This window comes from Anopheles moucheti, chromosome 2, assembly GCF_943734755.1.
Source record: "Anopheles moucheti chromosome 2, idAnoMoucSN_F20_07, whole genome shotgun sequence".
NCBI lineage: Eukaryota > Metazoa > Arthropoda > Insecta > Diptera > Culicidae > Anopheles > Anopheles moucheti.
This window is the reverse complement of record NC_069140.1, coordinates 2,214,769-2,452,776: the sequence shown is the minus strand read 5'-3', so window position 1 is coordinate 2,452,776 and position 238,008 is coordinate 2,214,769. Positions and strand designations below refer to the sequence as shown.

At 45.2% G+C, this 238,008-nt stretch overlaps 28 protein-coding genes across 42 annotated transcripts; 16 read left to right on the top strand and 12 right to left on the bottom strand.

Annotated features, from left to right (window-relative positions):
• Positions 1-292: 292 nt before the first annotated feature.
• On the bottom strand, positions 293-7,321 carry LOC128309895 (zinc finger matrin-type protein CG9776-like). Of its 2 annotated transcripts, XM_053046392.1 has the most exons (7): positions 7,173-7,321; positions 6,542-7,099; positions 6,281-6,471; positions 4,625-4,968; positions 4,161-4,557; positions 3,397-4,066; positions 293-3,324 (listed from the first exon to the last, which is right to left on the bottom strand). In XM_053046392.1, exons 1-7 carry the CDS (start codon positions 7,219-7,221, stop codon positions 674-676), a joined length of 4,860 nt encoding a protein of 1,619 aa, XP_052902352.1. In that variant the 5' UTR covers positions 7,222-7,321; the 3' UTR covers positions 293-673. The 2 variants fall into 2 exon arrangements, with proteins under 2 accessions (XP_052902352.1, XP_052902353.1); XM_053046393.1 differs by lacking the exons at positions 6,281-6,471; positions 6,542-7,099; positions 7,173-7,321 and adding an exon at positions 5,101-6,129.
• A 322-nt stretch (positions 7,322-7,643) lies between these two features.
• Positions 7,644-10,148, bottom strand: LOC128310444 (N6-adenosine-methyltransferase MT-A70-like protein). The gene is made up of 3 exons (XM_053047087.1): positions 9,783-10,148; positions 7,931-9,557; positions 7,644-7,853 (listed from the first exon to the last, which is right to left on the bottom strand). The coding sequence occupies exons 1-3, from the start codon at positions 10,006-10,008 to the stop codon at positions 7,739-7,741; spliced, it is 1,968 nt and encodes a 655-aa protein (XP_052903047.1). The 5' UTR covers positions 10,009-10,148; the 3' UTR covers positions 7,644-7,738.
• An 11,143-nt stretch (positions 10,149-21,291) lies between these two features.
• On the top strand, positions 21,292-33,652 carry LOC128310173 (actin-binding Rho-activating protein). The gene is made up of 4 exons (XM_053046748.1): positions 21,292-21,935; positions 30,981-31,123; positions 32,117-32,276; positions 32,387-33,652. The coding sequence occupies exons 1-4, from the start codon at positions 21,891-21,893 to the stop codon at positions 32,609-32,611; spliced, it is 573 nt and encodes a 190-aa protein (XP_052902708.1). The 5' UTR covers positions 21,292-21,890; the 3' UTR covers positions 32,612-33,652.
• A 940-nt stretch (positions 33,653-34,592) lies between these two features.
• On the top strand, positions 34,593-37,018 carry LOC128296801 (pre-mRNA 3'-end-processing factor FIP1). Its single transcript, XM_053032288.1, has 2 exons — positions 34,593-36,568; positions 36,647-37,018. The coding sequence occupies exons 1-2, from the start codon at positions 34,614-34,616 to the stop codon at positions 36,774-36,776; spliced, it is 2,085 nt and encodes a 694-aa protein (XP_052888248.1). The 5' UTR covers positions 34,593-34,613; the 3' UTR covers positions 36,777-37,018.
• A 282-nt stretch (positions 37,019-37,300) lies between these two features.
• LOC128304724 (kelch-like protein 5) lies at positions 37,301-43,869 on the top strand. 2 transcript variants are annotated; one of them, XM_053041950.1, is made up of 7 exons: positions 37,301-37,326; positions 37,999-38,190; positions 39,521-39,581; positions 40,622-41,183; positions 41,274-42,092; positions 42,162-42,497; positions 43,069-43,869. In XM_053041950.1, the coding sequence occupies exons 2-7, from the start codon at positions 38,019-38,021 to the stop codon at positions 43,141-43,143; spliced, it is 2,025 nt and encodes a 674-aa protein (XP_052897910.1). In that variant the 5' UTR covers positions 37,301-37,326; positions 37,999-38,018; the 3' UTR covers positions 43,144-43,869. The 2 variants fall into 2 exon arrangements, with proteins under 2 accessions (XP_052897910.1, XP_052897902.1); XM_053041942.1 differs by lacking the exon at positions 37,301-37,326 and having other exon boundaries at positions 37,365-38,190.
• Positions 43,870-44,039: 170 nt separating this feature from the next.
• LOC128299936 (glutamate--cysteine ligase) lies at positions 44,040-50,460 on the bottom strand. 5 transcript variants are annotated; one of them, XM_053036097.1, is made up of 5 exons: positions 50,378-50,460; positions 47,429-47,806; positions 46,278-47,022; positions 45,392-46,177; positions 44,040-45,318 (listed from the first exon to the last, which is right to left on the bottom strand). In XM_053036097.1, exons 2-5 carry the CDS (start codon positions 47,688-47,690, stop codon positions 45,150-45,152), a joined length of 1,962 nt encoding a protein of 653 aa, XP_052892057.1. In that variant the 5' UTR covers positions 47,691-47,806; positions 50,378-50,460; the 3' UTR covers positions 44,040-45,149. The 5 variants fall into 5 exon arrangements, with proteins under 5 accessions (XP_052892057.1, XP_052892056.1, XP_052892061.1 ...); XM_053036096.1 differs by lacking the exon at positions 50,378-50,460 and adding an exon at positions 49,157-49,274; XM_053036101.1 differs by lacking the exon at positions 50,378-50,460 and adding an exon at positions 49,212-49,264.
• A 2,076-nt stretch (positions 50,461-52,536) lies between these two features.
• LOC128297565 (hornerin-like) lies at positions 52,537-53,773 on the top strand. Its single transcript, XM_053033235.1, has one exon. The coding sequence runs from the start codon at positions 52,629-52,631 to the stop codon at positions 53,607-53,609; it is 981 nt and encodes a 326-aa protein (XP_052889195.1). The 5' UTR covers positions 52,537-52,628; the 3' UTR covers positions 53,610-53,773.
• Positions 53,774-54,481: 708 nt separating this feature from the next.
• On the top strand, positions 54,482-55,413 carry LOC128298774 (keratin, type I cytoskeletal 9-like; the record flags this gene model as incomplete). The annotated part of the gene is made up of 1 exon (XM_053034556.1): positions 54,482-55,413. A coding segment is annotated over one exon (822 nt), but the record flags the coding sequence as incomplete, so codon positions are not given.
• Positions 55,414-56,248: 835 nt separating this feature from the next.
• On the top strand, positions 56,249-57,432 carry LOC128297949 (uncharacterized). The gene is made up of 2 exons (XM_053033668.1): positions 56,249-56,391; positions 56,462-57,432. Exons 1-2 carry the CDS (start codon positions 56,337-56,339, stop codon positions 57,253-57,255), a joined length of 849 nt encoding a protein of 282 aa, XP_052889628.1. The 5' UTR covers positions 56,249-56,336; the 3' UTR covers positions 57,256-57,432.
• A 3,179-nt stretch (positions 57,433-60,611) lies between these two features.
• LOC128297319 (glycine, alanine and asparagine-rich protein-like) lies at positions 60,612-61,580 on the top strand. The gene is made up of 2 exons (XM_053032944.1): positions 60,612-60,746; positions 60,848-61,580. The coding sequence occupies exons 1-2, from the start codon at positions 60,677-60,679 to the stop codon at positions 61,162-61,164; spliced, it is 387 nt and encodes a 128-aa protein (XP_052888904.1). The 5' UTR covers positions 60,612-60,676; the 3' UTR covers positions 61,165-61,580.
• A 2,562-nt stretch (positions 61,581-64,142) lies between these two features.
• LOC128297317 (PE-PGRS family protein PE_PGRS47-like) lies at positions 64,143-64,887 on the top strand. Its single transcript, XM_053032942.1, has 2 exons — positions 64,143-64,240; positions 64,307-64,887. Exons 1-2 carry the CDS (start codon positions 64,177-64,179, stop codon positions 64,885-64,887), a joined length of 645 nt encoding a protein of 214 aa, XP_052888902.1. The 5' UTR covers positions 64,143-64,176.
• A 1,451-nt stretch (positions 64,888-66,338) lies between these two features.
• LOC128297318 (keratin, type I cytoskeletal 9-like) lies at positions 66,339-67,045 on the top strand. The gene is made up of 2 exons (XM_053032943.1): positions 66,339-66,465; positions 66,530-67,045. The coding sequence occupies exons 1-2, from the start codon at positions 66,396-66,398 to the stop codon at positions 66,847-66,849; spliced, it is 390 nt and encodes a 129-aa protein (XP_052888903.1). The 5' UTR covers positions 66,339-66,395; the 3' UTR covers positions 66,850-67,045.
• A 1,290-nt stretch (positions 67,046-68,335) lies between these two features.
• LOC128310168 (procollagen-lysine,2-oxoglutarate 5-dioxygenase) lies at positions 68,336-72,482 on the top strand. The gene is made up of 3 exons (XM_053046741.1): positions 68,336-69,009; positions 69,962-71,778; positions 71,857-72,482. The coding sequence occupies exons 1-3, from the start codon at positions 68,928-68,930 to the stop codon at positions 72,139-72,141; spliced, it is 2,184 nt and encodes a 727-aa protein (XP_052902701.1). The 5' UTR covers positions 68,336-68,927; the 3' UTR covers positions 72,142-72,482.
• A 362-nt stretch (positions 72,483-72,844) lies between these two features.
• Positions 72,845-75,162, top strand: LOC128299071 (guanine nucleotide-binding protein subunit beta-2). Its single transcript, XM_053034924.1, has 6 exons — positions 72,845-73,430; positions 73,694-74,139; positions 74,207-74,408; positions 74,476-74,605; positions 74,667-74,753; positions 74,818-75,162. The coding sequence occupies exons 1-6, from the start codon at positions 73,359-73,361 to the stop codon at positions 74,922-74,924; spliced, it is 1,044 nt and encodes a 347-aa protein (XP_052890884.1). The 5' UTR covers positions 72,845-73,358; the 3' UTR covers positions 74,925-75,162.
• LOC128299073 (immunoglobulin domain-containing protein oig-4-like) lies at positions 75,139-78,016 on the bottom strand. The gene is made up of 5 exons (XM_053034926.1): positions 77,905-78,016; positions 75,857-76,013; positions 75,722-75,793; positions 75,501-75,650; positions 75,139-75,436 (listed from the first exon to the last, which is right to left on the bottom strand). Exons 2-5 carry the CDS (start codon positions 75,983-75,985, stop codon positions 75,278-75,280), a joined length of 510 nt encoding a protein of 169 aa, XP_052890886.1. The 5' UTR covers positions 75,986-76,013; positions 77,905-78,016; the 3' UTR covers positions 75,139-75,277.
• LOC128299072 (transmembrane emp24 domain-containing protein 1) lies at positions 76,038-77,481 on the bottom strand. The gene is made up of 2 exons (XM_053034925.1): positions 77,222-77,481; positions 76,038-77,155 (listed from the first exon to the last, which is right to left on the bottom strand). Exons 1-2 carry the CDS (start codon positions 77,222-77,224, stop codon positions 76,430-76,432), a joined length of 729 nt encoding a protein of 242 aa, XP_052890885.1. The 5' UTR covers positions 77,225-77,481; the 3' UTR covers positions 76,038-76,429.
• Positions 78,017-78,402: 386 nt separating the features above from the next.
• LOC128299070 (separin) lies at positions 78,403-80,538 on the bottom strand. Of its 2 annotated transcripts, none has more exons than XM_053034922.1 (6): positions 80,473-80,538; positions 80,261-80,395; positions 79,256-80,194; positions 79,052-79,187; positions 78,655-78,980; positions 78,403-78,587 (listed from the first exon to the last, which is right to left on the bottom strand). In XM_053034922.1, the coding sequence occupies exons 1-6, from the start codon at positions 80,519-80,521 to the stop codon at positions 78,427-78,429; spliced, it is 1,746 nt and encodes a 581-aa protein (XP_052890882.1). In that variant the 5' UTR covers positions 80,522-80,538; the 3' UTR covers positions 78,403-78,426. The 2 variants fall into 2 exon arrangements, with proteins under 2 accessions (XP_052890882.1, XP_052890883.1); XM_053034923.1 differs by having other exon boundaries at positions 78,403-78,565.
• Positions 80,539-80,907: 369 nt separating this feature from the next.
• LOC128299074 (10 kDa heat shock protein, mitochondrial) lies at positions 80,908-81,761 on the top strand. Its single transcript, XM_053034927.1, has 2 exons — positions 80,908-81,059; positions 81,455-81,761. Exons 1-2 carry the CDS (start codon positions 81,057-81,059, stop codon positions 81,755-81,757), a joined length of 306 nt encoding a protein of 101 aa, XP_052890887.1. The 5' UTR covers positions 80,908-81,056; the 3' UTR covers positions 81,758-81,761.
• Positions 81,733-84,450, bottom strand: LOC128298770 (regucalcin-like). The gene is made up of 5 exons (XM_053034552.1): positions 84,438-84,450; positions 83,667-83,908; positions 83,275-83,461; positions 82,648-83,212; positions 81,733-82,583 (listed from the first exon to the last, which is right to left on the bottom strand). Exons 1-5 carry the CDS (start codon positions 84,448-84,450, stop codon positions 82,391-82,393), a joined length of 1,200 nt encoding a protein of 399 aa, XP_052890512.1. The 3' UTR covers positions 81,733-82,390.
• Positions 84,451-84,629: 179 nt separating this feature from the next.
• Positions 84,630-88,280, top strand: LOC128309547 (uncharacterized). Its single transcript, XM_053045965.1, has 6 exons — positions 84,630-84,994; positions 85,069-85,297; positions 85,367-85,522; positions 85,603-87,147; positions 87,221-87,370; positions 87,439-88,280. The coding sequence occupies exons 1-6, from the start codon at positions 84,883-84,885 to the stop codon at positions 87,557-87,559; spliced, it is 2,313 nt and encodes a 770-aa protein (XP_052901925.1). The 5' UTR covers positions 84,630-84,882; the 3' UTR covers positions 87,560-88,280.
• A 61-nt stretch (positions 88,281-88,341) lies between these two features.
• Positions 88,342-99,065, bottom strand: LOC128309548 (G-protein coupled receptor moody). Of its 2 annotated transcripts, XM_053045966.1 has the most exons (10): positions 97,898-99,065; positions 94,690-94,864; positions 91,648-91,788; positions 91,162-91,332; positions 90,965-91,092; positions 90,739-90,892; positions 90,348-90,664; positions 90,118-90,273; positions 89,469-89,571; positions 88,342-89,035 (listed from the first exon to the last, which is right to left on the bottom strand). In XM_053045966.1, exons 2-10 carry the CDS (start codon positions 94,830-94,832, stop codon positions 88,996-88,998), a joined length of 1,353 nt encoding a protein of 450 aa, XP_052901926.1. In that variant the 5' UTR covers positions 94,833-94,864; positions 97,898-99,065; the 3' UTR covers positions 88,342-88,995. The 2 variants fall into 2 exon arrangements, with proteins under 2 accessions (XP_052901926.1, XP_052901927.1); XM_053045967.1 differs by lacking the exon at positions 89,469-89,571.
• A 2,795-nt stretch (positions 99,066-101,860) lies between these two features.
• LOC128296679 (G-protein coupled receptor moody) lies at positions 101,861-104,764 on the top strand. The gene is made up of 6 exons (XM_053032136.1): positions 101,861-102,342; positions 102,464-102,603; positions 102,868-103,106; positions 103,184-103,332; positions 103,397-103,785; positions 103,930-104,764. Exons 1-6 carry the CDS (start codon positions 102,255-102,257, stop codon positions 104,404-104,406), a joined length of 1,482 nt encoding a protein of 493 aa, XP_052888096.1. The 5' UTR covers positions 101,861-102,254; the 3' UTR covers positions 104,407-104,764.
• Positions 104,765-105,159: 395 nt separating this feature from the next.
• LOC128303045 (alpha-actinin, sarcomeric) lies at positions 105,160-125,915 on the top strand. 5 transcript variants are annotated; one of them, XM_053039930.1, is made up of 11 exons: positions 105,160-105,225; positions 112,480-112,848; positions 117,005-117,166; positions 120,889-121,143; positions 121,220-121,373; positions 121,529-121,614; positions 123,044-123,136; positions 123,215-123,744; positions 123,810-124,614; positions 124,693-125,022; positions 125,098-125,915. In XM_053039930.1, exons 2-11 carry the CDS (start codon positions 112,732-112,734, stop codon positions 125,254-125,256), a joined length of 2,691 nt encoding a protein of 896 aa, XP_052895890.1. In that variant the 5' UTR covers positions 105,160-105,225; positions 112,480-112,731; the 3' UTR covers positions 125,257-125,915. The 5 variants fall into 5 exon arrangements, with proteins under 5 accessions (XP_052895890.1, XP_052895882.1, XP_052895875.1 ...); XM_053039922.1 differs by having other exon boundaries at positions 105,209-105,256; XM_053039915.1 differs by lacking the exon at positions 105,160-105,225 and adding an exon at positions 105,496-105,640.
• A 2,830-nt stretch (positions 125,916-128,745) lies between these two features.
• LOC128309988 (uncharacterized) lies at positions 128,746-129,281 on the bottom strand. The gene is made up of 2 exons (XM_053046514.1): positions 128,979-129,281; positions 128,746-128,886 (listed from the first exon to the last, which is right to left on the bottom strand). The coding sequence occupies exons 1-2, from the start codon at positions 129,279-129,281 to the stop codon at positions 128,746-128,748; spliced, it is 444 nt and encodes a 147-aa protein (XP_052902474.1).
• A 1,817-nt stretch (positions 129,282-131,098) lies between these two features.
• On the bottom strand, positions 131,099-136,687 carry LOC128309986 (uncharacterized). 3 transcript variants are annotated; one of them, XM_053046509.1, is made up of 6 exons: positions 136,296-136,687; positions 134,614-135,281; positions 134,466-134,545; positions 133,269-134,389; positions 132,778-133,210; positions 131,099-132,502 (listed from the first exon to the last, which is right to left on the bottom strand). In XM_053046509.1, the coding sequence occupies exons 2-6, from the start codon at positions 135,254-135,256 to the stop codon at positions 131,300-131,302; spliced, it is 3,480 nt and encodes a 1,159-aa protein (XP_052902469.1). In that variant the 5' UTR covers positions 135,257-135,281; positions 136,296-136,687; the 3' UTR covers positions 131,099-131,299. The 3 variants fall into 3 exon arrangements, with proteins under 3 accessions (XP_052902469.1, XP_052902470.1, XP_052902472.1); XM_053046510.1 differs by having other exon boundaries at positions 136,655-136,678; XM_053046512.1 differs by lacking the exon at positions 136,296-136,687 and adding an exon at positions 135,388-135,822.
• Positions 136,688-142,936: 6,249 nt separating this feature from the next.
• Positions 142,937-200,570, bottom strand: LOC128309987 (homeobox protein unc-4-like). The gene is made up of 5 exons (XM_053046513.1): positions 200,333-200,570; positions 200,180-200,278; positions 162,164-162,342; positions 145,362-145,501; positions 142,937-143,282 (listed from the first exon to the last, which is right to left on the bottom strand). Exons 1-5 carry the CDS (start codon positions 200,568-200,570, stop codon positions 142,937-142,939), a joined length of 1,002 nt encoding a protein of 333 aa, XP_052902473.1.
• Positions 200,571-209,988: 9,418 nt separating this feature from the next.
• Positions 209,989-212,517, bottom strand: LOC128297693 (lipid scramblase CLPTM1L). Its single transcript, XM_053033380.1, has 7 exons — positions 212,264-212,517; positions 212,003-212,195; positions 211,497-211,853; positions 211,363-211,431; positions 210,881-211,290; positions 210,560-210,811; positions 209,989-210,496 (listed from the first exon to the last, which is right to left on the bottom strand). The coding sequence occupies exons 1-7, from the start codon at positions 212,515-212,517 to the stop codon at positions 210,358-210,360; spliced, it is 1,674 nt and encodes a 557-aa protein (XP_052889340.1). The 3' UTR covers positions 209,989-210,357.
• Positions 212,518-212,965: 448 nt separating this feature from the next.
• On the top strand, positions 212,966-214,363 carry LOC128297334 (leucine-rich repeat-containing protein 57). Its single transcript, XM_053032960.1, has one exon. The coding sequence runs from the start codon at positions 213,057-213,059 to the stop codon at positions 213,771-213,773; it is 717 nt and encodes a 238-aa protein (XP_052888920.1). The 5' UTR covers positions 212,966-213,056; the 3' UTR covers positions 213,774-214,363.
• The last annotated feature ends 23,645 nt before the right edge of the window (positions 214,364-238,008 follow it).

The following is a 238,008-nucleotide window of genomic DNA, read 5'->3' as shown; positions in this document are numbered from 1 at the left end:
CAACCGCATTGCTAAAATACGCTACCTGTAAAACGTACATGTATTTCATTTCATTTCTATTTTAATCCAACAACTGTGTGCATTGATATAGCTCAAGTTGGTAACTTGTGCGTTGTTTTGGCTGTTATGCCATATGAATATATTACAGAAAAAGTCATTTCGTCAAGAATATGACCAATAGGGGCAAATGGAACAATATTATAAAAGAATGTTTGCAATCCTGCAGACCCGGTGGAAGAGATACCGACCTCCGTGTCTATCTATGCTTCTATTACAAGTCATGTGCTGTTGGTCACGATGTTAACCATAATTTTATTTTCATTCAATATTTACTTCCACCGTACACCGTTCACAATAACAGAAAAAAATAAAAATGAATGCAAAATATCGAAATTAAAATTATCTGACCAGATATATTTAAAACGTAGATCATTATTTGATGTAATAAGTTTGTTAACACGTGGCCCACATTTCGCGGGTTGTGTGTTCTGTTCTGGATAAACTACCGCTTGGTAAGACCTGACTATTTGGCCTATCTGGCAAACCAATATATGGCAGAGTCTATCTCGCTGGTCGTGACACCATAAAGCATATGCTAGTTCTATTTATTATGGTCCATCTGGGTTTCTTCTTATGACGCAACCAAATACATTGCCTTTTCTAGAATGCATTATTAAGAATCTTGCGAATGTTCCTCGGCAACTTCTTCCTCAATGTAGTTGCACATAGCAGCGGCCATCATGCTATCCAGTATAGATTGGGTTGACTGCATTTGTTCGGATTGTTCGTAATATTCCCCTGAGGGCAGCACCTGCTCGACATCGTCTTCTTCTGATGTAGCTTCCTGCCCGTAGGCTTCGTTTGACGACACTACCTCTTCTTCGCAATTTTCAACCGATCCAGGCTGATCTTGGTTTTCATTCGATTGCATCGAGTCTTCAACGTAGTGTGCTCCCATAGATGCCTCATCTTCGTCATTATCCGACACTGGTACGTCTTCTGCAATATGCTGCTCGTGTTCCGTGTAGGAGTAGACTTCCTCCACTATTTGCTCAGCTTCTGCCTCTTCGGATGCTTCGTCGACACCACCATGCAGCTCGTGTTCCGTGTAGGAGTAGCTTTCTTCTACAGCTTGCTCTGATTCTGCATCTTGTGATGCTTCGTTTACAATAGGTTGCTCGTGTTCTGAATAAGAGAAGGTTTCATCTACTGCTTGCTCCGGTTCTGCCTCTTCTGACGTCTCGGGCACAACATTCTGCTCGTGTTCCGGGTAGGAAGAGACTTCTTTTACAGCCTTTTGCCCCTCTATTGACTCTTCATTTGCAATTTTCTGCTCGTGTTCCGGATTGGAAACGTGTTCGTCTACTACTTGCTCCGCTTCAACGGTTTCTTCAGCCTCACTGCTATGCATATCTGAAGCTTCGATGCCACTATTGTCTTCTGTCGCGGTATCTTGCCTTTCCAATGATTTTGCCATTTTTTCCTCGGAATTGTCTGCAACAAAGCTTTCTGCTCTTTGCCTGTTTGCTCCCGCCTCTGTATCTACCGTTGTACTTTCAGATGGATATGCTTCATTTGCTGAAGCCGGCTGTCTCTCCATCATTATATTACCATCTGTAACTCCCACAGCTGCCTGATGGTGCATGGCCATCATTTCTGGCGTATATCCACCACCGGAAACCATTGCCATGGCATAGGCTGCAGCATTCGGATCAAGCGCACCTGCAGCCACCATTTGCTGGTGGTGGTGCATTATTGCCGCCGCGTCCGTGGCGGAATGCATTGTACCGTACATCATATTGTCTAACGGTTGATTCTGCGACTCATCTTCCACATAATGCATCTCCGCCGGTACAACCCCATGACCCATGGTCATCATGGCACCAGTTGCTGCCATGTACGCTGCCGAATGCATACCATATTCGAGTGCGTACTGCTGGTTATACATATCGATCGCTTCCGGGACAATCATGTGCGGTTGATCATGGTCCATCATCATGGGTACGCCCATACCCGGCATCATAGATCCTTGCTCGTGCGGATTAGGCACTATTTCTGGTGGTTTGGCGGCGGCTGCTGCTGCTGCAGCTGCTGCGGCTGCTTCCTTCGCAATCACATCCGCGCGCTTCGGCTTATCGCCACCATCGTAAATGATGTCGAGTGCTTCCTGAAAATCTTTCGGTAGTGGAACTTGCCCATCTGCTGTGACGTATGCGTCGGGATCTTGTTCGGTGTTTTCAAGAGGTGGCTCGGAAATGATCTCCTCCTGACTCACCACATTATCTTCTCCCATCTGCTCTTCCACACTGGCTACATCCATGTCTTGGGGTGTTACTGTTTCTCCCATTTGAAGTTCCGCGTACTGGTAAGCATCCGTTCCTTGTGCTATTTGGGAGTCGTATACACCTTCTTGAACCGGCATCATCATCATAGCTGTCGCGGTTGTTTCATTCCCATCGCCTGCAGCGACCATAGGGGCACTAGTTGAATCGTTAACGTTTGAAGTAGCCAATTCACCTTGTTGCTCCACAACAGCATCACTGCTCTCTTCGGCGTTTGGTGCTGCTGCAGCTGCTGCCGCTGCCGCTTCTTCCTTTTTAGCATTTTCCGCTTGCTGCTTTTTAAATACAGGCATGCGACCAATAAAGGGAAGCTTCTTCTGTAACGTTCCTTTCTCACCAATGTTTTCTTTAATAGAACCGCTAGACGAAGATTTGATCTTCTTGCTAGACGAACCCCCGTCATCGGAACGGCCAACTGTCTTGCCTTGGGCTTTCGAACTCTTTTTGTCCATTTTAACCGGTTTCGGTTGCGGAGGAAAATTTACAACAGGTTTTTCGATCACTCGATGGCTTCCACGGCTTGATCGGGACCAGCTACGCGATCGAGAACGCGGTGTACGCGAGCGAGAGTACGATCGTCGACGGAATCGACGTCCCGCGCCGCTTCCGCTGCGGCTTCTACGCCCCCTCGAACGGCTACGTCGTCGATCGCGGCGATCACGATAATCGCGGTAATCGTATCTTCTACCCCGGTCGCGATCACGTCCACCGTAACGGTCTGGACTCGTATCTCGTCGATCCCAGCGATCGCGACGGTCAACGCTTCGCTTATCTCTGTCACGATCCCGATCCCGGTCGCGGTCTCTTTCTCGTTCCTCGTCGCGTCCACTGCGCTTTTTATCTTCCACCTCCAAGCTAGAGGAGTTGGGAGCTACTTGTGGAAAATTCGATGCAGGTGGCGGAGGTGCCGATGAGGCAGAGGATAATCCTTTGGATGAGGCCAGTTTTCTTTCCTGTGCCGGATGCACAACGGTCCACTTGCCTGCACAATGAGAAAACAGAAAGCGCCATAAGTATCACCATTCTACAGTGGAAACCATCGCCATTAACGTACCTAAATTTTGGTCTCCTTTTGCTCCACTACCAAGCCCCGCCGTACCGTCATCGTTAGCATTAGGTTTAGACGCTGCGGCAGCAACTGCAGCAACGGCGGCCGCTACCTCTCTAGCATTCATCTCTTTCGAGTTCAAAATATTGCGCATGGCTGCATGGATTGGATTTTCTTCCTTTGTACTTCCCTTGCTGCCTTTATCGGAACCTGACTCGGAGTCCGAATCGGACGAATCCGAACTGCTGCTCGACGACGAAGAGGAACTGGACGAAGCAGCTGCACGTTTCCTTTTCTTTGTTCGTTTCTTTTTCTTCTTTTCCTTACGGTCTTCCTTACGAGACTTCTTCTTCTTAGCCTTTTTAGAAGTGCTTGACGTCGAACCTTGCTGCTCAACCTTGGCCACGGATGGCCGGTTGCTGTCGACCGCCAGGGAGGGTGCATTATGATCTTGGTTGGAGCTTTTTGGTAGAATGTGGAAAGATGAGGAACCATCGAGCAGTTTGTTCGTTTGTGTACCAGAAGCAGCAAGCCGAAGCTCTTCCGCTGTGGGTGGTGGCGGTGGAGCAGGAATATCTCCATCACCTCCTTGATTTGCTTCTCCGTGCTCTTCAAATGCTGTTTGTCGATCCGCCATCCAGTTCATCTCGTAGTTTTTATGACCGTTGATATATTTCTGCAGAGTATAGAATGGTACGATATAATGAATGTATTTTCCTAGCGTCACAGTAAATCCATTAACATTTTGGACTATTCAAAAACTAACTTACACCATACGCATCAGCATGGTTTTGCGATTTTAAATGCCAAGATGCACAGTGAAGATCTCCCATCCAATAGTTGCACAGCTTGCAGAACCATGCCGTAGCTGGAATGAAAAATTCTAAACCACGTATCGGTACCCTTTTGGTCGGCGCATCTGCATTAAGCATATTATCGTTCGTGTCCAGCTGTGCGCGCCATGGTGCTATCTTCAGCTTTTGCTCTTCGGTCGAGCCTTCGTCAATGATCGTCCGGCTTTGGTGCTGTTCCGAGTGCAAATGCGCCAGATATTCTCGCGCTGTTTTCGGGAACACGTTGCAACCAGAGCACCAGTGCAGTTCAGAATCATAATGCACGTAGTTGTAGGGGGATTTTTTTGTTTTGACTTCGGCGTGATCAGCTGGCCTATAAAACCAAATAGATGAAAACCATCAAATTTCTGAGCGAAACAAATGTTACCAAACTGGCATACTTCTGATCTGAAGGTTTGCGTTTTCCGCGCATACTCTCCAGAACTTCATTCTTAAGTCGTTCCGGAGATAGTGACTCCGACCTCGCACCATCAAGCGTTTTACCAGCACCATCCGCACGTGGTGAACGTGATGGGTTGCGGTATGTGCGACGGTTTGCATCGCCACCATCACTTTCGCGGATGCCAGCAGTGGGTGATGTTGCGTCCGGAATGGTAAGTAACGGTGGAATTGTGCCGGGTAACAGCATGCCAGGCGGTGGTGACGGTGTCCTGTCTTTTGTTATGATACAGTCCAGCATGTCGATAACGTTTTCGATCGTTTTGAGCTTGTCCTGTATTTGAGACTGCACGTTTTTTATCCGACGTGTGAATGGAGAAGAACAAAAAGGGGAGAGAGGCAAAGAAAAAATCCAGATCAATACGGACCGAGGTTCAAATGGCTAGCAGTTGGAGAAGTTTTATGTAGCGTTTGAAACCTTTCTTTAATCCGACTCTTAATGCAAAGCAGAACACGATGTATTGTAGTATTGGAGATCGGTCGGACGTAACGGATGACCAATTTAGGCCTCACTTCTGAACAGACGCCCTGTGTCCTGTGTTGGAGAGGTGCGGACGGACGCTTGTGCGATCTTTGAGCCACTAGGAACACCGGAATCGTAAACCGGGCGACCGAAGACCCATAAAGGAAAGAAGTGTGTTGGTAAAGATGTAAAGGGGGAGGTTTTCCTTATCGGGTTGTGAGCCGAACAGCTAAAACTAGTCACCCAAAAGTGAGTCATACAAACGGTACAGTCGGACAGTGGTTGGCGATAGAAGCGTTGGGAAGGATGATAATGATGAATGATGATAACACACGTTACGCTATGGTCCTCTAGAGGGTCTCAAAGTCCGCACACGATCCAGGTAATCCAGCCAGCAGGGAGAAATAGCTCCATAGCTTACAAACTACTTTACAAACTGTGCGGACCCGATGCAATCGGGCAGGAGCAAGCATATTCTGAAGCGGTAAATTCTAAGGACAACGGAAGAAACAAACGTTCACCCGGTAGCTCTTCTCTTACGCTAGCGATTCGCTTGGCCCACTGCTTTACCGCTTCAAAATACATCCTACTCTTACAGAGAGCCGATCATTACAAATGTACAGGTTTTGACAATCTTGTTATCCTACGACAGCATCGCCGTGCGTTCGCTAGTCTCGACCTTTTGCTGTCCACCAGCATAAAAGGGAGCGATAAGGCAGGCGGCCGAGGGTTCGTCCCTCTCCGTTCACGCGTGTGTGATTCGTTCCTGTGTGCAGTATGTTCGTCCCTGTTGCTATTTGCAATCACATTCATCTCTCACAATCATCAATTAAAGGCTGTGGGAAAAGTGGAGAAATAGAGAAAACTATCGTCCAAATGCAACGGCACGCGGCCGTCAATGGGATTCTATTGTTTAAACGGAGGTTCTGGTGAGATGTCTGAATGGGTGGGTGTTCATGTGTGTGAGTGTGGTTTTAAAGTGAGCATCGTGAAATGTATCTTGTTGCTTATACTATCTTTTTTGTTTTCAGAAACTTCTTACATTACTACAACGGTCAGCAATCGAAGATGAGAAACCGTCGTGTATGCTCGCATAGTTCGTTCTTGCGTATCTTTCACTTGATGGTAAACTCACCTGCAGTTTGTCATTTTCATTAATAAAAACGTTCGTTGTCGGTGAGGGTGGTTCACGCCCGGAGCAGAGATCTGACCGTTGTTCTTTGAGCGTTTTCAGCTCACGCTTCAGTGCACCAGCACGCTGTTTGTAATCGTCGCGTTGTTTTTTCATTGCCGCACGCTGATTCAGCAGCTCTAACGTGACGGCCGCTATACAGTTGTTGAAAGGGAATAATGTTGTAGCAACGCTGTGTCGTGTATTTGGATTCAGAAATCATACCCTCGCGTTTGCGTTTTTCCTCCTCCGTTTCCTGGACAACCGGTTGCATCGGAGCATGAGCCCACTCGGTTGGCACGCCTGTCCCCATCATCATTGTTTGCGATGGATCCATCATCGATCCGGTGCCATACCCGCCGGAAACCATGCCGTAATCATACGCACTGTATCCACCCATGTAGCTTCCGTCATTGCCGTACGCACCATAGAAGGAAGGGTCATACATCGTTCCCGGCATCATGTAAGAACCAACCCCTTGATTGCCAACCATCATGCCCATCTGCATTCCGCCACTATCCACGACGTTTCTGGTACCCATACCGGGCGAACGGCTACGGCGTCGTCCATGCCCATGTCGGCGCATCGGTGGACCACGGTCGTGTGATCTGCGTCTCGGGCGATACATGGGCGGACTGCGTGAACGCTTTCTGTTAGAAGAACTACCGCCGTGTCGCCGGCGATAATTTGGACTTCTCGAATGGCTACGCCGCTTGTCCGTACGGCTAGCGCTACGGCTCCGTGTACGAGAACGAGACTTGCGGTCACTTTTCTTTTTGGAACCTGCCGGAAAGCAATTATAGGCATGTGAGCCACCTTTGCCGAAAGGGAGTGATAAACAAATGGGAGCACTTACTTTTCTCCGCCGGTGATCTGCGGCTTTTATCGTCGTCTATTTTCTCCATCCTGACGCACTAGAACCGGTGTACAGAAAGAAGGGAATAACACAAAAGTACTTTTTGTCGTAAATGCGTTATTCGTTCACAAAATTGGTGAAAAGTCTACACACTGAGGGGTTTCTTGCTCTTCTTGCGCGTTGCTGATGCAATCAAGGTCTATACATATCAGGTAAATTGACAGCTCTGCAAGAAAGTGGCGGGGTGGCTTATGACGTTTGGTTGAGTTTATTATTTGAATTTCGGATAAAAAGTGCCTAAATTATTGTTTATTAAAATTCTATAACACCATGTTATTATCAGTGCAACGAAGCAAGCCACTGTATTCTGCATTCTTCAATGCCATGGTGCATTCTTTTCGGATGCAAACATGTTGGTGAAAGAATCGAGTAGTAATAACGCGTTTCAAAGATGACTATCGGATTGCTCTATGTTGCTGTTATTTTAAGCAAATAAGTCTCTTCATTATTATTAGCGTAATGCATGAGATTTAAAAAAAGCTTTCAGTCATCAATATTCGACTCAATTAGGGAATTTTACCCGGAGTCATACAGTTTCCGTCTGGATAACGCTTCTGGAAGGAATTGATCAATTCTGGATCCACCAAACGAATTCCGTCAAGCTGGTTGCCAAGAGTGATCCTGAAGCGAAACAGATGAAATCCATTTAAAATTCCCTTTTCCCCTCCGAACTGAAGGCATTTTGCTGTTAAACTTACCAATTCGGTTGCACATTGTGCGGTCGACCAAATAGTTCAATCTTACGCGTTCCAGGGCTCAGGCGTTCGATGATCCCATAAATTTCGTCTGGTTTGTGGCTGGTTGCCCTTACTTCGGCTACGATTACGTCGCAGTCAAGTCCACGGTTCAAATTCGGAGGATTTCCTTTCATACCGACCAAACAATGCTCCTTGCCGTGGTTCAACCAATGTCCCGTGCGTCCCGTTCGTATGATGCGTTGCAGTTGATTCGTTTTCACCCAGATCAGTTCATCGACTCTCTCGTAGCCCCATAGTTTTAGACATTCACGACCCAGCTCCATGGCGCGACCAGTGACCCAGAGAAAGATAAGCCCGTCGTCCTGCAGTGCGGGTACACCGAGTTGACGCATCTCATCATCCGACATCGTTCCGTACGGTAGCTCCATGTGAATATCCCAGGGAGGATCGGCCATTACTACCGCAAACTTTCCCAGCACGGTCATATCGAGAAACCGCAGGTCACACTGGATCCATTGCGGAGGATAAAGCGTCGCACAGGCATCCACCGCATGGCGTTTTTGTCCAGCGACGCGTTCATCGGTCGGTTCCAATTTTGCCGGTACGATATTCGGTGTCTGACCCACGTACGTATCCACCTCGTAGTGCACATATTTACACGTGTCCATATGAAAGCAAGTGTTCAGAAAACTACAATCGCCTAACGTTTCATCGGTGTGGTTTTGAATGATTTTTTTGAAATGCAACTTATTGCATTGGTATTTCGATTTTGTGATTGGAATTTCCACCGATGCTTCGCTTGCTACCGTTTCAGATGAGACCGATTCGTCTTTAATGTCCACGTCCACTACAATCGATTCTTTCTGACTGGTCTCTTCATCCGTGGTGATAATAACATCATCCTCTTCGTTTTTACACTCGCCACTATTCTCATCGTCCGTACTGTTGGTCGTTTTTTTATCCATACCTTCCTTCATGTCTGCTTCCAACGATCGCATACATTCGATACGTGTGCCATGGGGGCAGAACTCCATCACCTGAGCGCCACCCTGCGATTTGAACTTTTCCGCCAAAGAACGCTCTTTGGCTGTTGGCTTGGAAAGCAGCTCCAAGATTTCTTCACCCACCTTTTTGCTCTGTTTCTCCCTGGTCGATGGCAACGAAAGCAGGGACATAATATCCGATGCTTTACAGGCCAGCGAAGCATCAACTGCATTGCCTTTCCTTCCTTCGTCCTTTGTACCGGTTACATTGGTTCGGGCCACTTTGCCACCTCCACCGGACAGTTTCTCTTCCTTCGTACTTTCCGCTTTCCGTTTCGTTGCGTCTCGTTCAACCGAGACCGCCGGCCCATGGTTCATAGCCATGTCATTGTGCAGCGCTTGTAGATTTATATGCTCAGCGGATATCACTTCATAGCCGACTGTTCCACCAATACTGACTTCCTTTATGTTGATCAACTTCTGTCCGGCTAGCTTATGAAGGTAGTATGCGATAGAGTCCCGCAGAACGGCTTTCTGCACGTGCTTCTCGACGCGCTCCGCAATCTGGGCGGAATTGGTCGGCAATATTAAACTTTCGTCGGCCAACACCTGCACCAAATACTTCTCCACTTCCGCATCGATGTCTATTCAGAACGGAAAATGAGCCACATTTAGAAACTGAACAAGAATGTATGAATATCAACAGGATGCCCTCCCATTTGTGTAAAACCTATTCAAAATAACCATCGCTAATCAATCCCAGCATTTCGTGTACTTGAAACTTGTGCGCAAATGAGTGTGTATTAATGTAAAACCGCACAATTACACTACAATACTTCGGTCTGTATAACAACAGAGATCCGCTTTACCCGCACTTCCAGTTTGATCCAGTTTGATTGTAGTCAGAAGAAGTTTACCCTTATCCTCGGTCAGGTTGTTGCTCGATTCGATTTTTATCAGTCCAACCACGGCACCTGGCCCACCAGGACTGCTGGTGCCCAGCAAATCTTGTCTTTCCTTTTTACGCTTCTCTAACTTTTCGCGTAAGCTGTTACGCTTCACCTTTACAGCCTGTATTTCCTCCCAGGAGGACATGTTCGAGTGGTGTAAATCTGTAACACTTTTTCACTAAATGTGTCTAAAATTACGATTTCGCTTGCAGGAGTAAAGAAAGCAATTGAGAACGCTTGTTATGCTGTCTAGAGAAACAACACCACGAAAACAAACATTGCTGCGAAGAGATGCCACATCACAGTAGGGCCTGCATCGGTCACGAGAAATGACAGTTGATCCATTATTTGCCAAGATCAACATATCTTTTAACTCACAGCATGAATTACACAGATCCGCATCAGGGAAAGTAATCCTGAAACATAATAAATTCATCCCACTGCGGTGTTTTATGTATGAGTTCTGCACAGTGGAGTGGCGGGAAAAAACCACTTCGTATATCATTACTCCCGAAGTTTGCTCATATTAATTAAAGGAAGCAGAAGTTCATCTTCTCAACGGTGGTTTAATTATTATTCCAATCATTTCCAAACAAGGAGCGAACGGTGGATCGTATTTGGTTACAGAAGCGAAACCAACACACTGCTCCTACAAAATATGACGCACCCCTGGCGGGAAACTCCCTTCGAAAACAACATCTAATAACCAAAAATAATATCGGTGATGAATTTTCACGTGCGTTAGTGATGTGGGAAGCCGTGATTTTGTTTACCGATTTCTGTTACAATTTTTTGCAACCCACATCGGTTTTGTAGGATTACATCCAAATCACCACGTCACACATTCGGTTCGGGCGGGTATCATACGGTTCAAATATGTTTTTCCTGCTTTCGGTTCATTCAGAAATAATCATCTCCCTGCCGTTTTTCATGTTGGCGAATGAGAAGAGATTTATAGATTTCACTGTAAATATTTACGTGTCTTCGCCGTGATCCAGTTTTGGCAAAGATTCCACACTCGGCTTTTAATGTGGACTGCATTCCTTACATTCCAGAGATTTTGAGTCAGGTTTTTTCGTCGTGAAATGTTTAACAATGTTCCAAATGTAGAATTTTTATCTTCAGTTTCAAAAACCAAACCACAGCTGAACTTTTTATTGTGCATTAGCTACGGTGAGGTTTGCTGATGTGGTACCAAGAAAAATCAATTTCGTGTCACATTTGTGCAGCGACATAATATTTACTTTCGGATGAAATTTTATTACCGAGTTCAAAGCCATATAACTAAAAGTATCGCCATCAAATTTGAACTATTTTGAGAGGTTGTTACCACCATCGATGCAAGAGCAACGGACACACAAGTGAAACGTTAAGTTAATGGCTTTTGGAGAGGGGGTAATGAAGGTCAGGAATGTGGTGGAAATGTTTGCAAAATTTGATCTGAGGACACACGAGGATTAAATTTCAGACATTGATAAGTTGATTGTTTCGGGAAATACCAACAATCACCATTCCAAAAACACGCATATTGCAACATATAGCAAACACAAATGTAAAAAAAGCCAACGTGAAAGATGAAGTACATAAAAATTTGGACCATTTCATAACGTACAAGTGAGCCGGAAAGTAGATAAAAATAACATTGGAACTTGACCCGACCCTCTGCTGCATGGTGATGTTAAACCGCAGGCAAAGTGATGGCAAAAGAAGCTTAACAAGCAAAACAGATTTCTTCCATCGACCACAGCACCTGTTACACCATCAACCCGGGCCAGGAACGTAGCAGGAATAACCGGGATAATGTACACTGACCTGCTGCTTATACGCAGCGAACTTCAAAACGATCTTCCGCAGGATGGGAAACCATGAAACCCGAAAGGTAAGAATGCAGCAAAACTTTTAACATGCACAAATAACACGGAAAGTAGCTTTTGAAAATGTAGACGCGATTAATCAACAAAACGGGCACGGGCACGGGAATGCAATTTACTGAAACAGACAAATAAAAACGGAACGATCCGTAACCAAACGCAAAAATACATGCCGTACGTGCGTTCCCCGTTTGGTGTTGCGACGTGATTAAGTCGAACAACTGTTTCCGGCCGCAGGCCAAATAAATTCAATGTCTGTTTTGAGGTGCGCCAACTTTTGGGATCATCACTCAGCGTATGGTTCGAGGATCGAGAATTTGGTCATGTAAATTATTTCTAAGTAATGTTTCATTCGGCTGCAACATGCGATACTAACGAGGATATTAGTAACGGATCAACTACCTGTTAATGAAATAGAATGAGCTGATATAAAGTGTATGTGTGTGAGAGAGAAGAAAAAGAGTGTTGCATCAGTAATGCGTTTCTAGTGATGGTGATACATGCAAGCACACTGTTGAGGTTAGATTTATTCCTGACGCCATTTTAAACGTTCAAAACGTGTAGCACGTTTTATTGCGTCTAAACGTCTGTCTATGGCCCATGTTGCATGGTCGTTTAAACGCCTAACCGATGGTTTATGCACCATTTACTTATGTGCTGTTTTTTCGCCAATCGGTTGACCTAGTTTCAAGCTGTTCTCGGGCTCCATAAATCACCCAAAATACAGACGCGGACAGAAGGGTTCAGATGTCTGTTCGATAATGAACGGGTTGCGGTGAATGTTTAAGTAAATGAGTTAAGTCACAAACAGTTGCTGTTGTGTCGGAAGCAATTAAAATTAATCGAACCCCGTTAAAAGTCTTCTACTTCGATCGGAGCATGATTGAAGATTGTTGAGACACACAGTGAGCTGAGCCGATCTTCAAAGAATCTTCCTTTCCTTGTTCTCCATCTCCATTGGCGCCGCGTTGGCCACATAATCTTACAGGCACGTTACATGCAATGTCGCCGGAAGTGGTTAATTATGGACGCAGCGCGCCTGTTGACAAATCTGTGAAACAGCTCAACACTCGCTTCATGGACACATTCCTGTTTGGCGACAAGTCGTCGATGCGGAGACGTCTCCGCATAAGCCCATCTGCTGCAGGTGTTCCAAACAGGGGGTACGAGCGGGCGGGGTTGGAAAATGGGAAATTCGCGGAAGAAAAGTAAACAAACATACGAAACTGATCCACTCGAACGATGAACGGTGGCCACTTGAAATGTTTCCCCACGCTACACATAGATATATGGAACCCCACCCGAGAGCTAGATTGTGCCTGTGCGGGGGTCATGACACTGCATCTAACATCACAGTTTCGCCGAATACAATTCTAGAATTTCCCGAACGTATGCCGAGTGTGTAGCACCAGCTACAGTCAATCATCCGACACGGGAGCCATATAATCATACGCAAATCTACGAATGCCATTCGCTCTCGCGCCGATCGCCGACTGGCGCCAGCTGAAGTGGCCGTGGTAGATTAATGGTAAGCGTTGGGGCGAAAATGATCCCTCGCCACCCGCACATTCTCGGGCGGGTCGCGGAAAGTCCCCGAAAAATCGTCAGCCACTGGAACGAATGATACACCCCATCCCACATTCCAACGGTGCGGATTAATATGTCCACATGGCCTCAATAGTGAAACACGGTACACTTTGTTCCTGCAACCGGCCGGGGCTGGATTTTCGACGGTGATGTTGATCGGGGTATATATTTTTTTTGGTTTTATTTGGATGTTATTTTTATTTCGCTTAACGACGGTATAGCGCCAGACGCCAGCGTTGTTGAGCGACGCTATATTCGGCTTTCGATGAGATACTGAAGCCAAAACCTGTTGCTGTTAAGCGATACCAGCTGAATTTTTAAAATGTGTAATGTGTTTTATGCCATTTTTTGCTATGCCTAAGGTGACTCTTCCTTTCTTCTTGGCGTAGCACGACTTAGCATGTCATATGCTTGCCATTTTTAGCTTACTAGACTAATTTTACCACGTAGCAGATCCTTGCATCAGGATATTGATCCGGATGGGATTCTGGACCGGTCCTGTCGTGTGAAGACGTGTGTGTGTGATTGTGATGAAGTGACGGTGTTGATGCATCCGCCAGAAGGGATTATGGATTGGCTCACGACGGCGTTCGACCATAAGCAGTTTAGAGGACCATTGCAGTAGGCCAAGATCGCTAATCGCGAATCAGAGCGAATTCCGAAATGGAAAATCGAGCATTGATCAGTAAATTTATAGGCAAAGCAGGCCCAATCATATCTGGCAATGTGGCTACTTTGTGGACGACGGTTATGATGCAAGTTTTTCCCGCAACTCGATCATCCCAGATCGTATCCTTTTATGGTCAAATCAATCGCCTTTCGTCATTCGTCATTCGGGTAAATATCGTCGACGGAAGCAGTCGACGATCCAAATGACGTACGACGCGAATGTGCCGATTGGGTAAATAAATCGCTATTCCGATTTTCCTAAACACACACGCACACAACCTCCGGGCTGCTGTCGTTGAAAGATGTACGGTTTTCCGGCACCGAAAATCGTGCTAGTTCGATGCGGCGATCATCACCAGAAGGGCCGCAGCTGATTGACGCAGGATGACGCACAACCGCTCGTTCCGTTTTGATGACCGCTCGCACAGGAAAACTGCAACCCAAGTCGAACGGACGTGGAAAAAGGACGTAGGAAACAGTAATTACCTTACAATAATAAACAACTGTCCCGCCCGCGTGGCCCGGTGTTTGGGGCTTTTTGGACCACATTCCGCATCGATTGCGTATCGGCACGGAAGGAGGAAACCGCGCGGAAGAATGAAGAAACAGCTCAAAAATAGACAACTTCGTTGACATGGGGCGCTCGGGTAATGGATGGCCGGTTCGGACGTCAGTGGATTGTGCACAAAGAAATACGAGCGTGCGAGTACCGCTGGAAGGGTTAGCTGACGCCAAAAACCAATGACAAATGTACATACAACCAGGCACAACAGAAAAGGCACATCGGATCACAGTGTTCGCAAGTGCACATTAATGGCTACAGTGATTCTGCTCGAAGCAAAACCCACCTGACCTTCACCCATGGCCCCACTTAACGGATCTGTTTGAAGATGACGCATAACCATTAAGTCATGCGAATAGTGAGAAAGATTCCGCCCCAGACTTCAGAGCGACGCGCCATCCTACCCCGTTTTTCCGAGGTTATGTAAAGTAAACATCATCGTGTCGTAAGTGTGTGTGGCGAGCTGATTCATCCTAAGGGCATCCCAGCGGTACAACCCATTTTACCTTCCATACCTCCATCAATAACCCAGCAGAAACCCCGGCCCTTACCTGACACAATAATAAATCGCCTACCGGCCACGTGCATTTCGTACCGTTGGCAATGCCGGCTGAACATCCGGTTCAGGCCCTGTGCTGGGATGAGGGTTTTTGAGGTTAAAAATCCGCGCTCCGGCGTCTAGCCTACATTGGTGCCGAAACCTTGGCTGACGATCCTGTCTTGTCACGATCCGTGCTGATCGTTTTGGCACCTTCCCCAGTGTCCCAGTGTGAGAGCTGATGCTGACTGATGAATAACAACTTTGTAGTGTTCTGCAACTTCTTCTCAATATTTATTTTCTTTATACAGCAAAAACACATTTTCTAAAGAAGAAATGCATAACGTTAATTTCACTACAAAACATTCCAACATTAAGGTTTCGATTTGAATATTTACGCATTAAATTCGTGAATAGCTCTTCTGCACAGACGACGACCTTGTGGCCAGGAATTAATGTGCATTAAGTTTAATTATATGCTCGAGATTTACTGTCGGTGGAATTTGGATTTCCTCCCACCAAGCAGATCACATTGTTTCAATTAGCATGACGCAGAGAAATGATTTGTGAAAATTCTCCCGCGTAGTGGCAGCTTGTTTGCAGCCAGAGAATGAAATGCTAATGCAAAGTGACATTTCCGGCAATGCACAACTTTTGCATCAAGAAAATCTCCGCCATTCAACGCCATCGCCCTGGTCTCCAAATTGCTTGTACGTGTGGCTATGTTCTCTTGAAGGCACGTACGATCATCCACTGCATGTAAACAAATCATCCCACAGGAAGCGAAACGATCGTGCAAGGGATTTGGGGTGAATAAAATCGGAAAATTCTTCGCCCTTTCGCTTGACCCTTCACACTGGGCCGTTCGTTTGCCAACTTCGGTACGGGAAGAAGCCTGAATGGCATCGACAAACACGGATACCTAACCTATTCCTATCATCAGGGACAGAGTAGATTCATTCATGAGCGTGCTGAGTGGCGTGCGAATGGAAGAGTTCCTAGAATTCATTTTCTGATACTATGTACAACTCAACTCGCATGGTACCTTTACACTAAACACTTTTCCTAGAGCTGATACAGTTTAATCAAATATTTGTCCAATATTTTTTCCTGTTCTGCAACATACACGATAAAAGACGTACATTTCAATTAACTTTTCCGCATGCATATGGTGAGAAAAACGTAACCAATGGCGATCGTTACATCCCAACCTCCCGACAACGGGGTAGTGATGATGATGTTGTTTACGTTTGCGGTGCACGAAAAATCACGAGCCGAGTTCATGGCTGCATGTTGCCGAGAGATGGCACGTAGCATGTCGTGTCGGTGTGTTTGTGTGTGGTTAAACCGCACAAATCAAGGGTAAAACAGGGCAAGATCCGGGCGTGGAAACGACGGTAAACATTCCTCTCTGCTTGGTGGAAAAAAAGGCGATTCGAGTTTGGTTTTACGGATGTCTGCCAAAAATCGCACATCACCCAAACGGTTGCAGCAGGCTGGATGATTTATTTAACTCACCATAAAATTGGAATATATTTCCGACTGAGCGCTGCTTCATGCTTTTTTATTCATGCGGTTTGAGTTCAAATGCTGCTCTCTTTCCATATCCGGCATCGACTCGTTGACTCTTGGCCGGTGACAAAAGAATCAAACCTGTTTGCATCTCGTTTTCTATTCCCATTCTGTAAATCCGAACGGTTTTCCGGCGAACGTAAATTATTTTTCTTCTGAGTGTGCGACAACGGGGTTTTGGCTTGGGTACCGCACACAGCTGCAACGGTCAAAACCTTGGCAATGAATTCAACCGTAATTGAAACGACGTACACAAACTTTCGGCAACATTTTACAAACCAAAGCGGACCGCGGTCTAGTTGGTGGTTTTTCTAATTTTTTGCTTCACTGGCACGATCATCACACATTCGCTTAATTTTTTGCCCATCCATCCATCCATCCATCCAAGATGGTGCTAAAGATCGTAAAGCGGTTTTGCTTCGGTGCTGCACCAGAGAACGGAGGCAAGTCCCTCGTGTGTGGTGGGACCCAAACAGATGTTAGATGTTGCTCACCGATGACGGATGATGATGGGTTGGGTTTCACCGTTTTGCAAAACACATTCGCAACGCGGCCAGAACAACGGCATTCGTACGTTCAAGGACACGCGAAGCAAATGGGGGAAAAATGGCAGCTTAGAGTCGTACCCATTCGCAGGTGAAAACTGCCAAAGACCGCGAAACGGTTGTGTGGGAGACTGTCCAACCGGGTGAGTTAGTGACCATTATCGCGATGTTTGATTTATTTACACACTGTCTTTTAATGAGCGTTACGTCCGCGACCAACATCCGGAGTGGGGGGTTTTCTTTTGGAAAACATGGAAAACAGTGGGCTTTGTACCAACAAAATGGCAAACAAAGCAAACATCCTGTGGTCGAATACGTTTTGTTTACGAGCGCAATGCGTAATAACCTTGTGTATGTGTTTTTTGGTGGTTTCGATTGAAGTTTTGATGAGGATAGTATTACGTTTCGAATCAAACTTTCGACCTTCCTTGCTGTGTATGTTTGATCCCTAAAGCGCCACGTGTTTTTACCAAATACCAGGCGCCTCCATGAAGATTTGAGAATTCTCCAAAAATAAGTGATGATCGTCATGTTTCGTTCTCCTCTTTCTTATCTTATTACGAAATTCGATAAAATGACCCTATTTTAGACACTCGCTTTCCAAAAACGAAAAATCCACGGTCAACGAACGGAACGGAGAAATATGTTAATCGCTTTCGGTCCAATCCTTCGAGCGTGATCGCATTCCAACGGGTCAGTTACGGGCGATTTATATGCGAAATCGTGCGATAAAATATGAACTGTGCTGTGTATGGTGTTTTGGCCACGCGTGAAAATATATTTTTAAACAATTCTTCATCCAATGGTTTTGGGAACATTAATAACATACAAAACTGGTAGCACGCGGTCTAATGCTACCTCATGTAATTCATGTTCATTGCGATGTGCATTTGGCTTCCTACAAGACTGTCACAGGCACATGTATATAACAATAATGAGTAACATCAAAGCTGGTTGCGTCCCATTTGGTGTTATTACAAAATATTCTAGGCAGGGAGCTAGTGAAACTAAACGAACCGTTCCGATACTTTGTGCTTTGATCGGTGTGTCTCGTTACAGCGCTATAATTATCCGGACCTAGGTAGGGAAGAAACTAGACTTCGGTTTTTCGCAACTAAATGGGATCCACTACATTTGAGCGGGAGCTATAAAGGTCTGGCAGAAAAAAAGAGCCTCGTGAATGGTTTTGATCACTAAGTGATCACTCGTTCAATTCTAAGACTATGAGCATGAGGAATGTAGCGATTGGTAGCTGGTGAGGGTGTAAATATCAACAGTTTACATAACTATGGGGACTCGGTATTTTGTGAACTATTGTGAGCATTACTACACACATCCATAAAACTACTTTTGATGGACAGGAAATGAGCACGAAAGTAGTGATCGCGCTTGTCATAATGGACCGAAAAATGTGCTTTGGATGCTTTTCTTTTGAACAATGTACTTCTAAAATGTATCATCCCATTGTAGAAACAAACAAAAAAAAAGTCATCTCCGACCCACCGAGCTTCCCCATTGAGCAATAAAATGATGAAACCAAAATGAAGCTAAGCGATCGTAAAACAGATTTATGGGAGTTATTTTGTTCACTCCCTTCTATTTCAAGCACCCCACCACCCCCACCCCTAACTCCACCCGGATTTCCCGGAAAGATTCCTCAATCTGACGCCTGGGGGAAAAATGCGGAAAAATGTGACCTTCCTTTGCCAATCGCGAGCTAATGGTTTCTTAGCATGCGCTCCTAGTTCAACGTTCAATGTCACACAAATCAAGCATCCGGGGTGGTGGACAACACCCCAGTGGGGTGGGAGGAAACTATTCGCTAGTGTTTTCCACTAGTTGGGATGCTCTACGAGCGGCTGTTTTTTTTTTTGTTAGTGGTGTGAATGAATGCCGCCTTCTGCTTCACATTCCTCATCGGCACATCGATCGTCGGTCGTCGTCGGACGTCGCCGCGGCCGGATTTTGCCGTCTCACCAAAAGCCGTTGGCTTTATGTAACCACCACCACCCCGTCGTCGACATTCCACCAGAACTGTTTTGTGGCTTAACGTTTCGGGACAGAGATTGTGGCATTAGACACCGCCACTGATGCGCACCCCTTTTACACCCCCTTTTATACTTCGAAATGATTCTCATCGCTGCATCGGTAACGTTCGAACGAGTGTGTCTGTGTTTTTGTTCTCCACTTAAACATCGAAACAAGCAGAAAAGGAATGTTGGGAAAAGATAGTCCAATCGTTTGCGGGAATGCACGTTTTCGTTGACGCCATTTGTGGCGTTTGTATGTTGTTTCTTTTCTGTGGCGTTGACTTGATGCGATCGACATCAGCAACGCACAGCGCAATCCGTGACCGACGCAAGCGTTGTGCGTGCGTGACTGCAAGAGGTCTGCACGATGTTTGCGCAGTTTCAGCATCGGCCCAGGACGGTATGTGGAAGAAAATTGTTTACAAACGAAACCAAGAAATTAAGAAGATATCAAGAGAGAGAAAGAGAGAGAGAGAGGAGCTATGGAAGAATTTTTGAAGCGAAAGTAGAAGATTTACATTTTTCACCGCGTGACGGAACCTGATGAAATCTCGTCTAATCGTGGCGACATTGGGCTAGGGTGGGAGCAGTTGTGGGAACATTAATTGCATAATAAAAGCATATCGAATATAGAACACAAAACTGAAGCGAAATTGGCATGCCGGCAATATTTTTAGAACGCCACTTGTAACGTTATCTTCGACATAAATTAACCATCCATCTTGCATAAATGTCACAATGTCAGTAGTGAGATCTATTTAAATATAGTTTATTATTAGGTTTGGAATTTTTTCTTTGGTACGAAAGCAGTTTTTAACTGTCTTTTATCTCTACGTTTTTTTTTTGAGATACATCCATGACCCATGCCATGTTTCATTGGCTATATTGATAAATCGGCCATTGCAGGACTGACCATCACAATGGGAGAGTCTTTCACCAGCACCAAGAATGGCCCAATCGGAGAGGCAACAACAAAACCGCGCCAAACACACTGGCGTTACTCATCAACGCAAGCTCCAACGGCGTGTGCATTTTGTTGGCGTTGTTGGCCGTGGGTGAAGAAAAGTCGTGAGAAGTCGCGCGCCCAAGGGGAAAAGATCGCCGTGTACGCGCGCGGTGTCGAAAAAAACACACACACACACACACGAACGAATAAAAACAGCAAAGCAAAACTTGAGTAAGCATTTCAATGTGCCCGATAGAAAGAAAGCCCCCTTCCCAAGGTGGGAAATGCGGTGCGGAACGTGAAATAAAAACAAATGCTTAGGTGAATGAAAACATAATGTTAGAAGAGGTTTCAGCAGGGCGCGGGCTTGGGAGGAGATGCCTCGGCGAGGTGTGGTGGTAGGTGAGCAACATATACACTTTTGTGCAAGAGCTTGGCCTTACCGCGATCGCGAGGGAGACAAACGCAGCCGCACACAATTGAGATGTTCCGCCGGGCGCAAGAGAAAGCAACAGCAGCACGGCGCAGCGCGTGCGTTGTTGCGGAAAGAAATGGTCAGGTTGAGGAATTTGGCGCTCGCGCACGCGCACACCGCGCCGGCCAGACGCTCCATCGGCAACGGCAACAAGCTAGCGCTGGCCAACATTGTCCGTCCGGCACAGAGGTTCAGAAGCATCGAACGTACAGTGCAGACAGGGCAGCATTCAGCAGCATCCCGTGGGTACCGACGCGCTGAGTACGGTTAGTTGGCTAGCGATCACCGTTGCAGAGTGATTGGAGCGACAGCAGTAGCAGAAGAGCAGACCCACCCCCCGTTAGCTGTTTTGTGCTGCATATTGTTCGCCACCAGCAAGGCACAAAGCTCTCCGCGGTTGTCGGCAAAGGTTTGGGAGTTCCAGAGAAAAACCACCACCCCAAAAGGGAGCGATCGGCGAGCCCAGCGACGAGCGAGCGCTTTAGGTGAAAAGTGCGTCCCGTACAGTCGCCATTCAGTCACCGTTCGGAGTCGCGTGGAGTCGCACGATCAGCTGCCGTTTCGTTACGGTTGACCGCTACAGTGTGGAACCCCGTGCAAGGTGTTACACGAAGTTACTCGGCCGGAAGACCGACAAGTCAGACATTCATTACTTCCTCGTCGTCACCTCCGTGTGGGGAAGCAAGTGGGCACAATTTTCGGAGCCTATCGAGTGTGCGCACGTGTCAATTCGGAAATCATCGTACACGGTGTGCTACAACCCGTCACGCTAAGCCACCGTTAAGTGGCCAGCGATAAGAGCGACACCCGGGGCATTAGCAGCCGGGTAACAGTGTGCAAAAGGACATAAACACTCGCGTGTAAACACAAAGCGCCGCGTGTTATCGGTGCGGTTACGACGATTGGAATCACTTCCTCGTCGAGGTGTAGTGTGTACGGTGTGGTGACAACGCGCCTTGATTAGTCAGCAGCAGCAGCATCGCGCATTCGTTTCCATCACGGTAGACATCAAGGTGGTCGACTTGGCATCCGTCAGTGAGTCGCGCCGTAGTAGTTGTAGTGAGGGCACCAGCCAAAGCAGTGCTCGACCAGTGGACGTTACCGACTCCAGCTGCGACGGAAGCACAGTCGACGGTGCCAGTGTTGTGCGTGCGGTGTGCGAAAATCTTGGAACACAACCCGAACAGGACGCGTGCCCGGAGGAAGTGCAGGAGCTCGACCGAATACACAAGATGACGGACGTAGCACACGAACTTGGCGCACTTCGATTGATAGTGGTAAGTAGTGAGCGCGGGGGGAGAATTCTGCCACAGCCAAACGGTGGCCGCCACGCTGGCTACGACCGCTGCATAACTCAGTTTCCAAGAAAATCCCGGTACTCCGGTGCGCAAATCGGGGTTAACAATTTGCGGCCAATTAATGAGTGGTGTCTGTGGTGCGCTGCTGTTTGCTCAGCTTCGAGTTGTTTGGTAAACATTCGGTGAAATCGGACCGCGAGGATCCCGATGGACGACGCGCTGTGGCCGGACGGGGTACTCGGCCTTGTTTTAGCTTGAGAAGCGCATCTGCGGGATGGTTGAATTCTTTCTCCAGCTCATTAGCTCACCAGCGCACCACCTTCCAGTTGCCGGTGCCATTTTCGCGTGATATTGCGGGCAAGGTTAGGTGGAGTCCGGTGCCGGGGATGCTAAGTAAACCACATGGAAAACGCGCTTACTCACCTGGTACCGTCCGAAAACAAAAACTCGGTGCGGCACAGCATTCGATTGGTGGTTTTGGATTCGATGCAATCGGTGAACATAGTGCAGATGATGGCGAACGGAGCGAAACACTCGGCGGCGAGTAGGTCATGCGAAGTTCGGCGGCGATTCGGTGCTACTAATTACGGGAAGTGGAAGCCAACTCCGGCATAGAAAACATCGCCACACTCCTGCGGAAGAAGCGTGTACAAGCGTGTGAGAATGGAAGATGCGAATAATGGTGCACCTTCATAAAAGGAAATTCACCCTCCCTCGGTGTATAGATTTATTGACCGTTAATGAGCAAATTGTAGTTGGGTGTGTTTATTAGCAGCGATCCTCAATAAGTTCATAACCCACTTCATCCAAACAGGCCCCCAATATTATTGATCATTATGTCATAGACCGCGGAACGTATCGTTGGGAACTTTTGGGGCTTTTGGGCACTCACAAAAGCCTCTGTCCGACTGCAAACAGGGCTATTAATTTCGTTCAATAACTGGCAACACACTGTAAAAGGGCTTGCAGGTGTTGGGGGGTCTTAAAGTGCTTCAGTGGTCATTCTTGCAACACCCCATACTCCGCATTACTGCGTCTTCTTTCTCGGTTTGAATCACCATGGTTGACTCATCTTCAAAGAGGCCTACCGTCGGTGATGACACCTTCATCATCCATTAACAGCTTCGGAGTGGAAGAAAGAGTTACACTACATATAAAAAAGCAGCCACATCATAAACCATAAAATAGGCCGTTCCGTAATGGGTTGCATTACACCGCACCATTGCAAAAACACCTGCGGGTGATGTTCATCCACGGTTAAAGTATTTCTATTTTGTACCCTGCCCATTTTTTGGCCAAATCTTGAGAGTTTGAATGATGGGTTCGTAGGGGTTAAACCCATCCGCCGGTCGATTGCTAGCTTCGGAGATACACGCCCAGCCCACCACGTGTGTGGCTCGAGGCGTGACGGTGATGACCCGAATTAGTTTGTTTTAATATTCACCCCGCGTGGGGAAGATTTTGGGATAACAACACACCCGCAGGAGTTGAGTATCAGTTACATAAGATTAGCACCGATTCGACACGGCAAACCAGATAAATGAGTTCACGCAAGCTGCTGCTCCAACCTGACGTGGCCACAAGATTGACGTACCTCCACCAGCCATGAGGAATGTTTGTCCGTCCGGTACGATGTCTCGTACCTTCGTATGACAGCGAAACCGAACGAAGATTGGCAGGATGTGAGTTCTATTTTCATTCAGGCCTTCCCATCCCGAACCGTGACCCGTTGCTTTGCCTTTCCGTTGTGCAAATTATTTACAATGTCACCGCGCTCTGGGCAAATAAATATAGACACATAAGGCAATACGCGCCGAGGTACGCTGGATGACCTTCGGGGCTGGCCGTACAACGGTGTGTTGGGTTGGGCGCATATGGTGTGACAGTCGATAGAATCCAGCCGTGCTCTGCTGACAGCGGAGAACCGTACAAACCTTGACGGGATCCGTACCAGGATGTCAGCGTGCATAATGGTAACCTTCCTACTGCCGCCTACCGTTACGATCGTGATGCGCGATCATTGATCTCACTCATTTCGCAGCATGATCGGATACCGATTGCACTGCTTGCAGACACGATCAGGTCCGATCGAACGAGATGGATTGATCTAACTGCGGCACGGTATGCAAAACGATGCCATCTCAGTTATAACTATCGCGGTACCTCAACCAGACACCAGAGTCAATTAACAGTTCTAGTGCCAGCCAACCCATCCTTACAGCGATTCGAATGTCAGCCCTTGCGGAAGGAATGTCTACCACCGGAAGACGCAGCTCCGTCACGATACGTCTGTCCGAAACCCCAGTAAGTGCTTCTCAGTGGAGTGCAGATGAGTCCTGCATAAAACGCCCAATTAACGTGCGTGTGCGCGAGAAAAACGGGAAATCTTCTTAGACAGCAAAGAAAGCCAAACGCTACCGCCACAATCAACCCCCTTCTGAAGCTATCAGCTGTATCGCTATACTGGTTTTAACGAGCCGAAACACGGGATTAAAACATTCACTTCGCCGAATCGTTTAGCAGTGCTTGGGCCGGGAAGGACGGGATGCGGCCTAGCAGAGGGATGCGGGACACATTGGAATGTGCCAGAAATAAAACTCTAAACGCCTCCTGTTGCCTCCAACCGCTCGTGATTGAAAGTGTGGCATGAGTTTTCACGTTTTTCAAGTGTCGGTTGCTAAGGCGACGGCGGTTCGAAGCTCGTGCGAGTCGTGCCGAATTTCCGCATCATTTCACCTATCGGTCGGCGACATTTGATATCGTACGGGCCTGGGTACGTGTTCGCGAGATAGGGGGGACCGTATACCGTACGTAGATGGACGACGTCGACAGGTGGCTGTTTGGCGTCATCGCAACTTTTCCGATAACTCGCTTGCGTCTTTCGGCGGCGGTGCACGTGCCCCACACGATGTGTGTGTGTTCGATTGATCGATTACCACCACGTCAGCAAACAGGAACGGTTTCGGATGGAGTTTACTCGAAAGGCCGATACGCACGCCTAAGGACAGGAGTAGATTAATGTATGCGCATCATTTCGTGTGCCGTTTGCGGAAAAGTGTACAATCCGCCGCCAAGCGCGAAAGCGCCGGGTAATGTATCGGTCGCTGGTTTGCCGATACCGAGTTTGGCATACGGCATCTCGGCATTCCATTGAGGTTATGAGTAAGTTCGAAACGATTGCTATTTATACACCACTAACCGCGGCAGGACAGGGCTAAATACACACAAAAAACCCCACATCAACACTCATTGCAAGCACAAGCAAGAGGGCAGGCGCGCGTGTGCAGTTCTGTCCGTCTTGATGCGGCGCGACGGAGTGCGCGGACCACAAGAGCAAGGGCTTCGAACTTGTACTTGAACTTTTCCCGAATTGCGATCGGTCGGAGCGTGCGATTCCTTCGTTCGGGCCCTTGTTGTGCCCGTCCACCCTCTGTGTGGACAGATTTATCTCGTACATTAATTAGAGAGCAGGCCGCGTGTTTGCTGGTTTTTTGAAATGCTAAGTTCACGGGGACTGGCCGCCCGGTACGTGTGTCCTCGGGGCGGGGACAGCAAGAATGCCATCTTTGCACGCTGGATGAGAAAATGATTGATTTTTCCTGTTTTGTTCAAATGTTTCACGGGCACGAACCGGATTGCGGATTGCATAAGAACAACGTAATGTGTCTAGAACTCAGAATCGACGACCGGATTGGCAATGAAAACTAGCCCGAAAACGGACCGATGCTTCGTACCGTGTTATTTATAACCAGTGGGGGGTTGTTTTTTGATGTTGTTGTTGTTGTTGTTCGAGGCGACATTTTTTCCACATGGGAAATGTTGTGTTTTTGGTTTCTAAAGCGATGCGAAAGCATAATTAATTTTGTTGTACAGGAAAATCATCATACCGGGTCGGAATGCGTCAAGGACAACTTGGAGTCAACACCGTACAACTGTGTGTTTTGGTTGGTTTTGCACCGCTTTTCCACCACTGTTTTCCCTTCATTAGTAGATTGGATTGCGCCTAATCAAACCCAATCAAACTCAACTAATCACAATGCGCCACACAGCAGCCACGGTATTGCATAATCGGCACGAAGGCATCTCGCGCGCGTGTATTAAAAGGAGCTTTCGTTCATCGATCTTCGCCCCGAGCTCGCGCGAGCATCAGGTTTGATTGACGGAAGCAATGATTGATAACATAATGCACATCCCATTTCCGCATTATGTGGGCACACCGAACGCGTACAGTGCGTGATGGCCGATTGGTGCTTTGGTTGATCTTTTTTGCCCCCTCTCGTACCACTCAAGCACAACAGGACAGCAGATCGCGCGCGCATTGAAGATCACGCATTGAAGCGTACCGCGTGTTGGCACTCTCTCTCTAGCAAAAAACACAAAAGAGCAAGATAAAATATGTATAATCAACCTCCCGTACGTAACGTAATTGTAAGGGGTTGTGTTATTTTGTGGGTTTGTTTTTTGCTTGTTTCGACCCAAGCCCTCGGGCCAGTACTCTTGTTTTCGTAACTTAAGGTTCGCTGCTGCAACAACGGAGGCTGCTTTCTTCTGCATCGGTGTATTATCAATATTAATGTTTCATTTATCATTAACCAAACAAACCAACCCAACCAACCCCTTCACCAAAAAATAAGCATCAAAAGCATGGTCGAAAACATTGCGTGAAAGCGAACGGAACCATTTTCTATTTTTTGGATATTTTATTCTTTTTTTCCTGTGCATTGTTGGATTGTCGGTTGACGGATAATGAAACAGACACACACTGTTAAGGCACCAATTAGGTTTGTACGTTTTAGCGACCCAAAAAAAAACGCTAGCAACACTTCCGGTTGTGATGGGGGTTTTTTTATTTAACAATTAAAACTAGCAAAACCTTAGCGTACGTGTGCGAAACTTTGGGGCGAGCGCTTGCTTTGAACTGTCAGTTTGTTTTTATGTCTCAAAATTGGAGAAAGTTTTGCATGCAATTAGGACTTTATGCAGTGATCGTTTCCATCAGCTAGTGGAACGATACTGCAAAATAAATTTTCTATTTCACTTTTGCACCTAGCAGACTTGAAGTGTCTTTCAAGAATGCAAGAACATTAACTTAACCTCAAAGTTGCTAACAATCGCTTAAATGGAATGAAAAACAGATTTATTAGTTTCCTTTGTGTAGCTCAACGGTTGGAGTTCAGCGTGAAGCCCCCTCCCCACTTTAAGTAATAAAATCCAGCGCTAGAATTCCACCTGAACGTGCAGTAGTCACGCGATCGACTCCGTACCTTATCTTTGTTGCCGGAACGCTAGCAAAAACCACTTCAGCCTGTGTCCAATTATGGACGGCACTGAGTGCGCCGAGCTTTCCGGGGCTCGTTTGTGTGGAGAGGTTTGAGTTTCGCGTTGGCTTCTCGGTGGCGTTGAACAGACAGACAGATAGCATCATTGTGTACTACTTCCAAAGCACTATCTAGCGTCTAATGCGATAATTTATCACTCTCGACCAAGATGATGGTTCCAAAATTTCTCCGAACCAAACCAAAAAGCGGAGAAAAATGACTGGCGCCAAAAGAAAAAACAAAAAACGAAAAGCGAAAGGCAAAATTTGCAAACAGTCAGTTGATTAGATTAATTAAAGAGACAGCGGGAAACGAAGCCAAACTGCCAAAAGGCATCAGCACCAGCTCAGTTCAGAGATTAGTATTGGGACGGTGAGCGGATATCACGAGTGGCTTACGGGTCTTTCCACAATGCGGCCACTTCTGTTCACACGAGCCTCCCCCGGGAGCGATCACGTGTTGTGAAAGTGGGCAAATTGTACACCCATGTGTGTGTGTATGTGGGATATCGATCCGTCAGAAGAGTAGTACTTTTCATTTACTTCCCTGCTTCATGTGCTAATCGAATCATTAAGCTTCAATGAGCCACTTCATGTACTACGGTGGAAGGTACTACCCGAGGAACTCTCTTTTTTTGGTACGTTCGTTACCTTCGCACGAAACTCCAAATGACCCACAATCGAAAGTGATGAGAAGCTACAAGTCCCGTTGGATTCCATGTGAAGATCTCCGCGGACATGTACTGGATTAATGTAAGGTTCAATACGATGACTGAGGTTTGCCTTGGAGAACGAGCACGAAATAACACTTCAACACTGCCACAACACAATTATCCATTGGTCAGTCTTCGATGTGTGAATTGGTCTGTCCCATGTGGGAAATAGGTAGCCATACCTGCACATTACCATTAATGAGATATAATTTTATTCTCGCCGTACTTTAAACAGTTCTATCAGCAAACTGTTCGCCTTTCATCTGCTTCGCCTTCTGTCGACGAACTTCAACGAACGTGGAAGAACCAATGTTTTCCCACCGGTTGCGCTTTTCACCGTTATCCGGTGTGCCGTTTTTTTGTTCGTAGCTCGAGTGAGAAGGGCCGTCGACGAAAATGAAATCGAAAGTTCAACCCCTTAAAGCGCTAACAATCTTAAGACGCTCCGTGGTGAGAAGGTGTAAGCAATGCGATCGACGCTAAGTGATGATTTCATATTTTCTTTTCCATTCCTCCTGTTCAATCTGGGGGAGGTGTCCGGTGAGGCGAAACCCTAGCGGCGAACGGAGAATAACGCAGCGTGAGACGAACCTTGGGAGGTCCCCTCCAGCGTTAGGGAACGTCATTTCCCTCATTAACACGCCAGCGTCTGGGAAAATGCGCCTATTAAAGCGCTATGCCACTATCGGTCCGCCACACATGTTTACCGGGTGGGTGATCTTTGGCTGAGAGTGAAACGCAGCCTCTGCACACGTCAGCTAGTAGATCACTTTCGATGATGTGATGCTTTGTCTCGCAACGGTTCGCTGAGGGGGAGTGGATGATATCAGCTGTCACTGGGCGGGAAGGTGTCGTCATAGAAGTAGATCGAGTGCAACGTCTGTGAGAAAGTCTGATGAAAGATCGTTCGTTGTCTATGGGTTTTCTCATGGGAGCCATACAAAGTATTATTCATCCCGAAGTAGCGATCCACTTAATGGCATAATAAATGGGTTTTAGTGCACCGCTCCGTAGCTCCAGATCGCTTTCACTGGGAGCACTGGAAGTTTGCAGATGACATCTGACACAATCATGATTTGATTATGTAAACCATCCCATGCAATCACGAATTGCCAAATCGTGGAGTTGCAGCGAATCTTGCAGTCGCGGGTACCTTGGAGAAAATAAAAGGTTCGTCCTTTTTGGATTTTCGCTTCCAGCCAAACAACCTCCCCTCGCTTTGGTGATGTTGTGGCGCGTGATCTGAGCGCTCCTTGGCGCGGGGGTCAAGCGAAACGTGCCTGCACGCAGGCTTCGCGCTCAGCAATGCTTCATTTCCGGCCGTGGCAGTGGCACATCATAGCCCATCCGTTCGACTGACCCCGAAAGAGGCTACCAATCAATAAAAGCTTCAGCCGCGCTAGCACGATCAGTTTGTTACGTTCGATCGTTCGAGCGGTAAAGTTCTGGCAAAACGGTTCTCTTCTTCTTTGGCCGCGGGGCACAAAGCAGCAGTAAAACACGTCCACGCTCAATTCTACGTAGTGAGTGCGAACGTAGAGTTGCGCTAGTGGCTTCTACGCGGCAAGACACCGCAAAGTGTCTGTTTAGTGCGCTCCACGGAGTCCTGACTAGAAGAGCTAGGAATTGAGGGATCTTACATCGTGTGCATTCCAGCATGGGTGGAATTGTTTCGCGCGTGTTCCGCAGTGCTCCGGAGCACTCAAACTGTCAGACGTGTCAGCGTAGCTGCTGCATCTGTCTCGATGCCGGACTGGAGTTGACACAGCGCCGCCTGTTGAGGCTGGAAGAGCGGGAACTACGGCGCAGTCGGGCCGGAAGTCGTGCCAGCAGACGATTCGTGACTGACGCGGAAGAGGAGGAAGAGGAACCACTCGAGGAGGAAGAGCCACCGAGGACACGTCCTGCCTCGCGCCGCTCTCAACGCAGACCGGCCGCGCAACGGCCCAGACGCCCGGCACAGTCGGAACCCGAGGAAGAGCCGGAGGAGCCGGAAGAGGAGGAGGAAGAGCCAGAACCCCAGCCACGCCCCAGACCGCGTGCACGGGCAACGGTTCGTCGGCAGGCACCGGCACGACGCCCCAGACGGGCACGTCCACAACAACAGCAGGAGGAGGAAGAAGAGCCGGAAGAGGAACCCGAGCCGGAACCGGCTCGACGTCCTGCCCGGGCATCGCAGCGTGGACAGCAGCAACGTCAACGAGCGCAGGCGCGTCGTCCGCGACAACCAGAACCGGCAGAACCCGAGGAGGAAGACAACGCAGAAGAAGAGCAGGAAGAAGAACAGCCTCGTGCTGCGCGAAGACCGCGGGCAAATCGTGCTCAAGCACCGGCCCCAAGACGCCAAACTGCACGCCGTCGTAACAACCCACCAGAGGAGGAGGAAGAACCGCTAGAGGAGGAAGATCCCGCCGAGGAAGAGGAAGCTCCACGACGGCGTGCATCGCGTGGTCAGCGTACCCGCACTCAGCAGCGCCGTGCGCAACGTCGCCAGCAAGAGGATGCAAGTACCGCAACGGAGGACCTCGAGGAGGACGAAGAAACGGGCCGTGAGGCGCGACTGCGACGGCTGGAACGTCGTCTCCTGCTGGAGGAGGATCATCTCCGGGAGCGAATTCTACGCGAAGAGGGACTGCGCCGTCAGCGATCGTGTCGCCGACGGCAGCAGCAGCACCATCACCAAATGTCGCTCGATCGCCGTCAGCAGCGTGATCCCGAGCCGGAAGTAGTGCGTGGTCCGAACGTGCGACGTCTGGTCGCGTGCTACGAGCTGAAACGTAGCGATATAAGCGAAACGGACGCACAGTCCTTGCAGAACCTTTTCACCCAAGTTGATGACCATCCGATGCGCCATTGCGGTGCCCGTTCGCCTGACCGATGCTGTACTAACGATCGTTCCTTGCATACGCTTCCATGTTCTTTTTTTACGCACATCGGAATACCCAAGTCCCACTGACTAATTCGCATGTTTCTTCTTCTCTCTTTTTCGCACAGGACTCTCCACTCTCGTCGAAGGTGGCCCTGTTCAACCAGACTGCCCAGAGCCATCGGGAATCGCAACTCTCCAATCCGTTCTCCGATGCACAGGCGACGCGCGGCATGGCAAGGCTACAAATCAGCAAGGAGGAGTACGGCAAGTAAGTGCACCAACCCAACTGGCAAGGACGTGTAATGGAGAAGCTTCACCGCGGAGCTCGATCACCTCGACATTGTTAAGCCGCAGCACAGCAAAACATGCACGCACCCTGGTCTCTACTGGCTGGCTTTCTGTTCTGACCTGGTCAGCTGATCGATCGCGCATACGCTAATCAATAATGCTAACCTTACGCCCAATGTTTGGAGTTCCGTGCAGCCTAGCCTAGTCTAGCGAAAGTTGTGCACAATTCGCTTCATTGATTTGTGCACTCTAGTAGTTTTAGTACTTCCCATGCCCAAACGCCTTTTCGGTGCTTTGGATCTCCGCTTGTGACTGACTTCGCTTCGGCATACTGATGTGATGTAATCGTGATAGCACAAGGCGTCATAACCATAGCCAATTACACATTATTCTTCCTCTACTCTGTCACTCACCGTGTATGCAATTGACATGGCTTCATGCGTTCGGACACGATTTAAGTCCTCCTCGTCGTGGGCGTTTCTGGGCCATACGGCTACGCTGGGAGCGAGCTACTCGGAGCGGCAAAACATGCAGCAGTCTGTAATGCGCATTTATGCTTGGCTGATTCGGCACGACCCACCTAGCCGAGGAAGGAGAAGTTGCATCGTAATGAACACGGATGCATGATCTAATGATAAGCGCACCCACATACAGTCGCATTTCTTTGACTTACACGAGAACTGCTAAACTAGTCACTAGAAGCTGCCTGTTTGTTAGTTTCATGTTTCCTGAGGTTCGGGCGAGGCGCTCCAATTTCTTCCGTATAATTCCGTATACGTTTCTTCGCAAAATAAGAAATGCGCATACTTCAATCTGATCTAACACCACTAATAAAAACGTATTTAACATCCGTAGAATGTAAGTCTATACTAAAACTAGAGTGTGTTCCGTTTTTCAAATTTAATGAATTTCTTGGATACCTCGTAATTAAATCCGAATTTGGTTACCTTCCGCTTCATTTCACTTTCCGTAGACCTAAAGCGGGCAGTCTTACCGAATACCGAGGTAAGAAGGCCAACATCCAGGTGTACCAGGAAATGCTCGAACTCTGTCAGGTGATCGACACTGATGGCAAACCGGTATCCAAGAAGAATCCCGATATCAAAATGATCTACTTCGGTGAACTGTTTAATGTACGTATCGGCGATTAGCCGCGGTGACATAGCAAGCTGTAGTGTTCCTCTGTTACTTGAAACAATCGGCTTGAAACAATCTCTTAAACATCCTTCTTTCCTCTCCACAGATTTACACACACATCAACGATAAACTGGTGGGACTGTTGTTGCGCGCCCGTAAACACGACCTCATCCAGTTCGAGGGTGAGTGCCTGTTCCAGCGCCGCGATGACCACGTCCCAGTCTACCTAACGAAACCGGTCGCACAGATCCGGGACATTCTCGTCGGCAAGCAGACGGAAATTCGCCGTAGTTTAAGTCCCAACCCGCAGCCCACCAATATGTTACCTTAGGGGTTTAGAAGTAACGTGTAAGGACAATCGAAGCCTAAAGCTCTGATTCTAACCAAGGTGTCGCTAGCTGGGGATGAGCTTCGTCTCCGGAGCATGCTTTCCACGGCACTGAATGAATGGGGCAGGTGGTGTGTATGTAGACGTTCATGTGAAAAGTCCAAGTGTGAATGGGTGTCGAGTGCCGTAGAGATTATGTAGATGGCCGGGAAACTGCCGTGCAAGCGACTCGCAATGGGGATCTCCCCATGTGCTTTGCCACTCTTTGATCTGTATATTTTGGTAGCCGCGCGAAAGCGCAAGATTGATATAGCTGTATAGGGTATGGTAGTCGGTTCCGATTGACTGTTAGTTCCACTCGTCATTGTAGCTGTAAAGTGCCTTGTTCTCGTGACATTACGTAGGGGGTGCGTTGAATATTTTGCCCAAAGCCGTTTGAGATTCTTTTCTGTTTTGGACCGTTCTGTTACGTTATTTTTGTGCGCGATTTCGTGTCGGACGCATATGTTCGATTAATTCCAGGGATGTATACCAAATACTAAACGGTTATCTAGCAACTGATAGCGCAAAGGCTGAGGAGTTGCGTAACAATCGTAGGAACCAGGTTAGAAATAGTAGCCTTAAGAGGAATATTATCTATAGTACCAGCACCAAATTCGATTCGATCTTTTGTTTCATCGCATTAGCGTTCTTTACGTTACTCACAAGATTAGTTTTTCCACATCCCTTCGCTAGTAGGTGACAAAACCTCAATCCTCTCTTCCGTATCATGCCGTAAGATATAACTTGTGTAGTATTTTATCGGTGTCGTAAAGTTTTGTCCAATTTTATGTTTCGATTAGCTTTGGATCCGCTTGTCAGTAGTGACAGTATTAAGATAGTTTTTAAGGTTCTCTCAACCCCCGGAAACGCAATCAACTCCAACAATCCATAGGTGGAGTAGAAGCAGTGCAATAGATCTTGTAATAGTCCTCTCGTACTCTGATGGAATGGTATGTTGATAGCAACATTTGCAAGAAAATAATAAAGAAAACGGAAACTCGATCATTGTGCAGTGGAAGTGTTTTTGTTTCGTGGGAAATTGAAAGAAAACGGTGAAAAACAATTCAATCCTCTTGTGTAAGCTTCCGGAGAACTGTGCGCTTTTGAATTTGAACATTCCAGGTGCAGTGGTGGAAAGTGATGAAGATGCACGCACGATTCTCATGCTGTTAGCAGTGTAACAACTAGCCTAAGCTGATGCAAATGCAACGAAGGCATGCGATCAATTGTGTTCATTGTGAATGTAATCGGTGAAACAAATGCGCGCTCTTAGACAAATCATTAGTTAGGCATGCATTATGGAAGCATTAATGTGTTAAATTTAGTTCTCCCATGAAAATGAAGCCCACTTCTTGAAATTGAAAGCTTGATCGCATTTGTTAAATTCGTGTTCTTGTATGACCGTACACATCGTTATTTTGGTTGTTTTGAATGGGTTAAGCGAGATTTTCGTAATGATACTTACCATTTATAAGTAGCCGGGCCCTGTTCCAGTAATCCTTCCACTTGCTCGCGGTTCAGCACCATCCTTTTCCATGTTATTAACCTAGACTTAACGGCACATACATCACTTCAATCATTGCTATTTGCGTCTACTCTACGCCTAATTCTCTATCCATGTGGACACCAAACTAACCATTAGCACCGATTAATCTTTTAGCGGGGTAAGGCTTTTGTAGAATCTTTAAAGTATAGCGATTAAATCACAGTTTACTTAAAAAAGGCAAACTATTTCAGAGCCTTCTTTATGTTTACGATAATATTCGGGGAAATGGATGTTGCTTTTAGTACAACAATGTCCGCGGGAAAGCCCGCTATGATGCAAAGAGTGACATTTGTCAAAGCGTACATGTCAAACACAATTCACCAGGAAAAACATCATTTGCAACGCCGCGAAAAGTGTGTGTCGTGAATATTGGTTTAAATTGTTTGCTAAAGGAAAATCACCACCTCGCCGTGTGCCATGGCGGACGAAGGGAACGAAGACAGTTGGTTGTACGGCAATTCGGCTCAGGATGGACCGACGAGCGATGCGGCCGCGACCACCGATGCTGATGCTACGGCAGGCGGCAAGGACAACGCGTTATGGGATGAGCAGGAAGAGTCACAAACCACAACCAGGGATGCCGGTGATTCGGAGAATCAACGACGCGGTTCGAATGATCTCAGTAGTGCACCGGATGGCGAGAATGGTCTTTCCGCCCAGGAACAGCAGTGTGATGACAATGCGATGGATTCGAGCGATCTGCATCAGCGAGATGGTGATGTACATGCCCCGGAAGAGAGTATGGATGATTCGCACTTGATGGACGACGATAGGACGGAAAGCGAGCTACGGGAGGAAGAAAGAATGTCCGCCAAGCGTAAACCAACGGAATCGGCCGAAGCAGACAAGGGTGAAGAGGATGGTGATGTTGACGAAGTAGAAAAGTTGGACGAAACGAACAAAACGGATTCTGCCGATGGGAAGGATAATGTGGATGATGGTGGAAAGGATAAGGGAGGCTTAAGCGACATGGAGAGCGATATCGATAGCGATGAAGACGATGATATTAATGTCGTGATCGGAGACATCAAATCGGGCCCCAGCTACAACATCATCAAACAGCGCGGTCCCATCATGCCAAACCAGACGGCATCAAATGCGGCGGGTGTGACGGACAAAACGAAACAGCCGGCCGGAAAGTTTAGCATGGAAGAGTTTGAAAGTGTGGGCACAATCAATGGTGTGCCGGCGCACGAGTTTAGCATCGACTCGCTAGATGAGAAACCCTGGCGCAAACCGGGTGCGGATATTACCGACTATTTCAACTACGGATTTAACGAGGAAACGTGGCGATCGTACTGCGAACGACAGAAGCGCATGAGACAACACGAGAGCGGTGTCGGTATGGCGGGACTGACGATAAACAACCCACAGGCAGCGCCTCCGATGGGCATGATGCGTGACATGAGAAGGTCGGGTGGCCCAATGGGTGGAGGACCGATGGGAGGGCCAAGAAAGATGAACGGACCGATCGAGGTGATCGGCGGTGGTCCCGGCGGCCCGATGGGTGGAGGACCGATGGGAGGAAGAGGAGGAGATGGTGGTGGAGGACGTAGAGATGATGGTATGGCAATGTCGAGCCAACCGAAGGAGAACGTCATTCAGGTTATGACGGCGGACCGCAGAGAGTACAGCCGAACGGTAGTTGGGAACAAGTACGATCCTTCGATGGGCGGTGGTCCACCAGGGTTCGGAGGAGGACCACCCGACTTTTATCATCCCGAGCCAGACTATGCCGATTACTACGATCCGATGCAGGAATCCCAGTGGGGTAATGACAATGGTAATTGGCAACCGTCCGGTATCAAAACGCTTACACCGTGCCCTCCGATGATGCACCCGGGTATGGGTGGAATGGGCCAACAACACATGGACATGATGGGAGGTGGAGGAGGAGGTGAGCGGATGGTAATGCCTCCACCACAGCAGATGCAGCAAGGTATGGTGCCGGGACCGGGGATGGGTCAAGGCGGTGGGAGGTTACATCCGCCCGGAATGGTTGCAGGAGGAGGTCCGCGTGGTGACATGCGTAATCCCAATGATCGTAAACGAGGAGACCCACGCGAACGGGACCGTGATCGTGAACCACCACGGAGAGATCGTGAGCGTGATCGTGATCGTGGTCGCGATCGAGAACGCGAACACGACCGGGAACGGGAACGTGATCGCGATCGTAAAGAACGAGAAAGAGGCGACCATCGATCGGAACGAGATGCAAACCATATTGCGCCGAAGGAAGAACTGGCAGTTGATCCCGTTTTGGGTGCTGGAGTAGTTGTCGCGCCAGTAGCGATAGCAACTGGATCCACATCTTCCGCATCGCGCGACGACAAGGACAAACGTTCCACGAAGCCGGATCGTCACAAGGATCGGTAAGTTAAAAATGTTTTTTGTGAAAATTTTCCCCATATTTATCGATCAATGATTGCTTACTCTCATCAACATTTTAGCCACCGAGAACGATCCCGTAGTCGCGAAAGATCCAAATCGAGACGTTCCGATAGGAGTCGAGAGCGAGAGCAGCGACACAACCGAGATAAGAAAAAGTCCCACCGGAAGGACAAAGAAGACGGGGAATGAAAGGGAAGCGTAGCGTTAACGTTCGTGCAGAGGTTATGAAGGAGGAATAATTAGCGTTTAGATTATAACTGGAACTGCTTTGATAAAAGGAGGTCGATAAAATACGTTAGGGAAGTCGTGTTCTGCTCCAATTCGAGCGTAAACAAACTTGAGCATACATCCGTATGTTAGATGTAAGTAAGATGGATGTGTCGTACAATGTAGGTGAAATATAAAGTATCGGAAAATGAAACCCATTTTCATGCAGCACAAACCATCTGAAATTTTCGTTTTGCATTCAAAAAGCAAATCGCACTCGCGTATGGGTCGCTGTAAACGGAGTTGAAAGATCCACTTGACAGCTTGTTTACCTTTGCTACAGATTGCACGCACACAGTCGCAGCGACAGCCGAGTAGGCAAAGGAAAACAAAAACAAATCTCATTTCGATGTTTTTTCTTCAACAGCTTCAACCGCAGAGCTGAAGAAACACAAAGAAAAGTCAAGACGCGCGATGTCGCTATTATCGCATCAATTACACACATTTTCCGCTTGCGTCCTTTTCGTGATTTGTGCGTGATGCTTGTGTTGTCACTTGGTTAGACGGGGTAAAAGATGAAGAGATAGTGAGAGAGTGATGTAGTGCGGTGTGACTGATGGGGAAAATGCATCCGCGTAATCATTGTGCAAGTTGCATTTGTGTACCAGCTTATTAGAGCAAGGAACGGGGAACGAAGATACGATGCGGTACGGTGCGAGAAAATAGAATCCCTTCGGGCAAACCGCGGTCTGTCACGGTAGAGACGAACGCTAAGAAAGCACACACGAAGCGCACGGCACAGTGATCATTCTGGTTCCGTCTTCGGCAGTGGCAAGGCATACATTTATCCAGTAGCTATAGTGCAGCTGAGCGAAGTGAACCGGACGGAGGGACGTAATAGTACGACGTCTGGTTTAGTAGACATCTGTAACAATACGCCCGCGGACACAGTGGTGTGAACGAAAGGTGGCCAGTGTTTTGCAGTTGTAGTACTGGAGACGAAAACAAACGCAAGGAAGTGGTGATTGGAGATTTCTGCATACAAACGTCGATTTTCTTACAGCAGCACAAGAGTTCCTACTATAATCAAAATAGCGTTCGTGTCTTTTCCCTTATTGTGGGTTTAAGAACCAGTACAGTACAAAATCGGTTAGCCAAGTTGGAAGAAGTTAGCATCGAGAATCCTTGTTCTACCTCCCAGCAGATTCAACACAGAAACGCAAGATGAGCAACGAAATATCGTGCAAGGGAAGCCCAACTTCTAGCGCTAGTGTCCGCGCGAGCCTCGTGACGGACGAGAGCCACTTCAGTCTGGCGAGCCTAAACTCGTCCGTAAGCCAGGATGAGTTCTTCCGGTGTCGCGATCACTCCGATCTGGTGCTGAAACGAATGCAAGGTACGGTACCTAATTCCCGCTTTTGCGGAAAACCTGTGCCCACCTGTACCATTCCCCCTTTTGCCGCTTACCCTGCTCCCGCTTTCAGGTCAACGGACGACGATCGGACACACAGAGTCACCGTCTCGATCGGCGCACAGGTTCAAGGTCTCTTCACAGTCGCGCTCAGCGCGGTTGGTGGAATTGGTTTTCGATCGCTGCAAAAGAATCAAGTTTCTCACAGCCATAACCATATCGGGAGATGTGTGTTTCTTATGCTTGTTTCGAAACAAGGAAGTCTATATCGCGCTTGGTTGAGCGCAATTGCGTTGAATCACCGTCCGGGCATGTGTTGTATGCTGGATTAGTTAGGATGGCCATAGAAACGCATATTGTTTCCAACGGGGACACGTTTTTTTAGGGGACCATGTCTGATAAGGGATGTTATGTATCAGTTGGACGATGTTCATCGAACCGAATCGCGGGGTTTCGATTCAGGCGGCCATATAAAATGTATGACATAATTACACTTTTATATAAGTGCTTTTGGGAGTTTCTTTGTTGGGACGGTTATTTTTTCATGCAATTGCTTAAAGAAATAATATTTGTCTTACATACTTCATATCAAGCGTAATCATTTCATATATCAAAAGAGAGTCGTTTCAATCCAGGTTCTTGGTTTAGTCTCATTAACAAGGTCCTGGAAATAATTAACGTTAACAAGGAACGCATTAAGAACCATCATAAATCTGGTTGAAGTAGTTGCCCGAATCCAATTATCCAAAACCCACACACAAAGCGTTGGCTCTTTGTATCCATTATTTGAGTGGAACATGTCTAGAAAAGGGCCCCCGAACAGAGACAAAGAGAAATGGAACCGAAAACCTTCCGGAGGGTTTCTGAACCTTAGTAGGGAGTTGCAGTAGTACCAACTACCGGATGTCTCCGTTCAGGGAAGGGTGGCATAAACATGTTCCTCTCTCGGCAAAGAATGATGAACGGCGGATAGATTTTCTCGGAAACGTAAACCATTCTCGAAGGAGCGCTAACCTCATCGAAAACGCTTCTCAAAAGTCACAAAGTCGTAGGGCTAACCCGACCATATGTTGGTGGGGCACACGCACTTGTCTGCCTGAATGCTGCACTACCGGGAACGAACGGGAAATTCTAATTACTAATTATACCACGTTGTCCTCGGCTCTCGGCACGGTTCTCGTGTGCTGTGCATGTGATGTCGTCTAGGGCCGTGTCATTCCCATCCATTTCTGACTTTCGCTTGTCTTCGCTTGATGCGCAATGTTCTTTCTTCCGCCGATTTATTAATCCGCTTCTGGTGCTGATCTATTTACAGACTACCTCCAGAGTGAGAAGCTTTGTGATGTGGTGCTGATCGCTGGCGTCGACGGTCGACGGTAAGTGTGTTGGACCGCAGTCTTGCAGATGGTATTTACTTCCAAAACGGTTTCCCCCAGTTCCGGCATTGATCGAGCATCGAAAAAAACGAAATGAAACAACAAACAACAAATCTTAACCTTTCCCAACCGCGGACACCCGGTGAAGAAGGTTTCTGTTTATAAACATTCGTCGTCGGGCGTTTGATCCATCTGCGAAAAGGGGGCACAAAAGTTGCAACAGTTTTCCGTACACAAATGCACGCTCGTTCGCATCGCAGACGAGAGACGATGGATGGGCAACGCTTTGTCTCGTGAAATGCACGCGCAAAATGTAAACGTGTTCGCCATCGTTCGTCTCTTGCCAACGATCGGACGAGAAAACGAGCTAAATTAAATTAATTTACTACGATGGTCGTCGGAGCGACGGGCACGGGAATCTTCGCTCGAAGCGCAGAGCAAATCGTATCGGCCGCGCTCGTTCACGTCCTAAGGGACGATTCTCGTCTATTAGCGTGCACTTGACCTCTCCTGCCGGTGGTGGTGATGCATTTTTCTTTTGCTTAACGACCATGTTTGATGTAAAGAATACGAGTTCATTCATAGCAATTTGATTAGGTGCCATCGCGCGAACATTGTCGCATTGTTGTATTGCTTTTTAAATCGTCAGCCACTGCAACCGTTAGGTGAAGTATTGCACCAGGTGATGCTGTATGTAGATGATTTATTCGGTTTCTGCTAGTAATCGTATCACATTATCTTGTTCTGAGCTTTCCGATCTTCATGTTTTACCTCGGCATATGCACTTCGGTGTCGTTCGGTCTAAACAAAATTGTCAAGGATGGTAGTTGATAAATTATCCACTGTCTTTGTCTGTTGACTTCAACCATTATAATATCCAAGGCTTCTATTACATTACACTTATTGTTCAATATCAACCTTTTGGCGTCTGCTTGAGTAGATTCTGGAGGGTCGTCAGGATCTTCAACGAGCAGCAAAATCATCTCTGAACTAATGATTTTAACACGACTAAATTCTACTTTTAACTTTCCATCCCCCAGAATACCAGCCCATCGTCTGGTGCTCTCAGCTTCATCTGCGTACTTCAGCGCTATGTTCACCGGGCAGCTGCGCGAAAGCCAGCAGGAAGAAATCACCCTGCAGGAAGTGTCCGGAGACGCGCTGAACTCACTCATCCAGTACTGCTACACCGGTGCGATCGAAATCCGGGAGGATACGGTTGAAACGTTGCTGGCCACGGCGTGCCTTTTGCAGCTCAGTACGATCGTCGGTGCGTGCTGCAACTTTCTCGCTCGTCAATTACACCCGTCCAACTGTCTGGGGTTTTCGCTCTTTGCCGAACAGCAAGGCTGCACCGCTCTGCTCAAGTTGGCCACCGCGTACACCTGTCAGCACTTCCAGCAGGTATGGAAGAATCAGGAATTCTTCATGCTCGACGCTTCCCAGCTGGCAAATCTGCTGCGTAGTGACGATCTGAATGTTCCGAACGAGCAGGAGGTATTTCATGCCCTAATGGCATGGATACAGTACGACGCCGAGGGCCGCAAGCGTCACATTCCGGAATTGTTGGCACTGATAAAGCTGCCATTGCTGCAACCTTCGGTGAGATATTTCACCATCGATTAGTTAAATCACGGTTCCCTCACGTTTCTTTCTTCTATTTATCCCACATGACCCTTTCATTGCCCGCAGTTCATAGTGGATCACGTGGAAGCTCTCTGTGGTGGAGCGAACGAGTGTCAACAGCTCGTGATGGAAGCGTTCAAGTGGCATCTCATTCCCGGGCGGCGGTCACTAATCGCCACATCTCGCACCCGGCCGCGAAAGTCAACCATGGGTCGTCTGTTGGCGGTCGGCGGCATGGATGGTCACAAGGGCGCGATCAGTATCGAGAGTTACGATCCGCGGCTGGATAAGTGGACGCTGCTGAAGAATATGCCAACGCGCCGTCTACAGTTCGGGGTAGCCGTACTGGACGATAAACTGATCATTGTCGGTGGTCGGGATGGTTTGAAGACGTTGAACACGGTCGATAGTTTCGATTTGAACACGATGTGTTGGAGTACGTTGGTGCCGCCGATGGGTACTCCCCGGCACGGACTCGGGGTAGCCTTCCTGGAGGGTCCACTGTACGCGGTCGGTGGCCACGATGGATGGAGCTATCTGAACACGGTCGAACGCTGGGATCCGTCGGCACGCACCTGGAGCTACGTCGCGCCTATGTCTGCCATGCGATCGACAGCTGGTGTGGCTGTCCTCGGTGGACGCTTGTACGTGATTGGTGGTCGTGATGGTAGCGTGTGTCATCGGACGATCGAGTGTTACGATCCGCACACCAACAAGTGGACACTGCGTTCACCGATGAACCAACGGCGCGGTTGTGTAGGCGTTGGAGTTCTGAACGGGTTCTTGTACGCGCTTGGTGGTCACGACTGTCCGCCAAGCAATCCGGCCGTATGCCGAACGGACACTGTCGAACGTTACGATCCGACAACCGATACTTGGACATTGGTAAGTGGCTTTCGTCGATACGAAGACATTTATAAACAATCACTGAAATGAATCGATTTGCTTTCGTAGATTGCATCGCTTAGCGTGGGCAGAGATGCGATCGGTGTGAGTGTGCTAGGCGATTTTCTGGTCGCACTCGGCGGGTACGATGGCATCCAGTATCTGAAAATCGTCGAGCAGTACGATGCAGAAACGAACGAGTGGACATCGATCGCACCGGTCAACTACAGCCGGGCCGGTGCATGTGTCGTTGCGATTCCGAACAGCTTCTCAAATGCGGCATCCACAACCGGTGGCGTTGGGCTTCCGTCGACCAGTGCGAATCCTTCCTCACCGAACAACGCCATCGCTTCGTCTTCTTCGTCTTCTGCAGTGAATGTTCCGGTTGCCAACAGTAGCACCACGGTTTAGTACCATCCTTAATATTCCAGATATATCCCCATCCCAGTTTATCTCACCAGTGTGTTGCTTTATATCCAGAGTTCTAGCGCTTTTATGCCCGCATAGTTCCTTCGAGCGATGAGGCTAACATTCCGTTTAATCTCGCCCACTTCAATCGTTCATACTGCCGTGTGTACGTGTGTGTAATGCTGCCCTTTATTCCAAGTGTCCGATCCCAAACCCCCCGCTAATTGCATTCCGTTCGAAACGAAACATTCCGCTTAAGAGTATGTTTTGCATGAGCAAGTGTTATGTTTTTGTGTGTGGTTTTAGTATGCTGTTTTGCTATCCATTGCAAATTAATGTGTGATTTATGGACAAATTGATTCCACAGTATGTTTCCGATCATGTGCAAATGTGAACGATAATTTGAGTTTCTATGTTTTTTTTTCGTTTCGTTTTGTTTCATTCCATTTCGTTTCTGTTTTTTTTTTCTTATGAACCATTTCTTCCATTGACATAATTCGAATTTTATGCCGCAAAAAACATGTGGGATCATCGACACCGAAACACACGACTCACATCATTATATCAGGGATGGCGCGGAAGTACCAGTGCCAGCAATTATTATTATCGCAGACATTTCCGCATTTGTGATTACTACGTGTAGAAAAGATAGAGAGTGTAATGTGGTCAAAAAGGCAATCGAAAGTTTAGTAAGAAAGATTTCATATGTACTCGAAGGAGAAGGATTTGGAGATCAGTCAGGATATATGTTGAAGGAATATGAAAGAGATTTGTTGGTAAGAAATTTAAAGGGAAACAGAACATGAGATAGTTTACTTTTCATTCGCAACGTCGGATTAACTGTGATTTTAGTTTTGATGGAATGTGTTTTCTCGCCTAACGAGCCATCGTCTGGCCAACTGTAGAAAGGAAACACGAAAGTGTACAGATGATACTGCTCCTATACACCCACGCACACACACAACCTGAAGAAGCCTTTAGCACAGAACCTGTTTTGCCGTTGCGATCCAGGATGCGATTATGGATGCCAAAGAAAGATGACGTGATTCGATTAGCCGAACCTGCCCACAGTGAGAGATTTAGTGTTTGCATACTATTACTACGAATACTACTAAAGCTGCTGCTACTACACATTGCTTCCACCGTGCTACATCGCAAGCAACACCAGCCGCAGACAGCGGATGATTTCCGCGGATGGCTAGTCTGGTATTCTTCTCGATGTTGGAGGTTTTCCGTTTTTGATATGGTAGGATGGATATATCTTTTTGAAATTGTATTTTTCCTTTCTCTATAACAGAATCAAAAACATGAAGTTAGTGTGTAAACATAAGCAACAGATGGAATTATAAATAAACAGACACTTTCACAGTGTGTATAATTTTGTGACGAAAATAAATGAGTTTTCGCGTGTTTTGAGAAACTAAAATTTAGTTTCTCACAGCTTCATTATCCATAACAGCAAAAAAGGGGAAATATTAACGTCATTTACAGTGAAATTTGGGATACTCGAAACTACGAATTAAGATAGAGATCTAATCATATAAATCTATATATATATATTTCTGTATAACAATTTGTTCTTCATGCTTTTGCTGTGTTGTCCTGGAAAATTTCAGTCAACCACACCGCATCCTTTCCCTTCGTTACACGCAGGCACGGCCGGGAATACCGGATGTTTTTCGGATGAAGGGGATCGATGTACATTTTTGTGTGCGCGCTTGCTTAAACGTGAATTCTTCCTTGTCGTTACTAACCTTCTACTTCCATTCGCATCTTCAACATACACGTTCTTTTTCAGGTCGCTTTGTCTATAACTGAGTGTCTAGTTTGCTTATTGGTTTTACCCTTTTCGCACCCTTCGGTATCTGCTGTGAAATGATGAAGAATACATGAAAAATTGTGTCGAGTCTTTGGATTTTTAAAACAAAACAATAGGAAAACATTATCTCATTCACATTCGTAGGATCCGGAAACAAATAGTCGAAAGATTGGTACAGCTAGTTAATTATGCGAACTGTGTTATCTATCTCTGTCTCTATCTCGCTGTCTCTCTGTCAATAAAATTCAATAAAACAACATTGCAACGTAAACTTAACTAACAAACCATAACCTATCGCAAAACTTACGCGCTGCTGCTACTGCTTGTGTGTCACATACTATCTACTACAACAACTTCCTTTAAGGAATTCGTTTTGTTGCTCGAAAGCGAACGCGACGCGTGACGAATATAAGCACATTTGAAACAATCCATTAAAAGTCAATAAGATAATCGTACAACAATGAAGTAGACGCCCACTGCGTCGCTTCCCCAAAAGCATAACGAACCGCGATGGGTCGACGAAATGGGCGTTGCTTGCCTTTTGTAGGACTTTTCCACCGTTTCGGCAAGAAATGCATTTACATGGGATGTGAAGAATACCATTCTTTGCCTGCCCTCTATTGGCAGGCCTTTGCATCGCACTTTCTTAACATTGAACATTGCAGTACCCGCATTTCGTTTGATGCCAGACATCACCAATATCCATTCCTACGCAATCTAGCACGAAATCTCACCGCTCATCATCATGTTGATCTTTAGGTGATTTTTAAGTAAGGGGTATTGTAAGTAAAATAGCCGAACGAATCACGGCAGAAATTGGTACGCTACTACTAACATTGCTTGGTAAGATGCTTCTTGATGGCAGCCGGAATGTTGTCCGTCGTTTTGGAGTTGATGTTGTTGCCAAGCAGTTCCGGGCATGCCAGCACACCGTCTTGGATGTCCTTCGCCTTTCGCAGCAAATCGTAACAATTGCCCTCGCTAATGACGGAATCATTTCTGTGAAATAGAACGAAAAAAAAGGATTATAATGACACCAACGATTTGTTATGGAATTTTCTCGTGGGCTTACTTGTATTCGGGATGCGACACTACTTGCTGCCGGATCCAGCTTGCAGTCGTCATCAGTTCACCGGATGCCCGTTTCTGTATCAGCTTTAGATACTGCTGAATCGTACAGTGCGTATCGGCATCCACATCCATCGAACCGAGATAACTATTGATGAGCGGCACCAATCCCGGGAATGTTCCCTTTCCATTAATAATCTGATCAATCGTCATTAGTTCGTACTCATCCGTAGCCGAATCGGGTTTTGCCGGTTCATCGGTCGTACCATTTTGTTGCGGTGCCTGTCCCGCGGGGAGTGGCTCACCCGCCGCAACGCTACCTTGTCCCGCCCGCGGAATGGCGGTAATGTTTTTCTTGAACCAAAACCGCTCGGTCAGAACTGCGCCACGCTTTTGTGAGTTTTGCATATTTTCATCCACCTTACTGATGGGGATCAGGAAATCGAGCTGATACGAAAGGATGACGCGCGTCAGCAACACAACGAAGCACACGATCGCGGCATTCTCAAAATCGGTCAGCTGCGCCTCACAGGGCCGGAATTCGACACGCCAGCCGATCGATGAATTGGGTGGCGGTGGTTTGAATCGCATCGTTTGCCAGTTGGTCGACTGAATGTTTTCGAAGTGATCCGTGTCCTCGCGATCGTTCTGGTGCACTTTTTCGCTGAACAGCGACACCGAATCGCGTATGAATAGATGGGCGATGTGTTGCGCCAGCAGATGATCGATATCGCCCTCGCGAAGCCGTTTGTAGAGCGTTTCATCCAGCACCAAAGGCACGTCGTTGTATCTGCAACCAGGATAAGATTATAAAAAGAAAACAAGAGCATTACAATTAGAATAGAGTGTTACAAACAAGTAATTTTGATTCCATGTTAAAACAAACGTACTTTTCACCAGCCGGTGATAGGTAAGAATCGATTGAATCGTAGCGCGATTTATAAATGCGGAACCGATCGTTCTTTAGCGGCAGCTCGCCACGTTCCTCACGCGTGCGACAGTCGACCGAGGCCGAAATCACGTTCCATCGACAATCCACATCGGTCAAGAACCCTCGATAGGCCGGACTAGCCGCCGTAAGCGCTAGCATTATAGGACACATCGGTGTCAGCTGATCGTACAGCGTGCGGGCTTCGCTGATGTTACACGCCTGGAACGTAAGCTGCAGACAGCAACAACCCATACCGAAACCCATCGCGTCCATATGCACGAAGTTGGGATGGGACGGTATGCTTCCCTCGACCGGCACTTTCGTGTCGCGATCGGGATAGATCGGCAAATTGATGGACACCTTCTCGCCGCGTCGTTGGCGTATATTGCGAGTGAGCGTTTTAAAACGTGGATGGCCCGGAAAGATGGCTTCGTCCGGGAAAAAGTTCGATCGCGCGGCACAGGATTCATCGTCCGGAGTGGGCACAGCGAATGGGAACGTGAATGCCGGAGACCCCAACCGGGGAAAACTTGTTATCGACATTACGACTTCGTTTTCCGGCAGCAGGGAAGCTACCTCCATACGGCGGTAGCGCATGTTCGCTTCGACCACGTTAAAATGAGCCAGTAAACCTCCGTACGGTTTGCCGGGCGTACCCTCGATCATGTACGCCCCATACTCCGGACGCCACAACGATTTCACACCTAAAAATAAACGGAAATTTTAGTGTCTTTTTTCACATTTATATTATTATCAAAACCCTTCGAGAAGGACAATCACATTCCAGCGAAAACATTGTCTCACGATAGCGAAGTAACATAATACACACCGTATTACATTTCAAAACAACCGTCTACCGACTAGACCCGACCGTAGTGTAAAGTGGTACACAAGAGCTCTATCATTCGTATCGTCTCGGTGTAAACACAGGGGCAAGGCACGTTTTGAACGTGATAGCAACCAAATCACGTGTTCCGTATCTTTCCTAATACATCATTGTTATTTCGCTTCGTGTGCGTCTGTTTGCAACCTTGGTGATGGACTGATCGATTCAACGATTTATGAATCGATCATTATTTGCCGAATGTTGCTCACTCCCTTCCCGCTTACCTTGCGGATCGGCCGCTTCCTTTTCGTTCAGTTTAGCCAGAATTTCTTGCGCGCGCAACGACACCTGCACCGCACGCTGCTTATCATCGAAGCGGACGATTATGTACTCCACCTCGTCACCCCATTTCAGCACGTCTCCTTGGCGGTCTTTAAGACGCGCGAACAGATTGATAAACTGCTCGATACCGTGCTCGCGAACGTGTTGCGCCAGCGCCTTGGTTTCATCCCACGTTAAAGGACTTCCTTCGCTTAACAAACCCATCCTTGCAGTGCTCTGGGGACGCGGTGGGAGTTCGAGTTCGTTTAGTTCGATTCAAACCGATCACTGCAGTGTTGACAGTGGAAAAGCACAGTGAATATCGGGAACTCTTCTGTTATCTGAAATCGAAGAAACGAAAGAAATAAATACTAGAGTTTAGATACAATGTTTAACATCTTGACATAAAAGTTCACGTAACGATCTTATATCGAGACTGTAAGCTTTCACGCTACTATTTTGATATTTTCTCTTCGGTCAGGTTCGGTTCGTATGAACAACTAGTCTTTTGTTTGTTCTACAAATAATGATCTAGTGAAGGCCAGAACAATTCACGTCCCATTCACTAGAGTGTTCCCATTACGATTGATCGTACAGTTAAACGTAGACCTGCTTCAGCCTGTGGCGTCCAAGTTCAAATGGAGTTGTGTAGTGCAACCATACTGAAAACCGGTGGCTGAACGGTGCGCACCGGGTGGTTTGCGATGCAAAGCAGGCGGAGTGGTAAATCGTGACAAGACACATTTTTCAAACAGCTCTCCGTACCATTACCAGCTCCGAAGATAGAGATGGATTGCTTGGCATTCTGCCTAAACCGCGCGTCACCCACTGCTTCTCAGCTAAGTGAGCAGCATTTGCTGATGATGCGGTTAACGCTTAGCGCCACTTAAACGTTTCGTGAGAGGGTAAATCGGTGTACTCGGTGAAGCAACAACACACTATCACTCGTCGAGGATTAACATGATACAAATCAAATCCATACACGCTGCGAGTCCGAATCGACCAGACAGATAAGTCTGATACGATTTACAATGATGATGGAGCGTAAAAAGAGTGCTTTTCCCTGTCCTGAAGGCTCTGAACATTACGCAACACACAAACGTACAAGAAAAAACGAAACTCCAAAAGCAATTTATGAACCCGCAAAGTGAAATCGCGCGCCCATTTCTCGCCATTTACAACCTGTGGATTGTGGTACGAAACAACGATGCACCCCAAAAAGGCGAACGCGAACAACGCACAGAAGGTCACGATCAATAAACTAGTAATGCCGGTCGTCCGTAGTACAGTTCGCACCCTTTGCATTCTTCACCACCAACTACTTGGATTGGTGAGCACCACCGACCCCAAGAACATGCATTTGTTTTCGCTTTCCATATACCGGCTGTTACCATCGCAACCCTTTGGCGGTGTGTAACGATTAGAGGAATCGCAAAAAGTAGATGCTTTTACGGTCTCATCGTACTAATCGGGATCACTGCAGAAAAAAGAAGCTGTAACACACTAAATAGCCACTCGGTACCATGATGATTTCGGCCCGTCTTTCGATTTCACTACATTGCACAACTGATACGTGTGTTTCCTGGGTTTTATTTTTGTTTTCCTGAAACACTGCTCGCATCCCCACGATGGCGTAATTTACACAACTACGAAAGAAAGCCAACCCACAACAAAAAGAAGCACCAAAATACTTGACGCACTCGTGGCCTGGGAGCTGTTCCTGCGGGAACGTAGAACAAATCGGACCAGATAACCAAAATGACGCCAGAGACACCAGCTGCGTCTGTGTTCCGTTTGCAGCGGCTTTACACGTTTGCACGGCCGAATAATGCACGGACCACGCTTCCGACCGGGACGACGGTTTACTAAATACTAGCGCGGTTTCTCTTCGCGCTGCTAGAGCTGTTAACCTTTGCGGGGTTGCCGCTACTGCTATTTGCCGCGTTTCACTTGGCCAAAGGTTGATGATGATGCACGATGACGGTGATGACGATGGATGGAAGTAATCAGCTACGTAATGCGGTTTCAATGTGTGTCCGCGAGCAAGAACCGCCGGGGGTCGCGTTATACGAGTGAACCAATGCGAGCGAACGATGACGATTCAGATATGCTTGATATAACGCGTGCTTAGGGTGTTGGGGTTGATGCGTTTTCACACGGCCCTAGATTGCACAGCGAAGGTGGTAGTTTTTAATTCGCTCGAGCATACGACATCGATATTTGTCGGATTGTCGATTAATCAGAATCGGTGGACCGGTGTTATAAATTTGTGCTTACAGAGCTTGTTTCTGTTTTTTGTTGACTATAAACCAGAGTGTGCCTTGAACAGAGGAGGTATTTCGCAAGCCTTTTTTGGAGAGAACTTGTTCTTTTCATTATTTTAAACAATTTTTCTTTAAATGATAATGCTAGCTCGGATTGGATTTACGCAACCTTACGTCACCACCTGTGCCTGAGCGGAGATACACATTATGCACTTGAAGATAGAAAAAGAGGAAGCGTCCGATCGTTTCAGGATGTTCTGGAACATGCAGATCGTTATCTGGCGACCGGGCTCCCAATTCAATCTTGCAAGTCATTGGCGTCTTATTGTAGCAACGTTGGTAGTGAAATCATGCTCAACGTGATGTCATTGTTAGTTTCATTCCAAATACTGATGCAACGGTTCCGATAACGAGATGAAATCTATCGGAGAACTGGAAAGTAATGGCAAACCACAGTCAAATAAACGTTACAGTTTCTTCCCTCGAACATATACTACAAATTCCGATTCACAGCACTTGGGTTCTATCTCAAAGGAATTCTGACCAACCCGGCACTTCCAGAACGTGGCTGGAAAACGCATTTGAGCAACTCATGGTATTATTCTGCTAACGCACTAGAATACGACACTGAAAACTCTTGCACCATACCGTCTTAAATTTTCTCCACGGTTGATAAATTTCCAAGAAATACTCGTAATTTTTCAGCTGGAACACACGAGCGAACTATTTACATTTATGCTCCGTTTGTTTTTTTCTTTTTACTTGACATTCAATCGCTGTCACAGCTTGGGCGCGTTGATTTTGACAGCTTCGGCTCAGGACTCTGCCCACAGTGGTCGGTCATCTCGTTGTAAAGTGTGTTGAACTTATAAAAATTAGGAAAAGAACATTCTGTAAAGCAGTTTTAGTATTTTTGAAGCTTTTCACATTTTCGACGTGCTGGTTTTGCCACTCGATTGATGACAAACGATCCACATCAATTTTTTATTTTGTGAAAATTTCAGGAAACACTCTGGCAGCACTGTTCGAAAAGCGGGAAACGATCGATACCTCGTGTATCTCTGCACAACTCGTGGTTACAAGCATTTACAGCATTTTCAATACTGGAAGCAGAAATAATACCACAATGGAGATTATTGTTTTGAAATCATATCATGCTGGCTATTCCTACAAATTGTGAGGATGAGAATTCTGAACTTCAGCTCGTCGCGCAGATGAAATGCTAATTTCATTCTGTAACGTATCAGAGAATTTCACAATAACCTGTTTTTGGCTTTGATGTCTTCATTAGGAAGAACGCAAATAAACACAAAGCACAAAGAAAACTAGCAGATCAACAATTTTGTGGTAGCGGAACTCTTGCGAGCCTGCCGAACACGTACCATCATAACTAGGCTTCAGTGTCATAGCGGCCTTCGGATTGATACCGTAACGTGAATCTTCGCAGCCGAGATAAAAAAGGAATTATTTGCAAGATGCAATTTAAACCATCCCATTCGATGCTTCTGCGGTTGTTACTGGTCCTAGTCAATGTGCTTGCCCTGGTCAGTGCCGGAATTCCCCATCGAGTGCGTCGTGGTACGTAGGATTCATTTGCTAATGCGTATCACATTTGCGTATTCCGCAAATGTCTTTGACCAAGAGTTCAATTGCATGGAGTTTGCGGAATGCAGCAATATTTGTTTATTTATTTATTTTCCAATATGAAGGCTTTCGCCGTATTATCAACACCGATTGTGTTGAGTATTGAACAAATCGTACAAAGCATTTCCTGCTTTTCTATTCGGTTAAATGCGGCAATAATCATTACACATTTTTTCACTTCAATCCTTTTGTACTTTTAGCAAACGAAGTCCAAACAAATCAAGCACGTGAGCTACCTCCCACGTTCAGTGTCGTTCAGCCTGAAGTCTTTTTCGTATCTTATGGCAGTGGCGTATCAAATACCAATGGCGAGGTCAAAATAATACCGCAAACGTTCCGTCATCAACAAGTTGTGTAACCAGTCGGTTCCTGCATCCGCCAAGAATCCAGAATCCTTTTCGTTTACGTTTTGACGATAATGCAATAAAAGGAAAGGACGGAAATTCTAACTGATATCATGTTTATGGTGCTGCATTGAGCATAGATTGTAAAACTTCTCAGAATCGACACTGGTTGAAGCAATGTTTTCTAATGCTAAACAATCATCTTTATTGATATCAACTTAAGCGATTATTATCAATACCGGTTATTCTGACGTGGAGTTAAACGAAATCGCTCTCGATGTTACTGCATGCATGCATTGGTTTCAGCGTCCACAATCTGATGACTGTCAGACGAATTATCCTGCAGATTTGCAAATTCTTTTGACATTGATCAAACCAATTCGATCGCTTGATCGCGGGAGTGAATCCAACAAAATAGATACAGAAGCTTCAGGGCCAGGGCCATCGGCACTTCTTCCGTCTCCAGGTCGTCAACTAGCGAGGGAACCGGTTCCGCTAGCGATTCCTCTAGCGGGTAGACAAGTAGACAAGCTCGCCGGGTGAAAACAAGTTTCACCCGCCGATAGACGATCGGGAGCGATCGTACATCAAGCCAATCCGGTGCGTACACTTCGGAGGGTATTTCCAGCCAAGTTGCAACGCATCCAAATTGCGGCGGGTATTTCCATTTCCTCGACGCGATGAAGTGCGACGAAAGTACGACGGCGGCACGATAATGGGTGTTCCTATCAGCTGTTTTCATGCAGGTACGGTCAGAGATTGTCGACGGGTCTATATAAACATAGAACTTATTCCCGGGTAGTTAGTCAGTCAAGTTACTATCGTTCGATCAAGTAGTTCTGCGCTTTCTGGACACTCTCACCACAGTTCAGCGTGCGGTCAATATTTGTAAACATTCGAGCGCAGTGATCATGCATACACATTTTACGTTACTGCTCACCGTTTGTGCGCTAGTTGCACACGGTTACCCAACGGATCTGGGCCACCAACACGGTGGCAGTGGTAGCAGTAGTGGTAGCTCTGCCACCAGTAACTCACAGTCGGCAGGCTTCGGTGGCTTCCCGGCGTTGCCCGGATTCCAAGGAGGATTCGACCAGGGACAGGCCTCGCAGCCCCTTATGGCCGGAGCTGGTCACAATGCCGGTGGATGGAGTCCGGACGTATTTAACAAAGGATTCCCGTTCCCCCAGGCCGCGCACGGTAGCAGTTCGGGTAGCTCGTCGTTCTCCAGCTCCTTCTCATCGAGCCACGATGGAAAAGTGACCAGTTCGCAGTCCCAGGCACAGTCCGGTAGTCAGAGTTCCGGACACGGTGGTGCATCCAGCTCTGGCAGCTCGGCTGCATCGCAATCGTCCAGCAAGGGCGGTCACGGTCACCATGGAAGTGATAGTGGAAGCGCTGCTGGGGCACAATCAATTGCGCACGATCAGCATGGCCACCACGGATCTTCGTCCGGTGCTCATTCCCAGTCCATCAACCACAACGATCACGGTCACGATCACGGACACGGTGGAGTGGTTGGCAGTTCCTCTGGAGCTCAATCACAGTCGACTTCCGCCGATCAGGGACATCACGGTCAGCTAGCTTCGGGTAGTAATGCCGGCGCACAGTCCGTGTCGCAGTCGGTGCAGGATACACACCACGGTCACCATGGTTACGCACCGAGCGGATCCGCCAGCTCTGCCGGATCCCAATCACAGTCACAAGCGACTCACGCGAATCAGCACCATGGTGCGGGTGGCCAACACCATGGCTCCGGTGGACAGCATAAAGAGTATTATCAGGGACATAGCCACGACGGTGAGGGATTCGGAGTGCGCGTCAGCACGGACGAGACCCAGGATGGTTCGGTGAAGAAAACTGCCAGTGAAGCTTGGGTATGGAAGGACTAAATGAAACGCCATTGTTCGGATTGATAATTATATATTTATGGCCATTGTTACTGAAAATAAAACTAGATTAGTAAAAGAAACAATGTAAAAAACCTGTTATATTGTACACCGACCGATTGAGAGATAACTAAGCGAGGCAAAGAATACATTTGCGTTGTGTGATGAGTGGGATGCAATTGATGTTATTGGCGATCTTAAGCATCCTTTATGATCAAGCCTTCGACGGTCGATCGTAGCGAGTGCACATTAATTATTCTTTCCCAACAAAGATCTAATGAGCCTGATTGTATTGTTGCTGAATCTTTTGAGATGAGTCATTTATATGAATCCTTAGGGAGGTATCATTTAAATCAGAAATCGATTCTCAAAAGATTCATGACCCGAGGAAGGGAACCGTGGCGTAATGAATCTTACCGGATTCACGATTCTTTGAAATAGAGGTTCAGATTCATTCATTTAGTTCAAAGCTTCATTCAAACTCATGAATCTGAATCACATTCACCCAGCACTAGCTAGAACGCATCAACTTGTGATGAGTAGAAATGAGTGCATTCACCAGATGAAGTGATGTCTATATTTGTTTCCAGTTTTAAGCTGCCGTTAGGACTGTATTTTGAAGACTGCAAATGGCTTATCATCTTCACACACAACTGGGAATGTTTTCATCACGAAAACATCTTATCTGGTCGGTAATGTCGACGTAAAAACGAGTATGCCCACTGATAATTGGGACCGTTCGGTAAAGGAAAGCCAATCGTACCGCGTTGGTGTGCGCATGACTTGTGTAATCACATAGGGGTTGAGCTCTGAACCTTCTTGAGACCTGTTCTGAACCTGTGTCCAGCAGTTGATTGTTCTACGCTTGGGAATTGGTTCAGTTTGAGAGGATGTATTTCGTTCTTGCAATACTGGTGGGCATCTTGGGTGCGAATCCCACCACGAGTTATCCGGTAGCGCAAATGCAAGGAAGCTCGAGTGGTGCTGGATCACAGGGTTTCGGGTTCGGCGACCCGAGTGGTGCTGGTTTCGGTGGACAAGGCGTAGGTGCAGGATTTCCTGGAGCAGGATTCCCTGGTGCAGGATTCCCTTTCTTTTCACCTCAGGCTGGAACAGGCCCTGGAATGGGATTTCCACAGTTCGCCGGATTCCCCCAGATGGGCTCGTTTAACTTCGGTGTACCTCAGGGACCGGGTGGTAGTTTCTCTACATCTGGATCGCAGTCCTTCGCCAGCAGTAGCTCGTTTGGCGGTGGACAAACCGGAGCCGGATCTGGTAGCAGCGCTGGAGCTAGCTCGCAATCCACGGGTCATCAGCAACAACCACAGCATGGTGTAATTGGCAGTGGAAGTTCGGGATCGGCACACACTGAGCAACAACCCGATCACGGCTTCATTGGAACGGCCAGTGGAGCGGGTAGTTCCAGCCAGGATCAGTCTAACCACGGCCCACACGGTGGACAAAGTTCAAGTGGTGCTGGAGCACAATCGCACAGTGCTGGTGGACATGGACAGGGACAGGGTGGTTCTGCTAGTGGTGCCCAATCCACCGGGTCTTCGTTCGGACCAGGTGGACGTCATACGGAGCAAAACTTCGGTAACGTCTCCGGTGATAACTTTGGTGTGCGCATCAGTATTGATGAATCAGCCGATGGAACGTATAAAAAAACGGAAACCTCATCATGGGTATGGAACTAGTGAGACTGTCTGCCGGAATTCGATGAAGTAGAACCGTTTAAGCGAATATCTTGGAGTGTGTTACAGTAACATAAACTATAGTAACTAATGTTTATTACCACAATGATACTGCTGCGACTAATAATAAAAAGCTTAACCATTGTTCATTATCGTTACTCTTTTACGGGGGAAAGAATCAATCAAACATCATACCCGGAACAGGCCTTCTCTGAAGCTGACCTCATAAAACTACTTCAAAACCCATCACAAACAAATAATTCGACGATCATGATCGATTGGGAATATCCGCCAGCATCTTCCCCATCGATCGTCGCTGTTTTGGGAATTTGTTTTCGAACTTTTTCCTTCCTTTTTGTTACTCTGGCTGCGATCGAACTCCATCAAAAAATTCGGGCATAAATTGAACCATGACTTTGAATTCTCTTTCAATCAAACATGTCCAAACCGTGTCCGTACGCACTGCGCGATTTCAGCAGCTTCCCCTCCGTGTCTCCGTTGTGGATTAAGAAATACGCTCGTACGTTATATTCCACCTTCAATAATCTAGGTGTGATGTTTCTTCCTTAGCCGTCTACACACCACCTCCCCCGCGGGTCTGGAACCTGGGATTAAGCTCCAAAGCATGTACATGTACGCGTACGAATCCTGACGTAGAACCACGACTGGCTTTTGCACGGTTTTGCTCCATGCCGTCGGGTGTTCTGGCCCGAGATTGTGTATGTGTCAGATGTAATGTGAGTGGGTTTTTTTTTCGCTGTTGTGCTTAAATCCTCTGCCCATTCCGATGCCATCGAAGACTTGCCGATAAGGGTTTAGATCCGTGCGATGAAGGGAGTGTTGCAAGAAACCTGGACACGACACGAACCACCGACCGACGGTTCGTTTGCGAACGAATCCGCCATGACGGTCCGTTAAAAGCGGGACGCAGTGCGCGTAATTGAGTCACATCGAGTGAATTAAGCTGGTGCACGGAAGCTTACCGTCTTTGGTCCGTATTTTGGTCTAGCGCGATCATACAAGAGCTCATCGAACGATGCTGCTGTTACCGGTGCTGCTAGTGTCCGTTTGCATGATTGGGCGTCATGTCGGTAAATACTAGTGTACTCGGGCCGACGTGTTTACGACGGTGCACTTCATTTCTTACCTCACTGCTTACAGCGGCCAACGGGTTCAACGTCAACCAGTATCCTCAGGCACAGGTGAACGCTTGGACGCAGGCATGTCGCAGCTTCCAGGCCCAGGCATTGGCCTCGCAGGCCCAACAGAATCAGTTCTTCTCGAACATGTTCCCGCAGGTGCAGCTCCCACCGCTACCGTTTACCGATCTTTGCTCGCAGAGTGGGTTTGCTGGGGCCGGTGCCGGTGCCAGTGCCGGTACCTTTAGCCACGGTGGATCGGGCGTTGGTGTAACATCGTTTAACAATCGGTTTGGTGGTGACGACGGTGGTTATGGAGGTAACGGAGGCGTGCAGGGCGTTAGCGTCAGCAGCAGTTCGAACGGATTCGGACAGGGTGGAACTACGGTGACGCACTTCGGAAATGGCGGTGCGTCTACTAACTATATCCCCCACAACCAGCACGGTGGCGGCTTTTCGACGGCGAACCGTTTCGGTGGAAGCGCCGGACAGGGTGTAAGTGTGTCGTCCTTTGGTACGAACAATGGCGGCGGCTATGCAACGGCTAGTCGATTCGGTGGCGGGTCCGGCGGTACTACGCACTACGTTTCGAACAATGGTGGAACGGTTGGTGCTTATGGACCGAACGGGGGAAGCTTTGCATCGGCCACCCGTTTCGGAGGCTCCAATGCGGGCGGTAATTACGGTAGTGGTGGGTATGGAGGAGGAAGCTACGGGGGTGGAAAGGGTGTGGCCGTTGGAAGTAGTGTGTCATCCACCAACTTTGGCAATGGGCAAGGATCAGTGCAGACGAGCGTTTACAAGCAGCACTACTAAGACTCACCACCACCACTCACCAAACCGTGCGGTGACGAGATCTACTCGTATCTGTGATCTGATCACGTCCATTAGCATTAATAATCGATAGTACATCGTCGGCTCATCACCTTACATTGAAGCATTCTTATCTGTTAAAGTTCTGTACGAAACCTGCTACCAGTTAAATTAAAATAAAATTGCTCTTGATTGGCAGCTCTGTGCTTTTGTGTTGCTATTATTTGCTTTGATCGTAATCACAACCAATAAAGGAAATACCGGCCTCTGGTTGCAAAGTTTGCGGGGACAAATACACGTAAAAGGCGTAGACTACATTCGTTTTAACTGATTCGATGGGCGGTCGGGATGAAAATTCACCCAGCATCCTCACGACAGACAGTGTTTGGTAACCTCAAACAGAGACATTTCTTATTCGTTAAAAGACTTTTGCTGTTTCGTGACTGAAAACTGTTGCGTGTCGCTTGGTAGAAAACGACGATCACACGCATAATTTTGCACATTCGGCGTCGTTATGTTGATGCGTTGGGTACCATTTCGACCGGTGCGATAAACAACTCCAAAAATAGCAGTTACATAAGCCCTTGAAACCAGAACTCTAGCCATAATTTGATGCCCATCCCAAGATCGCCGAATTGGCAAGCGGTGGGTATGTTTCAACACATCGCATATGTGTGGTGATACAGAAATGGACAACGAGTAGGAAATATATCTGAAAAGCAAAAACTAAATAAAAACGGCACACGGCAGATACACAACACAAAGCAAAGCAGTATTTCGAGACGAAAACAACAAAACTTCCCAACTCGCTCGGAACCGGCACAATGTAAAGCGAGTTGTGTACCGGATTGTGCTCTAGGCCCAGAACCGGTTTCGACGAAGCTGTTGGGAAGGAAGACGCACCACCCCATCGGGAGGAAGGATGTGGGATGCAAAAGAAGACCATTATTGATATCTTTGGGCAAAAAAGCCGCACACACACACACATAACAACAGCCAGAAAGAAGACTACCAGCCTACTACCAACGAGACGAACATCAGGTCCGAAACGGCCGTGCCGAGAATGGAAGAACTTCGTAGTCTGATGTCCGCAGACTCCGGATTACCAACAATGTTCTTCTTAACAGGAGGAAATACGAAGCGATGATAAATTAAATAACTGCCCCAGCCATCAGACACTTTGCTCTGTATTTGCGTTCAATCTATCATCCTGCCACAGAGCGCACGGGTTCTGCTTTGGTTTGTTGACGATTGGAGATAGTGCATCAAGGTTTCGGGTAAATCCCAGGCTCAACAACCTACGTTTTGGTGGTGTGGCAGCTAGCACTTAGCATCTTGAAGGCTATGCTCTAAATTGGGCCACCGCTTCTGGGTTCCAGTATTGTTCCGGGAATACCCGACCTCGGGATTTAGTTATGTTTGGTTTAACCCAACCTAAATTAGGTTACGGAGAGGTTCCAACCGTTCACCTTCGCTTTGATTCGTTTTGTTCACTTCCGAATGCTTGGCTATCGAATTACTTCCGGTCCTAAGGTGGAACCGGTTAGACGAAGCGGAATGACCGTAGCCGATCGTCCCCACGTCCACGAAGCATCCAAAATATTGACCCTCCGAAACTACCCCGTCCGATGGGATGAGAAATTACCCTACAGTTCTTGTAATGATTATAACTTATAAATTCAAGAGTTCGTGAAGAAGCAAAAACCCTCACAAGACACGGTTGATCTCGCGTCACCGAACTCTGGCATTGGTGGGATTGAGACGCGCAAAACAAAAACCACACGCGGACCTCAACCTTGGACGGAGGTTATGTTTACACGCCAACGTAGGTTTTCGTAAACATCATTAGAAGCCGTTTGCCTGCTCGGGAGGAATGTCTAACGTCGGTTGCTTGTTCTTGCTTGTTAACAGCCAGTAGCAGCACACGTACTCGCCATTTTAATAAAACAACACCCTCGCACACATCCCAGCAGCTGTTATTCAACCGGAAAAAGTAATAAAGCTTTCCGATCCCTTTCTCTTAAGCGCACCCTTGCGGATGCTGTTGCTTTCTCTCCTATTTTCACAGAAAAACTTGTTTAAATCCCGCTTCACTCGCTTTATGTAAGTGAATACAGTAAGGGGTTTTAAATTGTTTCTTTCGTGTAGGGACAAAGATGAAAGCAGTAAGCAAATAAATCCAACATTAAAACGATATCAATAAAGATCGCAATCTTGTTTATGGAAGCTGACTTCATCTTCCATTTGTGTTTGTTTGATTTCGAACTGTTCGCTGGTAAGATGTGGGTTAGTATTTGATGTTATGGACAAGCTCGGCTGCACCATTTTAGGGGAGGAGAGGTGTTGTTTTGTTTGGATGAAACGAAAGTCCAAATCAGCCCGGTCAACATTGGCCCCAGCACACAGAAAGCTGGTTTTCCCCCGAAATAATCCTAAATAAACCAGGAAAGGTAAGAAGCCAACAAAACCGAGAAAAGCAAACCAAATTCAATCGAAACAAGCAAACTGCGACAATATGAGATGTGTGGCAGCCGGAAAAAGAGAAGAAGGGAAAAAAAATGTCGCATGCATTAGTGTTTATCAAACCGACCGGGATGCTTCACCAGGCTTTGGCACTTCACTAATGGCTATTGATCTGTCTCGATCTTCACCCGTCCGGGAGGGAGGGGAGATCACCCGCCATCCCGTCCCATGTTGCCCAGTAAGCGTCCGCTGGAGAGGGGGACGTTTAGCACTAGATCCGCACACCGGTGAAGCATACCCGTTGGGGGCCACTGGAAGGTGACAAAGTTTTGGAACTTCACAGCTTCATAGCAGGGGAAGGCAGGGGAACAGATGCGGGGATGATGCTGTGTACGAAAAAAGGAACGAATTTTACGACAAAATTTACATTCGAGTCGGTTGGGGTGGGAACGGTGCGCGTGTAACCGAAATGCAAAATGCTTCTCGCGTCCAGATCTTCTTCGCGACCACTGCCGACCGGGTGTGGGGAGACCCGCGGGACCTACGAGTGGTTGTCACCAGCGTATGGGTGTGCGTTCGGATGTGATAGTAGCATGCGTCTTCCATGCCCTTCCCTTTGGACACCCCCGTCAACCAAGAACTGAACCTGGTGGAAAACTGGTCTTGGACGATTGGATCGAATGATTCTCACCCAAAAAACCTGCAAGGCCCTACGAGCGCTACCACCACCGTGGAACCACTCGGATGGAAGGAAGGGGTCGACGAGAAGGGCGGAAGATGGAATGAAAGGAGAGGCCAGTGGTCGGTTGGTGTGCGTGAAAATGTGGGGACAGTTCCGATGGCAATATATAAAGCACGGCGTTACCGGGATGGACGATATCATTTGCTCAGCTTAAGCTCACAAAGCAGTTTCTACTCGTGTTCGTTGTGTACGTGCGGTGTTAACAGTCCGATTTTCAAGATGAAAGCAATGGTGTGTGCTCTTGCCCTGGCCGCCGTCCTGGCCGTTGCCAACTGTGCTCCGTACCAAAGTGAGTGTCCCCCATCCGTTGCCCAGTTGCAAGTGTGCCTGCACCAGTGCGTGCAACTGCCGTGAGCCTGAGTTTAATCCTTCCCTATTTTACCCCCACAGTTGCGTACCTGATCCCGGTCGATGCCCCGGTGGCCCGTGTCGCTCGTGCCGCACAGTTCAGCGGCAGCGCTGCTAACGCCGGTTCTCAGTCGTTCAGCGCGGGCGGTTTCCCCGGCTTCGGTGGATTCTCTGGCTCGGCCGCTAACGCTGCCTCGCAGTCGTTCACCTCCGGCGGTGGCTTCCCCGGCCATGGTGGATTCTCGGGCTCTGCTGCCTCGGCCGGCGCTCAGTCCTTCTCGGGCGGTTCCGGATTCCCAGGACTCGGTGGATTCAGCGGCTCGGCAGCCAACGCCGGTGCTCAGTCGTTCAGCGGTTAAGCTGTAAGCTAAGTACCGCAGCTTCCTCGCTCCAGGATTCACGAGCGGGAACGAAGCAGCAACGCCTGGTGCGATAAGATCCGCACGCATACTACGCCGAACAGGAAAAGAACCAAGAAACACACACACACATACTAACATACTTATATCAATGTTACTCTACTGACGGCCAGGATTACGTTCTAGAAATCGGTAGTCTGTACAATGTACACACGTAAACACAAGATGTACAAAATTTTGTTAAAAAAAGGAAGCACACACGCGAAACAACGAAATTACATTGACACACATGACACTTGCGTCCGTCGTCGACATGACTGCGGAAGCACAACAAAAAAAACATCGTACGAACAACGAACAGCAACAGCACAGCGCTAAAACAAACAAAAAAGCATACTCAAGGTGGTCGATTGTGATACGTTTGGATAAATTATAATCTTTTTTTTGTATAACAAACAAGTGTTTTATTTGCTTATTGTGCTGCTACATCGATGAAGACAATCGGCTGTAAACATGTCACCGGATGCAGTCGGTAAATCCCTGCTTGGCCTGCAATGTCCAAGCAGGACCCTTATAGCAAGGAAAGAAATCCAGTCAAAACATTACCTCATCGCGATTGTTAGCAAATGGATAAAACGTTAGGTTCGTCGCTTTTGGAAGGCTCGTTCAAGTCTTTTGTTTTTTGTTATCTGTCCATACGTGTTCCCCTTTTGGGGTGCATTAATTGTTTAAACCACATGAGCATTAATTTTATTCGTGAACTAAATTATCGCACAATATGTTCCGAATATTTAGATGTTCTTTTTAAATATTGTGTATTCGACGTTTTGGCTTAGACGATAACATTGGACCGTTGTACCACTACTATGGCCATGAGTGCGAGGTCACTTCGGATGTGGTCTTCGACTATTTAACTAGTTTGCTTCATACAAAACCCTAATTTATTGCGAACAAAAAATGAAATCACTGACGGAAAGAAGCATCTTCTACAGCTTATAATTGTAAAGCAAACACGAGCGATCTGCGATTGCGATCTAATGTGCTGCCGTTTTGGCTTTAACTTGTACGATTTTATCCATCGTTTAAAGTGTTCCCCTGGAAATCTTACATTCTTCGCCAGTGGTTGTTCTAAAATAAACCCTACTGGTCAGATGCGATTGGCCCGATACGTCCGCATAACATAGTTCATCCGGTTTTTTATCACTGTTTGGTTGGCAGATTGCTTTAACTTCTGCAGAGGTCGAAGAGGTTTGCCCGCGATCTTCATCTTTAAATAAAACTGCACTTTATGATATCTCCTGTCAAATGGCCTGAACAACTCTCTGGTCACGCAGCTGAAAATTTTCCAATTTGGTGTAACACATGATATTCGCACAAAGTTTCAAAAATAGTACTCCTAACATTGATTACTGCAATCAAAACAACCTGTAAGTATTTTTCCGAAAACAAATTGTGTTTTAATTGGTAATATTTTGAAACCGTATATATGTGTAGAATCGTTCCTGCACTTCCTTTTGAGGGTATATTGAGTAAGTTTTGTATTGCAGAAAATTATACCCCGGAAGCGGAAAGACTTTAATCAAACTTGGACATTTAAAAAATAAGGTTAAATAAAAAAGACAATTTAACAATTAATTCCAATAAGCTGGGGTGTAATCGGCAGCAATAAATTTGCATCGTCTATTCGCCATCCAATCAACGTATTAAAATTCAACATGCGTGCGTTTGTTTCCTGTAGGAAATGCCTGCAGAGTTGTAGAGAAAAAGAATGTACGGATCGTAGATTGAGTTCCCCTTTTTAATATTTTGCCTCACTCTAACTAAGACAAGTCTGCCCTAGGGCTACTGTTGCAGTGTTGAGCAGAATATCCACTACAATTATTTACAAATTAGACGAAAATGGCATCAAATCTGCTCACATCTTACGGGCCCACAGAGCATGAAAATGTCGTTACTACAATTTATGGGTAGATGGTGCCAAGAAGAAATGAAATGGAGAACAACAAAACCAAACCCTCTTTATCCCATTTTTCATCTCTTACGCAACGAAGAAAAATATATACTCTTACAAAATCGGAACAATCGCACGCCGTTGTTCGAGCAATGCTTTATGCTCTCCCGACGCTGACACTCAACCCATCAAAAGAACGCATCGAAATGATCCAATCCTCTTTACCTCCCTGTGTCTGGGATTACCTGTTATCTGTTACCCCTGCTGGCCCAATTTGGTAACATCAATCATAAAAAAAGTGCTGAATTGTAGCGTAACAGTGTAGTGTGTTCTTGCCGAGCGTGTTCTACACCAACCCGGGTCAGAGTTCCTCCCGGAACATACGCGGCTCTGCAAGTCCATTCGCGGTGCGTTTACCTACACCGCTAGGTCTAAACCTTCTGGTGGCTGCCTCCCGTATCCACCGTCGCTTTCAATGCCTCGCCTGAGCCGGTAAACAGGAACGATCGCTGATGATCGTAATTCGATGGGCTGATGGGCGACTGACAGTACGGTTTAAAAACTGGATTTTAGCGTCTCAAGAACGATGCAGAAGAAGGAGCGGCATGGGAAGGTTGGAGCTTACATCAAGCGAACGTGCAAGTGGGTCCACTCTTGGGTCCGATGCTTGACGCGGTTGAATTAGCTGCTGACTCACACGCTCGTCTCTCGTCTCTCGGGGGCTTTACAAACCTCGCGATCTGCGAATGATATCGAACGGCAACAAATGAACTTGATGTTCTGAGGCCACACGTCCACACACCGCCCTCCACTCTGGCTCAGTTTGTGTCTCTTCTGCTCCAGAAATTCCCACCACTGCCGGTTATCTTCATTTTGTTGGTCTCCATTGTTAGTACCCTAGGGCAGGTATTGCCAGGCACGGTGCCGTTGAGCACGCTTCCATATAAATACTGCTAGGATGTGCTCATTGAAGCATCATTGCGCAACCGCAAGCCCAACCGAATCGACGTCGTGTTTGAGTCTGTAGGTGAAGTAAGGGTGTGTTGTCTGTTTGGTGAAGAATGAAGTCGTTTGTGGTGTTTGCCGCGGCCATATTGGCCACCGTTTCCGCTGCTCCGTATCAGCGTAAGTTTCGGATTCCAAATCAAGTTGCGGCTCCGAAGGTCTGACGGTATCTGTCCCACGTTACAGTGATCCTGCTGGATGAGGCGGATCTTCCGATTGCCCCAATCCGTGTGGTCCGCTCGGCTTCGGACGGTGGACTGAGCGGCAGTGCGGCCAACGCCGGTGCTCAGTCGTTCAACACGGGTGGCTTCGGAGGGTTCCCTGGAGGGTTCGGAGGGCTTTCCGGTTCGGCAGCTAACGCGGGTGCCCAGTCCTTCACCATGGGAGGTGGCGGCGGACATGGAGGATTCCCCGGATTCGGTGGACTGTCAGGGTCGGCGGCCAATGCCGGTAGCCAATCGTTCACGCAGGGTGGCGGACATGGAGGATTCGGAGGTCTTTCCGGATCGGCTGCCAACGCTGGTACCCAATCGTTCACGCAGGGCGGTGGCCACGGTGGATTCGGTGGATCGGCTGCCAACGCCGGTGCCCAATCCTTCACAATGGGCGGTGGCGGTGGACACGGTGGATTCCCGGGCCTCGGTTTCTCGGGCTCTGCTGCTAATGCTGCCTCGCAAACCTTCACCCAAGGTGGCGGCCACGGAGGATTCGGTGGACTATCTGGATCGGCGGCTAACGCTGGCGCTCAATCGATCGTAGCTCACTAAGCTGAACGTTTCACATACCAAACACGTTAACGTTTTTCAAAAATCAACGCAAACAGAATCGGTACAAAAGCGAGTAGAGAGGTGCAACATAAAAAACAAGTAATTTAATGTCCATACGATCATCCAACCACCCCTAAGACACTCAACTGTGTATTTGTGATATTGAGTAGCATCGTCAATCGAGAATCATCCTTAAGTATGGTCAAAAACGCTACTTATTTCCTCAAATAAACCGAGTAAAAGTGTAAAGGAACGTGTCAATTTAATTCCATTTTCGTCATCAACATCGTTCATATCGTTTATTACAATTCAAATCTTGCAACCGTTTAATTCCATTCACCCGGCCTGACACGTGGTGCAATTCTATTGCTAACCCCAATAAACGTTCAAATCAACGCATGGGTGTTAAGATGCAAATGAATAAACGACTGCAAGTCAAACCATAACAAGATATCTTTAAGCTATTGGGGGAAACTTCGAGTTTGGCAATTAGGATTAGAGGATATTATTCATTATTGCGCTTTTGGTTCTTTTTTGAAACCACTGCTTGGTCATTAATATTCCAGTAAGGCAATAATCGTAGAATGAATCTGAAACCGAACTTCTCGAAAAAATTTGTCCAATGTTTTACTTAACTGAAAATGCAAGTAGGTTGAATTGAGACTAAAAGTAGTCCAATCCGTTGTCACAATCTTTTTCCCCCCACTAACAATGACCACAGCCATGACCGTGGAGTGTCCTTTGGGTATAACGATGTTGGAAGCATTTGACCCGTTTCGGCTAGAATTCGTGTTTTCGTTTCGCCAAAATGATTGGGTTTCATCAGAGTGAGTCGTTATCAACTCGTTGCTTCGGACCAGCTGAGTTCCAGTTCCGAAACACCAATGCAAAGACTAAAGGCTAACACAGCTGATAATAAAATTTGATATGGCTGAAAATAAGCCATTACGTTATGTGTACTGCAATCGAGGTAGAAAATGTTCGTTTAACTATATAATATTCAAATAAAGTATAATTTATGAAGATTTAACCAACAGTTAACAAAGTAATATTACCAACAGATGTATGGCTTTTAGAGGAACTTATTTCTAGTTTGAGAATGCTAGAGAATTTACAGCACCTAACCAGAATCAGATCGAGAGCAGTATACGGAAGAGTACTATTGAAGACCTTTCATTTCCTATTTGTATCAAAAGGCCCCTTGCCATTTGTTTAATTTCAACGGGTATTCCACTCCAGCGGGAAAATTGCATGTTTACTTTCCTTTATCGTTCGGTCATTCCTGGTACATATGTTGAGGTTTAGTACTCATTGCCGCATCTCGTTCGTACTGGTTTTATTTTGCTGATAGTGATTACGCACTGGGCGGCTGAAGAATACTTGGTGCCTGGAAGTTCCACATTAGAGGCAACGTATAAAATCGAAGCGTACCTTCGCTGAAGTAATCAGTACAATTACAGCGCTTGCTTTAGTAACGATTCGCAGAACCGTTTTGTAAAACAATCATCATGAAATCCATCTCGTGTCTGTTGGCCGTTGTTGCCCTCGTGGCGGTGGTGAGCAGTGCCCCCGTTGAGAGTAAGTTTGAACCACTCCCGAATTGATGCAGCCGATTACAATGTAATTATTTCCAATGGTCCAGACGGTGAACATCGAGTCGTGCGACAGGCAGGCGGATTTGGTGCCACGGGATCGGCTGCTAATGCTGGTGCGCAATCTTTCAACCAGGGCTTCGGGCATGGCTTCCCGGGACATGGTGGATTCGGTGGATTTTCGGGATCGGCTGCGTCGGCCGGTAGCCAATCGTTCACACAGGGCGGTGGCCATGGATTCGGTGGTTTGTCCGGATCGGCTGCTAATGCTGGTGCTCAGTCCTTCTCGCAGGGTGCTGGTGGATTCCCAGGATTCGGTGGTAGCAGCGGATCTGCCGCCGGTGCCGGTTCTCAATCCTTCGGAGGATAAGCTCTAAACCTCACGATACGCTACGATCTTCATTGGCCAAGTGTCACCCCACGTACGTGGCTCATCGATGTAAAACCCGTGCAATTTATTGACGCTTTTGACTATTGACTTCTTGCTCAGGAATTATACGTCTACCACCAAATCAGTCTTCGTTGTTTTCATGTGTGGAGTGAAAATAAAAACTACAACCATTATCATCAAACTCTTTGCGTGTCTTACTTACTCATTTCGTGTCTTAAGGCATCAGCAGTTACATTCAATCGAACCGATTTTTTTCTGAAATCATGTAGCTGAAGATGAAGATATTATGTAATCTCCTTCCACATATTACAAGTCGTAAAGTGAATCTCTTTCCCTCCAATTACATACTAAAGGTAATCATCGTGTCATTAAATTACAATAAAGGGCCGTACGCCAACCGCAAGTCTTCATCGAAAAATAGGTCATGATCTACGCAAGTTATGCAATTGTTCGCTAAAGAAGCTGATTCGTTCGTGTTGAATATGGTGTAGGAAGGTCGACGATCGTATGAGGAATCTTCAATTAGTTTGACAAAGTATTGCTGACAAAGAAAATATGGTATGTGATAAGCAGCCGGAACAAAATACTCAAAATGATTATTAATGTTCCTCCGTGGTTCAATACCAGGAAACTTCATATAATAACTAACATATCTACATTACAAGAGTTTATGGACAAATTAAACGGTAACTACCAAAACAGGTGTCAAGCAAGTAATCAGTATATATTGAACCAGTTAGTGGTATAATTAGGCTAGCTGATCTTAGGTTAATTTAGTTATAATGTAGTTATAGGGTTATCTTTAATAACGGTAGATATAGTGCTAGGTTACTTTTAATTGATAAGTGCTTTCTGCTTTCATGGGTTTTTTATGCAAATTTTTCCCATAACATTATTCTCATCTAAATCTATCATTGAAAGATACCAGCAATTGCTAATTAAGTAAACATAATCAATGAGGAAAGAAATAGGTGCGAACCCATTAGGCAATAATTTAAAGTGTGTAACAACAGCATTGTAATTGATAAGCTGCCGAGTAACCTGATTGGCTAATGTTAAATCTGGTCATGAAGCTCCACAACACATTCACGTAATTCTATGTATGAATTTTCATTTTTTTGCAAATAACAACTAAACTGTAGCACATATTTTATGCTGAGATCTTGCAGCTCGAACTTGCAGCGAGCATAGGTTCTGTGCAATGTTGTACACTAGCTTGCATGCTTTGTTCGTTTTATCAACGATTTTTAACTTTATCATTTTGAATATTTTTTCTTCCCTTTCATCGAAGCATATGTATGTAAATAGTGTTTTTTTTTCATTAATTTTGCAGAGATATCTAATTTTCCCATTCGAGTGCATTATTCCGAACACTGGAACTTTTCTGAGTTGCCATCTGATGTGACCGGGTAGCTCGACCACAGTTCCGCATCCGAATACAAACAATAAGCAGAAAGGGATCACAACAAACGTTCCACAAAAACAGAATTTTGCGATACAAATGTTTATACAAAATTAAATAGTACAGAAGTTGGTGAAATTTACTACCCTTGCGCAAGAATTATTCCAAAGAACCATAATTTTAAAAAAATACAATGGAAAAATAGACAAAATAGGAACAGACTCCAAATCAACACACAGCTGCACCAGAACATAAAAAAGTTATGCCGTATTCTGTATTCTGCGTTCCGGAAATAAACTTACCCGTCTACCAACGCCAACATCTGTCGCCACTTCGCTCCCGGCATGAGCAGAGGGCTGGAAAAATAAAACGATCTTCACAGAAATAGAGCACATAAGCAAACGCGCAACGTAAACGATCGTGTTGATGCGGTATTCTTCGCTGCTGGTGCTGGCACACTCGTTCCATTACCTCGCTAACTGTGATCGTGAGCGGTTTATGCGGTAGCAACGCTTGCAGTGTCGGTGTTTTCCACACATGTGTTTTATCCATCGTCAACTGTTCCTGGGTAGTCGTGGCATTGAGTGAAATAAGTGAAAAATAAGTGAAGCTGCTGAAAGTGTCGACAGGATATCAATCACGGGCTCGCTACAGAATGGCACATTTTTTCACCAAACATTGGTGGACAGTTTTAGTAATCCTTTCACTGGACTGGTTAACTTCTGCGGCCGATGATGGTAAGTTGCTTTGCTTCGTTTTTGTGATTTAGTACGTTAAGCGAATAGGGGGGACCGTTTGCGCCGGGTCAACTGATAAGCGGCAACAGTGTCGGAAAGGTTTGTTACAATCTCGGGCAAAGTAACGCATGCTGCAGATCGTTCGCTTCCGGGCCGGTCGGATGATGCAAGATAATTTATTGAAGCAACGAAACAACCACAGTAACAAATTACAGCATCCCCAACGAAAACGCATTCTTCATGTGTAAGATTTTCCTCTTCTTTGTCCTGCTGACGGCAGTCACGTAGGCTTTGCGCCGTACATGCGTTCTCGAGTGAGATCATTTCCAGAGCAACCACCTACTACGTGTAAAACAAAGCAGACGATCGTCCACAGTTTTCATTTAGCGCAGGGTGAGTTTTGGGGGTTGTGCAGCATGTGCCTTCTCCCTTCTTAACTCATCAGCAACGCGGCTAAATAAACGAAATTACAGATGTGGTGCACTCAGGATGGGGATGCAGTACAATGTTTATATTGTAAAAAAAACCCGGCACATGAACTCAACGACCGGCGGTCGTTGCTTTGCGCATAGCTGTATGAATAGGGGAATACAATTCGTGCTGGTGATGTTGCTTGCCGAATGAGCTCCAATCTGCTGTATTGTCTTACTGCGATGATGTCGTGGCAATGTTCGGTTTTATATTTCAAACGCATTCGTAAGCAATTTTAATGTCGCATTATCTGTACCGGGGTGTTAAGCTTAGGGAAGGTTTGAACTGAAAGTGTTAATAGAAAAGTATAACTTCTCTTGATGTTAATGATTACAGCATAACAATGGTACCGATAATTAAATTTTCAATGGTACACCTGTACAAATTGCTTTTTGATTATGTGCTAAGGTCATCTATATTAAGGAATTATCATTAGAACGATGATTAATACACATAGAGTAATGTGTCGTTATAATTCCAGAAACTTCGAAAGATCCTCTCATTTTCACCGTGGCCAGCAATGCAACGGAGAGTTATACGCGCTATCTGCGATCAGCGAAACATTACGATCTTGCAGTAACGACACTCGGCATGGGCAAACCATGGCTCGGAGGAAACATGAAGTCCGTCGGCGGTGGATATAAGATTAATTTACTGCGCGAAGCTCTTAAACCGTATCGAACGGAGAAGGATCGGCTCGTGTTGTTTACCGACAGTTATGATGTACTCTTCTTGGCCCCGTGGGCAAAGATCCAGGAAAAGTTTGCCTCATTCGAGGCTTCCATTGTGTTCGGAGCGGAGGGATTCTGTTGGCCGGATGAGTCGCTGAAAAGTGCCTATCCCCCGCTCGAAGGTCGTGGAATGCGTTTCTTGAATTCGGGCTTATTTATGGGGTATGCAGACAAGCTGTACAAACTGCTCAAATCTCCATTGAAGGATACGGAAGATGATCAACTGTACTACACGAAAGCTTATCTGGACGAGGAATTGCGTCAAGAGCTTAACATTAAACTGGATCACATGGCCACACTGTTCCAGAATTTGAACGGCGTAGAGGAGCAGGTTGTACTGTCGTTGGAACCGACCGAGAAGGAAGCCACGTTGACAAACTCCGAGTACAACACAAAACCTGCCATCGTGCACGGTAACGGTCCCAGTAAGTTGACCCTGAACAGTTACGCCAATTATTTGGCCGGTGCGTTTGTTGACGGTGAGTGCAAAACGGTACAGGAAGATCGTCTAACCCTCGAGAAAGATGCACCGCTGCCACTCGTTACGATGGCTCTGTACGTCGAGAAACCGACACCATTCCTGGAAGAATGGTTCGAAAGAATTGTCAAGCTAAACTATCCTACCGATCGGTTGGATGTGCTGATACACTCAAACGTAGCGTATCATGCAGCGACGGTCAAATCATTCCTCGAACGCCAGGAAGGACGCTATCGTTCACTCAAGCTAATAGACCACGATGCGGACTTTACCGAAATGGCAGCACGAAACTTTGCCACGAAGCATTGCGAACAACGCGGTTGCGATTATCTGTTCGTTGTTGATTCAGAAGGACATTTGGACGATGTGAACGTGCTACGATCGCTTATCGAAGCGAACCGGAATGTGATCTCACCGGTGCTGACACGTCCGGAGAAGGTTTGGAGCAATTTTTGGGGTGCCCTCAGTGGTCAAGGTTTCTATGCACGTTCGAACGATTACATGGACATCGTGGGCCGTAAGCTGCTCGGTCTGTGGAACGTTCCCTTCATCTCGATCGTGTACTTGGTGAAGCGGGCCATATTGACCGACGTAAGCTACGAACTGCAGGAAACCGATCCTGATATGGCTATGTGTTGGCACTTCCGTTACAAGGGCATCTTCATGCACGTGATCAATATGGAGCAGTACGGACATCTGATCGATACCGAGTACTTCGATATGACGCGCACCCATCCGGACTTTTACCAGCTGTTTAACAATCAACATGACTGGGAGCAGCGCTATCTTGCGCCGGGTTACAAGCAGCAGCTCGAAAAAGGCTTCGTACCGAAACAACCCTGTTCGGATGTGTATTGGTTCGCGCTCGGTTCGGATCGCTTTTGTGATGATCTACGCGAAATCGTAGAAGCATTCGGTGAATGGTCGGACGGTTCGCATTCAGACAAACGTTTGCAGGGCGGTTACGAGGCTGTCCCGACGCGCGACATTCATATGAACCAGGTGGGATTGGAGCAACTGTGGTTAAAGCTTCTGCAGCTTTATGTGCGTCCGCTGCAGGAGAAGGTGTTCATCGGCTATTTCCACGATGTAAGAAATGCGTGTCGAAAGCGAACATTTAGACGAGAGCTAACATAAATATCTTCTTTCCCTTCAATCGCTATATAGCCACCACGATCTCTGATGAACTTTGTCGTTCGTTATCGGCCAGACGAGCAACCATCGCTGCGACCCCATCACGATTCGTCCACGTACACAATTAACGTCGCACTGAACTCGGTCGGTGTTGATTATGAGGGCGGCGGTTGCCGATTCTTGCGCTACAACTGTTCCGTTACGGACACGCGTAAGGGCTGGATGCTGATGCATCCGGGACGCTTGACGCACTTCCACGAGGGTCTGCTAACCACCAAAGGAACGCGCTACATTATGATTTCTTTCGTAGATCCGTAAAAAGACTGCGCACACGACTGCCTCTTCCGACACGCCAACTTGCCACAACCAGTGCAAAGCCTTTAGACTCGTTTTCCATTATAATCGCTTATTTAACCCAATGGCGGAAAGAGAAGCAGAGTAGCTTTTGTATTTGCAGATAGTGTAAGATTGTGTTCATTCTAGTTTCTTTGCGGGGAGGGATTCAGCTGTGCCATTAGAGTTAACGGCGTGCGTATGCTATAGGGTCGCATACTTGGTCGATGTAGGTTTTAATAATAAACGAAAAAAAACACGAATCAAACTAACAACCTTACACATTCAGTTTCGCATTTACTGTCTGTCTTGATCGAAAAAAAATCAATCTTCAATATTGATTCTGCTCGGAGCATTACTATCTCCCCGATAGTAGGCAGCCGAGCCCCATTGGCCAAAGAGGTTACGCAATGCGCTCCCTAGGGACCCCCCTTCCCAAGCAACCGGCACGAGTGGACCAACCCAAAAAACGTGTCCCGCGCTGTAGTGAACTTGCTCAATTTAGAACACCCATTTGGGCAAAGAAAATGATTTCTTCAAAAGTATCCAACCATCGTGGGCATAAGCGCAATGTTGGAACCACGTTTATGTCGAGTAAATGTGCCAAACATGTGTTGTTGGTATTGAAAGCTGCGTCCACTAACAGAGCCCTCGCGGTTGTGTGTGTGGCCCTGTGGATGAAGCCCAGTAACTGCCCAGTTCTACACTTGATGAGCGTTCCAGATACTAATGGAAAAAGCGAAAGAACACTGACCATGGGACACCGTGAACAAACGTAAAAATAATCCTCCACAGCACACCGACACATGCACATTATAGTGGTATCGGTTCTGGACGAAGAACCGTTGGCATAGGCATTTGACGAGGGGGTGGCTCTGGACGCAGGAAATTTAATTAGTGTATAGTCGCTGAGATACACCGCTGCCAGGGGACAGTTCCAGGCGACCGTTCATTGGAAGTCTACACGGACCGGGACATTTAGTTCTTATCGGTACAGCACTGCAAGTAGCAGGAATTCTCGCGAATACGGTGCGACACACTTCATTGTGAACCTAGAACCATCATCCCGTCCATTGTCAATTGCAGCTGCACTCCATTGCTATTGATCAGTGATAATCGGTGTGCAAATTGGTGTCGTGCTAGCAGGCGTTGGGTATTGATTGGTTTTCAATTCTGTGCAATTTGGTACCGAGTCTTCCATCATGCCGCCAAAAGACGACCCGGAGGTAGCGGCCTTGAAGAAGGAGATCAATGATATGATTGCCAAATTTCAGGTAGGCAGATATGGATATATTAAGGTCACACAATTTGATGCCACGTATTGGTCGAGAGTTCCAACGGAAAAGATACTTCTTTTCCGATTGATTCGCATGGAAGATTATTAAATTAGCTCTACGAGGTTTAAAAAAAATCCATTGAAACATTACCTCAGACAATCCAATTAAGATGTAGCGCAATATTCGTTTCGGCAACCTGTTACAACCGCTTGTGGCATTTGATGGCATGATCCAGAACGTTTAATCTTCCAATTTCATAGGAGGAACAGAAAAAGGTGGCAGATTGTACACTGTTTGAGAAGTGCGGCGATCTGGGCGACGTCCCAAAGGTGCGCATCTCGACGAAAAAGTTTCTCAAGGGTCACATCAACAAGGTAAACTCGGTACATTATGCCGGCGATTCACGACACTGCGTTACTGGTTCGCTGGACGGTAAGCTGATCATCTGGGACACCTGGACGGGCAACAAGGTGCAGGTGATTCCGCTGCGTTCGGCATGGGTCATGAGTGTGGCGTATGCCGACTCGGGTAACTTCGTTGCATGTGGCGGCATGGACAACATGTGCACCGTGTACGATCTGAACAATCGCGACGCGCAAGGTAATGCGAAGATCGTGCGCGAATTGATGGGTTACGAAGGTTTCCTGAGCTCTTGCCGCTTTCTGGACGATACACACATTCTGACCGGATCGGGCGATATGAAAATGTGAGCACATGAGTGAGCCAACAAACGAAAACTTTCTCATTAACCTTCTGCATTGCGACATGTGTAGCTGCATCTGGGATCTTCAAGTGGGTAAGAAAACGTCCGAGTTCGACGCCCATGCCGGTGATGTCGTGTCGATCTCGATGAGCCCGGACAAGAACACGTACGTCACCGGTTCGGTCGATCGCACGTGCAAGCTGTGGGACGTGAGGGAAAACACACCGAAGCAGACCTTCTACGGCCACGACGCGGATGTGAACAGCGTATGCGTAAGTGTTACGGAAGTAGATGTTTTGATAGGGACATTGTTGACCTTCGATAGCTCTTTGGATTCAGTATCATCCGAGTGGATTTGGGTTCGCTACCGGGTCGGAGGATAAGACGGCACGCTTGTTCGACTTCCGCTCCGATCAGCAGATTGGCCATTACGAACCACCAAACAAGAACAGTGGATTCACATCCTGTGGTAAGCGCATCAATAGCACTTGTTTTGGCGCATGCATTAACCAGAACTCCCGTTTCCTTAGCTTTGTCCCTGAGCGGCCGTTACATTCTGTGCGGATCGGACGATAACAATATTCACATCTGGGACAGCATGAAGGGACAACACAACGGTAAAACGCTCGAGTGATTGACGTTTGCATAGATATCTACTAATACTACATTTACTGGCGCTAGGTACACTGAGTGGTCACGAAAATCGTATCACATCGATCAGCATGGCGCCGAACGGTATGGCATTGGCATCCTGCAGCTGGGATCAACATGTTCGTATCTGGGTCTAAATGGTAGGGGAGTATAGCTCTGAATGGCAAACAGAGTTTTGCGACTAAAATTACGTTATCCCGTAAGCCGAGGATGAGGTCCCATAGTATTTTTTGCAAAGATCCTACACGCAATATCAACGCTACGTTCGAACTTGGGCAGAGAGTTCCTTTACACTATTCAAACCGTTTCTGTAAGAAGCAACCAAATACATAGTTTGCTCCACAATATAAATATGTATATACGAATAATCTCTCTTTATTTACGCTACATCTTGTCGGAATGATTTAAACTATCTGTGCTCACGTGCAGTGCTAAATGTGCTAATTGACTGGACTGTCCCAGAAGCAATGTAGGAACGGTAAAACCACAGCTAATCAAAAGCGATCGAGAAATCGGTCTTAAAACTCCTCCGATCGATCGAGTACATGTTGTCGGCGGTACACTCGTACACACCAGCATCCATCTGCGTGGCAGGATCGATCTCAATCTTAGACTTCACCTTATCCTTTCCAATATACCATTCGTGCACCTGAACAAAAAAATGACCAAGGTTAGTAAGCGTGAGCGCGCGATGAATCGTTGAGTCTACCCACGTGCAGATACAGATGGCTGAAGATCTCAACACCGTCCTTAAACCAGGTGATTGTCGGTCGAGGCGTTCCACGTGCCACACACAGGAAAGCGATCTTGTGTCCCAGAACGTATTCATAATCGAAGTGTGACGCCAGTGTTATTTTTGCTCCCTGTAAAAACATCATAAAAATGTCTCTTAACAATTGCTCGCTGTCTCTCGAAATGGTTGAGGCTTTCTTACATTATTATTGTTGTAATATTGGTCCGATTCTGGATCGCGATATTTACCCGTAATTGGGAGTCCAATTTGCATCTGTAAAAAGAAAGAAATCATTACATTGCTGCCGTCCTTGAGCAGGAATTTATTTTCGCTTACCCTAGATTTCGTGCGACCCCTAGCGCGTCCACGTCTGGCCTCCGCGTCGTCGATCGCAACCGAGAGCAAAATAAGAATCACGATGCCGATGTAAATGGACATGTTTGTCGACAATCGATAGCGATGCATTCTTATACGTGCGGTGTCCTTACGATTGCTAAAATGATCATTAGTTAATGGTTGAACCTATCGTGTCTTCAGCGATATGTATATATAAAAATATAGTAAAACAATAGGAGCAATTTCTTTCGCGATAAGAATATGCTTCGTATTAAAATCTCCGGTTTTCTATTTCGACGTGACAAATGAAGGAAACGATCTCACTCATGAACCCCTTTTGCTTGTGGGACTTCGTACCCACACCATCTCTATGGCACTTGATTGTTTTCGATGACTTAATTTATGCGTTCCTCCTATCCTATCGAGTTCCTGCCGTCCGATTGTCCGATATGCCCAAATGTTCTGATCACGACGATCCATTATGACGAGATGAAGCTTTGGTTTGTTGGCAAAACTGGCGTTGTGCGGTTGTGATTCGAGTTAAACAAAAATCAAATCGTGGCAAGTATCGCGTTATAGCTTGGTGAGCAGCTTGTACGCTCGTGAATCTACGTCAAATAAAGATTTCACCATGAACACCTGCAGTGTACCGACTGCTACCATGACAAGAATCTGGAAGAACGACCACACGTTCACCTTGAAGTAGTTTTCCTCGGCCACGTTACGATCACGAGCCTCGTGCGAACGCAGCATGTCCTGCAGCTGGCGCGCCTTCGTTAGATTGTTGCGTACACGCTTGATCGCGTCCTCCATGTCCTGTACCTTCATCTCGTAGAACTCCTCCGGCGTTAGGCCCTCCAGGAGATCGATGTCCGACCAGCTGGAATCCTCCTGGTCACCTTCCCGCTCGATAATGAGCTCAAAAAACACCGTCTTACTGTTTGCCCGGCTGAAGCCATTATCAAAGCAAAACTTGTACTCCGCATCGTACGGCACCGGAAACCGGTGAATGTTGTCCGACTTTTTATAATCGGCAAATATTGTGCGTCCCGTCACTTCGGCCAGCTCGAAGCTGATATCCAAATCGCCGTGCCCACCGTCTATCACCTGATACTCGATGTCGATCGTTTGTCCGGCTTTTGCAGTCTCGTAGAAACAGTCCACCTTCCCGGGCGCAATACTGACGGTCATTTCTTTCTGTATCGCTAAGACGTTCGATGGAAACTGCACCAGAAGAAGTGATACGAGCGGGCATAACCACGCCACCGTCTTGTGCGTAGAATGACTCCGGACTAGTGCCTAAAAATGTACGCAAACAAATATAGAACAACAGCGACAACACTAATCATCACGTTTGTTACTCACCATAAGATGTGCAGTACAGTACCCACTTCCACAGAGTTTGCACACGGTGAATGTAAACAGTTGAACGTTATTCAGGCCTACCGGCAACGGCTGTAAAAATATGTATCCTTTTTGAGCGGTAGATTTTGTTCTTTCGCTTCCGAACTAACGCAATATTTACTCTATTTTGCGGCGGAAGATGCAATTCGCAGCTGTCAAAACGGTAGAACACGAGCGCGCACGCACACAGTCAAACACACGCTCGTTTACGCGTGCTTCCATTCTTTACTTTCGATGGCGCATAACCGTTTTACGGTCAACCCCGAGAGGCACCAGCTACACGGCACGCACTTGGGCAAACCGAAATTGTTCAAATTCAACGATATTAAATGATAGGATGTGATTACGATGAAGGACACACACAGGAAATTGAGCACCACGAATCACTTCGCTATCTAGATAATACGGTGAAAATATGTTCGCGGGGCGGTTTGTAGTACTTCAAAAGCACTGTAATTCTTTCAGTCCATGTTTGGTTTCTACCTTCAGAAATCTAATTTTCAGAACAATTACAATACGTTCCTATTTTATTTTACTGGTAGACTAGTTTATTTGCACTACTACACAAAACACTAACACTACCGATTGTTTTGGAGATATAAGATAGAAACATATTGAAACATTAGACTTTAAACTACCTGTACCTGCGTATTATAAAACTGGGCTGTATCCTTTGAATTAACACAAACCGGAATTGTTTATTGAATCCGTCCGATCTTAAATGTCTCCTACGATCGGAGAAGAAAAACCAACAGGTATAGCCAACGTGAAGAACGTAACTCTCTAAACTGCTCCACGGCCACGACAGAAAAGTGCCAGCTTGAGATCGGCTCAAACTTTCCACTCCCACTTGAACCGCTATGGTCGATGGCAAATTGAATCAGTGTGAGATTATTCTCATTCCATTATCCAATTGACGGTAATCGAATGCGCCATACGACACCAGGGACCGAGACGGAGTCAACCTCAAAACGAGTTGTGTTGTTGGTGAAACATTTCGTTACGTTGGATGATGGTTTTGCAGGATAGAGAGATCAGGACCAGACACCAGGCAAAGGTAGTTAGCTTCGGGTCGCTACAGAGATTTGACAGTACGGTGGGATGGTAAACGTTTCACTTAAAAATAGCTTCATTTCTACGCTGTCTCTACACATATGGGAGACTATTCAAATGCATGCTTCATTAATAACGGGCAAACCACGGCAGACGAGCGCACACCGAATCCGTTGCGGCAGGTGGTAAACCATTCTACAGTCACCCATCAGTCTCAACAAGTTGGGATGTTTCCCAACGTAACATTTCGTGCTGGAGGATGATTTTTTAAATTCTACAATTAGAAACAGGGATTGGAATAGTAGCTGAATAAAAGGAAACGATAGCTCTGCGATACTTACGCCACCTTCCTGCTGTCAACGCCATCGTGTCCAGGGAAGATATGTTTTGCTTGGCATAGATGGGATTAGTCGTCGGTATCCAGTTGCCGACGAGTAGCATCGAGTAGATATCGGTAAACATATCGGTAAGCACCCATAGAGCACCAATGACGGTGGGACAATGGGCTGCATTGTAGTACATATGCGTCCCGGTCATTTCCGTAAACAGACCATTCGAGTATAGCCGGACAGATTCGCAGCCGAACAGAAACGTCACACAATTGACATCACACTGTAGTAACGTTTCACCGTTCATAAACTGTAAACCGCTCCCATGACCGTTATAACTATCGATAAGATGTGGAAAGGAATATTCATGAAGGTTATTGCTAATCCAAATGTAATCGACTAAACTCACATAAGTACATCTGATTTGTGCAGCGCTTCGCTGAATTCACATTCCTTTGGTGCTTGGTCGATAAGTAGCTCGAAGCCGGGATACCATTTCTTGTAGAAGATCTGCAACCGTGCACTCATTTTGCTAAGGTTTTTATCTGGAAATATAATGGACGTTTAGTTGGACGTGCGTGTGCAATCTTTTTTTTTTACTCAACATACTTACCCGGATTGATGATCGTGTAACATTGTTTTGCTGAAAGCATGAAATATCCGTTCTTAATTCGTGTTGCGTGCGCTCGATACAGCTCGCTCAGTGTCCAGAAGTTGGAAAACCGACTAAATTCTCCAGTTGGATGTACCATTTCCCACGGCAGACCATCGAGCAGTTCATCGATTATAAGCAGCACGGGGTAGCAATTGAGTCGTTCTTCCTTCTTTTCAGGGAACTTTTGCTGTTTCATATCGGCTAGTAAAGTGTACAGCGCTTCCGCCTTGGTATCTTCTAAATCGAGCTGCTCACTGCAGCACAATTCGAATAGCTGAAAGTCATCTAGCAAATCTAACCGACGCGCAATAAGTGATATCAACCGCTGTCGTGTGCGATTTATGCGATTATGTACACAAAACTCTTCTATTTGGTTAAAAATGTTGCCCTCAAGCTTTTGATCGCTCGCCGAACGAAACTTCCCCACCAGAAGATTGGACCATGGACCCAACCATTCACACGTTCGTTGCACTGCTGAAGTTATCAGCTGCTCTACGACTTCGAGACTGTTGGCTTGGTTGCTGAACGATTCGTGGTTGGCGATAGCATTCCGAATTTCATGCGGAATTGATGCGACATGTTCGAAGTAGTTGGGATACTTTGCGGTTGGTTTGTCGATAGGTGTATCCAGTCTGATTAGAATTGGTTCGAAAGGTGTACCTTCGCACGGATCACTGCACCGGAACACGGTTAAACATATCGATGTTGGTTCGTGCAACAGTTCCTCGTGCGTCAGACTGGTCGCCATGGGTGTGTACTCTTTCGCAATCTGTATAACCGTCCATTCGGTAGGTAGTTCATCACAACGTGTGCAAAGATCTGCAAAATCATCCCGATTCGGTGATGCAGATGTTTGTTTGTTCGGTTCACTCCTGATTACCTTCCCAATCAATTCTTCTACAAACGAAAACAAAAAGCGTGAGCACAACAAATCGGGGTTTGGGTTGGGAGAACATTTCTTACCTAGACCACACTTTTGCCGGGATGCTGCAGAGTATTTCTGTCGCTTCGATGCTCCGAGCGACAGGGTTTGGTATAATATTGCACTGCGTTTATCTCCTTTGTTTAGTGCAACGGCTGCACGTAGCTTGTACTCCACTAAAACCATAACGCATGTTGAATAACGTGCAACAGATTATACAGTACTAATGGGATTAAGGAACCATATAACTTACAACTTATGAGACCGGTATTTTCTGCAGGTGTAGAAGCTAAATTGTCCATCGTAGGGATAATTTTCGGTTAAACTTACTCGCTACAGACAAACTTCAAAAAGAAAACATATTTTCAAACATGATGCTGGGGATGATGTGCTGGCAGGCTAGCACACAGCATAAATGACTGTTGGCCATATTAGAGACCATTGTGACAGTACAGAGAAAATTTATAATTAACATTTATTGTTATGGTGGTTTATTGAACGAATTCTAAGAAGTGTAAAAAACACAACATAGTTATCAAACTATTTATCAAAGAATTTTGTAGCATATTTCCGTAAATAAACAAGTCGTGGACGCAATCGAAATTGGAAGTGTCAAATATTCGATGCTACCAAATGTCACAATGTTCTCGGATGGTCGGACCAGGTCATATAAGCGCTGTCAAGTTGATCCTCGTGCGCGAAAGTCGTGAAAACTATCCGCTCTGCCGGTGTATTTCGTTTGCTGAACCGAATTCAACGATACTTTCGTGTACCAGCAGATTATTTGCGTATATCCGCAACAGGACAGCTAATTTCATCTACTGCCAAAACAGAAAAATGGTAGGTATAGCGTTGAAACTAGGATTTTGATCGATAGGGTGATGTTCGGTCTGACCCAGCTTCCAGAAGATAGGGCAAGCTCTGGAACATTCTTCGTTCCTGCTTATGGGTGATATTGTTATCAATGTGTTCCAATTTCTCTGTAACGTTGTCGCATGATAACTGTTTCAAATGCAATCCAAATATAAAAAAGGTTAAACGCATGATTGAATCGATCCAAATGGTCTGGAAGATTAAACCGGCGTTTGGTTCTGTGGTGGAGTTCTTGCTTACGTAATACCGACCCTCCGCCCTTGCGTCATGTTTCAAGCACATGGCACTTCGATTGTTGGACTCGGCTTAGGTATCCGATTCATATTTTAACGAAATCTCTAATGGTGGCTCCTCCGTTCTAGTCTGTCACGAAACGTCTACTGCCCCTTTTGGACCGAGTGCTGATCCTGCGCGCCGAAGCCCTCACCAAGACGAAAGGAGGAATCGTTATCCCTGAGAAAGCCCAATCAAAGGTGCTCGAAGGAACGATCGTAGCTGTCGGACCCGGTGCTCGAAATACTCAGACCGGCGAGCATGTACCACTGGCAGTGAAAGTCGGCGAAAAGGTGCTGTTGCCAGAGTACGGAGGCACTAAGGTGGAGCTGGGCGACAGCAAAGAGTATCACCTTTTCCGGGAAGCTGATATTCTGGCAAAGATCGAATAAGAATCGCACAGCAACACCATAACCGGTGTGTGCGGCAGAACAAACGCATGTCATGCGTTGCTCGCGCGCGTTGGAAAAGTAAGTTGGATGGTGGCATTTATTAACAACATTAAGAAGCTGAACCCCGTGACCCAACGTATTCCTCTGGTGTTGTCGGATCGCGAATGCTTCCCACGCCGGGAAGTGTTTTATGGTGGGCAGCATTGTGAGGGAAAACTCTACCGGTTGTACAACAAATATTGTACAAGTTTGTTCGTTCGTTATGGCTTCGCAACAGGTTGACGATGTTGTGGCCTGAAAGGTAAATACCTCACCCGAATCGTGTCACGGACCACCAAAGACGAGGTGTTCTTTGCTGCTCTTGCTACACGATACTGGTGGAAAATAGTCGAATACTTTCCGTCCGATTGAAGGCTTCCTTTGCTCATCAAGTTCAAATGCTAGGACGCTTGATGGACAAACGATGCCGGCGCTGATCGGACGAAGAAGGAAAACGATTAGTTATGAAAGAGCATTGTATGATTTCAACCATCCTTAATAAAAAGACAAATCGAATACTACTTAAACTGATATAAAGATTGCAGCAAACTATTATTAAAGTTACTTGATTGTAAACTGGTGGATGTATTGCTTTTACAGAATCATTTTGTGCATTGGTTTTCCCTTGACGCCCAAACCGGTTACTTTGAATAGTTCCCCAGCCGGTGCAGGCTTGTCTCCGTTTGAAGAAGTGGTGACGAACAGTTCATCCATTTGTGGACCACCGAAAGCAACCGATGTAACTTGCTCAGCTGGAATTTTGATTTCCTGGACAAGTTGTTGGGAACTGTAGAGAAAGAACGTTGTATTATCAGATAGGGAAATAGTTCCGAACGATGCAGAATACGTACCGTTTATCAACTTTCATTACTTTTGAACCTCCCCAAGTAGCAATGTACAGGCTGCCGTCAGCGTCACTTGTCATTCCATCGGGAACATACCCCGGATGGGCTCCGTTAACACGCAAATCGAAAAACACCGTCTCATTCTTGAGATCCCCATTGCCATCGATATCAAACGCTTTTACGTCCAATGCCGCGGAATCGATGTAGTACATGCGCAACGGATTGAAGGGTTCATCCCATGTTAGTCCGTTGGAAATGCTGATGTTCTTCTTCTGCACCACCATGGTTCCATTGGTGTAACGGAAAAGTTGCCCTTCCTTCTGCGCAAACAGATCACCCAAACTTTCCAGCTGCATCGTTCCAGCGTACAGTCGTCCGGATGGATCAACCTTTCCATCGTTGAAACGAACGTGACTTTGACTGTTGCCCAAATCGGCGAGCACCCGGACGTGATGTGCTGCTTCAGACCGACCATCCCAACGGATCAACGTTACACGGTTGTTCTCGCCCACCACAAAATGTTCCGGTTGCCCAGCGACAAGCACAATAAACGAAATGGATTTAGCTCCCTCTGGGGAAGAAATCAATTTATATTAAGTTTAATTCATTAATATTGGGCTACGCATATTTTACCAAGCTTTGCACTGTAGGTACGATTGCCCGCATAATCGTAACGATGGACGGCTGGTGTGTTGATATCTACGTAGTAAAGACTCTGGGTTTCGATATCCCAAACCGGACCCTCTCCTAGTTTTGTGCGTGGGCCTGGAAGTTGCACTACCTGATAGTTGTTATCACCGCTGGCCATCTTGTCTTGGGGCTGTGAAATGAAACAATGGCAAAATCAACAAATGATCAGCGAGCCGGGAGCAACCTTTCGATCTGATCAATAGCTTGACCTTCAACTGTTTCCTTTCTTTAAAGCCAACGCACTTCTCAAACAGATGATAGTGCGATAAAACCTAAATATATTGAATGAATGCAAGAAGATAAGATAAATAATAGCTTAACAACGATAACTGTACCTGTAGTTGTTGTGCTTGGGCTAGGCTATGGAGTGCACTAAAATACAGCAAGACACTGATTGCAATCAGTTGCATGATTCGCAATGAAGTCAATGATATTGATGATGGTGATGATGATCGTGTGATCTTGATCGTCAATGGTGACAGCATGGCGGATGAATTCACGTCGAAACTGTGCAGAAACACACAGAAATGTTGCTGAGGAATTTTTCGTTCAATAAAGTGGATTTCGGAGGAAAAACCTGTTAACCGAAGGGGTAAGGTTCAAAGACTAAATCAATTCGCAACGACACCATATATAAGTTCTGCGATCGTCAAGGTCAAACAACACGAGATCACAAGGCTAACTTTCACATTCTAACAACGAATAGGTCGTGGGAATTGACAAATTTTGTAATTGGTTTACAAACCAGTTAACCACACCTAACCCAAAAAAATAGAAGAAGGCGAACAACCATAGAGAATTTGGATGGATGGAGAGAATTTGGATGGAAGCATGGATAGAACGCGCTTCTGAATAGACGCGATTAATTTGAGTTTTAAGTATTTTCTGATGCTGATAAGTATTGATTCTGATTTTTACATAACGACGCAGATAAGGGAGTTAAAAATACTAAGAATATCAACAGAATCCTAAGCAGAGCATTAAAAACCACTTTGTTAAATGCGTGAATGTTTGAATAATTCAACGACTCGCATCATGTTTGAACACAAAATCTCGCATCTTCGAAACCAAATGTGACAGATTTCGAACTGTCATCGGTGACACACTGCAAATGTCCATCAATAACAAATAAATACGAGATCGATTTGCTTTGGTTCTGCGTTTCGCGTTCCTCTGCATTTGGTGATGTGTTGACCGTAAATTAAGCATTGTCGATCAGTTTGCTAAAGTGGAACAGGTCCGCCAGTAAAACGCTCATATGGCCGATCTAGCCTCGATTAGGCCGAAATGTCCCTGTGTCCTGTGCGGGCGCCCATTCGTACGCACTAAGAAACGCATAAGAGAACGTGACGATCGTACGTGAAAAGTACGATTTGCCGAGCAGAGAGTGTATCGTTTGTCAGGCGGAAAGTATTTTTGCGCTAGAACATTGCTACTCGTGTTGGAGAGTAAGCCGAAACTTGCTACACAAAGAGCAAAACATTTCTTATCGAACGCTCCTGTGTGGGGGCTCCCGCTGTGTCGTGACACGAATGTGTTTTTCCCGATAGGATGGAGCAATTTTCGCACGACTTGACACTGGCGTTGGAGGAAACTTCCCGCACCAATTCGAGTAAGGTGCGATGGGGAGTGCGTCGTCGGACGCGTTCGACGGGGAATTTGCGTAAGTTTCGAACGTTTCTATTTGTTTCTTATGGGGTAGAGATTGATTTACCAGTTATATTTGTATATTCACAGCTTGTGCCCCACAACCGACAGAGGATAGCTCAAGCAGTCCAACTGATCCCCCGGCTTGCAATATGGTGATGAACCAGGCCGATTCGCCCTATCTCAGTGGCAGTAACAACATCGTCCAGAGTGATTCGGACGATAGACATTCCGTGGCGTTTACGTTCAAGTTGCGCCAGACGCCACTTTCGGGGAATTTCGAGTCCGATTCGCTGAATGAAAACTTCAGCCCTGCTAGGTACTATTTGAAGCGTACAGAACATCACATGTGGACAGAATTTCTCATTCAGTTGCTTCTCATTCACAGACCGAACATGCGTCGAAAACGAAAGTACAAACGTATGGCCGTAGAGTATGAGACGACACCGTCCACACCGCATATCGGTGTGAATCCATTGTTTCCCGTAGCTGGTACGGTGAAGAAGCGCGTTTTCAAACACTCGGCGTGCCCGGATAGTTTTAGGTCAGTGTAAATCGCCTGCTACTTGAATGCAAGGTTAAATGTTGTGCCTAATCAAAAAGCCTTCCTTTCCTCACCCACAGGAGCACGATGCTTTTTTGTGGCAAAAGAAAGCGCAGTCAGCGCGATCGTGGAGGTTTGGATTATGACTTCTGCAAGCAGCATTCCAGCAGCGTACCGAGACAGCGAGAATTTTTTGGACCGAAAGGGTCGTCCTACAGCGAGTACAAGAGTCGCAATCGTGCCGCCTCGTTCTCGGCTAGTATGATGAAGTGTGAAAGAATACTACCGTTGAATAAGACTGTCGTCTCAAAGATCGAACGAATATCAGCGGACAGGGATCGTGAGCGATCGGCTTTGCTAGAAGCTTCACGATCTACCGCTGCAGCCTGCAGCACTCCGTCTGCTCCAGTTCCCGTACCGACTGGTGGAGAGTTTAATTTTTCGATCCCGTTGCAGCAGCAACAGTTACTTCCGGTGGGAAATCTTCCACAGCCGTCTGTGGTAATGCCACTGGAAGGAGGGGTGATTTTACCCTTGCTCGGAAGCCACGGTCATGATGATAGGAAAACACCCCATCACCCAATCGTTGCTGTCGGTACAAACAACGCTGTCGGTGTTCCGCTGAGTCAACCGAGTATGGGTGGAATACCGCCTTTGGCATTAAATACCGCCACGAACAGTTTAAATGCTCTTCAGCAGCTCGTTGTACCTCCAGTGGTATCCACAGTAACGGCACCCTTAATGGAACCTCTCGGAACGACGCAAACCGGACCGCTTCATCAAGTGGAATCGAAGCCATTGTTGGGGCACCCGTTCGGTGAACGCATTGTTGAGAACTGCATCAAATTTCAACCTTCGTTTTCTGAAATTGCCTCCTTACCACCGACCGTCGCAACTGTCATAGAACCGATGAAAGCAGCAGTAAATGCAAAGACAAAAACCAGCTACCCGAAAGAGAAGCATCGCCATCGTAAGTCTAAGTACATCCGTAAAAAGCAAATGCTCATGATGGCTGGCCCGGAAGGACAGGGTCAACTGATGGACTGTGGTGGACAGGTTAACGATTTCCTGAGCTCCAGCTCCCTCAGTTCGAGCGATTCAGAGGCGGTGTTGGCAAATGAGACGGATCACGAGGGGGACGACGAGTTGACAGATTGGCCCGGGAATGAGGCAATGATTACGTTTGCATCGAAGCACGACTTTCGTAAGGCATATCACGGTAATCGTCCACCAGGAGCCATTGGGACATCTTCAGCAATCGGGAGACCCATCTTGCCCCATGTTAACCAGCAGACCGAACATGATCTGCCGGATGATGATACACTGATGTCCGCTGATGAGTTACTAATATCGGCGAATGTTCCTAGCGGAATGGTGGGTGAAATCGCAATGCAACCAGTGAGCTCGTCAGTGGCTGGCATCGGTTTGAACACTTTAGATACAAATCTGGCGATTCCTATTGGGACGGATTTATCGACCATGAGCTCACCGTTTCTAGTCAACAACATAGCACCCGGGCTGCCGCTCGCTAATGAGATACGAGAGATACGAGCTGGATGTAGGAGAATCCGTGAGGAACGGCCTGGCTTTTCTATCATATCAAGTGTTAACGAGCTGTTATCAAGGTATGCTCATTGAGTGTCATAATTCTGTTCGAAAGGAAGAGAATCGTATTTAACGTAGTTTGTTTTGTTACAGGTTTCTTCAGGATGATCAGCAGCGTGAGCTGACATTGCACGACGTAGACAAAGCAGAGCATGATAAGCTGCAGGATCTGTGTAAGCTTTACTCCCTGAACGCACAACAATTAAGTGAAAATGGAAGTGTGGTAATGCTGAGCAAGACCAGGTAAGTCCCGTAGATTTGTTTCTTAACAACATTTATAACACCAAATCGACATAATCTCGTTTTACTAGCAACACGATGCAATCGGTCCGAATTGATCAATCAAATCTACCGAAACGACTTGGAGATTTCAAACGACGTTGCTACGGCAATGCGGAAGCTCTGCAATTTCACGACAGTGCTACCAGTTAAATGCTGGAACATTGTTGTCCATTAGAACAGATGGTTTTATATTCCTTTAAGATGAATTTTACGCTCGGATGGAAGATATATGATGCCATTTAAGGCACGTTAAGTGAAGGACAACTTTAGTAGAGTTAGCGAGTTGTTTTCAATTGTACAGGATAACGGTTGCCCTTTTTGTAAGTTTAAGGAATGTAAATTAAATAGCTCATCCACTTAAAGACCGTAATCAATTGCTTTTTTTACTACAGCAAAGAACATCATAGAGTCTCACTGTGTTTTAGGAAATGGCTTAACGCAGTTGAATCATGTTAACCAAAACAAACACAAGCAAAAAATTGAAACTGGATTAATGAGCGATAGTTTAAGTGTTCTTTGAAACATATAAACAGCCAGACGATGAGAGGCACATAACACATGCTGCACAGCTAGTATTTATAGGTAAAGTTAAGCATATATAAAATATAACCCCCACATTTCGCCCACGGCCATTTGCTTTACTTAGGCTTTGTTAATAGAAAGGTGGTAGTTTTTGCTTGAGCGCTAAACCGTTTTTCGCACTGTTGCTATCGAAAGCGCTATTTTTGTGCCGTTTGCAAGTTAAGCAAATTTTTAAACACACGATAGTGAGATCAGTTTTGCCACATTTAACGCCAAGTCGTCGTGTACTGAGAGAAGCACGACTGAGAAGAAGCGAATGTTAAGCCGAAAGGAGTTCAATAAACCGGCGGTCGCCCATATCATTGCAGAAGGAAGTTAAAAGCATTGCTGGGCCACGTGTTTTTGTTCTGAGCTGTCTTTATTTACTTTGTTTTCATTTGTACAGTAGAGAGAAAGTCGAAGTAGGATGTAGTCGTTGTTGGAATAGTAAAGCATCCGAACTAAAGGTGAATAATTTAACCTTACCTAACTAATTGGCTACCAATAACAAGAATCTGTTGTACGGGTTACGGTAAATGTAATTTTCGGCTGTAACTCCTGCAGTAATTCTACTTCTTGTTTGGTGTCGCATCTTTGAAGCTTGCATTGGATACTTATCGCGTCCTTCAAAGGTAGTGCGTTACAAGCAGCACAGTCCATTAAAGTAATATTCTAGGTTTGCTTAACTTACATGCTAATAACAAAGCTTGTCTTCGAAATTCGTTGGTTTACGCCACGGCTGCAGACATTTTAAATCTAATTTGGCATCGTGAATATTATGACTTGGGTTGGTTGGGAGTCGTTTTGGTGTCATAAATGATGGTGATACTAAACATGACGATGGCGTAGCTGCACAGGATTGACAACGTCTCCGCTAGGCCAGCAGCAACTAGCTTATCAGTGTTTAATTAAAGTCCGCTGTGGTTTTGGTGCTTCGCCGAGTACTGCTACTTATTATTCGTAGAAAGATAATGCTTTTCAGTCCACGTATGGGGTGTGCAGTGTCCAGGAATCTTATCTTCTAACTATCTTGAATGGCGACTAAATGTTGTGGGTGCGGCGAATCTGCAAGAAAATGAAACATATTTTTAGTAAATAGTAAACATTTTTTTAGTGGTAGTAGCTTTTTTTATCATACAACCATTGCAACTAGCTTTTCTTAGTATAAATGGTATAATGGTATAAAGTTGTGAGTTGAAAAAGGCAAACACGCACATGTCCAGACTGTGATGTAGACCAGAGTGCTTTCGGTCACATGGTTTAATCTTTGCGATGAACATTCAATGAGAATTTTGAGATAGAAAGAGCAGTTGGAAATAGTTACAAGAAGGATTACAATGCGATAAAGAGTAGAGAAAGCAATGCTAGAAAGTTTATAGACAGAAAAATGCGAGAAAGAGCAAAGCGGAGTGCAACCAAAAACAAAATAAGAGTTATGATACGGCGCAGCCATCTCTGTCCGGTACTGGCGAATGTAGCGTCATTTGGTCCGGGTTACCTTGGCGAAGCCGGCTGGATGGGGGCGACTCTGGTTCGGCTATTGAAACTTGGGACACCATGGTACGACTGTGGTTGTAACTGTACCCTATGTCTTTCCATTTCTCTAAATAAAAGGCACACAAGTAAAAACGGAAAACGGAATCTAAGTCAGGACGTTCGATTTTGGGGTAAGATTTTGGAAGCAGTAAACTGAAATAGCATAAGCTGTGACGGGCAGTGCGTTACTGTTGAAGACGATGTCCAGGTTTTTGGTCTTTCGTCGAATGTAATGCAGAAAAAAAGTCCATCCTAATATTCAAAGTCATGTCAACTGATGGATGAGGCTTTCCATCTTTTCGAAGGTTAAACTGATGCTCCACACATTGGCATCGGAACCACCTACCTAGACATAACACAGCAAAGTTCTATCGGCAGCAAAATAAATGTCCAATAAAACGTTTTCTGTATGGACCAAAGTACATCGATTGCAAAGAAGCGTGGCAATGATCTGACATATGAATGTTTTTTTCTTCTCATACTTAACAAACAAACAAATAACATGTACAAAAAAGTTTACACATTTACATAATGTGGCTTCGTCGTGCCAATTGCGTATCTCTCAACTGCATGTCCCTGTGGGGCATCTTTTGGGCATCGATTGAGCTTACCTCCAACGCTGCTACCGCCAAAACCGAGCAACCGCGAGGGTTTGCAGAAGATCACGGTTTTGTACGCTTGCCGATACTGCTTGTTCATGATCACGTAGATGATGGGATTCATGCACGCAGAAAGGTACAACATAATATAGCCAATGATATGCAGCACTGCAAAAAGGTCAACACAAAACGTTAGAATGAAAAGTCTGACACCAATGTGCACACCATATATCGCTACGTACCTGGATACGATACATTTTTATCCACAATTTTGGAAATGGTTATCGGCAGATAGCAACACACAAACGAAAGAAAAATGGCCAGAACCATCTTCGTGATACGCCACTCGTTACGTCTGGCCTTTGCATCCCGGGCATCGGCGGCACTTCGGGTACCAGCCACCTTCACCGCAGATGAACTCGCCGTGTAGCTAATGGAGTTATTATTGGCCGAACTGGAGCTACCGGCCGATAGTGGTGATGCCGGATCAACTGCCGATCGCAGATTGTTTGGAATGTTGCACTGTGATTTGGAATGGTTTTTCATTCGCTTGTCCGATCTGAGCAAAGAGCAAAGAGGCATTAGTTAGCAAGTGTGCAAGTGTTTGGCTGTATAAAGAGGGTGCAATTTTACTTGTGTACGACGCAAAAGATGCGACTGTAGCATATCACGATAATAATGCACGGAATGATGAAGGCAATGATGAACATGGCCGTTTTACTGCTACGTCCTTCGTCGTCTGGCAGGATAGAGCAGGTGCCCAACTGATGGTTGTATCCGAATTTTCCTATAATTAAAAATGGCCATACCTATAAATCGCTTGCCCGAACGGACAGTAAGTGTGAGAGTCGTTCCGTACCCCAAACTCCGAATAGTGTTGGCAGTTGGAAGCCGTAGGAAAACAACCAGCAGGCAATGATCATCACTATAATCCAAGACGTTTTGTACACCTTCGGATAAATGCTGTAGTGTGCGATCATGATGTAGCTGTAGAGGAAGGGATAAAAGAACCATTAGCAACACCGGAAGGAAGCGGGTCTACGTCTCGATACGTACCGGTTTATGCTGATCATCGTGATGCAAAGCAGCGACACACCGACGCTACCATATTGCATAAACGTTATCAGCGTGCAGAGGGTTTCGCCGTGGTTCCACGTGCCCTGGATGAAGCGCAACGCGTTGAATGGCAGGACGATTATGCAAAACAGACAGTCCGCGATACATAGGCTGGTGTTGATGTAGAGGGCGAAATAATGAGATCGTTATATTTAGAGATCAGTGTTCTTCTTCTGCATCTGCCACATTTTTTCTGGCTTTCTTTGGCATTATTTACCCGTAGCGGGATGGTTAGTCCTGCATACGGGGGGGATTGTTGTGAAGGTCTGTATAAAGACTTCTCAGATGATGAATTTTCGAAGAAGGATATTCGATATAATCTTTCGTTTGATGGGCTTCATAGTTGATCGACGAGGTAATACGACTCTCAGTATAATCAATATGTTTTTAACATTTCCCATACTTTAACGTCCAAGGGTAACCTACCTGATAATGAAGGCTGCTGCAACGTTTCGCACCTTGGGACATTTAAGCAGTGCGACTATGGTAAGCAGATTGCCAACAATTCCTGTTATCATAATCGTTATAGTGGTAACGGCAGCAAATGTGAGCAGTGGGCGGGAAAATCTGTGAAGCAAAGATGAAGACATCGATCAATGGTTGCAAGTGGTCCGAAGGAAACTTAAATCCGTCATCCATGAGCTAGATATTGGGTACCATTCCCTTGAAGTCCTCCACAATTGTAACTCGACACTAAATCAATAAACGATCCTTTTATTTACTTCCCATACGTCCAAGAGGCCGTCTAAGACCAATTCGTCCAACGATTATGGCCGAATTGTTTAAACACGGTCAGCTGACACTGTAACTCCCGTGGCAACTTCTTTTCCAAAACTTCATTTCATTCGCTTTCTTAAGCGGTTAGTGTAATCCTAACCGCAGTATGTATGTCTCGGGAAGGATGCACATGGGATGGTCTGCTTCGAGTGCGATACCCGGCAACGAAGACACGACAACATCCGGACAAAGAGCTGGAGCGTGGTTTATCCGTTTTATTTATAAACAGAAAACTCCGCGCGACGTCGATCAAGCGCGGGAGTCCGAGCAGGAAGTTAACGGTTGGGTTGAACAGGGCAAAGAAAGAGTATGCAGCAGTCGTGGAAGGAAATGCAATGTTTCTTATTGTGACAAGCGTTTATGCTACACATTCTCGGTAATGTTGGGAATCATGCGAAGGAGAACCGAAAGCGAATGGGGGTTGAGTCAGGGCGGTTTATTTGGTTAGTTATTTCGAGACAAACCATCCACGTTGGGACGTTTGGACGAACTAATCAAGATTTAAAAGAGTGTTTTGCGGATGAAGAGCATCGTATCGCAAACGATTATGTGTTTGTTTTATGATTTTTTCTTCTACCCGTTATCAGACGCAGAAAAATTTGAAGAAGAATTGAAGCTCCGATTCAAACCCTCAGATAGCCTTCAATAGACCCAAAACCCACCCCGCGTTGGTTAAATGTCAATGCTATCCAAAAGGGGTTTCTCATTGTGAAAGGAGACATTCTTCGCCGTTAACTCGCACCAGAGTTTGTTGGGCTTCTAAGGTCCATCAAAACACAGATCCATCCATACTGGATATCGGATTACTCTCCGCGGTCTGATATGTCTACCAGATCCATGAAGCGCCGGGTGGGTTTTTTGTTGTTTCCCTTTGCCTACCACCGTCGAAATAAATAAGAGTTGTTGTGTGCTGGAAAATCGGGCGGCATCGGGCTGCACAAGATGGGATAGAAGAGCGGACGATGGGTTACCGTTTACACGGCCACTTGCCTCAGATGACGCAGGCTCGCTGAACGGAACTAATCGTTCGCTCTTTTCCTAACCTTAATTGCTTGAAGGTGCTACAAAGTTTATCGTTACCGAGTGAAAGGAATGCTGCACTGATGGCTATGCAATTGTACTTACAATGTAAATTTTAATGTACGATTGATAAAGAGCTAGCAAAACATGTACAAGATTGATTAAGATTGAAATGAATGTAAAGTGATAAAAACAAAACTATCGTTACAGTCCCTTGGTGGAGGGGTTACATTACAAAAACGACAAAGATGTTCTATAAATAGACAGTTTTGCACTGTAACGGAGGTGCTGCTCCGACAACAGCTCCCCAATAGCTGTTGAGGCTAGTCACGAAAGCCTTCACAGCACTTCAGCTCTGTTGGAATTACTCAGGTTTCAGCCAACAACGAGTGAAGTTATGTGGCAAACGTGAGCAATATGAGTCAGCCTCCCAGTCTAAGACACACTCTCCACTGCCAGTGATCGCGCCCGGCAATTAATTCCAACAGAGCTCACCAGACACGCAGTCGCGCAAGGAAATTGTTTGTCATGAATAACATTCTTGGAACGGACGAATGACATCGGACGATGATTAACCCATGTTTGCTGGTGGATTTTGGGTGCTTACAAGTCCTATCTTAGTTCCTTTAAATACGTTGAAAACATTGCAATAAAACGGTCCCAGCCAACCAACTAATGCATGCCAAACGAATCTAATAAGGGAGATTGTGATAGAGATCATAGGTCAACTGGAAATTCTATCCATCCCTCCATACGATACGACCCGCAACTTTATTAGTCAATTGGCTCTGGTAATGATTGGCTCCCCTCTACGGTTGATCACAAATTTTGAGTGTGGTGAGCAGTTCTTCCTCACTCAGAATGGCATAATTTTGTTCTAGAAATTGTCCCAGAAGTTGGCAGCGGGTTGTTTTTGTGGTTCATGCAGTCTAACCCCAAAACAGGGGTTAGTACATGCAGTCGTTGTCCGCAAACACACACACACACATGCGCGCGCGCAGGAAGTACCATTACGTCCGCGTGCAATTCCGTAATCCCCTGTGCCGGGTTTGTGTAGTTCGCTTTGCACAAAATTTCATTGCTTATTTCCTTTTTTAATTTGGAACCTTATGGTGGATGGGGTTTATTTGACTTGCTGTTCGCATGGGGCATTTTGATGCGAGCAGGGCTTATTTGATCGTGATTTCCCTGTTGATAGACACATCGGTGGCTGTTACGGTCTAGGGTTGGTGCGAACCAACCAACATCAGCCGATCAGCTCGAATGTTGCTTTTTCGCTTCATTTGCTCCATGTTGCAAATGTATGGTGTTTGGAGCGCAGCGTTTCTGGTTTGCATCGCCAAACAGGCCCAGGAAAATTGTTACAGTTGTGTATGCTTATGTTCCGCATGTTCCCAAAACACTCCACGATAGTAGTGGTCACAGGCACTAGATATTGAATTGCCAGAAACAGTGCGCCTTCCAGAAACCATTCCCTTCATGATGGTTTTATGCGCATTGATTAGCATAAAAGTCCGGTCCGGGCTAATGGTGAAATTTGAATCGTACTGTTGTGGACAGAACGCGCCAAAAGGCAATAAACTCGTCAGCGTTGGCACGTTCGATACATTCCACGTCCCACTTCACACGTTTTCGGCAGAACAGACCCCCGTCGCCTATGTTCTGGCTTACCTGCTGGTTTCGTCCGGGAAGTCACTATCATCCCGCACCTCCGCGGACGTTCCGATCGTTGTCAAAACGGAAGTGGCATTGCTCCATCGTCCATCCTCGTCGAATGGCAGACGTTGAAGGGTTCCGTTCATGAGTTCGTCCATGGCATCCAGCGGAATGGGTGCAGAGCAGTTGGCTGTAAATAGAAAAAAGGACCAACAGAAATGAGAATGGGCAGAGTTGATCACTCGTGACCGGCTAGAGAGTTTCCTACGCGAGTGTGGATATAATTGTGGAAAAGCTAAAATATGTTAAGCAAATAAACAGTCCATCATCGGCGGAGAGATTTCGCTGCGCTGTTCTCATCTCCTCGCCAGAAGATCAGTTTTGTGCGCGATTATTTGTGGTGGTGTGCCGCATGAGTACCAGCAAACTGCAATACTGAATGGTGTGTGCTCAGTGTCATGATTAAAAAGAATCGAAATCACACAAAAAGGTTCCGAAAGGGAAATTACTGCGCGCGATCACCGATCAAGCAGTTACATCGCACCAAGCAAAGCCGGTTCGAAACGATGCATTCTGAGCGGGACAAACGGGTCGCTTATAGAACACAGGCCCGAGAAAGATAAGGCTTTGAGAGGCGTGTGTGACAAATAGTGGCAACTGCCATCTCTCGGTAAGCACAACGTCCTTATCGGGTGCATTTCACCAAGCCGTGATGATGCAATGTGACTGGCATTGGGTTGAGGTTGAGAGCTTATTTACTTTTATTTATTAGACAGCTCAATGGCGCGTTTACTAGACAGCAGACAGTGAGAAAGGGTTGTTCTTCTGGGTAGAATGGGACGCACCGAACACTACGTTATCTAGTAGAACGTTTGTGAATGGAAAACAAACACTAGTCGCCGAACGGTACAATGGTGGGGACTAATGTTTATGTTGGAGGTGCATCCGACTACATAAAAAATACTTATGTATGCACTAATCAATGAAATGACTGCAAGAAACGAGAACGAGAACACGACAACGTAAACAAAGCTACCACAACAATTAAGTTGGATTGGGTGGGGTAAGCTTGAGCTTAAGTTTTATTTCTACCTCCCATTCGGTGCTGCAAGAAATTAAAAATCATGCAACCAGTAACAGTATCGCGCTTCTTTGTTCCACGCTGCATACCACCCAAGCATAAAGCAAACAAAAGACTGAGATGCAAGTGCAGCTGGGTGTAATACGAACAGCGAATTCATTCACTGCCTTCAAGACGCACTGACTTTTACCCAATCGAAGTGACATTCTGAGAAATGAATCCATAAAAAAAGGACACAGTTGGTCTTTTTAGACTCCGGTTGGTACGAGGTCAGTGGTCATTGTAGTTAGATTTGGAGTGAAAGAAGTCGTTTCCCTTCTTAGGCTTTGCGTCGTTTCGCGTCGAGCTCGTTTACAGTTCGAACGGCCAGTGATGGCATAGGAAAGAGCAGGCACCCTCTAACGCCGTCGAACATTCGATCAACGAAATTAAATGCAATTAACACCAATTAAAAAGGGTCACCAAGCCGTGTGTGTGTCTGTGTGGAGCAAATACGCATCCAGTAGAAGGCGTTGGCGTGAACGTCATCTCAATCGTGAAAATGACCCCGGCGAGTAGAAGATGTAGTAGAAACGAATGAAATTCTTATACTGCATACTTTAATAGCATGTAAAGACATTTCTTCTAGAGCAGGAGGGTTTGGATTAAATGAAGGTGGATGGTATGAGGTCAAATATCATTGCCAGACAGTTCATTTAAGGATAAGGCATTTTCTAAAATTAAAGTTAAAGTTTTATGAAAATTCCACAACTTTTAAGTAACTTATTCTGGATCATCTATGCCTGGAAGAACACCCTACAAACTTTTTAACCTGAGTAATTTAATATCATTGGATTGGGCAAGGCCATTGCAGTGGTTATTTCCTATTAGTGGACCTTTAATATTATTCTGTTGATCTTGTCCTCAATTTCAGATTTTAATTCTGTTATGGTAATTTCGTTCAACTCAATCAATCATTTTGGATATTACCAAACAACAATTTAATCATTGCTTTACTATCTGAAGTTTAACTGATAGGCAACCGCAACTGCTCTGATGATTCATTAATCTTTTGGCAGTCAATTCCTTATTTAAAGGAACCCTCACGTAAGATGAATCTATCTTATATTTCTTGAGAATTTTCGTATGATTCAAATGACTTTTCTATGAATATTGACATAAATGGTTCTGCTCAAACGCCTTGAGTATGACACACAATACTAGTTTCTATATAAATGCTATCAACGAGTCATATTTTAGACTTTTTCTACCTTGTCTTTATTTTTGAAGACCGTTTGGGGAAAATTAAACGGGAGGTAAAAACGGCACAGCATTGTTTAAACAGTTGATAGTGTAGTGCATGTGCGTGCCTATGACTCACAGCCCGCAAGCGTTAAACACTTGCGGTTTCGCGCGACTGTTGCCATTTCAAGGTGCTATTGGCACGTCTTGTAAGACATGTACCGCCGGGACTTAATCGATGAGTCAAACAGTGGAATACCTTTGCCACCAACCTAGGTCCGGAGCAATCGAATCAACGTAGACAGCTTGCTTCCAGCTAATCGGTACAACGGAACAACCAGGAAAACGGAAACCCAACCACTTGTGTGTGTGCGTGTATGTGTTGTGCATTGTGACACATGGAACACGCAAAAAAACACACAACATGTTGATAGTTTTTATCATTATCGTTAGCGATTTTTTTCAAAGTTACTTCCCTCGAACAAAATGAACCTCAAAATGGGCCCCAAGAAACGTCGAAGTACCCCTGACGTACGCCGGTGGTTGGTTCCGATTTCTAATCATTCGGGGCACAACGGTCGCGCCATACCGCCTTGCGTGTGTGATCACATCGTGGGTTAAACCAATAAAAAAACTCAAACACACACACAGTGGACCGTGGATTAATGTTTTCCGATCGATGATCGCTGGTGTTTGCTGGGTGTTACTCATCGGGGTGGTTAAATAATTGTGTGTTTGATTTAACGTTTTACACTTCAGTTGGCAAATGGAGACAACCGGGAGGGGAAAGGGACACAAACCGCATCGATCGAACGTGCGTCAGGGAAAGGGCATTGTCTTATTGACAAGTGTTCCAAGCCGCGTACAATAACAATCAAAGGCTTCCTTGCTTAAAAGTAGAAGTCACGCAAAAGTACTTACTTATGAGTTTTATACACTAAACACGGGCCGCAACATTAAGCGGAGCTCAAGTCTTAAAGGTTGATGAGATTCTTGATCGTTTATTGCGTAAGGAACTTTTCACACCACACCGGTTCGTCTTCACGTAGTAAACTTTGTCACACTTTTGGTACACCTTTTCCACAACATTGCTTCGAACTGTTTCTCCCCCTTTTAGATCCGAGGCTGCCGTTCAGGTTCTCGACGCGTTACGAGGTTTAACCTTCTTCAACCCTAATGCCTGGTTCTCACTGACGTGCATTACTTGGGTTGCGATACCGCAATTTCACTCGCATTCATTTTGCAATCTCACGTTTGTGTGTGTGTGTGTTTCCGGTCACTTCGTCCTTGAGGGATAATATTTTTTTATTTAATTTTCTACGTCACCGCTGCCCAGTGTTTGAAACAGCATTTGGCCAACCTTGAGGCAGGTAAAGTACACCACGGTTAATGCAAGCAGGCGATAGGTGAAGACGCTCATTGTATGATCAATCCAAGGTGATATACGGTAACGATGGAAAGGAGTTAAGGAATAGTTGAGCTTGCTTGAGGTTCACAACTTGGGGAAATCAATCACACGACGGTCCAGAATTATGCCTGCAGAAGACGTTCTTCACAGTGCTTTGTGGACGTTTGTCAACTTTTTAAAACACACTGGCACAACGATGATGCGATAAAGGCGATAGTAGGACCCAGAGCAATGGACTCCGATAACAAATCGACGACATGGGTTCACGCACAGCCACAGCCGCTCACTAATCAGTTGCACTTCTTTTTAACACTCAAATATTTGTCTTTTCTCACTGATACGCAAACAGCACCGTGCTACATATTATTTGTACGCACGGGGACACACTGTGGAACCGTGACGATCGCTGTTCGAATCTCGTCCTATTTGCCTTGCCCGATTCTTCTTATCATCTAGGGCTGGTGGTGGAAATGTAAACAACGAAATGATGAACTGCTGCAGCTCATCGAAAAAAGTGCTGTTCGGAACCAACTCGAACAGGGGCCGCGTGTGTGTTATCGTTTTGTCGTTGCAGACGTCGTCAAAACGTGTGCGCTGCCGGCTTGGAATGTGTTGTCGATCGCTTCGTCTAACTTCTGCATCTAACGCCGCGCTCGGCACTGTGGCAACTGGTGCGCTGGTCGTTAATGTGCAAAGAATCACGCGGTACGATTTGAAACACGCCTCGTGCTGCGCTTGGGTTGAGCCGCTTAGGCAGCGCTCTTGCGAACCAACGATGCAACACAATGTGTTGCAATTTTCTACATACGAATTATGCAGAAAATATAATCAATATAATCAGAAAATATATAGTTTTATCATAGAAGTTTTCTGTTATGTTTAGAATATGTTTTAAGTTACAGAGTAAAAGAGTGACCGATAAACAAAATCGGAATATTTTGGTTTTTACTTGTTTAAAAAAAAGTCATTCATATGAAACTTCGGTGAATAGTTATTTGACTAATAGTTCGACTCGTAAAATTTCAATGAATTCCCAGAGATTGTGGGATCTAAGGTGTGTTTAATGTTTGTAGATTTTAAAAAAAGAATATTCCAACTATGTTAACATTTTCTTTAAAAAAATGTCGCCTGAAATGCTGAATAAATAAACAGCAGAGAAGAAAATAGACCCTGTAACTATGAAATATAAACAATATTACACCTGGACTCAAGATACGCGAATTTTTCGCGGATAGTAGCATTATAATATTGTATCTCGGGGACTGCCTGTGGAATTTATTTCTCATTTGTTTTTTTGTAACTACGTTGTTTGGTTAATAGATTTTTTTCGTCTTATGATCGTGACGTGCAACATACGACATGCAACACAGTGCTAGAGCACTGCCTAACCTTCGCTCTCGCTGGACTGTTTTCGGAGAGTAACGCACGCTCTCATCCTCTCTTTTGATCGAACAGTTGTGCAACAGTAGAAAACAAAACAATACAAAGCAGGAGATGAAATGCGTACATATGCACATTACATCGGAAAGAAGGCGAGCAGGATTCGATTCCCGAGCTTCGGAATATTAGACAAAAATAGTCATAAACTTTAAATGTTTAAATCATAAACTCTTTGCAGATAAGTATTCACTCTGCATTTTTTTAATTACACTAAAACTAATGCAAAAAAAAATTGTGAAAGTCTCTTCAGTCTGCATTGCCTCTCAAAATAAATATTTCTCGCTTGTAATGATCATTATTCCAGCTGCCGTTTTTTGTCGATAATGACCCGTGAAAATGTGGCCAGCATCCTGCAGCAATAGGATTAGGAAGGGACGCATAAAATAGTACAGAAAAAGGACGAAACAAAATAGCTGTGAAGAAGAGAGAAGCTTCACCTGGGTTTTGTTTCTCCTTTTCTTACATCAGGCGTAGCGGCATTCGTGTATTGTCACATAAAAAGGGAATGCAATCAGAAAAAAATTAAATATCTGTCATCAATCTCTTCTGTAAGGCAATGTACAGATGGAAATTAGTTTTAATTGTCTATTTTTTGTATCCAAAACATATAAAACTTAAAAAAAACGGAGTATCAAAATATCCTGATGTAATGCTATAGCTAAATAACAGACTAATTACTGCTAATTACGGTTGCATGTTTTGAAAACAACACGATGTTCCACACCTTCCCATTCAATGCCCACTTCGTAGAAACGTGTGTTGTTGCCATGGATACCAAATCGTTCGAAGCGTGAATTCAAATTATTAGGCACCTTGCACGCAAGCTCCACACAAACGGATCTGCCGCTTGCGTACAAGCAACATCAAACATTTCCTGCCGCGATATCGACATGAATTTCCCTTTCGTCTAGTGAAAACGAGAAAAGCCTACCTCGCTTCCTCGTACTTTACAGACCACACTACCACCTCCATCGCCAGCCATTTCGCTGCGGTCCTGTTTCGGAAGACCACCGTCCAGCGTGTCGGACGAAGTGTTTCTTCATCCTACGGTGTCGGCTAAATTAGTTTACATTACAAAATAAAGTAAACAATGAACTAGCACCAGTGTGTGACCGCATGCATGTGTGTGTGTGTTGGTGCGAGGATGTGTGTATGTTTGTACGTGTGCCCTATTTTAGCAGCACCAGTATTCGCCAGGTCAGTCTCATCGAACACCCGATAGGAACGTTGTTGCATTAACGGTTGCCCGTTGTAGTGCGTTACCGTCCATGGGCAAGAATTGTCGTCGGACGATTATCCAGCGTGTGCGTGGTTCGACGTATTCCGGTAGTAAAATCGTACATTGTGTGTCAAGCAGAGATCGCCACGAGTCAACCAACAGTGCCAACATCCGCGCAATGTCGTAACCCATTTTGGGAAGAGTTTCCTTCTCACGTTTGATTTTTATATCATCTCATCGGTGAAGGTTTTGCTGAATCTTTCCGTTTTTTTCTGGAACTCTCTTATTGGATGGTGTTGTTGTCGTTTGGCCGTGCGTTTCTTGTGTGTAGTAAAATCGAAGCAGAAAAAATATAATCAACGCACCAACAAAAAAACATAAACCGCGCTCTGTAACCAACTGGGTGCTGGTTGTTGTGCGCATAAATTGATTCTATTTTTATATGCATTCTGTTTGGCTATTTGTTGCTGTTGTTGTTGTTTTTTTTTCTCACAAACTCACAACCAACCTCCCGACGACCTCCAGTCCGGTTCCGTCTCCGGGTCTCCGGCTTCTTCCAGTGGACCGTAACAGCGTAGCATCAAGTATCCCTCGCTCCCACCCAAAAGTATCTGGACGGTGCGCTGATTCGTGCCCCGGACATGGTCCAGCCGGGAGATTCGCTCGGCCGCTAATCGGCGTCCCTGTTCAGTGTACGTTTGGTTAATTTCCTCGGGGCGCACTAGAAGACGCGTGCAGCCGAACCCGATACGGACCACCCCTTTACCCATCCCCAGGGCTCCAGGCGGCGGGGGCGGGGGCGGTGGCGGTGGTTGACGGCATGGGTGCGGGGTTGTTGTTAAGAATGTGTGCCGCGGTTCGAACAACAATCATCATCAACACCGTCGCTGTACGCTCGTCGTTGTGGCCAGAACGGGGTGGATTTTTGAAGTGGCTAGAATCTTCACAGTAAATTCGCGGCAGCCGCCAGCACACGAGCGGCCAAGTGGCCAATTTTTGGCGAACCGGTAGAGCGAGTGGACGTTTCAGAAGGAAGACATCTGTTTGTGAGTTTATCTCCGGAAAGGTGAAAACCCCCGGGAAATTTTTTTCCGGCAGTTGGGTTGGACTTTGAACTTTACAGGTTGTGAGTGTTCGTGTCCCGTCTTTCCTGATTGCAGAATGTGTCATTAGCGAGTCCTCAACTCTTGCGTGCATGAGAACCGTGCACGATGGATCTATTGGGCGATGGCGAAAGTGATCCGAAGCACTATTATCAAGAATATGCTCGCCACTACGAGTATAACATCACCAACAATGGTAAACAGTGATGCATGACGCATGACGCATGCCGCTCGGCTATTCTTCCAAGTGATGCAACATGTCCCTTCTTCTCCATCCCACCGGTATGGGGGGTTTTCCTCCACCATTATACCAACAGGATCAACTGATGCCATCCCGCTCTACACCGGATATCCACGGGCGCTACTCAACATCGCAACGGTGACGTGCATAGCGTACATGGTCGTTGGCGTTCCAGGCAACCTGCTGACAATAGTGGCCTTGATCAAGAGTAAGAAGGTACGTACGCGAGAGCCAAAGGATTAGTGATGAAAGATGGTTGGCTACTCGCGGTGCGCTATAAAACAGGTGCTGTGATTCAAACGGATTAATGTGCACCCCTCGTGTAACGCAAACAAAAGTGTCGATAGAGCGTGGCGCGAGATATATATTGGCCCCTTCCACATAACCGCGTTAGCCACTTCACGCACACCTGCCGCCCACAGCTGATCGAAGTACTGATCGGAATATTTGTGTGCCAACCTCGTTTCCCGCCCATTTCAGACGCGCAACGCAACGGCTGTTTTCATCATGAATTTATCGTTCTCTGATTTGTTGTTCTGCTGCTTCAATTTGCCGCTGGCCGCGAGCACCTTCTGGCACCAGGCCTGGCTGTATGGGGATGTGTTCTGCCGGTTGCTGCCGATGATGCGGTACGGTTTGCTTGCCGTTTCGCTGTTTACCATACTGGCCATCACAATCAATCGCTATATTATGATCGGCCATCAGCGGTTGTATCAAAGGTAAGGCATCGAACTTCAAACGAGTTTTGCACATATTGTGATCTTCTCTTCCGTTCTTGTCGACGTCTAATTTGTAGAATTTATCGTACGAAGAACCTGTGTCTTATGGTGGCGTTTACCTGGATCTTGGGGTTCGGCTCACTGCTACCGACGTGGCACGAGAAATGGGGAAAGTTTGGTCTGGACATTGGCATTCACTCGTGCTCCATACTGCCCGATAGTCAGCGTAAGCATATAACAGAACTGCCAGAATCACACCGGAATTATGCATCACACTTTCATTTCCACAGGGCATTCCCCAAAACAGTTCCTGTTTTTGATAGCATTTGCACTGCCCTGTCTGGCGATCATTATTTGCTACGCTCGCATATTCTACATAGTACGATCGACCGCTCTGCGGACCAAAGATCTGGCAAGCGAAAATCTGGACGACAACAGCATGGAGGACGTTTCCAGCGGAGTCAGTAATCAACAGCATCCGGGCCAGCATGCGGGCTCGTCTGCTACGATTACTCCTGAGAAAGAACACTCGCGTAGCCAAAAGGACGATTGCCCGCCACCACTATCGTACATCAACTTCAGTCAACACACCGATTGGCACTACATCGATTCGAGCACGGAGAATGAAATATTCTGCGGTACATCATCGACAGATGATATATCGGGCCGGGCAGCTTCGGTAAACACCAAGCGCGATAAGAACATTGTCGATCGCTGTGATTGTAGTGCTACGAGGGTGATAATTGATCGCTTCCTGCAATAATCGCCAGCGAGGTTACCGAGTTAGCGTGCACAGCTAATGGACGTTTGCTTCTAATTTTAGATACCGCCACAAACTGATGAAGGATATCTGGAGAATAGCAACGTTAAACCTCGAAATCAACGGTACGCCACAGCATCGGGACCAGGTGTGCGGCGCAATGCGAGCAATGTGAATGCGCGAAAGCGCAAGAAGCATCTCAACACATCCGGTGCCTCGATCATGAGCGCGGGCAAGATGTCCGCCAAGGATCGGAAGCTGTTGCAGATGATACTGGTGATTTTTCTGGCATTTCTCGTTTGCTACCTACCGATTACGGTGGTGAAGCTGTTCCGTCCTAGCATGCAGGTACTGAACGTGGTGTCATATTTGCTGATCTATCTGACCACCTGCATCAATCCGATCATCTACGTGGTAATGTCGCGTGAGTATCGCCAGGCGTACTCGGATCTGGTGCTCTGTCGCACGTACGAGATGGCAAAAAACAAATGCAAACAGCACAAAGCGGCCAATGTGCTGCGGTTTGCGTCGAAATGTTAACAACGGGTAACAGGAAGGTTTACGCATGCTAGTCTTCGCGTCTGTGTTCTAGGCGTAATATATCGTATCGTGCAGTTGTATCGTTGACCGAGCGAATGACATCAGGATCACGCATTTAAAAAAAAACGACTTTGCGAATAGCTTAAGCTACTCAAAATTGTGGAGTACACTTGAAACAAAACCAGTGTGTGTGTATGTGTGCGTGTTTACGTTAGTTTTTATTGTTACGATGAGCTTGACCATAAGCAAAATGTAGTACCTTTGGTGTATTGTTGGTGAAACCGTTAACAGAAGTGCACTTCTAGTAGAACTAAGCAATCCATGTGAGAATGGATAGGTATTGTATGTGGATCTTATCACCTTCATGTTTTCATTAGCTTTTTGTTCGAAACATAAAAAAAGATCATTTAAATGGATCTCGGAGTGGGTTTTATGTTTTCGATATTGTTTCCTTTTTCCGTTGAATAATTTCCGAATTTGAAATACGAAAATCGGCGGAAGGCGCGACCACTGTGCTGCAGCGCGGCTCCACTAGGCACCATGCGCCGTCGAAATCTGTTTAAATGAACCTCACACTTTATTTTATGTAAACTTTACTTAAATGCAAAATCACCTACAGATATCAAAGCTTCATAATTGGATCAGTAATCTTCATAAATCGATCCTAAAAATATGTTCTGTACTGATTTTGTTGAGGCGAAAACTCGCCGCAGCTGTCACAAACGTCAAATGGCATACGAAAGTTTGACAGCCGCCGAGCCGAGTGTGTAGCTGGGGGTTGTTTGTGTGTGAAACCACAATACCGTTGATTCCAGTTTTGTGTGTACAGCGAATAGTTTGTAGAAAGAGTGTAAATATTTGAACAAGCGACGTCTTATTCTGGTGCATATTCTCGACAGACTAATTAGTGAAGCTGCGATTCACTTCGACATTCAGTTGGCCATTGTGAGGCAGTCCAAATAGGAGTTTGATCGAAAAGCGTGGTGCGTGCAACATCGGGCTGGTGAAGTGTGTGCAGTTGCAGTGTTGGTACCAGTTGTAGAAGCTCGTAAAGTGACTGGTGAATTGGTGTAGAGAAAAAAGGTGCATCAGGGAGAAAATTAGCGCCCCATTAGTCGACCTATTTAAATGGTCGGAATTTGTACGAGCAGCTTAGGCAGAGCCGGTTTGCCGAAGTGTGCTGTGAGTGTCGATCAAGCTGGAAGTGCATTTCGTAAGATCGGCCAGTGAAACGGTTTGTTTTCATTCCAATTTGCTGCTTCTATGCGTGGCGGGCTCCCCACGGCGTTCCACCCCATTCCACGTACAGTCATAATTCGCAACGGCGTCTCTTTAAATCGGACCCATCCGAAAAAGTGGATGCGCATAAAGTTTCGGGCACGCGAAAGCAACGCGAAAGCGAAAACACAAACACATCATTGTCAGCAGATTGTGTACCGGGGTGGTAGGCTGGAAATGGACAAAACTCGCAAAAAAGAAGACACCTTAACGTGCACCGTATGCGGCGTTCTTTTCGCGACTCCGCGTTCCGCATTTTGGCGACGTTGACGCCATTTGCCGTTCTTGATTTCATCCAAGCTCTCTAGCCGGTTTTTCCTATGGGGAGGAGGGTTTAGGCATATTTCTGCGCTTGCCTACGTTGCGGCAATTTGCTTGCCGTATGTGTCCCAGGTGCGTGTGTGGGGAAGTCGAGCAGCTTTAATGCAATAAAACAAAACGGATAAAAAACATGCAACATGCAAACCTCCGAAAACGGAACTCACATTCGGAAAGGGGTTGATTACCGAACGACGAGAGGGTTTGTCGCTTAAGGACCATTTGCTGTGCAGGTTCGTCGCTTGCCGCCTCGATCATCCTCCGAGTAACGGTTTGCAAATTGGCAACGGTTGATGGTCGCAAAAATAGATTGGGATCACAACACTCACACACACACTCACACACACGCACACACGCACCTCTTTTCCCCGACCCCAATCATCTTTCTAACCTGTCTGTCCTGTTAGTTGACTGTCCCGTCGCTCACTGCCGGTACCGGTTTTTTTGTCCATTCCCTCCATGGTCGCCCGAACCGCGTTCCCGACAGGTTTAGGTTTGTCGTTCTTCGACGCGGCGATAGGATTTCCTTTCCGATCCAATTTTCCCCACGCAGTTTTCCGTCACCTTTCCCGCACCCGACCAGTATCCGGATTGCTCTTCAACCGTTTCCCCGTGTAGCGTTACATTTGTTTTTACAATATCCAACACAATTCCTTGTCCCGCTGGCCTTCGTCGTCTGTCCGCGTACCGTGTTTCGATTCCCCTTGTTTTTCAACCTACATGATTTACCCTGTCGAGTTGTTAAGTAAGGGAACCACCTTGCGCACCGAATGAGTGCAGCTACGTTCTATGTTTTTCTGCAAATAACAATATTATTGTTGGATTGATACGTGCCGGGAACAGAAATCACTCGACTACACAAAAAAGAGCTCAACAATGAGTTTATGAAAAGAAAAACAATCAAAGTGACATTGTTGCCTTTGTTTGAAAATAAAAGTAAGTTAAATGTATGTTTGCTGTTGCCCCTGAAAGACACCTTTTTGTTTTGTATCGGATGCTCTACGTATGCTAGCAAATTGTATTGTTGTTGTACAATTTAGTTCTATTTATTTTATCATTTTTTTGTTTATCCCGCAGTATGTTGTTGCTTGCGTACATATATCTGTGACGATGGGTACCGGTCCGCGCGCGCGTCCTATAAATAATCCCACATAAAGTATCCACCGTTGAGAAGATGTTCTATTTTTGCGTGCCAGTACAGAAAAATCGCTCGCTAAAAATAGGGTTGCGTTTTGTATTACATATGGGACTGTTTTTGTTTTTTGGTGTGGATCAGTACGGGTAGAAGGTTTGATTAGTTTTTGGTGGGAAGCATGAATTCATAATTTCCAACCCTCGAATGCTCACCTCTGTAAAACGATAATTACTAACATCGCTCAGATTTAAGCTATGGAGTACAACTAATGTGAGGGAATTAAGTTCTTAGCTGGGGCGTAAAGCCCCTCCCCCCCAACCCCCCCCCCAACCCATGCCATTAGTGATCATGATGAAATGATGAATGGAAAAATAAGCTTTATGTAGATGCTCTTAGTACGACACGATCCTTTGCGATATTCTCAGCCCCACACGATCAGCATCAGCAGTGATAGCAACAACACAAAATGAAGTCCCCATCAATGTCCATGAAAGTCCATGAGTACAGGACAAAACCGATCGAGGAGTGTGACACGACATATCGTGATATCGCGTATGATCATTCCACCATCTATTTTTAGCTTCCTTCACCTTCCTCTTCTCTTGATCAGTCGGTTTTGGGTGGATTTTCTCGCACTCAATTTTTAAGATGACCGTCAGATAATATCTGTAGAATCATCATCATCGCCCATGGCCAATCGTTCCTCTCGGCCCAAGCCAATGCCGGTACCGTCGTGCACCTCCTGCAATGTCGTTGGCTTTATGCTGGGAGTTGTGTCGTCGAAAAGCGTCCCAATTTTAAAATTAAATATATATGCAGAAAAAATCCGTGAGTATTTTTACACGGATTGGTTTTTGTGGAATGTAGAAAATGGACGAGAAAATGAATCCTTTTCCATGTATCGATTGGTATGCAGTATTCATCCATGTAAAGATCGATTCCGTGCCATTTACGTAATGTGTGAGAAAGCGTTTTGCTGAAGCACGAAACGTGATTCACACTTTATGATTCATCGCAAGCATTGCAGTGTGGTGGAAGATAATATGAGGCATTTAAATTCCAAACGGTTCTTATCTTTTTTTGTAGATTATCAAACCTTCAACTTGAGTTCGTGTTTAATGCCATTGCTATCAAAAATACCACCCCTGAAGCGTGTCGTTAACAAGTACTGGTCGAGATGAAAGCTAATGAAATTCCAACGAGCTTATCGCAACGCAATAAATTGCGACACTTGATGTGTGGGAATAGTCGTTTGATGAATGCATAATTTGTGCATCGATTGTAGTCGATCGAACCAATTCGAAACCATCGAAATGCCGGGCGCCATCCAAATGTGGTTTGATCGAGTGACCGTTTCCGTAGCGTGTAAATGGATCATTTGCATCCGTCTGGTGTCAAGTAACGTCGAAAGTGTTATTTTAGACCTCGTCTCATTGGTTTTATTTTATGGGCATAATCTTTCTGCGCGATAGAATATCATTCTACATCGCAATTTCATTTATTGAGCAACGCTCGCAAATCGATTACATGGCTTTACAGTAATACTGAATCATCTTGGGCTGTAGGGCTGTGGGCTTAATGATAGAATGGAAAGACGAATATTGTATGAAGGGACCCTTAGCCTTCGTCTAATTTCAAACATGTATCAAGCGAAGCGATAGATTTCCGATTGAGTTTTGAAGCAGACAATAATCTTAACAATACCTCGTAATTGATGTTGCTAGGCAACTGACGAGAAGGCTTGTTAGCATAAGAGCAGCAACAGTTGATTGAACTTCCGCTTCTCCCATGTTCTGTTTCTATCTACCGTAATAAGCATACACTTAACTGGCCACTTTCTCCTAAGCAATCGGGTGAATTTGTTTTCTTTCGCTGCGCGTGATCTTCACGAACGAAATCGATCGATCAGCCAAAGAATGTCTTACATTTGAAAAATTCTTTAAAAACATCATTAAAACTGCATGAAATGTAAATAATTGTATCTGTACAATAACGTGGTAAATCTGGTACATACCATGAAAGAGATTTAAATCACCCCGTGCCTATGGAGCACAAAGATCAAAGTCTGCGTCCACTTCCATCGCCCGATAGCCACCAGCTGCATCAGTAATTATGACAATTCATTAAATTATCTTTCTTTCAGCAGGTTTCTTGTGCCGTTTCTGCCCACACCCGACGCGCTTTATGCCGTGAATAGTACGACGGCGAACGTCCGCCGTGAGAAATCCATTAGCTCCGGCCTACTATCAGCTCCGACACCACACAACCACCACGCTCTTTTACGCGTCTGTGTGTATCTGGATGAAATTTGGCCATCATTTGTTCTTTGGGAATTGGCAAGCTGCAGACAGGGAAGAAACCGATCGCAAAAGTGTAACATTTTACGCGCCATTGAGTGCGTGTGGCACATTACGGGTGCGTGAAGTGCGTCGAGATGTGTACGAATAGTACACATCCATTGAACAATCGGTGTGCACTAAAGCGGAACTACGCCAACGCTTGGAGTGTAATTCGGCGCTAACCGGTAGATGGATAGAGAATGAAAACCGATAGGAAGGATCTAGAATGTATAGACTCCATGTGATTTTTTCGAGTTCTAACGTTATTTCCAGCATGGCAAAGCTACCATCGAATGAATGCAATAAGTCACGCACTTTCAACAATCACACATTCAACATAGCAAGTCGGTGAAGTCGCCAGGCACTATACTAACCGGCAAACTGATCGATAGACGATCTGTCAGATTTTGTGTTCAGTTGCGTTTCTATTGCTTATTTATTGTCATCGCCGCGCTTTGTTTTTTTTTTTCGTCCCCCTGTAACACCATGCATTCGACCGAACGGAACGGAACGATTTTCCGCCCGATGCATCTACTCGGTCAGCTCGGTTTAATTCACCCCGCTCTCGGCATCGGGTTCGGGAAGCTTGGCTCACGATCGAGACCGGGGTGTTGAAGGTTCTTCTTTTTTTAAAAATAGATACTGCGTGCGCGTGAGAGTTCCCACTCTCCTCCCCTCGAAATGGATGATCTACAGGGTGTGCGTGTTATTTTGCGTGCATTCGCGGTGGCAACACCGGTGCGTGTGACTCGATACGTTTTATTTGGTTGGCACATATTTTGTGCGTTATTTGATCTGCATGTTTGAAGAACGCGCTCACTAATTGGTCCTACCGGAAGGTTCACCGATGGGACGAATCCGCTGTCTATCGCAAAGTGCTGCGTGATGGTTCCAATTAGACGACAAACGGTCGTTTACATGATCTGCCTGTAGGGCTCAATTAACTGTCGCGAAGGTGTTAACGTTTGCTATGCGAACGGGGAAAAAACAAATACATAATAGAAGACGCAATAAACACCTTTGAAAGGCCGCGAAAATGTGTTGTATGTTATTGAACACAGGGCAAATACTGAGCCCTAATCAATCGATAGGACTTCGCATAATCTGGGAACGCAGGCGCGCTCGCACGACGTATGCACTCTTTCGAGGCTCGCTCGTTCGCTTTGTCTGTCGATGGGGAGGGAATCGGTTTTTATCTGCCTGTAGCTTGGCTGATGTTGGCTTGGTTATGACGCGCCCGCCCAAGCAGTCAGTTCCGTTTGAACGTTCGTACGTTGCTGTTGCCGTCGGCAGTCGTGGCCGCTATTCCGGATATACACACGGTACAGTACGAACTTGGGTGCTGCTCTTTTTTGCGATATCAGCACCTTCACGCACAGTGCTGGCTTGCGTTATCTTGGTAGTTTGGGTGTGTTCTGGCCCATTTTCGTACTATATAGCCAGCAGTCGTCCAGGTGTGGTGTCCCGTGGTGGATGAGATGCAAACCGTGGTAGTGGGATTGGTGTTTGTGCGTAGGCAAGATATATGTAAAAATGAGCAATAGAAGCCGAGAAAAGCAATGGAGCGATGGTGTGCAACAGTGGGAAAGAGATGGATACTGAATTGATCAGCTAGTGCGAATGCGCGCTCCTTCGTGAATATTGCAGACCATAGCCAAACGTCTTGGCGGCGCGCGCGGCCAGTCCGACGTGACGATGGGCCTTAGTTTTGGGTTCGCTATCGACGCGATCAGTCCGACGAACGAAAATCATCTTCATCACCCTATCTAACCGTAAAGTGGTTCGTTTCTTGAGCTCGGAGTGTCCCTATCTTGATACGGAGCGGTCAATCTAGTGTCCGCTCTAGTGTTACTCATTAGAATTCTGATACTACATACAACACGTGCGCTCGAAACGGAAAAGAAGAACAGCTCCTAATATTGATTCTGGCTTGAATGATCGAGCTATGAACTGTGGACTGAAACTAATTAGAAACTGTGGACTGGGATCAGAATTAGAGAGCACATTTGCCTCCCGTCTGAAGTGGGTACCATAGCATGTGTATGATCCCAAGTATTTCGAAAGTCTTGGAGTGTATCTGGAAATTTTCCGTGGGATTTAGATGTCCAAGAATGTCTAATTGCATCGGTAGCGAGTTTTGAAATGCACAGATGTTTACAACTGATAGTAATCTGGTTTGATTCGTTAACACACATGAGTTCGGTACAGTTAATTACATAAGAGCAAATTCTGGATGTCTGTTGGTGTCAGATGTCTAAAGGGACTTTTAACCAAAATTGGAATCTAAATGAAATTGAATGTCTCATAATATCTAATGTGCCTGAAGTAGATGTTCAAGGCTAGCATCTTTAGTTGGTTGTTGTTTTTTTTTATAAGATCCTTAAATGTCCGGTGTTGTCTGTGAATACTTATCTCTCTTACACATAAGTCAAAGATCGTAACCTTCGTCATTGTGCCGTAATGATGTCTTACGTCCTATCGGGACGAGCGTGTTACGTATTCACTCATCGATGAGCGGGACATTCGAGTGTTGCTTGTAGTAAAAACGCGCGCGCGCTAAATACAACGATCTTCTGCGGGTCTTTGTGCGTTCGAGTGATGCAGTGTGTTCCGCTGTGATACGATAATATCTTTCCTCTATTTGCACGATAAGAAGTAACCTCGGTAGTCGTTACTTCAAGATCATCCCAACTGTCAGGATCCTCTCAGCGCGTTTATGCGCGGTGTTGAGAGATTGAGCGATAGGTTAAGTACGAAAAGGAAAGCAAGAACCATATCTATCTCTCTATCTCGCTGCTGCTGGGCAATACAGAGGAGATAGAGAGAGATAGAGAGAGAGAGAGAGAGAAAGAGAGAGAGAGAAAGAGCGAAAGAGCGATCGAGAGATCCGAAAGGAAGTGTGTGTCGCGCGCGCGAGAGAGATCTTGTGGATCTTGTTGGTGCAGTAGTTGGCAGTGGTAGAGCTAGTGTTCAGTGAAACCATTTTCCTTATTTTTCATACAGGCAACTGAGGAAAATTCCCTCGTCGTGTGAGCCGAGGATCGATTCTCTCGTGTCGAAAGAGCAGAAAGTAGCGAAGTAAGAAAGAAGCCACACCGTGGAAAGAAAAACCCGAGGTGTGTGCGCGGTGGTACAGTGTGTTGTCTACTTAGTTGGCTAGTGTGCGCGATAGCGAGTGCCAGTGCCTGTTCGACGACGAGTGTGCGGTAGAGTGCCATACCCGAGTATCGAGGTGAACAACGAACCACTACGAAGATGATGGAGAACGGCGGATACGTCGGCCAGTACGACGAAGCAAGTTACATGGAGCAGGAAGAGGAATGGGAGCGGGAGGGACTGCTCGATCCGGCCTGGGAGAAGCAGCAGAAAAAGGTGAGTTTCGACCGGGTGAAGTGGGTGAAGGGGTAGAGGAGTCGAATTCAGGGTCAAGATTTTGAGGATCATCTCAGAAGATGATCAAGATGAAAGATCATCGCTTGATCTGATCTGCTCCTGATCGATGACGTAGCGGAGGGTGAAGAATGAGGGAGCGTGACAGTGACGTAGAGGAATGACGCAAACGTTTTTCGTAGACGCGATCCCGAGACGAGACGGGCACACCATTGACCCACTCGGACGATGAGTCGCCGTAGTGTCCCGGATCCGGGAGCGGCGCATCAAATCCATTCATGCGTCAGCACGTCGGTGGATGTTCGACTCTCCCGTCTATGCAACGGATTGGATAGGCGAGAGCTACGACTGAACACCTGCTGATCACTAAGGTTCAGCAACTCGGAAGGGAGCGATTCGCATTCCTCGTTGCTGGGCAGGGCATGGAAAGTATTCACGAGCACCCACCGAGCACTACCCTTAGCAAGATTGTGTGATGTAACACTCGATCATCGCCGTGACATTGTTGCGCCGTGATGACCCCGTTCTGGGAGTTTCATTGAGCGCGCGAAATCCCAGAGTATATGTGGGTAGCCGTAAGCGTAAGAGGTAGATGGTTTTTGCACTCGCCGTTGTATTTTATACGATACAGCAACCTGTCAGGCTGACTTTAACTACTTTCTTGTAGCAGAAAATCGGAACCAGATGTCGGTGTCTTTCATTAGCTCAGTTATTCCAACGCGGAGACACATACTCCGGCACCGTAACTGTCGAACGGATGATAAATCATTCCAACTGCCGTAACGTGTGGAAATGTCATCGAACCGAGAACCACTTTCAACGCCGAATGAAATACGAGCTGGAAAACCCTAACGATGGTGTTGGAGCGAGAGGGAGAGAGAGCGAGATGGAGTGTGTGGATGTGGATGGATGTGGAGGATGATCTCTTACGCATCCATTAGCTCTGAAGCATTCCCGTCGTCGTTTCCCGTTGTGTGTTTTTTTCTTAAGCAATGTTTTGCTCCACTTCTGGGTGGGAAGGACTGATCTATTTTCGAAATCGACGTTAACAGTAACCACACGAATGGTATCTTACGATCGTCGCCGTCCAAATTCGCTGTATCTGTGTGTTATGTGTTTTCTTTTTGTTTTGGCAAAAAGAAAACTTTCTTTTTTTCCCACCCACCACTCCCTTCCACTCTCAACCCGTGCGAGTGGGGTGCCGTCGCGTGTTGTGATCCTAATTCTAGTACGTTCCGTTGGGCGTTTTAAGATATTTTTTCTTAGTTGTTGTCAGTAGTAGTTGTCAGTTTAACTTGGCATGTTTTGCTGTGCATACTGCCGGCGGAAGGTTTTCGAACGAAAAATCCGTCCAACATTCTGCTGTTGGTCGAAGAGTTCGTAATGCTGCTGTAGGTGTACACGCACGCGCAACTGTGGCGCCAATGCTTGCGGTTGTTCATCCTGAAGAAAACTACTGTGCGTCTCCATTTCCGAAACCACCGGGTACGGCTATTTGCTTCGACGATCGACGTAAGGTGGTTGAAAAGATCGAAATCATTAACGAAAGTTTACCGCAAAGGCCCTTCAATTATGAAAAGAATTGTGGAGTAATTCTGAATAGCGTTCTGAGGATTTTGATCTGAGATCTCTAAGATAGGGTGATTTTTGAATGAAAAATTGAAGTTCAATAGCTAAACACGCTTCAATACACATTTTTTTCTACTAAGCCAATGATTCTACTCGCAAAAATATACGTAATCATAATTGAATAGATCGAATGGCAATTGCACAAATTCGCAAATGCACATATGCAATGTACAATGCAAATTGATCACATAATTAAACAGCTCATGGGAACAGTTCGTAGCGAGAAACTGTTATTGTGGCGGAAAGTTTGCGGCGGCGTGTAGTTGCTTAGACGCGAGGGCAATTAATTGGCTCCGTCGATGGCAATTAGGATCATCGATCGTACTGTGTGTGCCAGGCATGTCGCGGTCGAGATGTAATGCTGCGGGTCTTATCGTACCGAGGGCGCACGGGGTATAATTAGGGGTCAGCCGTGTTTGGCGAAGGCAGGAAGGTTCCGTCGATTGTTGGCGCCTGCCATAACCTCTTTTTTTGTTGTTTCGGTTCGACTCTCACTCGCCTGCTAGTGACTATCGCCATTGTAAACTATCGCTGTAAACGTTTTGGGCGCTTTGTTGGGTGTGATGTGGCCGGATGATGCTGGCGGTACTCTGGCGGTAGCAAAAGCGCACATAAATTGGATAATGGGTTGTGGGCAGCGATGCTAGACGCATCGCCGAAGAGCAGCGCGACCGAAGCACATGTGCATGTGCTCGGAGGCTGTGCGCCAGGCGGGGAAACAGTAAATCCGCGCCACCTCGAGAAAATGTGGTTAAGGACAACTAAAATTAGACTACAAGAAGTACGGTAAGAAGAAGGAAGGAACAAAAAACTGTTGCTCACACATGCTTCGGAAATTGTTCGGGAATGTGCGGCCGACCCGCCCATCTTCCGACCGTAGGGGGTTTTCCGCGTTATCCACCCCCAAGTAGCGAAGCATTGGATGTTGATCCTTAGTGGCATTACACAATATTTGTTGAGCAAAACTGATTAAGCAAATGCATCGGCTTTCACTCGAAACTTTGTTTGCAGCAGTTGCAATGCGGGTGGGTTTGCCTTGGTGCATCAGCAGATGGGTGGGCAGATTAAAATTTGGCCAACAATCAGCGGCCGAACGAACTGGCCGTCCTCAAAACATTGGCCCGTACAATCGGTGACCCTTTCGAGGGTTTCGGTGAGAGAGCAACGGAGAGAGAATGCGCAAGAGCTTACCCATACCAGCGGGAGGCTGTGTGTATAGGTTATGTGGCAAATGGAGTACCATCGGCATCGGAATCAAGCATCCTTCTCCCCTACGCGCGTCAGTGCGCATGTTCCGGTGGATCGTGCGTGCTATTTGCGTACTCCACTGCAGAGATCGTATGGCGTTCGGCAATGGGTGTGCCTAAAAATATCTCCCATCACCGCACATCATCGAGTCGATCTGCCGGTGGTCATCGGTAATGTTCCCAGGTCCCCCTGTGTATCCACTAGGCGTACCGTCACGAACCACCAAATCATGTTGGTTTTTGCATAGAATACATCGAAACAAATACACTTCACATACACACACGGTAAAGAGTTACTTTCGTCATTTTGCATATTTCGGACGCCGATGGTCAATTCTGACATTGAGCTATAAAAAATAGCATTTGTCCTACTTGGACACTCCAGGGCTCCTTTGAAGAAGGATGAAGTTTTCTTGAAGATATTTGCATACGATCATCTTGTTGGCAGATCTCCTAATATAACAACTGTTGTAAAATTTAGAAGCATTGGAGAATAATGTTAGTACTGCTGGAAGCGCTTCATCCATTATTCGTCCACTAAAGAAAGACGAACTCTCTACGTCCTATACATCTAATCTAGAGCATGCTTTGGAGCATGACGTGTGGATTAATAAAAGGCCCCATTCGATTATGGCACCACCGTATATCGCTCTGGACTATCGTGAAAATTAAGGTGGGTGTTTATGACCATGGAACGACTGTGCAGCGACAGGAGTGGCGGGAAAACATCTTTTCCCATGAAATCATGAATAAACAGCGAAAAAATGCCTCGAACATATTGCTAGCTGATGCCGCTGGTGCTGCTGCTGTAGCTCTACACACGTTCAGTATTTATAGAACTTGAGAAAAACTGCTGCTCCACGGAGAAGAACGATCATATTGAACGAAGTGTAGCTGGGTCAACAAGCAAATGGGGAGAAAAAATGGATGAAAAATGAAAGCAAGATGCGGTAATTTTTCGACCATCGTCAAGCAAACCGATTTTTCTCATTGCCAATTCTCATGTTGCCCTCATATGTGTCCCCGCCGTGTGTTGGTTTTACCTTGATCCTCGTTTTACACATCAGCGGTATACGATCACACATGGGTAATTTGTGTGTACTGAGGGAAATGGAAGAAAGGCAGCGCCTCTCGCGTTCGAACGAAATACAACAAATGTGAAGAGTTATTGGCATTAATGTAGGTGTACAATCTTCACAATCAACAATGCTGGATATTTCATAACACTGATGTGAATCTCTCTTCTTATCTTCCCCAAACAGACCTTCACCGCCTGGTGTAACAGCCATCTGCGCAAAGCCGGTACCTCGATCGAGAACATCGAGGATGATTTTCGTAACGGACTCAAACTCATGCTCCTGCTGGAGGTCATCTCCGGGGAAACCCTGCCAAAGCCCGACCGCGGCAAGATGCGTTTCCACAAGGTAAGCGAAGGTTCCCGTATGACTCGAGCACGAAACGGATGCAAAAACTTGGTCGGAAAAATAACAACTCGCCGAACAACTGTTTCTGATAATTCCGTTTAATATCCTGTCATAACTTATTCCCCAAAGCTTGTATTATAAATAGCTGTCACTCGTGATAGATAGCATTTTCTTTGCTGCAAATCTTTGAGCTTACTTCTACGTGCGTTCGTTGTCCTGGGTGCGATTCGGAGACAGTTAATTTATCAAGCAAACGCGTGTAGATATCAAATATGTGTGTCATATGAACGCCTACGGAGTGGTATAAATATTATTTTAGGACCTTGCAGATGTTTGCTGAAATAGGGCGAGATATCAAAAAAGAGGTTGGCGAAGTTGCTGACGGATGCTGGCCTTGTTAGAAGGAACAGTTTAATTACATTTGATCGTTTAAATTTCGGCCAAGGAATATGTGTAAGCTTTGAATACTTTGAGTTCTAGACTTCTGTTGAATCGTAAATGTTCTATGTTAGACTGTACGTAATAGTTCGCCAGTCTGTTGTGTCCTCGAGATCGTTTTCCCATTGTTATTCTGAGTCACTCTATAGATCTGTGAATCGTTACGATTTCTTTACTTTGTACCTATGAGCTCTGATGGCTCTAGTGGCTATGGAATTCCCTCAAGAACTAAGAGATCTTGTACAGTCATGTTGGGTGGCTACAACGTTGTGAAGACAGTCATTTGTACCGCTCAAACACGATTGACGTACTGACGTTCTTCAACTAATGTATCACAAATTGATCAGCAACTTGTACTGCCACGAATGTTGCTAATCGCGCAAATATGATTGATTGATGGATCGTCTTTTCTTATCGCCAACATGTAAACCAACGAAGCAGATATGACGTTACACTGCTATTCGCTGGAATCGTGTGTTCTACAACAAGCTATATGAAGAATCTCCAGAACTTAGAGGGGAGGTCTGTCCACCTTCAGAATGTGCGGTACAGCTGAGCTAACAGTTCTACTGCAGCAGATTGACAGGTCAGCAGGTTGGCCAAGGTCGTCGTTCTTACCTAACCGTGAACCCCTTACGTATGGAGGTAGATCCAGTGATTGGAGACGTTTCTAGTTTCTCGTCTTGCAGGGTGAATAATGTGTACGGGAGCAGTGCATACACACTGTCACGGTATTCGCTGGTTACGGTTACCTTGTGCTACCTTCAGTCAGTCCTCCGAGAAGAAGGGGTAAGAGAAGCTGGGGGAGTGTAAGAGAGGGCAACCTTTGTGACGCGTGCCCACACTGAGTCAGTGGGAGGGTTCGCCCTGAGATGGTGAAAGAAAGCTGTATGGACAGCTGATGGCGACAACGCCACGTTTGTGATGGACGAGTGTGTAATGGGCCGAAGGTGTTGTTTATTTGGGCCATGCATGCTTAAACGATGATGGTGTTCTCCCCGTGTGCCAGACCTTCTCGGCGGCGGAGATAGATCGTCCTTGTGGTACCCATCGATCCTTTACCCATCTTTCAACCCCATGCGAGCTCTAGTACCGAAAGCGAGGGGAGTCGGGTGTGGTCAATGTTATAATTTAATAAATCATCCGTGAGTTGGAATGCATCCAAAAGTAAGAACCCTTCTGCCAAGTGGTAATCAGTACGAACAAATATTTTTCCAAATGACATCCTTTACCCTTGCTCGGCATTCCGGCCCACTCCATCTTGAAGTTGGAGCACTTGCATCGCCAAAGGGGTAGTAGAGAACAGCGGGATTGGGAAGGGAATATTTTTGTTCAATGAAAATGTGTCCATGACTCATTAGTGCAAGTGAGCAGATGAAAGATGTTCTACCGCACGGTGGCGTGGTGTACTCCCTTGTGGTCACATTTGATTGGGCGAAGGTCTTGTGTTTTTTTTCTCTCTCTCTTTGCTCCCCAATTACACAACGAAGGATCGCAGAGGAAAAGTCGGTTTGTGAAAATATTTATACATTTTTTAAAGGTAAAAATAAAGCAAGGTATTGCGAGGTAAATATTCGAGATGCAAAGTACACGAGACCATGAGCGTATCGTTTTGAAGGACGCAAATTTGTTGAGGACATGAAGGGTAGCGTTTGGCGTGTGGGGTGTGTTTGTGTTCTTGCCGCAGTTGATTACGAATATTGACCTAAAAACAGCCAACTTTGGTTAGTCTATGGTTGTAAACCGATACGAAAGTTAGTTTAAAGCATTTGAAAATCTATATTTCACTAGTAGACATTGGCTATGCAATTTAAATGTGATCAATTGAAGTTATGCGATCCATATACACACAACGGTTGGCGATGTGCACGTTCAATGTTGTTTATTTGCCCTACGAAATAATGGCATGGTAAATATAACCTTATGATTCGTCAAACTACATTCCCAAATTCGCTGAGAGTGGTGGGGCGGACAAGTAAACGGGGCGGACAAGTCAGCACCAGCAGCGCTGCTTGCGCCATTGATGAACATTTAGCAGCGTTTCGCGGCGACCCTAAAATACAAACACGGCGTAGCGGAGCGAAAATGGCAACTGTGGTAGCGAATATTTTAAGACATCTGAATCATCCACCTGTTTGTTAGGTTAATGATGGGATACCGGTGCCGTTTGCCGTTGGCCGTTACGGCACACACATCCATGCCGAGTAAGCATATAGGTTGCGTGAAGAAGACGGCTTCGTTCTTGCGATCTTGTACCGCTTCTACTGCGAGCGATTGTCTGCAGTCGAGCAATAGACACTTTCGCTCGTGGCAGTGAGACATTTTTGGGTTCTGATTTCATCGCAAGACTTGTGTCGAAGGAATGGGGCATATGTGCTTGTTGCAGCACATTGTGTCGGCACTACTATGTTGGAGTTAATCGTTGTCCCGCAAGGGAATGAATGCGCATGAACTGATTTAGAGACGAGTCTTGTGTGTAGCACAAGAGGCAATGCAATGTGATATCCCGGCAGAGTGGGTAACGATTGCAGGCTGTGCCGGTATGCGTCACGTTGAAGTGTTCCTGGTACTCTCCACCACTGTGGACACTGAAAGAGATCGTGCTCTCGTTGGTTTACCGCAACTACTACGATTGCATTTGCCAAGCGTATTGAACAATCCATGCAGCCATGGGCAATTGGCCAATGCAAGAAACATTAGTCGAGAGTGCGTTTACTTTATAGCCACACGACCATGCCACGACCACGATGCGGATGAGATTCTCACATTCCCCAAACCGCAAACGTTAGCTGACATCCTGGTTCAACTCCCGGGTGCTCCGTGACATCCAATCTAATAAGTAAACCTCGGTCACAGGCCACCAAGTTTCGTAATCGCAGCTGGATGTTAAACCAGTGCAACCCGCCGTCCTGCCTGCATATCCAGACTTTTAGATGCCATCGCCGAAGTTAGGCAATCTGGCACGAACGCTACTTTGCGTAATCGAAGCTATTTTTGTCATGCGGGTTGCGTTCCGTTGAGGATGCGGCGGTTTGGATTTATTTGTTGGAATGTCGGGTTCTGGTGGATCGGAAACGTAGGACACGGGGAGTGATTATTGATACAGAGAGCAGACACATTTGTCTTCGTTTATAGACAACGAAATGTACGACTGATTTTACTTTCGCAACAAGTATTTAATAGACACATCGATTAATTAGTTACAGATTGAGAAGGACATCAGCACATCGCTTGATTTTAAATGTGATAATAATGTGCGTCACATTGTTTTCGTCATATTACAGATTGCCAACGTTAACAAGGCACTGGACTTCATTGCATCGAAGGGCGTGAAACTGGTGTCGATCGGCGCTGAGGAAATCGTGGACGGCAATCTGAAGATGACCCTTGGCATGATCTGGACCATTATCCTGCGATTCGCCATCCAGGACATCTCGGTCGAGGAAATGACTGCTAAAGAAGGTCTGCTGTTGTGGTGCCAGCGTAAGACTGCACCGTACAAGAACGTCAACGTGCAGAACTTCCATCTCAGCTTCAAGGTAATGGAGGGGGCGTTAGATTGTTTAGAGTTTCTGTGCAATTACTGATCGTCATGTGATCGTTCTCTTCCTATAGGATGGTCTGGCATTCTGTGCCCTTATCCATCGCCATAGACCCGATCTGATCGATTACTCCAAGCTGTCGAAGGACAATCCACTGGAGAACCTCAACACGGCGTTCGATGTCGCTGAGAAGTATCTCGACATTCCAAGAATGCTTGATCCTGATGGTAAGTTATTCGGTGATGTTGCCACGATGATATCGAACAGTTGATGTTGATGTGCATACGCACAAACTGAAGGAAAATGTATAAACACAAAATTGATCTACCATTATGGTGATGGTTTAATGGTTAACGAATATCTTTAAATTACCAACATATAGATCTGATCAACACACCGAAGCCTGACGAGCGTGCCATCATGACGTACGTGTCATGCTACTACCATGCCTTCCAGGGAGCCCAGCAGGTTGGATACGAATCCTCAGATCCCGATAGATAGTGCCTGCTAAGAAATGATGTCGCTTGTCCTTTACACGTCTAGAAGGGAGAATGCATACGACACAAACCCCTTCTAGCCGTGATTGGGCCTCCTAACGATCTGATTGTTGTGTCTTTTCGATTGTTCGTTTGTTTGCTGTTGCCTAAAAAACTAACGTGTTTTGTGTGGATTAATAAGATTTAAGAAAAGGATACATTGTGTGGGCCGTTCTTCGCTGCGTGGGATGCTCACTTGCTGCAAAATGTTGCCAATTTCTTCTAGTGTGTGAATGTGCAGTTGTCTCCTGTAGAAGATTACATTTAGGTGACTGTATGACGTGCGCCATTGACGTACTCAGCTTGAAAATTGCCTCAACAATCACTCATCAATGAATCGCGCCATGGCAATAGCTGCACCCCAGTTAGTGACGTGGTTTTTCCTGTAACATCCTTCTGTTGGGTTTTCGTCGATCCCTTTTTCCTGGGCTTAGCTCTATTTTTACAGTAACGTCGCCAAATCAGGGTCAAATAGCAAACAATTGTGTGAATTGTACGCGCTGCTGTTAAGTCACCGCATAAAGGAACATAATATTGTCTCTGTTTGTTTTCCAGATTGATGTGTTAACCTAATAGTACTTATAAGTGAAATGTATCTACTAACATACTAAAAGCATCCAGATGCTTCAATAGTGCTAATTCCAGCAATTTATGCAAATAGTGTTGTGAGTGTATTTTTTTCTCTTTTCTCTCTTTTTCTTACCGCTTTCACTTGCTGTGGCTTGTCCGTTGACAATAAAATACGAATCCATTACGAAAATACGAACAACAATACAAAATACATCCACTACGATGACACACTCCCGACCCGACACAATAGACTTACAAAACACCGCCATGCCAGATGAACGCGCCGTTATGACTTACGTTTCATCTTACTACCATTGCTTCAGCGGGGCCCAAAAGGTCTGTTGCCTTTGAATTTTTTATATCATACATCGTAAAGTTCTTTGCAGTTCCCTTTACAAACATTCTTTTATATTGTTAGCCAGCCAAACATCAGCACAAAACAGCAGTTAAACTTGTTTCTTTATTGATTCTGTTGCTAATACTAAAGCAGTGTTGTTTGAATGTTTGTTTGTTTTGTTTTGTTTATCATGCTTAATTCGGTTATTCACTCGGAAGGATGTGAGAAAAGTGAAGAACACTCTTTCATGTTTGTTAATAGATTCAAAATTAGAAAAGAAAGTGAATTGTGTTACTGCTTTCGAATGTTTAATTAAGCGAAGTTTTTTTAAAAACATTTTTAACACTTTTTGGTCCACTTAAGGATTATTGAGGATACTTAAAACTGTATGCAATATCTTGCTGGATGGTTGAAGAATTAATGTATTTTTGATTGTATGTTTGCAATATATTAGGCTGAGACCGCTGCCAACCGTATCTGTAAGGTACTGAAGGTCAACCAGGAAAATGAGCGTCTCATGGAGGAGTACGAGCGACTGGCCAGCGATGTAAGTATTATTAGTTACTGTTTGCTAAGGTTGTCAGAACATTCTTAACATGCAGTCTTTCCTCTTTGCTTATCCAAGCTCCTGGAATGGATCCGACGCACGATGCCATGGCTCAACTCGAGACAATCGGACAGCACGTTGGCTGGTGTCCAGAAGAAGCTGGAAGAGTACAGAACGTACCGCCGCAAGCACAAGCCACCACGTGTGGAGCAGAAGGCGAAGCTGGAGACGAATTTCAACACGCTACAAACCAAGCTGCGTCTGTCGAACCGTCCGGCGTACATGCCGACCGAGGGTAAGATGGTGTCGGATATCACCAACTCCTGGAAGGGTCTTGAGCACGCCGAGAAGGCATTCGAGGAGTGGCTGCTGGCTGAAACGATGCGCTTGGAGCGTCTGGAGCATCTGGCTCAGAAGTTTAAGCACAAGGCCGACACGCACGAGGACTGGACCAAGGGCAAGGAGGAGATGCTCCAGTCGCAGGATTTCCGAAACTGCAAGCTAAACGAGCTGAAGGCGCTTAAGAAGAAGCACGAAGCATTCGAATCTGACCTGGCTGCCCACCAGGACCGTGTCGAGCAGATTGCTGCCATCGCTCAGGAGTTGAAGTAAGAATGAAGATCGTGTTCACGGAAGTTAAAGGAGCGTTTTAACACATTTTGTTTAATTGTAGCACTCTGGAGTATCACGATTGCGCATCGGTGAACTCTCGTTGCCAGCGCATCTGCGATCAGTGGGATCGTCTCGGTGCGCTTACCCAGCGTCGTCGCCAGGGCTTGGATGAAGCCGAACGTATCCTGGAGAAGATCGATCTGCTCCATCTGGAGTTCGCAAAGCGCGCGGCACCGTTCAACAACTGGCTCGATGGCGCTCGCGAAGATCTCGTGGACATGTTCATCGTGCACACGATGGAGGAGATCCAGGGCTTGATTCAGGCGCACGACCAGTTCAAGGCAACGCTCGGCGAAGCGGATAAGGAGTTCAATGTCATCATTGGGCTGGTGCGCGACGCCGAAGCTATTGTGAAACAGGAACAGGTACCTGGAGGTCTGGTAAACCCCTACACTACGCTGTCGGCCGATCTGATCAGCCGCAAGTGGTCGGAGGTACGCGCACTTGTGCCGCAACGTGACCAGACGCTGGCCAACGAGCTGCGCAAGCAGCAGAACAACGAGATGCTGCGTCGCCAGTTCGCCGAAAAGGCAAACGCTGTTGGACCATGGATCGAACGGCAAATGGACGCGGTGACGGCCATCGGTATGGGTATCTCTGGCTCGCTCGAGGAGCAGCTGCACCGTCTGAAGGAGTACGAGCAGGCAGTGTACGCGTACAAGCCGAGCATCGAGGAGCTGGAGAAAATCCACCAGGCCGTGCAGGAATCGATGATCTTCGAGAACCGATACACGCACTACACGATGGAGACTCTGCGCGTTGGCTGGGAGCAGCTGCTAACGTCGATCAACAGAAACATCAACGAGGTATGTTTGATTAACGAGATCTTATGCAAAGTGAACGGACATAATTGAATGATTTCTTGGATTGATTTGTGTTTTTAGGTGGAGAACCAGATTCTTACCCGCGACTCGAAGGGCATCACACAGGAACAGCTGACCGAGTTCCGTTCGAGCTTCAACCACTTCGACAAGAACCGAACCGGCCGATTGGCACCGGAAGAGTTCAAGTCTTGCCTCGTGTCGCTCGGCTACTCGATCGGCAAGGACAAGCAAGGCGATATGGACTTCCAGCGCATCCTAGCCGTGGTCGATCCGAACGCATCGGGCTACGTGCAGTTCGATGCCTTCCTCGATTTCATGACGCGAGAAAGCACCGATACCGACACGGCGGAACAGGTTATCGATTCGTTCAGAATTTTGGCATCCGACAGGGTAAGTATTGTCAGCAATATCCACTTACGTGCAGGAAAAAAGCAATATGAAATAATCGCGTTCATACCCATTTAGCCTTACATTCTTCCCGATGAGCTGCGCCGTGAGTTGCCACCGGATCAGGCGGAATATTGTATCCAAAGAATGCCACCGTACAAGGGCCCGAACGCCATCCCCGGAGCGCTGGATTACATGTCTTTCAGTACGGCGCTGTACGGCGAGAGTGATCTTTAAGTGGTTCCCGTCGAAGCCGAAGCCACCGGTGATCGTTGATCTCGAGCTGGCGAAAAGTACACCAACACACACACAATCACGCAACAAATGCCAACAATGTACATGCGTCACGAAGCGCATTGCATGCCCTTACCGCGCCATCAACAGTTATTTCAATTTCTGTCTCTATTGCTGGTTTTTATTATTATTTGTACTGTCCACCTGGGAACGTAAAGTGCTGAAAAGGAAAATGGTAGAGTCATTATGCTGTTGGGACAGAACAGACAAAAACCGTGAAAGCAGCTTGTGTACGAACGTAAAGTAAAATGTTTTGTTTTTGATTCGCTTGGTAGCAGAACAAGGATGATTCTGGTGCGTGAGAATCCGACAACATCGGTCGATGCAATCGGTTGCATCGGAACGAACGCGAATAGTGAGAAGCACGAGCACTGGGGAACGCGTGCTGGCCATCAGAAAACATTAGATAGATACGCACGGAGAAGCGAGCGAGCGTTCTCTTGTAGGAACGCGTTGAGAATTGTAGTAACCGGTTGAGAATAGAACAGTGCGTAGCAAAGGGGGGATGAACCACCATTCGAGCAAGCTGATAATGTTGAGAAACCATTTTATTTTATTGCATATTTATTATGATTACGATTACGATTATTACGCTATGGTTATGATTATTATTTTCTCTTTTCTTTGACAAGATGATGATAATGATGATGATAGTGATCGTCGACACACAATCATGGAGGGAGCGATCGATGAAATCTTTGGAAATCTTATTTATATAATAAAAAGAAACACACAAAAAAACAACAAAGAACACCACAAAAATGTAAAAAAAAACCTACAAAAAATTTAACAAACACAACTCTAACAAACCAAAAGTGTGCAAAGTCTTGAATTTCATTGTTCTATTTGCTGTAAAACTTTTTTATGCGAACAGGGAAAACTGTAAGAGCGTTCTATGCGACTGAATTCGGTGTGTGAGAGATAATTTTCTTTTTATCTGCCAACTGTCGTGAGTTCAGCCCAAGTCGCACGTTGTAGGATGGCAACGAAGATCTCCAACGTAGCTTGCGAATAGCGTACCGAGTGAATGTTCGTTGAACGGCTTCAAGTCCATTTATCCACTCAGTCGTATAGGGACAGCACACTGTTGCACAATACTTTTTGGTCAAGTAAAATACGTAAGTCACGCATCACGGGAGATCTTGTACGCGTAAAGGACATAACGAAGCACTTTTCTGTACACTGAGACGAACAGTTGAGGACGCACAAATCATTAAACAGACTAACAGCACTTTGTAACTTAGAACAATCGTCGAACGTAGATTTAGGCAGAAATAATTGTACGTCATCAGCATCAGCAGTAAGTACGAACTAGTAGGCAGTAGAGAGCATACGTCGTTGATGTATAATACAAACAGCAAAGGTCCCAGGTTGCTGCCCTGAGGAACACCTGGTGTGCCTACAAATGGGCGCGAGGTATGGTTTCCAAATCTAACACTGTATATCCGGTTGCGAGGGTAAGAGCTAAGCATTGATTGTGAGAAGCCTAGCCTTTCTAGTTTTCGCAATAGTATATCGTGCGATATGCTATCGAAGGCAGCCTTCAGGTCGGTGTAAATACAATCCACTTGCATGCCTTGGTCCATGTAGTTCACGCACTCTGAGGCAAATCGCATTAAATTTGTAGCGGTGGAACGTTTGGGCATGAAACCGTGCTGCTCACTCGCGATGTATTTAAATGGCGCTCTGAGCATACTCTGTTGGACGGATATTTCCATAGTTTTCACGCAAGCGCATAGCAGCTCCTCTGTAGCTGGTTGCGAGGAGCTTGTCTCCTTTTTGGAACAAGGGTATCATCCATGAATATTTCCAAATAGCTGGGATCTCACCTTTCTCCAAAGACATATTGCAGATCTTCACGAGAAAAGGACGTAATGCACTAGAGCATTGTTTCAAGACCGCAGCCGGGATGCCGTCTTATTATACGATGTTTTGAGTAAGGGTGTCTCAACTGTGTCCTCGTCGATGATAATATGTTGCAAATTGACACAGTCCAACGGTACATTCTTGATTGCGCAGGTTATTGAGTTAGGATCAAGAATATGCGGAGAAAAGTTGTCTGTTAATCTCCTAGCGAATGTTTCGCATATGTCGATAGGAGTATTTGCTTGAGAACCCTTGTAATTTAACGAGGACGGCTGTGTGTTGTTCTTTTGGCTGGATTTTACGAATGACCAGAAGCCTGTAGGACGCGTTTTAAGGCCACGTTGGACGCGCATAATGTAACATGTAACATGTAACATGTTTTAACAGCATTTCGCCTACGTCTTTTTAGTTCCCTTAATGTGCTGTTTGACCACGGGGGATTGCGCGGAGGTCCGAAGATTGCGTTGAAAGTTTTCACAGCTACATCGATTGAAATGTCAGGGGTGTTAAGGAAATACCAGCCAGTGTGCGAAATTGCCTTCGAAATTCGCACGCCTGAAATTTAACCGTTGTGCCGGGCGAGCAAGTGTGCGTGAGTTTGATGGACGCGAGGAATAAACGGTAGCACGAGTTGGAGGTGGATGCATGTCGGGTGGTAGCGTGTTGAGAGCGTTCGGTTCAGTTGAGAGCGCAGATACTTCGGTTATCAGTGCTGCAGTATCGTTGACAAGTACAAGATCAAGGATTCTGCCCATGGCGTTTTTTACGGTGTTAAGCTGCTGTAATAGATACAGGTGCATTATGTTCAGGAATGTTGTGCTGCGTGATGTGCATTGTGGGTGCTGATCTATCCATGAGATGGATGGCTGATTAAAATCGCCAAGCAAAATAAGTTTGTCATCAGGTCTCATTAACTCCGTAATGTTTTCGATCCGGATATGTGTAGCCATGCGGTTTCGTTGTTGGTGCATGTCAAGCTGCTACTAATAACGGAGCTTCTGTGCTTGTGTTAGTGCCGGCAACAGGTGGAGGTAGAGATGCTGTTAATCCCGTGGTAGTGCTCGTTCGGAATTGAGGCTCGAGGTTGATGACGTTGTTGTGAGTTGTGATTTTGTTTACATCAATTTCCGCGCCGTTACCTTCGTTTTGTGTTGTGAGTGATGAGTCTGCTAGAAGACGGCAACGTTTTCATGAAGGCAAATTATCCTCTTCTTGAGACTGTCCAGGGTAACCGAAAGAAAGGAGAGTTTTGCCACAAGTTCGAGACATCAGATTGTAGTTTAGTAGTGAATGTTTCGTGTGTGTTTAGTATTCAAACATCCACCGGCAGCGAAATGAAAACAAGGGTAAGTTTCGCTTACAAATGTTTCTTAACCAGTAAAAACACGGTTTTATTTTAACGCGTCCTTCCAATCCATATTTACAATCTATCTATCCTACATAATATTCAACAAGGTATTAAATAAGCACTAGTGACGTATGTACAATGCTTTGTACGCTGGAACAAGCCTTTCGTTGGGGGTAGTAACGATTAGAAACGAGCAGTACGGGATGCTTTTTCGTTGGTTAGGTTGCACTGGGTTCGACGTCGTAGCGACTTGTCTGATGTCCGCTAGCCGGTATAGCCTGGGTCCTTAACAAAGCTTTCGGTTTCACGTTTCGAAAGAAACCTCCGTAGTATTTGCAGGCTGTCTTACATCCCGAGTACTGTGAAGAAAGTGCAGGAAGCGACGCGTTAGATATGTATGTTCGGGGCACTTGGGTTTTTGGGGAAGCGGATAAAGAAATGGATTACTTACACAAATCACATCACTGCACATTAAATCACGCACGATGCGCTTCTCTTCGTGCAGTATCTTGCAATAATCCCAGCACATGAAGCAGTTGGGTCGATCGGTACACTCATCCGTTACAACGATGTTGTTGATCTCCTCGTGCAAATGATTTGCCAAGCAGATCGCACGGCACTGACGCACTGGTTCCGCCATCGGGGCGTTGTAATCACTAATCCGGTGAATTATCCTCCCTGTGACCATCCCAAGGCAGCAGATGAACACAGTTAGCCGTACGGCTGTATACGATCGAATTACGTCGGACTTCATCTTATCGAACGAATTCGGCACCGATAGCGTCACTTAAATGGTGGTTCTAAATATTCACAAAGGTTGAGTATACATCACACGGTATTCCGTAGTCGGTAGAGAATGTGTTCACACTTCAACGGTCAGCTTGCTAATGAGCCACTGGGGCTGCAGAAGTGATGCTTTCTATGGTACCTTACGGCTAAAGGTAAAGTCCGTGCAAGCGCACCGGGAAAAAAACGAGAGCAACGGGGTACACTCCTACAAGGACACTTTTATAACGCATCGAAAGGGTTGGTAGCTTCATTCATAAAACTTTCCAAGCTGGGGTAGGAAGAACAGCCAGTAACAAAAATACCGGAAACATGTGGCCATCCCTTTTTGCGAGGCGTATTCCACACACGGGAGCAAACAGGTAGGGAAGCATCAACGTACAGAATACATCGCCGAGCGTGATGGTAACTGGCACTAGGGTAAACTGTCCGCCATTCAGAGCCAACGTTTGTGGCACGTAGAAAATATTGGCCTAGCAGACATCCTGAATAACAAGACATATGGAACGGTTTACGTTTGATAACTCAATTGCAAGTCGACGGCCGGAAATTGTCCCACGAGATGGGAAACCCGAAGGCATAGTGTCGTTTGGAGAAACATGTTCGGTACGGAAAAGAAAACGGAACGTTTGAAGGATACAGGAAGTACTAGAATACAATTAGACACAATTGGTGGCGTCGTGGAAGTGATGCGTGTGTTTTCCGAGATTGAGTGCGAGATCGGAAACGAAAGATGGTAGCAAAATAGAAAAATGTGTAAACGATTGTGAAAGAGCATGCGAAGTGATATAGGTATTTTGAGTTGCAATTCGAGTTATCTTGTCCTACAGACTCGTGATCTTGCATTTTCCAAGTTAAATATCTGAAAGAGATGGAAAAGACACGACACTTCATAGTTATTCTATGTGTTAGTTAAACTCTGGCTTGTTAGCCCTTCGCTTTAGGAATGATTTTTTAAATATCTTTCCATATGACCATGGCTGTTGTAACAGGTAGCGAATGTCAGAAAGCCCAAGAAATGGGTACGTGGAAAACCCATTAAAAAATAGCAGTGTAGGTGAATCAATGAACAAGAGCAGGGTATTTCCCGTTCATTGATAAATTCTGCATATGCCTACGGATGGCCTAAACAGCCTAGTACTTGCCTGATTTTCAGCCCTCGCGTAAAGGGGTACGGAGCAAGTGCATCTGTCCGAAACGGCCTACGTCGTCGTCATCGTTTAGTGCTGTCTATCCTGTGGTCGCATTATCGCTTTTCAAAACATAAACAAAAATCCCGTAACGTCCCCAGAAAAAAAGAACTTTGCCCGTGCAGCCGGGTGGGCCATAGAAGTGCAGGTAGACGGAAACACTCAGCAAGTAATTTTGTGTTCTCCAGGTGACGAAACGTCCCGAGACGATTGTGGTTTGTGGTGATCATCGATGAAGCGCCGTTTTATACCCACAAAAAGTGTGCCAAGAAGGATGGGCGGGGAAATGGACGGAGAACTAGAGCGGTACACAGGATACGTGGGAATGGTGGGTGTATATCTTCGTGAAAGCCTTGTTATTTTATGGCAATGTTGTTTTTTTGTGCGTCCGAGGAAAGAATCTAAAAAAATCCCCAGATGTTGTTGTACTTGCCAGTATTGGAGATCATCCAGTTTCAGGGCTTCGGGATCGATAGGATCAGGATATCCTGTGTCTTCGATCTGCATCAAATGCGTTTCCCTCTAATAAATTAACAAAACATTGCTGCCACAGGCAGAATAAGGGGGCAAGAACAACAAAGCTACATAATGGCATAACAATGATTACTTTTATTTCTCACACTAGATCGCTCTAAAGCTACATAACCTATGGTCACGTGATTAACTGTCAAATGAAATTAGTTCTTTACCACCAACTCGAACGAAAGGGCCAACGTTCTTAGAACATGCCTAATTCTACCGCGCTAAGCTAAACGATAAAAGATTCAACAAAGTCGAAACAAACCAGGAGTTGCACTCAAAATTTCAACAAAACACTTTCCGCCTTGGAGTACACGTTCCAGTCCTTCTTGCGCGCGTTATCGTACACGTAGTGCAGTGCCATTGTCGATTGGGACCCCGATACGATCAGCTCAAGCTTCTTCTCCTTGTCGAGTGTGTTGCTGAGCGAGGTGTAGTACGATACACCTTGCGGGGACAGTATGGAGGAAAAGTGTGTCCTTACGTGGGTGTTCAAATCCGACTCCACGTCGAACGTCTGGTCGCAGTACTCGCACAGAAAGATGGAACTCAGCTGCTCATTGTCCCCGTTCGCCGACTCGGGTGTTCGTAAACGGGGCTTAGATTTCTTTCTCCTTCTGGTGGTCGTGACTTCCGGTGAGTGATTTGCGTTAGTTTCACCTGGCATCTCCACATAAAACAATTGATCGCCATTGCTTTCCTTGAGGGTCAACTGTGGTTTGGGATATTCTTTACTTTCGGCGAGAAAGATCTGCAAGTTGTCGGTGTTTATATTGTAGGCAGGCGAATGGACCTCCTCGTGGCGACCCCGCTCATCATCGTCCGTGGTGGTGTAGGAGCAAAACGAGCACGACTTGCCTTCGGTGCCAGCCGCATGCTTCGCTTCGTGCTCCAAAATGTGGTTTTCGTGGAAGAATCTAGCTGGACAGCGGGGACAGTAGTACATTGTCGTTGGGACGGGATCGATCAATCCCGACGGATCGTAACTACCGGATGCTCCAGTTTGACTGCCGCTCATGTGCTGTTCCAAATGTTCGGTTAGTTGTTCTACCGTTTCTGCCCGAAATTGACACGAGATACATTCTAGCTGCTCGCTAGGCACTGCTGGAGCCACAGTTCCACTGTCTACTAGCACTGTGGAAGACAGAATGCTACCGTTGAAGTTGATCATATCTGCCGGATCTTTGTCGAGGATTTCCACGATCGGCTCCAGTGTGTTTGCCGGACAGCCTACGTCATCCATGCTGAAGGGCGCTAGTGGTGGAGGAATGGAGGAGACCACTAGAGCTTCGATCGATTTTCGCGTTTGATCCGACGGCACGGTTGCTTGGTGGTGGAGCACATCCTCAATCACGTACACGGAATGTTGGTTCTGTTTGTTATTCCGCTGCAACTGATTATCACTGTCGGAGGGGTCGTCCTTTTCCGCGTTGACATGCTCAATAAAAACGTGCCCGTTGTGTTTCAGCCGACAATGTCTCTGCAAAGATGAAAGTGGAGGATTGCATTACGGCAATTTTCTTGGATGGAATTATTACTCCAGTTGAAATTAAACTCTTTGTTCTTTACAACTGTAGCTCATGTTAGACTACAAACATCAAACGGTTTTAAAGGTAGTAAGAGAATAGAAGAGATAGATATTGGTAGCTCCATGTTGATTCGTCAACCGCTTTTACAATCCCATTAACCAGCCCTCATCATCTAATCTACAGCAGGAACCAAAAGACATTCCGCAATACAAACTCCAATTTATACCTGAATGACATGTTTCCAGTTAGAAACCTGATGGCAATGGCCACAACGGTATGGTGCGTTATGGCGCCAGGTAGTGGGCATCGCCATTCTTTGCGAGCTACCTTCACCTTCGCCAGCTCTATCGCCACCGGGTTCCGGCGGGTTCGTTTTATCTCCAGCACCGCTAGCAGTTAGTAGTGTTCCATTAGTAGGACTATCGTTGCTAGTGTTAGCTGCACTTTTACTAAGGCTACAAATGCCGGACGAAGCCGGAGGCGTTGGTGTACTGGAGGGTGTAGAAATATTATTCGCCGTACTACTGGGTTTGGGCTGTTGGGCTGCCGTGATGCAGTGGCCATCCTGCTCCATTGCCTCCTCCAGCTGCTGCAGTGAAGTGTTTGTTCCCGTGTGGGCGTTTGTTATGTGTTGCACGAGCTCATCCTTGGTTGTTGTTCTAAAATGGAGGTGGAGGTTAGTAATGTGTGCCTTCCAAAGATTGGATCCTTTATTACCTATGATCGCAGTATTGACACTTAAAGTGCCCGTTGTCATCCATCTTCATTCCGACGCCCGTATCATCGTGCATTTGCTTATCCTCCATTAAAAGATTGAATTCCGGTATGTTGGCCAACGCTTTCAAATCAATATTATACGCGTTGTAGGCTGTCATTAAATCCGACATGCTGCTCTCGACGAAAGATTTCGCATAGCTCGTCGATTCCTTCGTGCTGTGGTCGGTAATTTGCATGAGCGTAATGTATTTGTTGTATTTGGTGTAGTTTCTTCGGCCCGTTTCATCATTCATCAGCACACCGGCATTCTTGTGACTCGGATCGCGGATCGTCTTCAGGCGGATGTGCTTCGTTATGTCCCATCGCCAGTTGGACCGGTACGAGCACAGCGAACATTCGAACGGTTTCTTGTTGAGATGGCCCACAATGTGCACGTGAAAGCGGGAAGCGGTCGAGGCCCAGAACGAACAGTGGGGACATTTGAACACCTTTTTCATCAAACCCGTGCCGTTTGGATCGGTGGAGCTCAGCTTGCTCGTCACCTCACCATACCCTGGGGCCGTCTCAACTCCACAATACGTTTCCGATTTGTTTTCCAGTATTTCCACCTCATCATCTTCCTTCGCCGCGTTCGATAGGGATTTTCCATCCGACTCGCTACCCGGTCTAGGGGAAGGCTCCGTGCTGAACATGTTCACTTCAAGCAGACTTTTCCACATCTCGTTCGATGCACTATCAGCGTCACTTTGGGGGAAAATGTTTTGGTTCGATTCGTCGAACGATTTCTGCAGCAGGGAAGTGATAAGATCTTCCTTATGTGATGCTGCGATATGGTTCGCTAGATCCATCGTAGACTCGAAGCTGAGCTCACAAAATGTACATTTTGTCTGTGGTGACGATAAGCGCGCAGGTGATGTAGGTGTGTCGGATGGCTTCGAGGCAGCATCCGGCGGCATCAGCATAGACATCGGCACTGGCTTAAGCAGTTCCTTTTCCGGCCTGGTTGGAACTGGAGTGGATGGAGCCAACGGAATCAGGTTTGGGATCGGTCGGGCACGCTTTCTCGGCGTGGTTTCATTGTCTTCCGATGACTTACGGGTGTTTTTCTCCATTTCCCTGTCCTGGATTGAGTTGTAGAACGAATGGATTGCTAAATTAGCATCGATATATAGCACTTTTCATTCGCTTTGGTATTACCTTGTCGGGAGTTTTTAAAACATTTTGTATGTCATCCATTTCGGACTTGATAGCTGGTTTTATTATATCAGTGTTTGTTACTGTCAAGAGAATTATGTGAATTATTAAAAAAATAGGCTTATTGATGCTTGAGGAGTAGACAACTTACCAGGTATGGACGAACTCCAAAACGGTTCAATGTTACTCAACAGAGATGCAACAAGTTGCTGTGCGTATACGTTACCGAGCGCATCCAAAATTTTCGTCTCGAGCGTCTCAGAGGAGCAAGAATCCCCAACACTGCTCTGCTGTTTGGGACGCTGCTTTTCTATCAATTTCCTATCACGAGTTCCGGACACATTCGTTTTGTTAGAGTCCGCGACAACACCGTGTACCATTCTCATGTGACGTGCCAGCTTCTGGTGGTGTCGCGACGCGTACAGACATCTTTTACACTCGTTCACACTAATCTTCTCGCCGTGTTTGTCACGTAGATGCGTGAGATAGCTTCTGGGATTATGGGTGAAGTAGTTGCAGCTGCGACACGAGTAGTTTCTCTTTATTTTACACTGTGGCAATAGCTGCTGCTTTCGGTTGTGTGCGAGGGGTTCAATATCGCCCGACGAAACAGTGGCGTTATCGGAACCCTGGCTATCACCATCGATAAGTGGCGAGTGCTCGGGTTGGGTTTGGTGTTCTGGGTGTTGCTCGGTTTTGATGCTTTCGTTCAATACTACCAGCTGCTCACCACTGACCACCTGCCGCACTATGAGTTTGCCCCCGGAGCGTCGTACCATGGAGGGTACTTCCATGCTGGCGAGAAATCGGGAAGTTGTCCTGGAATGAAGCAAAATCCGGAATGCTGTTAGATAATGCGGCTTGGCCGAAGAAGGGCACAAGTGTATGGGGGGTGTACACCGCGGCGCGCAACAGCAACTCGTACCATTGTGAGAATCAAACGCTTTTGTCGTGCTCGATTGGGAACCAATAGTACTGGCAGTCGAAAAAAATGCCACCCTCAGCACGGTTTACGAGCTGGAAATCGACTTATTTACGCACTTTTTCCCGTCTCGGATATCGGTTCGGTCGGTGTTATGTCTCTGGTGGCGTACGGATGACATTTGAAGCGCATGCGTACGATATCCGGAGAGAAAGAACCGTACGCGGACGGTGGCCCTCGTCAGCTGATGGAATGTGACAACGTTCAAGATAAGGAGTCGTAATTTGAATTGTACCTTAACGCTTGAAAATGTCAGTTCGAGGGGTTAGATTGTTTACAGACAACGGGTTGAAATAGCGCACAAAAGCTGCCTGTTGTCCAAACCTTAAGACGCTGAGCGCTGTGAGACTGTTCAAGAGTTCGCCGTTCGTGCTACCACTAGAGTTGCAATGTTTCGTGTCCTCAAGGCAGAAACAATTACCAATTAATACCATCCACACACATCCGTTCTCGATTGTGTGGCAACTTTAAGAACAGCTCCCAAGATCGCGGTCTCGGTCTAGCGGCCCGAGTTGTGGAGATCTAACCCCTACAAGATCACCGTCTCTCCAACGCTAAGAACGCAAACTAACGCGCGAAGGCTAACCAGACGTTCAATTGACGGCAGTCACGTGTGTCACCGCTGGTCCGCTCTGCCCTTGCAGTCGTTTGCGGTGTTTTGTTACGTCGCCGTCGACGGTGGTAAGCATGATCTGCAAGCTCTAGCGCTTGATCACACAACCCAGCACAGGAAGATATTTAAACAGATGAGTCGCTGTTGCGTCGCGGCCTTAGCTGTCTGTTTTTTTCTCTTGTGTGTGCTTCTTCTTCCACGATCGTGAGCGTGCATGCTGAAGAGATTCCATACAGACCATGTGTACGGTGCCTTCCTTCCGTTACGGTTGCTGCTGCTGCGCAACAGAGAATCGTCTTTCTAATCACTATTACACCAGCCGAAGAACTGATGGGTTGCCCTTCTGTTGCACTACAGCACTTGCCCTTATCGGGTCCCGACGCTCACTGATAAGCAAGAAACGAACCGTTTTGTTGGCCCTGCAGAACGCAAACACACTTCAGCAACCCGTACCCGAGCGTTAGTTCAATTTGTCACGATTGCAAATGTTTGAGTGGCGCGGATCGGGGCTAAAAATAGCAAACAAACTAATTTGCCTCACTTAGAACGATGCTTTTCGGGCAAGCGGTCTTTAGGGTTGTTGCAGAATATTCTAACCATCGAACGATAGCAGATGTTGCGATCCGATTCAGCACCACCGAAAACTGGCAAACTGTATCACTGGAGATGACGATCACTGTTCTACGCAGTTACACAACACCGATTCATGCAACACACAGAGCAGTAACGATCGGCAGGGCGAGTCCGCGACTATTCTAATGCATCTGTATCTTGTCCATGGCCCGAGTGTACTAGATACGGGCGATGCAGTCTCCGCGAGAACGCGAGAATGCGTCAGAGCACCACTCTGGCGCATTTGAACGCTACACACATTGATGCATGTATGCACATGGCAATGGCGAAGCACTACGATCTCACTCGCTTGATTACGCGCACTCGCTTCTCTCATGTGGCACGGGCATAGGGGTGGGCACAGGGTGATACAATGCAGGGTGGTTGGAGGAGACCCCCAGTGTTTGAAGCATAAGCGCACGTCTTGTTTGGGATGTACGTTGTTTCAAACAGTTGAATCGTGCTGGTAGAGAGTATTAGCGTTAGATTGACATACACACTCTCATACAGTGAGTTGCACGAGAGTGTTCCCACTGGAGCTCCTAATTAGTAAGGGGTAGTTTCAAAACAAGAGCAAATTGCAGTACCGGTAGACAACGCAACTCATTCTATCCATGGATTAATGAAATTGAATACTATTTGAGGTAATGTTGTCCAAAAACCATTGTACGCAGTCCACTGCGACACACTGTATCGTAAACGGCTGACCTTTGCTAAAAGTGCAGAGTTGGTTGATTGTGGAGGAACAGAATTTCGCTTGGCTATGAGATCAGAACCATCAGTGGGGCAGCATTGTTACTCGATTCGAGCAGTATGTTGTATGATCAGACCGGATGCTGTTCTTTGGATCTTTGGGGAGTGTTGTACTAATGCAAAGGGTGTATGGATTTTTGTAGAGATTTTCATAAAGTTTTGTTTGGATTTGAAAAGAGAGTGTAAGTTGTGATAGAAACCATAAGGGTAGTTTGAATTTTAAAGGGTGTAATTAATTGTTCATCACATTCAGAGATGTCAAACATACAATTGGAAAGTATCGTTGTTATTGCTTAAAATAATCATAACATAAACCCTATGAACCTATTCCTCCACCTCAGCCATGATACACTTAATGTTCTCCTGTATGCACTTTGCATCATAGTTCCTACTTCAATAGTGTTCCAGTTGAACTTAAAACAGTACTATTTTTAGCAGAAATTAAATGTGAAAATATCACTAATACCAACCTTTCGAAGCTAGTACCCCTATAAAGACCCAACTTTGTAAAAAATAAGTAACTTCAATGCTTCAGAGAGAAAGTAATTCTTAGTGATCCTTAGAAACCTCGAAAATTCATCAAATATGCACGAATAGTCTCTCAGTTTTCGACAGAATTCTCTTGTTCTTCCTTTATTGGGGTTTGACAGCCCCGACTTAGTTAATAACGACGTTAGTCAAACTTTCCTTGACAAGATCAACGATTATCCGCCGAACGATGTTTCACCTATATGTCGAAGTGAAACTTTCCCCCCTAATACCACCGATCCCGCTACGTTTCATCCGTTTTGGCTTTAAAGTCCATGATTAAGACATTAGAAAATCATTTGGACCATCGCAAAGTAACAAAGGAACAGCTCCCACGATCTCGCGATCATTCGGTATTTTGTCAGGCGATCCTTTCCTATTCCTGCGGACTGGTACATACATTCACACACACGCACACAAGCGAAGATAATCAATGAGCAGAGATTCATAGCCGAGCAGTTTAATTTAATTTATCCCGAAACGAGCCCGCAACACACATCAATGAAAGCGACCGGTAAAAGGCAGCGAGAAGCGAAATGAATCAACTCGCCAGCGATCGTGTCGCCCGGGTGTCAATTGTGCGAAGGGCGGGAACTGAAGAGAGCGAACGTGCAAAGGAAAAACCGCAACCATGGTAGATCTTTTCCCCGCTTTTCTTTCTCCTCAGTTCCCCGGTTCCCCTTTCGGGTGGGGCTGTGTGTTTTTTTGTTGTTTTGTTCTTCAACGCGCTCCGGCATCAATCTCATTTACACTTGTTTATTATTTTCACCGAACCGTGCGCTCTGTTATTAAATATAATAAATCATCAAAGATCAGGTGATTTGAGACGATTTGAGACGAAGGCAGACGGTTATTCGGATCGCTCCAGGTAGAAGAAGAAGCGATCGGATATGGATGGGGGTTTGTCGCTACCCGTCGGTGTACGGCCGCTGATTCGCTACAGGGCCCTTGGAGCCCCGGTTCCCTGTTTCCAATTTTCTTCACGCGAACAATAAGTTATGTTTCGGGCAGTGTTGCTGCTGTCTTTTATTAGGCTGCTCCGTGGAGCATTAGCCCGAAGGGGTCTTAAGGGATAGGAGTTTTATTTTTCGTTATAGCTGAGGATGTCTTCATTTACGCTGGATGGCTGGAATGTGTTGTTGTTCGGTGTGCTTCTCTTCTGCATTTTGTACGAAGTTTGTTTACGTTGAGAGTTGTTAGTAAGCATCAAGTGGCTTGGAAGTGGGAATTAGAAATCTGGAGAAAAAGTGGTTTATATGAAGTATTTGAATTGTAACATTGTAAGAATTATTTTGGACGGTTCGGTGATGGTTTGGGTCTTTACACGTCAGGACTAGCACAAAATTCCATCTGAACTTATTGTCCATATCCTAGACTAGCTACGGACAAATAAAGTCAAAGTAATGGGCAGAAATGACAGAAATAGCCCTCATCTCTAGAGGTTGTTGTGCCGTTAAATAAGAAGATGAATTATTCCTGACACTTCTTTGCTAATATTGCTGCTCAGATATATTACACTGTAAGACTCATTTGTCACATCTCAATATGTCATCTGTACAAGATCATAAACTTGGTTAGTAAACTGATTCTTTTCAAAACTGTGTTCTTTTCAAATATAATATTCCTCATTACAGCTAGTCTAATAAAGGGAATGGGTTACCGGATCATCGCGACCGATTATAGAGTAGAAAAGGGACAAGTGTTCATTATAAAACCATTAACCCGTGAGGAATTCCTGAGGAATACCGCAACAGGGCAGCGGACAGCTGGAGCTCTCTTAAAACCGTAAGCATAAGGGGTGAAGATGAGACGACCTACGCCGGGTGATAATTGTGATGAGACTTGAATGGAATAGTCCCACAAAACCCAACACACAACAACTTAATTTGAAACTGACAAAAGTGAAAAAATTCAGACACCACACCATGGAGAATAAATATTGCTCACGCGCTTTTACACAGACACCCAGCACGATCGTTAGTCACGTATAAAGATATTTCTACTTTTTTCGTGTAACATCTTCCATCTTCCTGCGGCACACTCCACATTGCATATCCTTCTTGGGCACAGCGGGCAGGCACATGGGAAGCATGAAGGAGCAACATTGTGGTAAATTTTATGTCCAAAGCATCACCTTTTTTTCCAGCGCTTGTTGCTGCTCGCAGCAGAAACCTTTGAACATCTTTCTTATGCTTTTATTGCACAACGCCGGTTTGTGTAGAAGAAATGTTGAAAGAGCGGTAATAAAAAAGTGAGTGGCAAAATTAGGCAGACAAACATACAAAAAACCTGTGTATAAATGAAGCGCAGGCATCACTTCCGGTTGGAATTTCGGGGGTTGTTGTTTGCTCACCCCGTATTTGGAGTCGGTTGGTATTAGTTTGGTTAATGAATTAAGCTAACCACAATCCCGTTGCTGATCGACCATAATTTGATTGGTGTGTTGATTGAGAGCCGCATAACGGTTGTTTGAGGTTTCACCTTTTTTTTACAAGAGAACAGTTGTTGAGCGTGATTTGGCACGGTTTGTTTGGGGAGCCAGGAAGAGCCAGATGGAACCACTCCACTAAGTGCTAGGTATCAACAATTAGTTATCGGAAGTTGTTATGATGTCTTTTCACGTGTTCATGTTTTTGGGTGATGGTTGGAGCATGTATGCACAGGGTTAATCGTATTGGTCGTTAGTATTAGCAACATGAAGTGAGCAACCGAAGAAATTTCCCCAATTTCACTGTAAAAAAAAAAATGGTTGGGTATGGTTTTATAATCAAACTCATCCTTACCCTTAGCATAACACGAACTATTCCGTGTTATTCTTGTAGATTACCGTATGAGCTTTGTGGAAGCACATGCGTTTGCATGTCACGAGCCTATTTCTGCATCAGATTGAGTTTTTTTACAACTCATTTGTGACACCTTCGATTGAACCAATCAAAGTTCTGCACAAAGGAGCGATATGTTAAATGGAGTCAGAAAAGTCGTTTGGAAAATGACATTTTCTCGAAGGATCATGCACCTGCAATTGGAAAACTTTCCAAAAGCAATTCTAATAAAATTCCTCGATAATCTCTTTTTTAGTTCCTTTCTTTCAACCTTCATCATTCGCAGGCATAGAAGAGCAAGCAGCAATGCATAGTATGTTATTTTTAATTGATTTATTTTTAAAAAGGAATCACATTTTTGGAGTACGCTGCAGAACAAAACATAAAAAACGTATTAAAATCACCCTGAACTCAGTAACGTACACAACTTCGCCACTATTCAACTCCATTCTGGGGAATTGTTATTTGTTAGTTTGTTGCGCGGCTTAGACATGTGAAGCAAGCATGGTTGTTGCTAAACATATGGAAAAAATCAAGAATCTTATGTTCGATCACCAAATGAAAGCTTTACAAAATATTAACAAAAGGTAAACTATTTAGATGGTAGCTTTAAATGAAAACAAACGAATAATTTACACTTCTTTTCGTTAAATACATAGTACAATCTCTTTTGCTGCATTGTGTTATCCTCTTGACGTTTTTCTTTACCTTTCTTTCCTTTTCAATAGAACATGTTTTGTTTGCTTGCATGTTTCATATGCATTTATAAGTTTATCATCTTCCCGGGGTTCGCCTGTTCATTACTTTACAAATGGTGCTACGTATCGATATAGCTTATAGGGACTGTTTGCATCTGCGTTCTGCGATCTGTGGTATTGAAGTTTGCCGTCAGTGTACAAAACTTCCCCTGGAACTGAATCTCCTACTCGTGGTTTGCGTTTCGCATTAGACTCTCAATTTCAACTGATGCCTGCATTGGCGTAGCAGTGTTTTTTTTGTTGTTGTTTGATAAAATAACGATTCTTATGCTGGATAATTTTGTTTATGTTTGTGCAACTCGTTGAGCCTCCTCCAGTATTGCATCGGTACGAATTGCTGCCAACATGGTTACGGGATGATATTTTATGCAATTTAGTGCTTGACCCACCGCAACACACTTCGCAGCAGGGCTGATATATTCTGGCATTGTCTTCTAGTCGATGCGAAACTTATGGGCTTTTCTTGTATTAGCATGTCTTTACTTTATATATATTTATACTTATAGGCCTCTTATTGTTGTTGGATGCTATATACATTGTCCTTTCCTGATATCGTGATAAGAGGGTTCCAGCGGCTTGCCAATTCGGGTCCGTTTTGTTCCGAAAAACAAAAACTTGTCCAAGTTTACTGTACACATTGTCCTGTCGCTTTCCAATTTTACGCTGCGAGTGTTTCTTTTTTGCGGATTTATTAGAGAATGGGACGATATTTTTTGTTTGCTTATATTTGTAGCAGATAACTCTATTCCTGGTTTTGTAAGCCTTCTTTTAAATGAAAGGGCTCGCAGTTGGACAAGTAAAATTAGGACCGGTTTTGCCGCCTTGCCATGCAGTACTGTTCTTAACTTATTATTGGTTTTATATGTTTCGTTCCTTATCGCTGCCTGTACCACTCTTTTTACTTTAACTAGCGCCATTCCACACTTGGTAGATGCATGGAGGCTTATTGAAATGCATCGTTCACGAACGAGTGACAGGAAGAGTGTGAGCGACTCACACAGTGTTTCCTACAATTGTTGCCAGTGAAATCAAAGGCTCAGGCTTCAGGAGCGTGCCGTGTGCCGGGGGACACATCTTTGAACTAGTTTCGTTAAACAATAATTACAATTAAAATATTAATTAAAATAAATAATGCATACGCGCATATGCGTGCTTTGAGGATGTGGACCAGGGATGAAGGATTCGTTGTGCAATATTGGATCTACCTACTGGCTGGATACTTTCGGGACCAAAGGATAAGAAGGACAAAATTGCATTTCACTGGGCAGCTGGGTTCTGACTTTCGCTGGCTATTGATTTAGGAACAGACTTTACTTTTCCGACTTTCGGGTCGGTTGTTGGTGAGAAGAAGTGATACACGACCGGTACCTAGACGGATTCACCACATCGTTCGGTTACCGGCGGTTTCACGTGTTGTACAGAAGCGATTCTATGCTAAATGGGTTGGGCCTTATGCTATTGCGCGGGGTGTCACTGCCCGTTTCATCTAGTGCATCGCCATCGACACTTTCCCGGCGCTGCATCGAACAATCCTCCGGTTCGTCGCCCGATTCCGCTCCACCGACCACATCGATAGGGTCCTCATCGTCGTTATCGTTGTCATCGTCATCCTCCGAGTCACTGCCGGAGTTGTTGCGATGCTGGGACAGATACTCGGCCTTGAGCGCTTCCAGATCGACCGTGATGCCCTTGGCACGTAGTTTCCGGGCCTGTCGCTCGAGTGCCTTTGCAATCTTCTTTCGACGGCGAGCTCTGAAAAAGTAGATGTAGAGATCGTTGTTAGCTTTGGTATCTTTTGTGCGAACAGAATTGTGTTTACTGAAATTAATCGTGTTTTTTGTTATTTACGAAGAACGGCCAGGCCGCTCTGCTAAATTAATCGTGTCACAGTTAAAAAATTGTTTCATTACAAATGTCTGCACCATTTGTTCGAAATCGGCTAAGAAATGTTGCTCACCCCTGGAGCGACAGATGGCGCTACTGTGCATTTTCTGAGCTCGCGATTGCCACAGTGGTTGTTTGCCTACCAGCCGTCTGGTCAAATTTATTTTAAATTCTTCTCATTTTGTGATTCCGTCTGCATATTTTAGTTTGTGTGTATAATTGAAGAAATAACCAGCATCTTCTTTTTATTGCTTTAAGCACAAGTGAGATGCTTTCTTCAACCTTTTTTCTAACATTTTTATAAGGCCTATATAACTATTCTAAGCAAACGAGAAGCTTGTAATACCGCAAAATGTATCGAAACGGCTGTTACTTTTCACTTTTGAACGTGTATCTCGCATAGCTTCGAGTGGCCAATTTATGGTCACCGGTTGGCCGCTTCTCTCGCTACGAGCGAGCAATTTAAATTTGATTACATACACTAATTAAAATCCGACGCAATCCCTTTTTCATCTAGCAGTTCAAATTATTCCATGCCGATTCCATCGGGTACCACCTGCCACGCGACTTCGAAGGGTAACCATTAGCTCCCATTGCACGATGGTCAATTGCCGCCGGGTCAAACGCAAAACCATAAACAAAAATGGAAAACCCTTGCGCCATTTTGAGCGATTCGGGGTTTTCCTCGAGGGTGAATGAAGTTTCCCCACCCACCCATCCCGACCACTGAACAACGGGTGTCGGGGGAGGTAAAGAAAAATGGCTCCAGTTTCTGTCATCAGTTCGGGGCTTCCGTGTTTGCTCGGAAAGTGCGCTTCAATTTGTACACGCAAGACACATCTGTTTTGTCCGAGGTGTCTGGTGCCTGGCGGGGTCGTTTCCAAACGACAACCAATTGGAAAAGACGAAAACCACCGAACTCGTAATGATGTTTTCTATGCTGGCGGGTATATTGTGGTGAGTTTGCGAGTTAAACGAGTCTCATTAGTGAATACGGCGTCGGCCTAATATGACTTTGGAAGCCGCCATTATCAACTGAGTTGAAGATCCGAAAGTGAACTGTTTTCGGTCGCTTTAAAAGCTATTCTAAACGGGATTGAAAGCACTTGTTTAAAGACACCTCTGTTAATATGAACTCTTTAAAAAGTTTTCTCTTGGTCATTGCGCAGTCAAATAATTCAACTGTAAATGCGAAGGATTTGTGCAATTCCTTTTATTTGTGTCACAGTGGCACACATGAACGGGAAGGCGTAGCCTACGGCTAATAGAAAAACGTGCATGCAATCGGCATAAAAGGCATTATTTTTATTCGTGTGCAATCACATATTTTTGAATTTGTGCAGCTACTCACCATTAGCGGGCAAAAACGGAGCAAAACCTATCACGAATTAAAACTACTCTTCACTGCGGGGACAACTAGTGTGTTATCGCTTTAGAGTGTGGTATTTTAAGCCGGTTGGATGCAAACACCGTCACCTAGACCGGGTTGGGCGGATTGGCAATTTAGTAAGCCTGTGAGGTGTACAATAAATTTCACACAGTCAATACGTGTGTGGAAATTGACCAAATGTCCAACTGGAATTGGGAATGCAGAAATACCCCGAATTCGCAATTACGTGTTACCGGAGGACCAAAAGGAGAGGACGAATATGTCCACCATAAAGAACAGGAAAACGGCACCGATTGCAGTGACAAATTATTATGCTGTTTGTGAAGCATAAACCCAACAATGCACTGCTCGTCTTCCACCATCCCTAGTTACGCGGACTGTATTGAAGCTGCCGGAAATAATGCCACCATTAATCTGTGCAGAATGTGAGGTGGATTTAATGTTATTATGTTTGCAGTTTGAGTGTTTCAACTATTGGTTTTAGTAGAATTTGTCTCCCGTGTGCGATTGTGATGAACTCCGGAAAATAAAAACTCAAGCGTTGCCAGTGATCTTACTTTTCTCGCGCTCGTAGTTCGCTTGGCGGGATCGGTTCACCGGAACAGGACTGCGGATGGGCGTTGTGCGCGGGTCTGCCGGGGCCTTTTTTCGTGTGTTCCTTTTTCCTCCACTTGGCCCTTCGGTTTTGAAACCACACCTGGAATGGGGAAGACAGAGCATGGAAAAGAACAGGGTCAAGGTGAGTAGATATATTACGCCTAATGAATAATAAAAATGCACTTCTTTTGAGGAATACATGAAAAATCTGTTTTTGCTGTTGTAAAGGTAGGAAGAAGAAGGATATTTTTTAATGTTTGCTGTCGCGTACGCGATCGAGGTGAAGGGACGGACGGTTGTAGAAATGAATTCATCCCTAAATTCTTCCACTCGATCCTAAACGGTGTGAAGGATGTCAGTAAATAAAAAAACTGGGAAAATGACCTCTGAAAGTAAAGTGAGCGAGAGATGAAAAAAAGGAGAACCTGTCCGTAGCTCATGTCGAGCCTTTACGAACAGTAAATATACGTATTAGCTCAACCAGCGGCCATTAATTATTTGGTCCGGAACTGGCCTGCCGCTGGGTTTCGGGGTGATTTTCGGTGCTTTTCTTCTCTTATTTCACTCTCCGCCAAATGAAAAACGGTCTGATATGCGAAAGGATATCGAGGAGGGTAAAAGAAAAAAAACATGAGCATAGATCGTGCCATGAGAACAGTGTGCTTGGAATGCCCGGAAAGGTAAGGATTAACGTGTGCAACACTTGACTTATGATTTGTTTTTATGTTCCCGTAGCGTAGGAAGTTCCACCCTTGGTACTTGGCGCACAGGACACCGGCCACAAAAGAAGAACTTTGCACCTCGCGTAGTGTGGTGATGGCTCAATTTGTTCATCGCGAGACACCGGCAAGCCGAATGCCGGGAAAAGCAAAAAGGTACGCAGGTTTCACGCTTCTTGTTATTCCCTTCATTGAAGTTACTTTTTAAAGCGTATCCCTGTCCGTGCGGACACACTGATCGCGCGTGTATTTTCTTTACGGGGTTTGTGTTTTATTTCTTTCCGCCCAGGAACGGTTTGTTCCTCACTTAGGGAAAGAATTTATGTACCGAATTTCGTCGCACGGGATGGGTTTTCATTATGCAAAGCCCATTAGCAGTTGTTGGACACTTGGAAACGTTCCCCCTGCCGACTGTTAACTGCTGCTGGTGCAGGTTACAAGCGCACCTTGCACTGTTAATCCTCGATCGAATCGAATTTTAATATAAATATTACAAGTCGCCACTAAAGGGAACGCAAACAAGCGTGAACGGAAAATGGTTGTTGTAAGCATGTTTTCGCCATTTCGTTAGCCATTTACAACTGTCCGGTCAGATGGTTGCAACGGAAGAGAAGAGATGTTTTATAGTTTTTGATCAACAAATAACGATCTGCTAGCTAGTTTGTTTCGTGTTTTTTCTTATGTTTCCCCCTAATGTTTTCCTTTTTTTCACATAACCCTGAAAAACTCAAACGGAAGCGTCTAAAATTTCCTTTTACGAAAGCTTTACTGTATGGTTAGCGAAATGAGCAACGACTTCATCAAAAGGGGCCGACAAGGAAAAAATAATTTTTATGACGATTGTTTATTTAATTTCCTTTTTTTCTGCTAAAGATGAGCAACACCAAAGGAAACACCATTTTGTGTGTTTAGTGGGTCATATGGGATGGGGGACTTGTTTCTTTAACAAACATGTTTCAAGGATCAATAATAAGAAAGTAAAGTAAAGTGTAATGTTGATCGGGCACAGCGTTGTGCATAGGCTAACACAGCTCTAGTCTGACGTCATGAATATTATCGTCGGAATATCAAACAGGTTTAAAAATAGCAAAAAGGGTAAAAATACAAACTACGCACCCTTATCGCTTGCAGATGTTATGCGGATGAAATATTCAAAACGTTACTTGAATTACAGTGCGGGAGTAGTATTTGTATATTAAAACTGCACTTCCGCTGCTTCCGTAGCCGATGGTGAGAATCGGTTTGCATATTGATAAAGAGCGATAGAAGCAAATCAAATAGTTTTATCGCTAACATTAACACTTACTTTGATTTTATTTACTGTAGGAATACGGGAAACTTGGTAGTACTTCCGATATACTTCTGAGCAACAACTGCAGTCTACACGCTTATAACGATTTTATCGAACGAACGAAGTGTTTTAGTCGTTAATCGTTGGATGTAATTTATTTTCATGATCATTCATTGGATAATTGTTTAATATTAATTGAAATTGAATAATAGAATTTGCCTTATATACGCCATATTATATAATCGAAAGGAAACATCATTGTCATGATGATGTTTAGATATGAGGAATCTCATGCAGTATCTTTAAATTATCGTCAAGACATTGAAAATTAGTTACATATTCTGAGACAAAAAGTTTTTCCTTGGCATCAGAAATCCCACAAGTTCTTCCCGCATGCGATTTGAGGGCATTCCTTGGTGAGCTCCGTTAGAAGCACGGCACGGTTTACACATTCCATATCAGTGAAAAATTCTTCATTGTTTCGTCACCGAGTAGCAGAAAAAAAGAAAGTTCCAGGAATTTTTCATCCAAAATTTTGCTCTTTGAAAGAGGTTTTTTGTGGCATTTAAATGCGCTATCGAAAAAAGCCAATTCATATTCGTTATGATGGAGTCGAGCATGTTCTTAGACGATGATTCGAGAGTAATTTATTTTCCAAGAATACTTTCGACCAACATTTCATTACTATCCGTGTTGCAATTGATAAGGGTAATCGAAACACACTGCCTAATTGGTATGGTGCCCACCACTCGAATATGATTAAAATTGCTGATGACATGAGCTATTCTGTTTGTTTTAAAGCGAATTGGGTAAAAGAGATTTAGCAAAAAGTATGTTTGTTTTATAACATTCAAGTCCTCCGAACGGACGGAAAATCATACGTTTATCAAAGTGTTAATCATCTTGTATTATTTGTTCTTTAATTTTCCACTTCAAGTTCAATAAAGAAGCTCATCAATCAAAACAAACTCTCACGATGTGCTCTCCCCACCTGAATCGGTTTGCAATTTTCTTCCCGCTGCGTGGAAAGTGGCAGACAAAAATGTTGCAACTGATGCGCCTTTGCTAACCGCGCTGCTTCATTAGGCGGGCTAGTTAGTGTCAAACACCGTCGGAAGCTGTGGATGTTGGGAAAAGTAATCGGACGACCTCCCGGAGTGTCCCACTAGCAACGAGCTAACGACAGACGACGCGGCGAAGGAAAGCTTCAGAATTGATGCTGATTGCTGCTGTTGCTGCTGGCATTGAACTTCCGGAAGGGATTGAATGGAGCGCAGTTTGCCAACTTCACCGAGGTACCGAGGTCACACACTGAGAGGTTATTCTCGTAGAACGCCACAGAAACGGTAGCTTATGACGCACGATCACTGATCGCGCGAGTGTAAAACAGCTAAGGATTTGTATGCAATTTTCCTAACGGTGTAAGTGTTTTTTTCCACCACCAGAAGGTTGTTGGCCGTGGAAATCAGCATGTTTTTTGTTTGTTTGTTGTAATTTCCAAACGGTATTGAGAGGATCTGAAACAAGCTAACTGTAACCTTCGAATTAGTTAGCGTAATTCGCCACAGCAGGTCGATTCGATTTTCACCACCAATTCACATGAACTGGATGGGTAAATAGAGGTGCTGATTAACATGGTTTTCGATGCCCTATGCGCAATGGATGCCGAGGGAAAAGAACGGGAGTAAATGAGCCACCGCAGAAAGGAGAGGAAATGTAATCTTCATTCCACGAGAAAATGCCTTTCAATCCACTCGATGCCTGAAGCCGTTTCGAGTGCATTTAAGAAGGAAATGTTCCGTTGACACAAACGTATACGACACATGATAGTGTTTAACTATTTAGCAAACAATCTTCAACAGTCAAGTAGTTCTACGTTCTCGCGAATCATTTTCGTGCAACATGCAATGGTAAGATGTCTCCGCTTTTACTCTTCCATAACAGGAAAATAGATTCACGACACTTTCGGTGACGGTGCGCTCTTGATAGACCGTTCTTCCGCCGAACATGCTGACAGCAGTTTGATTTATGACACTTTTTGACAGACCATCGAGATCGTAAAGACGGAGGCGCAAGAAGCACGGCGTTGTCCTTAGGTGGAAATGGAAAAATGGAAAAGTGAGGCAGGAAATTTAATACTTCCTGTTCTTGGCTTTGATGAAGTGGCTGCAAGAGTGGGTTCACACGGGGAGGGAACGAGTTCTTCTTTGTCATACACAGGAATCGCTCCTGGGGGGCAGGAGTAGGTTCGTGTCCTTGCAAGTGTCCTTTAATTGAAGCAAATATTTTCTCGAAGCGAGTGACTTCCATTGTTGCTCTAAATTGGTTGACTTTACCTTACAAATCACGTGTCCGTCCGAGCAGTGGGCTTTTTCGATTTTTTGCTCTTTAACCGACCCTTTCACAAACGTTCAACTGTCCTCGGTGCGTTGCGCTGTGTGTATATGTTCTAACGAGCGGCAATAGAGTAGCGGCTTTCTAATGCCTTCAAATCATTCCACTGTCATCTCGACGTGTAGTGCCTAACGAATTGTGTCCGCTGCAATTGGAAAGCATCGTCCTGGACGCACGGCTTCAATGACCGTCTACCGGCTGGTGAATGATTGATGGTGATTACATCCGGCCATAGGAGACATGGCAAACGGTGTTCTACGCTCGAAATTTGAACCACCGATATGCGTATTGTTTTTTGTTGAATTATTTATTACACCTTCGCTCGGACGGAGCCCATTCTTCTTTCGAGGGGTTTGGGGCCTGACAGAGGCCATCAAGGACGTACCCCGAAGCCTTGACGGGTTGGGAAGTGGAGTGCCGTGTCCTGGCTGTGTCGAATGGTATGGCGGGTGTTGTATTGTCACCGCAAAACACTTTGCCAGCTTGCCTACCGTAGAGCGAGTTGGCAGAATAGTATGGCGAGCTCTGTACGAGTGTGTTACACGTTCTGTGTATCTAATTCTATGTGATGGAAAAGTGTCCAATTTACAGGACTCGGGTGGTAGGGAATCAACGTAATTGGCCCGCATAGTTTCAAAGAAAACAAATGGTAAAATGGTTGGAATTAGTCGATAATTGAGGTCAATTGAGGTAGTCGGGAATGTTTAAGTGAAATCATTCAGAGATTAAGTTTTGCTTGTAAATTTGTTAGAATGCATTAGCATTATGCTACGGAAGAGTAAAACAATGGAAAATACAGTAAAACAAGAATACTTTATGCCTCTCTCCGATTGGATATCTTAAGCTGGTTAAGACTTAGTTAAATTTCCTATTTGGCTCATTATCCTGTATGGTCCTGGTGGTTTCTGATGAATTATTCACATGTTTTATGAGAATAGCATAGACCGGAACCGAATCGATTTATGCTCCAATATTTTACGGCAGATGTTACGGCTGGTGTATCCTCCTTCGCACTATTGTTGATGTAATTTTTATGCACCACAATTACACCAAGGCACCACCAGGCCAAAAATAAATGCGTTATCTCAAACGTAGGAATCAGCACAACGGTAATCAAAAGATAGACACTGATGCTGAACGTGGCATTAAACTGTGATTCGAGGGTACAGCGATATAACCTCAAAATGGTTCCCGATTCGTCACCGCACATCTGGCGATGTTGTGATTATCGGACGTTTGTCAATGCGCTCTGTCCGGCCGTGCGTAGGATGCGTTCGGTTGACAGTTTTATCTTGCCATAATTTGGGACGGGAGTTGGCTTTTATTAATATGGGAACAGTAATATTTTGATTGGCGGGACACCCGATGAGACGATAGTATTCACATCGGATGAAGAGAGATCCATTGGAATCAGGAAGAATAGATCAATTCAACTTTGGAAGGGAGAACTGTTTCGATTGTTGGTGAAGATACAGCTGTAAAGATGCAAGTTATTTAAACTGATTTAACCTCTCCGTTAATGTGGCGATGAATTCAAACTCCCCATTAAACATCCTATGGGACACGTTTGTCATAAACTTATGAAAGCGTACACCGCAACGGACAACACCATTCTTTTGGCTGTAAAAACTAAAAACATTTGCATGGTCCTTTTCCGAGTGCAGATACGTGAAACTATGGGTACGATTCCCACCCTCCGGGGATACAGCACATCCCGGTGCAGCAGAAGGGACAAACTTCGTCATACAGCGCCTGTTTTCTTCGCATCACACTCCACTTCGGCCAAAAGGGAGTGCGAACATGAAGGATGCTCGAAAGATGAGGATAAATTGCACGTATATGGCTTGTTTCGCATTACCCAGCCCGCCGGAAGGGATGCGCACACGGTGTCAGAAATCGGTTACAACTTTAAATCGAGTTCGAAAATGATTTATTAAGTGTTTTAATTAATGAACACCGGCGCGAGCGGTCACGGTGGGTACGTCGGTGCGGTGGTAACAGTTTCCACCCGCAGGCTACAAATATGCAGCATATTTCCGACGTTCATGTATCGATCCCGATCTCCAGTGTGCTCGGAAGGGAACGGTGCAAAAGGCAAGAAAAACTCGAGCCACAGATTCCATCTTCCGAAAGGTGCCGAAAAGGGCATCTGCTAGTCGGGGAGACGTACATGGGCACTCTACACTGCGTAGTGGAAACCCTTCGAAAGAAATGCTCCAACCAGGGCGATGTGATTAAAAACTAGCCTCGTTTCGGCCGTGTGGAGTTCTGGGATGACGAAGGTCCAAGGTGGACGGGAGACCGAGGCTACAGTGGGCAGAGTAATAACCTTCACACAACATTATTATAACTCAGCAAAACTATTTAGCAACAGTTGTGGGCAGCCATTGTACGGTGTAAGGCGTTTGCTGGAAGGGAAAGAAATAGCCCTACTATGCCTTATTTGGCTCGTTGAAGCCGTTCTTCAAAATTAAGTTGTTAAGGCTTCGGATTCGGTCTCGATTAGCAAAACCGAAAGAAAAAAGCGCTGTAGAGTGACTGCGCCAAAGAGGCTGGAAGCGAGTAAAAAATCATTAGCTTCACGCTCATTCCCAAATCTCAACGGGCTTTCAGTGTGCCAGCCGAACCACCGGAGAGAACGTGCGCCTGCGAGGCAAGGCAGGTTCTCGCCTTTGCCCAAGAACGGTACCCGCAAAGGTAATTAATTTTAATCAATTTTCTATACCCAAATGGAAACCCGAATGTGGCCGAAAAAGTTTCGATTTTTGAACCCCGAGTTCGCCCAGTTGAGCGAACTGAAACATCTCATTAGTCACACACATACCCAGCTTCGCCTAACACCTCGGGGATAAATTGGAAGGTGTCTACGAAACCGGTGCGCACACAAGAAACCAACTCCACGGAGGGTGATTGGGTGTTTCTAAAGAGCCAAACCGAACGAAGAGATGGCGTAAAAATAACACGAGGAAGCTATGGCAACGTGGAGTTGAGTTATCAAGAACAAGGCCAACGCTGCTCCGGAGATGTACTTTCGATCCACGCGGAGTAATTTTACGATGCTGCAGACAACTAAGCTTCGTCCAGCTACCAACGGTCGAACGAACAAAATTTGCGTTACGCCCTTTCGTGAAGTTGGGTTTTCAGGGCCTTAAGTTCCCCCTCCTCCCGTTTGTGGCAACGTGCTTTCGTAAGTTATCATACCGCTTGCTTACTAACTGAAGGTGGGATGATATTGACGTATGCGCGTAAATTTACGACCCATTTTGAGCAGGATTCCCGCAAGGAATCGCGACCATTCCTGAGACACAGTAAGACGCTCTGGAACTTGTTGGGTGGACGGCCTTTGTTAGTCTCTGGCAGCGAGTGTCCAATTCTGTTTGACGTCTGGTTTAGCGGTATATGGATACGCACTTTCGCAAAACCCGCCGGCAACTCTTTACGCATGCAAACCGTTCTTGGGTGGAACGGAAACAGTAATTATTTTGCTTCTGCACCTGCTCAGGGTGTTATGATGTTGTTATGATGTTTCGACGAATTCCTCTTAAGTTTGCAAAGTGTGAAAGGATTTGTGGATTTCGGATTTATTTGCACCCGTATTTATAACTTTCTTTGAGTGCCCCTGGCACTCACTTTCCGACAGTTGACGAAACTTGACGAAACCGATCGCCAATTGTCAACTACCTGGCTGCTGTGTTGTTGCGCGTAAACGTCCTCCCCCCTTATGACAAAATGTCATAACAAAAAAAAAACAAAGTCGTTAGCACGTGTTGTTCGGGTCCGCGGCTACTGGTGAAAGGCATTTAGTGATTTTTAGCGATTTAGTGATTTAGTGAATTTTAGTGATCGGACGTGTGATGATCCCCTTGGTAGTTTTTAGTTTAACTACTCGTGTGAGTTGGTCCTTGCCCGGATGAATGTCGATGATGGGTGTGAGAGGCCTTCGGGTAGTTGGTAAGGATTCATCCATCAGGATGATTAATCGGCCAGGTAGTATGTGGGGTAAGTGCTGCCAAATCATTCGGGTCGTTTGACGTGGGCAATAAAGGTCCTGAGTTCTACTATCGTAGGTTCAGATCCCGATCCCGACTATAGAGTTGTGGGAAATTCACAAATATCTGGCCTATTCAACTATCCTATACTATCTTATATTAAGGCTCACAATGGTCTGGAAGAGCCTTGATGTGAAGCTGTTCTTTTAGTAATGTAGCTTCAAGATTCTTGAGAAGATGGATCTTTGTGTTGTAATAAGCTAATGTAGCATCCTGTTTTAGGTTACCAAACTAAAACTGCGCGATGTGGTTGGAATAGATGATCTTCTACTCACACGTGATAATAAAAATGGACATCCCTTTCTTAGAGCTCAGGATTTACATTCTACACCTCAGTTCAGGAAGGATCTAGTAGAATCTAGTCAAAAATCGAAATTTACGTAGGAGAAATTGAAGATTTCGCTGAAATGTATTACGTACAGTTGTTTTCAGTGCTATTATTGCTGTTGGTGCTACAATGGTGTAGATTTGCGATTATTAATATCAACAAACAAAGCGACACAATACATAATCTCACAGCTATGCTCAATTACATCCCTTTTTGTAGTGCATGAATCGAGAATTAATCTCCATTGGTTGTGCATTGTGACTTCGCTGTGCGAATCGCTCCATTCGCCTGTTGTTGCTCGTGAAGTGCCTCATATTGTTATGACAACGGGCGATGCGCTTCGCTGCAAAGATTTGTGTGAGAAAATCTGGCCAATTCCAGATCTCTGGCAGCCCTGCAAGATGTGGTGTGGGACCGCACGGCCACAAGCGGCAAGAGGGCAAGAGGTTATTTTATTTTCTTAAACCTCTTCAAGGCGTTAAGCCTATTTTCCAATTGCTCCTATCCATTACCTAACGGTGCTAATTCCAAACGATAGGATGATGACTTTATTTTTTTCCTCCTACTGCTTTGCCTTTGCCTGGTCCTTCGTGTACACCCATAGCTGTCCGCCTTCCAAACGCCTCTGCCGCTCCCTGCGCGGTCGAGATTTATCAATTTTCTCCCGATTTTTGTTTTCTTCACACCTTCACTAACGTCTTCATTTGCCGCAGCCCCCGCGAATCCGCTTCAGGGTCCGCCGATCCCGAGCTTTTTGATGATCAGCATGAGATCATGAGATCATATTATATGGCCACCGTTTCCGTCTCCCTGGTCCCGGTAGTGTGAGAGCAGCTAGCAGTACTGCCCCCTGTTACCCAAGACGATGACGACGACGATGATGATGATGATGAAGTTACTATCCCAAGACACAATGGCGCGCGCGATCCGTTCCGGTGCTTCGGAGTCGGGGGTCGGGATTCGTTCGACTCGTTTGCGTCGTTTCCTTTCGATCGATCGATAATTCTGTTTTCCTCCAAAACGGTTCGGCATGGGCTCCCTCCCGCCGAACAGCTCACAGCGGGAAGGGTGTGAATGTATAACAAGTCTATTAATATTGAGAAACTAATTTTTCCTGACGGCTTTCATAAGTTATACAGGCGGGAGGGTATGGGTACACGCACGCAAGTCGACTGCGTTGGCCTGTCCGTGTGTTTCACCGAGCCCAGGGCTGGAGGCCGTGGCTCTGTTACATTGGGTAGATTGAATATTTTACACCTTTTGCAGCCATCATGCTCCCTTTTTAGAAAAAGAGGAACCAACGTACGGTGGTTTGTGTTCGATTCGAATGTATGCACACATAGCGTGGAGAAAGCCATACAGCTTGTTATAACAAAAAGGAAGGGTTTATTAATTTTCTTGAAAACTCTCGCCTGATCTCCCGACGACGAAACATTTGGAAAATCCGTTTTCAGATGATTTGGTTAAAAATGTTGTTTCGGTGCTTGGTATTGTTCAATCCTCGGCCAATATTAAGAAGCAAATCGAATATCAAAATTCTTTCCAGCTTCAACCGCTCCTTGGGTGCGTTTGGAGCAGCCAGAAAGAAGGGAAAAAAGCGAAACACAATAAAAAACAATTTACGATCCTTAAGCCGGTCGGAATCGTCAGCCGCGCCAGCCGAGCTGGAACCGGGGTGCGATGCATAAATTGAGAAATAGAAGTATCGAAAGCCGTGTGCACAAAAATGAAAATGAAATGTCTTCTGGCAAATGATGACGGCAAACCAGCAGAAGCAGCAGCAGCAGCAGCAGCACCAACCAGAAGTAAATTGAGAGTTTGATTAATGGTTCAAAATATCTGTTAATACAAAATCTCATTTACATTTCTAACTCTGCCGCACTGCCGGCCGCCGCCTGGTCAGTGTTCATTTTTTTATGATTCGATTGTGTGAAGCAAGACGATTTCGGGGCCTTTTTCCGGGCATGGGCGAGAGATTGGGCTTCATGTTGCCGTTATTATTGCTATTATGTTTATCATTATTCATATGAGAATGTTCGTTCGCATCTCGTCGGGATATCAATGGAATAGAATCTCAACGTTTCGCCGTTCGACGTCCTGTGGGTTGCGGCTGGAACCTTCTATTTCTGGTGCCTCCAGGTCCAGGTGTTTGATACGTAGGCTCAAAATTATCCGACGATGATGGTGAGCGTTTTCGGTTTCAAAATTGGCATATTTTGGTGTTGAAAATTGTTTTCTATTGTTCCTCCGTTCTTCGGTGGGTTAGTTACACGAAAAGGGTGTGTGGGAAAATGCGATGGATAACGATTAAGTCACCCATCCTTCGGTACATTTTTATATATTTTCATAAATTTTAAATCAAACCCTCCCAAAAAAGTATTTTCTTCTCTTTCACATCGCTTCTAAGATGATAAGAAGCGATCCAATCCGATTTGTATCGCTGGTATTAACGAACATGAAGATGTTCTTTTTTTAAATGTTGCTAGCAACAAGCCAGCCCCAAGCCAGTAAAACTGTTGCCAACATATTATGGTCAAAAGGCGATTAAAAAAATCGATTTTTAATTTAATTCCAACTAGCCCACGGATCGAATCACTGAAAGGAATGATACATGAATTATGAGCTGGTACTGATCGCGGTCTATTGAATTCGTGCAGACACAAAGGCGCATCGATACCCGACCAACAACGGTGGCTATAAAATGGAGCCACATTTTAACGAGCGGATATATGCGGGAAAGCGATAAAAAAATGTATAACGACCCATACTGGTGCTGTATCGAGAAGGTAGGGAAGGAATGCCAAACCGTGCTCCTTTTCCCACCTTTTCTTGATTTTTAATTTACATTTTTCAAAGAATTCAGCCGCCTCATCGGTCACTAATATAATCATCAAGGGTGCGACCGGCCAGACAAGACGGAACACAAAAGAGCGCAAAAGAAATGATTAACTTAACTATTTACGCGATGACAACTGATCTTGATAAATAGGCGACCGATCGGGCTATGGAAGCGCTTTGCGTTTGTACAGTGCCTCCTTGGTCTCGCTTCCTTCCCGCTGGGGTACGCAATATCGCTTTTAAATTGGGTTTGCGCTGTAAATAGTAAACGGCGGCCGTGGGTGGATCGTTTGTTATGCGTCGCCATGGAATAGGTGACGAGTGTGATGAGGACATGAGGATGCTTTTAAATAGTTGCAACTCTTTCGAACCGACGAACGAAGTGTAGATCCATTGTATTGTACAGGCGATGTTATATGATGCTAATTTTCCGACCGTAAGACAAGATGTTGTACAAAGGGAATAACATTTGTAGCAATTAATAACGGAGGTAGCAGACAGGAACGCGATTGCATGTGGTGGCATATTTTTTGCAAAATTAAACAAGTTTTTTTAAGTTCATTTCTGAATCTGGGTTTGCGCAAAATGTTGATTAATGATATGTAGGTACTATAGCAAGGATTAATTACACTTAGGTAAGTGTCATGCAAACGACTAGAAACACGTTGTTATAAATAGGTTTTTATGCCAGAAATGAATTATTTATTAGCTATAAATATGGCCTTTCGATTCGGCATTCGATCGAGTACACTGAAGGTAGTGGACCTAATCCTATCTGGTAAACATGAGTGTAAAAACGAGGAACAATAATATTCATCAATCAGAAAATCCTAATCAATCCATACCAATCATTCCTTGTACAATACATTTGATACAGTCTTCTTCAAACGTTAACGAAATTATACTCAATTTACATCCTTTATTTTCATACGTTGTCTTGCAAGGTTTCGTTGCTCAGGCAATGGACGATTCTCGTTTAGCCAACCTCACGTTCTCATTTTTATCTTAGCACGTTCGCTGGGCTAGTTGTCAGCACGTATTCATCAGAAACAGCAAACAATACCAGCTATATATTATATTCCCGTCATATTCTCTTCGATCAATTCTGTATCCTTAATATGCGATTTAAATTCAATTCATTCGCAAAGAAAATTAGTTACTAAATTAAGCAAAGTTGAGCAACGTAAGCAATATTAAATGGTATATTGCAAATAACATGTTGATTATTTATCCCATTGAAAGTTACGTATGATGAGAAGATTGAACGCATCAAGAAACCGTGGTTCTGATTTAGCCCTAAAAGCTCCCCAAACGATACTTCCACACGAGCCACAAAAGCCAAAAGTTTATGAACCATTCAATCATCCATTTTCACGAAACCGTAAAAGATCGACTACAAACAATAGGATGGTTTCCTCTCCAAGGAAAACTGCAGTTGGTGTGTTTCGATATTTCCTGCGTGCCGTTTCATTTTCCCCAGTTTATTACGAAGCAAGTTCTAATAAATCACCGACGGAAACGTAAATGTTCCAGATATTAAATTTAATTCGAACAGATTTTTAGCACATTACGCTCGTTGATTCGTTTTGGTACAGCCCTCCATTCGCTCTTCAGGGGCTTGAGTCCGTCGAGCCTTTTCCATTCAATTCTCGTTATCCAATTCGGTCAATTGATGGGCGCTAGGGAGTGTGCGGGAGATGATATGATGTTGGTAGTGTTTTGCCGTACGGAAAACCACAAGCCACCCGCAAAATGCACCACCAGCAAGAATAGCTCGGGCTCACATCTTTGCGCGCCAAACCCTCCAATGCCAAGGATCATTTGTCGAACGTCAGAGACAAAGGCAGCAGCAACCGAATGGGGTGTTGGGTTGAAGTCAATGAGGCTGATTTCATTTTCCTTTTCGCTGTGTGTTTGATAAGGGAGGGAAGGTCCCTCGGGTGCTATGATGAGGAGATTGGTTGTAGTTGTATGCCAAGCTGGACTGGTGCGGAGGCGAAGGTGTAAAGATCGATTTTGGGAAGGAAAACAATCATCAGCAACGTCATCAGTGTGCTTGCTGGTCCATCTGTGACGAGTAAATGTCCTGCTTGATGGGCCATTTCTTGCTTCATCTTGGTGACCATTTTTGCTGAGGTTTAATAGGATTCCAGGGTTTTAAATACAGATTACAAGATGTGCAACATTAGGTGTTTACAAGAATAGTAGGAATAATTCCCACTTATTCGTGGCTATTATTGAACATGTAGCAACCCAACTATAGTATCCCTCAACAAATTTCCAACTGCATTACGCTCTTTCTTGTTGTGAAACAGTTAATTATGGATCTTCATCCGAAGTCATTCCAGTCCTGTGCAATATAGTGTTGCATTCATCACCATCCTTAAACGCGCCCTTCAATAAGGAACACACCATGTCCTTCGCGATGCTAACCGGTAATTTCCCCCAAGTACACGTAAGGGAAGGTAGCCGTGTAGAATTAATTCGGCAGATATCACAAAGAGGAACAACCAACTACAAGCAACTTCAAACACGCTCCCGATGCAAGGGAGTGGAACAAAAATTGCCAACGGAAGCTTGCGTTTTCCTCAATAGGGATTTAAGTAATAATAATATTGTTGTTATGCTAGATTATTACATTTGCGCTACCACAAACTCAGGGCTGCTCAGGTTGTAGATGTTGATGAAAGTCAATGAAAAAATCAGCGGGAGGCACAGCATCATCAGTAGGGAAGCAAAACAGTTTGAGTTTTACCACCCGCTCTTGTACCAGGCGAGTTGCTGCTTTCCGCAAGGACTTGCCACTTGTTTACTTGGTGGTCAGTACATCCAGGGAGGATATCAGAATGGTGAGTTGAATAAATGGGAACAGATTTTATTATCACCGAATGCTGAATGAGCTCCGGAGAGTTTGAGTGAAAAGTAAACAGGGGTAATGAAGTTTCCTTCTCCTGGTCGGGTGCAACCACGATGTCCTAACCCTGCTCACCAGCGAGGGTTCTCTTCCACAGGAGGGTTGGTTTATTGGGGGATTTGTAATGCAGCTTCTGGTTTGTGTCTTTTGGAAGGGTATGCAATGTTGTATCACCAAACCAAATCACAAAAATCAAGGGAATTTGCAAGAAAGTATACGAAATAAAATTATATCTATTTAATGTACTATAAGTTCTGGGACTCGTGAACCTTTTCTCGTGGAGACATTGTGTTGGAAGATCTGCACCTGTATACTCTTAGTGAAGTACCCAAAAACATAATTCTTGTAAAACAAGATAATTACAAGACAAAAAGTCGTAATTACAGCACAATGTCGAAGAAAGGCAACCACCGGGCAAGTGAAAATACCTCCTCGATTGTCGAGCATGCGCCTCTGTTTGGCGGTCCTGTGACGCCGATTGTTGTAACAAATGATGTTTCCTCCCTGCTTCAATCCTTCGTACGCTTTTGGAACCTTTTTACCATAAGTCTATCCTCCAGGCTACGCTTACACCCTACCCGGGTCGAATCCCGAACCGTCTTTGCTCGTTTCGTTTCGGGAAAGATGTTGAATAATTTATAGCACATTTGAGGTTAGCTCAAGCGCCCGCCATGGACGAGCGAATCTGTTCAAATTGAAATGATCCTACCGGCAAAAGGCGCAACATCGTTAGGGCGCTCGGAAGGGCCATCCGAGGAACTTGGGCTTGATTCCGCGAAAAACTCCACCAGCCCCGAGTGAGACGGCGGGAACAGATTTATGTGGTTGTTGTTTGGGATTTACACCGAAGGTGTGACAGCCTCATTGAGTGTTTGCCTAGCATTGGGGGAAAATCTTGCCTTGCGCGGAGACTAGGGCCTACGAATTCCTTCGGGGCGATTTCCAACCAACTGCCATGCTTTCGGCACTGTTCAGCGCTGTCGCAGATGATGGCAAGTGATTTGGAAAATCTTTACCAAACAGCGGGACACCTAGAGGATAGAGGTTCGTTTGTTCCGTACCGCTCCGGAGTTGCGATACGCGAGTTTGTTGTTGAAAATATTAACCCTCCACCATGGGGTGTTGTGTCGCAGAAGCAAAACAAACCCCGGTAGGGATGCTATTGCTGAATGATTCCATTCGCTTTACAATAATTGTGACAAACGTAGGAATGATTATTTTTATTATTATTGTCATATTGCTGGGTCTTGGTGCTTGGGCTGAAAGATGGGCAAACTTTAATGTTGGAGGGGTTTCGTCAATTTATTTGAAGAAGCTAATTTTTTCATTGTAATTAGATTAGGTTCAGTTTCACAGAATCGTCGGGGTGGCTGTGTCGGAACGATTTCGAGGGTTGAAAATTTATAATTTTGCGTGCAATCGGTCATGTCGTTAAAGTTGTTGATTAAAATAGAATAAAATGGTCGTAAAGATGCACTTAGTTGGTTAGCTTCTGGGTAGATTGCATGTTCAGCAATGTGCTCTTTTTTATATGCAGGACTTCTATAAATAATGAAAACTATATAAACCATAATTCTTAATTAAACCCAAAACTGGGAAATTTGAAACAAAAACGGAAAAGCCTCCCAACACATTCTTGGGGAAATGTTTTTTTTATAAAAATAATAAAAATTGCATCTGGTACTAATTCCTTTCCCGACGCAGCACACATTTTCCCTATCATTTTCCATACGATCAAAATTTATGAGGCTCCAAATTGAAATTAAATGCATTTTCTCTTGCTGCCGCCATTCCCGTTGTCCGCATCAGCGATATGGGCTGAATGGGCAAAACAATACATGAATACATGAATGAGATTGCATGTGTGAACGGGATTGGCCATATTAATACAATGTCCACGAGCGACACGACACAAACATAAAGCATAATTTATGTCACAAAATGTCATCGTTTTTCTCCACGGGATTGCTTATGGCGATGAATTATTACTAAATCGCTAGCTGCTCCTTAGCGCGATACGATCTTCGCATCTATTGCGCGGGATGTGAACGGGGTCGCAAAGATCGGCGAAATATCTCACCCGAAATGACCCTTTCGCGCGTCGCCCGGCGAAACGCTTTCCCGCCCCAAAAAACCCTTTTGCTGGTGCTGCTGCGGAAGATTGTTTGGTGGATGATTTAAGTCCACCTCCCCCATCTTTCTCTTTCTCCGTGCATGATCCTTACTTACCGCTACCCTGCTTTCCTTGAGATCCAACCGCATTGCCAGTGCCTCGCGCATAAACACGTCCGGATAGTGGCTGGCGGAGAAGGCTCGTTCCAGCTCTTCGAGCTGCCACGAGTTGAAGTTTGTTCGCGAGCGTCTTCGTTTCGATGCGCTGCTTTCGTCGTCCCCATCGGCGGCGGATCCTGTTCGATTCGGGTAGGAAGGAAGATAGAAATAACGTACAACATTAGTAAAACGACTAGGAACTCACTTGCTGTGAAACGGGTAACGAGGCAAGCCAAAACTTTAAAATGGAGTAAAGGACCATTGTGCAAATGGCTAACAGAGCGAAATCGTGTAAGGTACAACTAACGAGCAACGATTAAACATGAAGCTTCTTCATCGCATTAGGCTATCCAATCGAATGCTATTGAACGGTAACAGGGCTAACGGTTAGCCTGAATCATCGTGACGAATAGCAAAAGCTGCTCACAATTGGACATGGGCGATTACAGCACGCGGCTGTCAGCACAATTTTCACATCAACCATTCGTATTTTTCATCATGGTTTTTATATCCTCGTGAAAAGCGACCTTAAAAAACACGCTCGCTAATGTATGAGTTGACAGAAAATTGGCCTAGCCGGTGACCAATTAGCTATGGCGTAAAGAGAGGGAAAGGAAATGTAATATTTGCGTTTTTTACTTAGTAGAATAATTCATTCGACTCGGTTCGGTTCGAATAGTTTCCATTATTTCACACACCATTTTTTCACGAATCAATGTGCAGGATGGAAAATAATTAGTCGCTTGCAATGATAGTTTCCTAATATAAATTATTACACTTGGAAAATATGTAATAAATTATGTTTAACACCATTCGCTCAGAACAAACAATTATCGCAGTGAAAGCCTCTTTGCTATAGAGACCAGAGAAGTAAAAAAGATGTCTTAATGAAACACTTGTCATATAAATCAACTTTCAACCAATGCGTAATCTATTTCTCATTATGCTCCACTACTCGCGCTGCCTTATCGTTAAGTTCTGGAAATGGCAACGAGATTGCTTAATGCTCTTGTCACGCTGCTTCTTGGGCACCTTATCAACTGACGCGTCTCACACAGCGCTGTCACGGTAATAGGCAAAATTGATAATGATAATCATCCGCTTTTTCCCCAAGAAACGGTGGGTTGATAGTTTAAAGTTGTTTAGAAAAACAACAAAAAAAAGACACACACCAGTCAAAAGAGTAACAAATGCAGCAATAAATTACAGACTGACAGAAAATGTGAAAAAAATGAGAAGCATTAGAAAGAGTGGCTCAAACACACACAAAAAAAGCTTTATACAACATCCTTCAATCTGACAGCTTTGGTATTTTGGACGTGGGACATCTAGCGATAGTGCTTAGGATCGAAATCCGGCCAAGCATATACGCTTATGTGTGTGGAAAAAAGAAATGTACATCTGAAATTAACGAGTAATGATCCGAATCACTGAGCCGTGGCGAGGAGCGCACTGGATCGTACAAACACACGTATTAACACGGAATCACCTCCCGTACGCACAGCTGCACACACGGCCACACTTATCGTGTAATTGGAAGCGACTGGTTAGTAAATTATCACTTATTTATTAATTACTATTATCGTCACGCCACACGATGTTTCGTCCGGAGCTCTGGCGGTGAGTTCCAGGTCGCATCATCGTTCGCGTTGATCATCGGCAAATGGATCATCATTACGATCGTGCCCATGCATTGAGATCGAGACAATCGTTTGACATCGCTTGTAATTTACTTCCATTAGTAACATTGTGTTGTTACTTAAATTACGATCGCTTGTGCAATAAATGATCCCTAATGGATAAGGGCGGATTATTAAAGATAAGCTGTGTACTCTGATCTCACTCGCAAGCATAAATGCGAACGGATGATTGATTCGACTCGCCGTCATATTGTGGCGACTTACTGGAGCTATAAAACTACATTCCTCTCCCAACAGTGCACGCTAATTTCGTCTGACCGCACTGGAGCGTTCATCCATTATGAAAGCAAACAAACTTGCGTGTGACAACACACGGCAACACGGAACCCCCAAAAAAGTGAACTCAGGCTAGGTTCTAGTCTACCGACACGCACTCCAATTGTCACCGTGCAGGGTGTGCAACGTACCATAAATCAAACAATTACAGGTGTTAATCAAATGTCGTACGGTGAGCATTCGGGTGGAGTGATAATTTTCCACGTTTCGTGTCATGAACGTGGCAAGCGTAGGATGTTGTTTATTTATGAAACAGTAACGCATAGATAACGTAACGATTGAGGTTGAATAGGAAACGTTTGTGGGCTTTGGAAAAAAACATTCGCATCATCCTTGGTTTGACATAACGATACTGTATTACGGTGACCCAATCAACATTTTATGATTTCATTTTATAGAAAAACTTTTTCCCTTAAATAATTACAACATTGTTCGATTGAATTCTCCGTCGAACAGGTCTTCTCGTCTGTCCGGTTGATGGACGCAAAGCTGCCTAACATAATGATGATGATCCCTAATTCCAAGGTCTAGCAAACAATTTGAACCCCGCCTGTGTTCACAAACGGAAAGATTGATGATTTAATTAGCCTCACAGCAAATTACTTCATTTCAATCTACATCCTGATCGCGATCCTTTCTGACGGCGGTACGGCTCACATCCCGAGCACAGAGGAAAGAAATCCACCTGTAGAAGGCCATTCATTTCATTAGCTCCTTACGGTGTTGTTTTTTTTCCTTTTCGAACACACCAAAAGGCAGAATCAATTCGCTACAGTCAGACCCAAATGTTCTAGTCTATCGGATGAGGTGTATACAACGCACGAGAAACATAATAACACATAATGATAGCCAAGCGGTGGTGTTATTATAAACGATCAAATACCTAGCCAAATTAAATTCCCTCTATCGATGATTCAATATCTCCGACCAACCGAGCCAGAATCCGGAACGGGACAATGCCCGGAAGCCTTATGGCTGACATCCTTCCCGGTATCCTTCGCCGGAACACAGAGGGCTCCTGCTGGGAATCTATGCGATCCTTTTTGCCGATCAGTCGTGAAGGTCGCTTTTCTTTCCTGACTCTCTTTTGGGGTTTGGATAGTTCGGAAGTCCCTTCACTGTCAAGCCGACCGATTTGAGGGGCGTTTCCTCTAAAATTGGACAGGATCAGCATCAGGTTGCAACACGCAGGTTTCGTATTAATTGTGACAATGATATCTTGACATTGGTGATTTAATTGTTGCGATAGATCGAGATCTGGACTTAAGCTATCTTGTTGAATACTCTTGCGAATAAGAAGGTACACTCTTGACGGTTAGACATTTCAATCTCCCTGTATTCCGTTAATTTCCTTATCATTATTAATGACTTAAAGTGGCATACACACTTGGGTGCGTTGTTGCGTGACTAAAATCATTAGGAAACAATTCAATTTTCCGTTTCTGGAGGATACTCGTCAAGTCCAAGAAGGCAGCAAATCAATTTCTACGTCCAATTCGGGTTCTCGCAAACAAAAAAAAAAAAAGAAGCTCCGAAATGGCTTCCTCATTTGCATCCTTAATGTTTTCGAGATCGGCTCAAATAGGTCTCCATGCAGTACAAGCTTGTGCTCATATTTTGGAACGCTGATACCCACACCTCCGTGGCACAGTGGCACACTGATGCTCATGCTGAAGACGCATCATAATTTGTTTCCCTTGCCGCTCGCGTTCAGCTGGGGTTCTGGGTGCGCCAAATTGATGCCCTAGCCAGCTGCGTACGGGTTCCTGCACCGGGAGACGATCCTCACCGGGAGTAGCCCGGGCCGGTTGCGAAGGTATCAATTTTCTCCATTCTTGAAGACTAAATTGTTGACGGCACAGGGGCGGACCGAAATGAAAATCAACAGCAAGCGCAACAATGATCGGTCGATCGAAGATGAGGCTCGGGGGCATCCTTCGTGCCCCGGTTTTTGGCCAACGGGATGCACTGTCAAGCAGGAAGCGCAGCAACGCGAGGCCATAAATTTAAACTGCCTCAAATTAAATTCAATTTTTATAATGACTTCATTTATTCCCTTTTTTTTTTGCTGATCGGCCGACCGTCCGACGGATCGCTCCGTTCGATTGAAGGATGAAGGACGTTCGAATTGTCGCCCGAGAGTGCGGAAAATGTGGGGGGAAAATGATCAGAATAATGATAAAGATGCGATGAAGCGATCTCTTCTTCTCGCACCGATCGGCGAAGAGGTGATGGCGATCGATCGCCCAAGGGCTGTTAGTATAAGCAATGAATAGAAGAACGATCGAGCAGGGTTTACTTTTATTTATCGGCTCGAACGTTGCTCGATTCGAGTATTTTCGATGCTTTTAATAATCAAAAGTACAGCAGACCAGCACCAATCTCTTCCCCGGTCGATCTGCGCTGCACAGAAATGTGTGTTTGAAATCGCGAATTGAAATTTCGCGTCCGAAAATCTGTAGGACGCTAAATTAAAATGTGCATCTCGCTGCAGCACCATTATCATTATAAATACAATCAACCTTAAGCGACTGTGTGTTCTAAAGATTGGCGGGTTTGTGCTGCGACCGCGTTATATGTTGGATGTTATTAATATTTTTTCACCCCTGCGCTGCTTCAGCTCTCTCTGCTGACTGGCTGCCTACACTTAATAATAGTAGTTATTATGCATTATTTTTACATTGTTCGTACGTGTTTTTTACACTGTTGAGCTTACAATTTGCAGCTGTTGGAGTTTTTTTGGATATCGTGTAATGGTTGCACGTGAATAACGAAAAGTTTTCATGGTTTTTATTTCTTTTAAAGGAGATTTTTTATTGTCTATTCAATTTGACAATTTTTTTTTTTAATTTTTTTATAGAGTCACATTTTGTAAGTGTAATTTCAATTTTGGGATCGGCTAATTGTTTAATCGCAACAAATCTTGTGCTTCACTGTGTGGCATTTAGTGAACGGAAATGATCGAATCCATTTTCGTACCGCAAACTCCTCGCTTGTTGAGCAATTTGAGTCCCTTCTCGCTCGCCACCCATTGCAACCCCTCTTTCGGATACCCCATCGCCTTAATGGTGTGGTACGTTTCGCGCTTGCGCCCTTGCGCTTTATTGAAATAATGCTCCAAAACAATCGACCGGCCGACCGCAAGAGCGAAATGGATGCGATTTTTATCGATCCAAATTGGACGCAAACTGAAAACTAATAAATGTTAATGGTTGCGCTTGCTACCTCGGTACGGAAAACATGGTCTCGCGCCGAACCGTAGGACACTTGTGCGGGGCCACTGATTACGGGCAGCGCAAGAAATAATGGGCGAACGTGATTTCACCTCAAAAACGCTACACACACTCAGACGACAAGGGGTCATCCTTGTTTGGGGCCAGCTTCATCAAATGCAACGGGTTTTCGGTGGGTTTAATTCGATCCTGCCCTAAGTCGGTCCTCGGTGATGGATGAAATAATTGAAAGAGATGAGCGGTTACTACAGTCCGGCGCGTTCGCTCGTTTTCTACCTTTGTGCTTGGCGTTCGCTAACTGTTTTTGAATGGTCCAGTCATCACCATCAAGCATCCGTCGATCGCCATCGACTGCGCCGCGCGTTATTCAATCGAAAGGATGGAATGAAGCGATGAAAATGATCGTACACGGAACCTCAAAGCCAAACCCAAGCCAAAAACGATTGCCAACGTAAACAACGACGACGCGTCCCGATCGAACCGGCGTCTGCGCGCGCAAAGATGATGATCATGTAGCCGATGATGGCGAGCACATTTATCGTAATAGCAAAATGACTCAATTGGTCCACAAAGGTTGCAATTGATTCGAAAGTATGAGACTCTGGTACCTCGGCGAAGGTTGCTAGCGCCCGTAACTATGCAGTGCCTTTCTCTGTCCCTCTTTTTTGCCTGATGATGATGATCGTCATGCAACAAGTTAAAATGCACCACGGGGGTAAGTATAGGGTTGTGGTATGAATGTGAAACAATAAGCGTAAATAAATACAGCGCCGAAAGGACACAGCAACACGCAAAGCCAGCGATTTGTTGCAACTTGCCGAAAGGTAGCGCTTTGTCGCTCATTCTTCGACAGCCATTACTGATGGTCGATCGAAGTGAAAGACTCGCTCGATGATCAACACTTCATTTCAGGAAGGGTTTCGCGACAGAATGCGAAAATTGCTGTCATTTTGATGGTCGGTTCCGTGCTGTCGAATGGATTTAATTATTAGCCTCCATATTTGGTTCTCAAATGTCAGCACCATTTCACCATCCAGCCGCATCCGCAGCAGATGGTTTTGCGGATGGTTGAGGCCTCCCTTACGGAGATTCCATATGAGGGAAGGATAACTTCACTTCTTTAAGTGATTGTGCATTATTCATTATCGTGTGCTATTTTATAGCTTTCACCATTCACCGGTACAGATTCCGAAAGCAATCGATTGTGTTTTATTTGGTAAATTAAATTTAAACACGCAATTCGTGGAGGGGGCCCAAACGCCCGTACGAGGAAAAGGATTGCATTAAGGTTGACTTAAGTGTGCCTAAGGGGAGTAAAACTGCATCCAGAACAACTTCGGCCAATAAGCGAAATTGACCATTCATCATGCATTTATGGTGTGCAGTTATCTTTCGCAGTGAGGAAGCGGTGCACATCGCAAAGAGATTTCTCAGCGCAAATTGAGATATTGCACCAGAAATTGAGATCGATTGTGGTTGCGTTGCACAGAAGGTGCGAAAGGAACTGCAGTGGAAACATTTTAATGCGTTTTATCGTTTCAAGCTTAAGTGAATCAACCCCTATTTGCGTTGTGTCCTTTTGCGATTGATATACTAATGAATTCGAGGACAAACAAAAAACTTCAATGCGGCAGATTCTGTAGAATGTGGCGAAGCTATATGCAGCTACATTTCAGCTACATTTTTATCGCTTTTTGACACTGTGAGCTTACTAGAGCTTATTATATATTAATACATAATAATTTCGAATTATAAGCTTTTGTTGGAGGTATTACCTTGCACACTAAAAGTTTACACAACAATCATTGCAAGCATTAACGATAACTTCTTCATTATGCTTTTCGTAATTGAATTTTCATCCCATTTCATTCACCAGACACCGGGGCGTAGTTGCAAAAAAGTCAAATCTAATTCACCCCCTTATCAGTAGAGCGAAATTGCGAATTATCACACCACGTGCCCAATTCTAGCTTCGTTCTGTTGCTGTTTCCAATTTGATTGCAATTGAAAATACAAGATAAGAAATGTCCCTAGGCAAGCGAACAGCATCATACCGTCCGGTTGGGATTCTACTAAAACTCTACCTACACTGCTGGTCCTTCCGTATTTGACACTTGATGGAAAAAAACACGGCCAGAACCATTTTGACCTGCAGTCGTTTTTGTTTCCTGGTTGTTCTCTTCATTTCACGACTCCGTTTACTATTCTGGCTGATAATTTATAGCAATCGCTCTCGACTCACTCGCTACTTTTGCACGAATTTGCAAACCGTTTTTGCACGATTCTGCGCGAACGTAGTAGAACGGGCGTGTAGTGTACAGTGCAGAACCGCCAGAAAACCATTAATAAATCAAAATCACAATAACACAGTGTGCTGATTATGCTTTCCAATTTGGCTGTGGCTGTGGCATCCGGATTTTTATTTGAAAAGTTTTATATTTTTTCTGAGTTATGTCCCCCGAGATCGCGGGTATGGGTGTGTGCGTGTACGAGTGTAGGTTAGTGTAATGTTTTTATAGCATTGAATTCGTACCATTCTTTTCCTGCAAGCACACCAACTTGGCAACTTGCGGCATAAATCATCTGTCGTGCCTGATTCGAAACTAACAGTGACAGCAAAACGAAGCCATCGAGCAATGAGGCTGTTGTACGCCCTTTTTTTGGCGGGTGGGGGTCTCCATTTTTCTATGCTCCGTGCACGCAGAGTAAATTGAAAAATTATCAATTATTTTTCGACCGTGTTCCCCCGTACTCTCGGGCCACCCGTCTACGAAGGGAATCAGAACCGTTGCAGTTTGGTTTAATCAAACTCTACAGCAACGGCACTAGGAGCAGCAACGGCAGATAGGCTGGTGACACGGTCGCACTTGTTGCCCCCTTGTTGCCCTTTTTGGACGAGGACAAACACCATGCAGGCAGGCTGGCACATGGCTGCAAGCTGGCCGGGAGTACAGTAAACACGCCATGTAAATGCGAGGCAAAAGTGAAAACGAACAAATGACAACATCACTTCCACTCGACCACCGAAGAAGTCGCGTTGTGGTTGCAGTTTTTTTTGTTGCTGTAATAGTTGTTGCTCTCGTTCCCATTCCGAGTGCCGGGTGCCCTTATCACCCCCATCACTCCACCCAACGCTGGAGCAATCGCAGCCGAGTTGTTGGGTTTGTTATCGCGCCAGCTAATTTGTGGAATTATTTAGATGCCATTAAACTCCGGTCGACCGATCCAGCGGTAACAATCATCACGGACATCAAATTCACCAAACAACGCGTGCAACGGAATCAGGGAATGGGTCAAGCGATTGAAGGCGACGTGTTGTTGTTTGGCTAACCAAACAAAAGTAAAAATTAAATTATGTGCGAGATAATTTCCACCCGAAAAACCTAATTTGCTATTCAATGTGATGAAATATTGTTTTGTGGTGTAAATCCCGCAGCAAAATGATGCAATTCTTCGCTTAGCTTCGGCTATCAAGGAGCCTCACATTTGCTACACGCAAACCTATTCGTTTGGCATTAAATTAAGTGAAGATTTATCGTACGATCTCTTGCAACGAGCTTATCGGTGCTGATGCATCGACATCTAATGTTACGGGGGTCTTGTTTTTCCTTCTCTTCCACGCGTCGTGCCACGCGACCTTCCATGATCTGAGATACTTTATCGGAGCGGCAAAAATGGAAGTCGACAAACGGCCCTAAATCCGCGAATCGTGGTGTAAATCCTCCCAATTTGTCACGCCTGCTTTGAATGGTGAATAAATCATGAGGCTGTGATTGGAACAATGAGAGTGAGGGGAACATTTTAAAATTTTATCTCAAATAGTGTTTGTGGTAATTCATCAGAAAAGTTTCTATAACTTAAGGTAGTTTTGTTAAGTTAATTTTATTTTCCAAAAAAAAGACTGAATGTCCTAGACAGAAATTACGGAAACTCCAAGAAACACCTTCATCCCGAGCGTTATGAGTGCCTGTGACAACGATATTAGTGTGCTCTGCCCAAACCCCATCACCCGCGTAAGCAAAGTAAGTGTATCAAATTGATATAAATATTTGCACAAAGAAAGTGGAAAATTAAGTCTACGGTCACGTGCCTTGCCGAGATGGGTTTGGGTGCCATTTCCATGCCGAGCTGTGAAGAAGCCACGTGTCGTGGCCCTGCTACCCGGGAGTGATAAAAGGTCTCGATGGTCTTTTTTGTGTTCCGGTGTTGTTGTTGTTGCACCGAGCGGGTGCTAAACACGGCCGGGGACGTTGGCCATTGGTGGAAGGGTGAAGATCGGTACCGTATGGATCGGATTAGTTCCGACAAGGGGTAACACGGTGCACGCGACCTGTCCGGTGAGAAGCGCCGCTTCGTACTATCGTGTGGGCCCCTTTTTTTTCCCCGCACGCTTCGATCAGCCAATTTCCGATAAGCGATTAAGATGCGATGGGAGTAATATTTGGATAGGGGTGGCTTTTTATGTTGTGCGGAGAGACCAACATGAGGTAAGCATTTCGCGATTTGTCTCATTTTGCTTCTGTCCCGATGAATGGTGATGCGTTTGATAATTTTACGGGATAAAGGCATTAAAAGTAAATAAATTTACTCCAACCCTCGGGAGGGTGATGATGTCTGGGAAGTTTGTGTGTTTGTGTGTGCTTTGCGGGTTTGCCATTGTGTTGTGTATGGTTTAGCTCTGGTTTTTTTTGTCTGACTACCAGTCCTAACAACATCCGGCACCTTCCCGTGAATGGAACGCTTGTGGTAACCGTTCTCGTGGTAAAAATAAGGGAAGCGTGAGCTAATCCTTGAGTTCCTTCCTCCCTACAGTAGCGATTGGGTAATTACATGCTACCATCAGCACCAGTTTTCCCATTTCGATTGGTTTGACTTTTTGTAGACCATCCCGAGTTGACAGGATCGAGATAGAAGCCGACGCGACTCCTGGGCATGCAGATTGTACGGTTGGACTTTTGGGAATAGATGATTGCGGTCGGCTCGGCGATGGGCGTAACATGATCACCGGATCTTTGATCATCAAAGGTAGTTACAGCACTGGAAGCAACATTACTCTTATGAGTGTGGCAGGGATTTGTGTTATCTTGTCATTCGCTTTGTGTGACAAACGATATGAAGCAACATTCTGGCAAATCTTTCTCATGTCTACTGGGGAATACAGCATGGGTCCTGATGGTAGAACCCATCCGGGGTTGGTTGGATGTTGAGCTATCTTAAAGGATTACAGCAACATTTGCGAGGATAATCTGTTCTCGTTTTGTGTAACATTGCTTTCTTTGCCGCTGTGAAAGCGTGGGAATAATCATTGAGTTGTTGAAGGGATTGCAGAATGCCGATGATGAATTCTCACAATATTTTTCGTAGATGGTACCTGATTGTATTGAAATGCCATCACTTCACTTATCAAGGCTGGATATTCCTCCAAAGATAGTAAATAAATAAGACTCTGTGTCATTATTATTGCACATATTTTATGGAGCCTATTAATTTCAAAGAACAATTCGTTGATCATGAAAATAGAAAGTATCTTGTAATATTTGTCCATTTATCTAGACCCTGCTATGTGCAGATCCTGCAGATATAACTTCATTAGACAAACACGTGTATTGGACAAACAAGACACTGTAGGAAGGGTGCTCTTGCCTCAATCAGCAGTAATGTGGAACTATCAGATAAAGAAACACTCGTCTAGGTAAACACAGTTCATAGGTGGGAATCGGACATATCAGACTGCATCACATTTCGTTGTTCGATGTCATGTTTGTCTGGGACTTTCTGTGCTATTTGATGGAGCATCTCCATACGACTTTATGGAGTTGTTCATGTCGCATGTTTTGTTCGATTGCAATTGTTGGCTACTGTTTCTCTACTGAATAGATGTAGATGGCAATAAAATATTGCTTAAAATATAGTTTATCGAGTTCTATTTGTACAACTTCTCCTTCGCCACATCAAAAGATCATTTTGAACACTTCCACAATGGTTGCTCTTCACCGAAAAATATGACTAGTTTGTACTACGATAGCAATCAACTTGCTCACCGCGATGTAATCGAGCTTGCGTGAGTTCACTCGCTTTAATTGCTTGTCGTTTTTTTTTTGAATTTCTTTCCTCAGCAAACATGTCATATCGCTTGGCATAACAACCACCTTCACCAGCCAGCATTTATTCCCGCACGGGTGCGTCTTCTTTAAAAGGTACGATTACTTTAAACTCAAATTAGAATAATAACCTCTGGTGATGGATGCAAAGCACCGGTGCAAAGGCGACCGGTGGATGGTGGCGGTGGGAATTACACTCACATTACATGTGTTGCTGCTCATTGCGATGTGCGTCGGTGTTACTGTTTTATTTACCCCATTCAATGCCTTACACAACCGATGCGATGCCGCTCCTCCGGGAGAGACCAATTATCGTAAAACGACTAATTAAGAGACAGCGGAATGGTTAAAGCTTAAGGTAAAAGCCATTTCCCTTTACCCATTCGCGTTCTCCCAAGGGTGCTTTGGGGTTGGGTTTTCCTCGCTTTCGGCGAGCGTTAGATTACATTTCGCTGCACACTCCCGCACTCATACACACACACATACAGACCCATCTAATCGAATCAGATAAAACCAAGTGAATTAAATTAAACTTCAACCCACTGAAAGCACAGAGCGAGCAGAGTCCCGATGCTCGTGTGGGTGCTTGGAACAGCAAAAGCTTTCGAATGATTGCAACCTACGGAGTATTCGGGGTCCATTCTTTCGCTCACAAAGATGGCGTGCTGTATTCGTTGTTTCATTAACATCATAAATGGGGTAGGAAATTTAAACATAGCTCCCTCCCACACACATACACATGTTATTGTATTTAAGTTATTGTAAGCTCGTGCTGTCTTGCCGCATCTCGTGAAATGCTGAGTGGGCATTCCTTTTCTCGTGATCAAGCACTCGCCGGGAATACAATAAGCAAACGTTGTAAAAATAAGCGCAACAAATGGGAAATGCAGCCCGAATTATGTATTTGTATGCTGCGTGGTACTCCATCGAGCAACCTAATTAAATGAATAGCTGATCCTCCGAGATCCTTTCTTCGCCTTGACTCGCAAAAACGGCTAGTTTACCATTTTGCAGTCGCTCCAGACGTAGCTTTATCGATGCCGATCTATCCGGCGACTCTCCACACCTTCCAATTAACGTTTAAAGTTATTAAAAGAAAATTGCCAAAGATGGCCGTTTTGCTTGGCTGCGCGCGACGTTGCTTGCAGCCCAGCCGGAAGATAAGCTAATTAATTGCAAAATATTCATAGCTTTACGAGCTGTACGGTCGAAGCTGGGCCGGCTGGTAGTGCTCTGAGTGCATGGCTGGACAGAGATACGGCCCGGAGCTTTTACAATGTACGAGGTAAGCGGCTTGTGGCTGAAGCTAGTTTTATCTACATCGGGTAGATTTTTATTAAAACGTGGTAGTAAAGAAGGCGACGCGACAAGGTGTGATTCCTTATCACTAATAATGGTTGGTGTTATTATTCTGTTTAGTGATTTTTTTCTCACTGGTATATAATATTAGTAATTATACGGTTTACACGTTATGTTTCGACTTATCGTTAGGGTGTGATTGATTGATGTGATAGAATGTTTCATGAAATTGATTTAATTAAACTTTCAAATATCACGCATGTTACATCAAACATCCTCCCTGCCCCCAACCCCTAAAATACATGATCAAAACAATATTAATGCGAAGGAGAATCCGTTCATCGAACGGAGGGTCAAATAATCGAAAAATGAAGCCAAATTGAACGAAACGATTGGGCGGTACACTATACAAATGGTCGAGAGCGGTCTGAAACGGAGGTTCTAATGTTTAATGGATACCACGAGGCCACCGGAACCAATAGTAACGGTAGACTGTAGCCGGTGTCCCTCGTTTGCTTTTGATTGCCTGAATGATGTAGAAGCGATGCGTTTACATAATGGATTGAAGCTTTTTTCCCTATCGTACTGTTCTCTCTCTTTCTCTTTGCGTTGCCTTGCTGATCAGCCACAATTATGGAGCATTTTTCAAACACATATTGTTAATTCGATGAAATACACCGATAACCACGAGAGCTGTGTAACAATGTGAAGCTGATTCGAAACAAAAAAAAAACATAAAGCTGTTTCGGCAATCATGGCGCACAGTACCCAGCCCCAAACACAATATAACAAAGCATCATCGGTTGTACATAAGTAACATAAAATGAGGAACATGTGTGTATGTGGGCCCTGGTGGAGCTCTCCTATGTACCACCAGCCCGCTTCACCTATCCTATCCGCCCATGGTTGTGTGCCCATGTGCACATTTTAATTTAATTTTCCGAATAAGTTAATTAATTTAATCAATTTGTTATCTGAAACGTTCATAAATAACACGGCGGAGCTCTATTATCGGTGGGCCGCCGCTTGCCAACTGCTGCACCGGTTGTGTGCCGTGGTGGAATGGAATTTTGCCCCAACATAATAATGCCCTTATGCTGCCCAGCGCGACAATAGAGCCCGGCGTTGAGTTTATTAATGCTCTTGCTCCCGCTCTGTGTGTTTGTATTTCTTTTTGTTTTGTTTTGGAGTATTTTTTGTGTTTTGCAATCATTGCTTTTTTTTGTTTCGTTTTGCTATAATTTTTCACCACATTCACCTTTGTGTATAATGTGCTGAATGTATTATAATTGTGTTGAAAAGTATGAGAGCAGAAAATGGGAGAAACAACCCGCCGTCCGTAGGGAAAATTGGCTGTTGGCATAATTGAAGTTTTTTTTTCATCTATGTTATCTGTTTCATTTCACTTTATTAATTCACGTCTCTCATCTCTGACCGCTTATTTCGTTCTTCAGCTTGATGGAATGAGCGAAAACAAACAAACACTATTTTGTGGAAAAAAGAAAGTGTTTTTACAAGACATATAATTTATGTTTGATGGATTATAGTTTGCTTGATATAGTTGCATTTATTACAAAAGAACTTTTCAATGTGACATATTATTAAACAAACGGGGCTCTTTATTGCTTTTCATTCATGTTAGTTCATTCCTTTTCTCACAATGTTCCTCAACCCACAAATAGCTCGGGTTACATATTCACACATAATACCAAAAAGTATCTAAACATTATTCAAATTGAAATAATTACAATCTCCCATTTCACATGGTCCGTTTGATCGCATTAAAATCCATTTCCACGATTGTTGTGCGGGGGCAGAAATAATTTCAAAACAATAACAACCCACCAAAAGGAAAACTGTCCATTGTTTTCCACCAATCTTTTCCACCGCCGAATAGTAATCTAAGTTTTCTTAGCTTGATTACCATAATACGATCGTTTCCATTCGCACCTAATAAAAAGATGAAACCCCAAGTGCGTTTTCTTGGTTGGAAAATGGCACCGAATGTCCATCCATTATCCACCCGCTTTATCGTCAATAACGTTTGCTTTAAAAGCGTAGAAGAGGCCCATTTTTGTACGGGTACTGTTTCCCATAGTCTTAAACAATGTAACGCAATGTGAGCCGCCAGCTAATGTTAGCCCGAAAATAAATGAACTTTTGACAACCGTCAACGCAGGGTGGAACAGTCGGGGGTCCGTGGAAAATGAGCCCGGCAATTGCACTGAATAAAACACCACTCACCCGATCGGCAATCGAGAAAAGCGCTGTTACAGTGAAAGGTGGTCCATAAAATTCCAATTTGGTTGCACCCGGCCATATTTATTCCTGATCATTATACCCCACGACCCTCCAGCGTAACAAAACCTGCGACCGGGTTGGGAAAATGGGGATGGGAAAACTACTCAAGGGGGGGATATTTTATTGCCTCACAGCCCAAATGGCGGTAAATGCTCCCGTGAGCTAAATCGAACGCTAATCGATTGACCACATGTCACGCGGGCGAATAGTTAAGGGTTCACAAATTTACTCTCCCGTGCACGTGTATGTGTGTGTGTGTGGGAGGATTTATTTTCCATAAGCGATCGATTAAAAGTGATTACTCTGTTCTGGACAAACGGACCGGGCCAAAAAACAAACCCGAACACAAATTACGACTCGATGAATGATGACGAACACATAAACGCGCCAGCAAGTGCGCGCGTTCATATTGGAGGTTGAAGTTTTTGAATAATTGATTGTAGCTCATCATTACCGAATGTGTTAATTGTATTTTCCCAAAAATACTCACCAAGCACGCTATCCCGAAAGCACGCGTGAAACGCAAATGGTGAATTATGCGATGTCCCTTCCCGGGCGAGACTCGGTGGCATTAATTTCTAATAGCATTTCCATGAAAAGCCAATTAAATGGAGAACATAAAATGGCGCCTTGGAAAGGGCTTGTTTATTTCTGTGTATGTGTCTGTGTGTCTTTTAAGGGATATTATTCTACGAAAAACAATTTGGGGTTATTCGGCGTTTATCGATTATTTCCATTAGGAAAAACGTGAAACGCTCACCAAAGCGATTGCCAGATGCGAGAGAGAAAGAGAGGCGACAAAAAACGAACTCAGAATCAGTTCAATGTATCCATTCCATTCAATATATTGGGACCACTTGCCCAAGTGCCCGGGGTACGGCGTTGCTTGCAGCAGGAGGTGTCGGGAGGCGCAAAATTGTTTAAGAGCAGCCCAATCGTACATGGCATACACGTTTTTGCGCAATGAGAATTCTCCTGGGTTGCATAAAATAGTCCACGGATCCTGGATGGATTCTTACCAACGGGACGGCTTCGTACCAACCAAGACTCCACCTCAATTTCACTTTCGCATCTGTGTCTGTGTGTGCACACGGTGGAGAGAACTGAGAAGAAACTTATGCGCAGCATCAAAAGATTTGGTACTGAGGGGGGTACTTTCTTTTCGGAGATGGCCTGAGACGAAACGAACACATTTAGACATGCCAGACCCCTTAGGCCATCCAGTGTAGGAAAATATCTTTGTCTGGCTACCTTTTTGGTGGAAAAATCGATATTGATCCACAAGATCCAAGCGAGTCTTTAAGATGAACTACTCTTTTTCGCTGCGTGTGCAGGTTAATCGTCTCCAGTGTTTCACTCCCCGCTTTTCTAGCTTGAATATCCTGGATTGAATGTTTGCTTTGGAAGCTTTAAATGAAAAAATGGCATTCTCTTTCTTTAGCTAATTTCATTATAGCAGCATCCTTTCAATCGTTTCATTAATGTGCTTCTTCTACTCACAACCCCCTAACCGTAATCTCGTTAGGTCTTCTGGTGTGCGTGATCACCAACACATCTCTAGCGGCTCTACATAAAGATTAAACCACCCTCTCGACTGGGAAGGGATGCCGTTGTTTGGGGGGATGAATTTTTGTTCAAATGCCGCTCACGCTCTCCGAGAGCCGAGAAGAAACCGTTTATTTTGCTCCACGCATGTGCCTTTTCTTCGTTTCCCTCTCAACGCCGTCTTATTTTTCCTCTCAACACATTTTCCACACTTGAGCCATCTCACGCTCTCTCACTCGCGCCACAGGGAAAAAGGCGTTCGCCGTCTTCGTGTTACAAACGAAAAAAAGGGGCAATAATAATTTCCCACAATGGCGACTGGCAAACGAAAGGGAGCGAAACAGACTGGCGTTACGCTCGCACACTCGAATCGCGCTCTCCCATTTATGCTGTGCCCCCTTGTTTTATGTTTTATGCTGCTATTTTTGCTCTCGGTCTTCGGGAGGGGCGTGTCGCATTATCACGCCTTTAAAAACAATTTCAACGCAACGCAACTTTTTCTGTTCTTCTTGTTGTGTTTGTGCTTTTTTCTGTTGTTGTTATTTATTTTCATTGTTTTGGGTTTTGTTTTCGTTTTTTTCTCCCTTTCGCTCTGGTCCAAGGTTCCCCATTTTATGCTCCGAGTGAGTGTTGTAATTGGCCGTCGATCTGCCGCAAATATGTTGCTAATAAATAGTTGCTCCACTCGGGGCGGTATGCGCTTGCTGCCCGCGCTATTATTGTTATTATTTGTTGTTGTTAATGGTGGTTAGCAGCCGCATATTGCATCCTCCCACCCTCCTCACGCTCTCCCCCGTCTCTCTCCCTTCCTACCATGTACCCCTCCAATGTTTCAACGGTCCTTTGCAAAGATCGATCATTTGGAGGATATTATTTAGCGAAGATTTAGCGTTACGTTCCTCCTCATTGTACGCTTGGCTACAGTTCGCGATGGCTCTGGGTTCAGAAATGTCGGTTGGATCGGGTTTCGATTTATGAGCCCGGGCCTCGATCGTCAATCGGAAGTTAATAAATTTATGCTTCCTATCGCTGCGCTTCATGAGTTGTGTGCCTGCATTAGGACGCTTCTCGGGAAAGGACGCATCTTCCGGCACACACAGGGCGAGCGATCGAATCTTGGGGCCCAAAATTTATACGACTAATCCGAAGCATCCCGCGTCTACCGAGCGAGGTAACGAGCGTTCGTGCGAACATTTGGAGTGATTTATTCTAAGCAATTTACGACGGTTTCCATGCGGCTTTTGTTGTCCCGACGTCACACCGTACGTAGGCCATCTTCATTTAGAGGACGGGGTCAATCGATGTCCAAAATTTCCCTGTTAAACGGCCGAAGAGTGAGAGACCGAACAGGCATTTTATCATGCGTACGATAAATTGCGCAATTGCGTCTACATGGCACTGCGTGGACAAACGATTCACAATTCATGGTAGGATCCGTTTTTCAACCCGTTGTCGGCATTTTGGACCGATGAAAAACGGCACCACGGGAAAATCGGCTGACGCAACTGTCAAATGGTTTTGTCACATGGTTCCGTGAAGTTGCAGACGTACCGGGTCGTACCGTTGGCTCGTTGCAACGCAAGTACAAGAAGACGAGGAAGGCACCTCCAATAGATGGTAATTTGTGTTTAATCGAAAAGGGTTTTATTTATTTGCACTATATCAGCGATTGCATTACTACGCTAGAACAATACTCCTCGAAATGGAACTTATCGGCAGCATCGCACAATGCGATGTGTTCAATTCTTTTTCACAAAAGAGCTACAAATGGAACCCCCATTGACGGACGATTTATTTGCACCACACACGCGTACGTCGATTTTTCGTCGTTTCGTGTCCCTGTGGAACAATTTGTACGAATCTTCACGCATCTCCCGCATCGGCATGAAGGTTCATGTTAGGCAATCGATAAACACTTGTCGTACGAATAACGAACGATCGAAATGGTCTGAAACAGTTAAAACACCTTCAGGTGCAGCATTATCGTGTTCAAATGGAATTATAATGTGTTCTCGCTTTTCCTAACCTCACTAAACCTGCACTGACTGTATGCGCGTGATGGTAGTCTACTTACAGCTGCATGTGCCAATATGTTTGATTCTATCAAAGAAGGTAAAGCATAATAACACCACAAAATGCGATGCAATTGTAGCAAAGCCCAGAAGTGTTCCCTGGCAAATACTGGAACCAGCGCCAACTCCACGGCAAGTCTCTTATGATGAACAGATGTGTGAATTATAGCGCGTGCATGGCGATACACTGAGGACATTCGTTCGTCCAACCCGACCTGACTCGGGAACACGAACTCTGCTGGGACGCATAAATCAACGGGAAGCGGCCACATGCGAGAGGGGGAAAAAGTACTCTGGAGTTCTGGGTTCTACAGCACACGACATGGAAAGTCAAAAAGGCATAGGGATGGGCAAACAGAGAATGGTATCGTGGGCAATGGGCAGGGATTGCGGAAGGACGAAAAGGATCATGTGGGTGTCATAGTTGGTGTGAGTGTTTTAAAATGTAAAATTTTCCATACTGCAACTTCATTGAACTTTGTTAATAATTAAACATACATGAAGCATCGAAGAGCTGCTGATGTTACGCTCGGACTGACAGATGACACTCACTTTTCGTCAATTAATTTTCAATTATTGCGCTACTTCATTAGTGGAACCTGTTAGAAAACTGGAGAAAGAAATGTTTCACACTTCTCCGAACAAAAAAAACGTGTCGTGTAATAAACATTTGCCATATTTTTCTCTATTTTGTTTAATTATTTGCCGAACCAAACACCGTTTCGTTCGTGTACGGGACGACCGTCTGCGTGATTGCGTGCCGTCGGTCACGCGGTGATTGAAAAAAGAAATATGTGAACAAAATAATTACTATAAAACACAAACACACGGCATCTTGGTCGGGCGCCTTTCGTGCGTGGGTCGCTTTTCACGCGCCCTCCCTTGTTCGAGCCGATCGATAGACGCGATTGGGGCGCTGGGTCGAGTTTGGCAAGAAAACCGGGGTAATGTAGGCGCGAGGGGTTGGATACGGCACGGCACGGCCCGAAACCCTTCTGTTATCGGACAGCTTGGCTAATAATTGCTGCCATTTATTACTGCATCTCACCCGCGCGTGGAAAACTCACGCCAGCGGGCGTAAAAAGGTGGCAGTGGGCATAAAGAATGGCAAGAATAGCTGTTGTTTCCGAGTCGAAGGGCCCGTTGGGAAATTGGAGCGGTAGCGGGCTGGTGGTCCCGAAGTACACAAGATGTACGGCCAGTTCCGGGTGCGATTCTCGGCTTTGGTTAATTAAAATGTAAATGTTTAACCTCAGGCTGGAGTGTTTCTTTGCGTTTATGCTATGGACAACGTAGGAAAGGGTGGAAAGGTTTATGCTAATAATGGCCCTAAACCGAAACAGGGCTGGTTGGACATTGGGAGAAAAGAAACAGGAATCAAATGCAGGATCTTACCCATGTTGTCCTATTTTCCGTGTCATTGAACAGAGAGATTGGAGTGTATGTTTTGCTGCTCCATTCATCATTGTCAAAATGCTGTGATAGTTAATTAAATATTGTTTTTAAAAATGAACGTTTGAATTGCAGCAAGAGAAAATCGGGAACTTTCCATATTGAAGAACGCTATTTCTTATAGCTTAGATATCTTGTCGTCTAACTATCATCAGTTTGTGATATTCTTTTGTTTACAGACAATTCTTAAAACTCACGTACCTAACAATGCTGCGATAGATATTTAACTGTAACCGAGAAGAGAAAACAATATGGCATTTTAAAAGTTGTCCTTCGCAGTTCCATAGACAATTCCTTGCTAGGATATCAACTTCGTCCAATCCCTAACGCTCTGCATGGCAAAGTTTTCCAACTGGAAAGCCGCAAAGTTGTCCTTGTTGTTTGGCATTCCTCTCCACACGGCGAATAATCAACGTTCCCGGTAGGAAAATAGAAAACCACACAACGGTCACGTTCTTCTGAATAGACACAGCAATCGAGAGAAGCCAGAAAACAAAACAATGTCCTCCGTTTGTTTACCTCCACCCGAGATGGATAGATCTTTGTGCAACATTTGCGAAAGTCTTCCACATTCACCTCGGGGGAGAAAAAAGGTTACCACCGAAACAATCATTTCGCGTTCCATATGCGGCATTAAGGCGTGACTTCTCCAAGTCCAACTCCATCTATCGCAAAAGGAAGCCGCAACGTCGGAAGGCGAACGTTCGCAAAGCTTCTCAACAGCAAACGGCCTACGTTCGCAAGCTTGGGAGCTGCTTGGGAAACTGAACCGAACGTGGCCAAAGTCCATAAAGTTTCTTTTACCGTGGCTGACCATATTGGATGGAGCAACTTTGTCGCAGCAACCGATTTGTTGTACCCGCAGACCTTTGATGGCGTAGTTGCGATGCGTGAATAAAGTAATCGTTCTTCAATGTCGGTTAACAGGTAATTATTATCCCCATCGAACGAGAGAGAGTGGGGTTTTTTTTTGCACGAAAAGCGAACTGCCACAAGCAGCCAGCCGACCTTTGATGGTACAAAGCACCTCTTTTCGTCGCTCGCTATTTACGATTGAGTTGTTTAACGGGGAGTTTGCTCTATTTTCTGCCCTTCTGTAATGTCACAGAAAGCGTTTTGCGATGGCTCACAGTAAACAACATTGTCCGTGATTACTTTAGGTTTAGTTCACACGAAAAAAAATCAAATGTCTTCCTTTTACTATTATCGATTTATTACAATATAATGATCATGCCACCAAAAGCATCGTTTGCAAAGTGAACGCAATTCATCCAGGTGATCCTTTTTAACATATTGTTCTCCATAATGAGATGTTACTAATCCACCGGCAACAAAAGTCACGCAGTGGCGAAGGGAAAATATTTAACTCGCAACCAGCCGGTCGGTGCACAAAACGTTTGATGATAAATGGCATTTCGGCTGTGGTGTGGTTACTGTCCCGGATTGGAACGACTTTATTACACACATGAAAGAGAAGAAAACCAACCCCCTGATCTCATGCCGATATCGGTTTAAATTTCCCGTCGAAAGTGTTTTGCGGTGAAGAATGTAACCCGGCCATTGCCAACGGAAACTCGGGGCAAGAAAAGCACCGCAACCGATGACGATGGGCCAAGGTGTCGGTAAGAATTAATCAAATCGTAACGTTAGCGGTACTAAATTAGCTCTCCCGAACGAACGAAAAAAAAGCACGCGGAGGAAAAATAAAATATCCAAAACGAAACTCCAAACCAATCCACAGTAACGGCGGCTGCCCAGCGGGAGATTCTCGCCGAAGCAAGAGATTAAACCCGTGTCCCGAAACTCGAGTTGCCATCGAGTTGAAGGAAGTGCATCACCACCATCACCAAAAACCCCCGAAAGACCGTGGTACCGTGCCGTGTGTTCTCGGTTTTCGTGACCGTGTTCCTGGTCACGGCACCAGCCGCGGCTTTGTGTAAATGCGTGCCGAGCGGCACGAGAAAAGAAGAAATAAAATAATTGATTTAAACCTAATGAACAACTTAATAATAATTATCATTTCAGCTTGGAATTATGGACGGGTAAAGCGTAAACATGCACACACAGAGCGGACAAGGCGAAGTACCGCCCTCCACCGAGAAACTGCCAAGGGAAGCGTTTGTGTTGTCCACTCTTGCGCATCTTATTATCCCCGGGGTGGACGAAGCGAACGCATACGAATGTGGAGAAAAGTCTCATAAAACGAAGCCAAAATCAAAGCGGGAAATGGAACTCAAACCTTTTTCGGGAAAGAACATCTAGTCACCGCCAGCGGGTAAACGAAGAGCTCTCGCGAACGCCGATCGTGGTCGGGGAGATCATGATCACGACCGTATTGCCGTTTGTTGTTGATGGCTCCGTTGCTGATGAGACCTAATCTGTGGATCGCAACCAGATTTTTGAGGGGTTGTGCGCAGGGGAAGGGAGGGTGTCCCATTGAGGTCTTTCTTTACCTTTGCTTTTGCTTAACATATTGCCTGTTTTATGATTAACTGTCAAAAGGTAGACATTTATAACAGAACCAAATGATAGTTTAGAGAGTTGATGTATTCGTTTCTATACAGTCGGTACGGTTTCAAGCGGTATGTGTTTTGATATGTTGCTATTGTTGTGGAAGTCGCAAGAATGCACGCAGAGGAAATGTGTGTGTTAACAACATAACGTGAGACAAACACGGCGAGGAGAAAGGCACGTCCGTTCGTGTGCACGAACGAGATGAAGTTCCTTTATGATCTCCCCACCCGTTAAGCCTCGCCGGACAAACCCGCCGACTTGTAACGCACAGTTAATAAACGTCTTCATGCTCTTTTAAGGAGAAGAAGGATGATAATCACACCTGAGAGCTGCTGACCCGAAAGGGTCTCCCGAGTCTCCCGCTGGTCGCTCTCGCATCCGATCGCGATTCAACGAAATTATGTTTCGGTAATTTAATCTTATTGATCGTTACTGTAAGAGACGGGGCACTGTGTTCGCACAAGGAACGATCTTCGACAGGACCGATCGTCGGGTGCCGGGTGGACGAAGGGAAAAGATGTGAATTTATGGGAAACTTACCAATAATTAACTCGCCAGCCAACATCTCGTTGGCGTAAAGTGAAAAAAGTGCAAACGATACCACGCAACCGAAAAAAAGAGAAGGAATGCAACAATACCCGGGCCGCCCCGTAACAAAAGCATCAAAGGCCGTTGTGGATGAGAGGATTTGTTACATCTTATTATGAGCCTTTGCGGCGATATGTGCCCGATTAAACGCCTGGTTCGCGGTAAACGGGAACGCCAAAGGGATATAACATTTTCTTAATCTAATTTTAAGCATCGTGCTATTATCGCGCCTTTCTTTCCATGTGGTCAACTTTTACACAGCGCCTCCATATGGTAAAATGATTAAGACATTAAGAAACGAACCGCGATTGTCAATATGCGTCCCACACGAACGGCAACCGGGTGTGCACAAAATGGAATGCATCAATAAAAACAAAATGCTGCCCAATGGGAGTCGATGATCGTCGATTATGTTGCGCGCTAGAGCTTAATGGTGGGTGTTATTGGTGAAGCACAAACGGTGTCGGTGCGCGAGCAGCAACATTATCGCGTCTCCATTCGCGCGGCTTAATCCAATCTCAATTTTCTACCTCGTCTCGGGGTTCACACGGAACGTGATGGTGGTACGGAATCGGATCGGATTGAATCGATTTTCAACTAGCGCTCGTTTCCAACCGCAAACAATCAATCTCGTCTTATGAATCCTTTTTATTAGCGTGTGCACGCTGCATCAATCAGCCCGTGGCCGCGCGCGCGTTCGTTGCGGAACCCACGCGGATGTTGTTGAGTGCTGATGGAGGTTAATTTTTATGAAATACTGATTGTTTTTTGTTTCACTCTCCTTTTCGCTTGTACCATCAATTAGTGGCTATGTTATAATGTTTCGATAAGTAGTCATTTGTGATTTGTTGTGGGTTGAATTGTTTTAGGAAAATGTTTTTAAATATTCATTTGTTAATAACATTATGTATCGTTATTTAATTTAATTTATATTATGACGGCAATGCCGTATTTTCATTATGTATCGTTATAAATGTGATAAAATACGAGCAACAAGCAGCCGCTCAGTAATAACTCCGCTTTTTTGCAGCTCTTCTTATTTAAAACCACAAACTAGCTAACAATAACCATCAAGCGAAGAAAACAACACACATTTAAATGAACATATACAAAAAAACCCACCCCAACCGGCACACAAAGCAAAACAAAAGAGCCGAAAACAAGGCAAAACAAACGAAGCTCAACCAAGAACAAAAAAAGAAACAAAGAAAAGAAGCGCAGAAAATCCACTTCAGGTTGAAAATAATTCATTTGCCGACTATTCAATTACAAAACGTGTAAATAAAGACATTTTCTCACTTCCAATTTTATGCAGCTTTCGTGAAATGTTGCTTCGTGTTCCTAACCGTGTGCCCTTCCGTCCCGTCGGTCGGTTTTCGTTTTCGCCATTCGATTATAAACGACGTGTCCGTCCGTCTTGGGTTCGTCCTCCCGCCTTTGGGGTCTCGGGGAAGCGAAGGAAGCTTGAAAGTTAGCCCAACTCCACCCATCACCTTCCTTTATTGCACCAACGTCCACGGTAAAGCGATCGCTTCTTAAAGCTCGCGGCGGAGGACGTCCTCGCTCTCCTCCAAATTTCCTCCATTCCCAAACCCTGCTCTGGCTGGCCGGTTGGCCTGACGCAACGCAAGCAAAAAGGCGGCTCTATTTGGTGCGCGCCGCAAAAGCGAGAGCCGCATGATGGCATAATAATAATCGTAACGGCGTGACGGGAAACCGACTAGCACTGAAGCGGGTGGGCGCGGGTGAAGATGGAGGTTTGGAGGGCGGCTTTTGGGCTGCCTTTTATTTTATCCGCCATTCGAGGAAGGGGGTAGGTTTTTGTATTGTGTTATGCGGACAGTGGGCTGAAGCCCACGGAACCCGAATGAGGAGGAAAAGCTTGTAAAAATGCCAACAAACACGACGACTAAATTTTATTCTCTTTTTCTCGCGCTCTCTCTCTCACTCCTTCTCTCTCTCTCTCGCTTGATGGTTCTCTTTAAGGGTGGATTTTTCCTTCATCCGCGTTTCCTTGGATTCTTCGACCCATGAAACAAGTGCTGCTCCTTTCGCTGTCCCGACTTTCGGGGGTTTGGAAAAAGCCGTCGGGAATGAAGTCGTTTTCGTCCGACGTTGGTTGAAATTAATGAAGCTCCCCAGCGTTGATAAGCTGCAGGACATGCGGGGGCACAAACGAAATGAAGAGAGAAACGGAGATTCGGCAAGTCCAGTCAAGCAGGGTAGCAAGGACCGCTTTGATCGAATGGGCGTACAAAAAGAAACATACAGTGGCCTACTGAGAGTGGAGAGTTTGCTTAGTTAAATGGTATCGGAACAAAATTTTATACAATTAATTCAAAAATCGCATTTCCAAAAGCGCATCTTGTTCTGTTACGACAGCGGCGAATAAGCTTGTTGAATTAAATTTCACAAAATCAATTGAAGCAGTTTAAAGCCAATTAGTCTTTTTGTTTCTTGCACTCCCTCTAATTTCATAAATATGTTCGGCACGTACAAGGCACAATAATTGAAACTAGTCGCGTGAGCCTTTAGCAGTACGCACTGTTCTTCATTAGTCTTTCGTGTTGCAATGCGCTTTTTTTCCATACGCCCGTTGTATGTCGCACCTACCGACAAATTGATCGTCTTTAGCCGTACCTCCTCAAGTATGCACCTTGAAGAGCAGCTCCAGTCACAAATGGAGTCCGAAAAGCCAGCGGTCGTCGCCGTCAGAGCCGGCACGAAAGCTTATAATTGATGCCCAAACAGACTGAGGCCCCCGTCCGCCGTACGGTGCCGCACCAGGAGTGCTGTGGAATCGGGAGTGGCCGAAGTTCCGAAAGCCTCAGCACAACACGCCGACTGCTAAAGTCGACGCACCGAAGCAAAAACGACGCGTATGCGCAGACCGGGATGCGCAAACCCGTCGGTCCCATCCCCCTTGGGGCAATAAATTGTGAAGAGATAATAAGAACGAACGTTAAAAGGATAGTAAAACCGAAAATTGAAAACAGCAGAAATAATTTCAAGATAATTTACCGTTCGGCGGATGGATGGATGGACGTTAAGACGCGGTTACCTCCCTTTCTGGGGAGGGGAGGTGTTGGAGGGTTCTGTTGTCTGCTTGTTTGAAGATTCGAATCGAATGAGCAACATGGGCAGCATAACGAGCGTGACCATGGTCGCGAATGCTGGGCAAATATGGTTCGGTCCGCCGGAGCACACGCTATCTCACTCTCGGTGTGCTCTGGCGCAACCTTAAACGTTTCCTTCGACGTCCTTTCGCGCGTTAACAATTCGAGCTTTGCTTGCAACGCTTAGGCTCATTAGGTGTGCCAAATTGCTCTATCAACTCGGTTTTATATCGGGTACCTCCCAACACACACCAGCTACACACACACACACACACACACACACACAACATTTAAAATATCTTCATAAGAGGTGAACTTTTTCCTATTCACCACAATGCACGGCACGAATCCTTGCGCACGCCGGACAGCTCGGGACGAAATGTTGCCTTCGCAAGCCGTCGGGGAAATTAACATTCAAAAACATAATACCGCGCGGGAAAACCCGTTTCTTTTTTCTCTCGCACTGCAAAACAGCATGTGCAAGCGTCCCTTCAGGGGACAAGGACGAATGGAAATTAATGTGTCACTTCCGGCAACAACAGCAGCAGCAGCAGCACCAGGGGAAGATAAGATTTTATCAACTTGAGCGTGTTGTGAGTTTTGCGGTTTTTGCTGGAAATAGGTGTCTGGTATGTCCGGCTAGAGTATGCAGAGGGTGTTATGTGTGTCTATATTTGGTGTTTTATAGAAACCTGCCATTGTTTATTTTATGTTTGTACATGAAGGAGTATCTGTTTTTGGGAGAAAGAAAGGAAACCATCCAAGCTGGTGATTATTTTCGAGCGAGCTACCCCTCGAAGCTCGTTTGAAAGCGTCCATTTTGGCCCATAATTAATATGTTATTATGTTAATCTACATTCAATTTTCCTTCGCCATTGAAGCCGCCGATGAAGATTGCGTGCTGTAGAGTGGTTATAATGTAAGGGTACCTTCTGACCTGTTTAAGCGTATAACAAAACGAGAGCTTTCTTCTATGCATTATTAATCGAAGCTCATTGAAAGTACCGCGGTTCGTACAGGGTATTATTAGAGCCATGACAATTGAATGAATTATCATTGAATTTCGGTAGTTGGAACATAAAAGTTTGAATATGAATTTGAGACCCCAAATTTCATTTTATTCGGCCGTGAAGTTCCAAACCGTCAGCTACCAAAGCCTCAGAGATTTCCGATTGCGATCAAAATGTCCTAAAACGAGTGAAAAGTTAAACTGAAATTAAACTTTGTAAGCCCAACTTGTGCCAACTATTATCCGCAAAAACCTCACCATGGTTTAGTCGGCTGCCCGAGTCCCGTAGTACAATTAAAGTGTCATTATTAACAAAGAACTCACGCTTCACCAGTCATACAAAGTGGTGTGAACGAAAGTAAGCAGAAAAAGCACCCGACTGCCACTGAATTCTGGTAGTTGGAGGTAAGTTTTGAGTTTTTATGCAACTTTGAGGCCACGTCAACGAAAAGGAAAGTAAATTAACCTCCCCATTGACAGCTAAGAAAGTGCAGTAGCGGGTTTGACTTGGCGATTGGCAACGTTTCGCAAAATGGCACGCTTTGCGATATGATTTTGAATGTTTGTAATTTAGTTTTAAAATAATTTTTCTCGTGTTCAATAGCTGCTTCAATGCTGCTTTTTCACGTTAACTATGTTAACACTTATACAGTTTTTCATGTTTGAAAACAAGTTCAAACTTTCAACTTCATATTCACTCGATTTGCTTCATAACGAACAAAGAAATCATGGTTTGTAGCTAATTTAATTTGACGCAGGTCATTTTACGGCATGATTTGCCTGTTCCGATTGTCGCTACTTCTCAAAGTTTAAGTTAGCTTTTATGCGGAAACCACGCACCTTTTGTGGTTCCACCGCACCAAAAAAAATCCCGCAGGGACACTTTTCCACCGACCTGATGGCAATAACGAAAACTTAAAACCACAAACAGTTTGATTGGTCTTTGGAAGCGAATGTCTCGAAATAAAAAGCCAAACACACTCAAAACTTCCCACAGCCAGCCGTCCACAATCCTCGTTCCCCCGGACAGTCACATAAACACATTCCGGGAGCGAAAAGTTATGCTTTGGCAGTAGACGATTTCACCCAACAATCCCGGGGAGCAGCGAGCAGTAGCAGCAGCGGATATCATTGGCTTGGCAATCCAATTTGGCATCCAATTAATCTAAATTTTCATATACAATCTATTTCTTTCATCTCGTCTCGTGTTTATGTGGAGCGTGTAGCGTATGATGGCTACCGCATTTTGATCGCAGTTTTCCGCTCGCTCCCTTTGATCCTTCGAGTGTGCTGGAAAATGCCTTGGAGAGAAGGAAATAACTTCTGTGTGCGACTTAGATGACACATTGGGTTGCTAGCGAATCGGATGGTGAATTTGTTTCATAATATTTATATAATTTCGTGTGTTTTTTTTGGGTAATGTTAAATGTATCGTATGCTAAGAAAATTTTTATCTTTTATTGATGTCGGGAAACATCTTCCGATTTGTTTTTTCAATTTCAACCCACTGTTCCTTGGGGGAAATTGAACTAGCTTTTTGATCTATATTCTATAATAATAATTCAACCGAAAAAAAGTTCGAAATATCAAGCTTCCATCTTATCACATCTGATCCCAGCCCTCGGGAATTTTCTTGGCTTGTCATAATTCAAAAGAAAATACAAGGGTACAAGGGCCTTACGAACTATTGCCACAGAGCGAAGTACAACTCTCCCCGCATCGCAGCACCCGCCAAACAAAACAAAAAAGGCGCACGAAAAGTCAAACCCTTTTCCCTTTTCGCAATTGACCACTTTACCGGTTGATTTTTCATTCCATTTGTTGTTGTTGCTCAGCATCACAAAAGGGACGCCAGAGAAGGGAGGGAACTACAGAGGGAAGGGCAGAACCGCAAAGAATCCGAATCCAATCGTAATTGAATGAGCACGGAAACGCCGATCTGGTTTGGGATTATTTATGAGATGATCGAGCATCATCCGGCAAGGGAATCCCTCGGAAGGGTGGCAAAACAAGGGTTGTAAGTGAGTGTGATATGATTGTAACCCGTTTTTGGGAGGAGGGCTTTTGGCGTTGTTACGGTTGCACCTGTCACTGAAGATGGACCGGGCAAAAAACATTAACAAGCAGACAGATAAGTGAGGCCTTCTGAACAAGTGCCTTATGAAATTGTTTCTTTTTTTATGGATTTTAAGTTAGGTAAAGTAATTACTGCAATATATTTTTTTATACATCGGCTCATCGATTACAATCAAAATCATTCGTTGTTATGATAAGATACATAAATAGATTGTGGTTAGGTTCTGAAAGAGGAGTAGCTGAGGAGTACCAAACACTCTGCAACATACGGTCCATGACGGCAACAAATCGACCCAAGAGCGGTCCCTCCAAACCTCGTACATCCAAACCTTCTGTTAGAATTTCTCCCGAGGTTTGCATTTCTCATGCACGAATTCGTCACCCTCCATTTTCCGGCCCATTGTCGTTGGTCCGCCATAAACCTTCTTATCGATTAACGCCACACAATATTTACACATTGGTTTTCTCTATTAAATAATACAACCAAGCAAGAAAAAGCAGTCGAATTCCAATTGGCATTAAAATTGATTTCAATCGTAAATGTTTGGTTGGTTGTCCTTGTCTCATGTAAATTGTCTTCAATTCATCGTTTGCTGTGGGGTGTTTTATTTTGGGGACGAAATTAGGGATGCATATCCCAGAAGACAGGAACAGTTTGACCATGTTTTACATGCGAATAAATTCAACTCCTTATTTGCTCAAAGCAAGGTGTGCATATATGTAAAGTTAAGCTTTTCACCTTACCGCCCTTCCATGCGGAAGGGCTGTCTTTTTTTGCCAACCGTGATTTTATTTTCCCAAACGTAAATTGCTTTGCGAAAGGTCCACTGCATCCAGTTCTTCAATTGCCACCATCATCTTCTCCAACGTAGTCGTTGGGTGGGAGTCGTTCCGAGTTTAACCACTTCCTGCTAACACCCGTAAAACGTTCGCAAAATAAGCCAATTCGTATTCCGGAAGCACCCGTAATGTCCTCCCGCAACCGTCTTGATGGTTGCACAACCACACACAGCCCAAAAAGGGATTTCTTCTTGTGGTTTCTTTTCTTACCGCTCTAACCCCATCCGTCCGGGGGATTCGACAACGAGGGGACTGTCGGGGCTCTTACCTTCAACCACGCCGACACAAGCCGGGACAGAATTGCCTTGCGGCCCTCCGGTGTTTTCACGCATGGCAACTGTGAACCTCTGTTTGTTTATGGAGGGCTCACGTTCGCATACGGTTTAGACACGGCTTATTAGACAAATGTGTATCGAATTGGATTTGAATCAGCACAATCATCAAAACCCTCGGTGTTTGGCATTTGTTCTTATTGGGTCGGGTTCGAATCCCCTCCAAGGGTTGGTCGAATGTGGTCGAAGTATCCTTGCGATATTCTTCTTGCCATGTGAGAGGGAAACCGAAAAAAAGGTCAGTAAAATCGTAAGGATGGTTTGACTCCCAAATTCGGTAACCGCAGTACGATGCAAGTGTCAAGCGGTGTAAAGTTCCGGCTCGAATTTGTACGCAAATGGCGTATGGGTAAAAGGATTGTGCTGAGTGTGTAAAAGGTGAAACAGAATATTGTCGATTAAAGTAAGTCACTTTTTACGACGGACAAGTAAAGAACGACAGCATAGCCTGCAAATAAAAAGGATGCCCAAATTTATGAGCACTTCACACAAATTCGCGCAAGTGTTACGTACGGTCTAAAGATCCTTTTCGGTGCAAACATTTACCACGTAAAAGCGCTACATCTTACACGCTAAAATACAACAAACCCACCTTTTGGTGGGGGTTTCGAAATAATTTCACGGATTGATAAGCAACCGGCTTCTGCCGGTCGGATCAGTGTGCAAACCCTCTGACGAATTTACACCCTCTGACGATCGTCTCAACACGGGCAACAAACGAAATGCTGTGTCTATTTTGGAAGTGTTTAATTTCAGATTTTCTACCACCGATAACTCGGGCCGAATATTCCAGGCTTTTGTGTGTGTGTGTGTGGTTGTTGCTATCGTGCCTCTTGTTTGTCGCCTTGCCTGACAGTTCCATTTGGTCCATTTCTATTTGCCGCGCACCATGGCAATGGTACCGCTGGATGCTTATGGAACATTCTTATCTGATTCCCTTTGAATTTTCCTCGTTCGCGCACCCGGCAGGATATCATCTAGACACCGCGCCTCAGTTTTTGGGCAATGTTCAAACTGTTCAAACTCATCATCACCAACAGGCTCATCTTTCGGAAGAGTTATAATTGGAAAAACCTCGCCCCGGCTCTTGATCGCGCTCTCTCTCGATTCCGGGGCCAAACAGCAACCCGCAAACGATGCATACACGCAAAACAACCGTACGCAATCTGTGTCTGATCTGTGAATTCGTCGCCCAACGGGTGACGGAGAAGACCCGACCCGAACACGGGGGAAAGGATTGTCAACCGGAATGAATTAAATTACATTCGTTACAACTCATTAGAAACCGAATGGGTGAATGTTTATGGGTTCGGTATAAACGACAACCACCACCACACCAACACCACCCGTAGTGTCGCTAAGCGTGATTTGAAGTTGTAAAAGCAGGAAGGTTTTTTGGGGTAGCAATAGGAAAGGGTTGCGAAGTGAGCAATTATTCTCGTTTGGCTTGAATTGCTGCAAGGTTAAGAAAATGGTTCTGTACCCACGAAAAAAAACGGAAAACTATTCTGGCGTTACTTTCTTCCACTACATCACCTCTGCTAACGCATCCACGCTTTGAGTATCCTTTAACGGGTCCTTATCGTCGCTTCTTCGTGCGCTCCAACACGTCCTGCTCATAAATCTTCATCAAGGCACTGTAATGGGCACTCCATATGTCTCACTTATTCTTTTGCGAAGTGGATCATGCTAAAGTAAAAACTATCACAGTTCTGTAAGCGTGTTTAACTGTGTTTCGAAACAGTGTGTACGCCGACTACAAACTGCCATATTTTCAAATTCATTGCCGCCCACTGCTGATTTGCTCGAGCTTTCTTAATCCTCCCGTGCTGCAAACCTATTTTAAATCACAAAACTCCCTTCGGGCTCTCTTTCTCCCTTTCCAACAATCAGAAATCGATTTGCAAAGTTTATTTTCATCGATTCATCGAAAATCCCCAAACCAACGTTGCCAAATGCGTCGTAAAACGTATCTTGTGTTGAGAAAACCACGCATAACTGCTCGACGTTCGCTTCGCACGCTATGAAATCTGATCCGTCCCGAACTCCAACTTCGTCGAGTTGGACTCGATGCTGATTATGATTATTATGCGCCTCATGGCGATGATGATGATGGTGGTGATGATCACGCCTTGCGGTGTACGTTTATGTGGTGTTATTGAAAACGCCCGGAAACAACACAAAAGGTTCGAAGTGTTTTGAACAATGTTTGTTTTATGTAGGCTTAGTAACATCTACATCAGACAAAACGCTTTTAAACACATTTTACACGAGCTTCGATAGCGAAAGGAATACGCACGAATTGGAATACATTCCAACAGTGAAAATCGTGCGGGAAAATGTGTCGATTGGCTCGAATTACCATATTCAAATTCTCATCCGCATTGGGAACATTGCGCGGTTCAATAGATGCACATGCTAGCGACATGTGGAACTACATGAAACCCATGGGATGAAGCTGGTGGCTACATCATGTAAATTGTGTACATATTTGAATTGTAATAGAGCTAATAAAGGAGCTTTTTATTGATTTCACGCGTAAAATGACATTATGCGTGGTGGAATTTATTAGTTCGAAGCAATGGTTTGAAGTCCCAAAATGATCATGCCTAATTAAATGACCTGGTGAAGAATCCTGACCTACGCAGGGTAGATACACAAATAAATGATCACTCTTTGGGAGTTGTCCAAAATGTCACCTATCTTAGTTCAACAGTCAGCACCAAACACTGTCCATTCTAAAGTTCGTGGTGTGGCCAAGAATCGTGGTGGCCAAAATTGACATACTATAGTACCAGCATCCACATACGCTTCGGAAACTCAGCCACTCTCCAAAGTTGGTGCACTTCCCTTAGTTGTATGCTTGAGATGAAGATGCTAAGAAGGCTTTTTGACCCTATATGCATGATGATTTGTACGATGAGGTTACTATCACGCAACGAATTAAACTCGCCGGGCAGTACCGGTGGGCAGTGGTCATGACGACCCTGCCCTGTTAAAGTCTCTTGAGGTCGTGCACATGGATAGAAGAATTGTGATAGACCCAAATTGAGATGGAGTGATGCCGTTGTTGCGCTCCCCGCTAGAAAACCCGGGATATTGGATTGGCAGACGACGGCACTCAACCGTGAGCGGTTTAGAAGACTTCTGCAACAGGCCAAGACAGCGGCTGATAAGTGAGGAACTTTTTCGTCTGGTTTGATTGACAACGTGTTCTAAAAAATATGGTGATTAAAAAGTATTATGACTTATGAGAAGGGAAGGTATTTCGTGGAATGAGCTATCAAAATCATCTTAAGAAAAACCCATCCAGACACAAGAATCGCCAGAGAAAAAGGTTCAAAATTGATGAATTATACAGGGAAGTTGTAATCACCCGTTCGGGGTGGTCTTTAGGTGGGAGCAGACTGTCTTAATTGCTATTGTCGATGCATTGTAGTGTGTTTAAAATTTGTTTTCGTTGCATTTTTTGCTTGTTAAACATCACTGCTTTAGTTTACTCTTTCATTCTTGGCGAGGGTCTCGGCAAAGCGAAGCCAAACCGTACTTGCTGATAGCGAAACGCAATGTTGTAACCATCCACAAGTGAAATGAAACGTTAATCGAAATTAAATACCATCGATGAAGGAAGATCATCGTGCTCCGTGTGCAGACTGCTATCGGTGCTCCGGAGGTTACGCCCGGGGTCAATCCAATCAACTTCCGGCGCCGTCCAAATCACACACTAGTTTCAGCCATCAGCTTCAATCACTGCATCACCACCCAACCGGGCATGATCATGTAAACAATGAATTAATGAGAGCGCTGTGGTAAGGTCGCGTTTTGCTTCACTAACCGATTGTCGGATGGAGTTTTTAATTTCCTGACTAGCGGTGGTCTCTGTTGTGGAGTTAGATTTATGATGAAAGTTCCAGTCCAAAAACTGAGCTGTACAACCCCACCGTTATCAATCAATGTTGCATTGGCGCCTTCACGTTTGATGCGTTTATCACGCTCTAAACATGATCGTTGCTTAATCTATTCAATTGCTATGGACACACATTATGCAGAAGATAAATGGAGTTTTAATACAATTTTAAACAGAGGCTCTCATTGCAATGCATGGGAAATATCGCAATCTTTATATTAAATAAAACTACGATTAACACCAATCGATCTTCAGTATTATCCTCATTATAGCGTCTAAAACTCGTTTCCTGGTGAAGAATTATAATCTATTAGAAACGTATTTGAATATTAATGTTTACTGGCCTGAAGAAGCTACATCTCTTCTCGATTCCAGCAACATGGACCGGTTTATTGCGTGTCAGCCCATGAGAGGATCGCTAATTACAGATATACTTTAGAAAAAAAACACCAGAACTTCATGGGACCCAACACTTTGCTCTGGCTCGATGGACCATGGTTGACATTGAGTTTGTGATAAGCTCAGAGCCTTGATGTTCTTAACGAGCGAAATGATTTATTGCATGACGATTGCAAGCTTCCTGGAACGGAGTATGCGGCTGCGTTTGTCTATTATCAACAAATTAGGACATGCTGGATAGAAAAGCAAGCAAACGATTAGCGAAGCATCCAAACAGGCACAAATTTCAATCATTCCTGCCAATCAGAGGTCATTCGGGTGTGAATCGTCGTGTTGGTGAGAAAAATCGATTATTTTTTGGGGACCTAATTCCAATGCGCATTCCCAGCGGAATAAAGGACATTTAGAACTGCTGCAACAGCAGAACAGCATGAGGTTGGTGATCGTACCATTTTATTACGATCAAACACATTACATCGCAACCGAGCAGCAGGGAAGCCCGGAGAACTATCAATAAATAAACCACCATCGGCACGAAATTCTTTCCAGATTCCAAATATTCAACGAAAAAAAAAACGCAGAGAGAAAACATAACACACACCTAACAGCTTCCAAATGAAAATTTCAAACACTTTACGAGGTCTGCCTAAGGCCTTTGCCACGGCCAACGGTTTTAATGGACCGCTGAAGGGAACGAGAGGAAAAACCACTCTCGGATCACATCGGCAGCGGCTTCCCATTATCCGATTAGTTACGATTATTATTACACCCGTTGACGACATTTCAAACCGGCAGCCGCAAGATTCTTCCATTTAACGCCGCGTTTGGGCGCTGTGCGGATGCATTTTTTTTTTGTTTGGCCCCTTGCCGTTGTGTGTTTAGAATATGATTTCAATAATTTGTCGATTGATTACGAACGGACAGGACAGGCCGGGCGATGAAGCAATCGATATGCAAATGTTATCGATCGGAATCGGTGAGGACATTGGAGATGATTTTTTGATGATTTTATTGGCGTGAGTGACCTGAATCAGCGGTCTGGCGCTGGAAAGGAATGTGCTATGCCGCACAGTTATGCTTCGAATAGCTGTGATGTCAACGGCTGAGTGTATTTTTGGGATTGGATTCGTTTTGAGGGTCAAGGCGCTTCATACAATAACTTGCTTTAAATGAGTTAATTCAAGACAAACCTTAACTTTCCATTCAACAACGATGTACTGTTGGGCAAATTTGAAAACAATCATCAGGTATTAACCAGGATAAATAACTTAAACACCAGGGAAATTCTTCCAAAAAAGCATATCATGTCTTTTCTTAAGATAATATATTTTATACATCTCCACCGAACAGCTTCACTTATAATTAGGAGTCAAGATAGGTCTGCACTTGCAGGCCAAGAGATCCAACGATATAATTCCACTAAGGATAAGAGAGATTCTATTAACATATGAATCACTTTATTAGAGGCATTTCTATTACAAAATGTTTAATAATTACTTTGTTGAATATGTCTTCTCGCTCATCATAAGATTAAAAACAAATAACTTATTTAACCACCGATCACACTCAGCATCCTAACATTGCACTCATTTAATAAACGCACTGTGGTCAAACAGAAAATCGTTCTTTCCCAAACCAACACAAAGGCAACATGTCGTAAAACAACGGACACATGTTGGTCCAATTCATGCTCCATAAGGCAATAAACCGAAACGGGGCTCCATAAAAACGGAAAACCGGTGACCCGACCCGATAAATAAAATAAAAGCACGTAAAAATCACCACAAAACGATCGTTTTCGGATGGGTTTCGAATTTCACCACTTTCAAAAACTAGACACATCTTAAATGCGAAATGGTCAAACACGAAAACCGAGCGGGAGCTAAGCATGCCCGGTTCGATTATTCCGGTACGATTTGTGCTACTGGGACTGGAGAGAAAAGAGATTTTTTTTAATGCAGGATTTATACTCCACCATCAAACCTTTTGCGGTCTACAAGGCGTTTGAAACGTTGAAGTTTATTATATTTGATTGGACTTGAACGACATTACACACCGTTGATGATGTTTGGCTACTACCCAGGATCGTCGCTTTATAAGTAACGCTGCGTATAAAAATCGACCGGCTAGTGTGCGGTAAAACCTTTTCCCCCGGTCAGGAAAAAGTGCCCTTTCTGGCCAATAACAAATGGGCCCAAATTAAGCTGTAAAACGATTAAACTTCTGGTGTTCATGGCCGGCTTGCGATGCTTTGAATGCTGTGGACTTTTTCGAGTGTTTTGTGATGGTTTATGGTGCCAATCCGTTCTTCGTTGTTTGAAACATTGTTTATGAATCCATATTATGATGTTTTTTTCCGGCCGAATGCATAAAATCGCTAGAGTTTCCCCGGCAGACAATTAAACTACCGTTTTGCAGTGAATCGAGATTTATCAATGAGAGTAAAAGGGGTTGAAAACTGTTGTTGTAGTGTTCTTTTCTTCTGTTTGCTTGTTATTTCCATCCATGCCGTCCATCAAACACGCCACAACGATCTAATTAGAGAGCGAAGATGAGATTCCCGTCCTGGCCGACTCATCCGTCGATCGGTCGTTCCAATTACTGCCCCATTATCACGATCGACGATGCCAATATGCTGGCAAATATTGACAGGCAGCCGATCGTCGTCGGTCGCCCGTGCGTCGTCGTATAACAAATAATTGAATTATAAATCCGTCATCCGTTAGGCTTGGGCGGAGGTTGTTATTGAATTACAATAAAATGATAATAACCGGGAACACTCGTCGGCACAGCGGTTGCATGCGGTTACCCTACACGCCTAGCAGTGTCTAAGCGCCGTCTCCCCGGCCGAGGTCGGTGCCGATGCTCTCAGCCGCCAGCTCGAGCTCGAGACGGTTTTGACTGAATAATTGCAATCGGCTCGAAATGAGACGCCGCCACAACGGCCAATGCTAATGGCGCTAATAGTGCTGATTGCACGAGAGATGTTGCTCTCGTTAGTTTGCAGCAGCAAACAAAAAGCGTAAACAATTACACCCGGTTGCGTTGCGCTACCGCGGCAAACAAAAAAAAACGCACACTAATAATTGGTTATTTTTCTGCGCTCGTGTATGCGATACTTTGTGTAATGACGATTTTTAAAATGCTTCCTTATGTACAACTCTCCCTTGTGTGTGTATTGTTTTTGCTAGTTATCTTAGAACGAAGGTCCTACCTCGATCATCGTTGGAATCCTCGCTCGGTGGTCCCTGCATGGCGCGGTGAGGTGATATGTTGGGATGGGAGGCCCCATTCAGTAGCCCCCCGGGTAAGCCTGCGCCACCGCCCGCACCCACCCCGACACCCACGCCCGTCCCCGTACCGCCACCGCCCAGCGCGGTCAGGTTGGGCGGTGCGCCCGGTGGCCCGAACCGGGGCCGCGTCAGGAAGTGTCCACCGAATACATTCGGCACACCGAACTGCAGGAAGGGGGCCCATTGCGGGGGAACGTTGGTGCGGTTGCGGGGGGCGAGCTGGGCGGCTGCGGCCGCCGCATAGAGTTGCAGGGCTGGCTGCGAGCCAAGCGTTTGCAGATTCTGCAGCATTCCCTGATGCTCCAGGACCATCTTCTAGGACGATGACGGTGACGTCAACGGCTCAACCGACTGGGGCGTCGCCGGCTGCGAAACACACATGCGGACGGGCGATGATGAGACAGTGGACACTCCGTCGAAACAGGGTTCTTTCGGAGAAAAACACACGCCACCACGACCACTGACACCGCCAATATTGAAAATAGAAACAACAAACTTATGCGCTATTGTTCACTAAACTCAGACAGTAAACAACAACACACGATCACGAGCACACACGCGCACAGCACACACGATCGGTAAGGACAACGTCGATAAATCACCGGGTCCACTTTGGGTCGTGGAAACAGTAGCGTTTTCACTTCACACGATGCTTGCGTTTGGTCGCGCCAAGTTTTCCCTAACAAATTATATCCTTTTCACCATTATTTGACGATTGCTGCATTGTGAGTACACATTTATTGCTTGGTGTGACCTTTGCCATGTCGCTGTCAGTGCTTTGTTTATTTACACACACTTTGTAGTATTTCTTTTCACCTTTATTGCACTATTCATTGCACAAATGTAAGACTGAAGCGTTTAGAAAGCTGCTTTTAAGGAGATACAACACAGAAATGAGTACAAAAATTAAATTTTGATTACGTGTGAGAGTAAATTTAACTAAATATACTGAAAAGAGTGAGTAAGAAATCATTCTCATTCGCTTTCTTTTGTGTTTTGAACGCTGTATCAGCAACACGTCAATATGCCGTCGGTAAATGCAGTTGTGAATGCATTCGTAGTCCGTTGCTCTTTAGCGCACCGCACACAGCAGTTTTGAAACTTGCACTAAAACACCTTTGAACAGTTCACATTGTTTTGTAAATGGAAGTCATCAAAACATATTTAACTCTTTTAATATGATTTTTCTCTTCGCGTAGTGTATCACACATACTTTGTTTCCTGTCCCATTGATTTGTTTTGGTGAATTCATTTCTCTTTCTTGCTATAATTACCTTTTATTCTATTGGAAACAAATAAGGTCTTCAGTTTTCACGTGTGTTATGTACACTTTTTCGCTTTAAGCTCTTTGTAAAGCAATAATCAATTTCCCACTGGAATAATAACACACCATTACCGGTAAATCACTTCCAATAGAGTCTCAGCGCACTAAAGAACGAAGGCACGGTACAATTCTTCGATTTTTCCTTACACTCATCAAATGACCTCCACTCATCGACAGACCGCCAAAGGGTTTTCCACTGTGTACCACTTGTTTATTTCTACCAACAGCCATGAAAAGGCAAACGGAGGACCGTGCTGGAACTGCACCGGGCACGCAAATACGCCGAGCTGGTTATGTGTGTACGTACGCCTAGTCGTTCCGCGTTCCCAATGACGATAGGTGAAACATCACGACCACCACGCGGCAGCAAACGCGAGCTCACCGATCGCTCGCTCACCAAAACACCGGAAAAGTCTCCAAATGGGAATCGAGTTTTCCCAACCAGCCCAGTACAAATAACCGTACCAACGAAACAAACACTGATGGGCCCGTCGAACGAGTGCCTTTTCAGCATAAACTAATACTACACAAAAAACGCAAACATTAATGCACCTGGGTTGCACTTGACACTAACCGTACCGTAAGGGAGCGTTGTTAATATTGTTCATGGGAGTAAAAATGTGAAACTTGCAAATTTTTTAAATAAATTATGACAGAAAGGTATTGTTTGTAATGACAGACCTATTATTATAAATTTATTAATCGAAATACGTGTTTTAAATAAATGTTTACATATTTATTTTCCATTTTCTACTTTTTAATATTCATGGAACTATTATTGTTTTGTAAATTAATTTGCTTTGTTTTTGTTTAAAAAATGTTGAAGTTGTTTTTAATATGGTTTATGAACAATATTTCTCGTTTAGATGTTTTGTAATATTTTTCGTCAAATACTCAAATAGATACGAACAAATTCGTCAATTGAATTTGTTCCGTTTATTGATCAATTTTGTACTTTATTACTACTTTTTTAAATATTTTTTTTACTCAAATTATATTCATTTTTCTTCTATTCAGTAATTTTCTGCTGTTATTCATCTAAAGTAAATTTAACACAATTGAAACAATATGAACATTGAAAAATTGTTATAAATGTAATAAAATAAATTTATAAATTGTTCATAACAACTATTTCCTAACTAAAATACGAGGAAGTCATTCTAATGACCACAATTAAAACTATGTTTGCATCATAGGACCACACAGGACACGTTACACTCACTAAGCAATAAGGCACGGGTTTTAAAATTATACACTTGGGCTCTTTGTAAATGTGTCCCTAGAATTTGTTCACTGATAATCGTTGTAATAGCGATGTAAAGATTGGTTCAATTTGGTGAAATGCAATTTGTTTACAATACACTAGAACGCCAGGACACACACATAAATACACCAATTAACCATCAGGACACCGTTCTAATGTTTACATTCACAGTATGATAGAGGCAATTGTCGAAATTGATTTAAATCAATGTGACGAAACAAAGTGAAAAAAAATTCAATCATACACATAATTTATTACCACGTCACCTTAATCACTCGCGATAAAATGTATAAACAATCGCTACAGGTCCCGCGCACAGCAAGCACACATCGGTTTCGGCCGTTGGATTGCATGGAAATGAAAAATTTTTATGCTCGCGAGAGGCGGCTTCGTGGGTTGCGATGTGTTTTCGATGTTTCCCCACGATGTTTCGAATGCCAAAAAGAAGAAGAATCGACGAGAATTTCGAGAAAACACACCACAGAGAGGGAGGAGCGTTTTGTGAGCAGAGCGGGCCAATCACAACCCTGAAAATGTTACAGCTGGTGCCATGTTGAAATATTTCGCGCTTGAAATGTTTCACGGACGACGGCGCGAACAATGAAATGCGATTTGCAGAAGTTAGTCACAATTTAATTTCGACTTCTCTAATGTTCTTCAAAGAATTAATAGTTTACACGTTCTACCTCAACCGAGGCATATCACACTGATCAAAAACAACGCTGTCCCTATAAAACATAATACAATAACCACCGTTTTGTAGCTAAAATCCATCATCCTCAAGCTTGAGAATTCCTCATATTTGCTCAAAATTCCCATTATAAATCGTAAATACGCCTGAGCGTCCCTTCATTGGTGACACTTTTCGCGTTGCAAAACTTTTGAGGACACTCGTTTCATTTTCCGAACCGTTTCGCATCTGCTACTAATTGAAAAATAAATGGCTTTTTCTTTTCCAAATCAATCCTTTTCAATTGAGTGCAACTTCCATTGATAATTGACACTCTTGTTTCCGCTCTCCTCTGTCCAACCCGTAGCTTCTCAACAAGTGGGCCATGATTTTCCGTCCGAACCGCCAAAAACTCCGAAGGAGAGATACGCTGTTGTGGCTGTCCTTTTCCCGATTGTGTCCTGGTCATTGCGCAGGTCCTCACTCGGGCTTCCGGATTTTCTTGATGCGCATGATTGCCAACCAAGTTCCCCAGTACCCGGTCTCCTAACAGTATCGTTATCATCCCGCTGACTAATAATGTAGGTACATAAATATTTCCTCGTCATTTCCTCACGTCCCCAACCTTCCGACTTCTGGCTCTTCCACCGTTGAATAATGCATCGCATGGAGACGACGAATTTGATAGGCGAACACTCACTCACTTCGTCACAAACGTTACACGGGACCGCATAAAACATAACGAGAGACGGACAGAGCAGGCGAGAGAGAGAGAAAGAGAGAGAAGTTAAAAGGTTCAATTTCACTCTGTAATTGTATGCGTGCGGGTTTTTGGCGAGGAGCAAAGCGGAAAGAGCCGCATGCGATGGGTTGCTTTGATTAAATTTCGCGTTTTGACATCTCGGGAATTGGTCTGTGTATTGAATTTAAGTAGATTGTACATAAGTTTTGACTGGTCCTCTGGACCTCGTCTCACGCCCGCCCCTGTACATGCGTCACCGGAAAGGACAAAACAGGAATGTACACGCGTGCATCATCGCTTGTTTTCATCGTAGTCTTCCTCCATTTGCCATGCATGTATTTAAAGCCGTTCTACCGTTGGGGATGCTGGAGGTTGAACGTTGAAGTGAGAGAGACAGCATGACACACAAAGCGCCGAGGGTTTCAGTCTCGTAAAGTCTCTATTTGCTAAATGCCGAAAAACGGGATCATGGTAACGCTCTGCGCGTAGCTCTTCCACAATGATTCATCTCATTTCAATTCGCTTCTATTGCATCGTGGAACTGGTGGGTATCCCGTACGTTTTGGGTCCCATATGTGCTGCAGCATATTTGCCAACCTCCCTTGCCCTCCAAGGCCTTTCATTTCTCTCACTTGTGCTTCCTCTCACTGTCGTGAGTAGAAAACAATCTAGCGGCATCCGCTTTCCCCTTCGTGGCCCCATTCTCCTAGTCATGTTTTCTATTTTCCGACCGAGAAAAACTAGGATGATACGAAATTTGTCCTGATTTGAACAGAGATTTTGGTCCTCCCCGTGCGCGTCCTCTCTCCTCCACACGTTCCCCCGTCGCCAGAGCAGGCGGACATGCGCGCCATTTTATGTAGGGGTCATTCTTCTTTTTTATTTATCTCCCATCCCATCCCTATCCCGGAAAAACGAGCGCTTTCCTCGTTGACTTTTTCGCACCATATTTCACAATTCGCTGCCCAATTTCGGCTGCCCTTAAGTGTCGTACAACGTCCGTACATGAGGGAAGGGAGTGGTGGAGTATATGTATGCATTTATGTATGTTCAGCACAAACCAATCCTCCCCTGCACTCCCCTCCTGTACCGTCATCCCTTCCCTAACCACTGATCTTTTTCCGGTGGAGTTCATGCTTTCCATTTCCTCGACAGCATCGTCACGGTTCCTTTCGCATGGGCCCGTGTTCAATGGGAAGAAGGTGCGCAGATGTCACGTACGGTACTTTAGCGAACGATTCCGGCCATAATAGATCACTGAAACGCAGCACCATCATAAAATCATCGTTCACTTCCAACGGCAGCACGGCAGGTTTTGCCGCTAATCAGGATTGATTAATTTTTTGTGCCTCTTCCTGGTCCGGGCGATGATGAAGATGATGGTTCGATGTAGACGATGTAACGAAGCTGGAAAAGAGAGGAAACTTATGTAAACATCACAATTTCTACTAAATAGTTTTTATTTTGTTCACTTTCATAATACTACGTTATGTGAAACGAGTTGTGAAACGAATGTGAGTTGTATTCTAATTCGTTATGAATTTAACCAGGAATGCCAACTTGTCAAAATAAATAATTTTTCATTAATTTTAACAGTCCTTGGTTAAACAAAAAACAGTTTGAATGAAATACACACAAATCTTTTTATTGTGGTTTGCAATAAATAATTTTGATGGATGTTATGGGCAAAGCCAGCGAAAAATAAATGTTATGGAAATGTTAAATGGAAAAACAAATATGTTGATATTAAAACAAATTATATATTAAAAATTTATGAAGAATAATTAATCACACCTATAGAATTGTTTCAATACAAAAGGAGTGATAAAACAGTTTTACTCACTCCTGAGTGAGTTTCTAGTCAGCTCAGAGAGTGAGAGTGAGTATAAACGCAAACATTAATGAGTGCAAACAAAAGAGTGAGTACACGTTTTAAATCTTTAAACCCACTCTTTGAATCATTGAAAGGAATGATTATTCTCATCTCTAATCCCAACGCCTTTTGAAACTTTCATCAACCGCTCTCCGTAGTAAATAGCTCACGTTTTACGGCAGCAAAAAACCACGCAAAAACACAACACAAAACAAAATGAAAAATGTTTCGCCATTTTAAAGTTGCGCAAATGGTCGGTTTGGTACGTAAGTTTGGTGCTGGAAGAAATTATCGTACAACAAGCAGCGAAAGGCTGTCCGGAACTGTTTTTCCTGTCCGGTAGAGACGTTTCAATTATCGGCAGCTGAGGGAAAATTAACATAATCGATTCACAATTCAATCATACGGCGGTGTGGCATAAAAAGTGCTAATTTCGATTCGCTCAAATGTGGTCTCACTTGTTAAAGTTTCAAATTTATGAATCGACAATTTGACCAGCGGTGCTACTCGAAAGCTTGCAATTGAATCATAACCAAATACACATAATGATCAAGAATTATTTATCTTTACCGCTGCCATTAACCGACGCTCGATCTAGGGGCTAGATAAATGTTAGATGAACAGGTCCTGTTCCACATTTTCAAGTTGCCCTCGTTGAGCAGTTGATTTAATATATCCCCCCCATCCACCCATCCACAGGGAGATCCCTACTTTGCACCCCGGCCAAAAAACCCCTCTTGCCGTTTTGGTATGCGGTGCGCATTTATCAATTCACTCGGCCTGCTGCAAGTGGAATCGAATTAGCGAACAATTATAAGCCTAATAGAGTTACTAACGAGTCGCGGTTATATACTCGCTACCGTGTGCCATAAATTACTTATGCAAACCCGGACGCTCACCATAACGGGTCACGATGCTGCCAAGTGTGCCAAATCTTGGTCGGGCCGTTTCGGCGGTGTTGGCACCTTTACCTTGGGTCGTTCCATCCTTCCTTCCCTCGGATCACCGTATATGCGCCATTTGGTGTTGGTTGATATGCGATAAAATCGATAAATGGCCTGGTGGAAACGAAGCGCACAGCCATTATGGCGAAAAGATACGGCCGCTGGGTGTACCCGCCGAACCGGAAACAATAATTGCCGAGCAGCACCAGATGATGATTATTACAGGAGTTTATTTTCAGCTTTGCGCTAAATGATTTTCATTTATGAGGACTTGTTGTGTAGCGGAGCTTCGTCGTTTTCTACACAGGTATGAATTTTTATTCAGTTGTTTTGAATGTGGGAAGAGCTTTACAAAACTGGGGTTTCGTGAATTATTACTAATTAAATATACTAAATCGAATATTAAACTAGAATAAAGTAATATTATTCGACAATTATTCTTTAGTTAAACTTCCTTCCTAATTTAGTTTTATTTATAGAGGTAGAACTTTCCGGTGGCTTTAAAAATGAGTATTTTCTGGTCATTGATCAACTCTTTGTAATTGCAACTCCAATTGTAATGTGGCATTTCTGACGATATTTTGACAATTTTCGAATATAATGCCTTATTATATTATTATAATATCTAGCGTGCCTTGAATATGTTGAAAAAAATAAATGGAAAATTGAACATGTGTTGCGAAAATGGATATAAAACCTTGTCCCGGTCATTTAAAGACACTCGCTCCTATTCCTAGTCTACTCGTACTCGAGTTTTACAAGTGTATCATAAAACTTCTTCTCGGGAGATGCCGGAATGCCTCAATTTTACGTTTGTAGCTTTGGAACGAAGTTTTTCATGAACTTCGGTCAAAGTTTACGATAAAGCAAACACAGTTTTTTAATCTTGTCTCCTTGTTTGTGGCAGAGTGTATTACCCCCTGAATCACTATAAACTTTTATCAGAAAGAGCTCATAAACAATCAATTCAATCATATCACCCTCATTCATTTCGTTTTAACGATCTCCAGTAAAAATGTTAAACACGTGTCAACCAAATAGATAATGTCCAACCCGCCCATCAGCCACCCCATTCAGCACGAATGGGAGCCCGCGTACGTATGTACCTAAATAGTTATGATACACTCAGTAATGATTAGTCTACAATCTACGCCACAAAAACGTTGCAACAATTCGCGCTTAGCTTTGTTCAAACGTTTTAGCAAATCGTTTTCTGACATGAAAAACTCCATTAAGGTTTATTTTCTATTTACAAGCTGCTGCCATTTGTTAGAGTGTTTTTACACAGTAAAGTATATGAATAAAGATGAGTTACATGCTAATGTAATGGGAGCGTATTAAACTCCGAAAAATGAACAAAATGCGATGAAAAACAATCGTTTGCAGAATTGTTTTTAATTCGAACACATTACCTCCCAAGCGGACGTTTTTCCCTTCTCCGATTATTACGGTGAAAAGTTGCACATTAGCTTTTCTTTTTTGTTTCCTTCAGCATTCTGTCTGTTCCGTGAACGCCTTCAAATCCAACCCACCCGAAAATCCAAGACTCAATTTTCTTTCCACCCACCATTATTCATCTTGATTTCATACATCTTTGATGCGTTTGTACATAACTGTATCACGGCTATGTGTACCGAGGGTGAAAGAAAATGCCGCATCTGATCGTACGATTTGGCGACTTTCCAACATCAAAAGACCAAAAACCACAGCAAGAACGTCTTTCATCCCTTCAGACGCTGTTGGAAATGTGTGTGGTGTGGCCGGGAGTATGATTTAGAGATTGTTTTAATGAAAATTTACACAAGTGGCATTAATAATTCCACGCGTATTGGTTCTTTATATCTTTCCGCCATGTTTTCCACCCTAGAATTGGACTCTATTGAAACTAATGCTGCTGAGCTCACCCCAGTTTCTATTAAAAGCTTACCCAATACAAATGGTATGATATTTTATTGGCCAACGAATGCGCGTTCGTTTGGTCATGGGAAAGCACGATCTCGTTTCTGCTCGAATTGAATTCATTTTATCGATCGGGAAACATCTGATATGTGTGGTTGCCATCTCGGCCCATGATTATTACCGTTTCGAGTGGGGGACTGGCATAAAATTCTCCCAAAACTGTCCTCCCATTTGCAGACCATCTTGTTTTAGTGCGGGATATGTCTTAGCAGAAATTGATTCAGAAAGGACACGGAGGAGAATAGTTTTATGGAGAGCTTTTCCATTTCCACTGCTGGTGTAATCAAACTGGCATCAGTGCTAGCTGTGGGCTTTACTTCCATTCATACTTCAGCGGAAAGACGGAAACGAATATATATTTCTTCCTTTACTTTTGGATTCAAACGATAAGACCAGCCTAAAAGGATAAACGCATAGCGAGCCGCAAAAGCAATTGTTTTGGTCCATTATTGTTTGGTTTCATAATAGATTCGTCCGTATTTCTGTGTACTGTTTGATGAAATAGAGATGAAATTGAGGCCTCACGCTGCGTGGGACGAATGTAAAACAATCATTCGTTACTACGGCCGGATGGATAGATGCAAAAGTGTAGCTGTATCATACCATAACCCATGCTTGGAGAGATCGAAAATACGTGAGGGATACATGTTTCTATCGCAAACTGCAAGCAAATGGCTCATTCATAACCGATTTTGCAATATGATCTATTTCCTACTGTGCAACTATCTGATTTGTTCATTGTACGTGATGTTTTCTGCTGATTTCTGCACACATCACTATATGGAATGAATATTTCTAAAATCAAATAGAAACGATTCGATTTATCTGCCACTTTGAAGCTAAACCACAACGAATAGTCAATCTTTTTTCTCCTCAATTCATCCACATGATGCATAAAATAGCTTTTAAGATCATTTATTCACTTTAATGGATATACGATTCGTTATTAACGATACGGAAATGCATTTTAGATTTTTTAAAATATAGAGGGAAATATTATCTACCTGTATTAAAACATGATGCTCCATTCAAGCAGTTAAAAATATAGCTTTCAATTATAATCGTAATACTACGGATGGAACGCAATGACTCTTGTAAATGAGCGAATAACGTCAACGTAACTGGCAGTACTATTGGCCGCACCATGTACGAAACACTCCGAGCAGTGCGTTATTAACTACATATTGTTTGTTGTGCGTCCGTTTAAACTTGCGGCCGTATAGTTGTGTTGGCTTGAAATGACACGGCTGCCGATATTTGTGTTGATTCGTGTAAAGCTCAAATTACTATATAGATTTTTGCTATGCAATAGCGTGAAGGTGTTTAATTATCTTTCTTATTTTCTTTAGCGTTAAGCTTTCTCATCTGCTGTTGATCCTTTTGTGCGTCGATTGAATTTTGATCTTTGCCCATAAGGGCGCGCTCGTCTTCATCGATGCGGGTTTTATCGACAGGATACAACCTAGAAGAAAGGCAATTTTACATAATTCTTTTCAATTCACCCATATTCGCTTCATGTACATACCATCGTTGGTAGAGATATACCAAAAACACGATATCATCCCGGAAGCAGGCAAACCGATGAGCGGTCGGCATCGTTATGATGAAAGCAAACACGTCATCGATGAAAGTGTTGAACGATTTGTACATGAACACACGCCACGGAAGAGCGGCCACCGATTTCAGCTTGTAGTTGATGAACAGTTGGGGTAGCATAAATAGGAACCCGAATGCATACACTCCGTTTGCCATTGAGCTGATTGTCCACGAATACCAACTGTGAGAGGATCAGAACAGACAACATTATAAAGTGCCTTTGCGAACGAAGTGAACCAGAGAGACTAACCTCTTGTGGGGAAGATACAGCAACGAGTAAACAGCTCCCGCAATACACAGCGGGTACAGTACAAAGCTTAAATATCGCATCGCTTCCTTGTCCAGTTCTTGCGTATTGTTTTCCTGCGTTTGAATATCGGTCGATACATCTGCGTCTTCTTCACTCGATCGGAACCGGATGCCATGGCGGAAGCTAAAATCGAGCTTTAGGATTTTCTTCGCCTTCCACACTTCGATCAGCGTCCCAATGCCGGTTGGTATCAGAATGAGCAGCGACGTTTCTTCATCCATCAGATACAGGAATATTATGATGTGGCTGAATGTTCGCCACAGTGTACTTCGCATCGATAGCCCGGCATAGGTACGTTTGTGCTTCCAGAACAGAATATCGTTTTTGAACGAAAGGAAATCTATAAGGAGCTGTAAGGAGAATGAACAAGAGAAAGAACTTTTGCAATTTATGAAAGATGGAAATTAAAGTCTGCTGCTTACGTGAACACTACTAATGATGATTGTTCCGCAGAGTAAATAAACGTTCGTGTCGGAGAAAATTGATTTCACCTGTAATAAAGAATATACGATTAGGAAGATATTGTAAGCCTCTACGGCATCATCCGACTCGGTACCTCATCGATATCCTTCTCACTAAAACCAAACCTCGTTAGGTCCGACATAGCTCGTTCGATCTGTGCCAACATCTTGATCTTGCCCACCGAACTGGGCGCGTAATGTACTGTTACGGTGGCATCCGTTGCTTTCGGGTCGATTTCCACCAGATCAGCGAGCTTTTCTTTGGCAAAATCATTCCGTATTATTGGCATTACCAGATTGTCCGGGGTGATGCGAATGTCTCGTGCCAGTTCCGCTGGCACATCCCTTGGAGACACAGAAAACTGTTCCGTAATGATGTGTATGAACACATTTTGCCGAATGTGGGCGACTCGTTTTTGATTCACGGATTTACTAGGCCGTTTTGTCTTACTCTGTGGAAACGAATTTAACCAGCAGAGTTAGTAAATGAAGGCTATCTGTTCTGAGGATGATTAGCCTAATTGACCCTTAGGTCAAGAGCTATAGATCGAGACACATCACTGAAATACAGCACATGCTGTACCCGGATGATTGTACCTACCTTGTCGTTAAGCAAATTAATTGTTGCTGCTTTAGGTACCATATAGTGCGTCAAGGCAAACTTCTTGATCACCGATGTGCTCTGGCTTCTTACCGAGTCCCAGTCCAACGATTTAGCACCTTTCGTTAGTACCGCAAACATGTAAAGCGTACCATTGGATCGCGTCTCTTTGGGCAAATTGATCGTGTAGGATCTAAAACCAACAACAAAATAAGATTAGACAGTAATTATCTTTTGATCAGACTTTCAAGTTCTACTCACTTCTCTAGCTCAATAAACGGATCGAACGGATTGATAGTACCGAGCTTGGCCACTTTTGCTGCACTGGAAGGGTTTGCAAGCGCGGAAGTGTACAGTGAAAGCTGCAGGAACTTGCCCTTGGTCAGCTGAGACCGGTAACAGGGCGTATCAGTACATTGCGGTGCCCGAAACAGCATGTAAAGTGTATACGTGGAATGTAAAATGTAACACAGGAAAACAATGCCACAGACCGACGATAAGGACATCAGCTTCATTTTATCGTCCGTTTAGGAACTGGGGAGAGGAACAAATACAACAATTTTCCGATTTGCTGATGCACTAAATTACATGTTACCACAAATGGTTTGCAAATGAGAAAAGTAATTGTTTCACGGCGCTAGAATCTCTTCTTTCCCGGTATGATTTTGACAACAAATCACAGTTTGTTTACGTTTCAATGCACAGTGGGAATTCCTGAGCACATGATAGAGTGTTTTTATTTATCGGGCGTCCTTTCATGCATTGATTTGAACTGGTAAAAATATGTGAAATGGGTATAAAATGAGTTTTTCGTTGGAATATCTAATTATTGTATTATGGCGTCCTATGGAATAACATTTTCGGTCCGTGGAGGAAATTATTTACGACTAAATGCTAGATCTTTTTCACTAGGCTGCACACGTCAGCATGACAGTGGAAATCGTATGGGGAAAATAACAACAAATCATTTTTCTATCCATATTCTATTTACACCAAACCACACCACAAAAATTCCAAATTAATCTATTCTGCTGCTTTCTGCCGGTGCGCAATAATGGGAAACAAACAAGTGAAGCAACATTTTGAGACTGCAAAGAAAACGGGTGTGCTAAAGATTTCGCTACTGAGGCTCGACGAGTTTCCTTCGGCGTTGAAAACATTCCCAAATGTGTTGAAAACATTGGACGTATCGGAAAATCGATTCACAGTTCTGCCGGACGACATAGCAAAATTCACCCTTCTGAAGCATCTGAACGCTAGTGGAAACAAAATAACGCTAGTTCCCGAGTGCATCGGCGTCTTAGTTAAGCTGGAAACTCTGAACATGTTGAACAATCTGCTCACGTCCGTACCAAGGAGTCTGTCGAGCTGCACCCACCTGAAGCAAGTGATCCTCAGCAACAATCAGATCAACACGTTTCCGGTAGTATTCTGTGAGCTGAAGCAGCTGGATTTGCTAGACCTTTCGAGGAACAAAATAACGGAAGTTCCGCCAGAGGTGAAATCGTTGCAGGTCACCGAGCTGAACTTGAACCAAAACCAAATCACCATCGTCTCCGAAGAGATAGCCGATTGTCCTAAGCTGAAGACATTACGCTTGGAGGAAAACTGTCTGCAGATATCCGCCATAAATCCGAGAATTCTAATTGAATCGAAAGTTTGCAACTTGTGCGTCGATGGTAACCTTTTCAACTCGAAGCAATTTAATGAACTGCAAGGGTATGACGTATACATGGAGCGGTATACTGCAGTGCGGAAAAAGATTTCTTAAGATGGTCCTGTTTGATTCGAGACCATGTGGCTCGCGTTTGGAAGTAATTTATTCAGAAATGATCGATTCGATCCGTGTTTAGATATCTGTTTATTCACCACCTATCACCATATTTTATCGAAATGTATGCAACGATCATGTTTTTACACCGTTTGTTAAAAGATCTATTTAGTGCGTAAGACATGACTACGCAGGAGTACGCTAATTGGCTGATGTAAAAGAACGATTTGTTATGATTTGCATATTTTGAAATAAACTAGCTATATCGGCCCGGTTACACGGCTACCAGAGAGAAGTGTGCAGTGAACCCAAACTCCTACCATTTCTGTCTGTCTTGATTATTACTTATTCGAAGCTGGATTGTAGGTCCTCTGGACACAGCTGGACTGTAGTTTGTATAGATCTTCGGAAAACTGGGGAGAATTACGTTCAAATCCATGAGCAACTGTCCAAATACTTTATGAATTCCCCGAGTAGAATACTGTTCAAACTTCATTGCTGTAATCCCGGTCCAATTTGAAACATTGTTAGACTGAAACTGTTTTAAAATCCATACGATTTAATGAGATCTTCACCGCAAAATCGTTGTTCTAAACACTTAAAAAAATAATTTAATAAATAAAATAATGAACTTGCAACGCGGAAATCAAGCAAACGATAGAAATTCACGTTGATGAATCGAAGAATGAATCGATGGAAATCAACGGTTTTTTTGTTTAACGCCTAAAACATAAACTTGAACGAAACAGGTTTCTACGAAACTTCGCCGATTGTTAGCGGAGAAGTAAACCGTTTGAAACCTGTACCTTTGGCAAAAAAAAATCATAGAAGGCGTAGGAGTAATTTACGAAAATATTAGTAAATGTGATCCAAAAAGTAGCGTTATGGTATTCCGTAGCGCATTCAAACGTTTATTCATAGATAAATTAAATGCAGAGGTAGCACCTAATACAGCAATTTTGCTCAGAATCCGCCGAAAGGTCTAAACACTAACTTTCTCGATGGTCGAGAAAAAATTCTGCCAAAAATGACCAGTTTCTCAAGCTTTGATACCAGGAGAGCACGCAACGCAGGAGGATGCTTTTTCCGTGTCGATCGTGACAGAAAACTCGTCAAAAATGACCAGTTTTTCAAGCTCCTGATACCAGGAGAGCATCCAACGCAGGAGGATGCTTTTTCCGTGTCAATCGAGACAGAAAACTCGCCAAAAATGACCAGCTTTTCAAGCTCCTGGTACAAGGAGCGCATCCAACGAAGGAGGATGCTTTTTCCTTGTCAATCGAGACAGAGAACTCGCCAAAAATGACCAGTTTTTCAAGCTCCTGATACCAGGAGAGCTTGCAACGCAAGAGGATGCTTTTCCGTGTCGATCGAGACGGAAAACTCGCCAAAAATGACCAGGTTTTCAAGCTCCTGATACCAGGAGAGCATGCAACGCAAGAGGATGCTTTTCCGTGTCAATCGAGACAGAAAACTCGCCAAAAATGACCAGTTTTTCAAGCTCCTGATACCAGGAGAGCATGCAACGCAGCAGGATGCTTTTTCGGTGACAAACGAGACAGAAAACTCGCCAAAAATGACCAGTTTTTCCAGTTCCTGATACCAGGAGAGCATGCAACGCAGGAGGATGCTTTTCCGTGTCAATCGAGACCGAAAACTGGCCAAACATGACCAGTTTTTCAAGCTCCTGATACTAGGAGAGCATGCAACGCAGCAGGATGCTTTTTCGGTGACAAACGAGACAGAAAACTCGCCAAAAATGACCAGTTTTTCCAGTTCCTGATACCAGGAGAGCATGCAACGCAGGAGGATGCTTTTCCGTGTCAATCGAGACAGAAAACTCGCCAAAAATGACCAGTTTTTCAAGTTCCTGATACCAGGAGAGCTTGCAACGCAGGAGGATGCTTTTCCGTGTCGATCGTGACAGAAAACTCGCCAAAAATGACCAGTTTTTCAAGCTCCTTATACCAGGAGAGCATGCAACGCAGGAGCATGCTTTTCCGTGTCAATCGAGACAGAGAACTCACCAAACATGACCAGTTTTTCAAGCTCCTGATACCAGGAGAGCTTGCAACGCAGGAGGATGCTTTTCCGTGCCAATCGAGACCGAAAACTCACCAAACATGACCAGTTTTTCAAGCTCCTGATACCAGGAGAGCATGCAACGCAGGAGGATGCTTTTTCGGTGTCAATCGAGCCCGAAAACTCGCCAAAAATGACCAGTTTTTCAAGCTCCTGATACCAGGAGAGCATGCAACGCAGGAGGATGCTTTTCCGGTGTCAATCAAGCCAGAAAACTCGCCAAAAATGACCAGTTTTTCAAGCTCCTGATACCAGGAGAGCATGCAACGCAGGAGGATGCTTTTTCGGTGTCAATCGAGACCGAAAACTCGCCAAAAATGACCAATTTTTCAAGCTCCTGATACCAGGAGAGCATGCAACGCAGGAGGATGCTTTTCCGTGTCAATTGAGCCCGAAAACTCGCCAAAAATGACCAGTTTTTCAAGCTCCTGATACCAGGAGAGCATGCAACGCAGGAGGATGCTTTTCTGTGTCAATCGAGACAGAAAACTCGCCAAAAATGACCAGTTTTTCAAGCTCCTGATACCAGGAGAGCATGCAACGCAGGAGGATGCTTTTCCGTGTCAATCGAGACAGAAAACTCGCCAAAAATGACCAGTTTTTCAAGCTCCTGATACCAGGAGAGCATGCAACGCAGGCGGATGCTTTTCCGTGTCAATCGAGACCGAAAACTCGCCAAAAATGACCAGTTTTTCAAGCTCCTGATACCAGGAGAGCATGCAACGCAGGAGGATGCTTTTTCCGTGTCAATCGAGACAGAAAACTCGCCAAAAATGACCAGTTTTTCAAGCTCCTGATACCAGGAGAGCATGCAACACCGGAGGATGCTTTTCCGTGTCAATCGAGACCGAAAACTCGCCAAAAATGACCAGTTTTTCAAACTTCTGATACCAGGAGAGCATGCAACGCAGGAGGATGCTTTTCCGTGTCAATCGAGACAGAAAACTCGCCAAAAATGACCAGTTTTTCAAGCTCTGGTATCAGGAGAGCATGCAACGCAGGAGGATGCTTTTCCGTGTCAATCGAGACAGAAAACTCACCAAAAATGACCAGTTTTTCAAGCTCCTGATACCAGGAGAGCATGCAACGCAGGAGGATGCTTTTCTGTGTCAATCGAGACAGAAAACTCGCCAAAAATGACTAGTTTTTCAAGCTCCTGATACCAGGAGAGCATGCAACGCAGGAGGATGCTTTTTCGGTGTCAATCGAGACCGAAAATTCTTCAAAAATGACAAGTTTTCCAAGCTCCTGATACCAGGAGAGCATGCAACGCAGGAGGATGCTTTTCCGTGTCAATCGAGACCGAAAACTCGCCAAAAATGACCAGTTTTTTAAGCTCCTGATACTACGGGAGCATGCAACGCAGGAGAATGCTTTTCCGTGTCAATCGAGGCAGAAAACTCGCCAAAAATGACCAGTTTTTCAAGCTCCTGATACCAGAAGAGCATGCAACGCAGGAGGATGCTTTTCCGTGTCAATCGAGACCGAAAACTCGCCAAAAATGACCAGTTTTTCAAGCTCCTGATACCAGGAGAGCATGCAACGCAGGAGGATGCTTTTCCGTGTCAATCGAGCCAGAAAACCCGCCTAAAATGACCAGTTTTTCAAGCTCCTGATACCAGGAGAGCATGCAACACAGGAGGATGCTTTTCCGTGTCAAAGAGACAGAAAACTCGCCAAAAATGACCAGTTTTTCCAGTTCCTTATACCAGGAAAGCATGCAACGCAGGAGGATGCTTTTCGGTGTCAATCGAGACCGAAAACTCGCCAAAAATGACCAGTTTTTCAAGCTCCTGATACCAGAAGAGCATGTAACGCAGGAGGATGCTTTTCCGTGTCAATCGAGACCGAAAACTCGCCAAAAATGACCAGTTTTTCAAGCTCCTGATACCAGGAGAGCATGCAACGCAGGAGCATGCTTTTCCGTGTCAATCGAGACAGAAAACTCGCCAAAAATGACCAGTTTTTCAAGCTCCTGATACCAGGAGAGCATGCAACGCAGGAGGATGCTTTTCCGTGTCAATCGAGACAGAAAACTCGCCAAAAATGACCAGTTTTTCCAGTTCCTGATACCAGGAGAGCATGCAACGCAGGAGGATGCTTTTTCGGTGTCAATCGAGACCGAAAACTCGCCAAAAATGACCAGGTTTTCAAGCTGCTGATACCAGGAGAGCATGCAACGCAGGAGGATGCTTTTTCGGTGTCAATCGAGCCCGAAAACTCGCCAAAAATGACCAGTTTTTCAAGCTCCTGATACCAGGAGAGCATGCAACGCAGGAGGATGCTTTTCCGTGTCAATCGAGACCGAAAACTCGCCAAAAATGATCAGTTTTTCAAGCTCCTGATACCAGGAGAGCATGCAACGCAGGAGGATGCTTTTTCGGTGTCAATTGAGACAGAAAACTCGCCAAAAATGACCAGTTTTTCAAGCTGCTGATACCAGGAGAGCATGCAACGCAGGAGGATGCTTTTCGGTGTCAATTGAGACAGAAAACTCGCCAAAACTGACCAGTTTTTCAAGCTCCTGATACCAGGAGAGCATGCAACGCAGGAGGATGCTTTTTCCGTGTCAATCGAGCCCGAAAACTCGCCAAAAATGACCAGTTTTTCAAGCTCCTTATACCAGGAGAGCATGCAACGCAGGAGGATGCTTTTCCGTGTCAATCGAGACAGAAAACTCGCCAAAAATGACCAGTTTTTCAAGCTCCTGATACCAGGAGAGCATGCAACGCAGGAGGATGCTTTTCCGTGTCAATCGAGACAGAAAACTCGCCAAAAATGACCAGTTTTTCAAGCTCCTGATACCAGGAGAGCTTGCAACGCAAGAGGATGCTTTTCCGTGTCGATCGAGACGGAAAACTCGCCAAAAATGACCAGTTTTTCAAGCTCCTGATACCAGAAGAGTATGCAACGCAGGAGGATGCTTTTCCGTGTCAATCGAGACAGAAAACTCGCCAAAACTGACCAGTTTTTCAAGCTGCTGATACCAGGAGAGCATGCAACGCAGGAGGATGCTTTTCCGTGTCAATCGAGACAGAAAACTCGCCAAAAATGACCAGTTTTCAAGCTCCTGATACCAGGAGAGCATGCAACGCAGGAGGATGCTTTTTCCGTGTCAATCGAGCCCGAAAACTCGCCAAAAATGACCAGTTTTTCAAGCTCCTGATACCAGGAGAGCATGCAACGCAGGAGGATGCTTTTCCGTGTCAATCGAGACCGAAAACTCGCCAAAAATGACCAGTTTTTCAAGCTCCTGATACCAGGAGAGCATGCAACGCAGGAGGATGCTTTTCCGTGTCAATCGAGCCAGAAAACCCGCCTAAAATGACCAGTTTTTCAAGCTCCTGATACCAGGAGAGCATGCAACGCAGGAGGATGCTTTTCCGTGTCAATCGAGACAGAAAACTCGCCAAAAATGACCAGTTTTTCAAGCTCCTGATACCAGGAGAGTATGCAACGCAGGAGGATGCTTTTCCGTGTCAATCGAGACAGAAAACTCGCCAAAAATGACCAGTTTTTCAAGCTCCTGATACCAGGAGAGCATGCAACGCAGGAGGATGCTTTTCCGTGTCAATCGAGACAGAAAACTCGCCAAAACTGACCAGTTTTTCAAGCTGCTGATACCAGGAGAGCATGCAACGCAGGAGGATGCTTTTCCGTGTCAATCGAGACAGAAAACTCGCCAAAAATGACCAGTTTTTCAAGCTCCTTATACCAGGAGAGCATGCAACGCAGGAGGATGCTTTTCCGTGTCAATCGAGACAGAAAACTCGCCAAAAATGACCAGTTTTTCAAGCTCCTGATACCAGGAGAGCATGCAACGCAGGAGGATGCTTTTCCGTGTCAATCGAGACAGAAAACTCGCCAAAAATGACCAGTTTTTCAAGCTCCTGATACCAGGAGAGTATGCAACGCAGGAGGATGCTTTTCCGTGTCAATCGAGGCAGAAAACTCGCCAAAAATGACCAGTTTTTCAAGCTCCTGATACCAGGAGAGCATGCAACACAGGAGGATGCTTTTTCGTGTCAAAGAGACAGAAAACTCGCCAAAAATGACCAGTTTTTCCAGTTCCTGATACCAGGAAAGCATGCAACGCAGGAGGATGCTTTTCGGTGTCAATCGAGACCGAAAACTCGCCAAAAATGACAAGTTTTCCAAGCTCCTGATACCAGGAGAGCATGCAACGCAGGAGGATGCTTTTCCGTGTCAATCGAGACCGAAAACTCGCCAAAAATGACCAATTTTTTAAGCTCCTGATACTACGGGAGCATGCAACGCAGGAGAATGCTTTTCCGTGTCAATCGAGGCAGAAAACTCGCCAAAAATGACCAGTTTTTCAAGCTCCTGATACCAGGAGGGCATGCAACACAGGAGGATGCTTTTCCGTGTCAATCGAGACAGAAAACTCGCCAAAAATGACCAGTTTTTCAAGCTGCTGATACCAGGAGAGCATGCAACGCAGGAGGATGCTTTTTCGGTGTCAATTGAGACAGAAAACTCGCCAAAACTGACCAGTTTTTCAAGCTCTTGATACCAGGAGAGCATGCAACGCAGGAGGATGCTTTTTCTGTGTCAATCGAGACCGAAAACTCGCCAAAAAATGACAAGTTTTTCAAGCTGCTGATACCAGGAGAGCATGCAACGCAGGAGGATGCTTTTCCGTGTCAATCGAGACAAAAAACTCGCCAAAAATGACCAGTTGTTCAAGCTCCTGATACCAGGAGAGCATGTAACGCAGAAGGATGCTTTTCCGTGTCAATCGAGACCGAAAACTGGCCAAAAATGACCAGTTTTTCCAGTTCCTGATACCAGGAGAGCATGCAACGCAGGAGGATGCTTTTTCGGTGTCAATCGAGCCCGAAAACTCGCCAAAAATGACCAGTTTTTCAAGCTCCTGATACCAGGAGAGCATGCAACGCAGGAGGATGCTTTTCCGTGTCAATCGAGACAGAAAACTCGCCAAAAATGACCAGTTTTTCCAGTTCCTGATACCAGGAGAGCATGCAACGTAGGAGGATGCTTTTTCGGTGTCAATCGAGACCGAAAACTCGCCAAAAATGACCAGTTTTTCAAGCTGCTGATACCAGGAGAGCATGCAACGCAGGAGGATGCTTTTTCGGTGTCAATCGAGCCCGAAAACTCGCCAAAAATGACCAGTTTTTCAAGCTCCTGATACCAGGAGAGCATGCAACGCAGGAGGATGCTTTTCCGTGTCAATCGAGACAGAAAACTCGCCAAAAATGACCAGTTTTTCCAGTTCCTGATACCAGGAGAGCATGCAACGCAGGAGGATGCTTTTTCGGTGTAAATCGAGCCCGAAAACTCGCCAAAAATGACCAGTTTTTCAAGCTCCTGATACCAGGAGAGCATGCAACGCAGGAGGATGCTTTTTCCGTGTCAATCGAGACAGAAAACTCGCCAAAAATGACCAGTTTTTCAAGCTCTGGTATCAGGAGAGCATGCAACGCAGGAGGATGCTTTTCCGTGTCAATCGAGACAGAAAACTCGCCAAAAATGACCAGTTTTTCAAGCTCCTGATACCAGGAGAGCATGCAACGCAGGAGGATGCTTTTCCGTGTCAATCGAGACAGAAAACTCGCCAAAACTGACCAGTTTTTCCAGTTCCTGATACCAGGAGAGCATGCAACGCAGGAGGATGCTTTTTCGGTGTCAATCGAGACCGAAAACTCGCCAAAAATGACCAGTTTTTCAAGCTGCTGATACCAGAAGAGCATGCAACGCAGGAGGATGCTTTTTCGGTGTCAATCGAGCCCGAAAACTCGCCAAAAATGACCAGTTTTTCAAGCTCCTGATACCAGGAGAGCATGCAACGCAGGAGGATGCTTTTCCGTGTCAATCGAGACCGAAAACTGGCCAAACATGACCAGTTTTTCAAGCTCCTGATACTAGGAGAGCATGCAACGCAGCAGGATGCTTTTTCGGTGACAATCGAGACAGAAAACTCGCCAAAAATGACCAGTTTTTCAAGCTCCTGATACCAGGAGAGCATGCAACGCAGGAGGATGCTTTTTCGTGTCAATCGAGACAGAAAACTCGCCAAAAATGACCAGTTTTTCAAGCTCCTGATACCAGGAGAGCATGCAACGCAGGAGGATGCTTTTCCGGTGTCAATCAAGCCAGAAAACTCGCAAAAAATGACCAGTTTTTCAAGCTCCTGATACCAGGAGAGCATGCAACGCAGGAGGATGCTTTTTCGGTGTCAATCGAGCCCGAAAACTCGCCAAAAATGACCAATTTTTCAAGCTCCTGATACCAGGAGAGCATGCAACGCAGGAGGATGCTTTTCCGTGTCAATCGAGCCCGAAAACTCGCCAAAAATGACCAGTTTTTCAAGCTCCTGATACCAGGAGAGCATGCAACGCAGGAGGATGCTTTTCTGTGTCAATCGAGACAGAAAACTCGCCAAAAATGACCAGTTTTTCAAGCTCCTGATACCAGGAGAGCATGCAACGCAGGAGGATGCTTTTCCGGTGTCAATCGAGACAGAAAACTCGCCAAAAATGACCAGTTTTTCAAGCTCCTGATCCATGCAACGCAGGAGGATGCTTTTCCGTGTCAATCGAGACAGAAAACTCGCCAAAAATGACCAGTTTTTCAAGCTCTGGCATCAGGAGAGCATGCAACGCAGGAGGATGCTTTTCCGTGTCAATCGAGACAGAAAACTCACCAAAAATGACCAGTTTTTCAAGCTCCTGATACCAGGAGAGCATGCAACGCAGGAGGATGCTTTTCTGTGTCAATCGAGACCGAAAACTCGCCAAAAATGACTAGTTTTTCAAGCTCCTGATACCAGGAGAGCATGCAACGCAGGAGGATGCTTTTTCGGTGTCAATCGAGACCGAAAATTCTTCAAAAATGACAAGTTTTCCAAGCTCCTGATACCAGGAGAGCATGCAACGCAGGAGGATGCTTTTCCGTGTCAATCGAGACCGAAAACTCGCCAAAAATGACCAGTTTTTTAAGCTCCTGATACTACGGGAGCATGCAACGCAGGAGAATGCTTTTCCGTGTCAATCGAGACAGAAAACTCGCCAAAAATGACCAGTTTTTCAAGCTCCTGATACCAGAAGAGCATGCAACGCAGGAGGATGCTTTTCCGTGTCAATCGAGACCGAAAACTCTTCAAAAATGACCAGTTTTTCAAGCTCCTGATACCAGGAGAGCATGCAACGCAGGAGGATGCTTTTCCGTGTCAATCGAGCCAGAAAACCCGCCTAAAATGACCAGTTTTTCAAGCTCCTGATACCAGGAAAGCATGCAACACAGGAGGATGCTTTTCCGTGTCAAAGAGACAGAAAACTCGCCAAAAATGACCAGTTTTTCCAGTTCCTGATACCAGGAAAGCATGCAACGTAGGAGGATGCTTTTCGGTGTCAATCGAGACCGAAAACTCGCCAAAAATGACCAGTTTTTCAAGCTCCTGATACCAGAAGAGCATGTAACGCAGGAGGATGCTTTTCCGTGTCAATCGAGACCGAAAACTCGCCAAAAATGACCAGTTTTTCAAGCTCCTGATACCAGGAGAGCATGCAACGCAGGAGGATGCTTTTCCGTGTCAATCGAGCCCGAAAACTCGCCAAAAATGACCAGTTTTTCAAGCTCCTGATACCAGGAGAGCATGCAACGCAGGAGGATGCTTTTCCGTGTCAATCGAGACAGAAAACTCGCCAAAAATGACCAGTTTTTCCAGTTCCTGATACCAGGAGAGCATGCAACGCAGGAGGATGCTTTTTCGGTGTCAATCGAGACCGAAAACTCGCCAAAAATGACCAGGTTTTCAAGCTGCTGATACCAGGAGAGCATGCAACGCAGGAGGATGCTTTTTCGGTGTCAATCGAGCCCGAAAACTTGCCAAAAATGACCAGTTTTTCAAGCTCCTGATACCAGGAGAGCATGCAACGCAGGAGGATGCTTTTCCGTGTCAATCGAGACAGAAAACTCGCCAAAAATGACCAGTTTTTCAAGCTCCTGATACCAGGAGAGCATGCAACGCAGGAGGATGCTTTTTCGGTGTCAATTGAGACAGAAAACTCGCCAAAAATGACCAGTTTTTCAAGCTGCTGATACCAGGAGAGCATGCAACGCAGGAGGATGCTTTTTCGGTGTCAATTGAGACAGAAAACTCGCCAAAACTGACCAGTTTTTCAAGCTCCTGATACCAGGAGAGCATGCAACGCAGGAGGATGCTTTTTCCGTGTCAATCGAGCCCGAAAACTCGCCAAAAATGACCAGTTTTTCCAGTTCCTGATACCAGGAGAGCATGCAACGCAGGAGGATGCTTTTCCGTGTCAATCGTGACAGAAAACTCGCCAAAAATGACCAGTTTTTCAAGCTCCTGATACCAGGAGAGCATGCAACGCAGGAGGATGCTTTTCCGTGTCAATCGAGACAGAAAACTCGCCAAAAATGACCAGTTTTTCAAGCTCCTGATACCAGGAGAGCATGCAACGCAGGAGGATGCTTTTCCGTGTCAATCGAGACAGAAAACTCGCCAAAAATGACCAGTTTTTCAAGCTCCTGATACCAGGAGAGCATGCAACGCAGGAGGATGCTTTTCCGTGTCAATCGAGACCGAAAACTCGCCAAAAATGACCAGTTTTTCAAGCTCCTGATACCAGGAGAGCATGCAACGCAGGAGGATGCTTTTTCCGTGTCAATCGAGCCAGAAAACTCGCCAAAAATGACCAGTTTTTCAAGCTCCTGATACCAGGAGAGCATGCAACACCGGAGGATGCTTTTCCGTGTCAATCGAGACCGAAAACTCGCCAAAAATGACCAGTTTTTCAAGCTCCTGATACCAGGAGAGCATGCAACGCAGGAGGATGCTTTTCCGTGTCAATCGAGACAGAAAACTCGCCAAAAATGACCAGTTTTTCAAGCTCTGGTATCAGGAGAGCATGCAACGCAGGAGGATGCTTTTCCGTGTCAATCGAGACAGAAAACTCACCAAAAATGACCAGTTTTTCAAGCTCCTGATACCAGGAGAGCATGCAACGCAGGAGGATGCTTTTCTGTGTCAATCGAGACCGAAAACTCGCCAAAAATGACTAGTTTTTCAAGCTCCTGATACCAGGAGAGCATGCAACGCAGGAGGATGCTTTTTCGGTGTCAATCGAGACCGAAAATTCTTCAAAAATGACAAGTTTTCCAAGCTCCTGATACCAGGAGAGCATGCAACGCAGGAGGATGCTTTTCCGTGTCAATCGAGACCGAAAACTCGCCAAAAATGACCAGTTTTTTAAGCTCCTGATACTACGGGAGCATGCAACGCAGGAGAATGCTTTTCCGTGTCAACCGAGGCAGAAAACTCGCCAAAAATGACCAGTTTTTCAAGCTCCTGATACCAGAAGAGCATGCAACGCAGGAGGATGCTTTTCCGTGTCAATCGAGACCGAAAACTCGCCAAAAATGACCAGTTTTTCAAGCTCCTGATACCAGGAGAGCATGCAACGCAGGAGGATGCTTTTCCGTGTCAATCGAGCCAGAAAACCCGCCTAAAATGACCAGTTTTTCAAGCTCCTGATACCAGGAGAGCATGCAACACAGGAGGATGCTTTTCCGTGTCAAAGAGACAGAAAACTCGCCAAAAATGACCAGTTTTTCCAGTTCCTGATACCAGGAAAGCATGCAACGTAGGAGGATGCTTTTTGGTGTCAATCGAGACAGAAAACTCGCCAAAAATGACCAGTTTTTCAAGCTCTGGTATCAGGAGAGCATGCAACGCAGGAGGATGCTTTTCCGTGTCAATCGAGACAGAAAACTCACCAAAAATGACCAGTTTTTCAAGCTCCTGATACCAGAAGAGCATGCAACGCAGGAGGATGCTTTTCCGTGTCAATCGAGACCGAAAACTCGCCAAAAATGACCAGTTTTTCAAGCTCCTGATACCAGGAGAGCATGCAACGCAGGAGGATGCTTTTCCGTGTCCTGATACTACGGGAGCATGCAACGCAGGAGAATGCTTTTCCGTGTCAATCGAGGCAGAAAACTCGCCAAAAATGACCAGTTTTTCAAGCTCCTGATACCAGAAGAGCATGCAACGCAGGAGGATGCTTTTCCGTGTCAATCGAGACCGAAAACTCGCCAAAAATGACCAGTTTTTCAAGCTCCTGATACCAGGAGAGCATGCAACGCAGGAGGATGCTTTTCCGTGTCAATCGAGCCAGAAAACCCGCCTAAAATGACCAGTTTTTCAAGCTCCTGATACCAGGAGAGCATGCAACACAGGAGGATGCTTTTCCGTGTCAAAGAGACAGAAAACTCGCCAAAAAATGACCAGTTTTTCCAGTTCCTGATACCAGGAAAGCATGCAACGCAGGAGGATGCTTTTCGGTGTCAATCGAGACCGAAAACTCGCCAAAAATGACCAGTTTTTCAAGCTCCTGATACCAGAAGAGCATGTAACGCAGGAGGATGCTTTTCCGTGTCAATCGAGACCGAAAACTCGCCAAAAATGACCAGTTTTTCAAGCTCCTGATACCAGGAGAGCATGCAACGCAGGAGCATGCTTTTCCGTGTCAATCGAGCCCGAAAACTCGCCAAAAATGACCAGTTTTCAAGCTCCTGATACCAGGAGAGCATGCAACGCAGGAGGATGCTTTTTCCGTGTCAATCGAGCCCGAAAACTCGCCAAAAATGACCAGTTTTTCAAGCTCCTGATACCAGGAGAGCATGCAACGCAGGAGGATGCTTTTCCGTGTCAATCGAGACCGAAAACTCGCCAAAAATGACCAGTTTTTCAAGCTCCTGATACCAGGAGAGCATGCAACGCAGGAGGATGCTTTTTCCGTGTCAATCGAGCCAGAAAACCCGCCTAAAATGACCAGTTTTTCAAGCTCCTGATACCAGGAGAGCATGCAACACAGGAGGATGCTTTTTCGTGTCAAAGAGACAGAAAACTCGCCAAAAATGACCAGTTTTTCCAGTTCCTGATACCAGGAAAGCATGCAACGCAGGAGGATGCTTTTTCGGTGTCAATCGAGACCGAAAACTCGCCAAAAATGACCAGTTTTTCAAGCTCCTGATACCAGGAGAGCATGCAACGCAGAAGCATGCTTTTCCGTGTCAATCGAGACAGAAAACTCGCCAAAAATGACCAGTTTTTCAAGCTCCTGATACCAGGGGAGCATGCAACGCAAGAGAATGCTTTTCCGTGTCAATCGAGCCAGAAAACCCGCCAAAAATGACCAGTTTTTCAAGCTCCTGATACCAGGAGGGCATGCAACACAGGAGGATGCTTTTCCGTGTCAATCGAGACAGAAAACTCGCCAAAAATGACCAGTTTTTCAAGCTCCTGATACCAGGAGAGCATGTAACGCAGGAGGATGCTTTTCCGTGTCAATCGAGCCCGAAAACTCGCCAAAAATGACCAGTTTTTCAAGCTCCTGATACCAGGAGAGCATGCAACGCAGGAGGATGCTTTTTCCGTGTCAATCGAGACCGAAAACTCGCCAAAAATGACAAGTTTTTCAAGCTGCTGATACCAGGAGAGCATGCAACGCAGGAGGATGCTTTTCCGTGTCAATCGAGACCGAAAACTCGCCAAAAATGACCAGTTTTTCAAGCTCCTGATACCAGGAGAGCATGCAACGCAGGAGGATGCTTTTCCGTGTCAATCGAGACAGAAAACTCGCCAAAAATGACCAGTTTTTCCAGTTCCTGATACCAGGAGAGCATGCAACGCAAGAGGATGCTTTTCCGTGTCAATCGAGACAGAAAACTCGCCAAAAATGACCAGTTTTTCCAGTTCCTGATACCAGGAGAGCATGCAACGCAGGAGGATGCTTTTTCGGTGTCAATCGAGACCGAAAACTCGCCAAAAATGACCAGTTTTTCAAGCTGCTGATACCAGGAGAGCATGCAACGCAGGAGGATGCTTTTCCGTGTCAATCGAGACAGAAAACTCGCCAAAAATGACCAGTTTTTCAAGCTCCTGATACCAGGAGAGCATGCAACGCAGGAGGATGCTTTTCCGTGTCAATCGAGACAGAAAACTCGCCAAAAATGACCAGTTTTTCCAGTTCCTGATACCAGGAGAGCATGCAACGCAGGAGGATGCTTTTTCGGTGTCAATCGAGCCCGAAAACTCGCCAAAAATGACCAGTTTTTCAAGCTCCTGATACCAGGAGAGCATGCAACGCAGGAGGATGCTTTTTCCGTGTCAATCGAGACAGAAAACTCGCCAAAAATGACCAGTTTTTCCAGTTCCTGATACCAGGAAAGCATGCAACGCAGGAGGATGCTTTTCGGTGTCAATCGAGACCGAAAACTGGCCAAAAATGACCAGTTTTTCAAGCTCCTGATACCTGAAGAGCATGCAACGCAGGAGGATGCTTTTCCGTGTCAATCGAGACCGAAAACTCGCCAAAACTGACCAGTTTTTCAAGCTCCTGATACCAGGAGAGCATGCAACGCAGGAGGATGCTTTTGCGTGTCAATCGAGACAGAAAACTCGCCAAAAATGACCAGTTTTTCAAGCTCCTGATACCAGGGGAGCATGCAACGCAGGAGAATGCTTTTCCGTGTCAATCGAGCGAGAAAACCCGCCTTAAATGACCAGTTTTTCAAGCTCCTGATACCAGGAGAGCATGCAACACAGGAGGATGCTTTTCCGTGTCAAAGAGACAGAAAACTCGCTAAAAATGACCAGTTTTTCCAGTTCCTGATACCAGGAAAGCATGCAACGCAGGAGGATGCTTTTCGGTGTCAATCGAGACCGAAAACTCGCCAAAAATGACCAGTTTTAAAGCTCCTGATACCAGGAGAGCATGTAACGCAAGAGGATGCTTTTCCGTGTCAATCGAGACCGAAAACTCGCCAAAAATGACCAGTTTTTCAAGCTCCTGATACCAGGAGAGCATGCAACGCAGGAGGATGCTTTTTCCGTATCAATCGAGACCGAAAACTTGCCAAAAATGACCAGTTTTTCAAGCTCCTGATACCAGGAGAGCATGCAACGCAGGAGGATACTTTTCCGTGTCAATCGAGACAAAAAACTCGCCAAAAATGACCAGTTGTTCAAGCTCCTGATACCAGGAGAGCATGCAACGCAGAAGGATGCTTTTCCGTGTCAATCGAGACCGAAAACTGGCCAAAAATGACCAGTTTTTCAAGCTCCTGATACCAGGAGAGCATGCAACGCAGGAGGATGCTTTTCCGTGTCAATCGAGCCAGAAAACCCGCCTAAACTGACCAGTTTTTCAAGCTCCTGATACCAGGAGAGCATGCAACGCAGGAGGATGCTTTTCCGTGTCAATCGAGACCGAAAACTCGCCAAAAATGACCAGTTTTTCCAGTTCCTGATACCAGGAGAGCATGCAACGCAGGAGGATGCTTTTTCGGTGTCAATCGAGACAAAAAACTCGCCAAAAATGACCAGTTGTTCAAGCTCCTGATACCAGGAGAGCATATAACGCAGAAGGATGCTTTTCCGTGACAATCGAGACCGAAAACTGGCCAAAAATGACCAGTTTTTCAAGCTCCTGATACCAGGAGAGCATGCAACGCAGGAGGATGCTTTTCCGTGTCAAAGAGACAGAAAACTCGCCAAAAATGACCAGTTTTTCAAGCTCCTGATACCAGGAGAGCATGTAACGCAGGAGGATGCTTTTCCGTGTCAATCGAGACCGAAAACTCGCCAAAAATGACCAGTTTTCAAGCTCCTGATACCAGGAGAGCATGCAACGCAGGAGGATGCTTTTCCGTGTCAAAGAGACAGAAAACTCGCCAAAAATGACCAGTTTTTCAAGCTCCTGATACCAGGAGAGCATGTAACGCAGGAGGATGCTTTTCCGTGTCAATCGAGACCGAAAACTCGCCAAAAATGACCAGTTTTTCAAGCTCCTGATACCAGGAGAGCATGCAACGCAGGAGCATGCTTTTCCGTGTCAATCGAGACCGAAAACTCGCCAAAACTGACCAGATTTTAAAGCTCCTGATACAAGGCGAGCATGCAACGCAGGAGGATGCTTTTTCGGTGTCAATTGAGACAGAAAACTCGCCAAAAATGACCAGTTTTTCAAGCTCCTGATACCAGGAGAGCATGCAACGCAGGAGGATGCTTTTCCGTGTCAATTGAGACAGAAAACTCGCCAAAAATGACCAGTTTTTCAAGCTCTGGTATCAGGAGAGCATGCAACGCAGGAGGATGCTTTTCCGTGTCAATCGAGACAGAAAACTCGCCAAAAATGACCAGTTTTTCAAGCTCCTGATACCAGGAGAGCATCCAACGCAGGAGGATGCTTTTCCGTGTCAATCGAGACAGAAAACTCGCCAAAAATGACCAGTTTTTCAAGCTCCTGATACCAGGAGAGCATGCAACGCAGGAGGATGCTTTTCGGTGTCAATCGAGACCGAAAACTCGCCAAAAATGACCAGTTTTTCAAGCTCCTGATACCAGGAGAGCATGTAACGCAGGAGGATGCTTTTCCGTGTCAATCGAGACAGAAAACTCGCCAAAAATGACCAGGTTTTCAAGCTCCTGATACCAGGAGAGCATGCAACGCAGGAGGATGCTTTTCCGGTGTCAATCGAGACAAAAACTCGCCAAAAATGACCAGTTTTTCAAGCTCCTGATACCAGGAGAGCATGCAACGCAGGAGGATGCTTTTCCGTGTCAATCGAGACAGAAAACTCGCCAAAAATGACCAGTTTTTCAAGCTCCTGATACCAGGAGAGCATGCAACGCAGGAGGATGCTTTTCCGTGTCAATCGAGACCGAAAACTCGCCAAAAATGACCAGTTTTTCAAGCTCCTGATACCAGGAGAGCATGCAACGCAGGAGGATGCTTTTTCGGTGTCAATCGAGCCCGAAAACTCGCCAAAAATGACCAGTTTTTCAAGCTCCTGATACCAGGAGAGCATGCAACGCAGGAGGATGCTTTTCCGTGTCAATCGAGACAGAAAACTCGCCAAAAATGACCAGTTTTTCAAGCTCTGGTATCAGTAGAGCATGCAAAGCAGGAGGATGCTTTTTCGGTTTCAATAGAGCCAGAAAACTCGCCAAAAATGACCAGTTTTTCAAGCTCCTTATACCAGGAGAGCATGCAACGCAGGAGGATGCTTTTCGGTGTCAATCGAGACCGAAAACTCTTCAAAAATGACCAGTTTTCCAAGCTCCTGATACCAGGAGAGCATGCAACGCAGGAGGATGCTTTTTCCGTGTCAATCGAGACCGAAAACTCGCCAAAAATGACCAGTTTTCAAGCTCCTGATACCAGGAGAGCATGCAACGCAGGAGGATGCTTTTCCGTGTCAATCGAGACCGAAAACTCGCCAAAAATGACCAGTTTTTCAAGCTCCTGATACCAGGAGAGCATGCAACGCAGGAGGATGCTTTTTCGGTGTCAATTGAGACAGAGAACTCGCCAAAAAAGACCAGTTTTTCAAGCTCCTGATACCAGGAGAGCATGCAACGCAGGAGGATGCTTTTCCGTGTCAAAGAGACAGCAAACTCGCCAAAAATGACCAGTTTTTCAAGCTCCTGATACCAGGAAAGCATGCAACGCAGGAGGATGCTTTTCCGTGTCAATCGAGACCGAAAACTCGCCAAAAATGACCAGTTTTTCAAGCTCCTGATACCAGGAGAGCATGCAACGCAGGAGGATGCTTTTCCGTGTCAATCGAGACAGAAAACTCGCCAGAAATGACCAGTTTTTCAAGCTCCTGATACCAGGAGAGCATGCAACGCAGGAGGATGCTTTTCCGTGTCAATCGAGACCGAAAACTCGCCAAAAATGACCAGTTTTTCAAGCTCCTGATACCAGGAGAGCATGCAACGCAGGAGGATGCTTTTCCGCGTCAATCGAGACAGAAAACCCGCCTAAAATGACCAGTTTTTCAAGCTCCTGATACCAGGAGAGCATGCAACACAGGAGGATGCATTTCCGTGTCAAAGAGACAGAAAACTCGCTAAAAATGACCAGTTTTTCCAGTTCCTGATACCAGGAAAGCATGCAACGCAGGAGGATGCTTTTTCGGTGTCAATCGAGACCGAAAACTCGCCAAAAATGACCAGTTTTCAAGCTCCTGATACCAGGAGAGCATGTAACGCAGGAGGATGCTTTTCCGTGTCAATCGAGACCGAAAACTCGCCAAAAATGACCAGTTTTTCAAGCTCCTGATACCAGGAAGGCATGCAACGCAGGAGCATGCTTTTCCGTGTCAATCGAGACCGACAACTTGCCAAAAATGACCAGTTTTTCAAGCTCCTGATACCAGGAGAGCATGCAACGCAGGAGGATGCTTTTTCGGTGTCAATCGAGACAGAAAACTCGCCAAAAATGACCAGTTTTTCAAACTTTTGATACCAGGAGAGCATGCAACGCAGGAGGATGCTTTTCCGTGTCAATCGAGACCGAAAATTCTCCAAAAATGACCAGTTTTTCAAGCTCCTGATACCAGGAGAGCATGCAACGCAGAAGGATGCTTTTCCGTGTCAATCGAGCCAGAAAACTCGCCTAAAATGACCAGTTTTTCAAGCTCCTGATACCAGGAGAGCATGCAACGCAGGAGGATGCTTTTCCGTGCCAAAGAGACAGAAAACTCGCCAAAAATGACCAGTTTTTCAAGCTCCTGATACCAGGAGAGTATGCAACGCAGGAGGATGCTTTTCCGTGTCAATCGAGACCGAAAACTCGCCAAAAATGACCAGTTTTTCAAGCTCCTGATACCAGGAAAGCATGCAACGCAGGAGGATGCTTTTCGGTGTCAAACGAGACCGAAAACTCGCCAAAAATGACCAGTTTTCAAGCTCCTGATACCAGGAGAGCATGTAACGCAGGAGGATGCTTTTCCGTGTCAATCGAGACCGAATTCTCGCCAAAAATGACCAGTTTTTCAAGCTCCTGATACCAGGAGAGCATGCAACGCAGGAGGATGCTTTTTCGGTGTCAATCGAGACCGAAAACTTGCCAAAAATGACCAGTTTTTCCAGTTCCTGATACCAGGAGAGCATGCAACGCGGGAGGATGCTTTTCCGTGTCAATCGAGACAAAAAACTCGCCAAAAATGACCAGTTGTTCAAGCTCCTGATACCAGGAGAGCATGTAACGCAGGAGGATGCTTTTCCGTGTCAATCGAGACCGTAAACTGGCCAAAAATGACCAGTTTTTCAAGCTCCTGATACCAGGAGAGCATGCAACGCAGGAGGATGCTTTTCCGTGTCAACCGAGACAGAAAACTCGCCAAAAATGACCAGTTTTTCAAGCTCCTGATACCAGGAGTGCATGCAACGCAGGAGGATGCTTTTTCCGAGTCAATCGAGCCCGAAAACTCGCCAAAAATGAGCAGTTTTTCAAGCTCCTGATACCAGGAGAGCATGCAACGCAGGAGGATGCTTTTCGGTGTCAATCGAGACCGAAAACTCGCCAAAAATGACCAGTTTTTCAAGCTCCTGATACCAGGAGAGCATGTAACGCAGGAGGATGCTTTTCCGTGTCAATCGAGCCAGGAAACCCGCCTAAAATGACCAGTTTTTCAAGCTCCTGATACCAGGAGAGCATGCAACGCAGGAGGATGCTTTTCCGTGTCAAAGAGACAGAAAACTCGCCAAAAATGACCAGTTTTTCCAGTTCCTGATACCAGGAGAGCATGCAACGCAGGAGGATGCTTTTTCCGTGTCAATCGAGACAGAAAACTCGCCAAAAATGACCAGTTTTTCAAGCTCTGGTATCAGGAGAGCATGCAACGCAGGAGGATGCTTTTTTGGTGTCAATCGAGCCCGAAAACTGGCCAAAAATGACCAGTTTTCCAAGCTCCTGATACCAGGAGAGCATGCAACGCAGGAGGATGCTTTTCCGTGTCAATCGAGACAAAAAACTCGCCAAAAATGACCAGTTTTTCAAGCTCCTGATACCAGGAGAGCATGCAACGCAGGAGGATGCTTTTTCCGTGTCAATCGAGACCGAAAACTCGCCAAAAATGACCAGATTTTCAAGCTCCTGATACCAGGAGAGCATGCAACGCAGGAGGATGCTTTTTCGGTGTCAATCGAGCCCGAAAACTCGCCAAAAATGACCAGTTTTTCAAGCTCCTGATACCAGGAGAGCATGCAACGCAGGAGGATGCTTTTCGGTGTCAATCGAGCCCGAAAACTCGCCAAAAATAACCAGTTTTTCAAGCTCCTGATACCAGGAGAGCATGCAACGCAGGAGGATGCTTTTTCGGTGTCAATTGAGACAGAGAACTCGCCAAAAATGACCAGTTTTTCAAGCTGCTGATACCAGGAGAGCATGCAACGCAGAAGGATGCTTTTTCGGTGTCAATTGAGACAGAAAACTCGCCAAAAATGACCAGTTTGTCAAGCTCCTGATACCAGGAGAGCATGCAACGCAGGAGGATGCTTTTTCGGTGTCAATTGAGACAGAAAACTCGCCAAAAATGACCAGTTTTTCAAGCTCCTGATACCAGGAGAGCATGCAACGCAGGAGGATGCTTTTCCGGTGTCAATCGAGACAGAAAACTCGCCAAAAACGACCAGTTTTTCAAACTTTTGATACCAGGAGAGCATGCAACGCAGGAGGATGCTTTTTCGGTGTCAATCGAGCCCGAAAACTCGCCAAAAATGACCAGTTTTTCAAGCTCCTGATACCAAGAGAGCATGCAACGCAGGAGGATGCTTTTCCGTGTCAATCGAGACAGAAAACTCGCCAAAAATGACCAGTTTTTCAAGCTCTGGTATCAGTAGAGCATGCAACGCAGGAGGATGCTTTTTTGGTGTAAATCGAGCCAGAAAACTCGCCAAAAATGACCAGTTTTTCAAGCTCCTGATACCAGGAGAGCATGCAACGCATGAGGATGCTTTTCGGTGTCAATCGAGACCGAAAACTCTTCAAAAATGACCAGTTTTCCAAGCTCCTGATACCTGGAGAGCATGCAACGCAGGAGGATGCTTTTCCGTGTCAATCGAGACCGAAAACTCGCCAAAAATGACCAGTTTTTTAAGCTCCTGATACCAGGAGAGCATGCAACGCAGGAGGATGCTTTTCCGTGTCAATCGAGACAGAAAACTCGCCAAACATGACCAGTTTTTCAAGCTCTGGTATCAGTAGAGCATGCAACGCAGGAGGATGCTTTTTCGGTGTAAATCGAGCCCGAAAACTCGCCAAAAATGACCAGTTTTTCAAGCTCCTGATACCAGGAGAGCATGCAACGCAGGAGGATGCTTTTCGGTGTCAATCGAGCCCGAAAACTCGCCAAAAATAACCAGTTTTTCAAGCTCCTGATACCAGGAGAGCATGCAACGCAGGAGGATGCTTTTTCGGTGTCAATTGAGACAGAGAACTCGCCAAAAATGACCAGTTTTTCAAGCTGCTGATACCAGGAGAGCATGCAACGCAGAAGGATGCTTTTTCGGTGTCAATTGAGACAGAAAACTCGCCAAAAATGACCAGTTTGTCAAGCTCCTGATACCAGGAGAGCATGCAACGCAGGAGGATGCTTTTTCGGTGTCAATTGAGACAGAAAACTCGCCAAAAATGACCAGTTTTTCAAGCTCCTGATACCAGGAGAGCATGCAACGCAGGAGGATGCTTTTCCGTGTCAATCGAGACCGAAAACTCGCCAAAAATGACCAGTTTTTCAAGCTGCTGATACCAGGAGAGCATGCAACGCAGGAGGATGCTTTTTCGGTGTCAATCGAGCCCGAAAACTCGCCAAAAATGACCAGTTTTTCAAGCTCCTGATACCAAGAGAGCATGCAACGCAGGAGGATGCTTTTCCGTGTCAATCGAGACAGAAAACTCGCCAAAAATGACCAGTTTTTCAAGCTCTGGTATCAGTAGAGCATGCAACGCAGGAGGATGCTTTTTCGGTGTAAATCGAGCCAGAAAACTCGCCAAAAATGACCAGTTTTTCAAGCTCCTGATACCAGGAGAGCATGCAACGCATGAGGATGCTTTTCGGTGTCAATCGAGACCGAAAACTCTTCAAAAATGACCAGTTTTCCAAGCTCCTGATACCTGGAGAGCATGCAACGCAGGAGGATGCTTTTCCGTGTCAATCGAGACCGAAAACTCGCCAAAAATGACCAGTTTTTTAAGCTCCTGATACCAGGAGAGCATGCAACGCAGGAGGATGCTTTTCCGTGTCAATCGAGACAGAAAACTCGCCAAACATGACCAGTTTTTCAAGCTCCTGATACCAGGAGAGCATGCAACGCAGGAGGATGCTTTTCCGTGTCAATCGAGACAGAAAACTCGCCAGAAATGACCAGTTTTTCAAGCTCCTGATACCAGGAGAGCATGCAACGCAGGAGGATGCTTTTCCGTGTCAATCGAGACCGAAAACTCGCCAAAAATGACCAGTTTTTCAAGCTCCTGATACCAGGAGAGCATGCAACGCAGGAGGATGCTTTTCCGCGTCAATCGAGACAGAAAACCCGCCTAAAATGACCAGTTTTTCAAGCTCCTGATACCAGGAGAGCATGCAACACAGGAGGATGCATTTCCGTGTCAAAGAGACCGAAAACTCGCCAAAAATGACCAGTTTTTCCAGTTCCTGATACCAGGAAAGCATGCAACGCAGGAGGATGCTTTTCCGTGTCAATCGAGACCGAAAATTCGCCAAAAATGACCAGTTTTTCAAGCTCCTGATACCTGGAGAGCATGCAACGCAGGAGGATGCTTTTCCGTGTCAATCGAGACCGAAAACTCGCCAAAAATGACCAGTTTTTCAAGCTCCTGATACCAGGAGAGCATGCAACGCAGGAGGATGCTTTTGCGTGTCAATCGAGACAGAAAACTCGCCAAAAATGACCAGTTTTTCAAGCTCCTGATACCAGGAGAGCATGCAACGCAGGAGGATGCTTTTTCCGTGTCAATCGAGACCGAAAACTCGCCAAAAATGACCAGTTTTTCAAGCTCCTGACACCAGGAGAGCATGCAACGCAGGAGCATGCTTTTCCGTGTCAATCGAGACCGACAACTTGCCAAAAATGACCAGTTTTTCAAGCTCCTGATACCAGGAGAGCATGCAACGCAGGAGGATGCTTTTTCGGTGTCAATCGAGACAGAAAACTCGCCAAAAATGACCAGTTTTTAAAGCTCCTGATACCAGGAGAGCATGCAACGCAGGAGGATGCTTTTCCGTGTCAATCGAGACAGAAAACTCGCCAGAAATGACCAGTTTTTCAAGCTCCTGATACCAGGAGAGCATGCAACGCAGGAGGATGCTTTTCCGTGTCAATCGAGCCAGAAAACCCGCATAAAATGACCAGTTTTTCAAGCTCCTGATACCAGGAGAGCATGCAACGCAGGAGGATGCTTTTCCGTGTCACAGAGACAGAAAACTCGCCAAAAATGACCAGTTTTTCCAGTTCCTGATACCAGGAAAGCATGCAACGCAGGAGGATGCTTTTCGGTGTCAATCGAGACCGAAAACTCGCCAAAAATGACCAGTTTTTCAAGCTCCTGATACCAGGAAAGCATGCAACGCAGGAGGATGCTTTTTCGGTGTCAATCGAGACCGAAAACTCGCCAAAAATGACCAGTTTTCAAGCTCCTGATACCAGGAGAGCATGTAACGCAGGAGGATGCTTTTCCGTGTCAATCGAGACCGAAACCTTGCCAAAAATGACCAGTTTTTCAAGCTCCTGATACCAGGAGAGCATGCAACGCAGGAGGATGCTTTTTCGGTGTCAATCGAGACCAAAAACTTGCCAAAAATGACCAGTTTTTCAAGCTCCTGATACCAGGAGAGCATGCAACGCAGGAGGATGCTTTTCCGTGTCAATCGAGACAAAAAACTCGCCAAAAATGACCAGTTTTTCAAGCTCCTGATACCAGGAGAGCATGTAACGCAGAAGGATGCTTTTCCGTGTCAATCGAGACCGAAAACTGGCCAAAAATGACCAGTTTTTCAAGCTCCTGATACCAGGAGAGCATGCAACGCAGGAGGATGCTTTTTCGGTGTCAATCGAGCCCGAAAACTCGCCAAAAATGACCAGTTGTTCAAGCTCCTGATACCAGGAGAGCATGCAACGCAGGAGGATGCTTTTCCGTGTCAATCGAGACAGAAAACTCGCCAAAAATGACCAGTTTTTCAAGCTCCTGATACCAGGAGAGCATGTAACGCAGGAGGATGCTTTTCCGTGTCAATCGAGACCGAAAACTCGCCAAAAATGACCAGTTTTTCA

Excerpts from the sequence above, each read along its gene's own strand:
- LOC128296801 (XM_053032288.1), top strand. The coding sequence starts at position 34,614 with ATGGCGGACGAAGGGAACGAAGACAGTTGGTTGTACGGCAATTCGGCT. Across the intron at positions 36,569-36,646 it reads CCGGATCGTCACAAGGATCG|CCACCGAGAACGATCCCGTA; the intron begins GTAAGTTAAAAA and ends TCAACATTTTAG.
- LOC128309547 (XM_053045965.1), top strand. The coding sequence starts at position 84,883 with ATGGAGCAATTTTCGCACGACTTGACACTGGCGTTGGAGGAAACTTCC. Across the intron at positions 84,995-85,068 it reads GCGTTCGACGGGGAATTTGC|CTTGTGCCCCACAACCGACA; the intron begins GTAAGTTTCGAA and ends GTATATTCACAG. Across the intron at positions 87,371-87,438 it reads GTAATGCTGAGCAAGACCAG|CAACACGATGCAATCGGTCC; the intron begins GTAAGTCCCGTA and ends TCGTTTTACTAG.
- LOC128303045 (XM_053039930.1), top strand. The coding sequence starts at position 112,732 with ATGATGGAGAACGGCGGATACGTCGGCCAGTACGACGAAGCAAGTTAC. Across the intron at positions 121,615-123,043 it reads CCTTCCAGGGAGCCCAGCAG|GCTGAGACCGCTGCCAACCG; the intron begins GTTGGATACGAA and ends GCAATATATTAG. Across the intron at positions 124,615-124,692 it reads TCAACAGAAACATCAACGAG|GTGGAGAACCAGATTCTTAC; the intron begins GTATGTTTGATT and ends TTGTGTTTTTAG.
- LOC128299936 (XM_053036097.1), bottom strand. The coding sequence starts at position 47,690 with ATGGGTTTGTTAAGCGAAGGAAGTCCTTTAACGTGGGATGAAACCAAG. Across the intron at positions 47,023-47,428 it reads GGAAGCGGCCGATCCGCAAG|GTGTGAAATCGTTGTGGCGT; the intron begins GTAAGCGGGAAG and ends GTTTATTTTTAG. Across the intron at positions 46,178-46,277 it reads CTATCACCGGCTGGTGAAAA|ATACAACGACGTGCCTTTGG; the intron begins GTACGTTTGTTT and ends TCCTGGTTGCAG.
- LOC128297319 (XM_053032944.1), top strand. The coding sequence starts at position 60,677 with ATGAAAGCAATGGTGTGTGCTCTTGCCCTGGCCGCCGTCCTGGCCGTT. Across the intron at positions 60,747-60,847 it reads CAACTGTGCTCCGTACCAAA|TTGCGTACCTGATCCCGGTC; the intron begins GTGAGTGTCCCC and ends TTACCCCCACAG.
- LOC128297949 (XM_053033668.1), top strand. The coding sequence starts at position 56,337 with ATGCTGCTGTTACCGGTGCTGCTAGTGTCCGTTTGCATGATTGGGCGT. Across the intron at positions 56,392-56,461 it reads CATGATTGGGCGTCATGTCG|CGGCCAACGGGTTCAACGTC; the intron begins GTAAATACTAGT and ends CACTGCTTACAG.
- LOC128309548 (XM_053045966.1), bottom strand. The coding sequence starts at position 94,832 with ATGGACGAACTCATGAACGGAACCCTTCAACGTCTGCCATTCGACGAG. Across the intron at positions 90,893-90,964 it reads AACACTATTCGGAGTTTGGG|GAAAATTCGGATACAACCAT; the intron begins GTACGGAACGAC and ends TTTTAATTATAG. Across the intron at positions 89,572-90,117 it reads TGGCGGTAGCAGCGTTGGAG|AAATGGAAAGACATAGGGTA; the intron begins GTAAGCTCAATC and ends TTTTATTTAGAG.
- LOC128310444 (XM_053047087.1), bottom strand. The coding sequence starts at position 10,008 with ATGTCCTCCTGGGAGGAAATACAGGCTGTAAAGGTGAAGCGTAACAGC. Across the intron at positions 9,558-9,782 it reads GGATCAAACTGGAAGTGCGG|ACATCGATGCGGAAGTGGAG; the intron begins GTAAAGCGGATC and ends CGTTCTGAATAG. Across the intron at positions 7,854-7,930 it reads CACAATGTGCAACCGAATTG|GATCACTCTTGGCAACCAGC; the intron begins GTAAGTTTAACA and ends GTTTCGCTTCAG.
- LOC128297334 (XM_053032960.1), top strand. The coding sequence starts at position 213,057 with ATGGGAAACAAACAAGTGAAGCAACATTTTGAGACTGCAAAGAAAACG.
- LOC128299073 (XM_053034926.1), bottom strand. The coding sequence starts at position 75,985 with ATGCATCGCTATCGATTGTCGACAAACATGTCCATTTACATCGGCATC. Across the intron at positions 75,794-75,856 it reads GGGGTCGCACGAAATCTAGG|ATGCAAATTGGACTCCCAAT; the intron begins GTAAGCGAAAAT and ends TTCTTTTTACAG. Across the intron at positions 75,651-75,721 it reads AATATTACAACAATAATAAT|GGAGCAAAAATAACACTGGC; the intron begins GTAAGAAAGCCT and ends ATGTTTTTACAG.
- LOC128299070 (XM_053034922.1), bottom strand. The coding sequence starts at position 80,521 with ATGGACAATTTAGCTTCTACACCTGCAGAAAATACCGGTCTCATAAGT. Across the intron at positions 80,396-80,472 it reads AAATACCGGTCTCATAAGTT|TGGAGTACAAGCTACGTGCA; the intron begins GTAAGTTATATG and ends TTATGGTTTTAG. Across the intron at positions 80,195-80,260 it reads CCGGCAAAAGTGTGGTCTAG|AAGAATTGATTGGGAAGGTA; the intron begins GTAAGAAATGTT and ends TTTCGTTTGTAG.
- LOC128309986 (XM_053046509.1), bottom strand. The coding sequence starts at position 135,256 with ATGGAAGTACCCTCCATGGTACGACGCTCCGGGGGCAAACTCATAGTG. Across the intron at positions 134,546-134,613 it reads TTGGAGTTCGTCCATACCTG|TAACAAACACTGATATAATA; the intron begins GTAAGTTGTCTA and ends TTCTCTTGACAG. Across the intron at positions 134,390-134,465 it reads TTTTAAAAACTCCCGACAAG|GACAGGGAAATGGAGAAAAA; the intron begins GTAATACCAAAG and ends AACTCAATCCAG.
- LOC128297565 (XM_053033235.1), top strand. The coding sequence starts at position 52,629 with ATGCATACACATTTTACGTTACTGCTCACCGTTTGTGCGCTAGTTGCA.
- LOC128310173 (XM_053046748.1), top strand. The coding sequence starts at position 21,891 with ATGACGGACGTAGCACACGAACTTGGCGCACTTCGATTGATAGTG. Across the intron at positions 21,936-30,980 it reads GCGCACTTCGATTGATAGTG|GACTCTCCACTCTCGTCGAA; the intron begins GTAAGTAGTGAG and ends TTTTTCGCACAG. Across the intron at positions 31,124-32,116 it reads AGCAAGGAGGAGTACGGCAA|ACCTAAAGCGGGCAGTCTTA; the intron begins GTAAGTGCACCA and ends CACTTTCCGTAG.
- LOC128309988 (XM_053046514.1), bottom strand. The coding sequence starts at position 129,281 with ATGAAGTCCGACGTAATTCGATCGTATACAGCCGTACGGCTAACTGTG. Across the intron at positions 128,887-128,978 it reads TGTGCAGTGATGTGATTTGT|TACTCGGGATGTAAGACAGC; the intron begins GTAAGTAATCCA and ends CTTTCTTCACAG.
- LOC128309987 (XM_053046513.1), bottom strand. The coding sequence starts at position 200,570 with ATGGTCCTGGAGCATCAGGGAATGCTGCAGAATCTGCAAACGCTTGGC. Across the intron at positions 200,279-200,332 it reads CAACCTGACCGCGCTGGGCG|GCTTACCCGGGGGGCTACTG; the intron begins GTGGCGGTACGG and ends GCGGTGGCGCAG. Across the intron at positions 143,283-145,361 it reads GAACTACGAGCGCGAGAAAA|AGCTCGCCGTCGAAAGAAGA; the intron begins GTAAGATCACTG and ends CTACTTTTTCAG.
- LOC128310168 (XM_053046741.1), top strand. The coding sequence starts at position 68,928 with ATGGCACATTTTTTCACCAAACATTGGTGGACAGTTTTAGTAATCCTT. Across the intron at positions 69,010-69,961 it reads AACTTCTGCGGCCGATGATG|AAACTTCGAAAGATCCTCTC; the intron begins GTAAGTTGCTTT and ends TTATAATTCCAG. Across the intron at positions 71,779-71,856 it reads TCATCGGCTATTTCCACGAT|CCACCACGATCTCTGATGAA; the intron begins GTAAGAAATGCG and ends ATCGCTATATAG.
- LOC128309895 (XM_053046392.1), bottom strand. The coding sequence starts at position 7,221 with ATGGAGAAAATAGACGACGATAAAAGCCGCAGATCACCGGCGGAGAAA. Across the intron at positions 7,100-7,172 it reads CAGATCACCGGCGGAGAAAA|GTTCCAAAAAGAAAAGTGAC; the intron begins GTAAGTGCTCCC and ends GCTTTCCGGCAG. Across the intron at positions 4,969-6,280 it reads ATGAAAATGACAAACTGCAG|TCTCAAATACAGGACAAGCT; the intron begins GTGAGTTTACCA and ends AAAAACGTGCAG.
- LOC128299071 (XM_053034924.1), top strand. The coding sequence starts at position 73,359 with ATGCCGCCAAAAGACGACCCGGAGGTAGCGGCCTTGAAGAAGGAGATC. Across the intron at positions 73,431-73,693 it reads ATATGATTGCCAAATTTCAG|GAGGAACAGAAAAAGGTGGC; the intron begins GTAGGCAGATAT and ends CCAATTTCATAG. Across the intron at positions 74,140-74,206 it reads GGATCGGGCGATATGAAAAT|CTGCATCTGGGATCTTCAAG; the intron begins GTGAGCACATGA and ends CGACATGTGTAG.
- LOC128304724 (XM_053041950.1), top strand. The coding sequence starts at position 38,019 with ATGAGCAACGAAATATCGTGCAAGGGAAGCCCAACTTCTAGCGCTAGT. Across the intron at positions 41,184-41,273 it reads TGCCATTGCTGCAACCTTCG|TTCATAGTGGATCACGTGGA; the intron begins GTGAGATATTTC and ends CATTGCCCGCAG. Across the intron at positions 42,093-42,161 it reads CAACCGATACTTGGACATTG|ATTGCATCGCTTAGCGTGGG; the intron begins GTAAGTGGCTTT and ends TTGCTTTCGTAG.
- LOC128297318 (XM_053032943.1), top strand. The coding sequence starts at position 66,396 with ATGAAATCCATCTCGTGTCTGTTGGCCGTTGTTGCCCTCGTGGCGGTG. Across the intron at positions 66,466-66,529 it reads GAGCAGTGCCCCCGTTGAGA|ACGGTGAACATCGAGTCGTG; the intron begins GTAAGTTTGAAC and ends CCAATGGTCCAG.
- LOC128297693 (XM_053033380.1), bottom strand. The coding sequence starts at position 212,517 with ATGAAGCTGATGTCCTTATCGTCGGTCTGTGGCATTGTTTTCCTGTGT. Across the intron at positions 212,196-212,263 it reads CCGTTTATTGAGCTAGAGAA|ATCCTACACGATCAATTTGC; the intron begins GTGAGTAGAACT and ends TGTTGGTTTTAG. Across the intron at positions 210,812-210,880 it reads CTGTATCTTCCCCACAAGAG|TTGGTATTCGTGGACAATCA; the intron begins GTTAGTCTCTCT and ends ATCCTCTCACAG.
- LOC128296679 (XM_053032136.1), top strand. The coding sequence starts at position 102,255 with ATGGATCTATTGGGCGATGGCGAAAGTGATCCGAAGCACTATTATCAA. Across the intron at positions 102,604-102,867 it reads CCTTGATCAAGAGTAAGAAG|ACGCGCAACGCAACGGCTGT; the intron begins GTACGTACGCGA and ends CGCCCATTTCAG. Across the intron at positions 103,333-103,396 it reads CATACTGCCCGATAGTCAGC|GGCATTCCCCAAAACAGTTC; the intron begins GTAAGCATATAA and ends TCATTTCCACAG.
- LOC128297317 (XM_053032942.1), top strand. The coding sequence starts at position 64,177 with ATGAAGTCGTTTGTGGTGTTTGCCGCGGCCATATTGGCCACCGTTTCC. Across the intron at positions 64,241-64,306 it reads TTCCGCTGCTCCGTATCAGC|TGATCCTGCTGGATGAGGCG; the intron begins GTAAGTTTCGGA and ends CCCACGTTACAG.
- LOC128298770 (XM_053034552.1), bottom strand. Across the intron at positions 83,462-83,666 it reads CCCAAGCACAACAACTACAG|CCCCAAGACAAGATGGCCAG; the intron begins GTACAGTTATCG and ends TTCATTTCACAG. Across the intron at positions 82,584-82,647 it reads GTAATGAAAGTTGATAAACG|TTCCCAACAACTTGTCCAGG; the intron begins GTACGTATTCTG and ends CTTTCTCTACAG.